Below are 243,793 nucleotides of genomic sequence, written 5' to 3' on the forward strand. Positions count from 1 at the left end.
CGAAGGCCGGGATGAGAGGAAGCAAGGAGAGTGCCGTCCCAGAGCTATGGCAACAGAGATGGGTCGGCTCAGAATGGTGCTGCTCACTTGGAACAGCTGACGTTTATAATGTCTGAGCCTGAGATGATGATGCAGCCGGCGTGTCAGAGTTAGGCCGATAAGGACAAAAGCTTTTTTTTTACAAACCCTCCTTCTCCGATTCGGTCACCCTAAACTGAGGCAGCGGATGAATGGATTTCTTCAGCGGTGGTAACGGGTATCCTGGTGTGATGCCATTAGCTTTTCTCATGCCGTGGGTGCTTTCCAAGAGTTGAGTGAAAGGACAAGAGTATATATCTCTGAGAGCCTGTGAGAACGGGGCATCCACCCTGGCACCGACACATTCGATCCTCAGTGTACGTCAGGCTTTTCTTCCTCTCACAGGGATCACTGTGTCGACGACCAGAAATGTTGCACAGGCGTTTATTGAGGTTGACCCACAATCACAGAGTCTCTATGAAAGTTGCTATTTTTATTGTATCTTCCATCTTCTTGACTCGTTTAATCTTAAGTGGACTATTTTCTCCAGGAACAAACCGAGGCTGTGGAGTGGATTTTGCAACGTCTGCGTTCATGACATCACACACTTGTTATCAGGATTTGGTTGTTTCGGTCCAAAAACATTTGAAAAGTCAATAATAGTTTGATCGATTCATTGAATCTCATCCATGAGTGTGTTGAGCCAACAGGAAGTCAGCCGGCTTGGAGGCGGGCTCTCGTGCACATGCTTTCTGACTCTAAAACCTTTTCGGCCTCAGTTTTAAAGACTTAGAGACAAAACTGAACACGAACACACCCTCGTTGCTCGTTATTTCCTAGGTGGGCTTGTTTTAACTAACTACCTCACTTCAGCTCCACCTATTTGCCATTTTTGATTTGCTGGGAGTTGAGTCAGAGCTCTAGAGTGGAGCCGTGACAACAAGTTCAAAACGCTTGGTCGTCACATGAAGCACACAGACTTGATATGATAATAATACACAGCTTACCCTTTAAAACAGTCTGTTCTGCTGCAACTCTACTGGACTGCTAGTATTTGCACTAACTTACAGAGTCCACTGGAATAAACAGACGTGACTCTTTATTCTAAGGGTTCTGGGCGGAGTCAGGTTCTGCCAAGATGCTGACGTCTGGTACCAACAACTCCGAGCTTCATTCTGGCTCTTCAGGAACCTCGAGCGATGTCACGGCGGCTCTGTCCACCATCTTTACGGTCAACAGAGAGGTGTAGAGATGACGTACTTTTGTAGGTGGTGGAGTTTATGATTATTACAGGTTTTATTCATCAAGATAATCTTCACAGACGACATCAAGGTCACATGACTTAAACGTCACCACCACTGAGCGTCTTTCTACACAGTTACTATACAGGTTTTCTACAAACTGATCAATGTACAAGTTGTAAACAACAGTTGTAAAGTTGTACTAGTGAGTAGATGAGTCTTTAATGTCCCCGACAACCTCTGTAGTCTCAATTAGACCCTTTTTTAAGATACTTAAGTGCTTTATAATTAAACTGTGGGACATTTAATGTATTTTATGTTGTAGAACAAAATGTCTTCAGCCTGTGGGAACAACACACTTTGTTTCACACATTCAACTGAAAACCAATAAAAAAAATTCATAGACTTTGAGACGAGGGAACTGGACGTGCTAACATGCTAACAACCAATAAAGACCATGTCAAACCACAACGTGTCGTTATTGTAATCAAGGTTTTAATGAATTCATCTTGAACACAGAATCCTCAGAGTTGAACGTGTTTTGACAGACAGAGGAGAAAATGAACGGACCAACACAGAGTCTCTTTAAAAGCTGCTCTTTTTATTGTATCTACTTTTTAAAAAAAAAAAAAAAAAAAAAAAAGGGCTGGTGAAGGGCTGTATCACTGCATTTTTTTCACTATGCTAAATTTCAGTTTGCATGCAGTGAAACAAAAATGTACAAGTGAGACAACGCAATAAATTAGCATATAATTTACATTTGAAAAAAAAAAAATTAGTAACAGTGTACCAACATTAATACTGAATATAAAATATAAGCAAAATAATCACGATGCTTTTTTCATTTCTCTTGCACTTTAAGGTACAGGTATAAGCAATGTGACATTCAAACATCCGAGTTCACAGCAATGAGTACCAGTTTGATTGATTTCACTTCTCGTTTTTTTTTTCTGGAGGCTCCCGTTCTCCCCCCGCGGCCAGCAGATGAGTTAGTCCGAGCCGTTTTCAATCCACTGTCCTTCCCCAACTGCCTCATTCAAGGTTTGGTAACCGATAAAAAAAAAATCTGCTCGACATGTCATACTGAAGGTGGCTACAGAAAAAGTAGCAGCAGCAAAATGAAAAAAAAAAAAAAAAATTAGTTGTTAACAGCTTCGATGAGATTCTTGCACACCGTCTCTCAGGTTTCTCCTCGGCGTTCCCTTTCACGACCGACACCGGCAGACGGGATCGGTTACAACTGGGCGAGCGTCCATTTTTGTTGGTAGCACAAAAACAACAATACAACGGTTAACAATGAAACATTTTTCCCAGTGTGAGGTATAAACAGATACATACAAAAAAAACAATAACATGACCAGCATTTACCAACAGAGATATCTGACAAGGATATTATTTCATATTGTTTGGATCCAGCCTCACGTTTAAGCACACTGGAGAGAGGGCTGAATGGAAGCACCCACTTGATAGCACCAGAAGCCTGGGAAGGCCGTGACCCCTCGGGAGCAGAGCGGGAGGAAAAGAGGAGGTAAACACAGTACTCCATGGAAATAAAACAAAATAAAAGAGGGGAGAAGCACCATCGAGTCGGCTGAGAAACGTTATCTGGAGGGGTGTGTGGAGCCTGGAAACGAGGTCTGGCAACGATGTGTGTGTGCATAAAGGAATAGTTAGACAGTTTGGGAAATACGTCTATCTACCGAAGATTGATACCACTCTCATGCCTCATGACGTTAGCTTAGCTTAGCATAAAGACTGGAAACAAGAGGGACACTCCTCGCCTGGCAGCAACTCTGAATCTTACTTATTAACAGTTTATGTTGGTTGTGTGTGATTTAAAAATGAAATGGTGATAACGTGGTGAAGACACACATTTGAAAATATGTCGAGTCGATTTAAATTTGCAACATAATTAGGCACCGTCAACTGCTTTGGAGCGGCTAAACGAGGTTGCGCAAAGAGTATTGTCGCGGTAGAAGTTAGAGGTGGTAGAAGCAGTGGCCGGAAACAAAACCTTTCATTTTCGTACCGCTAATAAACCTCAAGCAGAAGAAGAAGAAGAGAAATAAACAGTCGGCCCGGACATTTAGGAGGGAAACCACCTCGAGGGAGCGAAATAAACGTTTTTATTCTGTGTCGTTTCCATGAACCTTTTTCAGTGCGACACTTCAGACTGAACGATCAGAGAAGCGATTCTTAATTTCCTGTCCTGTTTTCAAACGGACGAAAGAAACAAGGTATGACGTGTTTCGTGTTTATCAGTGAGGTTGAGTTGTCTTCCAGTCTTTTCTGGTCTCTAACGTCTCCTGGCTAAAGCCTCATAACTACAACACAGACATGAAAGTGGTATCGAACAAATAAGCACATCTCCCAAAAAAATGTCAAACTTAATCCTTTAACTCTTGATCAACACAGAAACTACGACCATCGTCTGATTAGATAATCATCCGGCTTAAAGAAATAGTGACTGCAGTGTGATTCTGATGAACAAGCTGCTTCGTAGAAAATGCTCCTTCAAAACGAATCCTTCAAAAGTGAACTGAAAGCTCCTCACTGGATGTTTCGTGACAAAGGCCAGTTTGGTGACAGTGTTTTTTTTTAAAAGTGGCCCAGGCACCGTCCGACGATATCTTCATACTACGTTTGGACTAATAACTGACGCCGGGTCGTCTTTGATTTGTTAGGAACTAAGGCACCCGTCTGGGGGGGAAAAGGAAAAAGTGATTTAAAAGATCCTCCTCTAACCACGTGGTATTTTCTGGTCCTGGATTAACATCATATATAATATACAAATCCTTACAGTATATAAGGGTTTAGCGTATGTTACAGTATGTAATATTCTCATTCCAGCACAGAGACATTGAATATGAATTCAATCACATTACATTCCCTTCCATGACAGTAGGCTACTATCTGACACAAACATGATCAGAGGACAATATCTCAGCTCTGTTTGGAATCGTACAATAAATATACAGTACACTGATGGGGTTTCTCTGTCGTATTTGAGCGGTAAATTGGCAAAGTATTTACACGGAAAAGTGCACCGAAGCCAAAAAAAAGTCTGCCTGCCAATAGCACCATCACAGTCGTCCCACAGACGGGAGGAGTCCCGACACCGTCACCGAGCGAGGAGTCCTCCCCTCCGTCCGTCTCCGTCTCCGGGGTCCGTCCTCTGCGAGCGATGTGTGTCCAGCACTTTGGATTCATAAAACAACAAACACGAAGGAAGACTAACAATGATATTAATAATTATTATTATAATAAAAATAACATCACCAACAAATAATCTTCCGAGTTCCACTTCACAGAAGTGAAAAATAAAAAAAAAAAACAAATAAAGAAAGTTTGTGTCAGCGTTTCGGGCTGAGCAGTGGTTTGGGTTCCACCACGATGGAGGGTCGGAGGATCAACGGGGGGAAATCTGCTTCTCACCAGCGCTGATCCAGAGGTCTGTTTGTCAGTCCGCCCTGTGTTTCTTCTTCTCTCCCTTTCAGTGCCGTGTCAGCCTCCCTCCATCTTTTTCTTTCTGGCCTTTTCTCTTCGTCTCGCTGCGTCTCGCTCTTCTTCTTCTCCCGGGGTCAGTGGCCCTGGCAGGTCTTGCAGCACATCTGTCTGAAGTACGCACGGCTGCAGAACTTGAACTTCAGTACCAGCGGGCAGTAGGCCACTTTGTTTACATCTTTGCATTCTGGTGAGAGAAAGAAGAAGAAAGGTCCGTTTATTTAAAGCAGCTGCAGGGAACGTTCACTTTGTGTTGATTCTGGCGGCCCCTGTGGACAAAAGCAGTACGAGCAGCACCGCCGACTGACACAAAGATCTTCTACATGTTTCACGTTTGTCAATTAAAAAAATGTTAACAACATTGTTCGTTTATTGGTCATTGGTTGCAAGAGGCAGGTAATTATCAGTTATTGGTACTGCTTGAAGAAAAATCCATATCGTGCATCCCTAGTTTTAATTTTCTGATTTATTACCTGATGACTATGTCTTGTGTGCACAAGAGAAGATGAAGACTTGTGCTGTTCGAGGTATTCTTCGTGTATTTGTTACAAAATCAGCCGCTTCTCGCTGCGACTGCAGTGCGACGGTGATACATGAGAGGCTCAGACTGGGGCTAACCTGCTACATGAGCGCTGGTGCATCTCCCTCAACAGAATCAAACTCTGCAACTATACTTGGACGCAGAGGCTGAGACAGATCCTGGCCTCGTTCACTAACTGGGCTATCTGCCATCCCTACTGCACACACACACACACACACACACACATGCACACACACACACACACACACACACACGCACACACACAAACTGCTTGCTGGATGCCGGACAGGCAGCGCTCTAAATGCCTTATCACGATCAGAGTGTCTTCCCTTATTAGGCTTTGGCCCCTGCCTCCGCAGAGCCAAATGAAACGAGACGTTGCCTCACTGCTGTCCGTAAAGGAACAATTAGCCTACAGCTAATCCCATTAGCCGGCCTGTAAACGCTGCTCACGTTTTCCATTCAGGCTAATCGAAAGGGCCTTTCTCGATGCATCTGAATAGCCATCCATCATGTGTAAGTGTATATGGAGGGCTGAGCTGTTTCGCTCTGACCAGGAGCCAACCTCACTGGAAAGATTAATGTAGCTGGCAAAGTGTGGAGGAGTGTGTCATCCAAGCGTGTTTAGGTCAAAGTAGAACGGCGAGGATGAAGATGGAGACAGTTTATAACCTTTTCAACTGGAGCTCGGCGTGAAAGCGGCGCACGTACAGTACGACACGCTCACACAAAACCATCTGTCTTTGCATTTGGGAGGAAGCTGCGGTTCGTCCGTCTGGTGACCAGCGTGACGAGAACTGTCGAGCAGACGACTCGTCGAGCCAGCGCTCTTAAAAACGTGATGGCAGACTCAGATGTGTCATCTTACCGTCGCCGTTGGAGATGGGGGTGGCGTCGCACTTGCTCTCGCACTGCTGCATGGTGGTGGGTCGGAGGGACTCTGCGCACTCGTTAGACGGCTGCCCGGTGTAGGACAGACACTGCACCGTCCTCATCTGCTGGCCCAGGCCGCACTGGGCCGAACACTGCAACACAAAAACACCAGAGTCAAACTGTGCAGGAGTTTAGACAACTGGACTTTAACAGGGTAAATGAGGACCGTGTTTCCCTGTGTGACCCTGACAGACACACACTCAGCCGTTCAGAGTAATCCCTGCACACACACACACACACACACACACACACACACACACACGCTGCACGGCTTGATCCAATCAACCAATCATCAGGGCTCGGAGGCAGCGGGCAGACAGAGTCACCTTCTCTTCTGTCTGATTCAGCCGGCTGCCTCTCAGTGACTCTGTTTCCTAACTCGGAGGAACCGGGTCAAGTGTTGCTCACGAGGTTTTTCTCGAGACGGAAACAGAAAAGTGTCTCTTGTTACTCTGAGCTGAGCTACGAGCTGAAAGAGACGCAGGTGAATCGTTTCAGATGCATTTATAAGGCTTCATCCACGGAGAGGTCGTAACCACAAATACTTTTAACTGATGATTAGATCGACATCATTTATGATTTCTTATGGTTTGAAAGACTTTTTCCACAAGACTGCAACAAGAGGAGAAGTGTTTTATATTTCACATGTACGTTAAAAGTTACTTTAAACCTGCAATAACTGATCTGATTGGACACTTGGAAACACAACTTAAGTTGATACATCAAACTCGCTGCTTTTCCAGAAACTTGTGTCATGTCACAGGTCAGCAGGTCTCATTGTAAACAGTCAACTTTATTTCTAGAGCACGTTCAAGACCAACAAATGTTGACCAAAGTGCTTTTTACACAGAGAAAACATCAAACACAAAGAGAATTACATAAAAATCACAAAATAAAATACTGAGACCATAAAAAGTAGGTGGTAATCACCCTCAAATCACCACGATAATTATCTCAAAGTGTATTAAAAATGACCCAAATATAATTTTTCCATTTTCCAACAAGCAGCAACATGTTTAATGAGTTAAAACATCATCAGCAGAAGTTAAGTAGAAACCAGTTGGACCTTTCCTGGAAATGTAATAAATAAATAACCAGCTGTTTATTAACTGTTATTAAATAATATTTTCAAGACATTATGAGGTAATTATTGTGGTTATTTGGGGTTATTTCTAATATATTGCTTCATAATTAATCAATTTGTGTTACTGAAACTTTGATGAATGTGACTCTTCTTTTAGCTCTAGTTTTGGGCTCCACCAACTCCCCGAGTTCAATCACAGCAAATCGATCGTTTACATTTTCAAGAAGCTCAAACTTAATGAGAAATGACTCGATCGACGGACTCGCCTCGACCACAGAACAAAAGAAGGAAACATTTGTTAAGGTGCACCTGCATTTCTTCTTCTACGGATGTGCCAGCTGTTACAATAAACTCGGTTCTGTGGGCGACCATAAAAACTTCTTCGCAGAATTTAAAAAAACAAAAAAAAGAAAGAAAGAGCACAAAAACAATCGGAGTCACTGCCAACACACTTTTGGCAAAACACGCTCCTCAGAGTGGTGAAACAACACACCTGTCAGCCGCCGCCGTGAGTGTGTGTCCGACGTACGAGTGTGTGATGTGAACCCAGCCTTCAACAAATGGCCGCCTCGCCCCCCCGCTGACGACGGAGCTACCAGGCTTTCTGTCACCTTCACTGATCCCCTGTGGCCGCCTCAGATCAGTGCGCCCGCATGTCATCCCTTCCCAATTAGAGAGTCTTTATTAGGACCCGCTGCCGGCCATGACAGATGGCGTACGTCAATGGTGCGACTTAAGTGGGATTTGAACCGGTGACCTTTTGGCCTGGGAGAGCAGGAGCTCGGTAGCTGGCAACAATCTCGCCTTTCTGACGCATCGAAGGGCCGGCCGGCCGGCGAGGGACCGGAGCAGCGAGGGCGAAGCTTGTAATTACAGCCAAGAAAAAAAAAACAGAGGGAGAGGGCTGCACACACACAAACTCACACACACACACACACACTCACACACACTCAGACACACTCAGACATCTGCAGCGCATGAGAAAGTGCTGTGTAAGAGCAGACTCCAGCTGTTGCTCTACGAGGTATTAACCTCGGCTCGGCGTGACGAGGAGTCGCTCTTTGATGGCCCACGCTGAGGTTATCAGCCGGGTCTGCTTTGTTTACGGCTGTTATTGGCACTGATTGAATTGTAAAGGTGTGTTACTGCTGTTTGTGTGTGTGTGTGTGAACGCACATGTGGCCGTTACGAGGAGAAGCCGAGGGAGAGCCGTGACCTAGACTGCCTGACTCTTGACCTTTGACCTCTGACCCAGAGCTAAAACCATGACATCACCTCCACCGGAGCGACGAGTGACCCGGAGACACCGACTTCTAAACACCAGAGCGCACTGTTTGAAATTCCACTTTACACTGAATTATTAACAAATCCAACAAAATAACAAGCCATACTTTTTGTAGATACAGCTCCTCTCTGACGCACGTTTGTTGGCGTCCGCTCACCAACATGAGTCAGCTGTGTTGTAAAGTGTTCAACAGCTCTGCTGAGCGCACTAAGTCATGTCAGGGTGAGCCCAAGAATGCTACTCCTCGGCCTTCGTCTGAATCGTGTTCCTGGAAGTGATCGAGAGGCCTGGACCGAGGCAGAGATAAACTTCAAACATTCAGGGGGATATTACTGCCACTGATCACACACTCCAGGCCCCCGCACACACACACACACACACACACACACACACACACACACACACACACACACACACACACACACACACACACACACACACAGTCCTGTGTGTCATCCAGGTGTAAATTATATTAACCATTCACCAACACATGGGATCTATCTGTGCATCTTTTGTCTTTTAAACATTCAAGATGTCCTTTTAAAGGATTAACCAGCAGACAGTTGTTCAGGAAGCTTAAAGGAAGAGTTCGCCAAATATATTGAAAACTCAGTCATCATCTCCTCCATGCTGATGTAAAGTCAGGTGAAGTCTCGTAGTCCACAAAACATTTCTGGAGCTTCACAGTAAAACAAATTAAAACGGTGTAGGCCAAGTCTCTGGGATCCCTGAGACCCCAAATGGATTTGCAAATATGTTATTTACGCCCTTTTTTGAAACCGAAATCTTCACTGTAGCTGCTAAGCTAAAAGCGTTAGCACGCACCCGTCCCTCGTGACATTATTTACACATTCGCAGCGAGGGACAGGGTGCACGTTAACGCTTTTAGCGTAGCTGCTACAGTGAAGATTTCATCTTAAAAAGGGGACTAAAAATCATATTTCTAAATCAATTTGGGATCATGTGGCTTCCAGAGACTTGGGTAATGCTAGATGAGCTGTAAGGAGCCATTTTATGTTTTTACAGTTGTTGTTTTTTAACATTTTAAATCAAGTCTCCAGCTGCTTCAGTTGTTTAGCAGAATGCTGCAACTCTGTTTTACTGTGAAGCTCCAGAAATGTTTTGTGGACGACGAGACTTCACCTGACTTTCCAGACACTGACTGAATTATCATTTTTGGCTGAACTGTTCCTTTAAGTTGAAAGAAAAAGACTCTTCGATGTGATGTAGGAGTATGAAGGAGGTGCCGTCCTACCTGTCCCCATTCACCGGGGATCCAGCGAGGAGGCGGACAGCGTCCTAAACTGCAGCGGATTCGGACCGGAGGTTTGTTGTGGCTCGGGCAGTGGGCGGGCGGGAAGGTCTTGGTCAGGTCGCTGCTCTTACACAAGGCGATGCGGTGTTTGAAGCCGGGGCCACATTTAGGTGTGCACTGAAGAGACAGGAAGAGGTGTTCAGGGGAACATCTCCACAGCAGCAAAATGAGCTGAAGCAAGCTCAGTGTCTCGTCTCACCTCTGACCAATCCAGGGTGACCCACTTGGGCGGGCAGGACTGGTTGTTGCAGGACTCTCGTTCGATTGGGCGGTGAGTCAGACAGTGGGTGTCCTCCAGCGTCTCCTCCTCAGCAGGGCCGATCTTCCTGATGCACAGGACCGTCCGCGTCCTCATCCCGCCGTCACACGTCTTCCCACACTCAGACCAGTCGCCAATGAACCACCTGGAGGAGGGAAAACAAAAAGCCAACAGTGAGCGATGACCTCCAACTCTCCTGTTCGCTCTGTGTACCAGAGTGTTTCACTCCCTGTGGTTTCTTCATTACAAACAGGCTTTGGAAATTAGCTGGAGTGTAAAATCACATTATGGCTCCGTACATCTGAGTGACTTCATCAAGGTTGGATTAACAAAAAGGGCAGAGCGGGAAAAACCCCAGGACATCGAAGCCAGCCGAAATATGTCCATAGTAGCCAAAGTTGGCACTGAATCTTTTCATACTTTGATCAAACTAGAGCTTCAACAATTAGTCATTTTACTGACGAGTCGATCAAAAGAACATTATTTGCTAAATTTGTCATTTTCCAAGTAAAAATATCAAACATTTGCTGGTTTCAGCTTCTGAAATGAGAGGATTTGCTGTTTTTCTTTGTCATTTCTGACAGTAAATGAAGAGTCTTTTTGTTTTGGGACGCTTCCTCCTGCGCGGTGACACAGAAGGAAAACAGTTCCTGCAACAAGGTCTGTGGACTATCTTCAGTGAGCGGGTCATGATTTGTGCCATCTGGTTCCTGCAGCTCACATCAAATCTAGACAGATAAATAGAGCTGGAGGTGAGAGGAAATGTATTTATTTTAGATTTTTTAGGTGATTTGTTCCTTTAAATGTCCTGTGCCGTGCCGTGCCACTGAGCTTCTGACCTCCATAAAATTAGATCGACCTTATTCAACTCTTTGTCTACAGACTTCAGGACTGAATATCATAAAACTGCCGAGACAACAGCCCTCCAAACACGTCCAGCCTGAGAGATATTACATCATCTGCAGGAATGTATACAGAATTAACAACGTGTTCAAACATCTGTGTTAGCTTTCATTACCCGAGCTCATAAAACCCGGCCGATTCTAAAACAATCGTGTTTACACGGTCGGCGTTACTCGGCCTTTTCCTGAGGCTGCTGAAGGGGTGTTTGCCTGCGTAACAGACACAAGTGTCATGTGTGCACTGTAACTCAATACACACACACACACACACACACACACACACACACACACACACACACACTGCAACAGCCTTCAAGTACTAATCAAAACAAATGAGATACCACAAGTCTGCGTCCACTGGATACAGATGTGAAAATAAATAACCCCGGACTGAAGTCTGAATGTATGAAAACAAATGACCCCTCACGCAGCACATTTATGATACTGTCATTGTTTTTGGCTGAAAAAGACGCCGACACTCGCTCTCGCACACGAGTAATCGTCAGATCGTCTGAATCTAATTAATGCATTTAATCCCAACTTTTTTCCAGACGTGATTGAAGCGAGTCCGGCCAAACGCTTCCAGCTACGGTGTGTGTGGCTCGCAGACATTTGGCCACCGAACACAAGTTCATATTGCACCTGTGTACGTGTATATTACCCCTCGAGGATCGGCCGCGAAGCCAAAACAATCAAAACACAGGTGGTCATTTTCAAGGGGCTCTAATTTTTGGCACGAGGCAAACACTGAAAATAGTTAACATATGAAGTTATAAATCACCGCCTTTCTTATTTTATTATTTTCTTCCAAACACGAGCTCACAAACCGGCTCGGCTCGTTGCAGGAGGATTAATATCGTGAGTCAGGCTCTTTAACTTAAAGCTGCTTTACTCAATATTTATACACGGTCAGGTGTCTGTGTGTGATGTGAAAGGCGACACAGTCGTTCCTCAGCTCGACCATGAATGTATTATGTAGACCTGGATACTGCGGAGACACTCGGCCTTGTCTCGAGTTTTCCCCGTGGCCACCTGCGAAAAGTTCCCCAGCAGCCAAGAAAGTATTTTCCCCAAAGAAAACTTTTGTTATGACTCTGAAAACTAATTCATCAGCTGATTGAAAGACAAATAATCGATACTGAAATGAATCAAAACTCAGTGTGACGTACTCTGGAGGGCAGGGCTCGGTGTTGCAGTCTCTCTGGTTCTCTGGATGTTTGCTGTCCGGGTCACAGTAGCTGTTCTGGACCACCGAGTTGTCGTCCAGCCTCTTACACACCACTTCCTGCTTCTGGGAACCTGCAGAGAGGGGGAAGAGAGAGAGTGATCAATAAGGGGCAGCGCAGATCTCTCTCGCCCAGCTGATTAAAACCCCCCCCACCCCAAGAAACATGGAAGCCGGCGGCCGTCGTGTCGAGCGCTCGCTGTGTTTGAGCGGCGGCGGTATCGCTTTCAGCCTGTAGTAAATCCAGACATGTAAATTCCTGATTCTTTGCAGGATATCTTGGCAAATCACTTTTACAGAGCAGAGAGCTCTTTACTTTGGCTTCTAACGGAGAGAGCGAGGGCTACCGTATCAGTGTCACACCTCCCACTGGGTGTGTGTGTGTGTGTGTGTGTGTGTGTGCGTGTGTGTGTGTGTGTGTGTGTGTGTGTGTGTGTGTGTGTGTGTGCCATACCAACTCAGAAAGGGGCTGTTTGGGCCCTCGTGGGACGTATCCCACAGCAGACTTGTCTGGCAGTTGTAATGAGATATGGATGTGTGTGTTCGTGTGTTCGTGTGTTCGTGTGTGTGTGCGTGTGTGTGTGTGTGTGTGAAATATAGAAAATCTGCCCGTCTGTGCTCAAAATGTGAAATACAGTTTGGAGGAGCAGTGCGAGGCATGGGGTAGAAGAGTTTGGGTTGTAAGGCTGTCAGAAGGTGTTTTTCATGGGTTTTATTGCTGCAGTGAAATATTCAACAACACGTCGTGATGAGCTGAGCTCTGATGGGACGACGATTAAATAACATTTCGCTGATTTAAAGCTCAGCGGAGTCACAGGCACAAATTAGATCATTTGGATCAACAATGCATCGGCATGTTTACAACACTGGAAGGCCGTGCGTGTGTGTGTGCTGTGTGTGTGTGTGTGTGTGTGTGTGTGTGTGTGTGTGTGTGCGCTTCCCCATCTAAGGAATAGATTCAAACTGCTGCTCAGGACTTGGAAATCCTTCCTTTAGAGAAACCCACATGCTTATTCAGTCATGCTTTTACAAAATATTACAAACCCGTCCAGGCCACACTTGACAACTGGGAAGAAACACTATTTATTGTTACATGAAACCCATTGCTTTTGGGCTAAAAGGTTTGGTTTAGTCATTCTTGAGGCCTTGGTCAACATTTCAGTGCGGTTTCAGATCCTGAATGTTTGACTGTGTAGGACGAAGAAGAAGACGAGCGGCCCACGAATCTGTGCGCAAGCTCTGGTAAACCAGAAGCTATGCAGAGCAGCTCATTCACAGAAATTACACCATATTCATTACGCCGGCTAAAATATGGAAAATATACATATTGAATTTATTAGAGGGCTCAATCTCCAGCTATAAGTAATGATTTTGGATCGCAAATTATGATACTGGGTTTCCACACACTGCTCCTCAGCGTTTGTGTAATTACTAGTTGGGGGGAAGATTTACAGAATGACACACACACACACAAGATATGAAGCATTAAATATTTGAGACTGTTAGAAATATTCAGAAGGAATTTAGACACCCGCAGTGTGTTTTGGTACTCAACACCAAAATGCTTGGGGGTGCTTTTTCTTTTTCTACAAGGCGACTGGAGCTCAGCAGAAGGTCGACGCGGAGAAGACGGCTCTTCTCTCGTAGAAAAATAAAGTTTAATAAGTTGTGCAGACGCAAAACAAAGAGAGAAAAAGATGAGAGCTGGACCCACGCTCCGCTTCAAATAATCCATGAAGTTTTTCTGCATTTAACGACTGACAGGAAGAAATTTAATGAAGAGTAAATAAATGCATGAAGGTTTTTTTTGTAAATCCATCAGGGTTGTTCAGACGCCAGCATCAGAAATGCCCCCAATACTTCCTGAAATGCTGGACTCAGTGTCAGCGGGTTTATGCACCGATCTGATACCACGTAATGAATTTATTACAAACAGGACGCTGATACTTCCCAGCAGCATCTCATGGCTGCAGCGAGTAACAGTCTCAAGGTATCACATGGTCATAAATTGACAGTTTTCATGTTGTTTACATTTGCTTATGAACTCTTTGTGGAGTTTAGTGTCTGTCAGATCATAATAATTAGTAAAATCACAAGAAATCATTCATTCAACCCAAAAACCCTTGTTTTCATTCTTTGAAGGGTTGAAACTGATGATTATAGTTGTGTAAAACATGAATTGTGTTATTTTATGAAAATCTCATCCATTGCATCCCTTAATGCAACTTGTGTGACTGAGCACATCCATAATATAACATCCATACAGGGTGTTAAGAAATAATAACTATAATAACTAGTTTCCATCCGCCTACACTTGGCTGAAGTGGAAGAGATGTTTTTTTCTATAACAACCAAAACGCACTGGAAACAGGCTCGGCAGATAACAATGACACACATGAAGCACTTTGTGGAAATTCTGTTCGACTCGATGCTAAATTTGGTTCCCAGCTGGAGAAAGCACGACTGAATGAACATTAAAAATGAAAGTGGACACCCCTCAGGTTCTTGTCAACACCTTCCACATTGGCAAAGCTACAGCTGTGTTTCTGTGACTATTAACAGAGTCCAGAGGAAACATACTGCAGTGGAGGCTTCCAGTGCTGACTCACCTCCAGAGCAGGTAGCCGAGCATTCGGACCAGGGCAGGTGGTGCCAGGAAAAGCCCACCTCGTTGTCACCACTCCCGGTGCGCTGGATGGGCACGTTGAACTTGTAGCGTATTCCCATGTTCTGTTCCTGAAGGAGAACCTGCAGACGAAGCCGCAAACAGAGAGAAACAGTAGGAAGAAGAAGGAGAAGAAGAAGAAGAAGAAGGAGAAGAAGAAGGAGAAGGAGAAGAAGAAGAAAGTATATTTAGTAAAATATATGTGTTCAGTATGAAAACAATAGGGGGATAATGATAATAACTTCATCTGAGCACAGAGTCAAAGTAGCATTTATATGGAGTTGTGTTTCTCGCTCGTTGTAGCTCCGTTTTGGTCTCCTCCATCTCTTCCTCATCCACTATACACTCAGTTATGCTCATGTAGCTGATGAGAGCGCTGAGACTGAACAAACACTGGGAGGCTGCAGGTCTTAAAACCAAAACAACGAGCTGAAAGATGCTTAAAAGCTCCACAGAGCTACAGAATGAGGTCCCGATTCACCCCTCCCTGGTGATTTGAGCCATTGTTAAAGGAAACGTTCACCCAAAAATGCTAAATTTAGCCGACATCTTGTCTCGTAGTCCACAAAACATTTCCGGAGCTTCACAGTAAATCGGAGTTGCAGCATTCTGCTAAACAGCTGAAGCAGCTGGAGACTTGATTTAAAACGGAAAAAACAACCAAAAATAAATAAAATGGTTTCCTGAGATCCCAAATATTTACACACAGGCTAAAATCTTCTCTGTAGCTGCTAATGTCAAAAACAATGTTTAAAACAAGTCTCCAGCTACTTCACTGCAACATGGAGGGAGGAGATAGATTCACTTATCGATCACAGCAGCTCTAAACGCTGTCTGGACAGGCTGGATCAGTACAGGATCTGGTGGGTTTTTATATCAGCCTGCTCGACGCAGAGGGAGATTGAGGCAGTCAGGCTTCGCAAGCCGCAAAGAAACGGCCAGCGGTGGAGTGGCCGGGTGCTCGTCTGTGTGGTCTGGTATTTTCAGCATTCATTTTCAGGCAGAAACCACCGAGTGTTACGACAAGAAAATGCTCTGTTGCCTCACATGAACACACAAACATGCAGCGAAGAAAAGGGCATTCACTACTTTACATGAACGAGATACAACAACCCGGATGCCGACATTGTTGGCACGCATTTAACCCCAAACCGCTGGCTGAGGGTCACCTGAGGTCAGCACCCAGATGTTGAGTTCAAGACCGACACGACATTAAAATGCACACAACTGCTCGGATGGACATGAAACGAAAGATGAGCTCCAAACATCATACGTGTAACTCAGGGCACAATTCAAACGGGATGAAAACATTATAATATTATCTTGTTGTTACCATGACAATCAGGTTTTCAGTGGTGGCTCCCAGCGCCTCTAAAGACTCGGGCTCATCGGAGGGTCTCTTGTAGTGGAAGGCCGTCCCCGCGATGTCAAACTTCCTGGGCCAGTCGATGGTCCACGCTCCGTTGATGTAATAATCGTCCCCTTCAGATTTCAAAGCTGAGAAAAAAATCACAGAAAACAAGAAATACTTTTTAGAAAGCTGAAATCAAAAGCAGACAGGAACAGTAGCAGGTGGAGGCAGTCACTGGGTGTGATGTCACCGTCGCTGTTCATCGTCATCGTCGTCACTTCCTGCCTCTCTACGGGGTCGAGCAGAAACACTCACACACAGCGTGAGCGAAGACATTCACGTGCAGCGACATGTACATACGTCTAATTCGGGAAGGAGAAAGAAAACACGCTTCAGGTGAAAGCCTGGACGGAGCTCATGAATACCACTCTGTCTGGTTGTCAAAGCAGAAGTTGGTCTCCAAGCACAACAGATCTGAAAATATCCACTTTCTGAGCGTTGAAATGAGGCCAAATTGAGGAGAAACGATCCAACCGCTCGCTCTTCTGTCTGTTTGGCTCGTGCTCTGCAGATTCCCCTCTGCAGCGTTTACGCAGATTAGATGAACAATAGTTTACTCCTCTTTAACATATCACAATCCCCCTCACAATAAATTCAATTTTCAGCACATCTGGCACTCATTGTGAGCATTGTGATCTTGTTATTCTGAGCGGGACAGTTTACACAAATCCTCACCGACGTCCCAGACTCTATTTTTATGTTGTCTCGCTTAGTTTTTACTTTAATATAACATCTTTAAAACTTTGCTGACCTAAATAGCAAACAACTCAGACAATGCAGCAGAAGAGAAAATATTATCTTTATCACTGGGGTCACAGATGAAACTCATAACAATGTTACAAATTGCTTGGAAGGGAAAATCTCGTCACACACAATAGCCAAAATTGCACTCTTTAAACTTTGATATATAGACATCATATCCCTCTAATCCTGGTGGACCAGGCAGCTGTCACCACGGCCCTATAAATCTGATGCGGCTCTCTGGTTCAAAGTGTGACTTAAGCCCTCCATCAACACCATCCGCTATAAATTCAACACGCCGTCACACGTCTCTCTCCTGTTAATGAAAAGACACAGAACGGGCTTAATTGAATCCGGTTGTTTGATTGTTTTGGGTCAGGCGCTGCCAGTGTTGCAAATAGTTTTTGTTTAGTCTGGAACGGAGCGGATGAGTCTGGTGCCAAGATGGCCATCACATGTGTTAAGATTCAGGGTTGTGTGTTATTTTCTTTTTTTACAGACTCGGTTTTACGGCTTCGCGTTAGACAACAGGAGATTAAAACGATGCCATCTTCTATAATTTGCTCTCAACAAAGACACGAGGAAATCCCAGGAAATGTGGTCGACACAGAGCTGAACAGATAATACGAAACAGCTTGAGGTCGCGAATACGCCAATTCATCGCACTGCAGTGAACGACGGGGTCCACAGCCACTGCAGGGTCCACAGCCACACCAGTGCCTCCTCAGTGGTGCTGTGAGCTAAATGCTACAGACATAATGCTAAAATGCAGCAGGGTCGGGCTGTTTGACGAGGCCATCGTCATCCACTACTGAGCCCCTTTACCATCACAGCATCATGATTTAAAGGGCGTCCCACCAGAGACTGCACAAAAGTAGTTTGTCCCCTCAGAGTCGCCGTAGGGCCGGAGTTGTGCCGTGGGTAAGAAAATTAAATGTTTGTTGCTGCTCAGCGCCTGATGTTACGTCTCCAAGACGCTCGGTTTCCATGTCTTTTCAGTGAGCTGCTGTGTTTCTCTCAATCGTGCCGTTGTTTTTTTATCAAAAACAAAAATGTGGACCTCACATAGAAGTCAGTGAGCTTCATCCTCTGGGGACCACGAACATGAACGAGCCACACTGCCAGCACGACTGAGTGTACATTTGTCTCATAATACATGTGACTGGTGATCGTTTCGAGGTCGTCACTTACCGATGTAATTTTTCGACATGGCGAGTTCTTTGATCTCGATGTGGACCGAACCTTTTGGGATCTGAACCACCTCCATGTAGCCTGGAAGACAAGAACAGGGGTCGTTAAATCGGTTTCTTCTCCCACTCAGACTCCCCCCAACCCTCCTAATCTCATTTCTACAAGACGTTTTTTACAAGACAGTCCAGACAGGACGTTACATATCATGTTCGGTAGGAGGACGTATAGAATAAATTCCAATTCACCCAAAAAGGACAAAGCAGGAGGACAAAACAATCCCCTCCTTTCTTAAACAGTCACACACACATACACACACAGTATTTTTAGATGGTTTACTAGCCATACCATAGAAGGAGAAATATGTTTTCTCTCTCCCCCGGCTCTCTATAGACGACCTCGGGCGAAAGCCGACACCGTGTCCCTATCTCTACTCCTCATGTCTTCACTGCATGATGTAATTAATGGGAGAAATATTATGTTTTGATCTATACTCTGACAACATCAGTCTAAATAGCCAGAAACATATGTTCTGTCGGTGGGTGACAAAGGCAACAAAGGCACGCTTCCACGAAAGATTATGTGTCCTGGCTTCAGGACGTGTTGACTTCCAGACAAAAGGGACGATTTCTTCACAATCGTCTCCGGTGACTTTGACTTTGTCACATGTGGTCATCAGACCAAAACACACTTTCTCTCTCTCTCTTCTCCTTTTCATACCGAGTGGATCAGAAGAAGCCTGCGAGCTGCTTTATTACAGAAACCTGAGCTGACACAACATCTCCGTCTCTCATCCTTAAAGCTGGGTGATGTGTTTTACCTCCTCTGGGCAGAGACTCGTTGAAGAGTCCCTCCGTCGCCTCGCAGGTGCTGCCGTCGCCTCCGCACACACGGCATCGGTCTTCTTTAGCGTCAGAGCTCAGGATGTTGTCGCAGCCCACGTGCTTTGAAGCCGACAGGGAATGAGAGTTAGCATTGAACGTATTCAGGATTTAACATCATTTTTACTGTGAAAATTATTACTTCATCACAAATCTACTAATGTCAGATATCAGAGCACAGACTTCATGATCTTTAAAGGTGCAATATGTAGGAATATAAGTTGAAAACATTTAAATTATCAACTGAATGTGAAGAAATGTGAGGTCTGGTGTATTATGTTGCAGAGACATCTACTGAAGCTAACATGCTAACCAGTTAGCCCCGGCTGCTGGCTGCACGGCTAATAAGCTAACGATAGCCACAGTTAGCAGCGGCTAGTGGTTATTCTGGTGATACGCTGCCCCCTGTTTGTTTTGAGTAAGGTGGCCAATTCTTACATACTGCACCTTTAAAGGATTCATTTTGGAAAATGTTTATTCACTTTCTTGCTGAAAGTTCAAGGAGAAGATTGTTTTGACCATCATGTCTGTCTGGGAAATACAAACGCCGCCAGTTAGCCAGCTAGCTAGCTGATTAGCTAACCTAGCTCTGGTAAAATCCTCCTGCTAGCACCTTTTAAAGCTCTCGTACACCATCCTGCTGTCAGAAATACTCATCGCAGAACCAAATGTGTTTGAATCCACTGCTAAAAATAGCTCCCAAAAAAAATGCACCGTTGTTTCAGCTGCGGATTAATCTTTTTCAGTGTACCTATATATCTGCAACCTTAAACATACTCAATAAAACACCAGACTGATCCTTTAACACTCTGAACAGCTACATTGGGATCCAGCAGATTACAGCTGTAGTTGCTAAAAAACTTGGCAGGTTTTTTCATATCAAACACATGAGAAATCATAAAACATGATGTTGATACTAACCACTGGAACATATAATAATGTGCTGGCTCCAAATTAACTTTATTAAGCAGGCTGCCTGAAGCCCATTAAATCTTTATCTGAGCTCAATCTGCAGCGATTGCATCATCGTAGCTTAATTGGTAAAACCTCAGAATGACCGCAGTCAGCAGATTTCGACTGAAGCTAAAGATCTGCGTTGTTCCCTCGGCCAAGGAGGTCGTCGATGTTCCCACCTGTGTCAGTTTGTTGGTTGTTTGTTGGTTTGTCAGTCGGGTTACACAGAAGCTACTTAACGGATGGGTCATGGCCCAGAACTGACCCTGTTAACTGCTGGTGTGGATCCAGATGGAGGGACGGATCCAGGAATCGTTTCCTCACTTTCTTTAACATTGTTTTTTTAATTTTGCAGGAAACAACAGACGGATCTTGGTGAAGTCCAAAAAAAGTGACAATTTGATGCAGATCCAAATAAAAATCCAGATCTGGCAGACGTAAATATGTTTGGCGGAGGTATGCGCTCTCCTGAGTAACACCTTAAAGGGTGCCACGACTAATTTGTCCACATTAAAGTGTGTTCACAGGCCTCGGGGGAGTTTTGCTGCATGTGTGTTAAAAAATAAAGTATAAAGCCTTTTGTGTCTGCAGAGGAAGCTGCATGTAATCTGATAGAAAGTTGCATTGTGGGTAATGTAAGCATCAGGTTGTGAAGAAGAAGAAGTCAGTTGAAAACCTGCTGCCTACATTACCCACAATGCAATGCTTTGCTCTGTTTTATATCCCTGCAGACTGAATATCTTTGGGTTTTGCCGTTCAGATTGAACGGCAGACGGAACCTGTCGTGTGTTGGATATTAACGGGGCAGTAACGCCGTCTGCAGACCGTGCGCTAGCAGCTTTATCAACTCTGTGTTAATGTAGTCTGACAATACATCTGGGAGGATTACTGTTATCACCAACACTTCCACTCCTCTGGATCTCCCCGTTCTTTCTCCTCTCCCTTCGCTCTCCCTCTCTGTGTCTCCACCACCTGCAGACAGCAGAGCGGCTCTGAGTGTTTCTGAGCGCCGTCCAAGCAGACGGCGTTCTGGAGATTTATCACAATGTGGCAGCGAAAAACCCAGCGAGCCAGCCTCTGAAATAAAAACGACACGCTGGATTCGGACTGGAAATAAACCTGCAACGCTCCTCTGGTAGGGAATATTCCACCTCTTAGGATTCTCTTCCCATTAAAACACACACCATGTTGTGTTTTTATATTAGAATCAGAGTAATGTTGTTGGCACGGACGCAGCGCGGTGCACACCAAACAGGAATCAAATTGTACGGTCAGGTGGAAGTCAAAGCAAATACTTAAAGCGAGCAACCAAGAAGTTATTTCAGCTGCATCTCGGAAAATACACACAAAAAGACCCTCATCTCCACACACACACACACACACACACACACACACACACTGGACAAAAAATGATTTATGCTCATGAAAACAAAGACGGCAGCGACTGCCAAGTCCTTTCAATAAAATGTTGTTTTCCCTTGTTATTAAGTCAGCCTTTTCAAATATATATAAAATCATTATTCAATCACAACAATGATTTTTTGTGTTTTATTTATCACAAAACAATCCCAGTCGAGGCTGCAGAGGACTGATAAGAGTCAGAAACAGAGCGATGCCAGTCACTCGATCACAATCAGCGACTCAAAGGCCCGATTGTTCTTCACTGGAGGATTGTGCAGTCTTGTGCTTCTGGCAGTCGTGTTTACACAATCAGTATCTACCAAACTGTGCAGACGGAGATAAAGACAGCGAGCGGGAGGCTGCTGAAACTCTCGTGCTATTCTCTCTTGTGCTGCTCGGTCAGTTAATGTAAAACAGGAGGGAATCAGTCGTGAGTTGACAAAATATGAGTCACAAACGAGCTCGAGAGCCTCTGAGGATCTCGTCAGAGTGTGGTTGGTCATTATATCATCTCAGGGCAGGAGATGCAGAGTTTTATTGCATTTTACATGCTAATCGATCATAATACTGGATAATACTGCATCAACAGCACGATCTAATGCCGCCGTGCTGTGATAATAATTAAAGGAGACAAATTATGTTAATTTTCAGGTTCGTAATCTTATTTTTCTGTCACTACTATAAAAGGTTTACATGATTTAATGCTGCTTGGAAATTATTCTGAGGTATAAAGTCAAAATTATTACTTTTCTATCTCAATTTCCACTTTTACTGAGACTTTAACCTCTTCTTATGACTTTCATCTCATATTTATGACGGACCATGTGAATATTTATTAACCTCAGCTGAGTTTTCGTCTCATCCTTCTCTTTAACGGGCTGTAATCAGCTTCCTTATTTATTAGCGTGAACCTCGTGCCAGCAGACGGTGCCTGCAGCAGGTAGGCTGGTTGTTTATTCAGAGCTGCTGCTGTGTACTGTAACTGCTGTCATCCTTTTTTCCCCGCTGTGAATATTTTTGCCTCTGACTCTGACTGCGTGCAAAGCCTGGACGCGTCACGTTTTAAATGAATATAGGTTAATAGTCTGGCTCAGGTGCTGCTGCTGCTGTAACTCTTAGAAAGTTTGATCCCGTGGATTTAGACTCTTACCTTACACTCTCCGTTGATGCAAATGTCCAGAGAGTCGGCCTGGCACCGGGTGCCGTCTATGACCGCAGGAGAGCGCTCTGTGTAGAAGTTGTAGCCCTCTGCCAGGCAGTTCAGCGCACACGGCTTAACACCACCTGGTTTACACAGAACATACAGAGCACATCGTTATCTGGAGTTCAGCCTGCACGCAGACAACAGGCAACATGACCTGAACGCTCACTCACACAACACATGGAGACCAGCAAACACCGGTGTTGTCCCAGGACTTGCGGCCAGCTCTGGGATCTCCACTGCACTTGTTGACAATAACACTCGTGTGGAGGACAGTCAGCGGCGCTCAGATCTAAAACCCAGAGCCTGACGTCACTGTAACACTGACACCAACTGAGACAGCTCACCCTGCCAACAACAATTACACTGACGCAGGTTATCTGCTGTTTTTATATCACAGCCCCCGGCCCGAGGAACGCTGGAAGTCAGGAGGTGATGGATTCGACAAAACAGACCCGAGTGATAAAAGACATCCAACTCCAGCTCTTCCATCTCTCAAAGAAAATAAAAGTCGTGTTTACATGCTTCGAACTTTTATCACTTTTTCTTGTGTTTTTAGTTAAGTGGATATTTTCCATGATCTGTAGACATCAAGGGGAGAAGTTAGGGGGAGACTGACAGCAGGCCTGCACTCCTACACTCCTGCCAATAACTGTGATTGAATACAATAGCACTTGCAGCAAATCTGGCTCAGTCGGACAAGTGTTGATCCAGAAGAGACCGAAAGAATGAGTCCTTTTCCTCGGGGAGATTCCTGACATGAAATGTGTCAGGAGGCCTGTCCAAAACGTAAAATCTGCCAGGTCGGACGAGCAGCAGATCCAGAAGACCAGCGAGAGTCGCTGAGCACAGTAGAGCAGCGCAGCTTTCTGGGCGCACATCATACAACTCAGCCATTTTGACGTCTTTTCAACAAACTTGGCAACGACAGAGATTCTTGACTCTTTCGCTGACGAAACACAGAAACCACATGATACCGACGGTGCTGTACTATTGGCTGACAAACCGTGTCAGACGCTGGAAGCAGCTGTCAGAATTCTGACACAGAGATGAACAGAACAATCATTTCGGACCCGACAGCATTTTTAAAATGAAAGATTCATAATGTTCACTGCTCTGGAATATTTCCCTCTTAATAAAACAATGTATAAGGATGTTGGTCCTGAACTCACCACCAGTGTACGGCTTCCAGTTGTAGTACTTCCCACGGAAAGGCATGCTGTCGAAATCGGCGCACTGCTTCTCCCGGAAATCACGAGATCCGACAGGGCAGGCCTGCAGCGACAGAGGAGACATTTCTGAATTTGTGATGCTTAAAGGGTCAAACCAGGACCAGTGTCTGAGCTCTTTAATTACAAGCAAGCATATTCAACCATTTATATAAAAATATGAACATCTGAGTCTTGAAACTTGAGACTGGACTGTGGATAATATATGTGCTGGATGGTTTGTCTCTCTTGACTTTACTCCTTTTTTTATTTCTTTCATCTTTGTCTTTTAAACTTTAAAATGTTCTTCCATACATTACTGGTATTAGTCAACGTCTGAAGCCTGTCGTGCAGCTCAGCATCTCGTTTCTTGTTGTTATTGAATAAAAAGTTATATTCTAATAAAAGTTCAGTATTCAAAGCAAAACTTTCCTGAGTCGTGTCACAGTGAATTATTGTTACGGCTTAAAGCAACACAGACTTTTCTGATTAAACTGCATTACCGATAACTTCTTATACATCTTTGACAACAAATAAATGCAGACTCAAAAACATATTTCAGAGTCTGCCAAGTGATTTTCATGCCATGTGGAAATGAATGGAAACCAATGCAGAACATAAACATCCATAAATACACAAGTCTGTGGCCCGCGATCAAAACAACAACCGTGATTTTAAGCAGAAACGGTCCCCTAAGATCCTGAACCAACGCAGGCATGTTGTTACGATTCGAGTACCTGTTTACTGTTTACTATTATTATTTATTATGTATTATAATAAATAACTTTTTTCTCATCGAGAACAGTTTGTTTAGTGTTCGGAGGCTTCGCTTTGTTTTCACGTGTGGACGCTGCTCCAGTGAGAGGAGGTAAAAAGTGGAAAGAAACACTTTATTGGTGTGAAAAGGTCCTCAGAAACCCCAAAACACTTTCCCCCGGGACGAATAAACGCTCTCAGGTCAAAGCTGTATTTCACATGCTGAAAGTGCTCCACACTGCAGCAGCCCGAGCCACTTTCATTACCGCTCAAGTGTTTTACCAATATGGCAGCTTTAAACTCGCACATCAAACACAGACTGAGTCAGAAGAGACAGAATAATATTATTACAAGTGTGTGTTGAGACGACAACGCAGGGCCGAGTGAGGTTCACACGCGCCAGCACGAGTCAGAAGACTTCAAAGATCACATTGAAGGAGATTATTTTCTTTATCAGTTAACCGGTTGATTGTGTTTTGAGTAATTGATGAATCATTTCACCTTTAATTGTCAGAAAATATCTAATAATCACAAAAAAACTCACCTCCGAGCTCAAAGTGCCGTCGTACAAACACCAAAGCCCAAAAAAGAAAAGCAGCGAGTGTTCACGGGGAGTGTTTGTTGTCGTTTCCAGCTGATTGACTATTTAATTAATTGACTAACCAGCATTACACAACTCTGAATGCTTATGTGACAACATCAGCCTGCTGCAGCCTCCAGAGTTAAAGGGGAACTCCGCTGATTTTACACGTCGAAGTCAATTTGCTCGTAATGAGGCGCACTACTGTACAAAACAGTTGTATAACGTCTGGAGCTTTGTCAAGTCTGAGAAACTTCTCCTGACATCACGTCAGTGGGCGACGTTCAGGCTGAGACGACTCACTTTGAAGCTGTTGGAAGTTGTTAGTTTGATATTAAACTGTGTCATTTTTGTTTTCATTGCACAACGGAGACAAACATCTTAACTCCTCCGGCGTAACGACCAAACTAACCAAAACATTATTTTAGAAAAACGACATTTTCCCTTCCTGTGGGCCGTCAGAGCATTATGATGAGGTGACATCTACTGCCTCCAACCTTCAGCTATAACATGTGGTAATATAGCGATGCTACGTTATCTGACAGTTGTAACAATATAATAAGCACATGATGAGGCTACACTTGCTAACTGTTATGAGTTAACAGCTGGTTGTTAATTAGAAAGTTATCTAACCACACGTATTTGGCTTGAACAGCCTTATAATATAAAGTCATCTCCCACAGGACGGACGTAGTAGCAACAGGAAGGAAAGGGAGGCAGCATTAACACAAAATATCTGATCTGACCACCGATCAACGTTAAAATAGCCGAGATATAAACATCAATTTATGAGCCTCAGTGTGTGAGTATTTGTCATTGTATCTACATCTGGTGCTCACACACACACACACACACACACACACACACACACACTTGGACAAGGTGTGGTCAGTGTGATGAAATAGCGGTTTGGGATGTTGTTTGTTTTCCAAAGAAAACACTCGGTGCTCGCTCAGCTGTTATTTTTAAGACCTGCGGTCGAGCGTCCACCAGGGCCCGAACTATTTCAATTTTCACCTTGTGAAAAAAAAGCCCACCTAGAAATAGTTGAACAGAGATTTCATCTCGCAGCCATGTAAAATATTTGTTTAAGGCTTCGCTCCAGACCTCAAAAAAAGAAGAAGAAGAAAAAGAAACGAAGTGCTTTTCATGGAATACACTCTGTCACAAACAATATATGAGCTATTACGGTGACAAAGAGACGAATGAACCTGAAGTTACAGAGGGAATATCGAATCACTGCCTGTGCATTTTTATCATGGTCTGTCAGAAAGCTTAGAGGCAGATCGAGGCTGCGAGCTAACATGCTCCTTTTAAAGCTTCTCCTAAGATGACATGTTCTGCAGGAACGTGGAGCAAAACTAATCCAAAGGCAGAACGCCTCCACGCAGTCGGCTCGCGGGATCTGACAACGTTAGGCCGTGATTGATCCTGGCGACGTCCACAATCTACTTTTCTGAATGTGGTTTTTAATGTCCTCTCACTTCTGTGTCCAAACTTCACACAACCCCAGTGACTCGCACTTCTGTGCCACATGAACAAACCAGGAAAGTGATGAAGCCAATAAGATGGTGGATGATTACTTCATGTGCATCTTCCTCGGGTGACGTAAAAAGTCTCCCTCTGAAGGACATTTGTGGTCAAAGCTAACTGAAGCTCACGTCATATTAATATAATTCAAAGACTATTAAAGTTAAAGGTAAAATCAGTAGGATTTGTCCCAGCTGTTCCTGAACGCACCACAAAGATAGTTGATTGTTGAGTCTCATTCCCAGGACGTCAAATAGCCACATGTTGGGTTGGTAAAGCGTCCCGAGCAGCAACAAAGAGAGAAAATAAGAAACTCTCTGCAGATACGAGACACTAACACGCCTTTTCTCCCCATTCCAGCCTCCCTCTCCGTCTGTTCACGTCTTCTTACGTCTTTGTTTCGTCTCGCTGCGTCTGAACGTCTGTGTCTACGTCTACATAGAAATCAGTCTTGTGACGTTGAGAAGGCGGCGTGCGATGGCCTGTTTTGGCCTGTTTGCTCAGATGTTTGTGTTCAGATGTAGAGAGTGAAAGTAACAGAGATACTCAAGTAAAGTACAGATACCGGAAACATGTACTGAAGTACAATAACAAATTACTTCGCCCTCACCTACGTCAACACACCAGTTGTCTCAGTCCCTTTAAAGAGCAACAGAGCGTCCATCCAGAGGACAGCTCAGGCTCTTTAGCGCTGCATTGTGCAGTAAAATAAATATCATATTGAGATTACTTTGACAGATATTGCAATGACAACAAGACTCGTTGGTCCGGACATCTCTGCGGCACCACAGCACTTTATTAAGGTGCTGTTAGGTGTTCGATTAGTTGTGCTGCTCTAGTTCCAGCATTCACTGCTCTACATATCTGGCAGACGGTAAAACAAGGAGGCAAAGAGATGAAAAAACTCACGTCGGTGTTACAGGATCTGTAACGTTTCCTCTCCCCCAGACAGTACTTCCCTCCTCCAGACGGGCTGAGAGACACAGGAGAGTTGAATGAGCGGCGGGGATTGAAAAGTGATCTTCAAAACATCACACCAATAAATTACAATCACAATAAAAAAAAAAAAAACGTAAAAAAAGCTTCAAAGAATTCATTGCAGGAAGGGTTTGGTGGATGCAGGTCATGAAACAGGCCTCATAAAGTCTCTGCCAGAAGACAAAGTGTGTTTGTGTGTCTGCGTTTGCTGCTTTGCTGAGCTCGTGTGTGTGTGCCAGCGTTTCATTCACGAAATCCAAGCTGCTCTCTGAGATCTTACAGTAAGTGTGACATTTAGATCTGAGACTGAAGACGTGTAACCTCCACTCGTCTCCTCTCCGCTGCACCTACAGGGTTTGTTTTCTCTTCTCGTATCTCTTTCCATCTTCTCACCTTCGTTAGCCTCCCTCTCCTCCGCGACTATTTCCACTTCATTTGAAAGAAAAAAGACTAATGAATGTGTTCGAGGCTTGTCTGCCTGTGTTTTCTCTGCCTCCCTCCTCTCTGCACTGATGCCTGAGCAGCAGCGATCACCTTTCACAGGTGTTCCACATTATGCCGGTGCTTTCTCCTCTCCCCTCTTTCTCCCCCCCTCCATTTTTTCCCTTCCCTCTGGTTCACCCTGGCTCTTTCTCATGTCTTCCCATGACGTGTTTGACGTCATATCTAGCTTCCAAAACAAAGGAATGCAACGCTGGAAGAGAGATTAAGATCCCAAACGTCTACTCGCCAGACGAAGATGCTCTGGACAATGATTTGTCTAGTGAGGACACATGAGAGGCCTTAAAACAGAACTACACAGCACTATAATGTACAGCAGAGAGTGAGCTCTGTGCTAACTGACTGCACATGCTACATCAGTCCGTCTCAAACAGCATGAGGCAGCCGCCTGTCCAGGACAACCTGCAAGATCCTTCTTCTGTTGACAGAAGAAACAACACCTCCTCTCCTCGGTGGGGACATTTTCAGACGGACATTTGTGCCTTTTCTGCATCACTTTATGGGGAAAGTTTCTTTATTATCATAAAGACAAATGACTTTAAAGCTCCCACGAAACGGCTAACACGATGCTAGTTGCTTCGGCATAGTTACGTGTTTCCCGTAAAGACAGGAAGCGACCGATAGCGTGGAGACAGAAGAAACAACACCTCCTCTCCTCGGTGGGGACATTTTCAGATGGACATTTGTGCCTTTTCTGCATCACTTTATGGGGAAAGTTTCTTTATTATCATAAAGAAAAATGACTTTAAAGCTAGTTGCTTCGGCATAGTTACGTGTTTCCCGTAAAGACAGGAAGCGACCGATAGCGTGGAGACGATAACAGCAGACTCCCTCTGCATCCACACAGCGCACACTCACACAAACACACACCTGTAGGCAGGACCTGGATGTGTGTGTTCAGCTTGCTGTGGCTTACTTTGCCTACTTACGCTGGGCTGTCACAGTGCCTCATGGAGGAGGATACACCGCCCCCACAGGTCCTGCTGCACTCCCCCCACATGGACCAGGGCCCCCAGCCTCCGTCCACACTCTGAGGCCAGGTACCGAACGCCACACACTCCCCCTGGTAGCACCACTGGCCGAGGGAGGAGCAGAGACACAGACAGAGGGACACTTTGGTTATGATGCAGCAGAACTCAGTCATTTCTTCACAACAAACGTACGTGTGGATTTGGACCTGCGTGACGTCCGTCTGCCTCCGTTAGCTTAGTATCAGGTCAATATATTAAACTATATTAGTCTGTTAGCAGACAAGCTAAACCCTAAAATACATGCAATTAACAATCATTTTAATAACAATAACATGAAACACATTAAACAGAATAATTAACAGCTTTCCAACAGTTGTTAACTCAACATGAATGTGTGTGAATCTGTGTACAGTGAAACGTGGACTACACACAACCTGAGTGATGACGCTTTCCTTCAATAACATCCTCTCTCCCTCTGCTCTGCTTCACACACACACACACACACACACACACACACACACACACACACACACACACACTAACTTGTGATTACACTATTACTCACCCTATAATTTCATTTCCGCATTAGTCCTGTTATTTCTCCTCTCTCACCTGCCTGGTTTCCTCCACGCTGAGCTCAAGTGACTCAAGTTTAAAGGAACAGTTCAACATTTGGGGGGATGTGCGCTCGTTAGCTTGCTCCTCCGAGAATGAAATGAGGTCATTTTACGCCTGCCTCTGACAAATGAAATGTCACCGTTTCCCTGTTTCTTGTCTTTATGCTAAGCTAGGCTAACTATGTCATTACTGCAGCTCTGTATCTCTGAACAACAGAAATGCCTTCATCACGGTGTAATAAGATGCTCGATGCTAATATGTTTTAAGTACTTGATTTACAGATAATGTGGAGACTGAAAGATGATGATAGTGTGAATCATCTACAGGACGTAAAAGTTTACCTGAGTGTGGACGGAAATGTAACGTTGCACTAGTCCTTTAATATGAGCATTTTCTTAGTTAGTTAAACCATCACTGTATCGAAGCTTTGTTAACAGAACAACATCTTCAGCTGATTTTTGTATTAGTGTTGGATGTGTCCCGTGTACTGTGAGGCGTGTTTTAGAGACAGGTGAGAGATAAACAGCGCTGTGCGTGCATGAGAGTTTCAGGAGTGTTTTAAGCCTCGTGCTAAGCTCTTCCAGAGGGAAGAAGGGATCAGAGACGGCCCTTTGTCTCTCCAACTGTGTCAGTAGGTTAAGAGCCCAGAGAGGCTGGGCCGGTCAAGGTAAGGTGAGGGCTACGTGGGGCCACTGTCCTCGTTCCCTGACTTACTCATTCACGTCCTGAGACGCTGTCCAAACAAGATTAACAGGCTGGAGAGGAGGGAGGCAGGAGGGAAAGTGACGGAGCAGAGACTCAGAGGAGGGAAGTCTGCTTTCCTTAGAGTAGTTCAGAAAAAAACCCAAACCTCCTCTCTGCTGGTCAGTTTCTGTCTCTCTCCCACCTCCCTCTGCCCTCTCCCCCAGACTCTCTCCCTCTCTCCCTGCTCCTGTTGGAAGGGCCTCTCTCCATTACACGCTGGGTGAGAAATGGCTGACATTCATATTCCTTTGAAGCTGTCCCCGGCAGGGGCAGACGGGGTATGCCACTGGCTCTCCTAAAGCTGCTCCGAAAGCTGTTCCAAAGCCCCCCAGGCTCAACCTGGGGCCCCCTGTGTTGTCCAGGACCCTGTCCGTGGGCCCCGGTCCTCAAAGGCTCCACTGAGCTAATGGTAATCACGGGTGACAGCTCGTGACACTCTCCTATTCTTCCCTTTTAGACCTCGGACCATCCGGTGACAATGGCTGCCGTAATCCGTGTTAAAACTGTCTCCCCTAACCTGGCTGGCATCAACAGCGGGCTGATGACCTAAAGCCTGGCCTGCTTACATGTGTGAGTGTGTGTGTGAGTGCGTGCGTGTGTGTGTGGCAGCACCCGCTGCATGAGTGAACACTCGGAGGACGGTTACCCTTCCCAGAGTGGGATAGATGCGAGCTGAGGCAGTGAGGTACCACCGGCTGAGGCTGGGAGGGCAGCGAAGTGCTCGTTTCACATCATCAGCTGCTGAGCTAACGCTGTGGAGGTCCTTCTCACTCACCTCCACTAATGATCAATATATGAATATTACATCACTATCATGATACGAGACATCATTTAAACTTTGTCAACATTGTTTCAGTCATCCCGACAATACTGTCGCACAATGTGGTAATATTGGATTTTGCTGCATTTATAAAATGCTTTTAAGGAGATTTCAAGATACGGAGAAATATATCGTGTACGGAGGCACAGCCTAAAAACCGCTGTGATGTTTTTAGGCTGCATCTCGACCCGACACGTCGCTGAACATCTCCACAGTAGCTTTAAACAAGCAGACGACAAAGTGTTGCTCAGCATACTGAATGGAAAAACGCCCCGATGCAACAGGAGCACTGATCTGTGCAATTTATTCCTTCGAGCCTGAAATATCACTTAAAAGCAAAACACGTAGCAGCGAGCTCGGAGGTCAGACCTAGCTAAGCTAATGTTAGCATTAGCAACCAGCCTCGCAGTGGACCGCGGGTTAATGAAGGCTTGTATTCATATTTTTATGCTTCTCACGACAAATATTGGTATGTGTGATTAATTTAGATTAATCACAAAGAATGTAATTAATTAGATTATTTGATTGCTTCACAGCTCTTACAAACGTTTCTAATAGCTAGAATCAGCTTATTTTTGACCGACGACCTTGATATCGATATTGCGAGAATATTCATCATCAACGCTCCAATTTATAAAACATATGTAGCATTGACAATAAATATAACTTCTAACCTTCTCACACTCACAAAATACATCATGATATATCCGTAAGCACCATATATAGTCTCATACTGTTGGTTAGCTTGTGGGTCATGACAGCTAGCAGAGATGTGACTGGTTGGATGTCGTTGGATTCACTTTTCCCTGGTGAGTGTGATCCGGTTGAACCTTCACGTGTGTGACAATCAGTCGATGACTTACCCCTTTCTCGATGCTGCCGGTCTGGCACAGAGTCCCCTCTGCAGCAGGGATACTGTTGGTTACACAGCGGTTGCTTTTGCTAAGGCACCAGAGCTCTCTACACACTTCCTAGGAAAGAAGGCAAAAGCAAGTTGGTCAGAATAAATCAATGCAGCAGACTGGAGGGGGGGTGGAGTGCTAAGTAAGGGTGAGAATGATTTATCAGAAGCCTTTGGTGGTTTTCCTCCAAGTGTTTTTCTTCTGCTCTCTGACAGCTGTGAGAGAAACACAAACAGCACGGAGATTCATGTATAAATCAACGGGACTCCAGATCAGATCATCGGATGAGAGGAGCTGATGAGACCGCAACAGGCATCTCGCTTCAAGAGCCCATATGCTTTGGATCACGGAGCATCTTGAGCAATACGCCGAGGGTCATCGGGTGCTGTTAATGTTCTCTTATGAGAAATGAAGAGTCAGCTGGATCAACACCGTGACTAACGTTTGCTCACGTTCACCTCGGGACCACACGGGACCGTGACATCAGTTCAAGAAATCCAATTTCTGCTTCTTAGGGGAAATCAAGAGTGAGCAACAGGCCTCCCAAGTCTCAGATAAAGACGACTTGTAGGCCGAACAAATATCTTTGGTATCACTGAGCGGTCTGAATAAACATCGGATCTTCTTCTCCTCAGTCCAGAACGTGAGGAGAATCCATTTAGGTTTATAAAGACCGGAGTGTGGCGAGAGAAGCTTCCCCCAGAATAAATCAAACTGTGAGGTGAAGCTCTGCTGAACCTCGCAGCATTATTTTAAGGTCATGTCGCGATAACTTATACATCTGTATGTTTTGAAATCTCCTCAAACCCACTCTATAAACGCTAAATCACATATCACAACTTCCTGTAAAACCTCACAATACTAATGTTTTCCCTTTCAACTGGAAAGTCTGAGTGTCCAGTCTGCAGTTTCAACTGAAACGCTCTGACCTATAAATCCAAGATGGCTGCCTGTTGGATCAACAGCTGTTAAATAAACTGTTCATCAGCACTTCTGTCTAATTGCGTCTCATAACATCAGTCTTACAGACACGTCTGTCCAACTTCCATCTGTGGACATGTTGCTTCAGTGTTTCTATGTTGTTATCAACTGGTTTTGCTAACCTGGTTTTCTGTCTTTGCTCGGGTCTGAACCTCTGAAGCTCCGACCTCCAACTCTTGAGATAAGAGGGACGCACTACATTTTTGAAGGCTCGTCTCACATAGGAGGCGAGTACAGAAACGTATCCAATAATGTGATTTGGGGCGACAAACTAACGAACTGTCAGCGAGGGTCGGGCGACATAGCCTTAAAATGTTGTGATATCTTTCGGCTGTATCACGACACGAGATATATATTTAATCCATATTCTGAAATCTCCTCAAACGCACTTCATAACTGAGCCACAAAGTCGAGTTTCTCCACTTTACTCCCTCAGTCCAGAACATAAGGAGAATCCATTTGGACTGGAGGGAGTGTGTGTGTGTGTGTGTGTGTGTGTGTGTGTGTGTGAGACGGAGATAGTGGGGTAGACAGCACTATGTTGCCCCCAAATAAATAAAACCATAAAGTGAACACATGTTACAAGGACAGCTCTGCACAACCTCGCATTAGATTTCCCATTAAGCTGAACTGGGTCATCTCGCGTCTCCACTTCAAAGGCTTTTACAGGACAATTGTGTGCGGCGGAGGAGCAGGCCAATGAAAAAGAGTTACGATCCCGCGCGTAGATTCTGACCCCCGAGGTCAGTAAATATGCCACGGTGCTGCAGCTCCCTGAGCCTATCCAGATTAAATAAAGCGGCAAACTGCCACTCTCTGGTCGCAGCGACTCCCCTCAGCCAGCTGGTTTCAATAAGCCGCCCCGCTGCTCCATTCACTATCTCGGCCCCGCTAAAAGGTCAGCGGCCGGGGCCTTAACGAACGTGGACGTGGGCCTGATGGATTTACGCTAAGAGAGAACAAGCCGGCGATAAAAAAGAGGGCAGAGGCGCACAGAGAGGGCCTCGCTAATACAGCCATCAAAGGTTGTTTGTTTTCCATACCTCCAGCTTCCGCCTCATAAACACTCACATGGCTTCGTCTTCAGAAGTGGGAAGTCGTCACCGAAACCAAATTATTGCCATAAATTACCCCGACTCTCTCTCTCTCAACATCCGAGTGACTTTTCCCACCTCTGACACGGTCTCACGCTGCGTTTTAAAGCCTGCGATACCCCGCGGATTTAAAAGTGTCGTCGGCCGTATTCGGTGAAATACTGCGTGCCTCACAACCTCTTTATGTAATGGACCCTAAATACAAAGCAGAACATACTTTGGTTTGATTTGTGAGCAGTTTAATTGAAGGGTGATGCATCATTTCCAGATTCGACTGACTTCAAGTGGCCTAATCCAAAACCCGCCAACACTCCCGAGTCTCTGTTTTTAACCCTTTCTCCTGCTGCGCTCCTCAGTGCTGATGTTTCCCGTTAATCTCCACATTTTATATTGATCAAATGGGTGTTTCTCACTTTTTCTGTGTGGGACATGTGTAGTCAGACCTGGCAACCCAACCCAGCATATTTGACTCCAGAAAATCTCCCTCTGTCTCACAGGCTAATGTTGGCAGATGCTAATCAGAGCCTTTAAAACCCCAAATCATCATAAAATTATCAGTTATGTTTTTATATTTAATCTTATTAATACGACAACAGATTTTCAGTAACGACAAAATAATGAATTCATTAGTAAAAGTAGTAAAAATCATGCTAGCAGCTCTATGAGACCACCCTTAGCTGGATGCTAATGTCCGCATGCTAACATGCTTACACTGACAATGTTAACACGTTGATATTTAACAAGTATAATGTTTACCATTTAGCCTATTAGCATGCTAGCAAATGCTAATTAGCACTTCAGTTGAGGCTTCAGTTTTACATGTGTTTGGTCATAAAACCAACGTATTGATGACAGAGCTAACTTAAGCTAGAGGGACAGTGTGTCTGTATGTCCGTAGAAAAATCTAAAATATAATTTCCTTATCTTACAGTCTGTTTGACCAGTGACATATTAAAGCTACAATATGAGCGTTTGACATGATTTATTGTGATATAAGAGAATCAACTGAAAGTGTTTCGGGCTGGACTTCCTCTCCCATCACGTCTTTTTTCTGTTTTCTTCAGCAGCAGAAAAAAAAAAAAAAGAAAAAGGATTCGTCCAAATGTGGAAAAGTTCAATAAGTTATGGCTTCAGAAACCAGACTCTTCATTCATTCGACCTTTTATCCATTTCTGTGGTCACGTCTGTCCTGTAAAGCAGTCGCACAGGGCATCTCTTTCACAGATGGCTGCATGAAATAGATCTGATTGTCAGATGAGAAACTCCAATCTAGCTCCGTTGGATCAGCGCTGGAATCCACTGCGCTCATAAATGTGCGTCTTTCATGCTGATCTGAAACCACAATTATGAGCTTAGGAGCCAAAATAACAGGGCTTGATTTGGGGCCTGTTATAATCCGCTGTCAGATATTTCTTTCAATGAAATGAAATAACTCTATGATCTCAGCTAATCTCCGTCCTCTCTTTTTACCAAATATTTACGTAATGCTAAACAATATCACGTTATTGTTCGTTAAATCTTTGAGGATTTTTTTGTTCCCTCGTCTTTCACTGCCTGTGTCACTTTATGTGCTGAGGTTTTCTCATTACTCCGGCTGGGGGGGGGATCATTATCATTACAGACTTAAAAAAAAAAAAACAGATGAGGGGAGCGTTGACTTCAATCCTTCATCTCTTTGTCCGGGAAGTTTAGAGATTAAAGAGATGAATACGGCGACGTGAGGACAGACACCTCTGAAGGAGCTCTAGCTGTCAGACGATAATAAAACAATTATCTTCCTCCTCGCACGTTTACGCCGCTTTAATCTCAACGAGGAAATATAAACTTCAAGAAAACTGTGATTATCCCAACGAGGAGTGAAGACGCTGTAACTGTACGTCAACACCCGTCATTAAACATGTAGGAAACAGAGCTGAACAGAAAAGAAAATGCTGCTAGTATAACTTACCTACACTTCTTAATCATACGAATTACTTTTGGTAGCAACTGAATATTTTGAGGGAAAGATCAGAAGTCAGGAGTGTCTTCTACGATTTCAAGGGCTGCAGCTAATATTTGTTCTCATTTAGAGGGGCACTGTGTAGTTTGAGAAGAAATTCATACTCAGAATTTTAATATTTACAATATTAATGAGGTAATAATACAAACTTTGTTCCATAAATGAATAAACAAGCTGCTCTCAGAGGAAAATAAGGTCCCAGAACACTTTTTGAAACTAGAAAGGCGGCAGGGTCCGCCACATATAAACAAAGTAAAACAGTATAAGTTGTGTTGTCCTTTAAGGTCAGTTTTTTTATTCAGTCATTAAAACAAAGAGAGTTTCATTATCAGTCACTGAAGATCTTTCTGAGGTCTTTAAAGTCAATATCAGTTATGAGGTACTTGTACTTCACTCGAGTATTTCCATTTCCTGCTACTTTGTACTTCCACTGCACTACATGTTGGAGGCAAACATTTCTACTTTTTACTCTATTTATCTGATAACTTAGTTTTTTTCTTGATTTTAGGTTACCAACTTCACACCTGACCAGGGACTAAAGATTAAAAACTAGGTTATTGGTTATTTCTGGCAGTTTTACAGTAATGTTGATTAGTATGCACCGTCCCTAAGAAATAAACAGGACAAATAAAAATTAGAGCCAAAGTAAAACATTATTTTAAGTTTCATTGGTCATCAAATGAGAAAAACAAAAAGTTTTCGATAATCTGAGAAATCGGATTCAATAATTTGCCACACCAATAAAACAGTTGACCCATATGTACTGTACATACATGTAAATATATGTATAATATTCTTTTAATACTTTTATACTTTTCGCGTGGGTGACTTTAATTTTATCCAAAGTAATATTTTCACACAATATCTGTGAAGTTGACTTCTGGGTACTTTTTACAACACTGTGTGTTCGATAAAGAAATGAGGTGAACCAACAGGAAATGTCAAATCAATTATTATTATAGCTGCAGATTAACTTGCTGTCAATCGACCGATCCTTTATCCATTGGACGATATCTTTCCTATCTACTCTCCTTTCTAAGTCCAGTCATGTGTGAGTGTTTCAGTGAAGCTACCGCGAGATGTCTCTGATTTCACCGCCCCATGTTTCCATCTGAAAATGTGATTAAAATTAAAACATACAACAGGCGTCAGTTTGAGGACAAGTGAGAGGAAGAGATGCTGGTTTCTTACCCCATACTTGCACTGGCGTGAGGAGGCTCCGTACTGGAAGCGACACTGCTCGTCTGCATCGTACACCTGCCCCGGGGCCACTGTTGGGTACAGGAAGTCTCGTTTCAGAGGTTCATTGTCCAGACACGTCCCCCGACCTGAGCTGTCAAAAAAACAAACCTACAATAGGATTGTTTCTTACACAAAGAAACCTTTCTACACTCGGCTGATGGCAGAGTCAGAAAATGCCAAGATTGGATGATTAAAGCCCCCCCACCACCTTCTCCACCGCCTCTTCTCTTTAAGAGCTTCTGTTGTTTCACACGTTTAATTTAACCACCACACGACGGCTGTAGGAAGCTTGTCAAAGATCTCAAATGACATGTAGTTAATGTTGATATCACACATCAACACCTCCTCATCAGAGGGAGGGTTGAAGCACAAAGAGGAGACATTTCACCAGAGGCAACGAGGGCCGATCTGCCCGTCTTAAGAGAGCAGCCCTCTCTGATTATATGGCTGTTGTGTATGTCACCGCTCACACTGAGTCCACAGAGGAGCCAATAAAATAACAGAGCAGGGAAGGAAGAGCGAAGTCTGGAGTGAGCTATGGGTCATATGTCCAGGATTATGTTTAGTCTGTTTCGTCAGTTAGAAATATGTGCGCTCACAATGAACTCACAGGAAAACACACACACACACACGCAGCTTTGTTGTATTGTAGTAGCTAAAAAATAAAAATACTTCAGCCGAGGAGCTCACGGTTTCTTTTGTTGGTGCGTCCGACGCTCACGGAAAAAAATGTGTGTGTCTCCCTGAGTCGGAGGTTTCTCTCAAGGCAAAATATTACTGCAACTATTTACTATAAACTGATTTCTTTCCAGCTGCTGCAGCTGCAACGTGCCGTCCATCCCTCAAAAAGAGAAGTGGGCCTGGTGACGGCAATACTGTAGAAGTAGACTGTCCAGGAGACGGGAGAGAACAAAGACTAAAGAGAATCTAAGAGAACATTAATACTCATATTTTGGTGTCCAGGTTTTAAGATATTGTCTCCGAGTTTATCTGCTTATACCTCAACACAATGAAGGTGTGAGGATATTCATTTGTGGCGCTCGCAGTGTTAAATGTTCAGAGATACTTCTTAGATAATGTCCTTGAAACTCTACTTGAACTCCAGGGAGTATTTCTGCAGCTCACTGCTAACAACACTTCCTGTCAGACCAATGGCGGTTGATTTGCACTGCAGAGATATGTTACATCAGCAAACTTGTTTATTTCTGTTGTCGTTTTCAACCAGAACTGTGACGTTTGAGGATATACTGCTAAACACGATGGTCCAACCTATCTGATGTTCCTGCTGAGTTTATTCTATTGACTGCGTTCCTTTGCTAGTGTCGTTAATATCTAAAAGCTCGCTGGAATACTGTGACTTTTGGAAAACCCTCAAAGCTGGTCTAAAGTCAAAGGGGCAGTATATTTCTTGCTATTTAAAGGCTGCATTGTTCAGATAGTAAGATGTGCCTACACAGGCGGGTTCACGACACACTTTCAGTCATGTTACACACCTCCATGTACACATTAAAGCCACTGCAGCAAATATTGCAGCACATTTAAGCAGCAGAACTGACAAAAGCTGTAGTTATAAACTCAACATGACAGAAGAAACTCTCCAGAGAAAAGAGAATTAACTTTATCTTCTGAAATAAATATTTTTTGGACAGCTCTGATGGAGCTCGGGATTTATCAGGAGGACAGCTGCTTTACTCCAAACAATTTTACTGTACACATCTGAACTTTGTTTGACCTTTATGATGTTTAGATGAACACAGAACATTCATCAACATTAGATTCTGACCGATCCTGTCGGCGTGTCGGGAGATATCAATAATCAATGGAGTAAAGCTGCTGCACCTCATGCGTACGCGCTTCCTCTTTTAAAACAACATTGTGTAACCTTTTTACCTCAGCAGTGTCTTGTAATGGATGAATTGTGTCTCTGTCACATGTTTCTGCACTATGTAACTTCAGTGAGAGGGTAGCATCACAGCATTACATACATGTTTACTTCAACACACAAGTTTTAAACACATATTGTGATGACGCAATGAGTTTTTGTTTGTAGTCAGCACCTACATTACGTCTGACAAACTGTTACAGACTCGGGATTTGGATGAACAACAGTGGTGTTGCAGGCAGAAACTGTGGGGGGCAACAATTAGCTCAGAAAGCCAATTTCTACAGAATGTTGCTTTAATGAAAAGACACAATTGTCTCGTCTGTTTCCTGATTTATGGATTCATAAATACTTCAGCCTGTTCCTCATTCTCAGTGATTTAAAGGATAAGTACCGTTTTTTACAACCTGGACCTTATTTCTGGCAAAAGATATGGTCATTTACTCACCCAGATAACTTTGGTGTCATTCGGCGTCGTTCGGACGAAATGAGATCCAGTGTAGCGGCGATATATCCATATAATGGGAGTAACGGGGCATCGACACACAGCCTCTATATAACGCATTATCTGCCACGAAACTAGTTCATTTCATCAATATTTTGTTATGAAATGCTAGCGCTATTAGCCTCTGAGTCCGGGCTCGTCTATTGTCAACATCCGGGGTCTGTAGGCTGATCTACTACCTCTGACCTGGAAGATGTCGTCTCTGAGCTGCGCGCGCACCCGCGACAGCGCGCCTTGTTTACCTGTAGCTGCTGCTGCTAGTTTGACCCCGGATGTTGATAACGGACAAGCCCGGACTCAGAGGCTAATAGCGCTAGCATATCGTAACAAAATATTGATGAAATTAACTAGTTTCGTGGCAGATAATGTGTTATATAGAGGCTGTGTGTCGCTGCCCCGTCTCTCCCATTATATGGATATATCGCCGCTACACTGGATCTAATTTCGTCCGAACGACGCCGAATGACACCAAAGTTATCTGGGTGAGTAAATGACCATATATTTTGCCAGAAATAAGGTCCAGGTTGTAAAAAACGGTACTTATCCTTTAAAGTCAATTTTTTCGTGTTGAAAAACTTGTTTTTCCAGAAAAATTTAACAACAACATAAATTTTAATTGTTACACGATGGAGAGCCGCACAGTCCAAACATAACAACAGTATTCAACAAAACAAGACATGAAATACATGCTGTGTGTTTTCATCTCAGGGTAGCAAATAAGAAAACATATTTTTAAGGGGAACTTAAATGTTCGGCTCCTTTCTTCCTCTTCCCCCCTCTCTTCCCTCTTTCTCTTGTCTTTCTTCCCCTCTTCATCTCCTGCTCTCAGTTACTGAAAGGAATAATCCTGCTTCTTGGCTCTTGCTCCTCGGAGGACCCTCTCATCATGGAGAGCGAGAGACAAACTAGTCTCTGAGGGCCCCAGACTCCCTGTGCACCGAGGGCAAGCCTCAGTATTTATTGGTTTGGAGAGAGACAAAATAGTCAAAGTTTAAACATAGAGGCTATTATTTGACATGTTCGCAAAAGGCTTCCTGTCCGGTGGATTCAGCCAAATTTCATTATGCTGAGCGGAAATATCTTCTAATAAGCGAGAACATCAGCGATCCCTGAACTCTGACACCAGAAATTCGTGTAGATATCAACCATGCTGATCGGATCCGAACTGTGTTGAGACAGCAGCACGATTAAATCAGACTAACCTCACGATTATCATAAGTCACACAAGCCTAACGTCACATTTAATAGCTGTCTCAGAGTTTAACAAACCCAAACTGGCTGCCATAAAACATTATAACATGCAGACTTGGGAGAATAAACTATGACTGAACTGTGAGTGCATTCATAAACCATTCCTAAAAAAAAAAAAAAAACCCCAAACAAAGCACCACATATTGCTTTAGCACGACGGTGAATCTAGGCCAACACCACAGCCAAAGTTGTTTACTTGGCTTGGGGAAGCATGTGTGATCTCCAAAACTCTGATTGAGGGAGAGAAAGGGAGGATAATTGGAGTTTACAGACAGAACCCTTTTGTAAGAAAACATAAAAGCTGAAGGCAATAAAACCAAAATGAAAAGAGAAAAAAACTCATGCAACAGACCGATGCAAATACAGTCTGAGCAATATTTGATTCTGCGTAGAAAACAAGCAGAGAAACGTCGTCTCTTCTGTGTGAGCTTCGGTCACTCTCTGACACTCGAGCCAGAAATGGACAGGAGCCCGACGGAGGCAGCAGAGAAGCAGCTCTTTGTGCCCCAGTTGGAAGCTGGCACATAATACTGTCATCTCTGTCACAAGCGCTGTTCACCAACCCTCTTCTAACAGCTTTCAGACGGAAACATCATCTGACAACCACGGTCCGCTATTATCGGCTTTCTTGGAGGGCCTCGCGAACCAAACATGAATACACAAACAGACGCACACAAAGACACAGCGCACACTTGCAACCGATACTCTAACACGAGCGCGTATATTCGGATTTAAGCAGCACTCAGGTCTTAATGACGGGCGATGAAGCTGAACTGTAGAGAGAAAGAGCCTCCACAGGGATGGTGGATTAAGGAAAACTGTCTTTGGGTCTCAAATTGAGATGTTTGCAATCCCCTCTAAGCTTAAAGGGACAGTTCACCCCAAAATCACAAATACAGATTATTCCGCCCACCTGTGGTGCTTCTTATCTGTCTACATTGTTTTGGTGTGAGTTGCAGAGTTTTGGAGATATCAGCTGTTAGAGAGGTCTGCCTTCTGTCAGTGTTAGCTTCTCCAGCAGGCTAACATCACTGTAAGCTTTTCCAACAGGCTAACATCACTGTAAGCTTTTCCAACAGGCTAACATCAGTGTTAGCTTCTCATCGATTTAAGCTTCCCTACAAGAAGACAACAGCTAGAGCTCCACCCGTTAGCTCAATCTGCTCGATATACTGGATGTTCTCATTATTGTGACTCCAAAAGTGACAAATTTAACTGTTTTCACTTGAGGTGAGCTGTACAATTCAAAGTAAAGCTGCTCATTTAGAGCAGATTCAGCTCAGTGTACCCATGAACTGCAGGGATCAGGGTAGTAGCTCTTAGTTTGTACAGTCCTGTCATGATCACTCTACCAAATCAGAGCGCACAGCGTCGTTTCTTCAGTTTTGTGCCATGCCAGGCTGGCAGGACTCGGCCAGCAATCCCTCATTCTGCCTCACGTCACCGCTTTACTCTTCAGTTTATTTGTGCTCCTCAAGTTTTTGTCTTCTCTGACTGATCCACATAACAGCGGAGCAGTGGTTGAAGGCAGCTGGCCGACACATCACCACCGAGCACCACATGAGCTCTAACATCACCCGCCTTGTGGTGCAGGGATGCAAGGGTGGAAGGCACCCAGTTATCATACACAGCCACAAGGAGGTCTGGCAGGAGGCTCGGTGATGAAATGGATGTGAATAAGTGGGGAAGGAGTTGCATATAAGACAGCCTAGCGGGTCACCACAACGGCCAGCCGGTGGCAGCGGGTTGTAAAGCGAGGCGGCTGCAAGCGAGCAGGAAAACAGGCATGCACCTTTTTCTCTACTGCACACACACGCAGCCAAATCCAAACACACTCAGACCGCCCCACAGCGAACACAACCATCATCCACTTACTCGAGAAAGCTGGTGATGTAGTCTTTGCTGCAGGCAGACCAGGAGAAAGGGTTGGTGTTGGCTGTTATGTGAGCCGCCATCAGTTTGGCTGTCTCGTGGCCTTTGGTACCGCAGGAATTCCCAATCCCATCGTGGTTCATCCCAAAACTGAAACACACACACAAAAAAAAAAGAAAATATAATTAAAGCAGCTGAGTATGAAGATCATGAGTAACCACTGGTCTCAAAGTGACCTTTCTTCTGTTAACGCTCTTAACTTCTGTGGGAGAAGCAACTCTGGACTCTGTGTTTATAACATTGATGCTTGGTGCTGACGCAGTCAGAGTGGACGGACAGTGTTTCCCTGATGTCGACCGTCTGATGTGAAGACTGTATTTTTATCACCATCATTTTGCGGCTGGTTACAGTTTCCCACACGCAAATTCAAACGATATCATACGTGTTTATTTGTATATAAGTAACTGGATACATGTTCTGTAATAGCCAACAGGCTAGCATCTATGTTAGCTTCTCCAGCAGGCTAACATCAGTGTTAGCGTCTCCAACAGACTAACATTAGTATTAGCCTTTAACAGGCTAACAGTATTAGCTTTGCCACAGACTAACATCAGTGTTGGCTTCTCCAACAAGCTAACATCTATGTTAGCTTCTTCAGCAGGCTAACATCAGTATTAGCCATCATCGCTCTAACAACGGCATTAGTTTGTCCAACTTCCATGCAATGTAAGTGTAAGTGTAAACATGCAAATAAGTGCATTTTTTTTATTCAATGTCTCATTTTCGAATTTGAAAATAACATTTCAGAACATGTTTTAAATGAATCACCTGATGAAGTTTCATGGTGATAGCTGTGAGTGTAAACTTTGACCCCGTTCACCTGTGGTGTCTAAAGACACAGCTCAGGTGGGTCGACAGTGGACGGTCCAGGTTGCTGGCTGGAGGATGTTTCCCTCCGTGGCTGTTAAAGATTGAGCTCTGCGGCTCTGAAACAGCTGTGTGGAGGAGAGCCAGGGGTCGAGGGTCAAACCCTGTCTGGAGCTCGGCAGGAATGAAAAAAGTCCTAATCACCACTCTGATGCCTGCCTGTCAATCACCGCCTGCAGGTCTGAGCAGGCCGTGAGGCAGAGTCACGAGGACGAGGGAGACCCACACAGCTCCCGACCTCTGCTGCTAAAGCTCCTCAAGAATTTATTTCAGGCTGAAGATAAATCATTTTTAACAATTTATTTCTTAAAAAAAAAAACCTTATCTGTCTGGATATCATTTGAGAGAAAAGCTCATGTTACGGCAGGATGTCAAAGCCCACTTCTCCCCACAGTCCAGGAGCACAAATCAGCTCTAATGTATATAACAAACCCGACCACATCGCACAGCCTGAACCTGTTTTTCTAAGGCTGGCGTTTATGACATTTTACCCTCCTCTGGAAATAAATCAGGCCGGTTGAAACCTCGCTGCAGTGTGTGTTTTTTTTATACATCCTCTAGAAGCAGAGACTATTTTTACAACTGCCCCACAACAGAAGCAGACACGAGACATAATAAAGGAAATCGCCATCTTGCTGAACTCTCTCGAGAGGGATACGTAGACTAATACATCATCATTATTTTGCTTTATATTCAGGAAGAAAGAGCCAGAGGTATGTGGACGCTGACATTTGCATGAGGAAATATGTGGAGATACAGCTCGAGACGTCTGCAAGGGGGAAAAGGGGGCTGCACACAGGTCTGGAGGACTCGAGCAGCAAGAAATGTTTGTTTAAGAGCGATTATTAGAGCGCGCGGTCGGGAAATGATAAAAGGGTTTGAGAGGCAGAAGGAGGAAACTCGTTTGTTCGAAGGAGTTCGACTTTAGACAAAACCAAAAAGAGCTCAACTTTGACTTTAACACAAATAATTTGAGATGTCACTTGAACTTAAGCCTTTTATGGCTTTATTCCCCCACAAGCTTTTTTTAAATACAAGATTAAAGAAGAGCTGCAGGAGGAGTTTGTTGAAGTCCAACATGTGTAAATCACCCCAAAAAAAGAGAACTACATTCAAAATGGATGACTTCCTGTTGGGTTTAGATCACAGCACCAAGAGACACGTAGGTGAAAATAGTCCCAGAGGGGTGAATTTTAGGGGGCGCTAGCGAGTCATTTAGCCACGCCCACGACCGAAAATCATTAATACACTAATAAACTAGAAATATTTGTTATGAAGCGACTGACAGGCTCCACAGGGCAGATAAGTTCATTTAAAGATGCACTATGTAGTTTAGGGAAATTTGTGGCGGACCCTGCCACCTTTCTAGTTTCAAACAGTGCTTGTGTTTCTCCTCTGAGAGCAGCTTGTTTATTCACTGATGCAAACAGTTTGTATTATTACCTCATTGATATTATAAATATTAAAATTCTCAGTTTGAATCTCTTCTCCAAAACTACATAATGCTCCTTTAATTAAATCCCTTGTATGTGTTTTAAGCTCCTCGCCACCTGTTTTGTTTTTTCTTATTTTTTCTTCACTTCTTCAGCTCCAGTGTGCAGAGTTTTAAACAATTTTCACAATTTAATTGATTTTCTGACCCACAACAGACACAAATTATTGTTCAAAGAAACAGATTCAGGAAAACGATGTTGTCTTGATATCTATAAAAATTAATCTTTAACTTTGTTTACTGAGGGTTTTGTCTCTCGAATAGAAAATCAAACAAAAGATTCACGATATCAATATTTAAGTTGTTAATATCAACGTAATCGTCGACTCTGTTACATCCCGAGTATTTCTGCTCTGTAAGGTGTCGTTAAGGATCTTTAACAACGACTCTGATGTTCCTTCTCTGATGTCATCGACTATCTGGATCTTAGAAACTCACTTGTGGCCGATCTCGTGCGCGATGGTGAAAGCAGAGCCGAGTCCGATGTCTTCATTGATGCTGCAGCTCCTCTCCGGCTCGCACATCCCAGCCACCGAGGCCAAGCCTGGACACACACACACACACACACACACACACACACACACACACACACACACACACACACACACACACAGGTCAGGATGCAGCCTTTCTTTAGGAGTCGTGGTCATAAAACATTGTGATTCAACACATCTGATCTTTAGCATCACCAGCTAGACGTCTTCATTTTTCATTCCTTACAAACTTCAGGCTGCTGGAAAACGTCTAGACGAGAGTTTAGATTTATACATTTCAATTCATGTAACAAGGGAGCGCCTCGAACACGAGCCAAGAGCGGGAACATAAGAACCACCCCCCCCTCCTCCTCCTCGCCGGCGGCGTACCCCGGCAGAAAGACCTGTCAGAAGATGTAGATGTTTTCCTCATTTCAGAACCAGAGAACGCGGGGAGAGAGAAACGCCGAGGAGAAGGTGTTCAAAGTGAGAAAGCCTCCACGATCCAGGTGTCGCAGCTTCTTTTCTTTTTCTCCTGAAGCCTGACAGGTCAGATCGGGAGACAGGAGGCAATTCTTCACAGATTACATCTACAGGTGACTGCAGAGCGGATCGGATGACAGCGCAAAGCAGGTGTGTGTGTGTGTGTGTGTGTGTGTGTGTGTGTGTGTGTGTGTGTGTGTTGGGGGATGTGGGAAGTTTTGTTTCATTCGCCGAGGTATTAAAGGAACAGTTCACCGAAAAAATGAAGCTTCAGTCATCATCTCTTCACCCCCCGAGCTGACGGAGAGTCAGGTGAAGTCGCTGTTGTGACTGAATAAACTGAACAGGACAACGCAATTTATACTGTTTTACTTTGTTTATAAGTGGCGGACCCTGCCAAGTTAAGGTGATAAAACTACGTGGTTAGATTTAGGAAATAAAAACACTCGGTTAGGTTTTAAAAACAGATCATGGTCTGGATTGAATTGATAAATCAGGGTTCACTTGTGGTTTCACACCTGACAGGAGCAGCGATGAGCCCCAAAAATTAAAAATCATCTCTGTTTGAAGTGACGAGGCACACAACACTCTGTGTGACGAGTTTTTAGGGAGACCAGGATGAAAAGAGGGCGAAAAGGCGTCTTCAACGTTCGGACTGAACATTGACCAGTTTTCAGAGGAATCAACGCTGAAATCCCGGCTCATGCTTGATTTGATACAGCGAGATGTAAGTGAGAAAATGTGTTTTTCTTTGTAATTTGCGTGCACTGACCCTTTAAACTGATCTGAAGAAATTCTCAAAGAAAGCTTCGGATGATGCTTTGATACCGGCAGACGTGACGCGCCGGAGGAACCGTATCGTTCATGTTTCGGTGGTCAGCGCCGCTCCAGAGTTTCTTGCTCAGTCTGCGTGAACTCTGTGGCTCGCTGCTAAAAGCGGCGTGGCTTTTGTATCCTCTTCACTAAGAGGCTAAACAAGAATAGACTCGCAAATCAGGAGGCCAGTGAAGCCATTACTGCAGGGAAGAGAGGGAGCCTGGAGGTGAAGAAAGAAGGAGCAGAGGGAGGGAAAGGAAGGAGGGAGGCTACTCTACGATTACTCTAAGAATGTGTGTGAGAGAGTGAGTGAAGTGAGAGCAAACACACACACAAGTTGTTTTCTTAGCACCGGGGTGGATTGTGTATTATCTCCAGCCCCGTGATTACTCGGCGACCCTAAAGGCCAGCGATCTGACCCCGAGGAGCATGATCCCCCTGAAGAGGAGGAGGGAGGAGGAGGAGGGAGGAGGAGGAGAGGTGAGGTGAGGGGGTGGGGGTTGAGACAACGAGGAAGCCGAGCAGATGCCGGGGCAATTAAAGCGACCGGGGAATGTGACGAATGCGGTCAATCTGTCAAACCACCCCTGAAGTCACAATATTACCTCCAAGATATACTGTGGTGCCTGCGGGGCCTCGACAAAGATAAGATGGGGAGAGGAGGGCCGGGTGGAGGAGAGAGGAGGAGGAGGAGGAGGAGGAGGAGGAGGAAGAAGCTTGCTGTCCTTTTTCCACCTCAAATACCTCCACAAGCAGCATATCACCCACTCTATCTCCCTCCTAACACTCCCCGTAATTGTCCTTTTCCCCCCCTTCTTCCTCCTCCTCCTCTTCTTCTCCTCTTCCTCCTCCTCCTCTCCTCGACACACACACCTTCTCCTCTCTCCCTCGGCCTCGGTGGAAGTGTAAACACCTTCGACAAACTGAGGGTTGGAGGCGGAGGAGAGCGAGCGCTTTTTATAAACCGGAGCCGACCGCGGCGAGTCCAGGTTTGGTGGAGGAGGAGGGTGGGGGGGGGGGGGAGTCGCTGAGGAGCTATAATAACACAAGTGAAAACATCCTTCTCATTATGTCTCACAGGAGGAGACCGAGGCGAGCGCCGCCGCCGCTAAATAAGGTTTGTCTGAGGACACGTCGAAGGTCGGGCGAAAATGAAAACCTCTCCAGAGGGAAGAAGAGGAGACGAATGAAATTCTCAACCAGAGAATCAGATGAAATTATAAATTTGGCAAGAAGACACATGTTAACTCTCCCTCTGCTCCAGCACTCACCTAAGGTACCACAGGGTTTGTTCTTGTAGGTGCAGATGTCGTACCTGCAAGACAAGAAGAGGGACAAAGAGCACAGTTCAATTAACTTTAAGACTTTATCTTGAGTACTAATCAGTAATATTTGAACTCGATATCTTCACTTTGACTCAAGTGCGACTTTCAGGTAAAACACCTGGTCCACTCGTCCATCTATAAGCATGAGGCTTGTGCAAAAAGCCGCTTGGCTGACACACATGAAGCCTCGACTCTTCGCTCACACACAGGTAATCCAATAGAGCGTGGAGGAGGGGGCTTTAAGAAGACATCATACATTTCAAATGAATGATCCAATCATTCCTAAAGCTTTTAATCTATTAAAACCAAGGGCACAGCAAATTTAATTTCACCCTCCTCCCCGTCTCTCCCTCACTCTCCCCATAAACTCCTCGTCCTCCCTCCTCCCAGTGGAGAAGCTCCAAACCAGTGAGGTTTGATCCTGACCTCGTTGAGGACGTCTGTTTGTTTTGATTTATTTCCCTAATTTCCCCTTGCGGTCTTTATTTTTTTAACGTGACAAACAAGGCAGCAGCTCAAAATGCTGTCCGGCGCAGAGGCTGACAGAGAAGCAACAGTGCTGCTGCTGAGGCGATGATGATGATGATGATGATGATGATGATGATGAGGGTCGTAACAACACTCCTCAGAACTTTTGACACTTTATAACGTAGTAATTATATTCATTTGGTTGTTGCAGTTGGAGTTAGCTCGATGTGTCGTGACAACAGTGAAGTAAACTTAACAATTAAGCGCACAAAATACTCGTGACATTAAATTTCTCTGCCTTCAATCTGTGGCTGCAACTGACCGTTACAATAAAAAATTATAAAAAAGCAGCAGATTTTTCTTAAAAAGGAAGGTTATGGGGCTGCAACTAATGATTATGTCCACAGTCAATTATTTAATCGATTAGTTTACTTGTTGTTTGGTTTTATAAAATGTGAAAAAATGCCCATCAGTGTTTCCAAAAGCCCGAGATGACGTCGTCAAATGTCACAGATGAGGGAAGAAACCAGAAAATATTCACGTTGAACAAGCTGAAATCAGAAAATCTTAAAAATGACTCAAAAGAATCAACTGATTATCAAAAGAGCTGTCGATTCATCTAATATCTGATTTATCGATGAATCCTTCCATCGTCTTCACATTTCTTGTTCTGTTCACACCAAATCTCAGAGATGTGCCGTTTTTATGACATCATTAAGTTATTTAAACGTTTAATTGATTATTAAAATAGATGCCGCTTCACTTTCTGTCGCTTTACTTTCTATTAATGGACAAATCTTTGTCCGCTCTACTTCCATCGCTGATCTACAAGTTGAATACAATCGGCTGACAGCTGCACGCATCGACCGACCAACTTTTTTAGGTGCATTCTTCCAGCATCACGAGGAATGTCTGACTGCTCCTCCAGACACGGCGGTTAATGAGGGCTTCCTGTCCACCATCAGCTATTTATACTATCTCCAATGTTAGCATCTCTGAGCTCAGCGGGCGCCTCCTCCCCACAGCTTATTATCTCATTATCTCTCGCCCTCTTTTTTACTCAGTATTCACCGAATCTATATTTACTCCGCATTAACCAATACTTCACCATATGCCCAACGGCGGTGTGGATGTGCGCCATCTACGGGCTATAATAGCTTCGACACAACTGACATCTGTGCTGCAAGCAACTGTTTTTTTTATACCTCAATCTAAACTTCACCGTTAGCGCACTTAAAGGAAATGTTCACCCCCATCATCTCCTCCCTCCATGCCGATATAAAGTCAGGTGAAGTCTCGTCGTCCACAAAACATTTCAGGAGCTTCACAGTGAAACAGAGTTGCAGCGTTCTGCTGAACAACTGAAGTAGCTGGAGACGGAAAAACTACCAAAACAACATAAAATGGCTCCATTCAGCTCGTCAGCTGTAATCACAGTCTCCAGAAGCCCCGAGAGCACAAATCGATTAGACCAGATTTTATTTAAACCCTCAACGCGCGGTCGGTCTCGTCAGGCGGGGTGTAAATAACATTTGTGTCTTATCTTATCTTATCTGACGTTTCATGAGGTGTTTCATGTCTAAAATGATATACATGACTATGAAAAGGAGTCTGGGTTCCTCTTTCCAGTCACGCCCTGAGGATGACCCAGCGTGGGTCGAAACCGGTCAACGGTTTTTTCTCCTTTGTGATTTTTCCGCTCTGAGATGCCCTGACGAATAAATCCTTGGCTCGGTGCATGACTGCGTGCTTCCCTTTTCTAGGTTGGTCAGTTTATCTTCACATTCACCTGGAGTTTACTAATCCACAGCTGAGAGCGCCTGGTATCGTCTCCTCCTGCTCATATACTGTCTGAGATAAACCCCATGACCACTGCATCTAGACTGTACGAAGCAGCCTTCGGTGCTGCCGGTGCTCGAAGCTGAAACCAACAATAAAAACAGGAGCCAAAGGAGCTGGAGAACATCAGCTGACAGACAACAAGCAAGAGCACACTAATGATAGAAAGGCTGTTCTGAACAGAGCCCAGAGAGTCAAAAAGCTTGGCTGCAGCCCATGTCAATCACCGAACACCATCCTCTCTCTTGACAAAACCAGAGGGGGGAATATAGACCTGAGTTGCTAGGTTATGTGGCCAAAACAGTCCTGGCAACAATGAAGCCTGTTCCAGGTAATGACAGAGGTTTGCTGTTTTATGGTAACACCCATGACATAAATTGCAGTGTGACAGGTACAGCACATTTTATTTTAAGAACCGAGGCCTTTACTCCCATCAGCTTTAACAGTTACAGGTAAAAAAGTTTGTGCACAAGAGCTGGACATGTGGGGGTCTGAGTACTGAGAGCTGCTGGCCTCCGCTATTAGCACACACACACACACACAACGACAGTGTGAAGCTGGACCAGTGAATGCACAGCTTGTATGTGCCAAGAGCACTGAAAATAACCTGCAACCTATTTGCTCAAAATGAGAAAATTAGCGGTACTTACAATGAAGGTAACAACCAAATGAAACAACTCGTGCTCTTTGAAGTATCCACGCCGGCAATATGTTTTCCATACCCGCAGACCTGAGATTACACTTACCGGGTGATTAGGACAGCGTTGTCATGGTGAGCCATTCCATTTTCGGGAATGCTGTTGCCGTCGCCGTGATGAGACAGGATGGACTTCTGCCACTTGCAGAAACTGTCCAGAGACTTGTCAGCATGATGGTTGATCTCCAGGTTCGGCTGCCAAAGACAAAACACATGCAGCAAACACTGAAACATGATACAGTACCACAAAGCAAAAGCATATGATGCAGCACAAAACTGCTAGTTTCAGTACAATGAAGTACTGAATAATATCATCGTATCATAACCTGTCGTATTGTAATTGTGTTGTATTGTCTCACATCACATCAATCACCAATGCATCTGTGTCGTATCCTTTCATATTGCATCATATCACATCGTATCTTTATAACATGTTGTACTGTATTCATGTCGTATCGTATCATGTTGCATCGTATCGTATCGTATCATCATAACATGTTGTACTGTATTTGTGTTTTATCGTATCATATCGTATCGCATAGTATCGTATCACGTATCATAACGTGGCGTACTGTATTTGTATTGTATCCTATCATGTCATATTACATAATATATCATTATAACGTGTCTTACTGTACTTGCGTAGTATCATTTCATATCGTATCGCATCACGTCATAATGTGTCGTATTGTAATTGTTTCATTTCGCATCGTATCTCATTGTATTGTATCTTATCATAGTGTTCTGTATTGTATTTGTGTTGTATCCTTTCATATTGTATCATAACGTGTCCTAATTTATTTGTGTTTTTATCGTATCATATCGTTTGGCATCATATCGTAACCTATTATAATGTGTTACCACGTATTTGTGTCATATCCTTTCATATCACATTGTATCGTATCCTATCGTTACGTCTCATATTGTATTTATGTCGTATCATACCATCTGGCACACGATACAGGAAAGAGACTGCACGTTCTGCCAGACTTAAAGGTCACGCTTCACCTCAACGTGCCCTACAGAGGGAAGACCCTCTCTAGAGCTGGTGTTTGGTGTCTCCTGCTGACGTCATGATGGTTTGATTACAGCCACGTACGTTTGTATCAAGATTTACGCCTCTCAACAACTGATGGTCTCAACTGTCTCCTGTCCAGTGGAGGCAGAACTCCAACTAAATGTGACACTGAACATAACGCCACGTGTTGACAGCACTAACCAAGGAGCCACCAAGTAGAGCGATTATCTGGATGAATTATTAGAAGGAGTGCTGAACTGGGATCAGAGAGGGTTTAGAGGACAAGTTGTTGGGACAGCAGAAAGTTTCTGTATTTGATTTAAGCCGTCGTAAAGGTAAAATCATTTAGAGCAGGAAGAATTAGAGGAATCAAAAAAGGAGTAGAAGAAGGAGTTGCATTATTTGAGGAGAGCAGGAGATTTGGAAAGAAGACGAGCGGGAGGAGACGGAGTGAAGCGAAGTCTGCAAAATGCATCTACGTCTATGAATGTAATGGGCTCAACGACCGTAAACCGATGATTGATCACTCTGATTAATTACTAAACAACTCAACAGGCCATCAGTGACTCACTTCCACCATAAAATGTTGTTTGTGCTGTAACTCTATTTTCTGTGAATTTTGTCCAAATCAAGAGCTGAGAAACTTCCTTCCCACTGGATCAAAGTGCGGCTCCGCTTTACATGAAAACCTGTTTTTTGGACGTGACGCTACATAAAGAGCCGCGATGAAAAAAACCAGATGTTAGACGGCGCTCTGTTTCTGCCATCACACATACATGCACATGTGGAGCGCATGTAAAAAAATCCTCAATGGAGGCTCCCTGAGGGAAGATACCTGCGAGCATGTTTTTTAATCTGAAGCGGTGTATAGTCTCTCCTCTGCCTCCCCTCCGACCACGGCAATCATGTTACATACTGCAGCTCACTCACGGGAAGTAAATCGGTTACACACTGACTGCAGGTGAAGACTCGCGGCAGTAATATGGGTGATAATACTGCATTGAGCTGCTATGATTTATCGATCCATTCTCATTCTTATTCCCTAATTATTTTAATAATAGATTTGTCAGTTTGAGCAATTTTTTCCAGAAAAAAAGATGATTTTCATAATCCAGGTCTCCAGAAGCCCTGAGATCCCAAAATTGATGTGAAAAGACGTTATTTACACATTTTCTACAGCTGAAATCTTCACTGTGGCTGCAGACACCCCGTCTGAAGTGGGAGCACGAGCTGGACCTCGCATGGGGGGTGTAAATAACTTTCCAAATCAATTTGGGATCGCGGGGCTTCCAGAGGACTTGGATCACACCAGACGAGCTGAATGGAGCCATTTTATTTTATTTTTTTAAATGTTTTCCCTTTTTAAATGAAGTCTCCAGCTGCTTCAGGTGTTTAGCAGAATGCTGCAACTCTGTTTCACTGTGAAGCTCCAGAAATGTTTTGCGAACTACGAGACTTCAGCTGACTTTATATCAGCATGGAGGGAGGAGGTGAATTATTATTTTTGGGTGAACTGTTTCTTTAAGAAGCTGGAATCTGATTATTGTGACTTTTTTCCCTGAAAACACAAAATTAACTGATTTTCTGCTGATTATCCAAACAGCTGTCAACTTATTTAGGAGCCAAACTTGATTTGAAGACTTTACTTACTCCCTCGACATTCAGTCGAGCTCGTGCACCCACATCAGACGGGGTGCATGCCAACACTTTTTTAGCTTAGCAGCAGTCGTGTTTGGCTTTGGGAAACACTGATCAAGATTTTCATGAATTAAAACTAAATTAATGATAAAAGTTAAATAAAATATATTTTTCTTACCTGATCTTCGGTCAGAACAATCAGCCGGGTCACAATAATGTTCACAACATTTCCTAGACTGGCATCACGGTAAAGTTTGGCAACCTGACCTCCAGAAAAGAAGAAAAGACACAAAGTCAGACAAATTGTGTCCGAGAGCCACAACATCTGATCTTCAACCATTAAGTGAAGAAAATGAGCCAAACAACGGAGAGACTGCAACAACAACAACAACAACAACAACAACAACAACATGAGCAAAAAGTAGGATCAAACTTACAATATTCATTACAGACAAGATGTAGTGCTCAATGTCTTTGCGTCCGTGGTAACCGACCATCATTTTATCAGCGACCACAAGCGTCTCGACGAAGCGCTCGCTGCTGACGGAGCGCCGCTGCCGGTGGGTGCTGTTCGACTGCTCGCTGTCGTTTAGGGGTGCGGGAGACGAGTGGACAGGTGGAGGTGTGCTGAACTGGCAAGGTGCACTGCTTTTATTGAGGTCTGTCAAAGAGAAACTGAAGTGAATAACGACATCAAGCGTGCTTTGAAAAATGAGATGCGTTATCTGTGGGAGAGGGAGCCGGTCTGAGTGTCGTAGGTGCACTCGGGGGAATCTGCCCCTTTGAACCTCGCAGCTAAGAGCCTCCTCTTTATGACCCAGATGCTCTGGGAAAAAGCTATAAGATGGTACATGTTCGGGCACGCCAGCTTCTTGACGATGACAGCCCTTTGCTGTTTCTTATAAGACCTTGGCCCAAATACCTAAATATCCACCTGGTTCCTTTTTCCAGCCCGTCATATCTCAGCAGACACAGTATCTGCTGGAGCTGTTTGAAATCCTGAAAATCTGAACATGATTGTTGCTTCTATAAATAGGATTTGTGCTTCTATAAAAGTCAGAGCCAAGTCACTCTTTATGCACTGAGGGGCCTTTTATGAAAAGCTGAGAGTGAGACTTTTTTCTTACAGGTTGAAAGGTGTCCAGGCCAGGAGCAACTATAGCACACAAGAGGCCCGGTCATGTCTACCAGAACCTGGGCCTAGAACCAAACCAGCACTTCCTCTAACCTGCTATGTATAGTTATTCCTTTACGTCAGTTCCACCCACACAGAGTCCAAACCCAGATGGAGGTTCACCAACCTGAAATGCCACAGCTGAACTCCTGGCTATGCTCTTGTGGTGAGGGAATGGCAGACATTTTATAAATAACATGTTGCTGTGCTTCGTCCAGGTTCCATTCGCTGGAGGTGGTGGAGGAAATGTTCTTCAATGGCTCGATCAAATACTGTTCTTCCTCTGTTGTTATGACGCCGTGCTTGTTTGCGGGAGAAAACCAAAGAAAGAGACGAGTTACAAACACAAAACATGTGTCTGAAATCTGAACACAGCACAGGTAAACACACACGTTTTGTTTTCAACGCACTTTCATTCAGTTAAAGGTGACTCCTCCTGTATCGATATCACACCATTACTGCGACATAAGTGTTGTTTTTTCCTGATTTTAAGTAAAGTTATGTCATTTTCTGAACTCTCCGGCCTGTTCTACTCGTCCTGATACCCAGTCGTTACATCCACATCATCCCCTGATGATTATTGATCAGACAAAGCACCAATAATCATCCCTACAAAATCGAGGTACTTAGTCAGAAATATTGTGATATTTGATTTTGACTTTAACATTTAAGAAGTCCTATAGAGGAGATATATATCGTGTAACGCGATGTAACCTATAAATATCGCAATCCCAGTTTTAGACGGGCGAAGTAAGTGCACAATTAGACGCATGTTTGCCTCAAGCTAACCCAAAAAGACAAAAAGATGTGTGCACGAGGGTAAATAAAGGAGAGACTGGAGGAAATCAACAGAAACAACTGGAGATCAGTCCTCTTACAAATGTCTGCGCAGTCAGGACATTATGGGAAATGTAGAACCCAGTGTTTTTGGATTCGGAGGGACTGAGAAGTGTTTTTTTCCTTTATTGTGTCTCTAACAAGCCTCTCAGCTTGTAAAAGTTACACTTAATAGGCGGGGTACTCCTTTAAATAACTAATATATTCCCTCGTGTGACCTCTGACGTTGTGTTTCAGCTCCATCAAGACCAACATCGCAGATCGCTCTCAGTCCTTCAGCCGCCTCGGTGGCGCATCGACAGGGAGAAACCCTTCAAAATGAGTTTTGTAGAAAAACACTGGCTCGGCTCTGTAAAAACCTACAATGAGAGCAATTAACCCCACATCACGCCAGCACACAGAAACATGTTCGATTTGGGGTTTTAATAGTGTGTGATGTCAACATCTCCAAACTGTCCAGACAGCTGATTACATTAAAGCACAGACACAGTTTTGTCCATTTTTGGTGCTGTTAGAAAAAAGGGCAAACACTAATTCAATTTATGATTCTCCGTGTAGGTCCTGCCAACACATTTGGCTACAGGTTTCTCTCCACATGATTTCATTTGCCAATAAGAAGCGGGGCCTTTTTTTCCCCTTCTTCAGAGTTATTCAGAACCGAGGAGGGATATTAAAACGTCTTCCAATTTCTTGATTAGCAAAGAGAAGCTGGACAGTCGCGCAGTCTGTGGATAAGAGCCCGAGGACTAAAAGCTTAGACGGGATAATTAGATGCCTTGTTAGCGCCGCTTAGTTTTGTTTTTTGAACACTCGGGGTAATATCTCTGACTTTACGCGCATTATTTTACAGATCAGATAAAAAGAAATGTGATCTCAGCGATGGGAAGCTTTTAAAGTCTGAGGATGAAAAGTGTGATATTTAACGCACAAGTGGAAAGAAAAAAGCCTCTGACGCTTCTCGCTAACAGATCCCCGAGATGATTTCTCTACATGAGCATCACCTCGCTCCAAGCTGCAGACTCGCCGTGCCAAGTGGACGCGAGCCAAGATTCTGTTAAGCAAACTACAATTGGTCTAATCCTCGGAAAGATTGGCTGACATCAGAGCAGCACAAGCTAGGTATGTATTAGTTATCTGACATTAGCGTCGGGGTTTGTTTGAGGTTAGCAGTGTGAACTCCAATACACCCCCTGCCTCTGTCACTTAGCCCTACCCCTTCATTTTGCACTACAGGTAGGGTGTCCCGATCCCTGTCGGGGCTTCACGGCCCTCCAGGGATCAAGTCTTACCCCTTCTCCTCATTTTCAAGGAGTTACAAGGGATAGTGGTCTATGAAGGTCGACCCTCACCATCGCTCACAACTTTAAACGACCAAGTCATCAAATAAACAAGAACACTGCTGCATTAGCTGGACACTAGCGGTGCTTCATGGGCTAACATTAGCATGATGTGCTCCTCGCTGCCAGTCTGCACTGATATTAGAGGAGCAGCAGGTCACGTCCCTTCCCGTTCCCCTCAGTGGATTTGATAAAACCTTTGTCTGTTAGTGAACGAAGAGAGACGAATAATGTATTGATCCTGTCTGAATTGTGTCATGAACCACACACACATGATATTTGTCAGTTTGTCATCAAACTAAAGAAACATCAGACGTCATTATGAAGACGACACAGCCAACAGCCTCGTTAGTGACGTCGTCTCCTAACTCAAACATTGTAGAGCTGCTCCTGTATATCAGCAGCTCACAGAACTGAACCAGAACCAGCTCTCCTGTCACAGAGCTGCAGTCGTCAATATGAGCAGATTTATTGTGATTTTCATCTTTTTTACGACCTTTTCTGAGCCCAGTCGGCTCCATGTTGGTTTTGGTGCTCACTGAGCGCTTTAACACAAAACTACATGATATTTTACTTTAATTACAACAAACTGAGACTTGGAAAATTATCTTTTAAATTGACAAACATCATATGTGTGAATCATGACAATTCAAACAGGATCAAAGACGTGACTTCGGCTCTCTAAGGAGTGGTGTAGCGATGACGTACTTTTGTAGCTAACCCGGAAGTTAGCATCGCCCCGGTTCCCTCTGTGGGATTTTGGATTATTGCAGAAAATAATCTCTGTGACTATGATTCTTACAGGTTATAATCTTCAGCCTGTGGGAACCACACACCTTGTTTCACACATTCAACTGAAAACCAATTCAAAGAAGTGGAACCGGAAGTTCAAAAACCTCCCGCAGCACTCAGAAATGTTCATCATGTCTGTTTACACAAACACCACTGACGACTACTCGTGATGTATGAGGGTCTTTCTCATGTTTCACAGCCGGACATTTCACCCACTGGCCCTTATAACTCTGTTCTGAGGAGGCAAACAGGCAAATGTGCCAGTGAAAGTCTCCCCTCGTACTCACCAGGCCTTTGCAGTTGCTGAGTGCCACTCTGGTCGTGCTGTGCTGATTTTGCAAGAATCCCACATAGTGACAGTTATCTACCATGTTATGACGCCACTCCAGCCCGTCTTTACCCCAATACTCCACTGTAAAATGTTTTGACACCAGGTGGGGGTTGAGCGTCAGGTTTAAGTGAAAGTGCTTTCCGTAGGCTGACAGTCTGTAGAACAGCCGGGACTCTGGGGGGTCCGACGCGGGCAGCTGTCCCATGATGGGATCCACCGCGCCGCGTCTCCGCCGGCCCGGCCGGTGGTGCTTCACAGTGTAGCTCAGGAACTCTCCGTTCTCATCCACCCGCACCGGGACAGTCAGCTGGTAGTGCTGCAGGTAGGACAGGAACTCCTCTTTAACGGGAAGAAGAAGAGAAGAGATAGTGAACATACTGCTGGGGACAGTACAAGTGTTAAAGGAACAGTTCAGGTTCAGTCAGGTGAAGGTTCGTAGTCCACGACACATTTCTGGAGCTTCACAGCGAAACAGTGCTGCAGTAAAACAACATGAACTGGCTCCATGCAGCTCGATGAGGCCGGATGAGCTGCGGAGACAACGCTGCACCTCTGTTCTGCCGTGAAGCTCCAGAAATGTTTTGTGGACTACGACGCTTCACCTGACTTTCCATCAGCATGGCAGTGAATAGAAAATATTTTTAGGTGAACTGTTCCTTTACGATCCTCCCGGCCACCTGTCATACCTTGAGAGTTGTGTGAAAGTCTGTTGATGCTTTGAAACTCAGAAGCAGCCATCACCACCAGGCTCAGTGTCCAAGTCAGCGTCTTCCACAAAATTTCCATAATTCAGGGACAGCTGTGACATGGGGTGAGGGGCAGAGGGTGCTACAAGCGGGTTAAAAGCACGCGATCGGTCCGAAGCCACACCATAACAAGTCCATGGTTTGTCTCCTTCGCTCAAATGTTCTCGTCGTGCTCGAGGGCTCATCCAGGTCTCAGATTTCTCCTGAAGGCGAGCACTTCCACGTCTCACTGGCCTCTGAATTCATGTCAGCAGCTCGTAGCAAACACCGTAATCCATCAGACACAGTCGCTCTCAGGTGTAACTCCAAACAGGAAGCTTTATATTGGAAACTTGTCTTGACCGATCCATCTGCATTCCTGCGAAGGGAATCAATCAGAAGTTAAATGACCCGGCAGCTCTGGGATTCATCGCTCAATCAGAACCGTTAGTCAATTAATCGATCGAAGGAAAACAAACCTGTTCGCTGTTTATTCGACATGTGACACATTCAATGTCTCCAGATTCACAGACGCTGTTTGTTGTGTGTTAATATTTGAATCTTTGGCAAAAAAAGGTATTTAAAGTCGCCAACTTCAGGCTCTGAGTTGCATTTTTCCACAATGTTCTACAGAATTTTCTGAACCCATCGATCAGAGTTAATGATCCACACAGAATTAATACTTCTTGATTGATCGTTTTAGTCTTTATCAGGCAAAACTATGAAACATTCGCTGTTTCCAGATTCACAAACGTGACCGTACGCTGCTCGTTGTTGGTTTAATTCATTTCATACTGAACATGTTTGGATTTCTGACTATTTAAAATCGTCACTTTTGGGCTCTGATGGTCATTTTCCATTATTTTCTGCTGTTTCATGAACCAAACGATTAATCGATTAATTGATAACACATGTGTGGACATATCAAGTTGATCAGTTTGTCTTTTTAGTCTTATTTAAACAAAAATATTAAACTTTAGCTGTTTTATGTTGCCACCTTTGGGCTCTGATGGTCATTTTCCACAATATTCAGCTTTTTTACCAAACCAAACGATTAACTGATTAATCAACAACGATTAAAATTAACCGATCAACCGTTTTGCCTTTTAAAAATATCACAAAATAAGAGAAGAAAAGTCCAAAATAAGCTCTTCAAACTGTCCGAAACACAAACATGTTCATTTTAAAACGACATGAACCAACAACAAGCAGCAAATCTTCACATTTACGAAGCTGACGCGTGAAAAAAAGTCCAGAAGTGGCTGCTGGTTGATTAATTCAGGCAGCTTTAATGAAAACAAATCACTAGTTGGACGCCTGGTTTGTGGAGAATGAATGAGAAGTTCAACATCTCCTGACTGAGATCCACAGTTTGATTATTTCACTCAACCTTCCAACGACACTGAGCCTCTGACTTATCGACGATCACCTCCTGCAGGGACTGACAGGTCTGCACGGTGCCACTGACGCGTCACAGCCACGTTCATGCGGATGCGTAGATGTTAAAACAGCCTCGGAGCTGCTGACGAGTCGACGTGAGTTCATTCGTGCACGTTTTTGTTTTTTTGTTTTTTTTTACTCGCTGACGCTTCACGGCTGCATGTGTGAACTACAGCGCTGTAAACAAACGGAGCCAGGTGGTGGACGGGTGATGTCCGCCGAGAGTGACCGGATGACAGCCAGTGTGTGTGTGTGTGTGTGTGTGTGTGTGTGTGTTTCCTCAGCTCCGACACACTCCAGACAGACAGCGCTACTTACTTGGCCACTCTGACCCAGACAGTTGGCAGCCGGCCCGGGTGCATTACACCGGTACCTCGGCTACAAACCCCCCGAAGGAGCGTCTGCACGCTCAAAATAAGCCACCTGACATCTCCTCTGGGTGTCGTTGCAAAAAAAAAAAAAAAAAAAAGCCGAGAAGCTTCGTGAGTTAGTTTGAGCTCTGCAGACCTGCACCGCTGCAAAACTTTAAAGTAGATCCAGTGCGTAAACGTTTCCCAAAAAAAGTACGCATTTTGCGCGCAAAACGCCCCCAACCCCCCCGAAAAAACTCTGTGAACCCGCTGCGCATGAATGAAGAGGCTACACAACAGTCTGCTCCCTCACAGGATTTAACTGCTCACCAAAAAAAAAAAAAAAAAAAAAAAAAACTACACCTGAAACACACAAGCGTCCGTATTCTCAGCAGCGTTAGCGCATAGTTACCATGCTCATCTTCATCGCCAGCTCCGGTCCAACCGTGCAGAGAGAGCTCGGGACAAAAGACGTGTGCAGCTGTGAAGTTGCTCTGCTGCTCTCCTCTGTTCATCTCCTGCTGGACTCTGCCATCCTCCGAAAACTGCAGCGCGAGTCTCCGCTCCAGACCCGGACACTGTCACCTAGAACTGAAGCGGTTATTCAGCTGGATGCGGTCCAGCAGGGGAGTCTATTTTCAGCCTTTCTGTCGTCTTTTCAATCTTCTTCTTCTCCTCCTCCTCCTCCTCCTCCTCCTCCTTCTTCTTCTCGGAGGCTCAAAAAAGTGAGTTGAGGTCGCGGAGCCGCCACAGTCAAGACTGCGAGCACCAGCAGGAGTTGGCTCGGAGCTGCTCCTCCTCACTACATCGCAGAGACCGGGTCTGTCCCAGTCCAGGACAGCTCCACACTGCCAGCTTTTTCAGGGGGGGAGGTGACGTCAGTGCAGATGTTGCCTCTCAGCGCCATCAGCTGTGCGCATGTCCATCACAGCTGCCCTGAAATAACACCGCGCACTTCAGCTGCTTCACCCCGAGCACAGGAGGTGACCCACAGAGCGGCTACTCGAGTAAAAGTACTCCGTTACAAGTCAGGGGAAAGTCGGTGTCTTTTAAGGAGCACGTTTAAAAACAGCACAAAGTGAAAGTAACTACAGATGGAAGGTAACTGAGTACATTTACTCAATTCTTAGCTACTGCAACTTTGAGTATTCACATTTCCTGCTCCACTACATATATTTGTTAACATTAGTTACCAGTTACCTTCAGACCGTTTACTGGAGTAAAAGTACTCCATTACAAGTCAAAGTTAAGTCACTGTGTTTATCATTATAAACAACACAAAGTGAAAGTAACCAGTGTACTTGTACTTTAAGTATTTGTGTTTCCCGCCACATCACACTTCTACTCCTATAACTTTAATGACTAGTGACCTTCAGATCATTTACTGGAGTAAAAGTACTCCATTACAAGTAAAGGCAAAGTCAGTGTCTATAAAGAGCACGTCTCACAACAACACAGAGTGGAAATCACCAGCGATGGAAGGTAACTAAGTACATTTACTCAATTATTAGATACTTTTACTTTGAGTTTTTCCATTTTCAGCTTCATCTCTACTTCATTTATTCGATAACTTTAGTTACTAGTTACTTAATACCGGAGTTTTGCACACCATAATCTAGTTACTAGTTACCTTCAGACCGTTTACTGGAGTAAAAGTACTCCATTACAAGTTAAGGTAGAGTCAGTGTCTTTAAAGAGTGCGTCTAAAAACAACACAAAGTGAAAGTAACCAGCGATGGAAGGTAACTAAGTTCATTTACTCAAGTACTGTACTGAAGTACATCTTTTTCTGCTACTTCTACTCCACTACATTTTGTAGTAAAAGTAACCAGCGATAGAATGTAACTAAGTAGATTTACTCAGTTTTTAGGTACTTGTAATTAGTATTCCCATTTTCTGCTACGTTAGACTTCCTAGACTTACTAGAGTAAAGATACTCCATTACAAGTCAAAGTACTTATTAAATATATCTATAGTAAGTAAAAGTACAAAAGTATTTGCAACAAAGTGGACAGAAAAGTAACAAGTTACCAGTGATGGAATGTAACCAAGTACATTTACTCAAAAGCTACTTGTACTTTGAGTATTTCCATTTGAATCTACATTACACTTCTACTCCTCTACATGTATTTGATAACTTTAGTTACTAGTTACTCTGTAGGGGTAGTTTTCATATCATAAACTTCAGCTCTTTAACCCCTGACAGAGGAGGTGTAGCGCATTATGAAACTACTCCATTACAAGTAAAAGTAAAGTAAATGTATTTATAGAGCACGTTTAAAAACAACACAAAGTGCAAAGTAACCAGCAATGGAATGTAACTAAGTACAGTGCTGAAGTACAATGATGAGGTACTTTTTATGCTACTTTACACTTCCACACAACTACAATATCATACTTTTACTCCATTACATTTAGGTTACTTTACAGATTCAGATTAATAACACAAACAGCACTTTAATGCAGTGATTTACTCAAACACTTCTTCCGCTCCACTTCATTTTACTCCACCATATTTATTTGATTACTTCAGTTACTAGTTACTCTGCAGATTACAGCCACAGTGGCTCATTGTTAAATGTATTTATTTTATCGTTCATCAGATTAAAGACAGATTCTGATAATCACAGTAGACAGAATAAAAACACATGTGATTATCCGTATAATTGACTTTTACTTGTACTTTTGATACTTGGGTACATTTAATGTCAGATACTTTAATACTTTTACTCAAGTACTATTCATATGAGTTACTTTCACTTTTACCAAAGTAATATTTCAACGTGATTTTTTGTGTTTTTTTACTCAGGTATGACTTTTGGGTACTTTCTACAACACTAAAAGAAACTAAGTACATTTACTCAAGTCCAATTTTGAAGTACTTGTACTTTACTTGCGTATTTCCATTTTCTGCTACTTTAGATTTCCACTCATTTACTGCATTTGTTTGATAACCTTAGTTACTTCACAGATTACAGATTACATGCTGCATCAGGGCAGAAGACGTGCATTTTTGTATTCATTTATTTTATCAGCCAACAGGAAACTTGTACTCATACTTAAGTATATTCAATATCAGATACTTTTACTTCCTATGAGCGAGTTGAACTTTTATCAAAGTAATACTTTAACACGATATCTTTACTTTTGCTCAAGTGGGACTTCTGGGTCTAATTATTGATGCATTAACACGTACGTGGTGCTTTAATGTTGCATCTGGTCAAAGAAGAGCTCAGTTTAACTACTTGTGGGTAATTTATATTTAATAATGATGTTTCTATGTAAAATATTAATCTGAAAAGTAACTGCAGCCGTCAGAAACATGCAGGGAAGTAAAAAGTACAATATTTCCTTCTGGATTGGAAAAAAATTAGAAGAATAAAATGGCATAAAGTGGAAGTATTGAAGAACAAAACCCTAAAAACTATCTTACCTACAGTAAGTGGGATATCACTACATCACTATATGCCAACCTGCGTGTGCAGGTTGGCATATAGTGATGTAGTGATATCCCACTTACTGTAGGTGCAGATGTGCAGATGATCACACAGAAACCACGAACATCTGCAAGGAACAATATGAGAAAAAACAGATTGTGACTTTTGTTTGTCTCAAACTTTGAATTTAACTAATGAAAACTATTGTCAGACTAAAAGACATGAACGCGTTCGTCTGATTGTATCATTAACCCTGAAGTATCCTGATGTAAATCAAACACAGATTGTCAGAATATACTTTATTATTTTATTGCTATTAAGTGATACAGTGTAAAGGTTGGATGTGCGTCTGTGCTCAGTGTGGTGAAAGTCTTTCAGGGGTCTGCAGTCGGCTGTAGGTTAATGACAACCTCGTGTATTTTGCTGTAATTTGGCCCACGTCTATCTTTAGTCTGTAGGAAATTGAAAATCATGCCTATTCCCCGAGCTTCAGTCACAGCCGCTCATTATGTAGGAGCCCATATCATTACAGTCATTACATGCTCTCCTACACCGCCTGAGGAGGTGTCGCTGAGCTTGTGGGAAGCGGCGCCACCGTGTGTCTGAAAGGAGCGTCGCAGAGGATTAGAAATGCATCTCAGATTGATACGTTTTTAATATTAATTTTCCAGGAAATCTTTGCTCATATGATCCCGGATCACTCTGAACTTTTAGACCTTTTGGGCTTTGTACTACTCTCTGGCCAGGTGACCTTAAATATTCTCTGTTACTATAAGTTGGAACAAGGCGTGTCAGCTGTATGACCTGGATTTTTATGACTCAGGATTATTCACTGCAAACACAGTAAAACTGTGTGACTGTACTTCCTTTGGTGGTTGAGGTGGAGCTGATCCTGTTCCTGAAAACAATTTAAATTGGTACCACGCAAAGTCAACACAGCACAAATATCTACCTATGAAATGAATTCTCTCAAGAACATTAAAATAATCGTTCTTGGGAAAATATACAGTCAAAATATTGAATTTTTTTTTTAAAGATGTGTTTTTCAGCTCTGAAGTTACATTTTGTGAGATCTGTGGCACTAAATAACTTGTAGATGTGATAGAACCACATAAAAAAACATTTGGCTGCAGGAAAGTGAAAACTTAGACTTAAATGATTCTTCATTTACAACTATCGTGTGTCAACTTTCACCGTTACAAGCTGCAACTTGTGTTTTATTTCCTGAACTCAATGAAAAATAAAGGCTCAATAGGACTGAATGTGATATTACAGCTGGTGAAAAGTCAGAATAAAAAATATAACCTCTTCAATTTTCACTTTAAAAAGTTTCAAGGAAATTAAAATAATCCTTCTGGGGGAAATACACAGTGTGTTTATGTCAGCTGCAAAGATATTTAACAAGATCTGCTGCGCACTTTTTATGCAAGTCCAAATAACCCGACCCAGATGTGAGAGAACTGTACTAATACTACACAGAACCAACATTCCTTTTCCTGTTTTTCATTCGGTTCAGGAAATTTGGCAATTGTTATTTGAAGATTGTAAATATTCAGCAAAAACTATTTTAAGTTGCAATTTATCTGTAGGTTTTTTGGGGTTTTTTTTGGATGTTCAGAACAAATTTCAACCCAATCCAGAGAAAAATACGCGAGTGGTGAGGTGAACTTCAACATTTCATAACTGAAAAAGTAAGTAAGTAAGTTTTTATATGAATTCTTTGTAGAAAATCCAGGACGTGAGCTTGGAGGGCCTACGTGAGTTGCTTTGACCCATATACAGATGAGAGTGTGCAGGAACATCGAAACCAAAGATGTGGAGTAGAAGGTTGCCGGTACTCTGACGCTTTGGTAATAAATAAGTGCAGTAAATAACTGGACTCTGGAGCCCTGCAGTGTGCACAGAGTTGATTTATAAGTGAATGGCTAAATGGAAAACAATGCATCACATTTTTTATGCTCGTTATAGGTTTTTAATATCTTAATATTAAATTAATATGCTATTAAATGCACTAATAAGTAGAACTGAAATAAATGTACAGTTGGTATTAACATGCGTTCTGAGTGATCCAATCACGAGTGGACAGCTTTGGGTCAGCGTGTGTCTGAGTGACCTCTTGTGATCAGATCTCACCTACCTGCTCGATATACAAATACTGTATACACCCGCATCACCGGAGCAACCCGATACGACATTTTTCACACAAAGAAAGAAATATATTCATGTATAACGTTTGCCGAATTAACAAGAAGGCCCAAATAGTTGAAAATATTTGTCGACAACGATTCACAACGATCACAAAGCTCCTCCTGATGCAACAAGTCTCAAAATGTAGCATTTTTCTAAGGGAGTCTGGTGATTTTCTCCTCGGGACAGAACGAAGTAGGGTTTAGGTTGTCGCCCATTGGTTGATCGACATCAGAGTGTGTTGACCAACACTAATAAATAAATACATTTAAAAATGAATAAATTACTAAATAAAATGGAACATTGAACGGAAAGTAAATAAATACGATGGTAAATAAGTAGAGAGGCAAATTAAAACAAATATCAATTTATGTCCTGTTGCATTTAATGGCATATTCATTTATTTATTGATTCATATATTTATTTATTTTGGATTTAGGCAGTTTTGGTTTCACTTGTAAATGAGATTTTGATTTCAATGTGACCTCCTTATTAAATAACGTACGTATACTGCACATATAAAAAGCATTATAGTGTTAATAACATGGATTTGCTGCACAGATCACTTCAGACTCAGTGGATGTAAATATGTTGAATTCATTTTTGGAAGTTGGTTCATATTTGCATCAAAGGGTTTTTTTTTACATTTGAATAAAACATGTCAACATCCTCAATTTGTGTGTGTGCGTGTGTGTGTGTGTGTGTGTGTGTGTGTGTGTGTGTGTGAGTGTGCGTGTGTGTGTTTCCTGAAAAAGTCATTTCAGGTTTATTGCAGTATAGTGGCCTCGATGTAGGTGTGTTCAGTGACGTCCTTTACTGGAAATTCAAGCATAATAAAAGTGATAACGGCGATAACAGCTACTTTAAAGACACTCACGCTGTCTCTGGTCTCAGTCTGTCGTCCAGGAGTCTCCTCCGCCAGCTTCACCGGCCCTCGACTCTCCATCCGTCTGGTAAGATTTACCTCCTCCCAACGACCGCTTGAATCCAAACGTCATGTCTATTTTGTTTGATGCTCAAAAGGAAGGTGTGATTTATACTTATCTCTGCTGGGGGAAAACACACACAAGTAATGATCAGAAAATGGGCCCAGAGAACGGTGATAAGAACAAACATCAGTGACAAACCTTTTTTCATCCCTCACAGAATCATCTCGATCATGGCTGTGACCATGCAACCAGGACGATACCAGGAATCTGAATTCCAGACCGGCGTTCTCAGCTGCTGCGATGACGTTGGGACGTGTGAGCGCTCGTTCCTTTTCCTTGAAATCTGATGTTCACGGTTACATCTGCAGACAAGATGGAGATTTTTGTATTTTTTTCTCAATATATTTGTTTTTCCCTCCGAGTCAGGCTGCTACGGTTACTTCTGCTACTGTTGCCTCGGCTGCTCCATCGCCAGTGACATGGACGAGTTCTGCCTGTGTGGTTTGGGGATGCCGATCCGCAGCGTCTACAGGACCAAGTACAACGTCAAGGTAAGTTCACAGTGGACATGTGGAGCTGGAGACTGTAAGATGATTAGGTAACACTGAGTAATGATAAGACTACCTTTAATAAGGCTTACACATACAACAAACTAAAGTGTCTAATAATTCAAAAGATGTAAAACATGGATTTCCTAGAAGTAATAAAACCCTTAAAGGAACATTTCACCCAAAAAATTGATGTCCAAACTTCTCATTTGTATTTTTGTAGCCAATTAAAGCACTCAGATCACAAACGGGCCAATGAAAAGGGAATTATTATATTTTTGAGTCACTGTGAAGTGACTGTAACGTTGTGGCAGCTTCATGAGACACAGCCTTGTACAACTTCCTCCTGAGCTGAACAAAACCTGCACAGCTGTTTAACTTCCCCTGTCCTACATCTGTGTTCACGCCGGGACAAAACCCTATTGTGTTGTAGCTGTAACCTCAGGTCATCCAACAGAAGTTCATACTGAAGCACCTTTCTAAGCGTGTGTGTTTGTGTTTCCAGGGGTCAATGTGTAAAGACTTCATGATAACTATGTGCTGTCCGGTCTGTGCCACCTGCCAACTGAAGAGAGACATCGACCGCAGAAAGGAGCAAGGCACTTTCTAAACACACGCTCGTTTACAAAAGCCTCATACAGTCCACGTAATGTCTGTGGGGTTTCTGTATGCAGCTGTTGAAATGATGGAAAGTCACATGTCTGATTTATACTTAGAAATCTGATTAAACGCTATCACGGCATGTCATAAATCTGCTGCACTGCTGTGCCCATCGAAGCACCGATGAATGCAGACAATTGCTTAACATTTTTATGAAGCGCTATAAAGTATGATGTAACCTTTGAATGTGCTGTAAATGGACTATCATCATCATTTTCTTGATATCAACTTTATATCTTGGGGGCATTGACTTCTTCGACAGTTAAATATTAGCCGGCTGGGACAAAACTGGTTTTGTTTTTCTTATCTCCAAGCTGCAGACGTATTTTCATGAGGAAGATTGTTTTAATTAATAAAAGACATGTACGGTTTCTTAAACTGATTTTTAAAATGTTTTTTTTCCTTTGGTGACGCAAGTTTAAATCAGTTAAATTAACTAAACAAAAACAGCTTCAAAATGCCTATAAGTAAGTCTATCAACCTGTGACCTGGATTATAAATATCTGTTAAACTGTTATTGGAATAAAAGTCGTTTTAATTTGATTTAAAAGTCTCTTGTCGTCTTTATGGAGGACAGAAACAATGAATCAACTGATACTTATTTACGTTTCCATTTTATTCAGTGATTTATTCATGTTTTATTGTATTTATTTACGAGTGTCGGTCTTTGCACTGTGATTTCGGTCGACCATTAGCTGACACACTTTGAATAACTGAATAACTTCATTTGCATGAAGCACAAAGACGTGTAGAGAAAATGAGGAAATAACCAGATATCAAATGTGTCTGATTTTCATGATGGCCTACAGCCATGGCAGCGTTTTACTTCCCACCATAACTGAATTACCCATTTTGCATCGTATCTCCTGACGCAGGCATGATGACACAGAAAAGGTGTTTCCTGTCCCTGTGATTTGATGCATGTTGTGAAGAGTTTTAAAGGCTTAATCTTTAATTTAACAACCCAGTAAACACAGTGACTGTAAACAGTAGAATAATATTCAATATATATAGTAATATATAAGTAAAATGGCCGCCACTTGCTGTTTTTTGTGATGGCTCCATCTCTGAGGATGTTCAGGACCCCAAACTGTAAAAGTTTCATGCTTTTATGAAAAAGTGAACCACATTTTCACAAATCATCTGGACTTCATCTATAGATACTGATGTTCGTCTTTTACAGGATGCTAGGGCGGGTCTCTGACTTTACTGCTGGGGGGGACATTTAACTGATAACTTTCTCAAGAGCACTTCCGGAGGAGGAAACCAAAGATGCCGCCAAACATATTGGTATAGTTAATGTAGGCCTACGTGGAGGAAATGCTGATTACTACCATGAAACTATCCTGTATAATGAAAGATAAATAACTTCAGGGTTGTACCAGCGTGTTAAAAACAACCATGGCAGCGAAGCACCAATACTTTGGAAGCAGTGACACACGAGATTCAACTGTGAGGTAACAGGTGGAACAAAATGGAGTCATGACTGTAGATGTGTCATTGTTATTAAAGTAAATTAAAATGTCGGACATCTTCCCGCCCAGTCGCCAGGAAAACATTTTAGCAGTTGCCGACTTTCATGGAGGCGGATGTTTCAACATTTGTTAACGTGACACCGCTGGATACTTTTAACAAGACGTGAGACGTCCACAGCAGTGTTTTAAGCAGTTTTAAGCCAAATCAGTTTTTCTAACCCAAACCCAGTGTGCTTAAACCCTCTGTGACTACAGACAAGTAGCATCTTGTGTTTTAAGTTAACTTTTGCAGAGTAGCTTCTTATAACTGCAGTCAGCCGGCACCTCCAGACTGCGAGGCTATGAAGGCGGGAATAAACCTTTTAAAACTTTAAAACACATTGTTTTGCATCTTAAATTTGCATTTTCAGTGCATATTATTACATAATTAACTACTATTATACACAACTATCAGAATTGCTTGTTTTCGCTGATATACATTACAGAGCGGTTCCTGTGATCTCCACCTATGACAGGATGTTTTATTTGAGCTTAAATATTGGGCTGATTATTATTTTAAAAAGTCCTTTGAGAAGATGAAAACAATGAACTTAGGTAACAACAAATCTTGTTTGTGTGAGTGAAGAGAGATAAAATGTATTTCACGTATCCACAGTAATCAGAGAACAGGCCTTTATCGCAGCAGACATTTGGACGTGATTTGTCTCTTTTTTTTGTCTCTTTTCTTTTCCAAATAATTACTTTCTATCTCAGAATGACATACAGTCATTACCTGGAGATATTAAATAGATCCTCAACAGGACTCTGCTGAGACATCTGCAGGAGAGTATGACCGTCATATGAATGTGATTTAAAGGGGCTCTACAGTATATTGTAATGTGACCTTCCCCCTCTCTCGAGGTTTCCTACAGCCTATATTGTCTTAGTTGTTATTGTTTTTCAGCTGTTGCACTGTGGATTTCTTTGTGAAGGACTCGATTTTCCGCGTCAGTCCAAAGGATGTGACTTTGTGCCATTTTGGGCGTCTAACGTAAACATTCTCGATTGTCCGCCAACATAAAGCATGAAGCACAACACGGAGGGTCCTTGCAGCCCCTTAAACCAAATGAAAACATTTCAATTCATTTACAAAGTAACAACAAAAATCAGCGTCTCTCAGCTTTGAATTTAATTCTCTGTGCTGATATTCTATAAATGTGGACTGACAACGTTTACACAAATAAATCCAGAGTCACTTGACAGATGTTGGTGCGTCATTATGTTAAATTAAAACACGAGAATGTGTTGAACACAAAAGCTTAAACAGACCAGGCGTTCGCATCTTCCACTTCTTTTTGACCCGATTACATGTCATCATATCCAAATTCTTTAACATGCTGAGAGAAACACACCTAAATGTTACATTACACCCCTCGTGTGACTACATCTGTGCCAGACACTGAAGGTTTTTTCCCCGTCAGCAAAGATGTAAAACAGTGTTCTCTGTTAATATAAACAAGTGATGGTGATGACAGAGGCTTCTCTCCTTGGCCGTTTCCATCACTGGGACTGAAGTGCTGACCAGGAAGGAAGACGACACTTGGAGAGGCTGAGGGAGCAGTTTTGGGTTTTTTATTCTGAGAGTGGTGTCGATGTTTACTGGGTCATCTGGGTTTCCATCGCCTGTGCAGCCCACTCTGGAGCCGCCGTACGGATCTTCTCTAACAGGTTGTTGACTTGGAAACACAGAGACTGGATCTGCTTGTCCCACGTAGGAAGGGGTTCACGTGCTGCCAGAGATAGAAACAAAAGATTAGAAGGATATTAAACAGACGTCTATTTCAGGACACGTGAACAACTGATTTACATGTTCAGAAAGCTGTGTGTGACTTTGAATGGCCGCTGTGCCTGCTCTATCACAGCACTGCCCCTTCCCATGAGCAGGGAGGGTGCTTCATGCTGTTTGTTGTCATTCCTGTTTGAAAAGACTGCCCCCTGCTGGTCGCTGACTGATTGAGCCAAATCACAACGTAAACACTGTAACACATCAGTTTGGGTTACTTTATTTTCTCCCTTGGGAGAAATTTGTCTTGGCTAAAGGAACGTGCTGCATCGAACCAGACATGCCAATAAAACAGATTAATAAGAGCATGGGACGATTGCCTTAGATAAACAATCGAGCGAGTTGATCACAAGTCAAGCGTACAAAATTACTAGAATAAAACATAGGTTACAAAGATATTATATGCACAATCTTTCAACTAGAGCTGTCACAATTCTCCAAATCTGCAATTACAACCGACTTTCAATTTCAGGGTCATAATCCAGTCCGTTCGATTCTTTCAGCACTGACAGCTGTGCTATTCGTACGACTTTATGCTCTGACAACTGTCGCATACATATCACGAATATCACTGTAGTGGATCCCACAACACGTATGACACTAAGTGTGACTGACACTCTTTGGTGGAGGAGAAATAAACAATGTTGTGTTTGATATCAAATCAGACCAGCTGTCGTTACTCACTCTCAAAGTGTACTATGCCATCTATCTGGTCGATGAAGCCGTTCATGCGTCCTTCTGTGATCATCTGCGAAGCAATTTTCTCAGCCTGAAGACAAACAAAAGAAGCTGATGCCTCAACATGTAGCAATGTTTGGCAAGTAAATCATGTCTTTTTCTATTTTCTAAGTCAATAGCTTCTACAGTGAGCTTGAATGCATCAAAAATGTACACATAGATTTGAATAATATATATAATTAATGTCTGCACAACATCTGCAGAGAGATCAACATTAATACTCCTTGAAACCGACCTGTGGCGGCAAACCGTCTCAATATTTACAGCTTAATATTCATTTTCCATCTCCTTATAGTGGCGTTACTTCACACTAGAAATATTCATCTAATCGATGTCTGACCTTTGCTGGGGGGATTTCCAACAGTGCTCCCAGTTCTTCAAAAGTGATGTTGTTGTAGAGTTTGCTGGCAGACAGCAGGTTGTGTTCGATCACAGCTCTGTCCAGGATGCTGGAGCCTGCGAGGGGGAGAACACACAACCTCAACTATATTCATGCTCGATTATGATGAAGCTCCACGTGGTGAAATGTTATATTGCACCCAGAGGAGGAATCTGGACTTTTTAAAGAAACAACACACATAAATCAAATATCAAAATATTAGGGGACGTGTGAAGCTAATTATCTCGACTCACCATCTGCTGTGGTGGCTTTCTGGTGGGGCATCAGCATTGCAGCAAACTCCTGCAGCTGGTTCCCTCTGATAATTCGATCAAGGTACATCTTCTCCAGAATACCGTAGGTGGCCAGCTGCTGACAGCGCTCATCCTTAAATAGAGTGGCCAACATACGGGAACGCTGCTGGCCTACAACATAAAGAAGTATTTTAGTTTTTTCAACTTTTTTTGTCCTTTATATTGTGTTTTGAAAATATTGTCCTAAACACACAAGTCTGAGTGTACCTGCTGAAGCCAGTATGGTGCAGTTCAGGGCGTGTTTCAGCGCCTCCAGACGCTCGCTCTCATGGACGATTGATTTATAAGACAGCTCATTGTATCGTTGTGCAGCTTCAATGAACTTCCTCCTGAAGTCGAGGACTCTGGCATAGCACACCTGACGATGAAAACTCCATGAGACACCGATCCAAACAACACCAGGCATTGATATTATATACCTATAATGAAATATTATGGGAATATCCCCATAATGTTTAATTAAGGAAGGGCTGCAACTTATGATTATCTTATTATTGATTATTCTGCCATTTATTTTCCACCACTTGTTTTATCTCTTATTTTGTGATGCAGGGGGTCAAATCACCCCAAAATCTACTTCCAATGAAAAAGAGTGAATTCCCTCTTCATTGACTGTCATGAAATGCAAATTCCTCCATTTAAGAAGCTGGAACCACATTTTTGTTTGAAGAATGACTGAAACAATAAATCGATTATCAAAACAGTTGGCCACTTTTAATCGACTTATTATTGCAGCTCTACATTTATGCACATTGTTTGCATTCAATTGCAAAGACAGCAGTAATGCATATACAACCTGTGGCGGTGAAATCACTGAGGGATCGTGTACCTTATAGTGTATCTGCAGCTGTTCATTAGACGACTCATTCTGAAGCAATGAAGCTCTGTTGATGTACGCCTCTGCCTGCACTGGATCATCGTCCTCCAGGTAGAGACGGGCAATTTTCAGGTATGTGTCCAACTTATAGTCAACATTGTATTGCCTATGAGGGGAAATGAAAAGGTTTTTGAAGAGCTGGAAATATCACAGACATTAGAGGTAAGGAAATGAATCTGCCGTTAGCTGACTTACTTCTGTCCTGTTTCGAGGGGAATTCCAACTAAAACCTGGGCAGCATTCCTCCAGTCGCCCTCCTTTTCATAAATGGTTGCTAAGTGCTGTCTGATCGAGGCCACCTGAGGATGAGCAAGAACACCCGTTTAATTGTGTGTTTCAGTGAGAATACTGAGGTTTAACTGACCTTATGAAGGCCGGTGAGAGAGCGTGAGGGCTTTTTTACTTGTTCCTCAAAGGAGATGACCCTCGGCTGAATCTTTTCCAAGGTGAAGTGATACACGGCTTTAGCTGTGGCGTCAGGCAGGTTGGGCAGATGTGTGCAGAAGTCTGTGAGCAGCTGTCTCGAGATGACGAGACTGACATTTTCATTGACCACTGATCAAGAAAGGTACAAACAATACGTTTAGATATCCTGTTCATATGTACAAAGTACAAAGCGTTGTTGTGTAAAAAGAATGGGGGGACAGCATACTTGCTTCAACAAAGGCCTTCAAGGATTCCAGTTGATCTGCATCTGTAAACTGAATGGCCTTGTCCAAAATCTGTCGATACCTACAAAAGATTTTACAGGTCAGAGAGCACACCAGTTTTAACTGATAAATGGACATTTAAGAGGCTGAAACCGTAATACGGGGTGGAACGTATAAACACGTCAGTCTAAACTAAATAAATATAAAGCTCAAAGGTACATAAAAAGTCATACTTTGTTGGGCTGTTATTAAAATGGAGACTTCAACTTCAGTTTATTTAAAGTGCACATCGTCCAGAGAGTCTCTGTACACTTCACAGGTCAGTAAAAACAGTGCACACAAGTACACAGTTAAAAGTGCCAATGAGACGATGTGGTTGAGGCGTGTAATTAAGAACAAGGATCATACAGAGTATCGTTAACAGGACTGATAATGAGAACAGTCAATGATTTGAGTTCACAGCTGGTGAAGTCAGGAGAGGTCATGATGAACATTAAGTTGATGTGTGTTTTCAGTCTGGATTTGAAAATGTTAACGGAGCTTGCCTCCCGAATTGGAGCTCTGTGGACAAAGGCTCTACCATCGAAATAGTTTTAATGAATCAGGGAACAGTTAAATATCTGACATTAAGGGAACGCAAAAGACGTGATGGACGTTACGGGAAATAACTTAAAGGGACACTACAGAAGAAATGATACTGTGAAGCAGCAGCAGAAGTGAGTTAAAGGAGCACTCTGTAACCTTCGGCGAAGAAATGTTAATGAGAAAAGAAAGATCTTCATTGGCTGATTTTTTTTCCTGCCTACACAAACTACAGAAACAAACTCATTATTTTCATGACTGAATAAACTGAATAAACACAATTTTATACTGTTTTACTTTATTTATGTGTGGCGGACTCTGCCACCTTTCTAGCTTTAAACGGTGTTCTGGGACCTTATTTTCCTCTGAGAAGAGCTTGTTTATTCACTGATGGGAAAAAAAACAGTTTGTATTATTACCACATTACTAAATTCTGAGTTGAACTTTGTCTCCAAACTACATAGCACACCAGTATCATTTGTAAATGGTAAATTTCTTGTCAAATAACATTACCATGTCGAGCCTGGAAGCTTTTGTACAAGGTGTTCGGTGACTAGGGGTGCAGAGGTATACCGGTTTCAAGGTACACCCAGTGTGGTTATCATGCAGTGTACATTTGCTGAATTCTACACATTAGTGTTATTAAAACATTATATTTGTATTAGTCTGTATCAAGTTTCATGTCTGTCAAAGTTATAATATTTTATAACATTATATTAACACTTTTGTTCCAAATAAAATCCGTCCGTTTTCATTCCTTCATGAGTTATTTTAACTGACATTAATATCACAATATTAATACCGTGATATTTCCTGATGGTTATCATGAACATCGCTGCAGCTCTAACGTTAACTGATTAGCCCTGTTAGCTAATGCTATGCTGTTCTCAGCTAGTAAAGAGTAGCCTCTAGATTCATGCTATTAGGATGAAAACATAACAGCACTGTCAATGTTGGTGTTGAAGCGTAAAGGAAATTCTGCTCAATAAATTCTTCCGATAAACCGTTAACGTTTACCTAGCTCAGCGTGGCTAATGTAGCTAGGTCGCGAACATTAGCTTAGCTTGGTCTATCACAGCTATTTCGTTACCAGCTAACAGTTACTTTCCAGCTGTAGGAAGGCATATGGCTGCTGTTTGCATGTAAAATGTCTTCTGAAACTATCGTGACATACTTGGCGGCCAGATCTTTGTGAGATCCACTTGAATTCATCAGCTGTGCCAGCTCCTGCCTCACTTCGGTCGCCATTGTTGCCTGTCGAAGTGTCAACAAGACACCGGCTTCCTCCACCAAGTAGGGAGCGGGACTTCCGGTGGCGGACGCGTGCACCTCGCGGTAGCGCGCACGCATGCGCAGCGAAAAGAAGTTGTGATTTCTTTTTATACAACGTGCAGTTTAAAAACGAAATATTAGATTTCATGGGAACATTTCGTCGTTCTAGCTTCTCAAAGGTCCCTTTAATCATTTTAACCATCTCAATTTATTTTTTAAAATCATTTTCAGATTTGGACAAAACCAAAAAATCAGTTGATTCCTGATGAAAATTATGAGCAGATTAATCCAAAATGAAGTCCTGTAAAATTAAGACTTACTCCACCTCAACCAACCACAAACGTAAAATCCTGCCTTGACATTAATGCATCACAGGTGATATAATGTAATGATATATCATGATGGTATTTTTCTGCATTGAGTACTAGATTTTCCTTATTATACTTACATAGTTTGACTAAGTAAAAGTTTCAATGCAGGACTGATTTTCAGCACAGTTACACCGTGTGATCTAAAATGAGGATTTTGCATGTAAAAGTAAATATAATTTAAAAATGTGTTAAAAACACAATTTAACACCTTAGTGCACAAAATCAGCTCTGCCAAATGCATGCATTTTTATATTATAAGCAGTGTTGGGCAAGTTACTTTCAAAATGCTATATACTACATATTACAAGTTACCTTCATTTTAAAGTAATGTATTCCATTACAATCTTACTGCCTGCGTAGAGTAATAAATTACTTGTTACACTACTTTTTAGTTTAACAAAATGCCCAAATAACACCTATAGCCTAGATCTTTTTAAATAAATGAATGTCCTTGGACTCAGGGATGAGCAGACAGACAGAGGATCACAGTCTGATATATTATGAGACAAGAATAAATATTTTTAATTGTAGGCTCGGTCATGTGAAACAGACCTGTACCTTCTATAATGTAGTCTATAATGACACGACAAGACAAACATCTCTTCTTCTCTGCCTTTTTATTTTAGTCCACAGAACAAGGAATGCATGGTGTGATTCAAGAATGTAAATTAAAGTGGGCTCAGAGGATCAGGCTTCACCATCAGGCTCATTTCAGTCACACAGAGACTCAACACAGAACTTACAGGCTCGGCTGTATTAAACACACAGTCTATATTAATATGCTGGTGTGGATGGGTTCTTTAAAAAACAACAATAAACGCTTCACTTCTGATGGCAACTCAGATTGTAACACGTTACGTGACAAACCTGTTGTGATATATTACTGAAATATTATTAGTAACGTGTTACATTACTCCATCACAGCTCAAAGAAATATATTACTGTAACATGTTGATTTTCTAACACGTGACTCCTAACACTGATTATAAGTAATGATTCATGCTTCAACCAGTTTCAAAATTACTGCATGACAAGCCTCAAATCTTGGTAGCTAGAGGGTAGGGCTGGGCGATATGGCCTTCAAATAATATCATGACATTTTAATGCCATATTGCGATATACGATATATACCTCTCTAATTGGACTGGAGGACTGGAAGCAAAACCAAATATCACAATATTTTTTACCAAATAGGCCCTACTTTCTGACGTCTGCTCTGTTTGTTACTTTAGGTCTCAAACCTGAGGTTAGCAGACATGCATTTTAATAGAGTTAAATATAGACACTTTGAAATAACATACAATTCAAAAAGGCCATTAAGTTTTTGTAAAACAACAAGCATTCTCATTGTTGCTATAGCAACAACATGAAGAAGATCAAAGGAAGATCAAAGGAAGATCAAAGAAAGATCAAAGGAAGATCAAAGGCAAACGTATTAAAGTCTAGAATGTTGAAATGTTAAATAGAAGAGATGACTTTATATTTGCCACTTTCGCTCAGATCACAGTTTAGTTGAGACACAGATATCTTCGTCGCAATGGACCGTAAACAGAGTAACAGAAGAAAACAAAGGAACAGAAAAACGAGAACGGAGGAAGATAGTTCACAGGATAAGAAAGCAGAAATAAACTTGAGGAGATCTCGTTCTCGGAGCAGGAAGAGACAGAGAAGCCAGTGCAGAGATAACAAAGCGGTCCAGCAGATGGCAGCGCTGGAAGACGTGGAAAACGACTCTGAGGAGGCTGGACCTTCAGCTGCTTTGTTTTCCCATTGTGGACAACCTGAAGAGCAGAGTGAAGTGCAAACTTCTCCCAGCAAGTCCTCTCAAGACACACCGCAGGAGATGAACGGGTCGAAGAAACCACAGCCCCAAGCGGTCTCTGAGACGCTGCACAACATTCAGACTGAACATGAGCAGCAGATTTCCAGCAAGGACGCTCAGATCGAATTGGAGAAATTGAAGGCCGAGATTGCGGACCTTGAAAAGGAAGTGGAGGACATGAAATTAGAAGTCCATGATGAAAAGCAGCTGCGTGCACTGGTTGAACAAAACTTTGAGAGAACCAATCAAAGCTACCTGAAGGACAAGGAAAGAGCTCGCTATGAGTCTCACACAAAAGCTGAACAGCTCGAGGCCGATCTTGTAAATGAGAGGGCTCAAGTTCAGATGCTGGCCATGGAAAAGGAAACGGCTCGGAAGACTGTAGAAAGATTCCAGGATTCCCAAAAAGCCCAGCTTGAGGAGACCAGAAAGATCAAATTTGCCCTTAAAAAGGCAGAGGATCTGCTGGAGACTAAGGACCTCTGCTGGCAGCAGGAGAGAACCTCTCTGCTGGAGAAGATGGAGAAGATGGAGAAATCCAGAGCTCTCTATGAGGATCAGCTGGAGACTGAGCGCCTCTGCTGGCAGCAGGAGAGAACCTCCCTGCTGGAGAAGATGGAGAAATCCAGAGCTCTCTATGAGGATCAGCTGGACCAGCAGAAACACGAGAAACGCATCCTCGTGGATACTCTGAGGAATGTTGGGCAGAAGGCGGAGAGTGAACAGCTGGTGATGCAGGAGGAAAAGACACACTTCATTCAGGCCAGAGAAGGAATCAAGAAGGCTTTGCAGGAGTTTCAACAGGAAGCAGAGAAGACTTTTGCAAACACCATCAGACATCAGGAGGAGTTGCAGCCATCTCTCATGCAGTCCACAGACAGTATTGAGAAGATGCAGAAGGAAAGGGAGGAGGAGCGGGAGGAGAAAGAGAGCTCCATGGAGTCCCAGCTGAAAGAGCCCACGAGCAAGAAGAAAAAGAAGAAGACTGTGACTTTGGATGAAGCCATCAGACATCAGGAGGAGTTGCAGCCATCTCTCATGCAGTCCACAGACCGTATTGAGAAGATGCAGAAGGAAAGGGAGGAGTGGGAGGAGAAAGAGAGCTCCATGGAGTCCCAGCTGAAAGAGCCCACGAGCAAGAAGAAAAAGAAGAAGACTGTGACTTTGGATGAAGCCATCAGACATCAGGAGGAGTTGCAGCCATCTCTCATGCAGTCCACAGACAGTATTGAGAAGATGCAGCAGGAAAGGGAGGAGGAGTGGGTGGTGATAGAAAGCTCCATGATGTCCCAGCTGAAAGAGCCCACGAGCAAGAAGAAAAAAGGGAAGAAATGGTACAGCATCATTTTCCCGTGCATATTTCTACGCTCAGTTAAAGCGGTCCAGCAGATGACAGCGCTGGAAGACGTGGAAAACGACTCTGAGAAGGCTGGACCTTCTTCCAGTGCATAGATCCACGCTCAGTTACTGAGGACGACTACAAACCCTCCCTGAGCTACAACTGGTTTTCTCCGGGTGCTCTGGTTAGCCAACTTTAATTGAAGAAGAGATTCTTCAATTAAGAAAAAAAAGTAACATTGGTTCAGGCGTGTAAAACTGACCCATCACAAAGGCTGGACCTTCTTCCAGTGCATAGATCCACGCTCAGTTACTGCGGACGACTAAAAACTCTCCCTGAGCTACAACTGGTTTTCTCCGGGTGCTCTGGTTAGCCAACTTTAATTGAAGAAGAAATTCTTAGATTAAGAAAAAAAAATTACATTGGTTCAGGCGTGTAAAACTGACCCATCACAAATATACAAGAACAAATGCACGTACACACCCAGCCGTCTGAGGAGAGGGGATCTAAGTAACAGAAAAACGAGAGTGAAGGAAGTTAGTTCACAGGATAAGAAAGCAGAAATAAACGTGAGGAGATCTCGTTCTCGGAGCAGGAAGAGACAGAGAAGCCAGAGCAGAGACAACAAAGCGGTCCAGCAGATGACAGCGCTGGAAGACGTGGAAAACAACTCTGAGAAGGCTGGACCTTCTTCCAGCGCATAGATCCACGCTCAGTTACTGAGGACGACTAAAAACCCTCCCTGAGCTACAACTGGTTTTCTCCGGGTGCTCTGGTTAGCCAACTTTAATTGAAGAAGAGATTCTTCAATTAAGAAAAAAAAGTAACATTGGTTCAGGCGTGTAAAACTGACCAATCACAAAGGCTGGACCTTCTTCCAGCGCATAGATCCACGCTCAGTTACTGAGGACGACTAAAAACCCTCCCTGAGCTACAACTGGTTTTCTCCGGGTGCTCTGGTTAGCCAACTTTAATTGAAGAAGAGATTCTTCAATTAAGAAAAAAAAGTTACATTGGTTCAGGCGTGTAAAACTGACCCATCACAAATATACAAGAACAAAAGCACGTACACACCCAGCCGTCTGAGGAGAGGGGATCTCTCTCTGAATTGCCTTTCCCGAGGTTTCTCCCTGTGTCCTTTCAAGGTTGTTCTGAGGTTCATGGGGAGTTGTTCCTCGTCTTCTTAGAGAGCTTGGGCTGGGTACCTGTTCCTGATCCGCAAGGCCCACTGTGACACCATCACCAACAAAAATAATATAATCATTCAGTTTGGGTATAACAAAAAAAAAAAAAAATAGTATGAAATGAGATCAAATAAAACATTTGCCTTAAAAAGTTTTTTTTTAAATGATGTCATGTTTGTCATTGTTGTTGTTACCACAAAGTCAAAGCTTACATCCAAAGCTTACATTTAACTGTCTTGTAGGACACTGGGAGGAGAAAGATGCTGTCATTTCTCTGCTCTGAGGTTTCCAACACATTCATTTTACAGGTTTTTAGATTTTACAGGGACAATATGTAAGAACTGGTCACATATATTACATATTGTCCCTTTAATGCCCAAACAGACTAAATAAACAAACATTCTTGTTTTCTTTATCTTGTCATGACTGAATAAACAAACTGACCTTAAAGGACAACACAATTTATACTGTTTTACTTTGTTTACATGTGGCGGACCCTGCCACCTTTCTAGCTTCAAACACTGTTCTGGGACCTTAAATTCCTCTGAGAACAGCTTGTTTATTAACTCATGGAAAAAAATACATATGTTGAGTTTGTGTATAACCTCATCTATATTGTAAATATTAAAATTCTGAGTTTGAATTTCTTCTTCAAAACCACACGGTGCCCCTTTAATGTTTTAGTGCACTGGTATCGTTTTGGACAGTAAAGAGTAAAGTTTATTGTTAAATTGTAAAATATCCTGCCCCCTTTACATACAAAAATGCGACAATAAAAAATGTGCATATATTGGCTGATATAGCGATAATCGACTAAAACTAAATAAGCAAACTTTCTTTGTTTGCATGACTGAAAAAACAAAATGTCATACAGTTTGTTTATATGTGGCGGACCCTGCCACCTTTCTAGCTTCAAATAGTGTGCTGGGACCTTATTTTCCCTCGAGAACAGCTTGATTATTCACTTGTGAAACCGTTTGTATTATTTACGGAAGAGGATTAGGGCCACATGTGAATTTTTTTTTTTTGAGTTCTGACATTATTCTACAGAATTCTGACTTTAAAGTCAGAACTAAAAGAAAAATTCACACGTGGCCCTAATCCTCTTCCGTAGTATTATTACTTCATTAATATTGTAAATATTACATGTGTGAGTTTGAATGTCTTCTCTAAAACTACACAACGCTCCTTTAAATCATCGTTAGTGTTGTGTCGGTGAAGTTGTACTGTACCTTTAAGAAAAACGTAGCAGTGACGTAGGGCGCGGAGGGCGTGGTCGACTTGTGAAATGTCAGGGAGGAATGGCGCTCGGCGCGGTATTTTGAACAATCGCCTTTTGCTTTCCTCGCTTTATCTGGAAACGTTGCCCGGCGTAAATATCTCGGGTAAGCAGCACTGCGTGTCGGGCCGTTCTGGGCTTCGCTACACCGCATTCAGCAGGAAGCCGCACACTTAAAGAAAGTGTTCAGTGTTGAGAATGTTGTGCTAGCTAGCTTGGGTTAGCAGCCTCAGCAAGTTTGCTAGTACAGTTGTCCTGCCCGCTGGGCTGGCTTGATGAGGCTGATGATGATGATGATGATGATGAAAGCGATGGTTAAGGGTTGACACCAATGGAGAGCACAGGGGACAGGATAGCCCCTGGACCTGAGCAGTTACAGCACTCTTTGTTCCGAGACAAAGTTTGGTGTGTGCGCTAACAGACATTATTTTATCGTGTGAGCCATCTGCTAAGTGAAGTTAACTGCGTCCGCAAATGAAAAGTAAAAGCTAGGTTAACTTAGCTGAACACCGAGACGTAACGTCACGGAGTTGTTGTGGTGGGATGGTAAAGCGACTTCTGCATTAACTGTTCATACTCAGTCACGTTATACTGTTACACATGATGCAAGCACAAGTTAGCCTTTGCTGCTAGCTGCTTCTGTACTACTCAACCGAGATCCTCCTGCTGTATCTGACGTGTTGTCTGGTTTAGAAACGGATCCTGTGTGTGTGTGTGTATCTTGAATGGGTTAAAATACAATTTCAACTGAAATGTATAATTTATAACTGGCTGGGCCCGGCTAACTTGACTCACAGCCACAAACCACAGGCTACACACGCCCCTCAGGTAGATATATTAGGTGCTGTAGTTATGAAGTGCATTGTCTGGCTGAAATGTTCTAATCCAGATGGATGTCTCAAGTGACAGGAGGGATTGTTGAAAGCTAGCATTGTTTACGTTGAGTGTGCTAAAAGAGTTTTTTTGTGACAGCAGCACACAGTGACCGGCGAGTCTTATCCACGGCTCTCACGTAGCTGCAGTGTTTTGTGGCTAAGTGTTGTAGCTCAGTGTAAATAAGAGTAAATGCACTCCCTCATTCTCTGTAGCTCAGCGTTAGCCGGGCAGCTAACAGAGTTGATGACGAGGTAAAAATGGCGGATCTTTCGAAATCCAACCCCGGCCTGAAATAGTAACGCAGCCAGCAAACAGCTTGTCGCTTTTCTCTCTCGCCGTTTGCTCCCACAGGACACACTTCTGGGATGTTTTTGGTTACAGGAATGAGTGCAGCTCAGCACGGTTTAATGTGTGGACGTGAACACAGTCAGAGCAGTTAGCCGCCGTGTGTGTGTGCGTGTGTGTGCGTGTGTGTGTGTGTGTGTGTTTGGGGTGGGAAGGGTTCATATGTGTGGATTAATGTTGAGCAGAGAGCTGCAGGACAAAGATCCGCCCGAGATGATCGCTGCGGCCTAGCTAACCCACCATCAGCTGTCAGCCCGTGTCAGGGCTCAGCCGTGACTCACACACGGGACACCCCTCCATTGATAAAATCTCACGACGTTACTGAAAACTAATTCACAGGCAGAAAGTTAGAAAACGGGCATTTTTTTTGCAGTGAACGCGGCTAACTCGTTAGCTTGAACTGCCTTGATGGTTTGTTTATCTTTCCTGCAAAGCCTTTTGCATGCAGACTGCAGTGTCTGACTGTTTATCAAGCATGTAAAGCATTATAACATTAATTAATGGTATATATATGTTTATTTGCAGTTGTATACAACAGCTATGTGAAAAGTAATCAACATATTCTCTGGATATACCCTGAGATATATTGCATGCATCAGGCACCATGATGCATTTTGTGCAGTAATTATAATAATAATATTTTTTATTTGTATGATTGATTAGATTTTAGTTTTTTGTTTCATACACGGTGAGTGCCCAGCCCTCATGGGTTTACAGGACCCAGCTCACAGACCATTTCTCTTTATTTATGAGAAACCTCTTGCTGCTAATCTCCTGAATATCACAAAGTAATCTGTTCTGTAAAATGAATGACAAGTCATTCAAATAGAATAAGGATTTTAACTGTTTCCTCGGGGATGACCATGTGAGATTTCCCAATGAAATGTGTTTTTATATAGCTCGTTTAAAAACAGAGTTTACAAAGTACTTTGACAAGCAAGCAAAAGCAGGACACTGATAAAGACAATATTACAGTATAAACAGTCAGCAAACACAAGAAATCTTCTATCTTCTTTCCCATCTCCAGTACGGGCTGGATGAACCAATAAAGTTGCGTTTTGTCCTCTGTTGTTGAAGAAGAAACAGCCGGAGGCCTGTAATACAAAATCAGTTGAACATATCCAGGATATTTTCCGTTATCTGGCTTCACCGACGCTAACGAATAACGCTTAGCGGTCACACGAAAGTGGTTTCGACTTGATAAGTCAGCGCAGGTTTTCCATATCAAACCATGAGCACGTTCGCATGAAAGGTTGATGTTTGTGGCATCTGACCAATCACAAACACGGACAACTCAACTGGCAGCAGAGCAGAATATTTTATAAAAACAGTAAACTATTAGACAGATAGTGAAAGAAGTTAAACACATAATTCAGGCGTACCCCGTTAAGTTTCCTAGCTCCTGGTTTTCTTTGCAAAGGTGGCACAAATTATAATAGAGCTTGGAAATGCTAGAGGAGTCAAGTTGTCTGTTTCCACTTTTAAATAATTACAAATACAAAAGGAAATGTTTCTTAAAGCTTGCAGTCTATTGAACTCGAATTTATATGTTGAGTTGAAAAATGTGACACATTTTTCTGTGTTCTTTGGGGATTAACAGAGAGCTGAGAGTTTGCCAGCATGGATGTGGTGTCACCAGAGCTCAACAGCCTTCTTCCTGATGAGATCATGGATACTGAGGCCATAGAGGATATCCCTCACTCCCAACCCGACGGCACTGCGGTCCAGTCCGAGCCCAGCGATGACACATCAGTCCCGATGGAAACGGATACACCCATGGCTTCAGAGAACTTGAGCCTCTGTTCGGATGCCAGTTCTACAGAACGCACTCAGACTGTGACCACCTCCATCGCCACGGACTCCACGTTCACCATCAGCTCCATGAGTCAGCTTCCTATCTCCATATCCACATCGTCCCCTCTTCTTACCGTCAAACCATCCATGGCTACTTCCATAGCCACCACCAAAACCACAGACAGTGTGACTGGGACTGTCTCTACGAGTGGGTTGCAGAAGCTCACGGCTCCGTTCACCATCTCTCCCGCCAACCACCAGATCATTCTCAACAAGGTGGCTTCATCTCAAGCCACAGAGGCAGCAAAGTCTGCAGGTTCTCAACCGCAGGTCATCAAGCAGGAAGGACAAAAACTTTTGGTCACGGCCATAGGAAAGTCGGGGCAGCCTATAGTGCTGCAGTTGCCCCACACAGGCAGCAAGCCTGGTGTTTCACAGACTTCAGGAGACATCAAATCTCCTGCGCCACAGTTTAAAGTGGTGACGATCGGCGGGAGGTCGGAGCTGAAGCCTGTGGTGGGAACTGCAGGGAACCAGTTGACCACATTACAGGCCCAGCAGCTGAAGACTGTACAGGTAACAGAGATTGTATTGTGTCATTGCAATATTTAAACAAACAGATGTTATTTGACAATATAACATAGTAGGTGGAAGATCATTAGCCACTGGGAGTGAACAATTTACTGAAATATGATTGAAATCACAATAAGACCAAGTGCAATATCCAAATTGTAAAGTAGATTCTGTATAAATGAAGCATCGTGGTGCTACAGAGACGACCCGGCCTTCAAATCAGCTTCTTCATACGCAAGACAACATGTTGGTTTAACTAAAACTTTCTGTGAAAAGGAAATGCAAAATGAACGCACCCACTAAAATTGTGACTCATGTCGCGAACGCAATATGATTTTTTTCAGAATATCATCACCCCTATTTGCCACAAATTAGTGTTAAAGGAACAGTTCACCCAAATATGAGAATGCAGTCATCACCTCCTCCCTCCATGCTGATATAAAGTATAAAGTCAGGTGAAGTCTCGTAGTCCACAAAACATTTCTGGAGCTTCACAGTAAAACAGAGTTGCAGCATTCTGCTAAACAACTGAAGCAGCTGGAGGACTGTCTGAAGTGGGTGCACGAGCAAGTTCAACCTTGTGTTTTGAATTTTGAAGGTGAAACAACAGACAGTCGGGTAAAAGACTGCAAGTGAAGCGAGGTTATTTGCTCTAATGTTGTCGGAAAAAGAGATGGACAGTTGAGGGCCGACTTGTTTTAATGGATATTTTGTCAGAATAAAATCAAAGGTAATACATTAAATAAATTAATGTTAATATGAGGCTGCAACTAATGATTATACCTTCATTGACGAGTAATCTGTTTATGACTTTCTTGATTAATCGAATAGTTTGGTCTAGAAAATGGTGAAAGATCTAAATTAAGATGACGTCCTCAACCCAAATATATTCACTTAACTGTCATAGGAAGATTAAAAATCACATTTAAGAAGCTGGAGTCAGAACTCTTACCTGTTTTGTCTTTAAAGATTACTCAAACCTATTAACTGATTATCATAATAGTTGACAACTAATCGATGAATCAGTGCTGCTCTACTTTCTATCCAAATTAAAGTACTTTTTGGGCAGATGAACTAGTGATGCACCGATCCACACAGATGATGTTGCAGATCATGTGACTGGTAAACTAAATACTTTTTCTTAGTCACTGAAGTCTAATCATTAAATCATCAGTGTGAATAAACAGATTTTAAATCAACAAGTTGAGATGAAAACACAATAAAAGAAACTAAAATAAACCAGCGGCAGTAATTCAAGATTAAAGACTCTTTATGAATTAAAAATGTTAAAATCTTAAAGTTATGATTGTTTGAGCTGAATACAGATCATTCTTCCTGAATATCTCCACAGATTTCTAAGAAAACACCAACATCCTCGGCAGCACCGATCAAGTTTATCATCACAAAAACTGTTAACAGCAAAGGTCCCCAGACCTCAGTGTCTCCTGTTATTGCAGGTAAGTTCATTATTTATTTAAGTGTTGTCTCCTGTGTTCTGTTTCTGTTGTAACAAAGCCACATTTTCTTAAATCTTGTGTCATGTGTTCATAGGACGGGTCCTGACACAGAGTTCTGCAGTGATGCCCCCGAGGACCATCACTCTCTCAGAGCCCCACAACACCAGTATACAAAGTATCCCCGGCAAAAAGATCGCCATTTCACCCCTTAAGACTCCCAGCAAGGTGCGGTCTACACCCGATTCCTCATTTACAAAATAACGGATCCCTTTCCTCTTTTTACGTGTCGTTTTTTGGTGTCGGGTTTCCCCACTTGTTTTTGGTTTATTTCAGTATTGAAAGGCTGCAGGTTGTTCACCCCCATATCAAACATTTTTCCTCTTACCTGTAGTGCTATTTATCCATCGAGATTGTTTTGGTGTGAGTTGCAGAGTTTTAGAGATATCGGCTGTGGAGGTGTCTGCCTTCTCTCCAATACAATGGAACTAGATGTTGCTCAGCTTGCGGTGCTCAAAGCGCCAAGAAAATCAATTTGATTAAAATCAACAGCAATGTCTCCTTCCAGAAATCATGATTTGGTTACTCAAGATAATCCACAGAGCTTGTGGAGTAAAACTGTGAGTAAAACTGCCCGGGAGGAAGAGTTTATCTACTCCTGGATGAGAGGCTCGCGCTCTTGAAAGCGTGGAGTGTAATAATTAATGGCATCCATCTTGGCTGAGCTTTAATATTAGCTAACTTAGCTCGCCTCTCGTCCGTGAGTAGGTAAACAAAAGAAAATGGTTCCTACATGAAACTGCTCACAACAAGGTGTGCAACTAACACCAGAAACATCTAGATGGATAAATGTCAAACATTAATGACTGTGAGAATATATACGAGATATCTTTGAGGTCAGCAGTCATATTGATACGACTGCTCTCTCCTTGTTCGTCTCTGTCAGGTGACTGTGGTTTCCGTGGCCTCCCCGACCTCCAACGCCTCTCAGAAGTCAGTGACGCTGCCTGTTAATGTAGCACTCGGCCAGCAGATCCTCGCAGTCCAGCAGTCCACGTCTGCATCTCCAGTCAAGGTGGCCACCAGCCAGAGCACAGCGCAGGTAAGAGTGTGAAAATGGGTCTGGTCTCATGTAGTGCCGAGTACTCGGTAGTCTCAGGGTCTCCAGTTTCTATTTCTGTCATTTGGACTCTGAGCTCCATCTCCTGTTGAATCTGAACATTTTCAGAATCTAAAACCAGTCCAGTCTGTGGCTGTGGGAGGAGTCAGTGCCTCCCAGTTCAAGACCATCATCCCACTGGCCACCCAGCCCAACGTGCAGCAGATTCAGGTTCCAGGCAGCAGGTTCCACTACGTCCGCCTCGTCACGGCAACCACAGCCAGCAGCACGGGACAGCCCAGCGGTCCCAGCACCAGCTCCATACAGACAGGTGACTCACACACAGACCTTTCGATGGTTTCTGATAACACACTTTATTTAACAAAAGCACAGTGAATGTGGCAGCTTATGATACTCAATGTCCCACAGCTAAACCCATGGTGGTGAGTACAGGAGCAGTCAGGATGTCTGTCCCCATCGTCCCGGCACAGACCATCAAACAGGTAACTCCTCATTCAAACAGAGCTTTATTTAAAATATCTCTAGAGCTGCGTTCATGGATCTTGTTCCATGCAGGTGGCACCGAAGCCCTTGACGTCAGCAACGGTAGTAACCACCACTCAGACCCAGCAACGCCTCATCATGCCTGCCACTCCACTACCCCAGATCCAGCCCAACTTCACCAACCTCCCTCCCGGCACCGTCCTGGCTCCAGCTCCAGGGGGAGGGAACGTGGGCTATGCAGTCGTGCCAGCACAATACGTCACACAGGTTAGTGGTGTTGGTGAGGTTTTTTTTCATTCACAGCTCTTTGATATTCATGTGTTTTTATTTATTTTCTGTCATGTTATCTGCCTCTGCAGCTCCAGCAGCCTCCGTTTGTGACCCTCTCCAGCAGCCCCAGTTTCCCAGCGTCCACTGGTGTCCAGACTCAGGCCAGATTACCACTGAACGGGTGAGGAGGGACATGAAGACTGTTCTAACTACATCATTTATCTTCAGTTTAAACTGGAGAAGAAAATTTGTGTTTATTGACTTTTTGAACTCAAATAGAAAATGGTAAAACTATCTTGCCTAACTGGAAAAAAAACCTGGTATTATATATATATTTTGAGGATGTACAGGACAGAGATGTGGCCTCATGTTGATGTGAGTCCCTGTTTTGTTGGACTTTGATGTCGTGAATTGATTTGACTCGAGACATGATGGCTCGACTGTTACTACAACAATTACTACTAACTACTCAGTTACTAGCGAACAGGCAACCCGATGAACTCGTAAACAAAAGATGCACAAAGCCTAACATCTTTGCGTGATTATTTAGATGATATCATGTGTCATTATTAACAAAATATCAATATTACCTCGTCAGTTTGATGATATTTCTGCACCCCTAGAATATTTTTTAATTGAGAAGAACTTCCAAATTAAAAGTTAAAGTTAAAAGTTCCATGTTTATACTTTTAAAACTACCTCTGTTTTCTGTACTAACTGATATTGAATTGATTGATTGGTTGAATGTGCTTTGCTTTCATTATAATCAACGTTGTTCGTTGGCTCACAGCGTGTCGACGGCAGAAACAACTTCAAGACCGAGGAAACCCTGCAACTGCACCAAGTCACAGTGTCTCAAACTGTGAGTACGACTGAGGTTTAGTTTTGTGTGTCCGCTGATCTTGGCTAACTCATTCTGATTCTGTCAGTTTTATTAAATGGAGCTCTGTTTTTCTGCCCCAGATACTGTGACTGCTTTGCAAATGGAGAGTTCTGCAATAATTGTAACTGCAATAACTGCTTCAATAACCTGGAGCATGAAACTGAACGTCTCAAAGCTATAAAGGTGAGCTGGAGGTGTTTGTGTTGTTGGACTGAGTCGCTTCCTCTCTCAGACAGATGGATTTAGGTGAAACTGTGTTTTTCCTCAGACGTGTCTGGACCGGAACCCAGAGGCCTTCAAACCTAAAATCGGTAAAGGCAAAGAGGGCGAGTCAGACCGCCGACACAGCAAAGGCTGCAACTGCAAACGATCGGGCTGCCTGAAGAACTACTGCGAGTGCTACGAGGTGGGCTGTAATGTAACTTCGTCTCTTCCGACTCATACTGACTGATTTGACTGTCGTTTACATTTCATTGTTTCCTTTGTTTCACCTCGAAGGCGAAGATCATGTGCTCGTCCATTTGTAAGTGCATCGGCTGTAAGAACTTCGAGGAGAGCCCGGAGAGGAAGACGCTGATGCACCTGGCCGACGCAGCAGAAGTCCGAGTGCAGCAGCAGACTGCAGCGAAGACCAAGCTGTCGTCACAGATCTCAGACCTGCTCATGCGGACGACGCCTGTTATCTCAAGTGGAGGCGGGAGGTACGGTAACACTTCTCTCTACAACACCAAGAAGTTACAGGAGCACTCTGGAGTACTGATCAGTGGTGTAAAAAGTATTCTTATCCTTTACTCAAGGGTCATTCCACGACAGCTCACCCAAAATCCAGACCTCTTCCCAGTTCACGTCATGGATTTTGTAAAAAAGAAATTCATGTTACACTTCCATTAAGTTCATGGGACCTTACCAAATCCTATAGCTGCACTCACAAGCTAAATGTCAGTGTTTCTTCTGTGTATGTGTGTATTCTCAGCCTCACTAATTGTTTAATTTTCACTTGACTGGGATGAAATTTGTCCTGAACATCCAAGAAACCGTGAGGAAACTTGGCGACTTGTATTCATTTAAATAGTTGTTGCTGAATGTTTACAGTAATCAAATAAACAACAGGAAGTCATTTTTTTTACCAGAACAAACATCCGTCATGTTCTAAGATTATTGCAGAAAAAAAGTGGTTTTAGTGGTTTTATTTCATCTGTAGATATTTGTCCTGTTGACTTCACGGTTTTCTGTCTGTCTGATACATATTGAGCCTGTTTTTCAGGTTCAGGACATTTTCATGTTGCATACTAACTGATGTCATCTAGTTCTGTGTGTCTGGACAAAATCTTAGTCTTAGTTCTTTAGCTCAATACACACACATTTCACAGTTTGAAACTCTAAATCAATTTCTGACATGAAACTTAAAAAATATCTTTTCCAGTCTGTCTTGTGACAGTTGGCTTCTTCTAGGATGTTCCTGTTGAGCAGGGCTCCATGGTCTCACCAAACTGGCTGATACCATCGTCCATTGGCAAAGCCCTAGTGGATAGGGAGAATCATGAAACCGCTAATAGTTACACACCTAATACGTACATATATAAAGTTCTATACAAAGATCCCTTTTGTTCGTCTCTGGGAAGACGTTTAATTTCCACGCACATTCTTCAGGACAACGTTAGCCCTGGTGTTAAATGACTAACTCAGCTCCTCTGCCAACATTTAACAATGGCTGCTGACATGGAGGATGTTGTTTTCTCTCACTGAGCTCTTGTTTTTTCATCTCCCCACAGGCTGCCGTACACGTTCGTAACGAAGGAGGTGCTTGAAGCGACGTGCGAGTGTCTGCTGGAACAGGCCAAGAAGGCAGAACAGACTCATCAGCCTCAGGTGGAGGCAGAGAGGTTGATCCTGGAGGAGTTCGGACACTGCCTCATGAGGATAATCAGCTCCGCGGGGAAAGCCAAAGCAGACTGTGCCTCCATCAACTGCTAGGCTGCAGCACTGTGGCTCTCCTCGCACTCTAACCCGGCCCGGCTGTGGGGGCTGAGATGTATGGATTACTGTGCTCTCTGTCTCGGACCCCCGTGGTTTCTCTCCTGCAGGGAAACGGGTTGTCTCCCTCATCAAATGGCCTGAAAGTAGATTCCCCTGCCCGGGGCACGCTACGGCCAGCTGGAATAATAAACATGGAACAGGTGTTTGCACTGTTCCCCGACTCAAACTGAAGGACAAATGGACAGAGCAGACTGCCTCTGATGGACCTTCGTAAACTGCTTCACACTTGTTTGGCCGGCTGTGATGGACAGAAGTGACTCTGAGCGAGTTGGTGCTGAACAGGAATGAAGTTGTTTCTTCACTTTATTTTCCCTACGAGGCCCCGATCAGATCTGTTTTTCCCCTCAAACCTTTGTTCTTCCATTTTATTCTGTTTCCTTTTATTCTTTCCCTTTTTAAAGGTTTTCGAAAAAGAAACGCCTGTAATTTTTATGTAATCATTTGTGCTGACAGTAGACAAACAGAACATGTATCTTTTGATATTTATTTTGACAAGTATTTGTAATCGTTGTGAGCGCTAATATGGTGTGGCTTATAGTGCTGCAAAATGTTAATTATTAATCACGGCTAGGCTAAATTGTTTCTATGAAAATGAATTATCCTAAAGGTAAGATGAACACACACACAATGCATTATATACACACACACACACACACACACAGCACTGGTCAGAATAGTTGGAACATGGCTAGATTGGCGGAGGTACACAATTCTTCTGGTGCTGTTCTGTTTTATTAGTCACATGCTTACTGTACATTAAAAAACATTGAGACTTAAATGACTCGTTAAATGTTGTTTCCTAACGAGAGGCGAGCAGCTGAAAGAAAGAATCATGTGTCTTTTTTTTATTGTTTATTGTCAAAACAAGGGAACCAGAGTCTCTGACTGACACATCTATGGCATTTACCCACCGCTGGCTAACATTAGCTAATGGCTAATATACAGTAATCTGGCTGTTTGGGTGGATAAACACTGCGTGAGTAACCCAAATAATTCCACATGTTCCTGCAGTCACACTCGCTTCACTGGTGGTGAACACACCATGAAAACAACCATCACTGCAGATGAAAATCTACCAGACGTGACTCGGGCACAAATGTTTAAATGTGTAAGTCCTTCACAAAGAAACTAGTCCAGCAGCTTTGAACATCTGACGGGGAGGGTCTCATTTTTCACGTCACGTTATAATCCGCTCACATATGGACAAACATTGTTGGAAACATTTGGGATAATTTAAGTAAACAACTCGACAAATGTCCAGTTGTTTTAACTCATTTTAATGTAGAATTCCTACATATTATATCTTTTAAATAACACTTTATGTTCATATATATTATATACTTACATTAAAAACATTTTTTTAATGATCCATGCCTATTACGGCTATTTAAAAATAATAATAATTTCCACTTGCTATCTGGGAGAAGACAAATCTATGCGCATGCTCAGTCTTCAAGTCAGAGGTGAGTGTACAGCCCAGGCAGCAGGTGGCGGCAGCGCACTGCAGGACGAATGTGTCAATAAGCCAGAAGAAGAAGAAGAAGAAGAAGACGCCATGAGAAAGTTAAGACTGGAGCAGTTGTGGATCAGTTGTAGCACGTTGTCTTCAGGAGGGTCAGTAACTAAGACAGGAACAGTTGAATTTCACCTGCAAGTGTTTGAAAAATGCAAGTTGTGTGCGTACGATATAACAGTTTCCGGTAGAGGTAGCTAGCTAGCTAGTTTGCATTTGTCTTTTTAACACGACTTTCAAACGAGGTTTCGTTTAGCAACGTTAGTGGATGCACGTCGATGCTCCTGTTCTGTAATTAGGTAAGTAAACTGCAGATTATAATCATCATTACTGTGTTTTTAGTGATAATGTGTTGCAGAGCGAACAATTAATCCGCTTCACGCAGGAAACCCACCACCGCCAGAGCACGTGGTCCAGAAAGGACAGCGTGTCCCTGTGCGTCACGCCAGACTCCTATTTAAAATGTGATCGTTTAAGATGTATTCGCTTATCGACCAGGATTAATTCGCTAATAGAACATAACTTAAACATTTTTTGAAATTCATACACCCACTCTTCATTTCGGCATACATCCTGTGAGCATATAATTAGTTTTTTTATATAGTAAACGGTGTTTAAATGTATTCATGGTACTTTTGATGGTTAACGTCTAAATTCTTGTTTGGCAGATCAACTGAAGAAGACTGCAGTGAAGAGTGGACCTGACTTACATGTATGTATTACAGTTTTGTCATTCGTGTAAAATAGTGAAAAGCCATCCCAATGATTATACCAATCACTACCCATCTGACCCATTCAGTTGTCTGGGGAAGATTATTCACAGTTTCTAAATGAGGGTGCTGGCTCTCCTCTCCTGACTTCAGAGCTTGCTGCTGTTTGTGAATATGACTTTTCAGCTTACTTGAATATCTGCTTTGTTCTTTCAGGGTCGACCTGCTGAGGTGATACAACTACATCTACTCTAAGTACTTGGCTGGGTTGTCTTTGTTCTCATTTCAAGGTGTTTTAATAAATAAACATTGTGAAGAAAAGTTGGTGTTTGTGTGTATTGTTTGGGGGGGGGATGTTTAGAGAAATGAGGTTAACCAGCCTCCAGATATTTTTTTTACACCTGCCACCAGACTCCTAACACTTAATTTAACACGTATAGTATCAATTCCTCCATTTGATGCAGTTTTATTCTGTTACATTTCAGAGGGAATTATTGAACTCTTCACTGACAATTGGAGTAACTGGTTACTTTTCTGTTGCGGTGTCCAGCTGGGGCTCAATGTCAAGTTTCTTGTGCAAGAAAATTCATGTTTTCCTTTGTATGTAACAGTTTTAGGCCCCAAGTGACACAATCCAGTGTTCCACAATTATGTTTTCTATTTTACCTAGATCTTAAATTGAAAATAAAAAAATGTAATTGAATTTCTTTTACAATAAAACCACATTGAATGCTTAAATGTAAATGTTCCACTTCCAGCTTCTACTGACTGGACTTGTGAAGAGAATGTAAACGTGTATAGTTACATATTTTGCATACATGCACTCCTGAGAGCTTAATTACACTAGTAATTGCACACTGAGTGCATGTATGCATGTGCATGGATATGCAATACAAGTCAACATGTGTTGCATTATTTTTGGGAACCAAAAATATTCACAAAATAAAAATGAATGCCTAGAATAAACAAGAGAAACACTAAATTTGAGTAGTTTAATTTCTAAAATGAAGCTTATTGGGACAAAAAAGGTTTAAATTAAATGAAATTATTTTGAAAATGAGAGAAAAGAAATAAAATAGTTATTCCAGGGCTGGATGCTAACACTAGCATAACAATGATGTGAAAAGAGCTTAAACTGTAAATAAAAAATTTAACTTAATTTCTTTATCTGCGACAATGAATCCACATTGAATACTTAAATATAAAGTATTAGTGTTTAACTTCTTCCAGCTTCTCCTCACTGTTTAAGTTTTGGGAGATTTATTATCAGAAAAAGTATCGCTAGCATCGTTAGCATAGCTGTAGCATGCTAGCAGGAGCAGCGGTGTCGACGTCCCCCGGAAGCTGTTCTTCTTCGTGGGAGGAGAAGGTTGTTGCTTAGTGCCACGTTGATGGAGCCCAGTGGGGACGTGGAAATCTGTCTTGAGTCGGCAGCCGGGACCCGGTCGCCTCTTCTTCTGTTTTTACAGCCGTTAATCCTCAAAGCAGAAGCGAAACGGGGAACTTGAGCGGGCGGAGGCAGTTTGTGTTTGTCGCCAGCAGTTTTATGTGTGTTCACGTGAGAAGGAGAAAAGAAAAGGAAGGTGAGTGAAGTAATAAGATATCTGTGTGTGTGTGTGTGTGTGTGTGTGAGAGGGTTTCTATGAGTGTAACTGTCTCCACTCTGTTACACTGTCCCTGCACAGGCAGCTAGCAGGCTGCTAAACCCCTGTAGCTCCGGGACATGCTGTACTATGTCCCGGTATGCGCGTACAAGAAGTGACAACAAACTGCAGCTCGCTTTCTGCCTTTTCTGCTCCCATTTCTCCTCCTGCTGAGGCTCCTCGCTGTCTCCACAGTGTGGGGTTTAACTGGCCAGTCAGCTGTTAGCTTGCTGCTAGCTTGCACTGTACTTTTTTTTTTGTTGGCCAGTGTTCACCTTTGGATGTGAGAAGCTAGCCGAATGGTGGTTGGGTTTCTTGAGAGCCATTTGCGATGTCATCACTGCAAATCGGCTCAATAATGCAGCGCCGATGTGATAATTGGTGTCAGTGTAAGTAGGCCTTTGTGTGTAACTGTAACTAGTGTGTTTATTACAGTAGTGAGGCTGAATGGTGAGAATACAGAATGTGTAAGTGACAGTAAAACCTGGATTGGTTGTCTGTAAACCAGATACTCAACATTATCACCTCAGGTCTTGACTAATTAGCCTCCTCTTAGCACGAGTCTATTAAATAAATGAAACATTTACTCTGTTAACAGTTTCTTAAATGCACCTAGATTAAACTAATGCAGTCTAACACAACTTCCCTTTAATGAACCTGTTTTAAAGGAGCATTATGTAGTTTTTGGGGAAGCAAAGTTCATCAGAAGAGAAAGATTTTCATTGTCTAAACAAACTAAATAAACAAACTCTCTTTGTTTTCATAACTGAATAAACAAACTGACCTTAAAGGACAACACAATTAATACTGTTTTACTTTGTTTATATGTGGCGGACCCTGCCAGCAGCATTAACAGCTTTGTTAATTCACTTATGAAACAAATAAATATTTCTGAGTTTGTATTATTGCCTCATTATTATTGTAAATATTAAAATGAGTTTGAATTTCTTCTCCAAAACTACATATTGCCCCTTTAAAAGAGGTGTACGGTCATGTTGTAGGATGCCGTGTGTGGTGCTGTTGAACTGTATACGTGTTTCTGCTATTTGAACACCGACAAGGTGGGAATGAAACCGGGCCGGTGGACGTTACTGCAGGTTTATTGGCCTCATGTAGCTGCTTAACATTCAGACATGGTCGACTCTGTAAGAAGAACGCCAGCTCACCAGTTTGTCAATATTTCCAGATCAAAGCAGGAGAAAAATTACGGGTCTAGGGAATTTGTATGAAGTTAAATGTCTTTGCTGTGATATTCGGTCAGGACAGTTTAAATATATAAACGTTTGACATCTCCCAAGTCTACTCCAGAACTGTTCTGCTTACTGGCAGTTTATGGACAGTAAAACTATGACATTATGCAGTGTGTGTGTGTGTGTGTGTGTGTGTGTGTGTGTTAAAGAGTAAGACTCTTTAAAACTAATACATAATTCCTGCATTTTGCAATTGACTGATTGTCTTGCACTGTATCGATTGTCGCTGTATCGTGATTCTATCGTTATTGTGGGCAACATATTGTCAAATAAATATGGCAAAAAACATCATATTGTAATTATGTTGACAGATAATGTGATGGCGATATGATTTAAATTAGTGGTAGTGATCATTTTTGCATCATAATTTTAATTCTTACTGAAAAACCTATTAAAATCCTGATAAACAAACATGTTTTCTTATCGATTTGTAGACCAGGACATCTCTGCAGCACTGCAGTAACTCATTAAAGTAATTTAATCACAAATATTCTCATCGAAACATCGCAGCTTCTGCTATTTGGTTATCACACTACTCGTACTCTGATCTCGATAATATTTTGATCGATTGTGCAGCCTGAATGCAAATTTAGGATTTGTTGACCAAACTGGCTGCGAAAAGATCCAAATCAGTGATGCAAGTCCTCGTCGGCACTAAAAATCAGTGCATAAAAAACGTTTTCATGTCACCGCTCTGCTGCCGTGGCTCATCAGGGAATGTGAAGAGAGTTTCATACTGATTACATGCATTCTGTACAAATCACATTAGGAAGTGATCTTTTCACAGCGAGTGCGGACAGACAGATAACTGAATGTGCCAGCTCAGCAACATCATCTGTTTTTTTTTTTATTCATACCGTCAGAGCTAAAAGACACCAAACGCTGCATGTACGCTCTGTTATCTGTGGTTGATTCCTGCAGAAGCCACATGGAGAGAAAAGAAAACAAAATTATATTGTACCGTAACCACCCTGTAGTCATTTCTGCATGTTCCTCCGTTATTTCTCCAGGATGAAACTCAAAGAGATCAACCGCACGGCCATCCAGAGCTGGAGTCCTGCGCAGCACCACCCCATCTACCTTGCGACAGGTACGAGCATGCAGCGAGCGGCCGGCACACGCCTGCAGCTGCTGAGATATCTGGAGTTCTGACAGGACGTTATATCATTTATGTCGTGTCACTTAGACTAATGAGAGTCAGAGAGCATGCACCTCACTTGTTTGCCTTTTTTGAACTGGAGAAACTGCCTTCTGTCTGATCGGGCTCCTCGGAGGTTTTCTCAAGTGTAATTTTTTAGACGTTTGATAGATGCAAGCTCTTGTGACCCGGCAGCATCATGTATAATGTGACACAACATGCCCCAAAGCTTCCGGTCCTCTCTGTCTGCAGGAACATCAGCCCAGCAGCTGGATGCCTCCTTCAGCACCAATGCCTCCCTGGAGTTTTTCCAGCTGGACTTGACTGAACCGTCTCTGGACATGAAGTCATGTGGCAGCTTCTCCTCCTCTCACAGGCACTGAAAGCTGCACTTATGTTGTCATGGATCGTTTTTCCTTTGAGTGCAGCTGTTCACTAAACACCTCTCTCCCTCCACAGATACCACAAACTGGTCTGGGGTCCGTACGGAATGGACAGCGGCGCTCACCCGTCCGGCGTTCTCGTCGCAGGAAGCGAGAACGGCAACGTCATCTTGTACGACCCCGCAAAGATCATGGCCGGAGAGAGCGATGTGGTCATTGCTGAGAGCGAGAAGCACACAGGGCCAGTGAGAGCTCTCGACGTCAACCCGTTCCAGGTATGATCCAGTTAAAGGAACAGTTCACCTGGAAATGAAGATTCAGTCATTATCTAATCGCCCTCAGGCTGATGGAAAGTTTCACAAAGCAAACTAGCTCTGCAGCATTCTCATCCGGGGACCAAATGTGAAAAAAACAAAACATAAAATGGCCCCATCCAGCTCGTCCAACATAATCAAGTCTCCAGAAGCTCAGAGACCCCAGAATGGTTTGAAAAGACGGTTACTTACACCCTACAATCTTCACTGTAGCTGCTAAACTAAAAGCGTCAGCTCAGACCTGTCTGATGTGGGTGCATGAGCTCGAGTGTATGAGCCCATTATATATTTTAAAACAAGTCTCCAGCAGCTTTAGATGTTTAGCAGAATGCTGCAACTCTGTTTTACTGTGAAGCTTCAGCAATGTTTTGTGGACTTGTGACTTTATATCAGCATGGAGGGAGGAGATGATGACTGGATTTTCAGGTTTTGGGTGAACTGTTCCTTTAACTCCAGTGTCAGTCTCTGCATTTGTTTCAGACAACGTTAAATTCACTGATTTTGTATTTCGTCCTCTGCTGCAGACAAACCTGGTTGCATCAGGTGGGAATGAGTCTGAGATCTACATCTGGGACATGAATAACTTTGGCTCTCCGATGGCACCAGGACCAAAAACTCAGGTATTTATTTTTACTCTATTTACCACATTTTACATGTATTTTCTACCTTGAAATAAAATATAAACGTCTTCTTCTGCGTTGTTTGGTTAATAGAATAAAACGTTGATCAAAAGTCCCAAAGATATTGAGTTTACTGTCGTAGAGGAGGAAAGGAACCAGGAAATATTCACATTAAAGAAGCTGGAAAAATCAAAGCGCTGTTGTTTTGTCTGAAAGCCTCAGGAGGACATCAGCTGTGTGTCGTGGAACAGACAGGTCCAACACATCCTGGCCTCTGCCAGCCCGAGTGGCCGGGCCTCAGTGTGGGACCTCCGCAAGAACGACCTCATCATTAAAGTCAGCGACCACAGCAACAGAGTACGTCCTTCCTCCTGCACTCGCACCAAGTCTTACTCCTCCTGTGCTGTTGAACCTCCTCAGGATTGTGTGGTGCTGTCCGCTCGACTGAATCCGTTTCCGATTGTGTGTTTTTCAGATGCATTGCTCGGGGCTGGCCTGGAACCCAGAAGTGGCCACTCAGCTGGTCTTGGCCTCGGAGGACGACCGGCTGCCGGTCATCCAGATGTGGGACTTACGTTTTGCTACATCTCCTCTGAAGATTTTAGAGAATCACACCCGGTAAACACACCTGTTCAAAAGCAGCGAGAAGCTTTCCTCTGCAGGCTTAAAGGATAAGACTGGTGATGATTTAGAGTTTTCTTACTTTCAACAAATCTCAGAAAAAGACCAAATTAATTGATCCTAAAGTCAAAAAACAAACGGTGCACCAGCTCCCCTGTTCTGCCAGGTAAAATGACTGTTTTTATGAATGTAGTCTGGTGGATAAAAGAGAGCACAGATGGATAAAACGGCTTCAGTTCCCTCGTCGGTAAATCCCACAAATACAGTCGTCCATTGTCACATTGTCTTTACAGTGTAGTCTGACAAACATTAACGATAAACAGGTTCGCTATTCTTATGAGTTGTGACGTCCGTCTTGCACAACATGATTATTCGATGCCTTCATTTGTGGCGTGAAAGCTCAGAAAAATTATTAATTGGATTTGTTGACAATAGCAGCCTCATCCCTTAAAATTCACGTGATTATTTAAGTCATAACTGAACTGTTTTTTATGCACAGAGGTGTCCTGGCCATCGCCTGGAGCTTGGCTGATCCCGAGCTGCTCCTGAGCTGTGGGAAGGACAGCAGGATCCTGTGCTGGAATCCGAACACAGGAGAGGTAAAAAAATAAATGACAATAAATGTCAGTCATACGCAGGTTACACAACTAACGTAGATGAAAGTCAGTGTTTCTTCTGTCTCTCTGATGTCAGTAAATCCTCTGCTTGTGTCTCCAGGTGTTGTACGAGTTGCCCACCAGCAGTCAGTGGTGCTTTGACATCCAGTGGTGCCCGAGGAACCCCGCGGTGCTGTCGGCTGCAGGCTTCGACGGACACATCGACATCTACTCCATCATGGGAGGCAGCAGCCAGGCGCAGAGCCAGCGACACGCCGACCAGGTGAGATCAAATATCCTGAGACAGGAAAAGAGACCGGAGCACACTGATTTATCACCTTTGATGTCTAACTCGACTGTCTTTACAGATTAGTAACTCGTTTGGGAACATGGATCCTTTTGGGACGGGACAGACTTTGCCCCCGCTGCAGCTGCCCCAGACGACTGCCCCTCCAGCCACAGTCACTCCGCTGAAGAAGCCCCCGAAGTGGATCCGCCGACCCGTCGGAGCCTCGTTCGCTGTGAGTCCCGTTCATTTAGTTCTCATGACTCTGAGGCTCGAGCGTCTTGTTTTACCATCTGAAACCTTCTTCTTGCTCTTGTTCAGTTCGGCGGGAAGCTGGTATCTCTGGAGAACACAAAGCCGAACCCTCAGCAGCCCACTGCGCACGTCGTTCACGTCAGCCAGGTCATTACAGAAACGGCCTTTCTGAAGCGCTCGGAGCAGCTGCAGGCGACTCTGAGCGCCGGAGGCTTCGTGGATTTCTGCCAGGAAAAGATCGACGTGGCTGCAAATGAGTTTGAAAAGACTCTGTGGTCCTTCCTCAAGGTTGGAAAGAAACATTTCCTAGAAACATTTGAATAAAACTTGAAATATTTGATTGTATTTTTTTAAGTTTTTGACTTTTTTTGTGTTTACAGGCTAATTTTGAAAGTGACGTCCGCAGCAAGTACCTGGAACTGCTGGGATACAACAAAGAGGAGCTAGCCTTAAAGGTGAGATGTCCTTTCTAGGCTCCTGCAGGCCTCACGAGACACTATAGATATATTTAATATTTTCTGTTTAATACTTTCATCAAGTGTCTTTCAGTGCATGTTGTCATAAACAATCCTTTTATTGTTTTCAGATTTCTGCAGCACTCGAGGAAAAACCTGCTGACCCTCCACAGGTACGTTCGTGCAGAGCAGTTAGTGTTAATGGTGCATTTTGAAGAAGTTTTGTTAAATTAACACATTTGAAGTCTTGTCAAAAGTTTGATGAGGAGATTGATACCACTCTGTGAACTATGGAACAGCTGGCATGGCTTTAACACCAGCTGAAACACGTTCATTATCTTATTTGTTGAATCAGAAACTGAAGGAATTATCCCCCGTAAACCTGTTCTTGACTTCCTGTAGTGGTGACGACGAGACTGAAGGCAAAAAAAAATCAAATCAAACATATTTAAGTCAGCTAGATTTAAGATTTTTATTTGGAGCCGCATGAAATTGTCCTCACTCATAGAAATCAGTTGCCTAAATACGCTAGATCTGTTTCATCAAGAATGAACCAGCCGACAAACCAACAAATATAAACATAACTTCCTCGCTAAAGAACAGAAACAAAATATTAAAAATACAGCATATTAATTTATTTACAGCTGATTTACATTATCTCTGTGCTCATTTGCAGCCGAGTATTCAATGATCCTCTCTGACTTTGACCTCATATCCTCCCTCAACATTCAGGTGGAGGTGCCTGCTCCTCCAGCCGTCCTGCAGCCTTTACCGGAGCTCAGCTTCCTGCCTCCTGCTGACACTCCCGAGGCAGCGTTCGACCTGATCGCTGCTGCAAACCCTCAACCAGAAGCCACACTGGAACTAGACTCCACTCCTGAGGCAGCGTTCGACCTGATTGCTGCTGCAAACCCTCAACCAGAAGCCACACTGGAACTAGACTCCACTCCTGAGGCAGCGTTCGACATGATCGCTGCTGCAAACCTTCAGCCAGACGCTGCACCAGAACTCGACTCCATTCTAGACCCAGAGCCCGAAGAGCCAGCAGCAGCAGCAGCAGCAGATCCTGAGGACGCTGCGACCGACGAACTGGAAGAAAATGTGGACTCACTTCTCCCAGAGGAAGAGGAGATCCCTTTGGAGGAGGTACATCGTCATTGCTGCACATGTTCATAGTCTTCTAGCTCAGTTACCTTCAGAAACACGGCTGAACTTGTTTCCTCTGATGTATGTGCTGCTAAACACCGGTGCTTCTGTGTATTGTGTATTGCACAGCCACTCTTTGTTTTCAGTCGGCTGTTGCGAACTAGACAATTTAAAAACAATATTCACAAGGAGTAACAGATAACGATAATATGGTACAAGAAAATAATGTGGTGACTTCGTTTCAGTCAGAACAACATAGATTTTTTTTCTTCTGGAGTGAGCAGTGAGTGTTGAGGGGGGAAATCAGTGGGTGAATGAACTCAGCGCTCCCCTCCACTCACATGCTCTGTCACCAGGTGTCTGCACAGTCAAGATAAGAGGAACTTTTTACAGAACTTTTTAAAATGATTTATTAATAAGTCAGGATCTTGCAACACATGTGGGAAGGAGAAGAGTAAACTGAAGACATGACGGATGTTTCTGTGGTGTTTCAGGAGACAGCGGCGTCAGTGGAGGAGGAGCCCAGTCCTGCTGAGACTTTAGCTCCAGTTGAGGAGCCCACCGAGGCTCCAGAACCAGAATTAGAACTAGCTCCATCTCCGGCTCCGGCTCTGGTTCCGTCTCCTTCTCCCGCTCTTGTTCCATCTCCAGCTCCAGCTAACGCAGGAGGAGTCAGCCTCAGCATCAGTCAAGGTACCAACGCTCTGAACCTTCAGTGACAGAGGGAGAGCTAACTGTGGTTGTCGTGTTTGGTTCTAGTAAAATGCTTTCTGTGTTCTGCTCAGATGTGGACGGGCTGATCACTCAGGCCCTGCTGACCGGAGACTTTGAGGGAGCTGTGGAGCTCTGTCTCCATGACAACCGAATGGCAGACAGCATCATCCTGGCCATCGCAGGAGGGTCCGAGCTCTTGGAGAAAACCCAGAAGAAGTATTTCACCAAAACTCACAGCAAGATCACCAAGGTGACGACAACAAGGAGAAGTTAACGAGGAGAGTTAATGAATTAAAAGTGTATTACTGACGATGTAACTGCGTGTTTGTCGTGCAGCTGATCAGCGCCGTGGTGATGAAAGACTGGCATGACATCCTGAAGACGTGCGAGCTGCAGAACTGGAAGGAGGCGCTGGCTGCCGTCATGACCTACGCTCAGCCTGAGGAGTTCTCCTCCCTCTGTGGTCAGTTTAACGGAAAAGTTCAACCAAAAATAAGAATCCAGTCATCGTCTCCTCCCCCTCCCGTACTGATGGACATAAACACTTCTGGAGCTTCACCGCAAAGTGCTGGAGAAAAAAAACAAAACTAAAATGGTGTAATCCACGTCTCTGAGAGCTCCGAGAGCCCAAACTGATTTGGAAACACATTATTTACACCCTCAACGTGCGTGCTAACATTTTTAGCTCGCAGCTCAGAGAAGATTTCAGCTTTCACCTTTCTGTTTTTACTGCGAAGCTCCAGAAATGTTTTGTGGACGACGAGACTTCACCTGACTTTATATCATCAGGAGGGAGGAGATGATGACTGTTACACTGCTGCTGTCATTTCTTTCCTCTTCCATTGTTCCAGCTGACATGCCGGTTCTCTCAGTGTCTCCTGTCTCTTCTTTTATTACATTTCGTTGTCTCAGTCATGAATTTGTGCTCTATAATTGAACTTGTCTGCTCGTAGATCTCCTCGGGGACAGACTGGAGGCAGCAGAGGACGCCCAGCTGCAGGCACAGGCCTGTCTGTGTTACATCTGTGCTGGAAATGTGGAGAAACTGGTGTCTTGCTGGACCAGAGCGCAGGACGGACTGTGTCCACTGTCTCTCCAGGTAGGTTTACATTAGAGCTGTTCACGTGTAATTTATTAAATTGACTCCAGCTTTGTATCTGAAACCTGCAACCTACTGATATCTTTGGACACTTGGGGGCAGCATCTCAGTCCACCGGATGAATTTAAATCCAGTTTTTTCCCTCTTTAAACTCTGTATGAACACAGTGAGCAGCTAGTGAGCACAATTTAGGAGTTTATAGAGACAAGAACAAAAATCAGAGTGATTATTGAGCTTTAATTCATCGGGTTGTTCGAAACATGTCTCTAAATGTAAACTGTGGTTGCTCCACGTCTGCTGGATGTTTAAATGGACGTCTGTTTGCTTAATTCATAGTAGTAAACTGAAGGATCTTAAATAGGAAGAACAGAAGGCAGAAGATGTGGTCAGATTTTGTGTTTTCAGCTTGTCTCTCTTTTTTTTGTCGTGCTAATGCTTTGTGTCTCCGTCCCTCAGGACCTGGTGGAGAAGGTGGTGGTGCTGCGGCGTGCCGTGGAGCAGACTCAGCGCTCTGGTCCGGCTGCTATCGGCATCCTGCTGGCTGAGAAGATGAGCCAGTACGCCAACCTGCTGGCCTCCCAGGGCAGCCTGTCCACTGCCATCACCTACCTGCCTGACAACACCAACCAGGTGTGTAACTCAGTCTGTGTCCAGTTCCTCCTCAGCTCTCAGGAATAACAACGTTTTTGCTAATAAAGTCTTGAGTGAACATCTGTTCATATCTGTCACTGTAGTTTCACAAGCTGTCACATAACCACAGTTTCTTTGATGCATCACATCTCCGCGAGTATTACAACACACTGACCCAAGTTCCCCTCTCTCGTTTGGACCTGACAGGTTGCCGTGCAGCAGCTTCGGGAGCGTCTCCGTCGGGCTCTGGGGCAGCAGCCGGAGGCTCCAGCAGCTCCGGTACAAACCCAGAGAGCTCGGCCTCATCAGCCTGCCCCGACTCAGGCCGCTCCCCGTCATCCATTCACCCCGATCCAGCCCGTCATGGTGCCTCAGCCCCCTGCAGCAGCTCCAGCACCCATACCTACACCCGCTGCCTCGGCACCAGCACAGCCGCAGTATTACCAGCCAGTAGGTTCCAGCATTACATCACACGTATTACATCACCGTTCCTCAGTTTGACATGATGTTAGTCGTGAACCTGAGTCTGTGCAAAACCTGTTTATCGTCAGGATGCACGCAGGTTTAGGTCTGAGGTTATATTAACCCTGAGGGCAGACTGGTCTTCTTCCTGCTCTTCCTCTAAAACCCGACAACATCTCCAGGTCACACACGAGGGAGAGGTTTTGATAGATGATGTCCGGTCCCTGAAATACTCAAATCTCTTATGAAACCTGTTTATCTCTCACTGAAAAGGTTTGATAAGAGACTGTTTCTGTCTTGTTTCTGAAGGCGATTAGACGCCTTGACTTTGAGTTCTTTCACAAATGTTGAAACCTGATTAGATCTGATAGGTGGATCATACACTGGATGATAGTTTGATAAAACGCTGTCAGACTCACACACGACTAACAAGCTGATGAGGATCTCATTGCTGTTGTGTTGTCGACATTTCAACGACTGGATTTCCATTCTCACCAGGGTTTAAATCACACGCTCATTCCTAAATGAACTCATGAAACATTAATAAGAAATGTGCGTCTGTAGAAGAGGCTGGAGATCTACGGAGGCCTGATACTGACAACATTAAAAAGACATAAGGACATAAATAAATGTCTCAATAAATACATTTATTTAAAATAAATGTAGACATTAATTGATTTACAGAATGTGACATAAATTGACATTTCTGCTTTTCAGTTTGCTTCTGTTGTTATCTGACGTTTTATTAATTCCCGTTTATTAGCTTTCCATTTTTTTTAAAACTATTTTTATTATTTCTTTATTCTTTTCACTTTGCCTTTTGCAAGATAATACGTAAATGAATACACAGATGAATATTTGAAAATGAATAAATGAATAAAGACGATGGTAAAGCTAACGGAAAAGTAAATAAATAGGAGAATTAATTTTAAAAAAGGTAAATAAATACAGAAGCAATTTAAAACAGAAAACTCAGTTTATGTCCCATTTTATAATTTAATCAATGCCTACATTTATCACTTAATGACATATTTATTGAGACACTATTTTCTTTATATTTATTTTGGCGGTTTCAGTCCTCCATAGTTCAACACCAGTTGGTGGCAGCAAAGTTTTCTCTGTGTAAAAACTGTATTTCTGGGGGTGTGTTTCTGTCATTTGAACCCTGGTTCTGGTCCAAAGTGTTGTTGTGTTGTTTGGTGTGTCCCCCCTCCTCCTCCCTCCTCCTCCCCCCATGCTGCGGCCATCATTAGTATGTGCCGTGTGTCTCTGTGTGCTTCAGGTGAGGGCTGCCTCCACTGTCACCTCCTGGAGTAACCAAACTCCCACAGCCCTCCCCACTGTCCCTCCTCCTCTTCAGGACCAGCAGGTACACTGACCGCCCACCTGGCCTCCACACACACACCTGTGCAGATGTTTGCAGATGTTCTCGCACGCAGACTTCCGCCTCCATGATTGCGAATAACTAAATATGATATCCTAAATCCAGCCTGGCTGCTGTGGTGCGTCCGTGGTAACCTGCCTTCACCCACAGCTACTCCACGTCCTGTGTCTCCCGTGATGCGTTCACTGTCTCTCAGTCTCTCATTAGTTCCTCCTGCGCCTCCTGTGATTTGCCTGCTTGTCACGACATGCATGTTGCTCCTTGTGAGCAAACATAATGAGACTGAGCTGAAGTCGTTACATAAATGTTGTCTTCCAACTCAAAGAAGAGCAGATTTGACCCGAGACTATTCTGCACCAAGCTTTGTTTTTACAGCGGGAAGAAAAAGTCTCCTAGAGATGTTCTGAGCCGACTGTAGCTTCAACGCTGAATCTGTCACCTCCCCCTTCTCACTCTGTTATTAGCAAAGATCAGCGTACAACACATCCAGGTAGCAGCTAGAGTATATTCCCAATATAAACCTAATAACTATAACAATATTATTAAAGGATCGGGACATCTCTGCTGGCTTCCTCTTCTGTCGCATCTCATCTTCCTCTTCCGTCTATCAGTGGACATTTCTTTGTCTTTTATTTTGAAATATGGTTTCCTGTGTGTCTTTGCAGGTGGAGCCGTCAAACCCCATGTACGGGATGCCTCCCGCCGGCTCAGCTGCCGCACCTCCACCCTCCTCCACCCCCGCGTACATGTTCTCCCATCAGTACCAGCGTAAGTGTTGAGCACATCCTACCTGAGGAGTTCGCTGCGTGTTACCAGGGTCTTTATCTTTAAGAAATCTTTGATATGGAGAGAAAAGCACAGGTACAGATGAAACTGTGAGGGTCATTGAGCAACTCGTCTCCTAAAAATAAAGTTTAATTCAACATATCTGCAATCTGTTCGCGCCCAATGCAAAAAGTTCATACTTAGATGTTTGTTATGATCATAATTAAACAACTTAAAGATGAGACAATAACAATATTTTACCAAAACCACCATCCCAACCATCTTTCCACCACCTGAACTAAATGTTTTGGGTCGCTTCCACACCTGCCAAAAAAACTCTGGTGATGAGTCACTAATTATTAGAATTAATTAATATTCTAGAGCCGCTTTCCACCAGCACTTTTGGCTGCGGCGAGTCAAAACGAGCTGCCGCGACTTGCTTTCCATCACCAGTTTTACTGCACCTGCTCCACAGTATGGCCAAGCCGGGCCAAGCCGGGCCCGCCGGGCTGCGGTGGCGTCTCGCATCTACCGCCGTCCCGTGACAAACACCCGTCTCCTCCCTGGAGTCAATACTGAACTCATGTCTGTGCAGGAAACACGTTGTTCAGCTCTCAGTACTTCTGTAGCTTCGAACTGAATCTCTTTAGTTTCTTCTGTCCTACAAGAGATTTTTCACATCTGTGAAAGTCGTCCGGGCTGTGATTATTTGTGTGAAAACTTTATTTGTAGGAGACAGGGTTGCAGATGACACACGGACACACAGTCCTTCTTCTCTCCTCTCTGATCAAACATTTCCTTTTAGAAATGTTTGACTCTCTAACATCTGATCTCGTCTTCGTCCTCACTAACAGAGGATGAGAAAGTCTCACAACTCGTTCTGAATGTTTATCTCTTTGAGTCTTTTGAAACCTGCCAGCCGAACATGAAGCACGTTGCATGATACAGTCAGTATAACCAGCACCAGTTGTTCACTAACAGCGTCTTGTTTGTCCTGGGCGACTCCCAGCCTACCCCCAGGTCAGCCAGTACCCACCTGGAGCTGGTGGGGTGTCTATCTATCAGCCTCTTCAGTACTCCTCCTCTGCTGCTCCTCCTCATCCTCCTGCAGAGCCTCCTGGCTTCCTCTCTCAGTACACTCAGCCCGTCCCCTCTCAGCCTCCACCTCCGGTCTATCCCGGACAGCCTCCTATCAGCCAGTGCCTGCCCTCCTCTGCTTCCTCCCATCCTCCTTTCTTTCCGACCTCCTCCTCCTCCTCCTTCTGCGCTCCGCCGTCCTCCGGAGCATCTTTCCAGCATGGCGGTCCAGGATCTCCCGTGTCGTACATGCCTCCTCCTCCTCCTCCGAGCGGAGTCTCAGGTACACAGCTTGAGTCTGACCCCGGGCTGATCCCCGCCTCTCAGAGAACAGGTCTGCATGGCTCCGATCACACTCCTCTCAAACTACACCCACGTTTACAGTGTCGGTCTGACTCTCCGGGTGTGTTTTTCTTTCTTTACTCATGTGTCACATCAACAGTAGAAAGCAGCCGATCATAAACCTTCAGACTTCATCCAGAAGATGTTAAAATGTCTTTTAAAAAGTCTTAAATTAATTCAACACGTCGTCTTTCCCCGGAGCTGAGAACAGACGTTTCTGAGGAGTGACGCTTCTTCCTCATTAGCTCGTTCACCCGCTGTTGTGTTTTCAAAATTAACGTTAAATTGATTATAAACATTTACATTGCAGACGAAAGATGTCAGCCGTGTAGAAAGAGAAATACAGGACAGTTTACTGAAATAACAGGTTCTAGTCTCTTTAAGAAACGTTAATGTTTTTTAACTTCTTAAAATAAAAGACAGAATCAAATCTCACCGACAGTAGAAGCTTGATCATTTAATTAATCATTATAGACTTTAATTACAATCAATGTATTCATTGATAAATTCACAATAACTGTTTGATGAGCCTGAAGCAACATTAACATGTTCTTCTCTGAGAAATGTAAAAGAAAAGGCAACATTTTGTCAACTAAAGACTAATTCTTCACATTCTACCAGTGATTTCTGCTCTTTTCTGGAAAAGATGTAGTTTCAATAAATGGTTTATTATATGACCAACAAACAAAGAGTAAAATAGGACTTTTGCAGGAGCTGTAAAACCAAAAGAAGTTAAAATTTAGTTAAGAATTACATTTTTTTGAATATTATAATGCAATATATGTATAACTTAACACACGTTCCATCTGAACAGCGTGTGACAAACTTGTTAATCCATCATTTTAGTAATTAAATTAGAATTAAATCAATTAAATTAAATCAGCATTGAAATGATACATTTTAAAACTGAGAGTAATGATAATATTATTGAGAAGATAAAATTATAGCGAACAGATACACTCGACCTAAAGTCTCTTTGTCAGGACATTTTATTTATTTATTGACTTCATCAGCTGTCTGCACACAGGCGCTCCCACACCAGACCTCATAAGGAAATGTATATATTTAATTTTAAATAGTAAATGCGCCCTGTTATGTGGATTAAACCATTTATCTTTGGAACGGAGGGGAATGATAAATTACATCTGATCGTACTTTATTATATAAATCTTAAAAATAACAGGTAGAGGTCACGATTATAATTAAAACTAACTAAAGCTTTCTGAACTAAATTTGCACGGCTTTTATCCCAGTATTGATCTTTTAATTGATTATAAATCACATTATGTTGATTTAAAATAGAAGAGCTTTAAAGGAATAGTTCAACATTTTGGGAAATACACTCCTGCTGAGATTTAGATAAAAAGATTGATACCAAGCTCATGACTGTATACTTAATATGAGGCTGCGGCCAGTTAGCTTAGCTTAGCACAAAGGAATAGTGTCTATTTATTTATTGATTGATTGATTTAACAAGCATGATGTAACAAAATTGACTTGTGAGCTTCAGAAGTGCTGGTAGTGCTGGTGCTTTCCAACAGAGTCAAGGCAGCTTTTTGTCTCTTTATGCTAAGCTAATAGCTGTAGTTTCATATTACAGTACACTGAATAACTTTGGGTTGTGGGTAAAACAGGACATTTGAGGACGTCGTCTTGATCGACATTTTAGTTTTCTGACATTTTATAGACAAAACAACTAATCGATCACAATGAAAACAATCGTTAGTCGCAGCCTGAATCTTTTCATTCTTATGTTCACAGTTAACTCTGCACGCAAGTTAATAAGTGTGTTTCCCAAAATGTTGAACGTTTTTCTTGTGATCACAGCTTAGGCAAACAAATGAAATATATTCTGATACACTTTAAAACATGAAACCGATCGTCTCCCGGTGGTGTAATCAGGATGTTGTTGCTCCTGTAGGGCCTCAGAACGGCTGGAACGACCCTCCGGCTCTGAGCAGAGCGTCAAAGAAGAAGGTGAGTCTGCCGACTGAAGTCAAACGTTATAGAGATCAGTAACTCCTCCTCGTGACGGAGATGAAGATGTGTGAAATAAATTGTATTTATCATCGTTCAGCCGGTGCCACAGACCTACACCCCCCTTGCCCCAATCACCTCTCCCATCATGGCCCCGCTGGGCGCCGACCCTCAGGCCCAGCCGGTGCCCTCGGGGGCCCCTCAGGCCATGGTCCAGGGCCCGCACGGTGCCCAGGTCCCCTACTCGGGCATGCAGCAGCAGCAGCAGCAGTTCTCCCCTCCACCCATGAACCCTGCGATGCCCAAGACCAGCATGGAGGGAGCACCAGGAGCACCGACGGGAGATGTTATACAGGTACAGACTGTAGTTTCATCTTACATCCAGACAAAAAAAGTCTTTTCATGTGAAAATATTAGTTGAAGGAGGTTTTGTGTCCTTTGCTCGTTAAACAGTGATAATCTGGCCACAAAGTAAAGGTCTTTGCACACCAAGTCGTCTTTTTTTGTCCGACATTGCTTCACTTTTTAAAATATGTACGAGTTCGTGTTGTGTCAGTCGTGTTTACAAACTTTTGTCCGTCGTCATTTTTTTCTCATCAGGTTAAATTTTCTGTGTTTTCTGCGTCCAACATCTGGCGAAAGCTTCTCAGAATCATTTCACATTTCACATTTCCGACCCTGTTTAAAACCCTTTCAGCCTCTGCAGTCGATCCCCGCAGAGAAGATCATGAAGAAGCCCATCCCCGACGAGCACCAGGTCCTGAAGACCACCTTCGAGGGGCTCATTCAGAAGTGCTTGGCTGTAGCTACCGACCCTGTGAGTCTATCTGACGCAGACAACAGCTCAGTTCATCTTAACTTAACAAAGTGACGACTTGTAATCGGACTCTGTTTCATGTTTTCACAGCAAACTAAGAGGAAGCTCGATGATGCTAACAAACGTCTGGAGGCGCTGTACGACAAACTCAGAGAGCAGACGGTGAGTGTTGGTTTATAATAACACAAAGAAGAGGAAGACGATGGCTCCTAAATGTTTATGAAAGGAGACACAAAACTCAGTCTGACGAGTTGGATTTGGGATTAAGTTCCTTTCAAATTGTCTTAACTTTGGATTTGTGAAGTCTTAAATGTTGGTGCATGAAGCCAAAAGTCTTCCTGTTAAATAACTGTATATACTGAGAACGTTTCTCTGATTTCTCTGCTGCTCTTCTCTCCAGCTCTCTCCCGCCATTGTCGGAGGTCTACACAACATAGCCCAGAGCATAGAGTCCAGATCCTACACGGAGGGCCTCAACATCCACACCCACATAGTCAGCAGCAGCAACTTCAGCGAGACGTCAGCCTTCATGCCCGTACTCAAGGTGGTGCTGACACAAGCCAACAAACTGGGAGTGTGATCAGGCGGAAAAATCCCAAACTCCTCCGAGTCGTTGATCGGTGGACGGCGGCGAGGGACCGGTCAGGGGGTCGAGCTTGTTTCACAGGAAGCCGCATTTGACGAAGAATTATGAGATGTACGAAAATCCTGTTAAATTCTTCTACGTGCCATTCATGTTTTCTGACGCAACTCAAACACAAGCCATGCTATGAGTCGCACGCAGTGGTGAAAGTAAAATCTGAGCCCCGTGCAAACGAGTGCAACAAAGAAAGGGCTCCAGACTCCACCTTAAAGTACCAACAAGTCAAACTATACATTTGTTTTTAATGTAAACTTGAAGTGGATTCATGTTTGAGAATTTAATGAATATGCAACAATTGTATTGGAAAATCTCCAAACTGGTAATCAGAATATGAGGAAGACGCAGTTTCATCTTGTTGGATGTGGAAGTAAATGTGGAAGAATCTAATTTATAGAGCGGTGTTAATCAGCAGTGACAACAAAGACGGGACGAGAACCAGGAGATTCAGGAATTTTAAGGGCATTTGTCTCTGCTTGTGATGAGATTATCAAAATAAATGTAGTCAGTTATGAGGCTGATCTGACCCTGATATTAACGTCCATCCTGACTGATCCGATCAGAAGAGGACGGCGCTCAGTCTCAGTTCACACCTGCCGTTAAACATGAAGGACCAGCTGTGATCTGAGCTCACGTCTCCGCTCTATATGCAAATAAATATCACCGGGACAAAGGACATGATGTTTTTTACACAAAGAAAAAAAGAAGTTAATGCAGAACATTTGCTGAATTTTTAAGAAGGCCCAAATAATGAAGAATTTGTCAGAAACAGCGTTTCGCAAAGTTTATAAAGTTTCTCTTAACTCAACTATTAAAATTGTGCACTTTTTCAAGGGAGTCTGGTGACTTTGACCTCGGGTGACAACGAAGTAGCCTATATTGGTTACCGTTTACTGTATTGGTAGAAGTTGACATGTTTACCATGAATACAACGTCTTCTTTCATAAACTGAGTGTAAATGGTGAAATCAGTGTAAACAGTGTGTTCAAACAGCTGCTTAATGTTGGCAGGTAAGACTTTAGCACTTTGGACACAGAAGCAGACTCACCTTCTTCTTTGAAGCTGTGACAAATTGACAGTTTTGTTGAAACAAACAACTTCATGTTTTGCATTTAATGCTGAATGCACAAGAAGGTAAGAATGATTGAGAATTAGTTGCAGTCACTGAGCAAAGTTAGTTCAATTTCTCCTTACTCCTAATAATTCTTACAATTACACAAATTGTAAAGGGAGGCTGGTATATGAAGTGTGTCCTACCTGCCAACATTCAGCAGTTTAGCATTTACACTAAATATATGAGAGGAGACACCATTTTACACCAAACATAACCAATATAGGCTGCTTCTTTGTCGCCCCCTGTGGAGAAAGTTCCCAGACTCCCTTTAAAAAGTGCACAATTTAGTGAGTTGTTGAGTTAGGAGAAACTTTATGAATGTTGTGAAACTCTGCCTCCGACAAATCCTTAACTTTTTGGGCCTTCTTGTAAATTCGGCAAACGTGATGCATGAAGTTCGTGTCTGTAAGTCCCAGTGAGGGACGCGTTTATTTGCATACAGAGCAGCGACGTAAGTCCAATCAGAAGTGGTCACTCGAGACGCATGTTAATACCAGGTGTGAACTAACAGACTCAGATCTGTCCACTTGTGATCGAATCACTCAGGACGGATGTTGAGAGCGGCTCTGATGAGCCTCTAACAGAATAAAACCAGTCTTAATGAATTAGTTAATAATAGCGGCATGTTTTTTGCTCACAACTGCTTGATCATGCAAACAGCAATCATTTAAGAAATATAAGCTTGTTCATCTTTACAGTCTTTTAATGTTTGTGCACTACAGCGACGCTCAGATGCATTATAATCCATAAATATGTAGAATTTTACAGAATCGGGCTTTATTTTGATTTATAAATGCATCATCGCCTGCATGTATTTTGCAGTAGATCTGTGAATGAGGCTGCAGAGAAACAAAAGATTAAATAAGAATATGGATTAATTCAGTCTCCCTCATTAGCGTTTAAAGAAGCATTGATGCTCGGAGTTCAGTTTATTATAACGTGCCTGTTGTGACGTCTGATAGTTCTTTAAACAGTCTTTCTGCTTTTACTTTCACCACTGCTGTCACTACATACAACACATCGGACCAAGATAATATCAGTGTGTGGGATACGTCAATGCAGAGCAATGCAGTCCCATCTGTTGAGGACGTTTGATGTCGTTTATTTCTTTTTTTTTTATGTTTCCTTTTTCTGTTCAGTGTAATCACGAGGCTCCAGCAGAGTGCAATGGCCTTTTAAAATAAGAGACTGTGCTTTTATGAATTTTAAAGTATGCATGCTTAAACAAACGCTAACGGTCTTCTTTAACGGCATTTGGGGTTAATTATGCGCTAATTAATCAGACCTCAGAGGGAGAGTGGAAGGAGACTTGTACTTGATTTTCATTCCAGCAGCGATGATGATGATGATGATGATGATGATGATGATGAGGGCTGTAGTCAGAGCGGTCAACCTCAGTTTATGTTGTTAATAAAGAAAAACAAGTCTTTGTTTTAGATCGACTACATGCAATATTTTCAATAAATAGTATTTATTTACAATATGATGTTGTTGTTTTGATTCGAGTTGGACGATTGGTTGGATGCTCATGAAGAAACTGTTACTCCAACTATTATATCTGTTTTGTTTTTTTTCTGGAGGTAAATGTTGAATATTTTACTCTTCATGCTGCGTCAGAGCCGAAGTTATCAAATAAATGTAGTAATCTGCAAAGTAAATAAAGCGTACATCTTAGACTTAATTAATTTTATTGACAATAGAAAACCAAAAGGTTTATTAAGGAAAACATTTGTCTTGAGAAAGAACTCAATCTGTGACATTTGCCAAATTTACAAGAATAATTAAGTTCCTCCTCACTCAACAACTCACTAAATTGAGCGGTTTTATAAGGGAGTCTGGTGAAGTAGCGCTTATCGATCACTGTTTAGTGTATTTGTAAAATCTTACTGTTAATAAAGATGTTTTGATGGATTCTTCATTAGTTTTCAGGCTTCAGTTATATCATCTGTATTTTTTTCACATTTTCTTAGAGACAAATGTACTTTTTACTCTACTACATTTATTTGATAACTTTAGTTACTTTGCAGATTTAAATGCTGCATCAGAGCCAAAGTGGTACCTTTATAATTCATTTATTTTATCTGCATCAGATAGAAAAAAATAAAAGTTAATTCAAGAAAAGGTTTCTCCAAACTCAACAACAAAGAAAGAACTCAACGTATAAAATTTGCCTAATTTACAAAAAGGCCCAAATAATTAAGAAGTTGTCAGAGACGGCGTTTCAGAAAGTTTATAAAGTTCCTCCTTGAATCATTTTGTTACCTCATTCTGACTTAACACATTTATTCACATGAAGATCTTCCAGATTATTACTTTAATGTGGAATATTGGTGAAATTACCCTCTAAGCATATTTATTTATATTTATTTATATTTAATATCAGATATTATGTGTATCAGGTGACTTTCACTTTTTTACCTTTTTTCTCCAATTATGGCTTTTGGATACTTTTTAGTAATTTATAATCCACTGATATAATATTAACCTGAGTATTTTACATTTATGTAATTTTAAGTACATGTTGATGGTAATATAATAATATCTGACTTCCTCCTCTGACACATGTATCACTTTCATTAAGCTACTGTGTCCCGCGCTCTTACTTTGAAGGACATAGACTGAAACCGGAAGTGAAACTGATCTTAATCACCTGCTGCTGAGACGCCACGACGACGACCACGAGCCACGTTTGGCGGTAAATGGAGCAGCTGTGAGGTGTTTGTAAGAGTGGCCGACATTTATAATCGGTGTGTGTGTTGTTCACAGCCTCTGCTGCTGCTGCTGCCTCCTCACAGGGCTGGACTCATCACTTCCTGTATCCGTTTTCTTTAAAAAATACAAACCATACAAGGTGAACTAAAGCCTGAGCTGTTCGACATGTATCTCTGTTTTTAAGTGTCGTCCACCTCCTCCTCATCACACATTTACCTTCCAGGAGAAGAGATGTTGAGCTGCAGTCCCTGGGCTCTCCTGCCTCCCATCTACTCTGCACTTACTGCTGCTGGACTGTGGGTGGTGTAAGTACACTGTTGATGAGGACTGTGGTCAGTTTGACAGCAGAGTCATGTTTCAGAGAGCAGAAGCCATATCTCAAGATGTCTCAGACGGGTTCCTGTGTTATTTTGTGCAGTAGTTTACAGTAGCGTTGAGTGTCAGCGTGGATCCGCTGTGGCAGGAATCGTTGCACAGCTTCTCTTCGCCTCCTGTTTCACCACAATATTGAGGTCGAGGTGCAGGTTTAAAGCTGCAAAATGTCGCTGATAAAGAGACAAAGAATGACAAAAAACTACAAAAAGTCACAAAAGACCAAACAGAGACACTAAATGACCACACAGAGACACTAAATCACCGCAAAGAGACACTAAATGACCACACAGAGACACTAAATGACCACACAGAGACACTAAATGACCACACAGAGACACTAAATCACCGCAAAGAGACACTAAATGACCACACAGAGACACTAAATGACCACACAGAGACACTAAATGACCAAACAGAGACACTAAATGACCACACAGAGACACTAAATCACCGCAAAGAGACACTAAATGACCAAACAGAGACACTAAATGACCACACAGAGACACTAAATCACCGCAAAGAGACACTAAATGACCAAACAGAGACACAAAACTACTCCAAAGTGACAAAAACCTACAAAATGACTACTACGACACACAAAACATCAACAAAGAGACAGAAAACGACTACAAAGTGTGTCCTTACAAACACCGTATGACTTTACAAAATATGATAATAATGTTAATCTTTATGTGTTGATGCATTTTAATAGATACTTTGTTGCTGTCAGCGATGAGAAGGTTGCACCGCTGGGCTCAAAATGGTAAGAATTAAACATTATGAACCGCAAATAATGACTGAAATAGATCCACATTAAACCTTTGTGTGTTTTTAGGAGGAGAAATGGATCCTTCTATCCTCCATACATCAGGTACATACCCATCTTTTATCTTCCTTTAACAATAAAAGCAAAGTTACTGTTGTAAATAATCTTAATTTTAGAACAGCAAATACAAATGTTTCCTCTTTTCCACGTTCAGTATCGCAGGAAACTTTCCACCAGCCAGCTGCATCTTCAGTGAGGTCATGAACTTGGCTGCGTTTGTGGGTGAGAGCAGCAACTCGTGTTAGTAGTTGGAGAACAAGCCGTTATCTGAAGACCTGGACTGAAGTGTTGGTTGTTACTGATCGTCCTTCTGTTCTTCTCCCTCGCAGGGTTCATTATTGTCGCCCTCAGATACCTTCAGCTGAAGCCCAGACTGGACAGAGCCTGGCTGAACGTCGGGAGTCTGGCGGCTTTCTCTGCCGGCTGCTTTGGAATGACGCTCATCGGAAACTTCCAGGTAAACGCTGACGGATCGCTTACAGGTGGACTCACCTGCAGGGTCAGCTGCAGACACGTGACGGGCAAAGAGTGATGTCATTGATTTAGTTTTGATTTTAGCTGTTCGCCGACGAGATAATACACAACCTCGGCACCTTCATGACGTTTGGACTGGGGACGCTGTTCTGCTGGGTGCAGTCCTACATCACCCTGAGAGTCAACATCAGGAACGAGGGGAGGAAGGCTGGTGCCGTCCGTTTCCTGCTGTCTGGATCCATCACGGTCTGCATGATCCTCTGTATCCTTTCACTCTAAAGTCCACCAGTTATCCACATTAAAGAGACAAAGACTGACTACTTAGATGCATTAAACAACTAAAAAGACATAGAATGACCACTAAGACTCACAAAACTACAGAGACACAACATGACTAGTAAGACACACAAGTAAAACTACAGAGACACCGTCCTGCTCCGGCTTCAAATTTACTCTACAGACAAATTCATGTCTGTCGTCGTTCGACATAACAACCAATCAGAATCAGGAGGTCGTCACTGGTCCTTATTAAGAGTTATTGAGACTGAACCTTAACTGGCTGATGCAGACTTCTCCCTGATGCCTCAGGGCCTCCACACTCAGGCAGCTCAGTGTCAGTGGGCGCTGGTCATGTTCTTCCTCATCTTCATCGGCACTTTTGCCATCGAGTTTCGGCACAGCCGCTTTGGCGCAGTGTGCACAGAGGACTCCGGGTGTCCAGTGAACCTGAGCCTCTCTGAAGTGTCCCGGTACCAGCCGGACCAGCTGTAGATGTTACTTCTTATCTCAAACTGAAAAGTTACTTAAAGCGACACCAAAGATCTGCTGTTCACACGCTGTGTTTTTCCTCGTATGCAAAGAAGGATTTTTTATTTAGCTGTACTATTTTTGAAAACTCCATTTTAAACATTATGAACTGTATTATTATTGTTTGGTCTTTTCAAATGTTTTTGCTTTTAGATTTTATAGATGTTACAACTATAATGATTTTCCTCAAAATGCAACTTTGCACAGTACGCTATCAGTATCAATAAAAAATACAGCAAAATCAAAAATCTGTGTTAAATTTTGTGGATTATTCAGAGAATAAGAATAATAAAGATGTTATAAAGCAGAAATCTTCACTGCAGCTGATAAAAAGCACAACCTGTCTGTAGTCGGTGCACGAGCTCAGCTGTGCGTTATGTTTGTGTTTATCACGTCTTAAATCTCCAGCTGCTTCAGGTGTTTAGCAGAACGCTGCAACTCTGTTTTACTGTGAAGCTCCAGAAATGTTTTGTGGACGACGACACTTCGCCTGACTTCCCATCAGCATGGAGGGAGGGAGTCCTCATCGACTGAATATTCATCTTTGGGTGAACGTTCCCTTTAACTGTAGATTTACAGCCTAACGGGTACAAAAACATTTGGACTGAGAGACACAGTTCTGTGTGAGATGAGGCATTTATTGGAAGTTTTCAGATTATCATTCCTGAATAATACCAATTATATTTCACACACAAATCCTCAATTTGGCAATTTTTTTTGTAGGTAACTTTCCAACACCAATATTACAGATTATCAACGAGGATGGCACATTTAAATAGACACCATTCACCTGCGAGGAGGGACTAATTAAGACATTTGAACAAAGTCTGAAATGAGAACTTCCTGTCAGCATCGCCGCTGCTGAGTGCATCTATTACTGTAACTCTACTTCCTAAAACATTACAGTGTTAAACAGTTCAACCACTGGATTAAACATACATCTGCAACACGTGTGCACGTGTAGAGGGAAGAAACGGCACGTGAATGGAAAATGTTTACAAAAGGTGACAGATACAGCACACACACATACAGTTGGAAAAGTTTTGAGTAACATCGAAGAGGTTCAGAACCGGTGACCAGCTCATCTAAAAGGTAGAAAGGTAAAGTAACGTCACAGGTGTGCAGTTCTCCTTCAGGGTTTTCCGCTTCTTTCAGCTTCTCCGATCTCTTCCCAGTCGATCAAATGGTCCAACGAAAGCGATGTTCTATTCGAGTTCCTGTTACGCTCCGGAGATCTGTTTCCTTACATGTGAAAGGGATCCTGAAAAGATCTGAACAGATGAACATCTCACAGGCTGGGACTTCAGCAGCCCTACAGGTGGCTGACTGTCGCATCTCCGACTCTTCTTCAACTGCCAACGTGGAACAAACAAAAACAGTTGTAAAAAGGAGGGGGGAGGGTGGGGGCGAAGGAGAGAAGGAACGGGTCATTATGTGATGAAGCCGGAGAGGTTCTCCCCGTCTTCCTCCACGCTCTGTGTTAAACGCGTCCCGTCGGTTCAAGTTGGCTAAAGGTTGTGATGAGGTTATAGTGGGACCTCTCGTCATCCGTCAGCTCCATGTTTCCAGGCCTGACCACCACCACCACGTTCGCCCCGGCTTCTTCAGCTGCTTTAGCCTCTGCAATGACAAATCCATGAGTGAGTATGTGGAGACAGCATGTAATCCAAACTCTGAATGGTGTCATTTGTAAAAAAAAAAAAAAAAACACCAGAAAACAAAAGGTGGCTCCAAAATTATACGGGGCAGCGCAATTGCGGCAGTAGCAGGTGAAAACAGCCCGAATATTTTCACGTTACTGTGAACTGAGGATTCATTTGGACCGAACCAGAGGTGACTGTGGAGACAAACCAACACTGTTCTGGTGACTCTGATTGGTTTGTGTCCAGTTTGAATATAGTGTGTTTTACGATGAGTTAACGAGGCGATTAAACTCGTCTCAGTTCAGTCAACGAGAGAAACTTGAATTCAGATGGTGGACGGTTGTATTTTTCTGTTTAATAAGGAAAAAAATGTGTGAAAATATTTCCTTTCTTGACATTTGGTGAGTTTATTTTGTTTTTTTGAAACTGCGCAGCTATCAGACTATCACCATTTGACCTACAAAGTGGTAATAGGAGACAGGACGGGCCGGGGCTAGCTGGTTAGCATGCTAACCTCAGTCCACTTTGACTTTTTCAGCAGTGACGGCCATGCTATTGTTTGACCTTTATGCCCTGGCAACTGTCATTTACATATTCAAATTCTTCTTTAAAAAGAAAGGGGTGTTTTAAAACAACAGCCTGACTTTATCCTAGTGGCTTTTTGCAAATTCAAATAATATTCAGCAGAAATAAAGATCCAACGAAAAAAAACAGCCTACAGTTAACCATCTTCACAAGCAAACCAAAGGATCTTTGGCAATGGTATCAGATTAGTACAGTTTTTCTTTAAGATTGAACCCTCTTTTCAAAGAAATCAATAAAGAATCTTTGAGCAACATTATCAGTTAAGTTCAGCTTTTCCTTCACGTGTGAACCCTCTTCTCAAAGAAATTAATAAAGGATCTCTGGCAATGTTATCGGTTTAGTTCAGCTTTTCCTCCACAAGTGAGACGTCTTCTCATAGAAATGAAAATAGGATCTTTGGCAACGTTGCCAGTTCCGTTCAGCTTTTCCTCCACAAGTGAACCCTCTTCTCAAAGAAATCAATAAAGGATCTCTGAAAACAAACACACCTCGAGTGACGTCTGTCAGGAATGTGATTTCCTCAGGCGGGCAGCCGATCCTCTCAGCAATCCTCTCATAGCTCTTGCCTTCTACTTTAGCTCCTATAGTCGTGTCAAAGTGACCATCAAATAACTGGAAAGAGACAAAAACAACAACAACTTTACATGAACAGCAGTTTACAATCAACAAAGACGACTGTGTGAAACTAACCATCTATCTTACTGAGATTAAATATTAAATACATGCTGAGGCGGCTGCACTCACATCTAAAACATCTCCTTCGACAGAGTATCCAAACAGAAGTTTCTGGGCCTCCACGCTTCCAGACGAGTAAATATACACTTTGAGTCCTTGTCCTTTCCATCTCTTGATGGATGGGATTACATCCTGGTAGACTCTGTTGGCAACAAGACCACAATCACAAGATTAATCTTATTTAATTACATTTATAAAGCTTATGATATACACAAAATTACATGACCTCAGAAATCAAATCTTTGTAATCAATTTGAGCATTTTTAACAGCATTTAAAGATATTTTATGAATAATTTTTCGATGTATTTCAACCCTACTTGTGTATGTTTGATTAAAAATATCCAATATTGATATATAAACATACAGTATGACTCTGCACATCTGCAAACCCCAGTCCGTTTCATCTCGTTTGTCACGAAACAAACGTAAAAAAACTTTCTATGACCAAATAAAAACATTTATGAGATGGACAAACGTTAGCTGTCGTTGCTACGTATTGTTGTTCAGTTACGGGTACAAACTCCAGCAAAGGAAAGACAGAACAACAGCAACTTTAACGTTACAAAATAAGGAAACAAATACGATTATTCCACGAAGGTTTGGGCAACCAGAAAGGACAACACAGCTGGCATATTAAGAGTTTTTAATACTGCTTCCTATGCATCACAAACTGTATCATAAACCACTTCCTGTTCTCCATCTGCATTGCAACAGAATGACCTGACATCATATGCAACACCGGACCTCACCCCTCTGTGGTTGACTATGTGTTTGTTTCTCTGGACATCAGCGTGAAGAGGATGTGGGTGATAAAATGATCCATAGACGACAAAAACAGGATGAATATTATCTCCTAGGCCAGGAGAAAGAAAAAGAGCCACAGTGACGTCACCAGCGCCTTTCTGAGAAGTTGAGAGATTTTCAACTGGAAGCACAAGAAAGGCGGAGACTCCGGCTGCCTGCTGCCACAGACGCTCGGTCATCATTAGAAACATGTAAAAAAAGAGGCTGGTGCTCAGAAATAAACGTTAAGTGGACACAGGGCCTAAAGTGGAGTCAGAGTCTGCTGTCTCTTCCTAAGTCCTTCTGAACTGTCCTTCACATCTTTCCTTGATCTTGTGACGTTTTCCATCGAGGTCATGGAAAACTTCTTAGGAAAAGAAGTAGGATGTAATTATTTTTGACCATCTGACTGCAGCTCTGGACTTAAAGATCTCTAATCGGGACACAAACACACTTTTCAATTTAAACCATCTGAGCTTTTATGTTCCAGCTTCCCAGTTTTAAATGCAGTAATGATGATAACAGACAGTCCTGTATGCTGAACTGTTCGAGTACATAAATATAAATAAATAAATAAATTTTGGATTGAGGAAAGCGATCAGTGTACTTACTCGCCTTTGATTCTCCCAGAAGAATACGCTGACCTCCACATGTGACCCTGGAGCTGTTTGAGTGCCGTTGACTTCCTGTCTGCTGCCATCTGCCACAGCACATTATCCACCACTTCCCTAATGGCCTTCTCCTCATCTGTGTGAACCGTCTGGTCCACGGCGTGGACGGGACACGAACGGTTCTGTTTCATGTCCTCTTCAATCTGCCACAGGGAGCATTATCACATGTTTTGTGTTGTCTTTGTCAAAATAATGAATGAAGGATCAGGTAAAGTGTTGAGGGGGAAAATCATCAGGTATCAGAAGAACAAACAAAAGGTTTTGTCTCACATTTATTCAGTAAACAAAATGTAAACTTTAACACATTTTTAAGCACGGCAATATTAAATTACATCAGAAATTTTAGGACTTTAATCAACTTCATTCATGCAGGACAAACTGCAAGACTCTGCTCTTAATTTTGATTCAGTTAGTGGCGCGGCCGTCGCTCCTTTACCTGTTTCTTTAAGAGATGAACATCTTGCTTGCACTCGTCTTCCTCCCAGTGAGTGGACAAGTAATCCTCGAGATGCTCCCTGATGTATGGAAATAAAATATCCTGGGAAAGACAAAGAGTCATCGGGTGTGTTTGAGAGGCTCCTCACAGAGTGAAAAATAAAATCAATCCCACACAAAACAGACTGGTTTGTAATTTATTTCCAGATCCAGATGTTGACTTCGCCTGACCTCGCCTTAGATCCTACAGCCGCCCTGACCCTCACTCCTCTGGTATTTTCATAAAGAAATTAAAAACCCATGTTTTTAATTTGGCTTTTAATGTGGAGTAACTGCATCAATTTTATTCTTTAAGCCTATGATGTCATGGCTGTTACATTATCATTATTATTCTTATTTTTTTGTCGGCTTGCTTTTCTCTAATTCAATGCAAGTGCTGCTTCTTTTAACCTGTTATTACTGCATTTTCTTTTTAAATTAAATTATTTATTATCGTGTAATCTTTTATCTCGTCTGTGTTAACCACTTTGGGCTGCATCTTTACATGAATGGTGATATAAATAAAGTTATTATTATAATGTTTGTTATTACGATGTTTTTTTGTTGTTGTTATTATTCATAGGTGGAGCAATTACGATAACTCCGATATGACTTGAACGCAGCATGATAAGCTTTAATTAGCTAGGTTGAAACATCCTAACAATCACATTTTACTGATTATAAAAGGAATAATAACAAAGGGAGAATAAGTTAGAAGAAGAAAATAGCTGTAGTATTAAGGTATGACTCTGTTTTAAGAGCATACTGGTCAAACACCGTCAAGCTACACTGGTTTAGCTGGCTGCTACTGGTGACAGGCGTCCGTTAGCATGGCCGCAGTGAGTCGTTGTTGAGCGCTACATAATTAGCTAACGCTGCTATTACATTATTACGCACGTCATCCTGAAAACGACAGCTCGGTTTAATAAATCTTACCTTTACAAACGTGATCGGTGTGGTTGTGCCTTCGATATCCAGCAAGAGTGCACTGGTGCAGGCAGGAATTGAAACAGTGGCCATTTTTTTTAGGAGAGTCTGCAGCTGGTTAGCTGACGTTAGCTAGCTTAATTAGCAGCACCGCGGTGTCAAAGCTAGGAAACGCTGCTGCACCTCGCTGGCTGTCTAACTAACGCGGACAGGTGGAGCAGAGCAAAGATTATCCCAGCGCTAAGAGAAAAGTCCCCCCTGGTTTAGCTGTTTGACTCTAACTAGCTATCGTTGCCATCCCCTCGGAGCTAACACAGACTCTGAGCCCAGTGAGCACACATGTTCGGGGCTGTCAGTTGGCCTGACGCTCGGCGGGGGGCGCTGCTGAGCGGAGTTCAGTGCGCGAGAAGAGACGAAGAAGAAAATGCGATGAAAACAAAACGACGCTCGCAAATTAAAACTGTAGCGACTGAAACTGATTTCTGCCTCGCTGACACACAAAGCGGCCTAAATTCAGACTAACACCGCAACTTGGCTCGTTCGCACACACCAGATAGCTCGCTCTAATTTAAGCTAACGATCTATGATAACACAATACTAGCTAGCATTAGCTGACTAGCTTAGCTTCTACGAGGGGAATTCTGACGTAGCTGGTTAGTGACAACTTTAGTTAGCTGCTAAAAAGCCAAAAAAATAAAAAGAAAGAAAAATGTCGGACGATTATGAATTCAGCGATGACACCACCATGATGAGAATGGAGGAGGATGGAGAGGCTAACAGCGATGACCCGATGTCTGCGGCCGGGGACTGTGGCCTGATGGGGGGCGAGGCCGAGGGATCAAGAATTGACGCCAGTAAAAACGAAGAGGATGAGGGGTACGGTTACACCACACTTATCCTGCAGCTCTGCAAAATCTAACATGTTCAGTCAACCAGTGTGCAGATGTTCAGATGCCACAGATGTGTTGCTAAACGTCCAACAAGTGTCGTTTTCTCTGCCTGCATCAAGTTTCCTTGAATTTGTGTCAACAGGAAGATGTTTGTAGGAGGGCTCAGCTGGGACACGACCAAGAAGGATCTGAAAGATTACTTCTCCAAGTACGGAGAGGTTGTAGACTGCACGCTGAAGCTGGACCCCATGACGGGCCGGTCACGGGGTTTTGGCTTTGTGCTCTTCAAAGATCCTGAAAGTGTTGACAAGGTACCGCTCTGCTCCCAGAAGTGACGTTTACACACCAGGTTACTGCAGACACATGTCAGTGGTGAGGTACACTGTGGGCCGATGACTGGAGGTCATGGTATCAGTAGCGCCGAGATCGAAAAGTGGCCGAAGGTATGTCGATTGCAGCTCAGCGGTATATACCGATCCTTGGAGTGGTATACTGCTGTTATGCCACTGAAAGACTGTTGGATGGGCACCGCCCCCTGATGAATATGCAAATATAATGCCAGCAGGCTGGTTTTAGGACAAGAACTGCCTTAAATGTTTACATTTTTTAGTCTTTATTGACAATGCTAACTTAACACATTGCCGTGAATAAAGGAACGTATGTGTTTCATTTGGATGTTATGTTGTTGGGATACCGACAGTAATTACACGTGGGATTCTTGCGATATGATAGCAAAGTAATACGTCTAAATTTCTGCCTATAAATTACTTAAAGCTAATGAGAGAGCTAGCCTTAGCTAACATGGCTAATGTTAACCCAGCCACCGTAGCCAGTCCGACTAATCAGGAGATTAATCATTAGGAGAACACAATAATACATTACTTCATATAAAATTAATCAGGGGGCGGTACCCATCCAAGCGGCACATACCGTCACGTGTCGGTGGAATAACAGCGGCATAACACTCCAAGGATCGGTATATGCAGCTGAGCAGCAATCGACGTACCTTCAGCCACTTTTGATCTCGGCGTCACTCCGTGGTATTATACCATAATAGAACCTGCCCGATATATTGATCGGGCGATATTAAAAGGTGACATCGACTCATACTGTACGTCATCTGATATGTGTTAATATGAAAAACTATTTCATTTTTAAAAAAAAATGTATTGGGATTTTCAAAGTTAAACATACAGCTGAGAATAGAAGTTTGTATACAAAAGAAAGAAATACAATTAAATATAAAAATTGAATATTCAGATACATTTAGAATTTCTTTTTTAAAAATCATTCAACAAAACAACATTAATTTAATTAATTTGCATGTTTAGAGAAAAATTGAATATTACAAAAATTGCAATATGTATTTTTCTGAGAAGAAAGGCAACAAGAAACAACAGAAAGACGTCACTCAGTTATTTTTTCTTTTTGTTGATTAATGATTTTCTTGTGCAGGTTGCCTCACAGAAGGAACACAAGCTCAATGGAAAGGTCATCGACCCCAAAAAAGCCAAGGCCATGAAGAGTAAGGAGCCCGTGAAGAAGATCTTTGTCGGCGGTCTCTCTCCAGACACTCCTGAGGAGAAAGTCAGAGAGTACTTCGGTGCCTTCGGAGAGGTACGCCTCTGTTCGGTCTGCATGTTGATGAAGGGCGGCTGAAACTCTAAATTCACCAACTCATTGAATCATACACATAATTTGAATTCTTGTCATAAAGACAACTAAATATTAATTTAAACATACATTAATAATGCTGCTCAGGTGGAGTCAATTGAGCTTCCCATGGAGAACAAAACAAACAAGAGGAGAGGCTTCTGCTTCATCACATTCAAAGAGGAGGATCCTGTGAAGAGCATCATGGAGAAGAAGTACCACAATATTGGACTTAGCAAGGTACAGACGGCTGTTTTCTCTCCAATAAAACTTTAGTACCTGGCAGTTTGTTTGGCACATACTGCGATGACTTTATAAGACTGACATCTGATCACTGTGGAAATAAATCAACTTGATTGTTGTTTGTTTAGTGTGAAATAAAAGTGGCGATGTCCAAAGAGCAGTACCAGCAGCAGCAGTACTGGGGAGGCAGAGGTGGATACTCATCCAGGTCTCGAGGAAGAGGTGGTGGTGAGTGGAGACAACTCTTGTGGTGCATGTAAAGAAAAATGTAAACAATGTGACATATTCACCTTTTGAATCCCTAATGACCAGTAAATGTGGCATGAATCATATAGTGTAGAAGCTAATTAAATTGAAGACTTTTCTTTAAAGGAGTAATTCAACATTCTGGGAAACACACGTCATCCCTTTCATTGTGAGAGTTAGAGGAGGAGTTAAACATCAATCTCATGTCTGTATGGTAAATATAAGCTACCATTATTAGGTGGGTGAAGGAGATAACCTCTAATGCTCATTAATTAACATTTATTATCTTGTGTGTTTTATCTGTAGTAAAAGTGACAGGTTGTGTGGTTATGGGAGGTTCACTTCTTTGTTGCCTGTGGAGAAAAGTCACCAGACTCCCTTTAAAAATCACTCAATTTTGTGAATTTGTTAAGTCTGGAGAAACTTTATAAACTTTGTGAAACGTTGTATTGGAGGAAGTGTTTGAGTAAATTGGTGAGATGTTATAAAATAAGTTTTGTCTTGATGTACGTGTTTAGTTGCATGTAGAGCAGGGAAGTGAGCTTCAGTCACAGGTGGTCACTGGAGACACGTGTTAATGCCAGGTGAGAACTGACTGACTCACAGTACAGCTGTCTACTTGTGATCACTCAGGACAGATGTTAATATCAGGTCTGATCAGAGCCTTTGTAACTTCCTGGAGTCCCGTCATCATAACCATGAGCTTGCCAGGAAACAAACACAGACATCAGTGCATCACTGCCCGGCACATAACCCTCCATAAAACCACACCTTGTCATCTTTACTCAGCTGTTTTTGTACAGATTCTGACTCTAAGGCTCAGACAACAACGCTCAAACAAACATGGACGAACCCAGTGAATCTGATGAGGTCGTGTCATTAAAAAAACATGATGAACGGTATTTATTTTAAATCCTGTTTATTTGCAGGTCCCAATCAAAATTGGAACCAGGGTTATGGCAACTACTGGAACCAAGGCTATGGAAATTATGGCAATTATGGTTACAATAATCAAGGATATGGAGGATATGGTGGCTATGATTACCCTGGTTACAACAACTATTATGGATATGGTGACTACAACGGTAAGTAAATCACAGAGTGAGTATTTTTTATTTTATTTTTACTTGTAGAATTAAATCAAATATTTCTATGAGATAAAGATACTTAATATGTTTATATATAAAGTTACGAGTTAAATAAGGAGGTAATATTTGTGTCCACAGATTAAAAGTTAACGAGGCTCTGTGGAGCTTTTATTCCATTTCTAAACTAACGTTGGCTACTAACCTGCATAGAGTCTGTTACGAGTCCTTCACAAAGAAATCCACAGATCAGTGAAACAACTCGTTTCACTGTCATAATTTGAGAAAGTCTAGTCTAGAAGAGCCGCACGATTAAATCATTTTATCATTTCATCTCCAACACTGTGTCCAGGTTTTTTGTTACATCCCTGTCGGCGCACATACCCTTTGCCGTACGAAGCAATGTAGAGTTTAAGTCGTGCACCTGAATGCACCATGAAGTCCCTCTGACTGTGTCAACAAAACACGACAGACACTCTCATCAGAGTTTTATAATAAATTACTTTCAGTACAAAGTGTCAGTGTGGCGGAGAGTCTTAAGAGATTTACTCACTAAACAGAAATGTTGCCTTCGTTTGGCCCTCGGTGGACTCGGACATACTCTAACAACTACATTTACAGAAGTTGTAGAAACTCGTCGAAATCGTGACACCCTCATTTATATTGTTGTAAAGGTTTACTGTTGTTTCTGTTTTCACTGCGTTGTTTTTTGAACGTTTTACAGTTTTTCTTTAAGTAAAAAAATACGTCATGTCAATCAACAATGTTGTACCACACCCGTAGATCAGTCTGGTGGATACGGAAAGTCGCCACGGCGTGGTGTTCACACCAACAGTTACAAGCCGTATTAAAGGGGAAACCCTCACCTTCAAGTAGGTATGTAAAAACAAAAATACACTACTTACTGTTAATTTAACGTAGTCATATTTACTTTGCTGTTTGGTAACATTAATGTGTAATTTCTTCTTGTAAATTTCTTTTTCTCAGCACCCTCAAGTGCTTTACAGTAGTGGTAACATAGAGGCTACAGTCTTGTGGTGATTATTTTAACAACCGGCCTTCTGCTGCCTCTTTTGCACCTTCATTTTTTTTTTTTTTTTTAAACTGTAAAGTTAACAGGTAAAGTACTGCTACTACAGTAAATGGATGCCAAAGTTAAGGATGTGCAAGGAAAACAGAAAAGGAAGTATGTTGTCTCCTAACTCTGACATACCTTGTTTGTACCTGCCAGCGGAGCTTCCTTGCAGGCCATGAGCTGACTCCCAGATACTCTCAGGGCCCGCTCAATGCGGACCGGGTACGAGAAGCATACGCTCTCGAATGCTGCCATTTGGTATGGTCTTACAACATCCTGTATCAGCATTTCTAAACTAAAACAATATGGGACACGTCCAGCTTTGTCATCTTTCTTTCCATTTTTAATTTGTTTGCAACTGTTTGTAATGTAAAACTTAAATTATACACATGTAATTGTCATTTTTTACAGGCCCTTACTCCCCCACAAGTAATGATTTATAAATATGAGAAAATAACTATTTGCTTTTCAAAGGATACGTACAGCTTTCTCTGGACTTCCCAGTTCCTATTGTTAATATATGCATTCCTAATCTTATCTAAAATGCTTGTTTCTTTATTTAGCTCTTGTAGCCAGTAGTCCATGAGCTAAAACCTGGTTCGTATTTGGACTCTACTGTGTTGGGGGATAAAGTGCTTTACTTTTACTGTGTACATGTATTGCTCTGTTTTGTCTTACTGACAGCGATGGAAAAGACTTCTCTTTTGTAACGAATTTTCCCTCTTATAACCTTTTGTAAAACAACAAGTGTCACCACATTTCCAGAAATTTGCATGTAATGCTTCTTTAACGTGTATTTTTTGACCAGTCGAAGGTTTTCTTCCATTTAGTATTTTGGCTTTGACCTCTTCAATTTATCGCACTTCAGGATTTCTAGCTTATGGACTAACTTTTTTATTTTTTTTAAACTGTAAAAATGTTAAAATAATTGTTCTCAGTTTCTTTGTTTTTTCTTTTTTAACATTGGACATTATAAACACGGGGGATTCCTATTTTTTTCTTTCTTTCTTTCTTTCTAATTGAACATTTTGTTCGTTCATCTGGAGCTGATTTTGTTTCTGTTTTGTTTTTCGTAGGTTTCAGAGCGATGAAAGAAAAGACAGCTGTGGGCTGGCGGAGCATTGGCCAGAGAGATGATGGTATCCAGCAAAGATCACTAGCTGATTGTAAAATATAAACTGAAGAGCACTATGACCTACAGCACATTTCCTCTCCAGTATTTGTCGTATCTTAAAACTTTTTGGATTTCGATGTTTTGCATTTATTTAGATTCCTGCAAAGTTTGAGCGGTCTGCGTTCCCCATCCCTTCTTGTTTTTTGTATTTATTGTCATCATATGCTAATTGTGAAATTTGCTTCATTTATTATTACATGACTGAATTGTTAGATGGGTTGGAGCAGGTCACACATATATACACAGTACTGTGGTAGCAAAGATATAAAATGCGTCGTTACAATTTATCCTCTTTATCATAGTCATCAGTCATATAATACAATATGTTATTACAGAGTTTGACATTCATGAACATACAGTATATATACACAGGTAATTATACATCAAGAAATGTGACGAATAAAAATAATAAACTCATTTGGACGTGTGATCCTTTTGTGAAATATTAAGAGCCGTGTTCGTCACATGTTGGAGTGTTGAAGGAAGTTTTTCAGCCGAGTTTCTGGCAATTTTATCGTCACATCATCGGCTTCATCGCAGAGTGACCTCATCAGAATTACACATAAATATTTTGATCTACAACACATCTGTGTGTTAGAGCTGAAATCATCAGAAACTCTCATGAGAGCGATTTAAAAGGCGAGCTGCATCCCACCAGCGTGATCGTGTTCAGTCCCTGAGCTGGTGAAGGAGTGTCGATGGGATTTAAATAGTTTTTGTGGCAAAGAGGATGATGAGGATGAGGACGATCAGCACGATCACGCCGATTATGATCATCATTTTAATGTTTTTCCACCAGTATTTCCTGGCAACCCGCGTGGACGTTCTCTGGAACGAGTCCGCCTGAAAAGAGACATAATTGAAACCTAATTAAACACAAGTGATGGAAGAAATCACATGATTTTTCTATATTTAAAGGGGAACTTTTTATGGGATTTTATGAAAGTCTGGTTACAGGTGTTGGGGAGAAGTATTTTGTGGCTTGATGTTACAGAAGCTTATTAAAGCCACACCAGGGAAAGAAAACTGGATTATTATTGTGTTACAACATATAAAGTTTATTTTTTAAACAAGATTTTATGACGTTATTATGAAATACAAACTAACTACAATATAACATGAAGCTTTTCTTGCTATAAAATATATTGATGTTATAATGTGAAACTTTGTGATAATTTGCTGTAATGATATATTTTCACACCATATCGCATCGTAACGTGACACATTTCATGTTATAACAATGAAAGTAATCATCACATGAGACGCTTCACATGATGACAACATAAATGGCATGTTGTCATAACATATCACATGTTAATGTGAAATGTTTTACATTATAACAACAAATATATAGTTATAACAAGCTAAGTTTCTTGTTATAACATAAGATTTCATGTTACAGTGTGAAACTTTTTGTATTATATCAATAAGTTATCACTAATGTGACATGTTTCACATTATAAGATAAATAGTATATTCCAATAACAAGAATAATTTCTTGTTATAATATGATAAATTTGTATTTCACTGTGAAAACATCTTTTTATAAAAACATACTTTTCATGTTGTAACGTGACGCTTTTTATTTTTGTGTCGTGGCGTCAAGACGCTGTCGTACTTCTGCACGTGAAACAAAGTCTGAGAGGCTGAGAGACGATTAACGTGAGAGAAAGGAAGAAAAGTTTTGTTGCATAAAATTAGTTTTAATTTGTTGGACGCTTCTCTAATCTCTAAATTAAACCATCTGGAGGTTTACAGTGAAACTGTCTCTCCGACCACCGGCGGGCATCTGATGACATGACAAGAGGCCCCGAGGGTCCCTCAGGGGGCTTGAGGACGTCTCCAGCAAAAAGGGGAACCATTTATTTTTACTATAATTTCATCCGTGAGTAACACCGAGACATAATGTCTGACTTTTGTGGTCACAGGTTTCAAACACTGTAATAAAACATCTCAAAGCTAAACTCTGATCAGACGGAGGAAGTTTAAGAACTCACTACAGCCGTCAGATAAATGTTGTGGCGTAAAAACCTTTCCCTCTGAAATGTCGTGGAGCCGAAGTATAAAGTGGCAGGAAAAGGAAATACTCAAGTAAAGTACAAGTATCTCATATTTGTACTTGAATACGGCTCTGAGTCATGTACTGTGGTCATCATGATCGAACACTCACGGAGGCCTGCAGGTCATCAGTCTTCCCGATCAGATCATCCAGTCGGTCGCCTCTCTCCAGCACTTTGCTGATGTTGTCTGTCAGAATGACCTTCACCTCGTTGACCTGACCCTGCACCTGGTCAAGTTTAGCCGCCGAGCCGGGAGCTGGGGATTGAGGGTTAACGGCAGCCTGTGAAAAAACAGGGACAAACCGGTGTCCATTAATCTGTGGATTATTTTCTTGATTAATCGATTAGTTGTTTGGTCAATAAAGTGTCAGAAAACTGTTGATATTCAGTTTACTGTCATAGAGAAAATATTCACAGTCAAAGGTTCACTTTTAAAGAAGGTTGATTTTTGAGTCTTATTCCCAAAATAGTGACGCTTTGATTGTAAATCAAGTCAGTCGCCATCCCAAAGGTTCAGTATTTGACCTCAAAATTCTCACTTTAAATTTATACTTCTGACTTTTTTCCTCATAATTCTGACTTTTTTCCTCATAATTCTGACTTTAAGCTCATAATTCTGACTTTAAACTCATAATTCAGACTTTTCTCCTCATAATTCTGACTTTAAACTCTTAATTCAGACTTTTCTCCTCATAATTCTGACTTTAAGCTCATAATTCTGACTTTAAACTCTTAATTCAGATTTTTTTCCTCATAATTCAGACTTTAAACTCTTAATTCAGACTTTTTTCCTCATAATTCTGACTTTAAGCTCATAATTCTCACTTTAAACTCTTAATTCAGACTTTAAGCTCCTAATTCAGACTTTTCTCCTCATAATTCTGACTTTTTTCGACTCAAAAATCTTTCTTACAAGTGGACCTTTAAGAAGCTGGATTCAGACAATGCTGACTTTTTTAACTGATTAATTGAAAATCAAAGCAGTCGACCATTTATTCAACAGCTGACATCTAATTGACCAGCAGTGCAGAAGTTAAATATAGTCAACAACGACCTCTGTGGTCACGATTATAGTGACCAGACTCACTTCCTGCTCCCGAGTTAACAGGAAAAGGGCTCTATCAGTAAACCGCGGCCTGTGTGATTGTCAGAAAACCTCCAGCACTTTGCTTACAAAGTAAACCTGGTCAGCAAACATGAACCGAGCTGTAGGGAGTCATTTTAGATCATATCAAGATGAAAATCAAGCTGTGATATCTGAACAGACGTCTGAGATGAAGGACCAAACAGCACTGTATAAAAAGCACATCACTCACCATCGCAGCTCTGTTTCTCCGTCACAACCAACAAAACAACCTCACACAAACGCACAAAAACCTCCACAGAGTCCTGGCAGCACAATAAACAGACCTGTGCTTCTTGTGACTGTATGAGTCACACAGTAAGAGCTGAACAAACCTCTGCTGAAGGTTGCACCTTTTCTGTGTTACTCATTAACTAAGCTGTTGCCTCAATCAAAGTCTCATTGGCCCAACAGGAGCTAGACACCATCACCACAAACAACAAGTCAGATCATGACCCCGCAGACCTTTCATTTCCTGCTTTTCATGACAACAGTTGTTGGAAAAGAGAACATTTCAGTTTAAACAGCTAAAAACGTCTACATATGTGTGTCTACGTACCATCAGCTGATCGAGCGGTGGATGCAGGCCAGCACTGAACTGATACGTCCGGGCAAAGGGCTCAGCCGGGATATTTGCAAGGCAATAAAGGAGTGAAGTCACTCTGTTGCTTCACTTCATTTCCTCATCCTGCGTTTGGCAGTTTGTTGTTTCAGCAGTGACAGTTCAGCCTATGTATGCAAATATGCTTCACCCGTGCAGTTTTTGAGGGAAGAGCTCAGTTCAGCTCAGCTCAGCTTCAACAATATGTGTGATTTCCTTAGTTATGTACAAGAACCACATCTCATAAATAACTGTCACTCCACCCAGCAGCTGTCTGCAGTCTGAAGTCATCTGTGGTGATTAATGATAAAAGTATTCAGATCATTTACTGAAGCTGAAGTAACATAAATACTCCATTACAAGTAAAACTGGGTTTAAAATGTTTCTCAAGTAAAAGAAGAAAGTCAAACGTTTACCATTTAGTTTTATATTGAATCCAGGAGATTTATTTGTGACAGAGAGGTGTCCTGCTTTAACTGAAGTGAGAGATCTTAAAGGAACAGTTCACCCAAACATGAACATTGCTGATGGAAAGTCAGCCCAGAAAATATTTCTGGAGCTTCACTGCAGCATCCTGCTAAACAGCTGAAGTAGCTGTTGCTATGTAGGCTCCATACAGCTTGTCTGGTGTAATCCCAAAGATTTGAAAAGATGTTATATAAACCCTATTTGGAGAGGAAATCTTCACTGTAGCTGCAAAGCTAAAATTGTTAGCGTGTAAATTAAGTCTTTCCAAATCAATTTGGGATCTCAGAGCTTGGATTACACCGGGTGAGCTGTATGGAGCTACTTTATTTGCAACCCAATCATCAGGATAAATGTTAGCCAATAACCTTTCTGCAAAACAACAGATAAGTTAAAATTGGATGTTTCTTTATGTTGCAACTTTACGTTTGTTTAGGTTCAATTTTCTTTTTGTGAACACTGTTTGTTCACCACTTCAGGTGAGGAGAACATCACGGTTTGGCTTGAAATACTTCTTTTGCTCTCCACGATCGCGGGTGGAGATGGTCTGACTTCCTGTGAAAAACACCCAGTTTTGCCCGACACAAACAGACATGGAAAATGTGTCCACGGCTCATTTATTGTGTGTTTTAAACTGACGAACATCACATGTGTGATCATGACACAATTCAAACAGGATCAATACATTATTTGTCTCTTCATTCACTACCAGACAAAGTTTTTATCAAATAGGGTCCCGTGGTGGTCCACCGGAGGGGGCGTGACTTTGGCTCGTGTTGCATTGTGGGTAATGTAGGCTGAAAAAGCTTTATCAATGCGTTTTGGCCTTCCGTACACACGTAAACGACTTTTCAGGTCACGTAGCTTTAGGAAAACTCTTGCCAGGGTGAAGATATTCAGAAACAGCGTTTACAGTGTTTATGTGTAGACAGGAAAACTGTCCTTTGTTTGGCAGGCTTCTGATTGGCCATCGTGGCCTTACGGTAGAGATTATGTCACCACCTGTTGGTTTGGTGTGAAACCTAATGCGTTTTTTTAAAAAAAGACCCGTGTACGTGAGGACAAGGTCTAAAAAAGGTGACATCTCTGCGTCTGCTTTATCCATTTTCATCATTTCTTTGTCCGAACTGTCAAAAAACGGTGCCTACATTACCCACAATGCAACTCAGCCACTGAGTGACATCACTGGAGGCAGTTTCAGATTACATGCAGCTTTCTCCGGCGCCACAAAAAGCTGTATACTACTTCCCCCACGCATGCAGTAGCATTTCTAAAGACCTGTTAACACACTTTAATGTATAAAATCGGTGGAGTCACCCTTTAATGTTACGTTTTCACGTCCCGTGCTGCGTCATAACAGCGACATCTTGAGGCTGTCCCGGCTGCTGCCTGAAGGACTCCCGCATGGAAACGTCCTCCTGGAGCCCACATTCAGCCTTTTCACACGGCGAAGTCCACCGAGAAACACACACGTGTGTAAAGTTGTACTTTTATCATTAATTCGTCCCGATTAAAAAACGACACATCAGCCGCTTCCGGCAGTTTTCCGTTAAAACCGTCGGTCCTGAAAAGTCGCCCCGCCGCCGGCTCCTCTCGGCTCGACCCACCGAGTTAATCATTGCTTTTCCCGGTCAGACTCAGCGGACATCAGGAGGCTGCTTCACTTCACAGCGCGACGTCGAGCCGACACGTTGAGTTCAGCTCGCTTTTATCCACGTAAAGTCAACTTGTGTCCCGAGCGGCGAGCTGAAGATGAACCCGAGCGGAGCCCGCAGCGGGAAGACCTTCCTGTTCACATCCGAGTCCGTGGGAGAGGGACACTCCGGTACTGTGCTCATCTGCGCCCCGACACCGAGGGCAAGTCCTCGGTACATGTCTGGGTCTTTAATATCTTTAAATGTATATGTGGTAACACTTTATAGTGTCTGTCACATCATTAAAAATAAAATATATACTAAAAAATTGCAAACTTATAGTTAATTATTATTATTATCATCATTATTTGGATGAGAAGCAACTGATGCTTTTAAACTTTGCTTATGAACCGTTTCATTGTCTCTTATCAGTGTAATTACTTAAGTTAATATAATTAACTATAAATGTACCATTTATTAATGATGGTTATTATAAAGTTTTTCACATGTCAATAAGTTATTTTTGGCAAATAAATAAGTTCAATACATTTAAGTCCAAGTTTTCTTAGATATTATTTCCTAAGTGATTATTGGTCAAATTGCAGATAAATGCATAGATTTATACTATAGTCAAAGTTATAGTAGTCAAAATGTTCTGGGCGGATGGAGGCAGGAGCTCAGTGTGTCTAAAATCCTGAATACAACTATGACTCATGTTTAACTGTGTACTGCATGGACATGTGTGGACATGTGTGGACATGTTGAGACCCTTATAATCAATAGTGGAAGAAGTAAACAGATATTTTACTTAAAGGAGCCCTGTGTAGTTTTAGAGAAGAAATTCAAACTCTTTTAATATTTACAGTATTAATGAGGGAATACACAAACTCAAAATACGTATTTTTTCCATCAGTGGATAAACAAGCTGTAAGGTCCCAGAACACTGTTTGAAGCTAGGAAGGTGGCAGGGTCCGCCACCTATAAACAAAGTAAAACAGTATATTGTGTTGTTCCTTTAAGGTCAGTTTGTTTATTCAGTTTATTCAGTCATGTAAACAAAGAGACTCTGTTTATTTAGTCTGTTTAGGCAGTAAAGAATACGTCAATAAAGATCGTTATCGTTTGTCTTTGTGTTCACAGATAAAATGTGTGATCAGATCAGTGATGCTGTACTGGATGCATACCTGAGCCAAGACCCCGACTCTAAAGTGGCCTGTGGTAAGTGCTCTTATGATGTTGACACGTTGGGTGAATTGTTCCTTTAATGTTATAATAGCCCACAGAGTCTTATAACACTAAACTCTTCCCTGTAGACACAAAGATAGGTGAGGAATACACAAGAATAAAATACAATACAGTAAAACATGCCATGGAGTTCAGTGGAATAGATAAAAGTTAAATAAGTGCACGCACACAGACGAGCATTCAGCAGACAATTACAAGCCACAAGCTGCTCCCGGGTCACACAGTGAGTGTGAAATGTTGCCCTCTGGAGCAACTCTGAACTATCAGCAGACATGAAAGCAGTGCAGCCGACATACCTGCGTGATTCTAGCTTCAAAGGTGTGCCGATGGCTAATGGTTATACAATCAATTATCTTATACTGGATCAGCTTTTGTCCTTTAAAACAAAGTTCAGTACTTTGTTATGTCACTGGAAGTCAGCTCCCTCTGAAGCATCTGAACTGACAGTAAATTGTATTTTCACTGCTCTATTTTTTGTTACTTTTTCCGCTTGTTTGCTCAGAATCTGAGCCCGAGTCGGATAAGTTCATTAGTTTTATTTATTATCCTTTCACAAATTATTTTTGTGTCGCCGGCAGTTGTAAAACAAAAAAACAACCATAACAGATGATTCGCAGATGATGCAAACAACAGCTGTGTTCAGACGAGAATGCAACGGAAGGGGGAGACGAAATAACACATATAGTGACTGAATGTGATCAATATCACCTTTAAATACAGGAAACCTTGATAAATACTTGTTGGTGAGCAGCTTGGACGATATCCAGAATGTTATATCATGATATTTTCCCGCCCAATATTATTGTTGTAACGTAAAGTACACATTTTTTATTTGTGTTTTGTGTTGAGGACTGAGAGGTTGGTATGCTGTTCACTTCTTTACATCTTCCTTTGCAGCAACACAAACAACACTTTTAAATAAGAAAGTCGATATTGTAAAAAATATCACATATGTCGGCAATATTGTGATATTTGATAATATCGAGCCTTATTGTTACGTCCCTTTCTTCACTCTGTAGTCACAGATTCCTGGTTTGTGTCGTTACAGAATGTGTGACGAAGACGGGGATGATTTTACTGGTGGGAGAAGTGACCTCTAAGGCCAAAGTGGATCTCCAGACGGTGGTCCGAGACACCGTGAAGTCCATTGGCTATGATAGTTCTTCAAAAGGTGCAGTATGATGGGATTCAGTATTATTAGTCAATAACTTTGAGTGAATGAAGTGAATGAGTCCCGACTGTGACCTGCAGGTTTTGACTACAAGACCTGCAACGTGCTGTTAGCGCTGGAGCCGCAGTGCGTGGAGATATCAGACTGTGTGTTTGAAGGCAGGGATCAGGAGGACATCGGTGCTGGGGACCAGGTTCAGTGTTTCACCTTTAAATCCTCAACTATTTCACTTCCTGGATTTATAATTGCCTCGTTATACGTTGTGAAGGTGGTTGTAAAGAGTCACTTTGGGAGAGGAAAGGGCTGCAACTAATGATTATTTTCTTGATTAATTGATAAATTGTTTAGTCTGTAAAATAAAAAAAAATTAAAAAAAGGTGAAAAATGCTCAGTTGAGTCCAAAGTAATGTCTTCAAATCGCTTATTTTGTTCAACAGACAGTCCAAAACCAAAAGTGTCTTTATTTATTGTTATAAATGACAAAGAAAGCAGCAAATCCCCAGTTTAAAGGAGCCAAAACATCTCATTTACATTACAGTGAAGCACATGGAAACCAGAAAGCGTTTGATGCATTGTGATTGTTGTTGTGGCTTCTTCTTCTTCTTTCTTCTTCCTTCTTCCTTAAATGACAGAAACCCCTGCTACTCTGAGTCTGCAGACAGTCCTGCTTGCCTAATCCTGCAAGATGACACTCAGAAGCTCTTTTTCAACTGTATTTACTTCGATTTAAAGATTGGAAGATGAATCTGTACAAAACTTTGGACCCGACTGCTCTCACTGGGTTTCCATCTTTATCTCCTCAGGGTTTGATGTTTGGATACGCCACAGATGAGACCGAGGAGTGTATGCCCTTAACCATCCTTTTGGCTCACAAACTCAACTACAGGCTGAAGGAGCTGTCGCGCAACGGAGAGTGTCCTTGGATACTACCAGACTCCAAATCACAAGTGAGCCTCCTCAGAACCTCCTTTGGTTCCTGTCTAATAAAGGAATAAAGAAGCACCAAGAATTCTGCTGCATCCTCATTTCCTTGGCTTCTCCTTGGCTCTTTCCTCCAGGTCACAGTGGAGTACCGAGACAACATGGGAGCCATGGAGCCACTGCGTGTTCACACTGTGGTCATCTCAGTCCAACACATCCCCGAAATCAGCCTGGAGGAGATCAGACGCCATCTGATAGAGAAGGTGGTGAAGGTCATCATTCCTGCCAAATACTTGGATGACAAGACCATCTACCATCTACTGCCAAGTGGGAAATTCCTTCTCGGTGGCCCACAGGTGAGTGAGGACGAATCCCCAGAGGGAAATAAATCAAAAGTGTGTTAAAGCAGGTGTTGAGCGATGTTTTTGTATCACCAGAGTGACGCAGGACTCACAGGGCGTAAAATCATCGTGGACACATATGGAGGGTGGGGTGGCCACGGAGGAGGAGCTTTCTCTGGGAAGGATTACTCCAAAGTGGATCGGTCCGGAGCTTACGCTGCTCGCTGGGTCGCCAAGTCCTTGGTCAAAGCCGGACTGTGCAGGAGAGCCCTCGTTCAGGTGAGGAAGATAAAAAGACATGATGTGTTTGCTTACAGATGTTTGTGTTGAAGTGCATTTGAACGGGGTGCACAAAAAGATACTGAGGACACAATAAAAGCAACAGAAGCAAGTTCACATTAAGGAAAAAATAAAGTATATAAAGAAAAAGAGCAATAAAAGCACTACAAAATGATAAAAAGATACGTATATTTAAACAAATATTATATATAAACACTGGCATCATGTATCTCTCTGACACTGATTCTAAAAGATTGTTATTATTTGTCTGATTCTTCTTGATGACCTTGAAAACTGTAGAAGAGATGAAGGTAGAAGTCTGAGATGTCCTGACAGCTGAGAGCATCGATTTATTGTCCGTTATTCCCTTCAGATCTCCTACGCTATCGGTGTGAGCCATCCACTCTCCATCTCAGTGTTTCACTACGGCACGTCGACCAGGGATGAAGACGAGCTGCTGCAGATCGTACAGAAGAACTTTGACCTGAGGCCCGGGGTCATTGTGAAGTATGTGTAGTTTATTTTCATAGCTCCAAACACTATTCATGTCTTGTTCTGTAAATATAACCGCGTAACACCGACTGGGTTTCTCTTGCAGAGAGCTGGGTTTGAAGCGGCCGATTTACCAGGCCACTGCCTGCTACGGTCACTTCGGCAGAGAGGAGTTCCCCTGGGAAAAGCCAAAGCCTCTGGTGTTTTGAGTCCAGGAGCCGATCACATTTATAAAACAGTCAAGAGTCACAGAATCCATGTTTTCTACAGACCGCTGTGGAGCTGAAAGCAGAAATGTCTGTTCTCTGTCCTCTCTTAATTTCTGACCCTAAACTGTGAAGGCAGTTGTCTCGGTGCCTTTGTTGAAGAATTCATTTTGATTCTTTTATTTTTTATTTTTTAACACAACCATGATCAAGGTACACTCCTGTATGAGAAACTGTAGTTATTGTTAAAAAATAATCATGCTGTGAATGTGAAACTTTTTGAGAATCTTGGAATAAACTGTCAGATTTATTACAATCATTTATTTTGATAAAATGTAATAAATATTTTGTGATTAAAAACCTGCATAAGAATACATCAGGTCTCTGACTTCATTTAAAATTACTTTACTTGAGTGTTTCCTTTTCATGCAACTTCATACCTCCACTCCACTACAGTTCATTTGACAGCTTACAGTAATAGCTGTGTATTTTTACTTTTGATACTACATTTTACTATAAATACCGAGGCCCTGTATTTTAATGGTGTAACGCAGTATAAATACAGTGTGGTCGGCCTTCTGTAAGGTTTTCACGGGAGACTCAGTACGTCTCCCTGTAGTAAACCTGGAAACCACTGGATGGAGTTACAGGTTAAAAAACATGCTCCAGGAGCCAGGAGAACATGGCCGACACAGATCATGATGGAAAGAAACATGTTAAAATTAAGCTGCTGCCACTTTATGTCAAACTTCACACCTTAAATTAACATGTCCAGTATTTTATTTTACAGCAAAAGTTAAAGTATTGATGCATTCATGTGTTCATCACTTCATACAGTGGCAGAAAATTAAAAAAACAACATATAACTCTCTGAAAACCTTAAATTAACATGTACAGTGTTTTATTCTACAGCTCAGAGCGACTATAAACAAACGGAGAAGGTTTAGACCAATCACAAGCAGCGACACAGACGCGGTGGTGCGACGGCGCGCCTGATTGGCTGAAGCAGCAGCAGCAGCAGCAGCACAGACGGGCGGAGGGCGGGTCGAGGTGTCTGCTGCTCTTGGAAAGTTCACGACTCTTTGATTTGTCTTTGACCGACAGGCTGCCGAACCCCGCGACTCCTCACACAATGTGGACCCGTTCTGTTCTGGTTCGGACCGAGCGGAGTTAAAGTCAGAAACACCCGGAGCTTTTACAAGGTTTAACAGGAGGAGAAACATTCAGGGTGTGTCTGGAGATAAAAAAAACAAAACAAAAAGAAACCAAACTTCTCAGCGCGAGCTTGAACTCTCGGGTTGTTTTCTCCTTTGGACGGACGGTTGGCTGAAGCGTCCCCGCCGCCATGCCGGGCAACGGTGGCGTGTACGCGGTGAAGAGGAGGAAGAAGCCCGTGCAGAAAGTGTGAGTTTTTACCGCGTGGACGTGTGCGTGCTCCTGGTGAAGTGTCACCGCAGGGTACGAAACAGGCACCGCGCTGTAGTGACCCGACAGGCCCGAGCTCAGCGCACCGTGGGCGGGGTAGATGCTGCTCACCACCACCGGTGCAACCACCGTGTATTGATTATCATTTAATACGATCGATAGTTTGACATTGACCAACACAGTCCGGGCTGTGTGGCGGGGGCACAGGTAGTTTACCTGCAGCAACTAGAGCGCTGAGGCCACGCCCCCCTCAGGTGGACCCCCGTGGGTTGTATGTGAGTGAATGAAGAGACAAATAAGTTATTGATCCTGTCTGATTAGTGCCATGAATCACTCGTGGAAGAGGAGTGCATGCTATCAAAATAAATATGTTTTTAAACTGTCCATGATGAGAAGCTAGAGCAGAGGGGCCTACATTACCCACAATGCAACTTAGCTGCTTCTGCTGTGTATATAAAGTTTCTTTATCCAAACTGTCCATAATAGAGAGCCGAAGTCAGCGTCTTCCTGTTTCCCTCATATCAGAAAAACTGTGTATGTTAGTGAACGAAGAGACAAATCACTTATTGATCCTGTTTGAATTGTGTCATGAATCACACATATGATGTTTTTCAGATCATTTTCCAAGTCAATAGAGTGAATAAGGTAAAATGTCATGTAGTTTTGTGTTGAAGCGCTGTCCCCCACTGGACACAGGCTGTTTAATCCTGCACGACGAGCTGGAGAATCACTGTTAACCTGCTTCTTAATGAGCCAGCTTCACTTCTTGTGACGTCCAGTGGACTTCCTGTGATTTGTTTTGGATTCACTGCCTTCATTTATTCACTCCCTCGGGCGATGTGCTGGCATTGTTTCCCAAATACAGTCCTGAGCTGTGTTTGTCACAACCGGCGGTGACTGTTCCCATATTACTCATCAGCAGACTATTCGATATTTCTCTCCTCGTTGCTTCATCGCCCGTCTGCTGTTGTTTGCTCTCTCTGTCTCTCCGTAACTGTTTCATCTCTTCTCTTCTGCTTTGTTCTCTGTCCTCTTCCCTCCGTCTCTCTTCTTAGATCTCTGTGTTTATTCATGGAGGGATGACACACAGAGCTGCTGCGTGTCCTGACATGCAGAGAGGAGTTATGTTGTGGTAGTTTGTAGTAATCGTAGCGCAGGCCGAGTGGAAGATCAACAGACGCAGGCTGTCTCAGAGTCGTGATGTAACTCTGTATTCGAGGTAAATTAGCTGTTTCGCTCTGAATGCGTTTATATTTAGACGGTCGGGACGATCATGTCGGTTGATCTGTTCCATCACCTCTGAAATATCTCAACGACTGTCACGTGGATCGCTCACAGATCCTCAGAGGATGAATCCTGCAAACCTGAGTGATCCTCTGACATCAGGTTAAAATCTTAACTTGTCTAACGACATCAGCCTCAGCTGTACTTTGTCTTGAGTGCTATTAGCAAATGTTAGCTTGCTAACACGCTAGGCCAGGCCTAAACAAGGACTTTATTGGAAGGTTAAAGGTTAAAGGTTAGGTTGGGTAGGTTAAAGGAGCAGTCTGTAGTTTATCTGAAGACATATTAATGAGAAGAGACAGATCTTACAAAAATAAACACAATTTATACTGTTTTACTTTGTTTATATGTGGCGGACCCTGCCACCAAACAGTGTGCTGGGACCTTATTTTCCTCTGAGAGCAGCTTGTTTATTAGAATTCGTTTAGAAATTCATCTTTAAAAGGTTGTAAATCTTTTTAAACCAATTTGGTTGAAATTCAGGAGACTTGGACCACAGCTGACAAGGTCTATGGACCCGTTTTAGGTTTTAGGTTAGCAGTCTCCAGCTACTTCAGGTGTTTATCAGAATGCTGCAACTCTGTTTTTCTGTGACGCTCCAGAAATGTTTTGTCGACTACGAGACTTCGCCTGACTTTACATCAGCATGGAGGGAGGAGACGGTTTATTTCTACAATGTGGGATTTCCAACTTCACTTTAAAACAAGACCCGAGTTGTTCTTCTCTCGGCGCTGATCTAATCTCAAGAACGTTTCTCTCTCTGTGTGTTTTTCAGTCTCGTAATAACAAAAGTATGAACGACTCTCTCAGCCTCTGCTTTCTCTCAAAACCAGGAAGTTGAATCTTTGTTTGATGTGGTTCAGAGTTTATTTGGGCAGCAGCCGACGTCGTCTCTTAGAAAGTCACTGGAATTTACAACAGACGTGTTATTGTCATGAACAGGATGAGTCAGTGTGTCAGTAAGACACACACACAGACGCTCCTGTGGCAGGATATGAAAAATCCACCTCCCACTTTAAATCAAAATGGAAATTCCACTTTCATGTGTCGTAGGCCGTCAAACAGAGCCGACGCTGAACTCATCCTCTTGTCTTGTGTGTTGTTTTAAAGCGCGAAGCCTCCGCCTGTGAAGACCAATCCGTCCAAACGCCACCGGGACCGTCTGAACGTGGAGCTGGACCGTCTGACCGGCCTGCTGCCGTTCTCCGAGGAGGTCAGAGGTCGCCTGGACAAACTGTCCGTCCTCCGGCTCAGCGTGGGATACCTCAAGGTTAAGAGTTACTTCCACGGTCAGTGGCCTCCGCCTCATGGTTTTGTGGTACTGAGAGTAAAAGTTACACAGAAAAGGTGTGAAATATTTAAAGTGAAGAGGGACTTTTGCGGGCTGAGCTCTGAGTGTTCGGGGCGTCGGAGAGGGAACGTGACACTGGGAATAATGAATAGGAGGGAAACAGGAGAGTGTGCTGAGAGGAGGTGGAGTCGCTGCAGAGGGAACATGAGACGGGCGGACTGGAACAGTAGGTCTTTATTCTGACGCTGATCTCACACACACTCACACACATGCACAGGTAAAGGTGGCAGTTGCTCGCCTCCACCATCAGCACATTGTCCCGGTGTCAAAACGTGCCACTGAACTGACGGAGTCGTCCTCCTGTTAGCTTAAGGTGTGATTACTGTGTTGAACTGTGCCTTAAAGGAACAGTTCACCCATAAATGAAAGTTCAGTCATTATCCACTCGCCCTGATACAAAGTCGAGCCCCTTTAAATCACCTTTACCAGCGGCTGTATTCAAGCAAGGAGCAGATGAATGCGTAGTTATAATCCAGTGATATGTTTTATTCTAAACAGGCCTCAGATTTTACACCGGCGGGCCTCTCCCCCCTCGCCTTGTGCCTCTCCGGCTCTGCTATCGGCCGGCTGATCGCTGCTGTTGATGGAGCAGAGGTGGGGGGGATGAAGCACGGTGGCACGACATGAGGGCTCCGGACAGACGGGAGTGTTTGTGAACGAACCACCGCGTCTCGCTGCAGCGTCACGACAGCCGGGTGTTTATTTATCGAGCAGACGTAGATGTCGTCCTGAATGTGAAGAGAATCGGCTCACAGCAATTTTTTACAAACGAGTTCAGAGACTCAAAACTGAGATCGTTTAAGAGGAACTCGACTGTGTTAAACCTGCTGCAAGTGGCTCCATCTGATGAGGACCGTATCTTCCTCATCACGCTCAGCCCCGCGCTGTCGCACATCGTAATATGAGCGCGTTATCTCCTCGCGACTTTCATGTCCGTCCAGCAAACTGTCAACAACACATAATGTCACCAAGGCAACAAGAAGATATGTAACAACAGTAAATCCACCTTTATATCAAACCGAGCTCATGATCGAGGGCAACGTTAAACATACGCAAGACAAATCTGAGCAGCCTTCACAAACTTCACATTCAAGACGCTGAAACCAGACGATGTTTGACATCGTCAGTAGATCTCTAAAGTCAGTAGGATTCATCCTCTGGGAACCATGAATGTATTTACAAGATTTAATGGCAGTCCGTTCGATAGTTGACGAGACATTTAACCACAAACCAAAGAGGTCATCCCAGTGGAGGCACAAGAAGAAGATTCAGGGAATAGTCGGAGTGAGATGGCTTGTCCTCTGGGGATCATGAGTGTCTGATAGACCGCTGCTGGAGTCGAGTCGATCACGAGTTTTCCAGGATGAAAATGTTCATTGTTGTCGGAGCGAGGACCTCTCGGTGGCCTCCTGAATTTCTTCTAACTCTCCGTCTAATCTTCCGCAGCAGCTTCCTCTGATTGTGGATGGATGTTTGTTCAGGGCTGAATGATGCGGCTGATGTTTGATGCTGCGCACAACAACGCCTTAAAAATAACAAAACGTTCACACAGTCCTCACATGATGTTTGATGGGTTTTTTAACAGGTAGTTAGAAATATGTTTGTATGTTTTTTAATCTGTTGTTGTTACATGAAGAACTAAACCGGGGCAGAGCTGCAGTTTGATGTGTGAGACGAAAACACTCCTGTTGTTTGAGTCGTCCCGTGTGCATGAAGACCTCCACATACCAATAAACAAAGGATAGCAGACTTTCCTCCATCACTGATTTTAAATCACAGGTGAACATTTTACTAAGAAATGTAAATATCATATTTTAACAAACAATATCTCTATATTAAAAACTACTTCTGCTTTCTTTCTTTGTTTCTTTGAGGTCTAAACAGGCTCAAAAACTCACAAAACTTTACTCAAATTGGTGGAAATGTAATTATTTAATGCAGCCCCCGGGACTGCTTTCACCTACGTGTATGATATTTTGTGCCCCTGTATCACACGTTGACCTACAAAACAGCCTCTTGTGGCCGAGACCTAAACCCAACAGGAAGACGGCCATTTTAAATTTAGCACTCATTTTTGGCGATTTGCACGTGTTGAATATCAGACAAAGATTATCAGACTTTCCTCCATCTACTGTCTTTTTAATCACAGGTGAACATTTTTACAAAGAAATGTAAACAAACAATATTTCTATTTTAAAAACTTCTTCCTCTCACACTCATCGCACTAATAAATTAAGCTGTAGAGCTGCAGGTCTCAACATTCGTCTTCTCTGAATGTTGATAATAAATCTGGTTACAATTATGATAGTTGCTATTATTTATATATAATATATAATAAATATATCTGAGTCTTAACCAGATGCAACGATAAGAAATCTGACATTCAAACTCTGATCAGGTGTTTTGTGACGCCCGGTGATGTCTTCTGTTGTCTGTAAACACACACAAACAGTCTAGTTTGAAACTGAAGCACAAACCGGACTCAGTCGTCGCAGGTGAGCTCTGAATGAGTCCCAGGTGATGCTGCTGCAGCCGTCGCTAGGGGCGAAGGTAACCATGGTGACCCCGTGTCAACACAGCTCAGGATGTGTGACACCGTTGTGGGGGCGGTGGCGAGGGTTTGTCTTGTTTGGGCCGTGGCCGGCTGCAGAGCTGGTGGTTCATGTCTGCTTCCTGTGTTTGTGGATAACGAGGGGTGAACGAGGTTGAATGGAGGTCAGCGTGTCAGTAACTCGGCCTCCAGCTGCATTTTTCTGCGATATAAATCTGCTCTGCTGAATCGTAAACAGGCCTGAGATGCTGAGGCTTCACACTGACAGACTCTGCTTCATTATGTCTAATGATACAACTTCAAGATGCTGAAAATGAACATTAAGTGTCCAGAAGTGGAAATAAGTTTATATACTGTCGAAGGTACTTTTACTTTACGTGATTACTTCCATTTTAAACCAGGTTACTTCACACTTTTACTCCATTTACCCAATAACCTTCATTACTAGTAACTTTTGAGATTCAAATTTTAAATAGGAAACCTTTCAGTTTCTAACATGTAATGTTGTTAAAGGAACAATTCACCTAAGAATGAAAATTCAGCCACCTCTGCATGATCGGCCCTGTGATGAACTGGCGACTGGTCCGGGCGTACCCCGCCACCCGCTCAATGTCAGCTGAGGTGAGCTCCAGCCACCCGCAACCCTGTAAAGCAAAACCTATCCAACTCATTTCTCTTTTTCAATTATGAAAACTAACAAACAAAGTGGAGAAAAACTTAAAAGGTGAAATTGTTGGAACATATTTAAGATCCGTTCCTGCAGCACTTTGCTTTTTTCCAGAGTAGTTAGAAACCCTACCCCAGGATAGAGTCCAGCTGTTGTTGCAACATGATAGAAAGTTCTGACCTTATTAACGGGCCTGAATCGGGTTTTTTCTGAATTTACTGCACCATCTGACTAAATCTCAGATGAAGCCTTCAGGCAGCTTCGGCCTCTTTCTGAAGGGCTACAGCTCTCCATCAGCCCCCCTCCTGGCCCACGTCTTTCGGGAGGTGTGCTGACTCTGCGTGTGAACCCTCTTCCTTGAAAACTTCATGGGAGGAAGACGTGGAGGGGGGGAGGAGAGGAAGAGGAGAGGAAGAGGAAGGTAGGCAGGACAGGATGGACCTGAAGTGAAGCAGGGGAGGCCAGGTTACAGATTCACGTCGGCTTTTTCAGTAAAACTGTCCGATTTGTTTAGTCTTTGCTCTCCGCTGCACATTTTTCTGTCCCACTGAGTTCAACACTCGAAGACATGTTGATGCATTACGCCAATTTGAGTCGGCTACAGTTCGCGTTGTAATAACAAACCGGAGATTCTTGCAGTCGTCTGAGTTTGTGGAAAGCTGCTCTTGACCGAGATGACAGGGCAAATTCCTGGGTTTGTGGGGGGGGAGACGAGAGGCAGATCCAGTGGGTTTGTTTTAAAAAGGAGGGAGGGAGGGCGGTGGGAGTACGAGGGGGGGAGGGTAGCGTGCCATAGAGTCATTACTGTAAGGAAAGGAAAGGAGGTTTTGCTTAGCTGAATGAGTGCCAGTGATCACAGATTAGATTACACAAGAGCTTAAAAATCTCCTTTTTAACACCAAAGTGCAAAAAATTACGAGCCACACTTCCCTCACATGCCCTGTTCTCAACATCCATCTGCAAAATACGTTATTCCCCGCTTTTAATCGTGAGCGTTTGCAGCTAATTCTGGGTGAAATCTGCATGACTTCATGTTACACAAATACATGAATACTGTGCAGCTGTGTACACATGCTCTCACTTGCTCCCCCTGCTCGTGGAGGTTAACGCTGCCTGCAGGAAGTCACTGATACTTTTATCTGTTCCACAAATAAACCAGTGAAACATTAGCAGGGATGCAGCAGAGACACATGCAGCGAGTCAGAGAAACACGCTGGATACTCGAGTTTACTTTGGCTGCAATGATTCGTGCTTCTCTTCTCTCTAAAGTTGAGACAATTCAGGCGAAAACATTTAAAAATATGGTTGATTTGGGATATTTTGCTTCCATAACAGGAGTTCTTCTTAGTAAATAGTTGTATATAACTTTGTAAATTTCAAAAACTTGAGTACAAATTTAGCAAAGAACAATTTATATTTGCATTCCAAGTTATAAAAATGGTTCGTTAAACATGTTCGTGGTTTTCACAGTAAAACATCAAACTTTTCCTACTCTGATTTTATGGTTCTTGTGTGATTTTAGGTCCAATGTGTTAATACAGTATGTCAAAATGAAGAAATCACTGTGCAGTCACACATGTGAGGTTGTGCTGAAAAAAGTGAAACCAGACGAGGCAAGGTAAACAGTTTAAAGGTGAAATATAAAGGTAAAATCAAAAGTAGTCAAAAACGGCCAATTACACCCTGGACCTCAGAGGATGAAAGGAAAGAAAATGTCCAAAATACACATTTAAGCGTTTATTTTTGTTAGTTTTTTACATTTATAAGAATGAGTGCACGTTTAAAAATAATTGTCATCATGTGAGAAATCAACGGGGGAAGTTTCATTGTGATATCTGCCTGAAAATGTGACTTTATTCACTGTTTTTGGTCTAAAATGTGACAGAAATCTCCACTTCTGCAGCAAACACATGGAACTTTACAGGATTTGTTCATTTGTCAGTCACAGCCTGATTTATTGAACAACGTATTCCTAAAAAACATGGAGGAAATGGTTTGTTTTTTTGTCTGTTGAATGTTTTTGACCGATGAGTTTGTTTCTTCTTCATTCTGCAGTGGCGCTCCAGAAGAGGTCGGCTCCGACCGCCTCCACAAACGGCAGAAATGGCCAGTCGGGCTCCCTGGATGGAGTCAGTTTCTCAGAGGGGGAGCTCCTTCTCCAGGTACGGCAACAAAACACTGGATGTATTACGGTGTTTGTCGGTGTGCATGTGTGTTACTGTGTATTTCCATTACTTCTTCAGGCTTTAAATGGATTTGTGTTGGTCGTGAGGACTGATGGGACGGTCTTCTACACATCACCGACCATCCAGGACTTTCTGGGCTTCCATCAGGTACTAATTAACAGAAACACCTCTGTGTGATGTCATACGGTTCAACAGCAGCACAATCCTCCAAAATGTTCGTACAGTCGATTCATTCTTATAGTTTTAGAAGGAAGTATGAAATGAAAGTAAAGTAAAAGTACTTGAAATGATTGCTCGGGTAAATGTGAACTCCTCCTGTCCGTCATCAGTCCGACGTGGTCCACCACAGTGTTTATGAGCTCATTCACACGGACGACAGAGAGATGTTCAAGTGTCAGCTGCACTTCGCGCTCAACCCCGGCGAGAACGACTCCAGAGCAGAGAGTAAGAATCCAACCGGCCTTCAGACGCACAGAGGGTTTTTAGTTTCGCTCTGACGAGCAGATGTCAGAATATCGGATGTGGATGAAACAACAACAACACTGTCTCTATCTTCTCTCTGCAGACGGACAGTCCTGCAGTAAAACCTCCAGCAGCTCTGTGAGCTTGTTGCCGCAGTACATCCCTCCAGAAAACTCCTCCTTCCTGGAAAGAAGCTTCTGCTGTCGCCTTCGCTGCCTCCTGGACAACACATCCGGATTCCTGGTACAACAAAGAAAAGCATTTCTGAAGAATTAGGACGAAAACAAGCAAAAAAAAGTGAACTGAACTGAAATTGAAAAGTTTTTAAACAACTAACATTTCAAACTGAAAGTTAAAGTCAAGAAACAACAACAACAATTTATTCAAACTAAAACTAATAGTAGGAAAAGTTTTGTGCTGTTGAAGAGAGAGTAGCCAGATGTTAGTGGAAGAAAGGGTTATAAACGGGTCTTTGTGTGTCTGCATGCATAAATGTAACTGTGTCTCCTCCACCTCAGGCTCTAAACTTCAACGGGCGTCTGAAGTACCTCCACCTGCAGGGAAACACCGGGGCTGATGGGACAGCGGCTCCTCCTCAGCTGGCTCTGTTTGCCATCGCCGCACCTGTGCAGCCTCCTTCAGTCATGGAGATCCGGACGAAGACGCTCATCTTCCAGACCAAACACAGGATGGACTTCGCTCCTATGGGCATTGACACCAGGTTGGCCGTTTTGGAGAATCTCAGATCGTTGCTGATGTGTTGATGCATGAGATGAAACCAGCTTCTATAACCGCCTGTCCTCGCATTTGTTTCTCTTCAGAGGGAAGCTGGTTTTGGGATACACAGAGATCGAGTTGGTCACAACGGGCTCTGGATATCAGTTCATCCACGCTGCTGACATGATGTACTGCGCCGACAACCACCTCAAGAGTGAGACATCCGACAGGACACACACACCGAACACGCTGTCCACTGTTACACTTGTTTTTAACCTTTCATTAGTGTCGGTGTTACATCAGTCTGTTCTGTCCTCAGTGATAAAGACCGGAGACAGCGGCTTCACGTTCTTCAGGCTGCTCACCAAAACCGGACACTGGTTGTGGGTTCAGGCGACTGCCAGGATCGTCTTCAAAGGAGGGCGACCAGACTTCATCATCGCCCGTCAGAAAGCCCTCACGTAAGCATCTTCAACTTCTTTGTTGCCCGTGGAAAAAGTCCCCAGACTCCCTTAAAATAACGCATAATTTTGTGAGTTGTTGAGTTCGGAGAAACTTCATAAACTTTGTGAAACGCTGTCTGCAACAATTTCCAAGTCATTGTTGCCTTCTTGGAAATTCGGCATCAAATATAAAACATCAAGATCTTCCTTTGCTTTGTCAGTTTGATGTGGCGTCACTGTACCAGCCTGTCTGCCTTCGTGTCTAAAGTGCGTCTTACCTGCCAACATTTAGCAGCTGATGTCCTTTGCTTGTCACTTCTTATCTTTCTGTAGAAATGAAGAAGGAGAGGAACACCTGCACCAGAGAAGACGGCAGCTGCCCTTCAACCTTGCCACCGGCGAAGGCGTCCTGTACGACACCTGGATGGATGCCTTCTCCATGCCTGGTCCTCCTGGCTCTGCTGCACCGGGCACCACGGGGCCCTCAACAGAGAAAGATCTGGACCCCGCCTCCCTTCTGGGTTCCCTTCGCCAGCAGGACCACTCCGTTTACACCCAGCCGCAGACACCCAGTCCCCAGCTCCAGATCTTCAACCAGATAGAGGACCTGGATTTAGAGCAACCCCAGTCGTCCTTGGAGCGGGCCTTCCTGGACAGCCACGCTCTGCTCAGCGTGCCGGGCCAGACCCAGACCTCACAGAACAGGTCCATCACAGAGGACCAAGTCTTGATCGACTCGTTGGAGCAGATTTTGGGAGATATCGGGGACGGAGGGATAGAGGGTCTTGAAGTTGAGGAGACCGAGCTGAGGGACTGGGAGAACACCCTCGTCAGGATGAATAACGAGAGGGAAGACGCATCGAGGGAACTCAACCACATCCTGGCCGATGACGTGTTCACGTACGTGGAGGAGGCTCTGAGGAAGGAGACTGGTGGGTTTGTGCAGAGGTCAGATCAAACTCATGCGTCCCAGGACAGTTTCTCCATTCAAGGACACGTGAGGTCTGGATTCAGAGAGCAGACTCTGCTGGGAGATGTTCTCAGTGGTGTTGGACTAAACGATGCTGCACACACACATTCACCCACACAGTGTCACAACACACACCAGGGACACACCTCTCGACTGTGGCCGCCAAGCAGCAGCAATCACTGCTGTGGCAACCAACAGACTTCACAGTCCTGCCACGCTGTTCACTCACAGCCTGACGCCACACAACAGTCCTGGCATCCGTCTGTCCAAAACACCAACAGCTTCCACAGCAGCTGTCAGTCTGTCCTGGACGTGACGGACCAAAGAGCGCAATATACTCTAAACCACGCTGGTTCACAGCTTCACAACCCTTCACTGTGGCAACAACAACAGCAGCTGCCGCCAAGTTTTCAGCACCACACACTGACACATTCCTCACACACACCAGGCAGCGTGGACTCAACCGCTCCGTCTTTCCACCCGCAAACGCAGCGCTTATCTGGCAGCTGCATGTATGAAAAAAGAGAAGGTCGCATACCGAACGCTGCTACTGTTCCTGTGAGACACAACGGGCCCACACACATCGCAGACGCTGCCTTCACAATGCCCGGTCCAAACGTGGCGGTCTTCAACCAGGGAGCGACGCAGCCGCCCGGTCACGGCGCTCACGGCGGCTTGGTTCGTCTGAGCGGAGACGACAGTCGCTCAGGATATCCTCCTGAAAATGGATCATTACAGTCGTCCTTCTTCTGTTGGAACGGTGAAGCTCAGGTAAAACAAGGCCGTCATTAAAAACACATTGGAAGTCATTTTGAGGTAAAATTGAAAATAAGTTAATAAACTACAGCTCAGATTTCAGGATCTCTGGGACTAAAACGTCCCAACTGTTTGTCCAGATGGTTTTCATTTGTCTTGGAAAACATGTTTCATGGGCTGCAGGCGGTTCTTGCCCTGTTCTGATGAACCGTCTCGATGAACTGAAGTTTGTGCACAATGTTAAAGGAACAGTTCACCCAAAAGATGAAAACTCAGTCATCATCTCCTCCTCCATGCTGATATAAAGTCAGGTGAAGTCTCGTAGTCCACAAAACATTTCTCATATTCAGGAATCACAGAACTTTGACATTTTTAAATTTGATTAATTGATAATCAAAATAGTTGTGGATTAATTTAATAGTTAACTAATCGATTAATTGATTAATCCTTGAAGCTCAAACTGAAACAGACACAAACTTCATGGGGATCACAGTTAAATCTGTAAACCTAAATATTCTTCACTAATCAAGCATCCAGACCTGATGACTGGACCGATAAATGTCGACCTGATCTCCTACAATCTGATCCAGATGTTGCTTTTAATCATAATCAATCACTATATTTCTACACTTCTCTCTCACAGATCCCCAAAGTTCCCCTGAACGGCGTCGCCGACCCGTTTGCCTTTCCTGCCCTTCCTACAGGGAGCATCAACCTCTCCCAAAACAGCGGCCCGTAAAGACTCTGACTGGAGACATGATGAAAACGTGTGATGAAATCTTCTGAGATTATTCCTCCAGACGAACGAAGACATGACGAGGAGTTTCCCTTCACGGATGTTTTTATAGATGCTGTGTTCTCATTTCAAACCCAAAAAACTTTTCTGCATCACAGGATTTTACTGATGATTTCAGTATCTCTTCGAACATTTATCAAACAGCTTCAGTAATTAGCTTCTTTTTTTTTTTTTGCGCATTTATGCTGCAAGTAACCAACAATGTTGTGAAGCGTCCTGTCGGCTGGATGGAAGCTGGACTCGACAGGATTTATCGCTGCAAACACCAGAAGAAATCTCAGCTGCAGCTTCTAAAGAACGAGGAATAAAGGACGTACGCTTCATACTGAGGACCATTTCAGATCAGTTTATCTCTTCCTACTCTTCATCACAATGTGAATATATCCTATGAATATGTAGTTTATGTCAGTTTGCATCTCTGAGAGGACGCGTCATATTTCACGTCAAGTTCTTATACTTTAAAAGTATAGAAATTAGGGGTTGACCGATTATCGGGTCAGATTGTCGATAAAATAAACTAATTTAAAAATGTGCTTCTGTGACTCTGATGCAACATCCTCTCACACAATGTCCCGCCCACAACAGTGTCGGACACGTCACAGTTAATATATAAATACTGAATAATCTGAATCTGCAAAGTAACTAAATTCATCAAATAAATGTAGTGGAGAGGAAGAATAAAGTAGCAGAAAAAAATTAAGTAAAATTGTACTTCACAGAACAGAACTTGAGTAAGTTGTAATTAATATTTTTATTTTTACTGCAAATGAATATCAGTTTTCAGTCTCCTTGATCTCTAATAATCGGTATCGCCCCTGAAAAAGCCGCATCGGTCGACCCCTAATAGAAATGTTTGTTAATGTAGCTTCTTGTTTTCAGCGAGCTCAACCAAAGGCAGTTTATTTTCTTGTTTATTTCTTGTTTCTGTCTCAAAACACAGTTTGTGTTTTCTCCAGTTTCTCCTCCTGTTCATGCTACATGTGCCTCCAGTGTAAGTGAAGTGGACAGAATCCACAGTTCTGGTTCTGACAGTCCGCTCGTGAAGTTAACTACATTAAGGATCTTTTTAACAGGATGTTGGGACGATTTCCAGCTGTGTTTGTGGCAGCAGAACCAGTATCTTAACCCCAAAACGTGATATTTTCTGAACCCTATCCGAGTAGGTTTTGTGTGGAAACCTAATTAAGCCACAAGGTGTCGTCACTACAAAAAATCTAAATTTAAAGGTGCATTACACAAAGGTGTTATGTATGTCAGATTTTCATTGTTAATGCTGGTTGTTTAACAATGACAACAGCAGCTCCTGTGATCCCGCGCTACTTCACAATGTCAGCACGCCACGTCTTTTGATTGAGGAATTACATACTGTGCATTTAATCTGTTATGTTGGCAGGACTGTGGATTTTGTCCCCTTCACTTCGATAAGAAAGGGGATTTCTTAGCAGCCAGCGCAAACAGGAGGAATGACTTCATGTTCACTTGGGCTCCTAACTGTAGTTTTAAGGCAGACTTGAAAAATTGTGAATGTGTCCTTTAATTGGTTGGTTTTGTTTGTGCCTTCAAAGAAGTCGCTTGGATTTATATTCAGCTGTGAAACTAAAGATGAAAATGTAGAAACTTGTGTTTATCAAACACGCAGAGAAAAGAACTAGAATTATGATTTATGTCATGACTCAACGCAGTATTAAAACACTGTAAAATATATTTAACTTCAGTACTTTCCCTTCTTCAAAACACTGAAATCCCAACTGCAGTGACACCGTGAAATAAAAGATAAAAGATACAGTGAAACTTAACTCGTCACCCTCACATGTAGCATTTATTAGACGCATATAAACAGCAAATAAATGGACATTATTAAGTGTTTATTATTTTACAGTATCAATCAATAATTACAACTTCATATATTTACAGCTGTGTTATATTGTCAGTCCTCATCCGTCTATACCACCGACTCAATATTGGACAGAGCCACCGTGACGTCACCCAAACGTTTCCTGAAGAGCCAGAATGAAGCTCAGAGTCGGTGATAATGGCCGTCGCCGTGAAATCAGCGAAATCAGCAAAAGATAAATGGATCAAAAGGACGCCGAAATAACAACTTCATAATGCCGCCTTGTAAAAAGCCTGAACTCATGCTTCATCAGGTCTGTCGGCCAGACAACAAGCAAACAACTTTTAAAATGCTTGTTCCCTGAATGGAGTTTGGATCGATAAGAGCTACAGTATGCTGTGCCGAGACATATTTCCATGACTTACCTGGTAGTCCGACTTCCTCAATTTCAGTGTGAAATATATATATGCAAATTTGCGCCTATTCACATCTTTAATTGACTTTGTTTGTAATCTAGACACGCAAATAATTATATTTGCATTAGCGGTTCTTCACAAACACGGCCAAGAGCTGAAGTTCAGTGACTGCAATTAACTGACGTGAAGCGGCTAGCTGTCACTCAAAGTGGCCACGCCCCTAATTATGCGTAACTTTAAGCCTTAATATAAATTAAACAAGTGAGTCATAAAATTCACCTCGTCATGAACAGTGACATAAGTTATCGAGGCCAAAAACGTTTTAAAACGGCATTTTCTGGGGATTGACTCGCTTTTGGAGCCTCGAGTGGCCGTTAGAGGAACTGCAGTTTTTGGTAATTCATTTCTCAGCCACTTTAGTTTCTACACCAACATCCAAAAACATGAGTAAACACTTAAAAATGTCCTTATATCTGCTTCCAGCTACATAACAGTGAGTTCTAGTTTCTTACAGAACATTTATTAATTATGAATTAGTGGATGAATCTCCAGACTCATGAGACTCATGATGTGCATAATGCTGCAGCCAGTAATCGAGTCGTGATTTCTGACATGACAACACATGACGTGGGAGAGACGGCAGCTCCGTGTAAACAAACTGTATATGTTCATGTTTCCATCTCAGCTGCATCAAAGAAGAACTTCGTTATCGTATTCATAAACGAGCACTTTTTGCCTGTAAGAGATATTATTGCCATATTATAGTGCTTCTGTATTTGTAGCTAACATTAAACCCTGTAGCTGCTTTGTATTCCTTACGTAGAAGATGTAACCATTGAGGAATCTAATTTATTTTGCCATTAAAGAACTGTAACCCCTCAGGTAGCCTCATGTGTTATTCCCCATGCCACACATGAAGCAGGAGATCATGCGAGGACACGCTGTGATTGCATTCAAACTGGGTCGCCCGCTGACGTCATAACTGGTATCAGGTTGAACCCTTTGTGACGGTGTGCTCCGTCTGCAGCGCTGCCAGGTTGTGTCGTTATCTGTGGAGGATCTGTGGGAGCGATGGCACATTCAGTGTTTTTGTTCCAGCCTCCCTGCTCCCCCATCATCACTCCTCCGAGATAAATGTGTTCCCACAAGCCGTTATGTAACCGCCAGCAGCCTCCCTGACAGCATATTCCCCTCGGTCTCTTCAGTGTCTCCTCTGGGCAGGACTGTGTTTTCAGACATAAGATCGTTCTTTATTCTGGTGACAAGTCGTCACCACGCTAACATGCTCACAGTGACAATGCTAACATGCCGCTTTACCAGGTATAAAGTTAACCACGTTCACCATCTCATTATAGCGTGTTAGCATGCTGACAAGAGCTAATCAGCACCAAATACATCTCTTCATAGTATGTACAACACAAAACTAAGTGTCTGATAGATACTAAGTTGTTATTTAGAGAAAGTTTGTCATTATAATGACGTACGTTTTCCTTTTTCTCCCGCCACAGTGGTGGAAATGGACCTCCGTACAGAAGATTGATGCTACATTGGGAAACTGTTTTAGCTCCATCCAGAACCACAGAAGACATTAAACGACACTTTGCAGCCGGTGTCGTCGTCTTCATGACACATAAACTGATTTTCATGCATTGAATTAGTGAAGTGCCCCTTTAACACGAGACACTTTTGTCACTGTGTAAATATAGTCCACATGCTGTAGATTGAGATCGATCACTTCACAAGTTGAAGATAATCGACAGCGGATGAAATTTCCTTCCTGCAGTGAGTCGTGGTTGTTGAATGGACCCTTCATCCTGGAAACAAAGAGGTTAATGCATCCGGTTTCATCTCAAGTCCTCAGGTTACCATTACAGTTCTCCCTAAATCAAATCACACCGAGTCCTGTTCAAGTGAGCAGTCGACCCGTGCAATGCTAAACCATTATTTTACTTTTGTAAAATGTGCAGAAGACCAGTATTTTAGCTGTGTGTTCAGCTCTGAAATCCAAGCTGTCCCCGAAGAAAAGGCTGACTGGTCGGTCTGAATGAGGGATTAAACACAAGGAAAAATAAAGTGACCCGATATCACAATCAACCGGACTCGATACGACGTTCTCACGCGAGGAATCTGACGCTCTACTCAGAGAAAAGGAAAGAGAAGGCCTTGTGAGAAAAGGGGAGGGAGGGAGGAAGTGGCTCTGAAAACAAATGACTGCTCTGGGAGTTGGTTCATAAAAGCTGAAGGCTCAGTGGTTCAGATTTAGTTCACAGAAAACGTCTGTAATGACTAAACTGAGGAAAGAAATGCCTCAGACAGAAGATAACCATTGACTTTCTATGAACTTCCGGCCATTTTGATGAGAACTTATGTGAATATTGTGTGAATAATTAGTCTGAATGAGAAATAAATTGACTAAAATGAGATTTAATATATTTTGCAGGCTTGTTTCAGGTGTCAGTATTTGTCAAACCATGTTGGAGTTTGAAGAACTACTTTACAGACTCAGAACGTTTCGGATGAATTTGAGATAATGTCATTATTTTGAGACACTAAGTTATTATTTCTATAGTAACAATTTCTGAACTGAACTTGAGTGCTTCCATTACATTGATTCAACACATTTCAGAGAGAAATATTGTACTTTTTAGTCGACTAGACTGTTTTATTTGACAGCTTTAGTTACTTATGGTTACATGCACTGTATATCTTGGCTCACGTTTCAGATGTTTCCACAATCAGACAGTGAGTTTTAGTTCTTTATGGAGTAAACAGAGGAAAGAGAAATTTCCTCCCTGACCTTTTCAGATGGTTTTATTTTAATTGTTGAGCCCCAGAGAGGTCAAAAAAATGAACACAAATGTGTTATTTTTCCTCTTTAGTCATCTCACGACCCCTCAGTTTTATCTCGTGACCCTTGCGAGGGGCCCGACCCCTAGGTTGGAGCCACTGCACTAAACTAGCTCCACCTTGAGCAGCTTCAACAGTAACACATACAGTATATATATGTCCTGTGTTGAACTACCAGCTGTTGTTTGTTTGTGCTATATTGTATTGTAGTATTGTATAATGACAAATAAATGATGTTGAGCCTTTACACACTGATGCATCAGTATTAACAATCTAATCTTACTTTAGATACTTTCAAGTACAGTTTGCTGATAATATCTCTGAACTTTTACTTATTATTTTAAATGCAGGACTTTTACTTGTAATTTTTACATTGTTGTATTTGTACTTAAGTAAAGTATCTGAATACTTCCTCCACCAGTATCTTAGAAGAAAGTCTCACTGGTCTGCAACTCAACACCAGAACGGTACTTTGGCTCCATCATGTGCTCATAAATAGTCTGACAAGTAGCGTCAGCTGTTTTTAACCAGAAAAAGAAAAGTGACCAGAATCAGAGGAAGAGTTAGAGAAATATCAGCAAAGCCTGAGGAGCCAAGAAACATTTTACAACTAAAAACTTTGATTTTTTCAAATGTGGAGCAGGTTTTAACTGAGGCTTCGTTGTAAAAGAGGAAACACAGTTCAGATTCACAGAGCGGCTCCTCGTCCTGGAATGAATAAAATGTTGATAACCGCTCCCTTTTCTCTCTGATCGCTTATCTTGTTCCGCCATTGTAACTTCAGTTATCAGGAAGTGAAGCTCAGACAGTCGTTGTCACTGAGAGGTGAAATGGCGCAGAGAGCAGTTCAGCTGGACCAAGAAATGATTTCTTGTCCGATCTGTTTGGATCTACTGAAGGATCCGGTGACTACTCCCTGTGGACACAGCTACTGCAAGAACTGTATTAACGATCACTGGGACACAGAGGATGAGAGGAGGATCCACAGCTGCCCTCAGTGCAGGAAGAGCTTCACACCGAGGCCTGAGCTGCTGAAAAACACCATGTTAGCAGCTTTAGTGGAGGAGCTGAAGAAGACTGGACTCCAAGCTGCTCCTGCTGATCGCTGCTATGCTGGACCTGAAGATGTGGCCTGTGATGTCTGCACTGGGAGGAAACTGAAAGCCCTCAAGTCCTGTCTAAAGTGTGTGGCCTCTTTCTGTGAGAAACACCTCCAGCCTCACTTTGAAATCCCTGCCTATGAAAAACACAAGCTGGTGGAGCCGTCAGAGAAGCTCCAGGAGAACATCTGCTCTCGTCATGATGAGGTGATGAAGATGTTCTGCCGTACTGATCAGCAGTGTATCTGTTATCTCTGCCCTGTGGAGGAACATAAAGGCCACGACACAGTGTCAGCTGCAGCAGAGAGGACTGAGAGGCAGAGAGAGCTGGAGGGGAGTCGACAAAACATCCAGCAGAGAATCCAGGACAGAGAGGAAGATGTGAAGGTGCTTCAACAGGAGGTGGAGGCCATCAATGGCTCTGCTGATAAAGCAGTGGAGGACAGTGAGAAGATCTTCAATGAGCTGATCCGTCTCATGGAGAAAAGACGCTCTGATGTGAAGCAGCAGGTCAGATCCCAGCAGGAAACTAAAGTGAGTCTAATCAAAGAGCTTCAGGAGAAGCTGGAGCAGGAGATCACTGAGCTGAAGAGGAAAGACGCTGAGCTGAAGAAGCTCTCACACACAGAGGATCACAACCAGTTTCTACACAACTACCCCTCACTGTCAGCACTCAGTGAGTCTACACACTCATCCAGCATCAATATCCGTCCTCTGAAGTACTTTGAGGGTGTGACAGCAGCTGTGTCAGAGGTCAGAGACAAACTACAGGACGTCCTGAGAGAGACATGGACAAACATCTCACTGACAGAGACTGAAGTGGATGTTTTACTGCCACAACCAGAGAACAAGACCAGAGCTGACTTCTTAAGATATTCATGTGACATCACACTGGATCCAAACACAGCAAACACAGAGCTGTTATTATCTGAGGGGAACAGAAAAGCAACATACAGGAGACAACAACAGTCTTATTCTAGTCACCCAGACAGATTCACTGAGTGGTTTCAGGTCCTGAGTAGAGAGAGTCTGACTGGACGTTGTTACTGGGAGGTGGAGTGGAGAGGAAGAGAAGTTGGTGTAGCAGTCGCATACAAGAACATCAGCAGAGCAGGGAGGTCACATGAAAGTTTATTTGGATTCAATGACAAATCTTGGAGGTTTGATTGTTCCACAAACAGTTATAACTTTTATCACAACAAAGTCAAAACTCCCGTCTCAGGTCCTCGGTCCTCCAGAGTTGGAGTGTACCTGGATCACAGTGCAGGTATTCTGTCCTTCTACAGCGTCTCTGAAACCATGACTCTCCTCCACAGAGTCCAGACCACATTCACTCAGCCTCTCTATGCTGGACTTCAGTTTGACTGGCCTTATGGAGACTCTGCTGAGTTTTGTGAACTCAAATAGACAGAAGTCATTTCAGGGTCAGTGGGTTAAATTCTGTGTTTCACTTCTTCACACTTGTTGTGTTTCCATCATTGTTGCTGAGAGCTGATTGTTGTGGCGTTTCTTCACTGCGCACAGATCAGCTGTCAATCAAACATGATGGGCGGTACTTTGACGTCTTCTTGTTGTTCTGTAAATGTTGGACTTTCTTCAGGCGGCGCTCCTTCCTGTGTCTGTTCTGCCACGGAGGCTCTTGCTGCTCATGATGACTTCAGTTTACATGATCATAATCAATAAGGAGATGCTTCATTATTTGCTTGTACATAGTTGAGATTCTGCTCCAACAAACTGATTGTGTGGATCAAGTCAATCTGTTCATGAAATCATTGAACAAGAGTGGTTTAACAGACTTTACTGATGGACGTGTGAACAAACTGGAAAGTGTGTCCATGTTTTGCTGCTTTGAACAAAGGACGGTTCAGATTTTGATTCTCTTCATATTTTGTTCTGTTCACTTGTTCTTCCATATTTTGAGGTGCGGGGCAACTCGTCTATGACTCGTACTAAACCTTTGTATGTGTCAGAGAAAAGAGCAATAAGACTTATAAACAAGGTGGATGAAAGAAAACACAGCAACAGACTGTTTATCAGGTCACACGTGATGAAATTTAAAGATTGAGTTGATTTGAAAACGTTATCAGTCGTGTGTAAAGACAGAAATCAGCTGGAAATCTACAGAGGTTGTTTATATTAAGATCACATTTAATTTTAAAAGTCTGTATGATGTAGTACATTAAAGCAGAGACACTGTGACGTAACATGCTGCTCAAATATTCAATTTAAGAGGATTTAAAAGAGAAATAATGAGACGTTATGAGCTAATTGAGTCACATTTATGTTAAGATGACTGTTATTGATTGTATCTGAGTTGATTTGTGAAAATAGAAGTGAACAATAAAGTGATGTCCATCATTATCTACAGTATCTGGTGTTATTATGAAGAAAGGGGCAGCTCAGAGAGGTTTTTCTTCTTCCTGCTCCTGTTTGGTTCATTGAATGTGTCAAAGTGTAACCGGCTGGTAAATCTACTCAGATATAAATTCACACTCAGGTTTGGGATCGCTCTCAAACATGTTTAAATGTTCACATGTGTTCTTTGTTGTTTTCTGTTGAGTGTAACATCGGGTGACCACACGTCCACATTTTCAGGGACAGTCCCCGTTTTTAAAAGAGCGCTATGTTGTTTTGGAGGAGTCAGAATTTTAATGTGGTAATAATACAAACTCGGAAATGTGTTGTTGTACACTGCCTCACACGGGGCACCATAGGTGGTACTTCATGCAACATTAACAGGGAGTTTGGGGTTAAATTTGGCTGTTTATAATAATCAATGATTATCAGGGATAATTATCAATTATGATAAATAAGATCCAATTCACATAAGATCACATTAGTTTTCTTTAGGCAGAAAAAAAAATCAGGCAATGAAGAAATCTTCTCTGATTTTTTCTGATTCAGCTGGTAGAAACCGATACAATGAAATATCCTCATGTAAAACATTTGCTGAATTAACTGGAAGGTCCAAGTAGTGAAGAATGTGATGTAGACAGCATTTATCAAAGTTTATAAAGTCTCTCCTGACTTAACAACTCACTAAACTGAGCGATTTTCAAAGGGAGTCTGGTGACTTTCTCCACAGGATTCAAAGAAGTAGTATGTATTGGTTACTGTTTACTGTATTTGTGTAATTGTAAATGTTTACTGTTTATTAAATGTTGTCTTCTTTGGTATATTGAATGTAAATGATTTAATTCAGTTCAAACAGTGAGTTCAAACAGCTGCTGGGATGTAAGACGACCTGTAGACTCAGAAGCAGATGGGCTGGTACAGAGGTGCTGCCACAACATGTCCATTTTTATATAGTTGTATTTGCACTTAAGTAAAGTATCTGAATACTTCCTCCACAAGTATCTTAGAAGAAAGTCTCACTGGTCTGCAACTCAACACCAGAACGGGACTTTGGCTCCATCATGTGCTCATAAACAGTCTGACAAGTACCGTCAGCTGTTTTTAACCAGGAAAAGAAAAGTGAACAGAATCAGAGGAAGAGTTAGAGAAATATCAGCAAAGCCTGAGGAGCCGAGAAACATTTTACAACTAAAAACTTTGATGTTTTCAAATGTGGAGCAGGTTTTAACTGAGGCTTCGTTGTAAAACAGGAAACAGAGTTGATAACCACATCCTCTTCTCTCTGATCGCTTTTCTTGTGCCGTCATTCTGACTTCAGTTATCAGGAAGTGAAGCTCAGACAGTCGTTGTCACTGAGAGGTGAAATGGAGCAGAGAGCAGTTCAGCTGGACCGAGAAATAATTTCTTGTCCGATCTGTTTGGATCTACTGAAGGATCCGGTGACTACTCCCTGTGGACACAGCTACTGCAAGAACTGTATTAACGATCACTGGGACACAGAGGATGAGAGGAGGATCCACAGCTGCCCTCAGTGCAGGAAGAGCTTCACACCGAGGCCTGAGCTGCTGAAAAACACCATGTTAGCAGCTTTAGTGGAGGAGCTGAAGAAGACTGGACTCCAAGCTGCTCCTGCTGATCACTGCTACGCTGGACCTGAAGATGTGGCCTGTGATGTCTGCACTGGGAGGAAACTGAAAGCCCTCAAGTCCTGTCTGCAGTGTGTGGCCTCTTTCTGTGAGAAACACCTCCAGCCTCATTATGAATCAGCTGCTTTGAAGAAACACAAGCTGGTGAAGCCGTCCAAGAAGCTCCAGGAGAACATCTGCTCTCGTCACGATGAGGTGATGAAGATGTTCTGCCGTACTGATCAGCAGTGTATCTGTTATCTCTGCTCTGTGGAGGAACATAAAGGCCACGAGTGGCCACGAGTGGCCACAGTCTTATTCTGATCACCCAGACAGATTCACTGAGTGGTTTCAGGTCCTGAGTAGAGAGAGTCTGACTGGACGTTGTTACTGGGAGGTGGAGAGGACAGAAGCAGTTTTGGGAGGAGTTGGTGTAGCAGTTGCATACAAGAACATCAGCAGAGCAGGGAAGTCACATGAATGTGGATTTGGATCCAATGACAAATCTTGGATGTTAAATTATTTCATAAACAGTTATTACTTTTATCACGACAAAGTCAAAACTCCCGTCTCAGGTCCTCTGTCCTCCAGAGTTGGAGTGTACCTGGATCACAGTGCAGGTATTCTGTCCTTCTACAGCGTCTCTGAAACCATGACTCTCCTCCACAGAGTCCAGACCACATTCACTCAGCCTCTCTATGCTGGACTTCGGTTTGGCTGGTTTTCTGGAGACTCTGCTGAGTTTTGTGAACTGAAATAGACAGAAGTCATTTCAGGGTCAGTGGGTTAAATTCTGTGTTTCATTTCTTCACACTTGTTGTGTTTCCATCATTGTTGCTGAGAGCTGATTGTTGTGGCGTTTCTTCACTGCACACAGATCACCTGTCAATCAAACATGATGGGCGGTACTTTGACGTCTTCTTGTTCTGTAAATGTTGGACTTTCTTCAGGCGGCGCTCCTTCCTGTGTCTGTTCAGCCACGGAGGCTCTCGCTGCTCATGATGACTTCAGTTTACATGATCATAATCAATAAGGAGATGCTTCATTATTTGCTTGTACATAGCTGAGATTCTGCTCCAACACACTGATTGTGTGGATCAAGTCAATCTGTTCATGAAATCATTGAACAAGAGTGGTTTAACAGACTTTACTGATGGACGTGTCAACAAACTGAAGCTTTAAATCATCAATAAACAAACATGAACAAAGTCTTTTCTTCTCGTCTTCATTCAGGGTTTCATACAGAGCTGACGGAGAACATGTCAAACTAATATGAGAGAATAACTGAAACACCACATAGAGGACATGTCTCCACCACTTTGCACCCAAATAACACGTTTCTCATGGTCTCTCGCTACACATCGATTTTCTCGAGGCCAAAAATAAACTTATGACTGAAAACGGCATGAAAACAGGACACAGACAGACATCAGCGTCTCTCATCCGTCTCCTGATTCAGGCTGTGATGTCTGGAGGTCGGCAGGTTTACTGATCAACCAAACTTACTAATCATTGACCAGGATTATTATCTTCACGTGATCATCTCGACTCTGAGCTCTGCTGTGGGTGATGTCACAGAATAACTGCTCGACTTCACTGATACTGAATCTCACTGCAAACTAAACATAAAGATTAGCAGCTCTGATCTTAAAGTACATTTTGACATAAAGAACAATATACTACTAGGCTCATGTGCACAACACAACACTTCACCAGTGTCACAACACCACGCTGGTCTCGTACCAACACAGCTGATCTTAACTCTGACAGTTCATCATCACGGCCTCTGGAGACGTTTCACCATTATTTATCTTCACGGCAGAAAAAAGTCCAAATATCACAACACACATCAAGTTACTTCTTTTCTCTCGTCTTTATTCCAATATTTGGTATTAAAGTAATCCAAAAGTAAAGTTACATTACTTTATTACTGTGATACTTGGATTGGGCTGCTGACGACATCATGTAACAGGTGATTAGTAACTGTATCAGATTACATTATTAAAGTTACCCTCCCGACCCCGTCTGTCACATGATTAGAAGACTGTTTCACTCGTAACATAAAATGATCATGACGACATCTTATAAAAGATGAAAGTAAAAACATTCAGAGATCAATAATCTGGTCGGACTCGAGCTCCACCATCTTGGATGTTGACGACACCTCTGCTGCAAAGCTTCAGTCACTTTAAGCTGATGATGAAAATATAAAGTCTGAGTCGTGAAAAAACATTGACTGTGTAAAATATGGACGGAGCTTCAACCTGCATTCTGTCCAACAGCCAGCAGGGGGCGACTCCACACAAGAAGTCTGATTGTATGTAAGCTTATGAGAAAATGACACCACTTCTGTCTTGATTCATGAGCTCAGTAAACAGTTTCCTGATGAGTTCATGGTCTCGATCGTCTTCATCACAGCGTGATGTTCATTTAGTACATTTTGCTCCCATTTACAGTGAAACACACGATGAAGCAGGGCATGTTTAAGGGCGTGGCTACCTTGTGATTGACAAGTCGCTGCCACGGCAACTTGTCCTTGGGTTCGCAGTCAGAGCCAATCAGGATATCCTCCCCACCTCCACCCTTTAGTCCAAATATGGTCACTTCTGGTTCCAACAGAACAAGATGGCGACAACCGTGATGCCAAAAGGCTTCAAAACGGTCGTCCAAAACCAACAGGTGATGTCACGGTCTGAAAAAACTGACACTAATAATCAAATACAACAAACAAACCAAAGTGTGTCGATCCTACAGATTCATTGATTCATATGAATCCACAGATGATCAGCAGAAGCAGCTGATCTGGTTCATTGTCGTCCGTCTGGATTCACAGTTCACTAATAACTTGTCTGATGAGTTTTGTTTCAACACGTCTGAAGCTTGAAATGCTGCTTTGACTCAGGATGAGATTCTGAAGCTCGACTGTTTTGTTACAAGTGCTTCAAAGTCGATCATTAACTGTGTGAGACAACTATTTTACAGCAGCTTGAATCTTTATGAGAGTTCAGTTTGATAACGCGCTGCTGTCAGTCAGCTGTTTTTAACCAGGAAAAGGAAAGTGACCAGAATCAGAGGAAGAGTCAGAGAAATATCAGCAAAGCCTGAGGAGCCAAGAAACATTTTACAACTAAAAACGTTGATGTTTTCAAATGTGGAGCAGGTTTTAACTGAGGCTTTGTTGTAAAAGAGGAAACACAGTTCAGATCCACAGAGCGGCTCCTCGTCCTGGAGCGAGTCGCAGCTCCATCAGCCCTCCCTCTTCTTCCTCCTCTCACACAGCAGCTCCACTCTGTCAGGATGTTTCCTTGTTCCCTCCCCTTCAGATCTACAGTTTGTGGTTGGGTGTAACTGAGCTGACGGCCTCATTCACTGCACAAACACACCCTGTTCAGATCAGAGCTCAGACTAGTTTCAGTTATCAGGAAGTGAAGCTCAGACAGTCGTTGTCACTGAGAGGTGAAATGGCGCAGAGAGCAGTTCAGCTGGACCGAGAGACTTTCTCTTGTTCCATCTGTTTGGATCTACTGAAGGATCCGGTGACTACTCCCTGTGGACACAGCTACTGCACCAACTGTGTTAAAGACCACTGGGATGAAGAGGAGAAGAAAAAAACCTACAGCTGCCCTGAGTGCAGGCTGAGCTTCACACCGAGGCCTGTCCTACTGAAAAACACCATGTTGGCAGCTGTAGTGGAGCAGCTGAAGAAGACTGGACTCCAAGCTGCTCCTGCTGATCGCTGCTATGCTGGAGCTGAAGATGTGGCCTGTGATTTCTGCACTGGGAGGAAACTGAAGGCTGTCAAGTCCTGTCTGCAGTGTGTGGCCTCTTACTGTGAGAAACACCTCCAGCCTCATTATGAATCAGCTCCATTTAAAAAACACAAGCTGGTGGAGCCGTCCAAGAAGCTCCAGGAGAACATCTGCTCTCGTCATGATGAGGTGATGAAGATGTTCTGCCGTACTGATCAGCAGTGTATCTGTTATCTCTGCTCTGTGGATGAACATAAAGGCCACGACACAGTGTCAGCTGCAGCAGAGAGGACTGAGAGGCAGAGAGAGCTGGAGGGGAGTCGACAAAACATCCAGCAGAGAATCCAGGACAGAGAGGAAGATGTGAAGGTGCTTCAACAGGAGGTGGAGGCCATCAATGGCTCTGCTGATGAAGCAGTGGAGCACAGTGAGAAGATCTTCACCCAGCTGATCCGTCTCATGGAGAAAAGACGCTCTGATGTGAAGCAGCAGGTCAGATCCCAGCAGGAAACTGAAGTGAGTCGAGTCAAAGAGCTTCAGGAGAAGCTGGAGCAGGAGATCACTGAGCTGAAGAGGAAAGACGCTGAGCTGAAGAAGCTCTCACACACAGAGGATCACAACCAGTTTCTACACAACTACCCCTCACTGTCAGCACTCAGTGAGTCTACACACTCATCCAGCATCAATATCCGTCCTCTGAAGTACTTTGAGGGTGTGACAGCAGCTGTGTCAGAGGTCAGAGACAAACTACAGGACGTCCTGAGAGAGACATGGACAAACATCTCACTGACAGAGACTGAAGTGGATGTTTTACTGTCACAACCAGAGAACAAGACCAAAGCTGACTTCTTAAGATATTCATGTGACATCACACTGGATCCAAACACAGCACACACAGAGCTGTTATTATCTGAGGGGAACAGAAAAGCAACATTGAGTCAACAACAGTCTTATTCTGATCACCCAGACAGATTCACTGGGTGGCAGCAGGTCCTGAGTAGAGAGAGTCTGACTGGACGTTGTTACTGGGAGGTGGAGAGGAGAGGAGTAGTTGGTGTAGCAGTCGCATACAAGAACATCAGCACAGCAGGGAGCTCACATGAATGTGCATTTGGATTCAATGACAAATCTTGGATGATAGGTTGTTTCACAGACAGATATAACTTTTATCACAACAAAGTCAAATCTCCCGTCTCAGGTCCTGTGTCCTCCAGAGTTGGAGTGTACCTGGATCACAGTGCAGGTATTCTGTCCTTCTACAGCGTCTCTGAAACCATCACTCTCCTCCACAGAGTCCAGACCACATTCACTCAGCCTCTCTATGCTGGACTTCGGTTTGGCTGGTCTTCTGGAGACTCTGCTGAGTTTTGTGAACTCAAATAGACAGAAGTCATTTCAGGGTCAGTGGGTTAAATTCTGTGTTTCATTTCTTCACACTTGTTGTGTTTCCATCATTGTTGCTGAGAGCTGATTGTTGTGGCATTTCTTCACTGCACACAGATCACCTGTCAATCAAACATGATGGGCGGTACTTTGACGTCTTCTTGTTGTTCTGTAAATGTTGGACTTTCTTCAGGCGGCGCTCCTTCCTGTGTCTGTTCAGCCACGGAGGCTCTGGCTGCTCATGATGACTTCAGTTTACATGATCATAATCAATAAGGAGATGCTTCATTATTTGCTTGTACATAGCTGAGATTCTGCTCCAACACACTGATTGTGTGGATGAAGTCAATCTGTTCATGAAATCATTGAACAAGAGCGGTTTAACAGACTTTACTGATGGGACGTGTGAAAAAACTGGAAAGTGTGTCCATGTTTTGCTGCTTTGAACAAAGGACGGTTCAGATTTTGATTCTCTTCATATTTTGTTCTGTTCACTTGTTCTTCCATATTTTGAGGTGCGGGGCAACTCGTCTATGACTCGTACTAAACCTTTGTATGTGTCAGAGAAAAGAGCAATAAGACTTATAAACAAGGTGGATGAAAGAAAACACAGCAACAGACTGTTTATCAGGTCACACGTGATGAAGTTTAAAGATTGAGTTGATTTGAAAACGTTATCAGTCGTGTGTAAAGACAGAAATCAGCTGAGAATCTACAGAGGTTGTTTATATTAAGATCACATTCAATTTTAAAAGTCTGTGTGATGTAGTACATTAAAGCAGAGACACTGTGACGTAACATGCTGCTCAAATATTCAATTTAAGAGGATTTAAAAGAGAAATTATGAGAAATTATGAGCTTATTGAGTCACATTTATGTTAAGATGACTGTTATTGATTGTATCTGTGTTGATTGGTGAAAATAGAAGTGAACAATAAAGTGATGTCCATCAGTATCTACAGTATCTGGTGTTATTATTAAGAAAGGGGCAGCTCAGAGAGGTTTTTCTTCTACCCGCTCCTGTCCACATTTTCAGGGACAGTCCCCGTTTTTAAAAGAGCGCTATGTCGTTTTGAAGGAGTCAGAATTTTAATGTGGTAATAATACAAACTCGGAAATATGTTGTTGTACACCGCCTCACACGGGGCACCATAGGTGGTACTTCATGCAACATTAACAGGGAGTTTGGGGTTAAATTTGGCTGTTAATAATAATCACTGATTATCAGGGATAATTATTAATTATGATAAATAAGATCCAATTTACATTACATCACACTGAGTTTGTTTAGGCAGAAAAAAAAAGTCAGGCAATGAAGAAATCTTCTCTGACTTTTTCTGATTCGGCTGGTAGAAACCGATACGATGAAATATCCTCATGTAAAACATTTGCTGAATTAACAGAAAGGTCCAAATAGTTAAGAATGTGATGTAGACAGCATTTATCAAAGTTTATTATTATTAAAGTCTCTCCTGACTTAACAACTCACTAAACTGAGTGATTTTTAAAGGGAGTCTGGTGACTTTCTCCACAGGATTCAAAGAAGTTGTATTTATTGGTTACTGTTTACTGTATTTGTGTAATTTTAAATATTTACTGTTAATTGAATGTTGTCTTCTTTGTTAGATTGAATGAGTGAAATGTGAAGCAGGCTGTGACGATCTCACGTGCTGTTGCAGACTTTGGTCACAAGCTGGTAGTATTGAGCAGTGTTATTGAGTCATTAAGTGCATTCTGGTCTTTTCTTCCTGTTTAAACAGCCTGGAGTTTTGCTGTGTGGACAGTGCTGTGACATGTGTCTGTAAATACAACCACATCCTGTGAAATACTCTGGTACAAACACTTAAAAGACGTAATCTGTTCATATTTCAAAGTCTTGGGGCGCCTGACTCTCCTCCTCTTATTTAGTGTTTCCTTCCTTATTCGTTCAGTCAGCATCAAGTGTCAAACATCATTTGATTCAGGAGAAGCTGAAGTTTCCGTCTGACTCACTTCAAGTCTCAGGTTTACATTTGTTTTCTCTTTTCTCAGATGAATTTACCAGAAATGAAAAAAAAAAAATGCCAGTCGAAATTTGCCATCTGAAGTCCCGGTGGTCAGAGGAAACACATATCAACGGGGGAACAGTATTTGACACAACACCAGACACCTACAATCCCAATCGTCAGATGTTAGCTAAGTACTTTTCTGTAAAACCACAGATGATTTACAATTTGAGGTTCAGTTTTCTTTTCCTCTCCCTTCTATTTCTCTCACTGAGCTGATGCTCTGGATACATTTAGGCACAAAAACAACCTGGTGAGGGTCAGAAAAACATCTTGGTTTGGCTGAAAACAGTCCTCCGTAAAAATACAGAGTGGTGTCACACTTACAAATGTTGAAACGGAGCAAATCCACTTCACTTCAACTTCTGATGTGGAGGTCAGCTAATAAACCTGTGATGTGAAAATGACATGACACGTTTGTACAAATGTCAGTATGGTACACAGAAGAAGAAGAAGAAGAGGAAGCAGAAGATGAAAATGAAGAAGAAGAAGAAAATGAAGACGAAGAAGAAGAGTTTCCACATTTCTCCCAGTTGTTCCTTTGTTACCTGGGGATAGTGACCGGGGAAAACAGTGCCTCTTCCTGTTTTGGTTGCAGGATGACAAGTTAAAGCAGAAAAGTCAGTTTAGTTTCTACATGAACACGAACAGGTTTCCAGTCAGTGTGGAATAAAAGAAGAGCTGAGAACAAAACAGCTGTTGTTCTCAGGCTCTGCTGTGTTTCTGTACAAACATTTATTTTGTGTTTGAAGAGGTTAAATTTGAACCATTTCACGACCTGCTGTCTTATAAGCTCCGCAGTGAAGAGCTGATATATGTGGCAGTCAGAGTTACAGGTATGTAATGAAATATCCACACTAACAATGAGCTTTGTGAAGTCCTTCTTTTGTTCTTCACGTTTTCACCTCTCAGTGCTTCTCCGTCTGTCACAGAAATTATTCATAATTTTCAATCAGCCATTCGTCTCTGTTTAACAGTAATTGAATTTTGATACGGGGCAATTATTCACCATTTAAGGTTATTTGCATTAATTTGAAATATTAATGGGTTCTTTTGGGTGAGAGAAGAGATGAGTATTTGGTCACAGAGGAGCTCCACCACTCCAGGCAAATATCCACTGACATTACCCAGCATCCTCTGCTCCGGCAGGTCGAAAGAAGTGAGTCCACGGATGTTTCTCATCTAACCTGAATCTAACCACCATTTCCTCATTTGATCTCCTGTGTGTTTCCTCCTCACGCTGACTTCCTCTCGGTTGGCTGAGAGATGCTAAAACTTAAAAACATCTGCAGCTCAAATTCACAGGTTTTTAAGCATCATGCTAGCATCATGGCCCAATGTTCAACCCAAACAGAATAAATAAGTTAGGTTGAGGCACAAAAAACACTTTGTTAGGGTTTGGAGAAGATCAGGTTTTGTCTTAAAATACCTGCTTATTTCAATACATACACGGCTAAGAAATTGCTCGGATGTCTCATCAGAAATATCCGGTTTAGTTGCCTCTAAGACACCTGCCTTCTTAAAAATGTCCAGTTTATGGCTGCAAATTGTGCCAGTACCTCATCAAAAATGTCCATGTGTTTTGCTGCTACTAACACGGCTGAAAAATGTCCAGTTGTCTCGTTAAAAATACTCGGTTTTGTCACCACAAGCACGACTAGAAAATGTTCCGACATCTCAATAAATATATCCGGTTTTCTGGCTGAAGCTCGACCAGCTGGAAAATGTCCCTATGTCCTGTTAAAAATATCCAGCTTTCGACTCCAAATTGTGCCAACATCTCATCGAAAATATCTGGTTGTGTTGACACAAACAGCTGGAAAACATCCTGACGTCTGTCGCCACAAACACGATGGAAAAAATTCCCCAAACTTCTTGTTAAAAATATCCAGTTTTCTGGCTGCAAATTGTTCTGATGTCTTGTCAGAAATATTCAGTCTTGTTGCCAGTTTCACAGCTGGATATTCTCCAGACTTCTTCTTAAAAATATCCAGTTCTTGGCCGCAAATTGCGACAATATCGCGTTGTACAAATCCAGTTTTGCTGCTACTGACACGGCTAGAATATGTCCTGAAATCTCATCAAAAACATCCTGTTTTGTTGCCACGAACACGGCTGGAAAATCTCCCGACATCTTGTTGTTAAAAATAAACACTGGTTTCACGCTTATTGCCAACATTTATTCTGCAGATTGGGTGGAACCACTTCACAATGCAACATGTCTTCTTTGTAGGGTCCATGTTGTTTCCACATCACGACTTACAGGCTCCTGAACACACCGTGGTGGGAAGAACGACTTCCCAACTCAGGAAATGTGAAGATCTGAGGACCATGTGAATGCAGTATACTGTAAGTACAGCTTCACAGAGCTGCTGGCGTGGCTGCAGACAATCTTTTTTTTTTTCAATTTCCCTCCAGGTACCAGATGATAATAGGCAATCCTGTGGTGTTACATTTTCCCCTCAAATTTCAAGTATAATGAGATTTTGGGGCTGGACACGGGGAGGTCAGAGCGGCTGTGAGGCTGTGAGATAAGAACAGATTCGTCAGAGAGAAGTCGGTTTCGGTCTGGAATAACGCTCAGAGTGTCAGACGTTTCAGCCCAGATTGATTTGACACCCCGATAAGATATTCAGGAGGAGGACGGCCAGCTCATGAAATTTGCAGATCCTGATTGAATTTAGGATATTTTCATAAAGGCCATGTGCAGTGTGTGCGTGTGTGTGTGCGTGCGTGCAGGCTGTTGTTGGCTCAGATCGGGGGGTGGTGCTGGTGCTGGTGCTGGTGCTGGTGGTGGGGGGTCAGATGTCTTTCTCAGCTGTTCCCCTCCTCTCTTACGGGATTTGAGAGAGGAGGGGGCGACTCCTCCACCCATCAGTGTAGGTGCTCTCTTACATCAAGCAGACAGATATTGGATCTTTCTCTTGTCTTACACGCCTCTCTGTCTGGTCACGCTTGACTGTCCTCAGCCTTTGTGCATTTTGACAGACCTCAAAGGCTTCGAGGAGTCCAGGTTCCCCCCCAAAACACCACCCACCTGCCCACCACCACCACCACCACCACCACCACCAACACCTCCATCACTGACAATTCTGAATAAGTCAATAAGTGGTGAGTTATGACATTTGTTCAGTTATGATTCTGTAAAATGTTTTTTTCCCAACATGAAGATTTAAATTCTGTTTTTAAGGCATTTTCTGTTGGAAAATAGTGAATCCTTTATTGGTTGGAAGCACTTTACAGTAAGATACACAAAAATGTGAGCGAATCAGGAACGACTTGATATTTAATGAATCGTTAATGAATAATTCCTCAACAACTGTGATTTCAGGACTAGATGTTACTGCAGAACAGACTGGGAGATACAACATTAATGAGTCATTAGGTAAAGATTACATCATAAATATGTGTGAATCAACATACTGACATAACTGTGAACCACCCAGTGAGCGTCACGAACATTATATACAAACTAGAATCTTTCTCAGTGTAACGAACACGATGACGCGACACTGATGAGTTTCTTTTCTTTCGGCGTGGCAGAAATACGCTGCCGTATGTTAAAGCTCCCAAATTCTCAGGAAAAAAATCACTCTTCATCCCTGATGCTGCATTTCTTCTGAGATCCTACCATCAAGTATTTAGTGCGGGACTTTGTGAAGTCAGAACGATTCATTTTCATGTCCTGAATCTGCCAGAATCCACCTCGAGAAAATGAAGAAATCCCGCTGACTTCACAGACTGAACGACGTCGGCTGATATGCAGATCAGGGCCGAAGCGGATACTTTCCCCTCCTTTAACTTCTCCGTTTTAATGTATCACCTTGAGCTCCACAGGGCATCCTCCCAGGAGTCCCTTTGTCTATGAATGCTAATGGGATCTCTCTATGTTAATAATAAATAGCTGCTGATAAAATAATAAATTTCTAATGTCCCTCTCAGACCTTTTTCTCTCCTCCTCCGTCTCAGATTAGTTTATCAGGGCTTCGCCGCCCCAAACACTTTGGGCTTAATTATTTAAAATGCCTGAAAAATTCATACCCTTCTTTTTTTGGGTGCAAAAGCCATCGTTCAGCCTGTGAAAATTTGGAAAAAAGAGGCGTAGAGGGGATGAAATATTCAGCAGCACGCAGGCCCTTCAATTGTTTTTCAGATGCATGAATGTTAAAAAACACATGCAGAGTGAAATGAGCATTTTAAGGCGGAATAATTCCTACAGCAATATAATACAGCACTGTCAATTATTTAGAGCTAAATCTCCCCACCGACACATTTATGTTTAATCACATTCAGGGAATTTGGATACAATCACTTGGCTATCATTTGTTTTGTTTTTTTTCACCCTGAAGCATTGCAATTAAGTGTAAGAAATAAAAGTTAGAGGATATTTTATGCTGACAAATAAAAAAATAATTAAATTTAAAAAATTCTCTCCTTCGGGGAGTCGAGTCCAGAGCTCCAGTTTGTTGCTCGCAGGCCTCCAGCTCCTTGACTGCACTGTTAGCAAACACCAGGTAAACTCTCACTGTAGACTACGGTGATTGCGCTTTTGCAATGCATGATGGGTAATTATGTAGCTTTAGATGGGCATTCTGAAGCGACCATAAAAAAGTTAAAATGGTACAATGAAATTCTGTAAGTAGGGTACAGCACTGTACGGTACGGTACGTTAGCGATAAAATATTGTAGTTTTACAGCATGGTACACATGCTAAAAGGCTAACAGCATGCTAACATGCAAACAGGATTGCAAGTGGTCCAACAAGGTAGACAGGTCAAAAGGCTAACAGACCTACAAGTGGGTTAACAAGGTGCACATGCTAACAACAGGCTAATATGTTAACAGGCTAACAACAGGCTAATAGGATATAGACCTAGAAGAGGTCCAACAAGGTACACATGCCAATGGGCTAACATGCTTACAGACTTACACGCTAACAACATGATAACAGGCTTACAAGTGGTCCAACAAGGTACCCATGCTAACAAGCTGACATACTTACATGCTAACAACATGGTAACCGGCTTATAAGAGGTCCATATTGCTTACAAGCAATATGGTTGGTTTAAATGAAAACACTGTACATTACTGTAACATTCCTGTCATTTTACTGTAAATGTGCATATTTACAATAACTAAATATGCTAATTACAGAATGACAATGTATTAATGTAATAATGTGTAACTTTTTACATCAAAATACTGTATTTTTACAGTAAAACTGTGTCTGACTTACTTTAGAAACACAATACATTCCTGTGATTTTCATCTATCCTGCTGTAAAGTAATCACAGTATTGATAAACTCTGACTTTACTGTAAAGTGACAGTAATCATTTTCCCAGTGTGGTCAGACACTGAGCTGCGGCGCTGCCTCCGTCCCCGCTGGTTCGTCTCCCATCAATGTTTAACAGACAACCAAACATTAAAGAAAAGACGTTTCCATTCTCATCTGTAATTTAAGCGTTCCTCTGTGTTACATCCTATCCCCGGTATCGCTCTGCGCTACACAACTGCTTTTGTTTGCTGGCTGTCATTGTGCTGTATTATTTAGAGGCAGAACAAACAGAAAGCGCTCGCTGTCTTCTTCTCTTCTTCCTAATTCGTTTGAACGCTGGCTCCTCGGGCCTGTCAGTGTAGCTACCACAGGGATCAATTTCACCACAGCAAACCCACTGGATCAGATCAGGTGGGACGCACGCACTCTTAAAAACGCCCACGCTGTCTCCGGCGGTACTCTGAGGAGCAGGGTGACGACATCTTCGGGGGGATTTCTTCACACCGAGACGAGATGATTCAGAAAAAAAAAACTTCTCTCTTCTCAAAACTTTCTTATTAACTTTTAGGGAGGAGAGGGGAGCAGCTTTAATAACAGTCTGAAAATCTGTCATGTAATTGAAAAGAGCATAGATGGTGATGAGAGTTGAATGATGGGCTTGGAGACGTATTTGAGTCTCAAATTAATTTAAATTGCTGCATGACATGCCCAGAGGTTCTGGGTCAGTTTTTTTTTTATTTCCCTCGTTTCATCTCGTCGTCTGTCCTTGTTTTTAACCTGATACTTAAATAAAGAATACGGAAATAAGACAGAGAAGATCTAAAGATGAATCTTGATTCATCAATTAGCCTGTACCAAACGTGCTTTCTGGGTTTCACCTTCTGACCAAACAATCAATCAACAAATAAAACAGCAGATAAATTGCTAGTAACAATAATTATTTGTTGCAGCCCTAAACTGGAGACTAACCTATCAGATTTAACTGTCGAGTGCTGCAGGATTGTGTCCAAAAACCAGTAAGTGAATTAGCATTTTTTGCACTCTAATTTGCTCATCTCGAAGTCTGTTCACTGTTGTTTTCCCCCAAAAAACGCCGATTTGTTCCCGTACTGGACTCTGTAGGCATCCAGAGAGAAACATCTCCATCAAACGTGGATTATTCACCTTCCCAGCGAGGCGGCGTGACGGCTCGGTCAAGCTTTAAAATGTTAAAAACAAGAAGATGGACGATGCGACATTTGAGTTTTGAGTGAGCTGAACATTACTTGTTTTAAAAAAAAGCACAAATATGAGTAAAATGAAATTCAAGCCTTCCTGTGATGATGATGATGATGATGATGATGATGATGATGATGATGATGATGAAAGCGTTCGTTGTGTTGAAAGCAGACAGATTATTAAAACATTTATTAACCAGCTTCATGCAGTAAATTATTCATCTGGACGGCTCATTTTAAAAAATCATGTCTGGTACATCGCTGATATTATTACTATATTTATAGTTTTATATTAGCATCATAGCATGAATTATTAAGGCCGTCATAAAGAGCTTGTGTTGATCGACTGTGATGCTCAGATTTTTTTTCATCTTGGACTGAAAGTGATCGATCGAGTGTTGATGTTTATTAATGGATTCACTCACTGAGTATCGGCTCTGATGTGAACCACATTTACACACAGTGTTTTAGCTGTTAGCTGCTAAATATACGTCGATGTGAATCATTTTGCTCTTCATATTCGCAGTTTGCACTCTAGCGCCATCCTCAGGTCAATAAGTAATCTATGTTTGTTTTGTTTATGACAGAAAAAACAACTCAATAAAATGTACAACCTTCCCATCATGTTCAGTGCTACACAGCAAATGTTAGCATGCTATCACGCTAAGCTAAGATGGTGAACATGGTTGCCATCACTCAAAAAAACCAAAAAAGTTAAAAACGTTATTTACGCCCTCGATGTGCGATCAGGCTCGTGCAGCCACTCCAGACGGGGTGCGTGCTAACGCTTTTAGCTCAGCAGCTGCAGTGAAGGGTGTAAATAACGTCTTTTCAGATCAATTTGAGATCTCAGGGCTTCTGGAGACTCGGATTACGCCGGACGAGCTGCATGGAGCCATTTTATTTTTTTCTTTCAGTTGTTTGTTACGTTTTAATGCTGCAACTCTGTTTCACTGTGAAGCTCCAGAAATGTTTTGTGGACTACGAGACTTCACCTGACTTTACTTCAGCATGGAGGGAGGAGATGATGACTGAGTTTTACTTTTTTGGGTGAACTGCTCCTTTAAATCTAAAGAAATGGCTTTACACTTACAAAATAGATCCTACTCATGTATACATGCATATACTATTTGTATTTGTTTACAATGTAAACAGTTTGCTTGTATGTCGACACTGTATGTTGCTGTTCATTGTGATATAGAGACGTATTTAAACATGTTTGTTTCCAGCTGTGTTGTCCTCGTTTTTATATTTTTATTTCTTCCTCCTGTAAATTCTTCTTGAACTGTAGCACTCAAATTGCTTGTATCTGATAATTAAAATACTTCAGAGTTATACACATATGTTAAAACTCTTATAATGTGGAGATGTTGGGCAGCAGAGATCTGCAGGTGGAGGACAGGAACTGGAACAGAGACACACACTGAGGGCAGAATATGAGAAAATACAATATGTTTTAAACATTAAGTGTATGCAGTGCTGACGATGAGTTGTGGGGACTGTCTCTCACGCACACACACACACACACACACACACACACACACACACACACACACACACACACACAGACTGGTTATAATCCCTACAGGCCCCGGGGCCTTGCTCTCAGGTCCCTCAACTGGGTGACAACAAACCTGCCTCTCTGATTTATGGAAATGCAGATGGAGTTTTTATTATTACGCCTCCACACACACACACACACACACACACACACACACACTTCTTGGTTCAACTGAAGTGAGGACAAAGGAGGTCAAACACTGTAAGAAATGTGTCAACTCTGCAGCGAAAATGGTGATTAGATCATGGGCTCAGTGTGTGTGTGTGTGTGTGTGTGTGTGTGTGTGTGTGTGTGAGAGAGAGAGAGAGAGAGAGAGAGAGAGTGTGTGTGTGTGTGTGTGTGTGCATAAAGACATCTTGATATTTAATTGCAGTAATTAACATCTTTAAGGAGACAATAAATTATACAGTATTTCAGGTCAGTGTGCGGCTGCGAGTGAATATTTGTGTCTGTGGGTTTTCTGCAGTGATGGAAGAAGAATTTAGATCCTTTATTAAAGTAAAAGTACAGAAGTATTACCTGCAAAATGTACCTGAAGTATTAAAATGCACCCTGAGACTGATATATCATTATATATAACGTTTTAATACTAATGCATCAATGTGTAAGCAGCATTTTACATTTTCTCCAACTCTCCTGCTCACATCCTGTCCCCCCCCCGTGTCCTTAAATTTAATGAAACTTCTTACGATATGTGAAATTAATGTCCACATTACTTTTATATGTATGATACAATCCAAGCAGGGAAGTCTTCCAGATCATTTCAGGTTGTATTTTAAAACTAATTCACAGATTCTCTCAACAAGACAGTCACCTAAATCTTCACCCTACAAGCAGATCACTGATGCTACTCTACCTGTGTGGCTCAGGAGAAGGAGCTAGTTTAGACTACTAGCTCAGGCTCCAGTTAGGTTTAAGCACAAAAAAGGGTTAGAATAGGTATCTGCTTTGTTGTCACAAATACAGCTGCAGATGGACCGACCTGCCGGCAAAATTATCTGATTTCTGTCGTCATAAACGACTTAAAAATATCCAGTGGTGTGACGTCAACAAATGTTGAAACATCGCAGTCCCTCGTCAGAAACATCCACCGTCTCCTGCACCTCTCGACATGAAAGCCAGTTAATAAAACGTGATACGACACGTTTATGGAAATAAAGAAAATAAAATGTGACTCTGGTGACCGGGCTGAAGGATGTGTCTTTATTTACTTCTACCTTAATAACACACACACATTCACAGTTATGCCTGTTTTGACTCTGGGATGGTTTGTGAAGCTCTCACCGGCCTGGCAGCTAGATGCTCGGCCTCGTCCTCGCTGCAGCAGCATCCCCATTTCCTGTCATCTCTCTAAGCTGTCCTTTCAATAAAGCCATGAAAAGGACAAAAAACACATCTTGTCCCTGTAAAGTCCCTCTCCTCTCCCTGAACTTGTCTTCGTTAACTGAACGGCTGTGCTCGCTAGCTAACGGCAACTGCACTCAGCAGCAGTTAATCTATGACGTAACTTACCTGAGCAACAAATAATAATATCTGTCCATCAGAAAACTCTGTAAGCCGCCAAGAGAGTTGGGACAGTTTCACCAAAATCAGTGAATGAGGTGAAGATGAAGGTCAGAGAAGAAGATAAACTACCGTTGCTGAGATCACTCTTGTGCTCCAGCTTCCTCTCAGTAAAGACTTACAAAAATACTCAGTGACAGAATTAGAGAATCACTTCAAGCCCGAGAACAACAAACAAAACACAACAAAACACAACAAAACAACAGCTCGTCGTCAGCATACAAACTCTTTGTGGCACTTCTCATATCGGCTGCAAGAATCTGGACTCCAGCGAGCAGAATATAATTTACAACTGAGCCTGTCAGTGTTCAGATGTGCGAAACATCCAAACGAGATCATGTGAGCGTCTGAATATTCAAAACCATCCCCCAAAAATCGTCTTGTCAGAGGAAGAGACGGGGAACGGAGGGGCGGGAGGAGGTAAAGGTGCAAAATACTGGTCTGTTTTCATTATCAGGGAACATAATCCTCTTTGGACGGACGATACTCGCCGTCAGTCTTTGAGGAGGAGGAGGAGGAGGAGGAACAAAGGGAGGGAAGTGAGGAAAACCATATGAAGGATGAAGGTAGAAGCAGAAGGAAGAGCAGGCCTTCGTTTGTTCGCGGATAAAAACACCTCGTTCATCCGCTGCCAGCTCCTCAACACTCAGATATAAGAGCTCTCGCCTCCATCTCCTCCTTCTCTCTCTCTCTCATTCTCCCCTCCTCCTTTTTCAAGCTCTTATCCTTCCTTCATTTCTCACTTCAATTTCTTTTCTCCCTCCTCCTCGTCCTCTCTCTGGAGTGCTCTTTATCCCCCAGTCCTCGGTATCCTCCCACACCCTCCCTCCCTGCCTCCCTCCCTCTCATCTCACCCCCACATCCCCACCCCTCAGCGTTTAGTGATTAATGCGAGTTTTAATTGTCATGCTCACTTTTATGCTCATTAAAGTGTATTATGCAGCAGTTAGGGTATTAAAGTTCAGCGAGAAATTTCATGCATACTGATGAGAATGCAAATGAGCCCAGCGTGAAAGGGTAGTATGGTTTGTGTTGTGTGTGTGTGTGTGTGTGTGTGTGTGTGTGTGTGTGTCTGATTATCCCCAGGAGTGAGCCAGAGTGTCATTATCACCCGTGCTAGCCATCGTAGCCGAGCAGAGAGAGTCCGTCCATAGAAATCATGTTAATGGGAGTCTTACAGCGTTTCTTTGTGCCTGAATACCTGAATAGTATTTAACATATGATGCTGTGTGTTGCAGGAAATGCTGCATGGGCTTTAATCGGCGAGGTACGATCGATTCCACGTGCACGTCGCCTGAAGCCACGTACATACAAAACAAATCTGCAGGAGCTGAACTGAGGGGTTTTAGTGATGTCTGCTGTGAGACTTACAGACGTTTTGGTGTTAGCGAGGTTTAAACGCAGCTTGAATACAGCGACTGTTTGAGTTCAGCTTTAAGATTTAACCAGAAGCTAACAACGAACTGGGGAATTAGTAAATGTTTCCTGGTGCGTTCACTGACTAACGCTGAGTTCACACATGCTGCAGGATTTAGCGGCGGTACAACACACCGAGGAGAAAAGAAGGAAGGGTCGTTACGTCACTGAATCTCGCTCTGGTTCCAGACTGTGGTGACAGCTGTATTGAAGTCTATGGGAGATGATGGAGAAACACACTAAAACCCAACGTCTCTACGACGCATGACTTCTGATGAGGAGAAGCATCCAGAGAGCAAAACTTCAGAGAGTCGGTTAACGATTTCATTTCCCCAATTGATCGGCAGGGCTGACGATATCGTGACCAGTTACACTGTGAACAGGAGATTCTCCCAAACGACATCCAGGGACAAACATTGAGTAGTCGGGGGTAACACGTTGCAGTAATATATTTCTTTTAGCGGTAACAGAGTAATATAACACGTTACTAATAGTATATATACAGAGGAGTTACTTCATTTCTGACTGTATGTTTTTGTCTCGTGAGTTCAGAGCGCAGATTTACGCGGTCACACCTTCAGGCGCTTTTAGCTTTCGCAGCTACAGTGAAGACTTCAGCTTTAAAAAAACAATGTAAATAACATCTTTTTAAATCAGTTTGCGTCCTCGGGGCTTCTGGAGACGTGGCTGCATGGAGACATTTCTTAGATTTTATTTTTTTGTTCTGTTGGCTGTTTTGCTGTGAAGCTCCAGAAATGTTTTGTGGGCTACGAAACTTCTCCCGACTTTCCTCCAGCAGCTTAGTTAAAATACAAACCGTCTTTTCTTCCACGCGATCATTTGTTTGACACAGTAACACTTGTGGTGTTTTGTCAGCGTCCCAGCAGCCTCAGCCGAAGACGTTTGATATCTCCTTTTGATCAGCGCCGGGGGAACATTTCAGACATTATTTTAAACAGTTTTATTCTCGCATAAACACACTGTTTGTCACTGTAATGAGCTTATCTGTCTCTTCTTTCCTTCCCGTGTTTTTCCCAGTCACAGTACCACCTGCTGCTCCTGCAGGACAGTTATCAGCAGCCTCATTTCAGCACACTCGCTCCATGCTGTGTAAATGATTTAGGCTCCCTGGTTGAAAATCTTTACTATTGTCTCATTTCACCCTGCAGACAGCGCAGTTGAAGCGCAGTAATGACTGAGCCTATTCACTCAGCATGGCGGTAACAGCAGGTGGGCCGAGAAAGGAAGACGGCGGCATGTGACACACTGACTTAAATAAGATGCCATCTGACAACTGAGGGTTTATTCATATCTCAGGCTTCTCTCTTTTCGTTGTATTACATTTAAATTTCAGATGCTCATTATGTTAATAAGGTGCTTATATTTTCTTCTCTGACACCACAAACATTTCATCAAGACACCTCATTTATTGAACCACGCCGCTTGCTGTCTTTTCACGGTTTAACCATGCTGCCGGCGTGGCTGTACGCCAGGCTGTCCGTCGGGTGGTCGACTCTATGGCAACGTCGGCGCGTGAAGCTCCAACCAAAAGACGAGCGGGAACTCCATTTTAATGAGCTGATGGTTTGGTTTAACCATGAAGTAAACCATAAAAAGTTAAGTTTATCAAACATTTATGCACCAAGCAGGCAGTTCTCAGCGGACTGAATGTGCTCCATCTTTGGGTTCACTAGTTCTACTTAAAATCTATGTTCTGTACTCGAGAAAGTAAATGTACTTAGTTACTTTCCTGTCTGGCCCCTCAGTGACAGCTGAGCAGCTGCTTCGACGTGAGAACTGTGTGGTTCTGAGGCCCGGTCCATCTGACTCACATCCGTCGAGCAGAGTCCCACCACATTCACCGCCCAACATGCATTTCGGTTTTAACCGTCGACGTCACAGTTTTTCAATTTAGCTTCCCCTCGGGCTGTGAAACACCAGCGAGACCAGATTAGCCCCTCTTTTCTCGAAGCTCCATTAATCAATATTTCTCATATTAACACTAAATTAAACAACTCTGCGTAATGTGAAAGAACCCACAGAGAATCAGCACCCGGCTCCGCAGCTCCACTTTTTGAGCCACTTTAGCCTCATTTACTGAAAAGTTCAGTCTCAACCTGGTTTCCTGCAGCAGGTAGCTCTAAAAACTACCTGCCCAGACACAGTTAGACTTAGAGCTGGTGGACTAAGTGGAGCAGCTAAAGATACAGATAGAAAAAGTACTCAGATTCAGAATAGAGACACGAGTTTCAGACTTGTTTTTCTGTGACTCTCATGATGCTCAACATAGTAAATACTGTTAATTGCGAGCTAAGTGCTTCGTCACACACAACAGTTCAACCAGAATAACTGTGCAAAATGTTTTCATAGTGAGCCATTGTTGTGATTGTGACGAGTCTCCGCCTGGGACTTCAGGTAGGAGCAATAATCCAGGTGATAAAACAGAAATCCAGCAGTTGGGCCCGAGGGCAACCGGGCAAAAAACAGCAAAACCATTATCACAGTGAACTCTGTCCCGTTGGCCCGAGGTCGTAACGCTCACGTAGAAGCAATCAGGCTCAAAGAAACAATAAAAAGTCTGTTCTACCGAACTAAATACACTTACGCACAGCTGTGAGGTGTTTGTAGTTTACCTGCGTATTTTAATTTTAAAAGATATTTGGTTTTGCTGCTTGTCGTCAAGAAAGTGAGCTACATCACCAACATGGAGCCGACTGGGCTCAGAAAAGGTCGTGAAAAAGATGAAAGTCACAATAAATCTGCTCATATTAACAACTGCAGTTCTGTGACAGGAGAGTTGGTTCTGGTTCAGTTCTGTGAGCTGCTGATATACAGGAGCAGCTCTGCAATGTTTAAGTCAGGAGACGACGTCACTGACGAGACAGAAAGTGCTTCACATGTCCTTAATCCATGTTATATATCAAATTAACTGATCTGATGTGACTTAGAAAACATTTAAAGCTCATTTTTTCTTATTTATAATCTGATAGATGCCACTTCAGACAGAGCCCGGGTGTTTAAAATCAGTTTTAAAGGTGAGATGTTAATGAGAAGAGAAATATCTTTATTGGCTGATTTTTATTTTCTTATTTTTCTGCCTAAACAAACTAAATAATCAAACTCTCTTTGTCTTAATGACTGAATAAACAAAGTGACCATAAAGGACAACACACACAGTTTCAAACTGAAGCGTGATCCTGCTTTTATTTCTCATCGCAAGTTGCGGCCGTCTTCAAACGCACCACATTCCAGCGGACCTTTAAACGTCACACAGGGCGGCGCTGCGTTCACTGCCCCCTCCCCCAAAACCACGAGGCTCCGGTGTTGACAAGGCCGATCACCGCCCCGCATTCAGTCCGGCTTTTCTGCTCCGCCAGCAGGCGAGACAAAGCCGCTCGCTCCCTTCCGAGCGGCCTCGAAGGATGAGATGGTGGCTCCTCCCGACGACCCCCTTCCCAAAAAGCCTTTTCTCTCCGGCCTCACAAAGGATTAGCGGCCGTGCGGGAATTCCGCCCTCCGGTCGTCATGTAGCGCGGAGCTAGCCGGACAGACCCCGCCTTCCCTTCATTTGTCAACAAAGGGGTTTGACAGGCCCGGAGAAGCCCTGCCCCCATGTTTCCATAAAGCACGGCCAGCAGTCGCGCCGCGCTCAGCTCCTTCCCTCCCCCGTCCCCGTTCATATGGTGCGTTGACTTCCTCCGTCGCCGTTCAAGCGGAGCTATCATGGCGGAGCGCGTACAGCAGCCCCCGGCCAAGCGGCTCTGCTGTAGACCGGGCTACCACTCGACGTGTCGGCAAGGCCAGCGGGCCGCGGGGGCTCCGTGCGGCGGCGGCTCGGCGTCCACGCAGGGCGACTCGAGCAAAACCCAGAACCCGGAGTCTCTGCTGGACATCGCGGCGAGGAAAGTCGCGGAGAAGTGGCCGTTTCAGCGGGTCGAGGAGCGCTTCGAGCGGATCCCGGAGCCCGTCCAGAGGCGGATCGTGTACTGGTCGTTCCCGAGGAGCGAGCGGGAGATCTGCATGTACTCGTCGTTCAACACCGGCGGGGAGGAGGTCGGAAGTAGCGGGGAGAGCGGCGACGAGACGCGGCTGCCTTTCCGACGGGGCATCGCTCTGCTGGAGAGCGGCTGCGTGGACAACGTGCTGCAAGTCGGTGAGTGATGCGACCGGGACCGGGACCGGGTTCGGTCCAGACACACAACAAAAAACCCCCAGAATAACACAACAGCACGGACCTGTGTCGGTTTATTATACGTGGAGATAAAGTGACAGGGGCTGACAACAAAGGGTGAAGCGGGCGGACACACAGGGGCGACAATGGGGCTTTAAATCTGCTGGTGCGTGAATGGGAATGTGTGACTGCTGGGGCATTTAAATCCTGTTTTGCTCGGGGGCAGTTTGAATGTGAGATGTGGGGCACAAAGCCCCCCAAAACCCACTAATTACGTTTAAAAAAAAAAGAAAAAAGTCAAGCTGTGGCTTCAACAAAGAGGGATTCCCACATCTCCACACCAGCAGACTTCATGACAAACTTCCACAAAATAAGGGGAAAAAATCACCACATGTGATGTGACACACAAGTCTTTTAAAGATGGTTTTATAACATCAGAAACAGCCTGGAAGTGCCTCACATGTCCTTTAATCCACATTATATATAAAGTTAGCTGATCTGATGCGACTTAGAAAAACATTTAAAGCTCGTTTTTCTCATTTATAATCTGCTTTTGAGCTTTTAAAATCAATTTTAAAGGAGCGCTCTGTAGTTAAATGTTAATCAGAAGAGAAAGATGACTGAATAAACTGAATAAACAGAAATGTATACTGTTTAACTGTCTATATGTGGCGGACCCTGCCACCTTTCTAGCTTCAGACAGTGTTCTGGGACCTTATTTTCCTCTGATAGCAGCTTGTTTATTCATTTATGGAAAAAATACATTAATATTGTAAATATTAAAATTCTGAGTTTGAATTTCATCTCCAAAACTACACAGTGACCCTTTTTTTTCATAATAAATCAGGGTAATGTGAGTTCAGTCACCTGAAAGTGCTTCACAGTTCCCTAATCCTCCATGATATGTGGCATTAATTGATCTGATGTGACTTGAAGAGGAATGAAACTGTGTTGTCCTTTAAGATCAGCTTGTTTATTCAGTTTATTCAGTCATGAAAACAAAGAGAGTTTGATTATTTAGTTTGTCAGTGAAGATCTTTCTCTTCTCATTAACGTTTCTTCCTCAAAACTACGTAGTGTACCTTTTTAATATGGTTTTATAGCATCAGAAAACACCTGGAAGTGCCTCACATGTCCTTAATCCCTATAATATATCAAATTAAATGATCTGATGTGACTTAGAAAAGCATTTAAAGGCAGCTAAGCTCATTTTTCTTCTTCAAAAATCACAATTTCTTGCCGGCCACCACTAAAAACTGAGCCCGGCCTTTTAAAATCAGTTCTTACATGATTACATAAAGCGTATTGAGTAATAAGGGAAGTGTTCGGTGTTGGGTTGGGTCTCAACTGACACACATTACATCTGAATGAGCTGTTCTGCGTGGCACAGTCGGGATGTTGTTGGACGGTGTTTGCACAGCGCGTCGTGTCTTTGTCGGCGTGGTTTCATCAGCAAACAGACGAAGATAAACTACCGCGTTGGGAGGAAGTCCATCCTCAGACTATTGTTGTTATTTACATGTTTCGGTGCAGAATAACCTTCAGGAGTAAACATGCTGTCTTTGCAAATGAGAATAGCCCACGAGCGTCGCAGTGTCGGCTTGTTTACAACCCGCTGGAGGGCAGGCGATGTGAAACAGGAACAGACACATGTGCTGGACTGACAGCTGCTTGAGCACGACAACTTTCCTCCACCGACAACACGAGTCAGTGTAACATTTGTGGGGTTTTTTTTTGTCATTTAGTTGTAATTTTCACACTGTGTCCTGAGCTCAGAGCACGGCCCCTCTTTGAGATTTTAATCACCCGGCGGCAGCACATATCAAATGCCCAGCATTCCTATTGTGAGTTTGGCACTTTGTTCCTATTTTCATGTTCATTTGTGTCTTTCAAGCTTCCCGTCGCCTCCTAAAGGAAAGGCAAACAAAAGCGTCTTTTCACTCCCCTGTTAAGTAGAAGAGATTTGGAAGGAGGAAGCGTATTGAGCACAGCGATGCTTTTTAAACGGGCCGTGATTCACACCAGTCCGCAGCCAATTGGTTCAGGTTTGTGTCTTTGTGTGTGTGTGTGTGTGCGATCGGAGAGGAGACGACCGAGAGCTCTCTGGGAAGCAGAGTCGAAAGAGATAGCTCACTTTAATTCAGTTTGCAGCCTTTATCGCGGCCCGGTCGGCCCGGAGCGTCTGTCACCTGTGAGCTGAGCAGACTCGGGACACCTTCTCAGGCAGCGCTGAGGGCTGTAATCCCATTACTCTGCATGGTTAATTTGAATTGTAATGCAATCTGAACAGTTTCTGCATGACCCGTCCCTCTTCCCCCCACTTTTAAAATGCAGGAGGCTCATGTGGGCTTTGTGAAGGGCCACGGGGGAATACACACTCACAACACACACACACACACACACACACACACACACACACACCAGCCTCCGTCCTGCCAAAATGAGAGGCCTATATATTCCCAGATATTGGGAAATGTTTCTGCAGGGAAGAAACTGAATCTGGGAGAGCGAGGGGGCTCGATCTGCATGCTTACAAAGAGGAATAACAGTAGTGCGCACACACACACACACACACACACACACACACACACACACACACACACACACACACGCACACACACACAGGGAGGGTTTCTTTCTTGGCTGATTGCACCCCAGCCTGGAATTTGCTGGAAAAATAGAGCCAAGAAGTGATAAATAAAAGATGTAATCTCCCCATGTGTGGGCTGCATCAGAGGAGGGAGGTTTTCTCACTGCAGACCTGGAGGAAATGAATTGGCACACATTAGCTGTGGACCCTCGTACTCCACAACAAACCCTCACAGTTAATCAGTGCAAAGATAAAGGACGCCATTTTTTTTTTTTTTCCTCTTACAAGAGCAAATACTGCAGCTTCTCCGGTTTAGACTTGAGGGCTACTTTATTCCCCCGTTGTAGCCAATATGATAGCTGCGGGTGAAGTTATTGAGCTGCGAGGTGGACGACCAACACCGGAGAAATAAGTGAAGTGCGCTGCTGCTTCGAATACACTCAGGGCTGCCGGCAGTTTAATACCAATATCTACTTCAGTTGTTTAGCAGCATGCTGCAACGCTGTGTTGCTCTGAAGCTCCAGAAATGTTTTGTGGACTATGAAAAGAAACATAAAATGGCTCCAGACAGTTAATCCAGTGTAATCAAAGTTTCTGGAAGCCCTGAGATCCCATATTGATCTGAAAAGACGTTATTTACACCCTCGACACGTGCTCACTGACTTTAGATGGGTTAGGGTTTAATCACATTAGGTCACTAAAGTCATTAGGATTCATCCTCTGGGGATGATGACAACACACCAGCCCTGTGCACCGGCTGCAACCAACATTTCAAAATAAGACTTCCTGAATGTTCTCACTGGACGACTGGTCGATGTGGCGTCTCCAGGGCCGATACTCTTGATTATTAGAAATCAAGGAGACAGAAAAACGATATTTGGGACTGATATTAAATTGCATTTTAAATTTAGGTTCTTTTTATTTGAGTATTTCCTTGTTCTGCTACTTTATACTTCCCCCACTACATTTATTTGACAAATTAAGTAGCTAGTTACTTTGCAGATTCATATTATTGTATTGTTAATAGGCTGATGATGTGTAGCACATTTTTAAATTAGTTTAGTCCGACAGAAAAATCACCGCAGACGGTAATCGTAAAATTGTCGAATATCAGCTCCGATAATTAATCAGTCCATCCCTTATAATGATATTAAGGTGATATCTATAGAAATTTGAAAAAGGCTCAGTTAAATTCATCTTTAACTTGTTGATTATTGTGTGTTTTGTCTCTTTACATACTTGAATTACACTGAAAATACAAGCGAGAGGAGGTTGAGCGAGAGTCTGTGACTATCACACATGATGATAAAGTTTTCAGTTTTATGAAAGCAAGAATGGAAATAAATAGAAATGATGTCAGAGATGATTGTTTTTACACAATATTTTACTTTTTAATATCACATTATCAACAATATCAGTATATCACAACACAATTTGCACACAAGACACAATTCCAGACTTGTAGTCGGTATAAAAAGCCTTTTTCATGAAATCCCAAAACCTATTTTAGGAGTTGATCTCAGGCCGCGATGACCTGCAGCGTCTCGGACTCTGAAGGTTTAAACAGTGCTGAGGTATAGGTTCAGCTGAAGTATAGGCTTCAGCTGCATGTTTAAGTACAGGCTGCAGTGTTTATGTGTGCGCTGAGCACGGTCATCTGCCCTCGCTTCATCAAAACAACTTCAAAATGGAAGGAGGAAAAAAAAAAATCAAAGATGAAACATGTACGTTGACCCGAGGGAGGAAATACAAGGTTTCTATATATGGTGGGAAAACACACGCTGTAATGTGTTTTGTTACCTGCGTCAGCCGGTTATTAGGTGCAGGAGAAGTTCAAACCGTCGCTCACCTCAGAGGCTCTTCTCTCTTCTGATGTCTTCAGCCTCATTACATCAAAGGTCATTAAAACATCAGTGATGTTAATATGCAGCGTTTGCTCTTGATGGGAAGATAGGGACCACTCCTGATTAATAGTTTGGTCTGTAAAGTGTCAGAAATAACCAAAACGTTCATCACAGTAATGAAGAAGCCCAATTTTATTTTCTTTGTCCAACCAACAGTCCGAAACTCAATGATAGTTGAGTTATAACATCCAAACAGAAACCAAAACCTTGCAGTTGTTGTATTCTGACCCACAGATTTCATCAGTGGTTTAATCCACATCAATAAAAACAAATAATCCTCTTCGAAATCACAGAAAAAAGGTGTTCCTCATACCTGCAGATCCTGCCTTAGAATTGTCACAATTTAAAGTTTTCTTCAGGGTGAAACAATCCTGTGATAGTTTTCCGTATATCCGTGGATACAAAGCAAACAGGAGCTACTTATAGACGATTCGGCGAACTTTAAAGGGCCCTGACACCCCAGGCCGACGGTCGGCTGATGTCAAGGACGTTGGTGAGTGCAGGTGGCCCTAGTTTTTGGCCCTAGTACTCGTTGGCCCTTGTTGGCGGCTTTTTCGGCCGACTGAGCAGGTAGAATCAGCGACATAGCCAGACAGAGATAGAAATCGCTCTGGATTGGCTGTTCAGCTCAGCCAATCAGTCCCCAAGAAGAGAAACTTGAGCCTATTTTTTGCTTCTTAGTCTTCACCAATGACACTTGCAACTTTTTATCACATATATTCTCGAGCAGAGGCTACCGCCACCTGCTGGTATCGAGAGGTATTTCCTCTGGCGCAGGCGCAGAACATGCAGGTTCGTTGGCCGTCAGGTGTGTAGTCTTTGCGGTGTGTTCAGGTGCAGCTTTTTGTCCGAGACTCGGGAGGTGAGAGGCGGCGCAACAGTCGGCCTCCGTCGCTGCTATCAAAATGCAAACAAGTAGCGGGTGAGAAGTATCTTTCACTTCCTTGTTAAGTGGTTTTGCAACACTTCACTTGCTGTTTACAGCGCCCCATAACTGCCAAACTATGGGAAGTGTAGTTGTTTCAAAGCTAAGAACATGGTTAGCCCTTCAGATAGCAGTAAAATAAGTAATTATAGTGTATTAGCCTGTGAAACTCTTGACGGTCTGTCTCAATTTGGTCTTAAATTTTGGGAATGTAAAAATCCTGCTGTTTCAAACATTAACAGACACATTTATTAGTCTTTTCTGTTTGAGATTTTGGTGAGTTTGTGTGTCTGTGTGTTAAAACTCGTGGTAACAACTGAGTTTGCATCAACATTTCTGTCATTTTGTACACTGAAGTGCAGAATTTGAGGCTCGGTGCTGAAGGTCTGTCACAGGGCTGATGGGCAGCGACGGTCTGCTGTCGCTGCAGTCTCTGGATCATTTTCCTCACATTTCATCATGTGACATTTAAGTCTCAGTCTGGCCTGTTTCTGTGCTCAGATGCTGGGTTTGGTTCTGCTGGCAGCGCGACATACCGTCACCACACAGTGAAATATCACCGGGTCTCTCTGAGACCGAGCGCAGCCAAATCTTCGCCGGCTCTGCCCGGGAAATGACTCTGATGATCGTCGAGTGAGGAGCAGTGTTACTCCCTCTGCTGTCATCATCATGTGTTAGTAAAAGTTCTTGTTTGGCAATAAAATGGCCGCTGTGTGTAAAATATGATTAAATATGACATTATTGGATTGTTAAAGGGGCACTATGTCGTTTTTAGGGAAGAAATTGAAACTCAGAATATTAATGTTTACAATATTTACAACTCAGATGTGAAATGTGTTTTTCCATAAGTGAATGAATAAACAAGCTGTTCTCAGAGGAAAATAAGGTCCCAGAACACTGTTTGAAGCTAGAAAGGTGGCAGGGTCCGCCACACACAAACAAAGTACAGAGGTTGAATGGGCGGGACGGCTTTATTCCGCCTCTGATCCGCCTGTGGAGGTAGTAACGGAGCCGCAACAGAGGTCAGCCCTCCACAAAACAGTGAAGTCTGAGCTAAAACTCAGCATAACGCTCAGTGAAGATGACGGGAGCTGCAGATGGAGCTGTAGGTTCATCGAGCGACCTCTTTCACTTTGACACGTATAATAAAAATATTGATCGCAGCTGCTTTAACTGAATCTCTGATGGTGTGATGCATCACATTTTCATACACATAACTGCTAAACTCAGCATACTGTATTAAATTAAACTTCAGCAAAGCATATTAAAGCACAATTAGTGTTATCTGTCTCACACTCAGACACACACACACACACACACACACACACACACACACACACACACACACAGATGCTGCGTACATGAAGCCTCGGGCCTCTTGTATACACTGATTACTGCCGGCTCGCTCTCTCATCTGCAATTTTATGGAGAATCAATGAATCGGCGCTCACATATTGAATGATGCAAAGCTTTGTAAGTATGCTGAGGGAGCGCACACACACACACACACACACACACACACACACACACACACACACACAAACATGCTCAGCCTTGTAGGTTGTTGATCAGCATTAATGGTGTATGCATAGCACCTCAATATGCTTCGGCTCTGCCAGATCGATTTTTTTATCGGAGCTACATCGGCCGCACGCTTTGAAGCGAACGCTCGACTGGACTTCACAGAGGTCGGCCATCGGCGTGACCCGCCGCTCTGAAAAATGGTTTCACATATCAGTGCTGGTGTAGAAATTAGGAGGCAGTGGCTGTTAATGTTCTGCAGCCGAGTCGGTTTTAGTTTTTCTGTTAGTGCCGGTTGAAGTCTTGGAGTTCTGCCCAGGTATTTTCCAGGTCAGTGTCAAACACCACGAGGAATGTGGCTGAGTTTTCCACACAAACCCACACCCAGACGAACACACACACCTTTAATTTGCTAATGTAGTTTGACACAAAGAATAAGCCTTTGAAAACATTTTTTTTTCTGACATGTAGCTCCTTAAAACTCTTAACAAACAGCTCACAACTATAAAGTTTCAGTGCTCAGTAGTTTCCTTTTTCCAGGAGGAAATAGTGCATCTGTTGGGGACTATTTTCAGCAGCGGATTAATACACATTTGGTGGTGCAGTGAGTGGCAGGAGGACAGTGTGTGTGTGTTAATGTAATGAAGGATAAGCGATATATGATGGTCATACGTCTCAGTAAGATCAATTTATTGTTGGTTTTTGTCTTTATTTTTTGCAACAGGAAACGCGTCGGTCGGTCTGTAGTTGAGTTTTGCCCATAATCTCTGGCCGCAGACTGGTTTAGCACTCTTTCCACATCCATCCACGTCTCCCTGATCTGTATTCCTCTGCCGTAGTCCTTCATCATTAACCTTCAACTGGAGGGAGAGGAGAGGCGGCGGAGCAGAGAGGTGGATGGAGGAGGGGGAGTCTTACCTCCGTCTGCCCCCAATCGGCTCGATATATCTGGTTTTATTCTCGTCTTATTTACCGTCTGACTTCTTCTTCTGGGACACCCACATGATGCTGGTGCTAGTTTTAGAGACTGGTGTAAATACACGTTGGGCTGCAACTGTAGTTTCCATGTTTGATTAATCTGCAGTTTAATTTCTCAATGAATCCCAGTTTCCTAAAGCACAACATGACGTTTTGAAATAACTATCTGGGTGAACATCTTATATTGATTTGGGGAAAGTGGCATGACTGCTAGCTAGCCTTGTTGTTGTACATTATATTTACTGTTAGTCAGCTGTACTCACATTTTCATCAGAGGTTTGTGTAAAAGTAGAAGTACTGATTCACCTTCTTTACTCCAGTAAAAGTAATCGAGTACAGGCTCTGAAATGTACTCAGAGTATCAGAGTAAAAAGTCTCCCTCTGAAGGACGTTTGTGGTCAAAGCTAACTGAAGCTCACGTCATATTAATATAATTCAAAGACTATTAAAGTTAAAGGTAGAGTCAGTAGGATTTGTCCCAGCTGTTCCTGAACGCACCACAAAGATAGTTGATTGTTGAGTCTCATTCCCAGGACGTCAAATAGCCACATGTTGGGTTGGTAAAGCGTCCCGAGCAGCAACAAAGAGAGAAAATAAGAAAAACGAGGAGTAACCTTTGAGCTTGTTGCTTGAAAAAAAATACATAAATGATAAATAAATGCTGATTTTTTTTCTATGTATCGACTAATCGATTAATTGCCTCTGAGTTTGACTAAAAACGCTGAAGTGGTGTCGTCTCTTGGTTGTGTCTGGGGAGTTTTATTCAACCACACTTGTGTCTCAGCAAGTCAAAGCCTGCCGCTGTGCTCGCCCCATGGGAACCCTGAACCTCACGGGGTGGTCTCCGGAGAGGAGCGCCCTTCGGCCCTCCGCAGCGCTGCAAACAGACCACTTTAGTTAATAACAGGTGAATTGCTTGGAGCATTTCATACATATTAGCACTGCTCAGGATTTTCTGAGGTCAACCCAGCCAAACTGCCCGTTCTTGATCTTTTTGAATCTCATGAATAAAAAAGCTGGAGATGAAAATAATAGTGTTTCCTGAGGGTCTGCGTCGAGAGGTGCAGGCTGGATGAGCAGCCTGAGCTTTTGTCTTTGTGGAGCAGGCGGCTCAGCGCTTCCAGCCTGACTGTAAATCAGAAGCTGCTTATGAGCAATGCTTACCTTTTAATGGGAACTTAAAGGTGTCATCCATCAGAGGCTGTTACCTCCGCTCACAGCCAGAGGAAGTTTAATGAAGACTGATGGTCCTCCTCTACTCTCCCCTGCTCTCCTCAGACTGCAGAAACATCAGAGCGTTTGAAGTCGAACTGAAATTAACGCAAAAAGACGAAATTCAAACCTGCAAAAGCTGCTTTTTTATAACGGATGACTGCTATTATATGGACTTGTTAGCAAACAGTTGCTGATTTACGCCTCCAGCAGTTACAGAGCAACATGATCTCTCATCCAGAGCGGTTTTTGTTTCCTCCTGATGAAAGTTCAGTCCAGTATTCACTCTCTTCTCACTGCACCAACTCCTGATGGGAATATATCCGGCTCTTTAGCCGCTAAATGCTCCACGAAAAACAACGCTGTGATAGTGAAGCAGTGAAAATGTGGGCTCGTTGGCTAAACAATGAGGTGAAACTCCGTTAGCTTCCAATTTCCAAGTGAAATACAAACATATTAGCATGCTATCGCCACAACTGGACCTATGAGAGCGAGGCAGCTAATGCTAACTAGCTCAACTCTTTTCTAAAATGCAGAACAAACAACACTGAGTTTGTTAGAGCCGCCAGTGACTGCAGCAAGCTATAGTGCTTGTTAGCTTCTAGCTTACACTTTCCATGTTGATGGGCTCTCGTGAATGTTTAAAGTCGAAATGGATGTTTTTTGTCACACGTCTTGTTAGTATCATGGTGAACGGTGGATTTGTAGGGATTTTTAATGGTTTAGAGTTTTTTGATTTGCTTGCAGCATCCCAGTGAACACCTCCCGTTAGCTTGTTAGCATGGTTAGCAGTGCAGCTTGCAGTCCTGATTTCTTACTTGAAAACCCCCTCCGTACTGTATTCTCTGTCGTCAAACTGGCCTTCACAGGAAACACGTAACTGTGTAGTTTTATGGGAACTTGAAGGATTTAAAAAGACGGATGTTATAAATTGCTAGTAGTGTATAAACAGCGTAATGTGGGCTCGTTAAAAAAGGGGGAAAACCCTCAACTGTCAGTTTATTTTAGCCACAGGAAACGCCCCAGCAGAGGTCTGAAAACAGTTTTATCCTCCTTTTTAAGAAATATAATGTTTCTTTTCTATTTTTATATTATGCAGTGTCATTGTATTTTTTATGTGACGTAAAATACAAGGTTGACTTTAAACACGTCCTGCGTCCTGCGTGTGATCCTGCTCTGTCAGATCACCCTCCTGCCTCCTGAGCTCAGTGTCCTGTCCTCGTTCAGGAGAAATCATCAGTGTTTGCGTAGCCAAATTTACCAAGAGACCAGACTGTGTCACATAATGTGAACCCGGTCGTAAACCCCCTCCGCCTCCCCAGTGTTGTCACGGGACCTGAAACCATTCACTTCCTGCCCTTCACGTGGGGGATCTCCTGTCTGGCTTCAGCTGATTATTCTGCATTCTCTTTGCATGCTCCACCTTTGCACTGACTGACGTCTGTATCTGTAACAACAAGCAAATGATCTCGTTCTCCTGGTTCAACTGTAGCTGCAGGCCTTTCTCCGACCTTCGGCGCCCTGACTCATAGCTGTGTTTTTGGGCGAGGGCCTCGAGAGTCCAACAGGTACAGCGTGTTAAGTTCTAGACAAGCAAACCGGGTTTTGAGACGCATCCTGAAACTGTTTAATCGGGGCTCTGTGGTCTGAACACGTACAGGCAAACTGTTTATTGCAACACATGAAACGTGTTTATGAATAAACCAGCGATCGAAAATAAGGAAACCAATCAGAGCCTGTTTCTGTTTATAGATGAAGTGTTTACGTCTCTTCTCGGGCTAAATTGCCAAATATATCTTTGTAATTATAACTAATGGATTAAAGCGCTTTAAAAACAGCCAATCACGGCTGTCTTCTTCCAGCTTCTCCATCGTGAGGATTTGACAGTTAACTGAATGTCTCGATTGCACAAAAACAAAGTGATTGTGTGATATTTTGTAGGCCGTACGATAGGGTTAAGCCGGCGGTCGATGCCATCATCCATCGCCGGTGGCTGACTTCATCAACTGCTGATGTTTGAACTGATAAATCATCCCAGATCGTTTCATGTAACATTGTCTGTGGGACTGTTTCTTCATGGACCAGAGGTATCTGAACTAATTGCCCCCACTTTAACACCTCCCTGCCTGTGTTTTAAACTCTTTGCTCCGAGCTGATAACACAGTTTTCTATCAATATTTGACGTCTCCAGTCTGAACCCGGTGACATCCTCCGGGGTTATTTTCTCAGACTCGGAGCCAAGCTGAGCAGTTTTCTTCCGTGAAGACCAAACTGACCTTTGTGTATGAAACGGAGCAAATAATCAGCAGACGGTTTGTTGTAATAATGCATAATCCTACACACAACTGCATAAACCAGTACAGTAACTCTCCAACACTCACACACACGCTCACACACAAACACACACACACACCTCGGGGATGACACAAGCTACCACAAGCCCTGCAAACCCATCCGTTGTGTTTCCGCACAAACGGGGTATGCCCGGCATGCGCCTACAAGTTGAGTCATTGTTTTCATCTGTTGAAGATGAGTAATGTCGGTGCATGTGATGGAAACGGGATGCACTTGAAAAGCGTATCGACTGGGCTGTAATGCAGTCTGCAGCAGGGAGGGGCTGAGAGGAGTGAGAGGTGGAGGGAGGAAGATCGGATGGAAATGTGCGAGGGTGTCGAGTTGAAACAACGAGAATAGAAAAACTCATACATATACAAACATACCATAAACTGCCACGTACATGAATATGACATAATTTGATTGTTTGTAATGATGCATTTTAGTGTTGGAGCTGCTCGAGGTGGAGACAGTTTGAACTACTTTGTGTTCTGGATGTGTATCGAAACCCAGCATTAAAAAGACCGTGGAGCTAAACTATTAACGATGTAGCATCGATCAGGTTTGATGTTATTGGTCGTGCTGTCGATATTAGAGATATTAGGAAATAAGTCTATGATGCATTTTTGCTGTTTTCACAAAAAGCGATATCTCTCTCTCTTAGCCTATTTATTTGACATCTCAGTGATCACATTACAGTTTGTAAGAGTTATTTCTTTAGACTTAAGTATTAATTGGTGGTTTGTTTGTTTGTTTGGTTGGTTATTTTGTTCCTTTGTTGGTTGGTTGGTTGTTTTGTTGGTTGATTTGTTTGGTTGTTTTGTTCCTTTGTTGATTTGCTGGTTGATTTGTTTGTTGGTCGGTTGGTAATATTTCCTCAATTGATCGTTTATTCAGACTAAACAGGTAAAATTACCCAACATTTTGCAAAAAACACAAAGATTAGTGAAGTCTGAGAAAACCAATCAACATTTTTGTACCATAAATTTGTATTCTTTCTTCTTTCCTCTCCTATTTATCTCCTCATGAACCCTCAGATTGATCTTTTCTCAAAAACAGTGAAAAGTTGATGATGTTTTTTCTTTTGTTTTAATGAGCGTTTTCTCTTATTCATTGTGCCGAACAAAGAAATCTTCATTCTGATACAATAAACAGTTTTAAAGTCATTCATGTCTTTTAAAAGAGGACACACGTGATCATCCGTATTATCTACCAGTCAGTACATCAGTCAGTTGGAGCTGCCTGTTGGTGTAATCATGGCCATCATTTTGTTTTGTGTGTGTGGATCGGACATGATGAATCACATGGCAGCTGAACAGGAAGGCAGCTCCAGCTGGTCAATGAGATGCAGGGAGGAGAGGAGCTGGTTGGCTGATAACAGCAGAGAGACAGTTTACAGAGCAGACTGATGATGAGGAGGAGGAGGAGGAGGAGGAGGACTGAACGAGGAGTGTGTTGTAGTTTATCCTCCAGTCCGGTCACACCTGCTTGTTTACACAGAGCGCCTCTTTCCCCAAAGATGTTGAGTGAGCTGAATCGTGTGTTTAGCCCAAACAGAAAGCCGGCTGAGGGTGTGTAACGCTGCTCCGATGCTCTGCTGTGATATGGTGTGACCTGCATCCTGTTTTGACAGCGAGGGGCCCCTCCTCCTCCGTGACGCTGTAGGAAAGTATTCCTTCCTCCTACAGACACGCCGTTATGACGTCACGCCGGCAGTTAAACGGCTGCGCTCAGGCGGCTGCAGACAAAGACGAGCCCGGATAATGTTGTCTGGCCCGTTGTTCAACAAACGCATGCACGCTCCATGTGATTGTTGGTGATTTGACAAGAGCCAAAGGCGACTTTAAACATATCTGGAGCTGTTGGCTGGGCCGTGTGCTTTTAAAGGAACAGTTCACCCAAACATGGAAATTCAGTCATCATCTCCTCCTCCCTCCATGCTGATGGAAATTTCAGGTGAAGTTTCGTAGTCCACAAAAACATTTCTGGAGCTTCACAGCAAAACAGCATCGCGGCATTCTCCTAAACAACTGAAGCAGCTGGGGACTTGTTTTAAAATGTTAAAAAACAACCAACAGAAGAGCTCCATACAACTCCTCCGGCATTATCTAAACCTCCAGAAGCCCCGAGATCCCACATTAATTTTAAAAAGAAGTTATTAACACCCTGGACACACAGTCAAGCTCGTGCAAACTTCAGATAGTTTACACTAACGCTGTCAGCTCAGACCAAGAAACAGTCCAACACTTCGGTTTCTCTGAATTCGTTTCTGAGAACACGGATCGTAATTATTCAGCGAGATGTTGTGAGTCACCGTTTGGTTCTCACGTTATGACTTCTCTCTGGTCTCACTTTAATACATGTATGCAAATACAGTGTGTGAATGTGAAGACATGAAGACACGCTTACTGGAAAGGGTCGGTCCAATCCGATCGGTCCTTTCACCACATGCGTCACCGATGTTGTTACGGTTGCAAACGTTCCTAGAATTTAAAAAGAAAGTGAAAACAACGATGTGTACTCTGATTTCTTTTTAACGCTGGTGATGTCGGGCTGTTTTCTGATTTTCAACTGGTGTCACTTGAGAGGTCAAAGGTCACGTTGGTGCTCATAAAGAGAAGCTTTTGTTGGGTTGTGCTGCAGGTGTGTTCAGATACTTGTGTAAAAACAGACTCTTGTAAAAGTAGAAGTACTGATTCAGCTTCTTTATTCCAGTAAAAGTAATCGAATACAGGCTCTGACATGTACTCAGAGTATCAGAGTAAAAAGTCTCCCTCTGAAGGACGTTTGTGGTCAAAGCTAACTGAAGCTCACGTCATATTAATATAATTCAGACTATTAAAGTTAAAGGTAGAGTCAGTAGGATTTGTCCCAGCTGTTCCTGAACGCACCACGTTGAGTCTCATTCCCAGGACGTTAAATACCGTCAGCCTGTCCTTCAGCGCTGCAGACAGAGTAAAGTAAAATGAAATCACAGCAGCTCTTTCTGTCTGAATGTCATTATCGTATCATATTGTAACATTTGCAGAGAGACGTATTATTTGTGCATTCATGGCCGCGCTGACATCTGAGACATGTGAGTCACCTGCTGGAGGAAAATCAACCCCGAACTTATCAGAGTAAAAATCTGGATCGCTGTTCGGTTGGCGCAGTGAGACCGTGGCAGAGCAGCGGCTGTAGTCTCAGGAGATAGTGAGCGCTGATCCAGTGGAGGGAAATGGTGACACATTAAAGGGAAAACAAAATACAGAAACAGCTGGAGTTGCACCAGCGTACTCCCACAGCAGCAGAAGCAACGTTCAGGTTCCTCTGAGTTAACTTCGCTCAGAGTTTCCCAAACGCCATTTGTTCCCACAGAGTTCCTCCCATCGGCCCTCTGTTGGCCTGCTTCACTGATGTGCTGCCTGTTCCCACATCGAGCTGTTTGCTTCTCTTTCCGCCTTTAACTTTCTGGTTATTTTTGTCAGTATTTCAGCTGATGTGATCAAAGATGTGATGTAAATAATTTAAAGGATTGAGTATACTTTCCTTTTTCTTTTATTCAGCTCCTGTGAATGTTGCCAAATACACCTCAGCACATCTTCAATCGATCGCTATCTTGTAGCTATTCAAAGATGTGATATGTAAGATTTCTGCTCTGAAATGTCTCAAAACCACTAGATCTTTGTTTATATATTCATAATTACATTATTATTAGAATAATCCCAAATCCACAGAGAGCGAGGAAGGAGGTTCAGCAAACACAACGTGAATAAAACTAAAACACCGCCCGTCTGTGAACACTGGAGTCACATCGGATAGACTTTCATCAGCAGTGGTCGTTGTTCAGCGAAGCGAGTTTAACCGCTGGATTATTTGTGTCAATTTGCCTCAAACAGCCGGATTATTTTACCGTATATTAGCCGTAAACTAGCGAGTAACGCTCCCACAGAGGTTGTGTGTCTTCTCTGAATTTACATCAACTCTGGTTGTCGACTCTGGTTCTGGTTCTGGTTCTCTCTCTCCTCTCTGTAACGTTATGTTGATGAAGTAAAGTCCATTTCCCCTCAAGCTCCAGTCAGCAGTCGACAGTACAGAACAGAAACACCCGACAATGGAGGTCACCTCCGGATCACTGCTGCAGTCAGGCTGATAAACAGGAGTGAAGATAAATCCACTTTTTAATCCCCTGAAGTTTAAAAGTAATCCCTGAGCTCTCCTCCTGTCAGTGAACGGCTCCGGATCAGAGCAGAATCTGATCGGACTCCTGGTGTTTATTCCTCCTGAAGGTCTGGATTTGCATTCGATTTAGAGTGACGTGTGCGTTTAAGAATAGGTCCACATTTCTTGCTAAGACTGAGGTAAGAAAATTGATGGTCTCATGTTAATCCATTAAATATGGAGCTGGAGCCAGGAGATAGTTATCTTAGCTTAGTGTAGCTTAGCTTAACGTAAAGACTGGAAACGGGGGAAAACAGCTAGCCTGGCTGCAAGTCACTGCCTCCGGCCAAGAAATAGTCCGGCACATCACCCCTGAAAGACAAAAACTACAGATTAAACAAACAAGATATTATGACACAGCCAGGCTAGCGGTTTCCCTCTGTTTCCAGTCTTTATGCTAAGCTAAGCTAACCGCCTCCTGTTTCATATGTGATGCACTCGAGTGGTTTCTAGGGTTGCAGCGGTATGAGATTTTCACGGTATGCTAACCGTCTCTGAGGGATGAAATCCTCAACATATTATGTCCTGACTTGATGTGTATATTACAATAACACTAATGTGGTAGCAGATAATGTACACAGAATGATAATAGCCCATTTTTATATATTACGTTATACTTAAAAGCCGTCATGTCACTGCAGCCCTTGTTTATCGATCTTTTCATCAAACTCTCGACAAGAACTGACTCACAACGTCAAACTGACTCAGAGAATATTGACATCAGTACCGAACACCGCTCACGTCTTGGAAAACAACATTTAATAAACTACAATCAGATCAACATGTAAGCAAACACTAAAAGCTTTTATTTGATTTTATTTCTGTCTGTATGGGATTCCTGCGCTCATTAGCAGCGGCAGCGCGGCTCTCTGTGGAGACCGTGCTGCATCTCAGGAGTGGGAACAAATGCATTTGGAGAGGAGAGGCTCTGGCTGGCCTGCTGATGGTCCTCAGAGGCTAAACAAATGACTTTCAGCGAGCACATCGGGAACAGACAGCACTCAAACAAATGCTTTTAAATGGAGGGAGAGACAGGGGGGTGGAAAATCCTCCTCTGTCCCTCTAGAAGCTTGTTGTGAAGCCTCTGATGGCCGTTATTTGTCTTAGCAAAGGCACACTGACGTCAAATCGCTGGTGAGACTGTACGTGTCTGACCATGATCCTCCACGGAGGCGCTGCAGCTGTCAGGGGGCCGAATGTGAACTGGCTGTTTCCTCAGTTCTGCTAAAATTAGAGCACAATTTGAACTCAAAGTCGCTCCGTCATTAACACGCGATTCACCCTGAACATGTGTGATTGTACCTGCTGTGAGCAGCAGCCAGGGATCACAGAAGTCCTGAGTGTTTGGAAAATGCTTAAAGGAACAGTTCACCCAAATATGACAATCCAGTCATCATCTCCTCACCTCCATGTTGATGGAAAGTCAGGTGAAGTTTCGTCGTCCACAAAACGTTTCTGGAGCTTCACAGTAAAACAGCGTCGCAGCATTCTGCTAAAGACCTGAAGCAGCTGGAGACTTGATTTAAAATGTAAGAAAACAACAACAGAAAACATGAAATGGCTTCATACAGCGTAATCCAAGTCTGGAGAATAATTTCTATCACGATATTGTCCTGCACAAATATCACAAGAGATGATGTAGGCCTGGGCGATAACACATAGCAATATAGCAATAACATCACAGTTTGATAAAACGTCATAAAATGCAAACGAACTTGACGGCACATAGTGAAAACGCCCTGGCTATCACATCCCGTGATGATGGAGCACGCCAATCATCTGCCGCCACGTGACTGTGAGGCAACCGCAACCAAACCCATCACTACCAGGGTGAGAGGAGGAGTGCTGACGGAGAGGAAATGTGAATAAGAACGAGCCGGTCAGCTCGCCAGTACGGCAGTATTTTATTTATATGTGGGATTTTATTTGTGTGTTTTTCTTTGTTTTGTTAATATAATTATAACCTGGTTAGATCAGATTAAATTAGATCTTTTTGAGCTCATTAAAATGATAAATAATTACCGAGATCGGCTGATGTGAAACTTCACTCTGCTCATCGACTTTTCAGCCATATCGCCCAGAGCGGGGGGGGCGTCACCAGATGTGTGATGTGGTTACGGCAAAGACGACATGTAGCCTCAGTCAAATCCCTTTTTTTTTCTCTCCCGCCTTAAACCTAAAATATTGCCAAATTGGCGTTGCGTTCATGGCGCACCACAACATGCGGTCGAGCTTCGGACAGGGTTTTCTTTAGCGCTCAAATCAATTTATGATATCTGACATCAGCTCCACCTGGATCAACTGCAACAGTACGTGGCTAATCACACATAAAAGTATCAGTAGTAATAATACAGTAATAGTATGGCAGTACTTTTACTTAAGTAAAAGATCTGAGTCCTTCCCCCAGCGCTGGCCGTCAGAACAATATAGTCCCTGTGTTGGAGCGACTGTGTTCTGGTGTGTGCTGATCCATGTGTCCACACAGTGTGGTCACATGTGTGTTCTGTATCCGATTGTTTCAGCAGTGCGTTAAAGCCGAGGATGAATCAGGGAGGGTAACTTCCCCCGAGGGCCCTGAACTCCAGGGGCCCCTGGAAGCTGAAAGCTCTCTGTGTGAGCTGCTTCGTGGAGAATCGTCTGACATGACGGAGGTCTTTAGGTCGATCCTGCTTAAAAAGACGATCTTGAAGAGGTCGTCTGTGTCAATTTTTGCTTTAAGAGCTAAACTTTCTCTCAATGATGAGACCGTATCAAACGTGATGTAAAGGCCTCTTTGTTTTTCTGACAGATCGGCTGGTAAATAAATGGTGACAGGTTTATTTATGGTCAGTGTGTGTGTGTGTGTGTGTGTGTGTGTGTGTGTGTGTGAGCACAGAGAGCATTGATTAGTACGTTCATAGCGTAAGAAGCTGTTGGCGATTAAGAGGAACGCAGACGACCCAGTTAGCTCAAATCCTCATTGACCTCATTTTGAGCTTGTGTGGAGGTGCGTCCTCCAGCTCCTTACCACACACACACACACACACACACACACACACTAGAACCCCTCTTTCCTTCAACTCATTACCTTGTTAGCTTGTGGCTCTTGAGCCCAGCTGACCTTTCGCTAAGCCCCGTCCCCGTCAGTATACAAAGATAACAGTGGCAGACTTTTCACTCAGAGTTCATAGTAATGAAAGTAATGAAAACTATTTATAACTCATATTTACATTTAGGGTCCACGTCCCCTCATTTCTGCTTGCTGAAACAACCACTGTCTCAGCTGTAGCCAGCTAGCTAATGGTACGCTAACTCTTGGGCTGGGAAGTAAAGCTCGGTGAGGTCACTGCTGCAGGTAGCGAGTTTGATGGCCTAGCAATCCGATCCGTTCAGACACAGAGTGGGGAATGGTCTTAGGCAGCAGCTTAGGTAGTAAGCCAGTTAGCCAGGCATGCTAACGTTTGCAGCTTACGTTGGAGCAGATAAACCCACTATCTGAGTCACTGCTTTTAGTTTTTGATTTTTGGAAAGGATTAAAAAAGGAAACTACCATCCAATCTATTCAGACACAGTATTTGTCTTATTACATGTTAAAAAACCAAGTGTTAGCGGCCTGCGGTTAGCTGGGCATGCTAACGTTTGCAGCTTACGTTGGAGCAGATAAACCCACTATCTGAGTCATTCTTCTTTGTTTTTGCAAAGTACCATTCAAACTATTCATACAGCGTATTTTTCTTCCAAAGCTTGAAATGTTAGTTGGTCGGTTACCGAATCGTCAGTTGGCTAGCTTAGGTAGTAATCCAGTTAGTTAGCTAACGTTTGCAGCTTACGTAAGAGCAGATAAACCCACTATCTGAGTCATTCCTTTTTGTATTTGGTTTTAGAAAGGCGTGAAAATCTCTTCAGTTGGAGCATTTCTCGTACAAAACTCAATCAGGCTGCAGTTGGTTGCTAACAGTTAGCGGACCGTCAGTTTGCTGCCCGGCTGTCCTCTTTACTTGAGTTGTTACATAACTGGCATCAGTTCCCATGGCGATAGACGATCCAATCAATATTCAGAAAACAGGTCGGCCTGATTCTCGTCTCTTTTGATGATAGCTCTGCTCGAGTCACAGGACTCAGTTAGCATTAGCGACTGCCTGCTAACTTGTGTAAGTGTTGTGGGTGAAGCTGATCTATAAGACCAGTCATTAAGGACAGATGGTAATCAGCGCTCCCTGAGTATTGATTGGTTGTTTACTTCTCCTTCCTACGGCCCCAGAGGTGCCACTGCATCTCCACGGGTGAGAGATTAGGTTCCCCATTGTCACCAGAAGCACACACACACACACACACACACACACACACACACACACACACACACACACACACACACACATCGAGCACACCTTGGTTGAGGAGCTCTCACTTATGCCTGACTGGCCGGCTTTGGAGGCTGAGCTGCCTGAATGGCTGACTGGTGTGTGTGTGTGTGTGTGTGTGTGTGTCTGTGTGTGTCTGTGTGTGTGTGTGTGTGTGTGTGTGTGTGTGTGTGTGTGTCTGTGTGTGTGTGTGTGTGTGTGTGTGTGTCTGTGTGTGTGTGTGTGTGTGTGTGTGTGTGACCCCCTGCAGCCACAGTTTCAGTGGGCGATGCTGCACACAGCCTCTGGCATGAAGGAGCTGACCTGCTGCTCTTTCACAGGCTTCAACGTCCTCGACTTGTTTTCAGCCATAAAAACTCCCCCTCCTGTTATTCCCCCTCTGCACTGAGACATCCTGCTCTCTGAATCCTGTAGAGACGGCTTAAGTCGACTACCTCGGGCTTAATTGGGAGTTAAGTGTTAAACCTCAGTTTCCAGTTTCCAGGCGAGTGTGTTCAGTGTCTCTTTGAAAGTCTGATGTATTAACATTGAATTTACAAATATCTTGACTATTTTTGTATTCCTGCCAAAGACAGTTATTTATACAGCGGCTCTACTGTTAGCTACAGTAGCTAAAAAAGCCGATTGTCTCGTAATAGTTAGTTTTTTTGCAAAAACTTGAGCAAATTATGATTTGTTTGACAATCGGCTTCGCTCACATGGTCTGCATGGCCGTTTAGCTTAGCTTAGCTTAGCTTAGCACAAAGACTGGAAACAGGGGGAAGCAGTTAGCCTGGCTCTGTCCAAAGGTAACAGAATCTGCATACGATATTTCTGGAGTAAAATCCAACGACGGTCAGGACATTTGTTCATTTACTTTTTCAGAGATCCTCTATTAATTAGTTTGTGAAGAGGGTTCACTCTGAACAGATTTGAGAAACCGACCTTTGTAACAAGGCTGGTATTTTTGTGTTGAATTCTGAAATCTTTATTTCTGGTGACTATTATTTGTTTAACCAGCAGGATAAAGTCAAGCTGTTGTTTTATAACACCCCAGTCTTTTTAAATTGTATACTTGTGACACTGTGGAGTGTTGTTTTGTTAGTGATAGCAAAAAAAAAGGAGTTGTTGGTTCACTTTTCTATGTCGATGTGTTGTTGCACTGACTGAAACCATTGTTTGCGTCATTGTCCCAGCAGGACGTAACCTGCAGCCCAAAATACCAAAAGTATTGTATTGCTTTTAATATTAGTACTGTTAATTATTAATCACTTTTCTTTGATGCAGTTTTGTGCTCCGGGACGCTCCAGCTGTTGCAGTGAAAATATCTTTTTAAGGAAGGATTGGATGATGATGATAAAACCAGTGATCTGTGGATGAGATGAACAAAGATTTTTACAAAAGGTTCAGATAGATGATTTGATTGGTTAACCCCTGACTGACACGCAGGTATGAGCCTGTTCTGTGTGGAGTTAGATGTTGTGCTGCGCCGGGAGTGAAGGAGTTAAGTTTGGTTGCTATGCAGTGCACAGCGCTGTATTATGCAAGCTGTGAGGCGCAGACACACAGAGAGAGGAAGTGCATTACAAAATGCTGAGCTCAGGGCTTTGGCTCGCCGCCAAGCATGCACTCCTCCTGCATGTGCACACACACTCGCACACTCAGCTGAGGGCATACCGATTTTTCCAGCAGCACAGCGGCCTCCTCCTCCTCCTCCTCCTCCTCCTCGTCCTCGTCCTCCTCCTCCTCGAGTCACTCTCTCTCGTTCTGTTACGTCAGTAGTTCAGCTGTGGGCCAGGCATGACTGGGGCAGGGCTGCGTAACGGAGAGCACCACACAACAAAACTGGGTCTGTGTGTGTGTGTGTGTGTGTGTGTGTGTGTGTGTGTGTGTGTGTGTGTGTGTGTGTGTGTGTGTGTGTGTGTGTGTGTGTGTGTGTGTGTGTGTGTGTGTGTGTGTGTGTGTGTGTTTTGAAAAGACAGGATGTGGACGTGGTGGTGAGTGTGATCCAGTGTGTTTGTGTGTCAGCTCAGCAGGAAAAGCAGCGCTGAGAGCAGGCAGGTCGTTCTGTCTCTGTGCAGGTTTCGCTCTCACGTTGTCTCGTAGTGTTTTGTTTTTGCTCGGCTGTGTTTCGGCTCCACCACACACACACACACACACACACACACACACACACACACACACACATACACACACACACACACACACGGACAAACACCTTCTCTGTTTACAGCGTTCTTCCACCCAGCAGGGGCTCATATGTGTCAGCTATGTGGTGTCACACATGTATGAGAAGGTGTTTCAGTAAAGTGGAAACCAGCTCTCCAGCTGTGAAGTGAAAAACATTTTGCACATTCATACTTTCTGTGATGTTTAATGAGGGAGAAGGAGCAGGTGACCTTTGACACATACCTACCACGGATGTATCGGTATCGGCGTGTGTGCTACAACACAGTGCAGACAAAGATGCTTGATCTATAATTATTAGATTAGATTATTAGATTGAAACTGTGCGTATATCGGCCAACACGACGTTATCGGAGTATTTCACTCCCTGATATCGGCTCTAAAAATTGCATATCTGCCGTAGTTCTTTCTGCAGAAGCCGAGTCGGACGCGTCTTCATACATGTGTGGAGAAGATCTTTGAGTGCAGTGTTGAGGTGCTTCCATCTATGTTTCCACTCTTCTGCGATTTAAAACATTTGCAAAACATTCAGCTGCCGAGCGTCGTTTAGTTACTAACTTAAAGATACATCAAAACTGTCGGTGTCCTCCTGAATCCTCATTATCTCAGCTGCAGTTTGGTGCTAGTTGAACGTTTCTCTGCTTGTTTGTTACCATATTGTTTGCTGACTTATCCAACCCAGGTAAGTCATAAAATCTGATCTGGAGACAGAGCGTTAATAATAACTATGATAGCTATATAGAAATGGACCATATTCTTGATGATGGTCTTGTTTTTGCTCGGAGGCTCATTTCGATACAGAAACAGAAACAGTTCAGGGCTAAATGTACAAACGCAGATGATTAACTCTTGTTTGCGTCAGTGTTTCTCTGACACCATCTGTATCCGTCAGTCGGCCGACTTCTCGTCATTACAGACGGAGTTTAGTCATAAAGTTTTTCTGCAGAGTCATCGTTTACCGACACGTGTCCCTCCGCGCCGTCTCATCTGGTGGGACACGATATTTAAACTTTCTGTCGCTCCCACATGCAGCCGCTGTGTTTTCAGATCAATATTAGTCACAAGTTTCTGTCAGCGTCAGCATGTGTGCTCTGTCTCCTCCTCTTTAAATCAGAGGCTACAGAGCAAGTTAGGGTGGTAGCAGTAACTTTAAGGTCACGTCCACGTTGGAATCTGCGTCTCGGTCAATGTTTACCCTCCTCAAACACACACAGACCTATAGGATTTAGGTTTAGGCCATAGGGTCGCTGCACAATAGCAGGTCTTGAATGATCCCGTCGGAGGGTGGAGGTGTTCAGAGAAGGTAAGCACTGGAGGTGTTGTGGAAGGGAAATGAGAAGGAAATGAGACTATTAGGGTCTCTCCCCGTCCTTTGACTCGTCGGTCTTTCTCTGTCTGCGTCTTTCTTTTACTTTCTTCTATTGAAATATGATCAAAATCGCAATATATCCAAATCACAGCAGCTGCAATTTATTGGTAAAGACAATAATCTGTGACAAAACAGCATCACAACGACGTACTGTAGAGCTGCCGAGGTGTCCTGACCTACAAATCCTGTGGTTCAGACTCAACAAATGTCACATCATCAGGATTTAAAGTGACTCTCAACACAACATGACTTCTGCCTTTCGCTCGCAGTTTGGTTTGGTTTAGGAAAACATTGTGGTTTAAATCACTAAAACTTACAACGTAATGTAACTCCACTACGTTGACCCTGATTCTGTCCTGAGCTTGTTTGACCTGATCGTCCGTCCTCCTCCTTTGCAGCCGGATCATGAGTGTAGAAAACGTTTAAAATGTTGATAAATGTAAATAAGTGTCAATAATATAATATGTAAATAATAATATGTCATTTCACGTGTTCTGGTGCATTTTAGCAGGTGGCTTGTTATTTCATCTGGTTATAGCAGCATGAGAAAAATATCAGCAGGCCTACATTTTGTATTTTCATCCAGAGGAAGTTCCTCAGATCACGTGTGTGAAGGTAATAGAAAGCTGAACATACGCAAATTGATCCAGTGACTAATTTATAATAGCTCTGTGGCACAGACTCATGATAAACTGTCGGTTTATGGATAAAAATACACGTTTACTAACATTTCAAATAGAAAATTCTGACAGACAATCATCACCCAACTCTGCTGTTTTCAACTCATTGTTTGGGGTTCGGCTCGCTCTCATCGGTCTCAAAGCCCCAGCAGGCAGCCATTTTTAGTGACAAAGCTGAGACTAGCTGGTGGTTGAGACCAAAACAGAGCTAAAAGAGAGTTTTTTTGGTGCTAACGTTGTTAGCCACGTCGAACGTCAACATATAATAAATATGTCCTCTGTCTCTCTGCAGGGTTTCACCTCAGCGGCACCGTCAGAGAACCCGCCACGGCCTCGGAGCCCGAGCTCGTCTGCAACGTGAGCGTCAGCTTCGACCGCTGCAAGATCACAGCAGTGACGTGCAGCTGCGGCAACAAGGACATCTTCTACTGCGCCCACGTCGTGGCGCTCTCGCTGTACAGAGTACGGACGCCCGAGCAGGTCAAACTGCGCCTGCCCATCTCAGAGACTCTCTTCCAAATGAACAGAGATCAGCTGCAGAAGTTCGTTCAGTACCTGATCACCGTGCATCACACCGAGGTGCTGCCCACCGCTCAGAAACTGGCCGACGAAATACTGTCGCAGAACTCCGAGATCAACCAGGTTCACGGTGAGTGGAGGGGCGTTCATCTGTGATTTCATCTGACGAACAGGCTGAGCTGCTCACTTTAACATGCACCAGCACGCACACACACACACACACCTACAGAAGCAGGTGCAGGTACCTGAGTTAGATTTCCTCATTTCGCACCAGTGCAGGTCCAGCTGGAGGCTGCTGTCCTGAGAGACGACTCAGGAAAAACAAGCTGTTTAGAGACACACACACACACACACACACACACACACACACACACACACACACACACACACACACACACACACACACACACATCAGGCCAAGTTTGCCTCGCAACACATTGCAGAAATTTGTGAAATGAGGAGACTTAATGTGTTCCTGAACAGAAATATTAAAGGAGCAGTTCACCCAAAAGTGAAAAATCAGTCATTATCTCATTTTACAGGTTTTGTTCATCCAGATAATCTCCACAGATGAACTCCACTTTGTGATTTTTGAAGCGTAAATTAAATGTGTAGCAGTAAAAAGCTAATGCTAGGCTACAAACAGACGACATCATGGTCACATGACTTAAACGTCACCATCACTGAGCGTCTTACTGCACAGTTACTATCCAGGTTTTCTATAAACTGATCAATGTACAAGTTGTAAAGTCAGAGTGAGAATAGTGTGTAACTAAAGTGGGACTGTGAAGACGGACTAGTGAGTAGATGAGTCTCTGTGTTCGCTGTGAGGACGTTTAATGTCCCCGACGACCTCTGTAGCCTCACTGAGACACTTGTTTAAGACACATTAAGCCTTTGTGTGTTAACCACAGACCTTATTTCAGGTATTTAACCAAAAACTCAGTGACTTTGAGACGAGGGAAAATACAAACTGATTCACGTTTTTAGGACTGAAACACTTCCGACACCCGAACGTCTTCTGCTCGTGTCTCGTGTGAAGTGTTTAAAGTCCGGGATGTTCCTTCACTCGTGTCGGGCAGTTAATGTTGCTGATTTTGCAGTTTATGTATTGATCAGTGTTTAACCAGCACTGCAGCAATGCTTTAATGCAAAAGGTGAACTATCTGCTGATGCAGGAAAATTCATATTCATGTTTATTTCAGGGTCTGTACATTTATGTAGGTACAATTTTGAGGTACTTCACTTCAGTATTCCCGACGGTTCTCCTGAACACCATATCGGTGGCGCTGTTACGCGTCTTTCAGTCAAAATAAAGGTTCTTGTTTTTAAGAATTTCTCTGTTCTACAATATTATTATATGTATTGTTATTTGTTGGACATTTTCCAAAGGTTCAACGTGTTTTTATCACAGACGGGTTCAGTTAAACGAGGTGCTGTCGACCAGTTTGCAGTTTTTGTGACATAACAACTATTTTATCATAAAAACCAAAACAAAAACGACAAACAACAACAACTGTCTGAAAAGATGAACATTGGGGTCCAGCTCTCGTGTCCTATTTTCCTTTTTATACTTTGAGGGAAATGTGTGTTTTATTGTAAAAGGTAAACTACTTTTACATAACCGGTCTGAATACTTCCTCCTCCGCTGACGCAGTAAACTATTAAATCAAACCGTTTAACGAGGCTCTTGTAATGACTTGCTGACTGGTTTCCTTTGTCCGCTGCAGGCGCTCCGGACCCGACGGCGGGCGCCAGCGTGGACGATGAGAACTGCTGGCATCTGGACGAGGAGCAGGTTCAGGAGCAGGTCAAGCTCTTTCTCTCCCAGGGCGGGTACCACGGCTCGGGGAAGCAGCTCAACTTACTGTTCAGCAAGGTAACCACAAAAAAAACAACCGATCACGTGACGCTGCGGACGCTGCACGGCAACCTTTACCCACAATCCCCCTCTCCCCTCCCCTTCCTGTCTGTGCAGGTGAGAGAGATGCTGAAGATGAGGGACTCCAACGGAGCTCGCATGTTGACGCTGATCACAGAGCAGTTCATGGGCGACCCCCGACTGGCACTGTGGAGGCAGCAGGGGACGACCATGACGGACAAGTACAGGCAGCTGTGGGACGAACTGGGTACGCACACACACACACACACACACACTTGGCGTTTGCAGCTCAGACAGATCTGTTTCAGACGAGTGTTACTACTTTAACACCTGATTTGTAAATAATAATATTGACAACTGCAGTTCTGTGACAGGAGAGCTGGTTCTGGTTCAGTTCTGTGAGCTGCTGATACAATGTGACTGTCGGCTGTGTCGTCTAAAATGACGTATTTTCACAGTCTGATGTTTCATTAGTTTGATGACAAACTGAGACTTTGTTGACTGCGCTACATTTTTCTTCCTTAAACCTCTGTTGAGTTACAGCTGGTGAAACGTTTCCAGTAATTCTGCTTCATAATAAAAGCTTCTAAATGGCCACATAATGCAGGCCTTTTATTGTGAAGAACTTTACAGGAAATGAAGCGTGTTTGTAACTGAATGAGTGAAGCCTTTTTGGGGGATCATGACCGTTCGGTCCGTAGTTGTTCCCCTGGAGCGTTAGTTAAAGACACATCTCCGAGCAGGAAGCCCAGTTTGTGGTAGAGATGCAAAAACCCTGCCGTGCCGAGTCAAACCGAGCAGAGCCGGGCCGACAGATGTTTACGGGAAACAAACGCCACACGTCCAGCTCATTATTTCACCTGCTGCTGCTTCTAGAAAAATGTGTGTACGCGTGAAGGTACACACATTCTGTCTTTATGAATACCAGTTTGTTTTATTGTGCGTACATCGTTCATACGTCCGTCCCCTGGTGTGTTTCACTCATGTGGTGCAGAGTCAAAGATAAAACAGCCAGTCAGCAGCTGAGAAATGACCTCAGTTTATTGTCTTGTGAACAAAATCCCATAAAAATAAGTTTGACTGTTAAACACACCGTGATGCGCCGTGTAAACAACAACAGCAGCAGCAGGTTACAGCTCTCCCCTCCACCTTCTTCTTCTTCTTCTTCTTCTTCTTCTTCCTCCTCGTCTGTTTGTTTGTCTTCGCCCGCTGTGGAGCTTCTTGCTCCGTGTTTCGTCACTCTCGTCTGACATCACTCTGCTCGGCGCTCTGTTTTCCCTCCTCGCTGTTGTCCTTGAAGCAGCCCTAACAAAGAGACGGAGGATAAAGCCTCTCTCCTCCCGTCCCCTCCCCCCCAGTCCTTCCAGCCTCCCTCCCCCACCTCCCCCTTCCCTTCCCTTCCCTCACCTCTCCTCCCTGTCCTCCCTTTTCCTCCTCACTTCACTTCCTTTCTTTTCTTCTCCTGTTTCATTTTGTCGTCTGGTATTTTATTTAGTTTTGCACCCACAGTCTTTGTGTTTTTAACCATCAGCGCTTCAATTCTTGAAAGAGCTGCGACGATCAGTCAATTAGTCGAATGTCAGGAAATTAATCTGCTAATTGAATCTTCTGGTTTCTGCTTTTCTTTGTTTAAAACACTGTAAACTGAATCTCTTCGGGGGTTTTTTCAGAATAAGACACTTGAAGACGTCGTCTCGTCATTAATTGCTTTTTCATAAACAAAGAAAATGAATTGATAATGAAAAAATATCCGTTATTTGCAGCCGATCATCTGCCATCTGCTGCCATATCGAATCAGAAACCGTCTTTATTCCCAAAGCTGTTTCGCATCACTGAGAAAATAACACCAGTTCTCTTACTGGTAACTGGTTTTCCATTTCAGAGGTCGTCCTGATTCATTATTTGTACCTGAAGGTAGATTTAGGTAGACAAACATGATGAAACTGCTCCAGTATTTACATTATGGCTGCTGTGAATGACTAAAAATTATTCAGTCGTCCGTTTTTTGTGAAGACGGAGCAGATGAGACGATGTTTCTGTTTGAGTTTCAACCTCTCGTTAGCCGAGAGAAGAGAAACTACTGGTTGGTGTTTGAGTGATGTAGGCTAATAATGTATTTATATAAATTAGGAAGCTTGAAGCGTCGATCAATAACAGCACTCGTTGATCTGACATCAGAAATCAGTTGCTACACTTGTCAAGACGCCATCTATGTATGTTGATCTAATAACCGTCAGAGAGGGAACAACCTTTTGTTTCCTCGTGGTGGTGGATTATTTATCTCGTTATCGGGATGACAGAGCTCGCTGTCTTCAGATGAATTCATCAGTTATTATGAGGAAACGATCTTAATATCGTCATCACTGACTCGTGATCTTGAGGTGACAGCGTTCAAAAAGGGTTTCCACAACTCGACCGAAATTGGCTTTCAATTTTCATTCATCAAATTCAAAGAGAGTGTTATTTCCTGTATTGATTTGTTTGGGAAGAGGGCTCACTCTGGACATTTTTGAGAAACTGAACTTTGTAACAAACTGAATCTCTCTTTTGTTGTTTTAATGTTGAATCACTGAAGGCGGCTGTCTGTTTGAAATGTTAGTGAATATTATTTTAACTTCTCTTATTCTAACCTGCAAAAAGCCACCAGGATAAAGTCAAGCTGTTGTTGTAAAATAAAAAAAAGAGTGTGACGATGTAAATGATCAGTTGATCTTCACAAACCCGATGTGACAGTCTAACAACATGTTTAGATTAAATCGAATCGTAACACTTCCAGCTTCTCACATGGTCTCAGTAAACTGGATATGCAGGTGTTTGGGTTTTGGACCGCTGGTTGGTGTTTGAAAGAAGGAAATCAAATCTACTTTATCGACCAAACGATTAATCAATACTGAAAATAATCTTTAGTAGCACTTTGCAATATTCAGCTCCACTTTGCATCGATTTAAGGAGCTAGATTAAGTATTTTTTTCCACAAAGACCAGAGTGTTTCTTACACGGTGTGTTTTGCTGCAGGATGACAGTGTGAGTGTTGTGTCTCTGCAGGAGCCCTGTGGATGTGCATCGTGCTGAACCCCCACTATAAGCCCGAGCAGAAGGGTTTCTGGCTTCGACAGCTTCGCAGGTGGAACGGCGTGGACGTCTGCCCCTTGGAGGACGGTAACCATGGCAGCGAGCTGACCAATCTGACCAACGCTCTGCCCCAAGGCCCTCCTGGCAACCCAGGTGAGATGACACCCCCGGACGAAGAAGAGACGTCACCTCGCTGTCTTTAAACTCCCCGAATCCTCCTCTACTTCACATCTTTTCTCATCAGAAGGTTTCTCTTTCTTCTCTCCTCCTCCTCCTCCTCCTCCTCCTCCTCCTCCTGCTCCTGTTAAGTCTTCTTTCTCCACCCTCCCCCCTCTCTTTTAATCAACTCTCCTTCCTTCAATCTCTGTGCCTGCAAGCCTTATTACCTTTTTAGTGCAGCTAATAGAATGAGCCTAATAACACAGTTGAGGTCCTGCAGCTTTTTTCCACTAAATCAGAGAAAATACAGACACACGAACGTTTCTATCAGGCGCTAATAAAACTGTTTCGAATGAGAAGACGGGCGCTGTTATTACTGCAGCTGCAGTGTTGTGTTATCTACGTTCTTTAATCCGGCTGCGGCGAGGGTGTCATTCTGAATCAGACAATTAAATTATAGTGATATGTCACTCTTGTCACCATCATTATTATCATTATTTGGCTTATTTTTATTTATATTTTTCAGAATTACAATACACATAGTTAGGCTACAACCTTAGCCCTGTGTTTTAACGTTTATTTGTTGACATTCTGCAGATTAGCACCATTAAAAGTATGCCGAATTAGCTATAAGCACTTCCTGTTTCCAATGTACCCATTGATGTACAGGGAACTGTAACTGGATTACTTTGACACTTGAAAACTTAAAAACGTGAGGTTTCTAAGGCAGGTTCTGCAGTTAGAATGAGCATCTTAATTATCTTAAGCAGGTTTTATGGATTTATCGATTTGCGTTCGCAGATTCCCTGACTCGACCTCACCGGACCGTGTTCACGCGGGCGATCGAGGCCTGCGACCTGCACTGGCAGGACCCCCACCTGCAGCACATCATCACCGAGGACCACTACACCAACTACTGTTACCATGACAACCTCGACAGCTCCCTCTTCGACGCCCGAGGGTGGCCCCTGTGGCACGGTGAGAGAGCGGGGACACGCGGTTCAGAGCGGAGATTGTTAAAAATAAAGAGGAAGGTGGTCGTTAGTAAATCCGTTCTCCTCTCCTGCAGAACACGTCCCGACTGCGTGCGCCCGAGTCGACGCCCTGAGATCTCACGGTTACCCAAAGGAGGCGCTCCGACTGGCCATCGCCATCGTCAACACGCTGCGGAGGCAACAGCAGAAACAGCTGGAGTTCTTCAGAGCTCACAAAAAAGGTCAGTTTCTCCTCCTTCAGGCTCCTGCTGAGATGGAAAGTATGAATCTGAAAACATTAACATTCAAAGGACAACTCCAGCATGATTTAAATCTTTTACTCTGTGTTTCCTGATTTATATCCCATTCAAAACTCCATTGGAAAAAAGCTGAAAACAAGCATCCAGGAACAAATCCAAACATTTAACATTGGGACTGTAAATGTTCATGATTTCATCCTGGACACTTTTGTCAGCTACAGATAATAAAGTCAGATTTACAGTTGGATCTTAGAAATGTCGTGTTCTTTCACAGAAGTGGCTCTTAAGATGAAGTTTCAGGGAATAAAACAGCGAATAAACCAAAGAAATGTGCTCAGAGCTGCACGACAGTGATGAGAGAAAACGCACAAACTGGGGAAACAGTCTCACCCAGACTGGATTTACAAAACTACAGATATTATTTTACATGTTTTGTGATTCATAACACCTTCGCTGAGTGTCTCGTCAGTTGCTGGGAGACGTTAACATCTCGTAACTACAGCAGTGTGACAGTATGATCGTTCTGCAGGAGGCTGTTTAATCCAGCTTAATGCCCCTTTCAGTCTTTTGGACCCGGCACGCTGTATGAAACGACACACTGGAGCGGCTTCATGCCGGCGCTGCTGGCAGAGTCTCTGTCTGAGAAGGGCTAATGTACAAGCTCATTACTTCATAATTTAGCATGAACTCAAATTAAATTAATTCTTGTTTAACGGGTAAATTAATTCCTCAGTTTCCTGCCATTAATCTGGGTCCAGGTCGGGTTAATTATTGGATTTTATCACTGGGTTTTATTGTCATATAGAGCCAGAAATATGTGATATAAATGTCAATACATGTATGTAGTTGATATTTATTTGTAGCTGTTATAGTTCCTGGCGGTTTTACATCAGTTTTTAACCAAAATGACTGTTAACAATAATTAAAATGTGTGTGTTACTGCAGAGCTGCTCCATAAAGGCGTCACCTCAGTCACTAACCTGGAGGGCTGGGTGGGTCACCCTCTGGACCCCATCGGCACGCTGTTCAGCACCCTGATGGAGACGGGGCGAGGCAGCGAGGACGGAGCGGCGGTCCTGCTCGACTTCTCAGGTACAGAAACACAGATACTGCAGTAAAAGTACCACAACAACACGGTAGAAATACTGCAGGACGAATAAAAGTCCTGCATTCAGAATCCTTCTGAAGGTCTACAGGTTTAACCCATGAAGACCGGTGCGTCGTGCCACGTTAATGAACATTAGTATTAATATTTCTTTAAGTGTAAAGAAGCGAAGTGAAATACCTCAGGTAGAGTAATAGAGTAAATGTACTCGGCTACTCTCCAGCCCTGACAGAAACAGCAGACAAACATTGACTCTGCAGTGATTGTGTCTTCCTGTCGGAGCTGCAGGCCCTCAGGTCGCAATCAGCGGCGATGACACAGACGTGCTGATCGGCCCGCAGTCATCCACCAATAACAGCTCATGAATAAGAAATGCGGCAGGAAAAACACTCCAATTAAAACGCATTAATTATGCAGAGAGCTCAGCTCGACGAACTTCAACATACTTTAGTCAGAGAGGCTCGTCGGGCTGAGCTCAGTTACACTCTGCAGCGAGCAAGTTGTGAAAGTTTTCAATTAAGACCGCGAGCACTCTGGTGTGTGTGTGTGTGTGTGTGTGTGTGTGTGTGTGTGTGTGTGTGTGTGTGTGTGTGTGTCTGTGTGTGTGTCTGTGTGTGTGTGTGTCTGTGTGTGTGTGTGTGTGTGTATTCATCAGGGACTGGTAACCCTCCTGGGAGCAGCTGTGAGGTCTGCCCAGACATCATTAAGCCATTAAAACACATGATTACGTCCCTCAGGAGAACAGACTGAAGAGAGAACACCAGAGTGAACAAATAGATCAATAGATTTATCAATACTCCTCCCTGAGTCATCCCTCACCCTGTCTCCCTCCTCTCTCTCTCTCTGCGTCACCCTCAGGCTCGCCGGGTTCGGGTCGGAGGGCGGAGCATCCCGTCCTGCCGGCGCAGCGTTTCCTGGAGGAAGGAGAGTCGTTCGTGTCGCTGGCCGTGGAGACGGCTCTGATCGGTTTAGGGCAGCAGAGGGTGATGCCGGACGGCCTCTACGCCCAGGAGAAAGTGTGTCGCAACGAAGAGCAGCTATTGGCCAGGCTACAGGAAGTGGATTTAGACGACACGCTGGTGAAAATCTTCCGGAAACAAGCCGTCTTCTTGCTCGACGGTGAGTCAGACTCAAACACTGCTGCGTTTAGTTTGTAAAGATGTTCTCACAGGAGAAACCGAATGCTCAGATGTGTGTAACTCTCCAAACTCTCTAATAAATGTGTCAGAAATACTTAAAGGAAAGAAGAAGAAAGAATGAAAGAAAAACATTTGTGTCTTCATCAGAAAGCAGAACGTTTGGTGCTGAGTGTTCATACATTTATTAAGAGATGAAGTAAGGTTGATATCTGTGATATTGATGTCAAATAACTCATTTAATTAATAATAATTTAGATGAAATAGATGAAAGTCATTCTCTCCTTTTTGTGCTGCTTCATTTCGCCGCTGACTAAAATGTCTGAAATGCTGCCGTGTGCTTCTTGTAACGTCTCCTCACGTGATGTTTCAGGACGTGCTGTGATGAGGTGACTGTTCAGATCAGTCTGTGTCTTCATCTCTGATATCAGACTCTCAGGCGAGGACGTTATCTCACTAACCTAGCCTCTCTGTGGTGCCTTCACTGACCTGATCTCTGCTGTTTGTGTTGCAGCTGGTCCTTACAGCGGTCTGGGGGAGTTGCTCTACAGAGAAAGCGTCCCCATGCACACCTTTGCCAAGTATCTCTTCACCTCCCTGCTACCTCATGACGCCGAGCTGGCGTACAAAATTGCACTGAGGGCCATGCGGTGAGTCGACCCGACCTCGTCCTAAACTGTTTCTATAACCCTGAAGAACTCGTTCAGACGTGGACGAGCAACAACGATATCTGTGGCGCCGAAGTTGAAGAGACTAAACAAAAAGTTGTTCAGACTGATGTGGGCCGATCAGAACAGAACAGCCTCAGAGCTTCAGATCAATACTTTTGATCATAAGAGTAAAGAATTATTTAGTTTTACTGTAGAGTATTACAAAAAAACGTAGATGTTTCTTAAAAGGAAACCAGTTAGTTGTTTGTTTTAGGAGACTTGTCTTGTTTTTCTTTTGCATATTTATTATTGCTCTTGACAACCTTTGGTTACAGGTGTTCATGTTATTCAGTGACATGTTCAGGCAGCAGTGGATGATACTGTAATTCACAGGAGAAAAAGACATTGGGGTTATAAATTGATTAATTAAGGAACATATTAGTGTACGAGTGCGCTCTCTGTCTGTCGTACCAGCTAAATCAGATCGTCCTGGAAAAGTCCTGGAACGTGATCTCTGGAAAAACGAGTGGGAACCCTGATGAGGACTTTCCTTCATCCTGAGTACAGATATTAATACATTATCTGGATTATTAAATTAATAACCATAAAAACTCCTTGTAGAAGCAAAAAAAAATTCTGGTGTCGGTGATTTGTTGATATTGAGCGTTTTTTATAAACGCTGGGATTTTCAAAACTCTGTTTCTGATGAGAAACGTCCTCCGTGGTCGTTAAGACGAGTGATCGTTGCTTTACGGAAGATTTACAGGATCTGGAAGCGTCTGGGAAAATTTCGGGGGGCAAGAAAAATGCAGTTTCAGTCAGAACGGGCTGAGGCGGAGGGTAGAAGACGTACTTTAAGTGGTGAGAGGAGGAAACAGAAATGAAGAGGGCCGCTCTGATCGGACTGAATGTAAACCGGCTCCTCTGCTTTCTTTAAATGTCATCTGGCTTGTGTGTGCCGGCTGCAGAGACGGAGAGGAAGAGAGGCAGATTTAGGAGCTATCTGGGGCGCTGTTTAATGACAAAACCTCCTTTTGCTGGAATATTCACTAAATAATTCAACGCCGCTGAAAACGAGTTTTATAAAAATGTGTTAATAATAAATACATGCTGTTGGTTTCCTCCCTGACCGCCACGGGTGTTACGAAACTTTATTTCTTCTCGCCCAAATTAAACCCTTTTGATTTTCATCATATGTGAAATCTCTCTATATATTTTTTTAATCTCGGGCTTGAATTAAAAAACAGGACTATTAGACAACAGACGCGGCAGCTGTAACTCGATATGACGGGAGCGTGTTCAGAGGAAAAAGGAGTTGAGCTGTTTCTTTTGGACTCGTCCTGATTCTCGGTGCTCGTGGCCCGAGGCAAAGATCCACCTGAGTCGAGAAAATATTGATTGATGCCGTAAAAAGAACATTTCACCTTGATAACTTCTTTACCTTCATGAACTGTTCCTCTGAGTGGACGCATCACTTCCTGTGTCTTTTTGTCCAATCAAGACTTATCGTTTTTCTCTCTCTCTGTGCTCAGGTTGCCGGTCCTGGAGTCCACGGCCCCCTCCGGTGACCTGTCCCGGCCTCACCACATAGTGTCAGTGGTGCCCAATCGCCTCCCTCGCTGGTTCACTCTCAGCCACATAGAGACCCAACAGTGTGAACTGGCCTCCACCATGCTCACTGCTGCTAAAGGTACACAGGCATTTACAATGCTGCTTTACATTTCTTTATGTTGCAACTCGACGTGTCTTATCTTGTGACAGCACAGAGTTAAGTTTAGGTTCAAAAACCCACTTGGTTAGGACGAGGAAAAGATCATGTTTTGTCTTAAAGTACCTGTCTGGAGACGCCCGAGGTCTCCTTTAAATCACAGTTTTGTCGCCCACAAAGACGGAGCGATCTTGTTAAAAACACAGTTTTTCACCGTCAGAAATATCTGTTTTTTTATCGCCACACACAAGGCTGAAAATTGTCCAGAGACCTCGTTAAACACACCTGGTTTTGTTGTACAAAACCCAGCTGGAGATGTTCAAACTTATGGCAGAAATATCCGGTTTCTGTCGCCACACACAAGGCTGGACATTGCCCCGAGATCTCATCAAAAGTATTCAGCTGTTTGACACTTACAAATGATGAAACACAGTCTCAAACTGCGGTCACCACCATCACCTGTTGTTAAAGTCAGGACATAAACATGTAATGTGAACGTGATATGAGACGTGTAGGAATTTCAATGTACAGTAGCAGTCACTATGTATATTCATAACAACATTAATAACTTGTTTTTCAGCTGAAAAGCATTTTAAAAACAGATCTTTCTGTTGTTGAATGTAAACAAACAATAATCCAGTAAAACTGAACCTCTGCTCTGTGACCAGGCGACGCTCGTAAGCTAGAAACAGTGTTAGAGTCCATCCAGAAGAACATCCACTCCGCCTCCCACATCTTCAAACTGGCCCAGGATGCCTTCAAAATCGCCACCCTCATGGACAGCCTGCCGGACATCACGCTGCTCAAAGTGTCCCTGGAGCTGGGTCTTCAGGTAAACAACACACACACACACACACACACACACACACATTTCATCCTATGTGTCGGGCAGATTCAGAGCTAACCTGGTGTTTCGTACAGGTGATGAGAATGACGCTGTCCACCTTGAACTGGCGGAGGAGAGAGATGGTGCGGTGGCTGGTCACTTGTGCGACTGAGGCTGGTGAGTCTGTTCTTCCCTCTGGTCCCTGAAACCCACAAACATCTGGCTGTGACCCTGCAGCGGTCACAGGTTATTCATACTCCAGACAAATAAGGGGCGGGTACATCACCAGAGCGACTGCTAACTGCTGCTAGCTGTAGCTGCCATTAGAAAGTTAGCTCACCTAGCCGTGCAGCTAGAAGTCTGGACTGGGAGCCTGGAGAGGTGTCACAAAGCAGGGCAGGCCGGGGCTAGCTGGTTAGCATGCTAACTTCTGCATTTACAGCATTTATTTAATGTTTAAACTAAAGTTATTACATACTGCACCTTTAAAAATAAATATATGAAGGCTGTAACGGGACGCTGAGGCAGGACGGCTCTTGGCTGGTAGCAGAGAACAGCAGAACGACTGCAGTAAAGATTAAATATCTCAACATTAGCTTTTATCAGGCCTTTAAAAATAATGTGTGTCAAAGAGACGAGAGTGAGGAAGCACAGCTGCTACTGAAGCATCGATACTGTGGAAAATAATCATTGAAATCTAATATTCAGCATTTAATGTCCAGTTGAGGTGTTCAGTGACTCAGGCCAAACTTTGTTTCTGAGGGCTCCCAGCGGCAGAGAGGGAAGGGCGAAGGAACGACGGTCAGGGAGGTGATTAACGAAGATTGTTGGCTCTCGGCTGATTAAGTGCGCCTCATGTTTGGGCTTGAATACTTGAAACCCAGCGGCTGGTTTCCCTGAAGTGGACAGGAAGCTGGTGTCCAGAGGGACGGAGCTCTGTAGGGGGAAAACCCTCCTCCCAGATGATTTCTTGTGAATGTGGGGTGGAGTGACAAGGACTCCCTGTTTCTGCGAGCACGGGTTTGAATGGACTCATTGAGAACGAGCCAGTCGGTGATGCAGAGCGGAGCCAGACTTTATAATGTCAGAGAATTAGAAACAGAATATCTAATTAGACGGTGAGGAGCCATTGTAAAGAGCGCTGACGCAACCTACAAGTTCAACAGGTCAGAGTCGTGCACTAGTTAACAAAAGAGAGGTTAAAGTCGAAAATGAAGTTTTCTTTAGCTTTTAGATTTTAAACATCTTTAAAGTCTAAAAGAGGCATTTTAGTTTTGCAGAGAGTGAATTAACTTTCTATCTGGACTGCAGGTTTTAAAGGACGGGACTGGCGACATTTTACATTTTTGTTATCGTCAACAAACCGTGAAAATACCAGAAAGCGAACAACGTATTTAAGCAGTTAATTATTTATAGGATATTAATTGTGACTAATGAGAGATGTGTTGTGTGCGGGACATTGTGTGACAGGTCGCACTTTGTTCGTTTGTACCTGCTGGGTTTTTTTTTTTTCAACCTAAAATATAATAAGAGTGAAAGAAATAAAACAAAACAACACAAACAAACAAACAAAAACTTCAGCAGGAAGTTTTAATGGAAGTGGTTGGAATACAAACACAGGTAGACATTAGGGAAAATATAATGAACTATAAAAATAAATGAAGCAAATAGATAGAAAAGTGATGTGAGCATGTGTGTGTACACAAAGAGGGAGGATGAAGGGGGGAGGTTAAGATTCATCTCCACTCAGAAGGTGCGTTAGTGTTCAGGTGTCCATCTTTTAACAAATAAATGTTTTTGGAGACGTTATTTGTTCAATCTGGTTGATTTCCCGTAAACATTCCTGTTTGTCTCCGTCCAGGTGTGTTCGCGCTGGACAGCATCATGCAGAGCTGGTTCACCCTCTTCACTCCCACCGAAGCCACCAGCGTCGTGGCGAGCACCGTCATGTCCAACAGCACCATCGTCCGCCTGCATCTGGACTGCCATCAGCAGGAGAACCTGGCCAACTCCGCCCGCACCCTGGCCCTGCAGTGTGCCATGAAGGACCCCCAAAACTGTGCCCTGTCGGCGCTGACGCTCTGCGAGAAGGACCACATTGCCTTCGAGACAGCCTATCAGATTGTACTGGACGCAGCCGCCACGGGAATGAACTACACACAGCTGTTTACAATAGCGCGCTACATGGAGCACCGCGGTTATCCCATGAGGGCGTACAAACTAGCAACGTTAGCCATGACTCACCTGAACCTCAGCTACAACCAAGACACGCACCCGGCCATCAACGACGTGCTGTGGGCGTGTGCTCTCAGCCACTCGCTGGGGAAAAACGAACTGGCATCCGTCATCCCCCTGGTGGTGAAGAGCGTGAAGTGTGCCACCGTCTTGTCGGACATTTTGCGGCGGTGCACGTTAACGACGCCGGGCATGGTGGCGCTGCACAGTCGCAGGAACTCTGGGAAGCTGATGCCTCTGGACAAGGCTCCACTCAGGCAGCTACTGGACGCAACGATCGGGGCCTACATCAACACCACGCACTCGCGGCTGACGCACATCAGCCCGCGCCACTACAGCGAGTTCATCGAGTTCCTCAGTAAAGCCAGAGAGACGTTTCTGATGGCGGCTGACGGACACATCCAGTTCACACAGTTCATAGACAACCTGAAACAGATATACAAGGGCAAGAAGAAGCTCATGATGCTCGTTCGAGAGAGATTTGGTTGAAAGAGGATCGAACGACCAAATCGCCGATTTTACTTGAGTCTCTTTTGTATCCTTTCTAACTTGAAGTGAAAATCCTCCCAAAACAACTCTTATTCCTATGATTTGGCAGTCCGGGGTCGAATGTGATGAGCAGTCATATTCATTCACAGTGAATATGTCTTTTCATCTTGAGTTGTACCGGGCGTGAGCACAGACGGACTCGAGGTTGATTTTAGTGTTGGAAACAGTAACTGGACGGCCGAAGATGATAGGAACGAGATGTGAAATATGTTTTAGGGTCAATTTTCTCCTAAAAACGACGAGAAATTTAAAGAACACTGTAAACCGTTAAAAGCAACAGCTGGTGTCGATGTGTATAAAACCATTCAGAAGGAGAGAACTTGTTGATCTGTGGAAGTTTGTGTGTTTCCCTTTATATGTATGAAAGCGAGAGAGTTTTACACCGAGTATAAACTGAATTGTCCAGTGGCAAAATGTCCACCTTGCACTCCTCCTCCTTCCCTCAGCTAACGTTCACAGCCTCAAAGAGAAGACAAACGGCTTTAAACCAAACGGAGAAACTCCATCTGAAGTGACAAGTACCTCTTTTTAAGGATCCAGCTTTACTCTCCCCCTCCCGAGTCTTCACTACGGAAAAGGATCAGGGCCGCTGTGACGAGGCTCTGACTTTTATTTTCACACATTTTCTCTGGATTTTGACTTTAAACTCAGAGTCCCGACGTTTCTCTGTGACTTAAATTCCTAGTTTAAAGTCCGAATTTTGAGGAAAAAGTCAGATTTCTGGGTTAAAAGTCTAAATTGACTTTTTAAAAGTCAGAATTTTGAGAAAAATAATCATAATTTTCTGAAAAAAGTCAGATTTCTGAGTTTAAAGTCAGAATTTTCTTTTGAAAGAGTCAAAATTTTGAGGAAAAAAGTCTTTTAAAAAACCTTTTTTCTTCGGCGGCTCTGATCCGACAGAAAAACTCCAGATTCACAATCAGAATTCATTTACTGGGTCGATATTTGTTTCTGCCATCGTCCGGCTGATTGTTTTGGCTTCGCAGTGTTGTCTCGAACATTCAGTGTGTTTATTTTACAGACACGTTCGTCACAGAAACACAAACTGTCGCGGCGCTCGCTCTTGTGGAAACTTGGCAACTGTCAACACACATTCTCAGGGATTTCTCTTTGAAAAAAGCAGACAAAAAGAGAACAGAAGAGAACAAAAGCATTTTATTGTCCTGTATATATGAAAGTATATGTCTGAATATTGAAAAAAATGTATATGTTAACTAATTTATGACAGAATATTCTATGTAAGGCACAATACTTGAAGCTGCAGTACTTTTGGTTTTTGAAACAAGGACAAAAAAAAAAAAAGAAAAACATATCAGAAGGACTTCAAAACATTCGCCTTGCATTGCATCAGGGCCCGGTTCAGACAGGAGTCCACGCCGGCCGGTTTGGCGCCGCTCGCGTGTGACGAGCTGCGGAAACTGGCCCGGCTGTGCGACAGGAAGTGGACATGCAAAGTGCGTATTCTCCCGAACACAGACGCGTATTGAGGATCGTAGGAGTCGGAGAAAGAGACGACTGTGGAGGCAGAGCGGCGGCGACACGACAGCTGGAGAGAAATCTGCCCCTCGCGTCTCCTCCTGCAGCGACTCACAAAGCTCTGTTTCACGCCCTCCTTCTTCTGACGTCTCGACTTTGTGCAGGACAGAAAGTTGCTCTATACTGAAGGTCTCGACTGTTCCACTTTTTCTACACTTCTGTTGTATTTTTCCTCTTCAGCTCAGTTTGTTTTCATGTCTCTCTAGACTTCCTCACACGAGAACAGCCTTCTTTCTTGCCTTGTCTTAATGCTTTAAAATAACCAAATGGGAGTTCTGACTACCAAACTTTTATTCATACGCCGACCGACTCCGGTTACGACCTTTCAGTGTCTTTAATTTTTTTTTTAATCTGAACTGGCTCTGTATTCTGTGCTTTAAAAGCTCGTTTCATCTGTTTTTCAGTGTCGTCTCTTGTTCATTCCCTCGTTAGAGGTCTGTTCGTAGCTCCTTTTTTTTGTTTTGTTTAGGAAAACGAAATATGCTCCCTTTTTATTTATTACGTTAGGTAAATGATTGTACAACCATGTCAACATGCTCATGAAGTTGAAACTAAGATTTGATACACTGATCGATTTATTTATGTAACTAAATCACTGTTTTATAAACTTGTTATTGAATCAACATTTTGTTTTTGATTAAATTCGTTTTTTGAGAGGACGAAGTCTCCGTTCTTCATTATTGAAGCTCTCGTTCTGGGAATGACAGAAGTTTAGGGTTGAAGGTGAAAGTTGAATGTTTGATTTTAGATATTTTAGTACAAGACTCTCACCGGGGTTCAGGTCCGGACTCGGTGGTGGTCTTGGAGCCCGATGAATCGTGGCGTTGTCATCGTGAAATGGCTCGTGCCATCAGGGAAGAAAAAAAATCCACTGATGGGAAAACCTGCTCATTCAGTAAACTCGGGTGACCTCGCAGCGCGGCGGCGCAGTGGTTAGCGCTCGACTCCCCGCAGCAAGAAGGTCCTGGGTTTGAGACCTGGCTGTGATGTTTGCATGTTGTCTGCGTGGGTTTTCTCCGGGTGCTCCAGTTTCCTCCCACAATCCAAAGACATGACAATAAAAATGGTCTCCAGCCCCCCGCGACCCTGAAAAGGACGATGGATGAAACATGGCAGCATCTCTTCCCAAGCGACTCGCTGCATCAGTTAGGGTTAAATAACTTGTTTCCAGCTGAGCAGTCATTATCCAATGAAAAGGCTCCGACCTGTTTGCTTAGTTGAATCCATCCATTAATATACAGTTAATCCACTGGTGATCAACTGTATTAAAGTGCTGATCACAGCGTTACAAACACATTTGTAGTTTGTAGTTTGTAGTTGGGACAGTGGTGTTGCACTCAGACGCTGTAGGGGGCGCCAAATCGCACACAATGCCAAATTTCTACATAATGTTGCTTTAATTACCAAATTAATAAAGAATAAAATAAGATTTTATGATAGTCTATAGGTCAGAGAGATAGGATAAGATGACATCAAATAAACCAACGTAGATAGAAACCGTCAAGTGCATTGATCAAAAAGTCGGTGAAGAGACGAGGATGCATCAGAAAAGATGCTATCGATCGATGTGGATATTGATCCACATCGATCAGACACAGAAGGGAGGGGGGATTTGAGGAGCACAGTTTATCAGTTAAGTTGACGTCAGGAGGAGATTTTATTTATTTATGAGTGAAGGAAGAGACTCACAGACGACGATGGATTATTTGGATCTCACTTCATTCTTATCGATGAGTTTCATGCTGGTTCGACATTTGTCCGTTTGTTTTCGGGCTGAAAAACAGATCTCGTTTCTTGATTTGATTACTTTTAACTGTCATCTGCATTGAATTGAATGTTGAATTTGGTGCACGGGCGAGTACACACAGCTCGCGCTCTTCAAGGGGGGAAGTCATAATTTCTCCTAGTGCCTCATTTTACTTCCTGTAAAGATAATTTGGGAATGTTAAGCTTTCCTTATCCCACTTCCTGCCTCATCAGGGGCCTGAATAGGCAGGAAGTTCTTACAAAGAGGAAGTTTTATTCTGGAAACAAACGGACCATTAAATAATGTAAATATGGTCCAAACTAAAGCGTGAGCACAGACTGTAGTGGAATCAAGATCGACGCTACTCCTCTATTTATCCACATCTTTCTTTATGCTTCTGTTGAAAGATTAAACAGTTTCATTTATGTTTAAATGTTTAATTTGCCGCCATGATTGCTCAGAAGTATGAGATCCCACTGATCTGTTCTGCGGCAGCGGCAGCGGCTAGCAGCCCTCACCCGGCAGGTACAACAACGACGACCTCGACACCTGTTGGGGAGGGTCCGTCGTGTAGAGATGAACTAGTGAGTATCAAAACTGTCCAAGGGGTGATTTTTCCCCCCTGTATCGATAAGTATTCCTTGAAGGCGGAAGCGTATGAGTCATTTTGAAGTAAGCTTTGAATTTCGTTTCTATTTGCTACAGAGGCTGAGAAAACACCAGAAACTATGTAACTTAAGGAAGTTATTAACAACTACAAGATGGAGATACACTGTTCAATTTTAGGAACTGTATTCAAATCTAAATGAAATTAACATTAACTTGTTAAGGATACAGTGTTTAAATGGGCCACATGCCAAGGCTCTTTTAATGATCAATAGCTGGGATAGATAACTCTAAAAGGTCACATATGACATTTCTAAAATGATATGGGTCAAAATCTTGATCAAAGATGTAAAGCCAGTGATTTATACCATTGCATTCAATGTTCAGACCTTAAAGCTCTGACTCAGCTGCTGGGACTTCACTTGTAAAATAGATTATAAAAATGACCCACGGTACATTTTTTAGTATTGAGTATTGTAATTAATGAAAACATTGGTTATTCACTGGGTTGTTGCAAATGTGTGTGATAATCTCTGGACACGAAGGACCTGAATTTAAAGAGAATGATGAATATAAACTTTATTCAGGGAGTACTTCATGATGTGAGGTGGAAAGGGGGCGTTATGTCCCATTCACTCCAACATGTGAGGTAGGAACTTTTCTTGGGAAAGATGAATTGATGTGAACCAATATCGGCAAATGTACAAATTATAGTGTGACTAGAGATAACAGTTTTTTTAATAGCGATCATGAGTGTATGTAGTTTATTATATGCCCCCCATTATTGTTGTACCTGCATTTGATCTTGTTTAGATGGCAAAAGCCCTGATTATTATTGTTTAAGTGTGATACTGTCCTTTGGCTGTTGTGACAAAGAAATTTCCCCATTTGCGGGACAAATAAAGGAATTCTGATTCTGATTCTGATTCTGATTCTGATAAAGGCTTTCCCAGCCATCCCTGACATGAACCTCAGCACATCTAAAAAAAGAAATGGAGGAGAGGAGAGATCTGGCTCTTCACATCCTGGAGGCCTCAGGTAAAGGCTAATTAAGCTACAAATCAAAAACAAGATGGATAGGAGGTATATGTAATTAAATAAATCTTGTTGTTTTTAGTCTTTGATGATCAAAATTGCTGTGCTATGTGTGCCACCTTCAAGCCAGCAGGACCAGGAACTGCCATTGTACAATGGGTGAGTAATTGAAAAACAGTTAAAGACATGTTGAATTGTTGCATATTGTTGTATTGTTTTCACATTTTGAACCTCTAAATATTTTTTATTAATTTTTGTTAATTTTTACATGTAAATGTTAGCATGTTAGCTCAATAGCTTCCAGGTCATGTGATCAATTGACTCAAAATCAGTGTGGGATCCTGTAACTACACTGGCTGCATGAGATACACCTCTTGGTTTTACGTTTTACATCTCTAAATATTTTTTATTAATTTTTAGGCTATATATAAATATTAGCATCTTAGCTCAATAGCTTCTCAATTCCTTTAAACACAGTATCTCTGCTTTAAACATCCCACATTTTTATTTTGAAAACAGGAAGTCGGTACACGCTGTAGCCGTCTTCTCCGTGTGTTTACTGTAAAGTCTGCAATACGGGTGCACTTGAAATGTTGGAGTGGCTGCGAATGTTGAATATCCAACTTAAAACTAACTTCACTGAAGACTTGTCATGATGTATTTTCCAGCTGGCCCAAGACGATTTTTCAGTAGAATGTCTTGCTTTTTTGGAAAAGTTGAATATATGATTAAACCTCCCAACACACCCCAGTGACGCTGGTACAGTCCCAGACTTCTTGATGAAAGTGAAATGAATTACTGGGCACACAGCAGACCTGTTCTCAGACCTGTAGCTTCAGCACCAGGTGATCTTGTGGTCCACATTTAAAAAATGGCCTCCAACTGTCACACACCTCCACACGTATATCATGTTGTATATCTGTGCACTTGGTTTAGATGCCAGTGTCTCTTCAGGCTATTTTTTGCACCACACACACACACCGAGATGTTGGAGCGTATCCTGTAACCAGGCAGCAGCTTATTTCTGTAACCCCATCTGTGTGACTGGCACCGCAGATAAATCTTATCACCCTTAATCACACATATCCTGTGTGGACCGACCTGTTCTTCCACTCCTATTAGCGGAGTCATCGACTCTGTATTATCTGTCCATGATGGGAACAGCAGAGACGGTTTGTCTCTCGATATCAGATGTCAGCATTTCAGAATAATTCATAATCTATGAGCAAGAAACAGGCGTGTGGGCCGATCTATAGGATACGTAGAAGTGCAGCTGTTAAGTGTTTATAAGCTCCTCCGGCTTCGTTCAGAAACAGAGAATATCCCGTCTGTATCTCTTTCAACAACAAGGAAGTGCTTCTGTTATTAAACATCTGACCAGTTGTACATGATCAATTGTACTTTCACTCAATAATGCAAAAATCAACAAGTTAAAAGTGATTTTTTTTTCGTCATACTGCTAAATTAGTTGAGAGCTAGTTATATGATACTGCTATAACACAGATTAAGCTGGTTAAAACACTTGTTAGCTAGTTGTAAACTGTTGTAAGCTAGTTCAGCTAGTTAACATATGTGTAAGATAGTTGTAGGAAACTGCTACAGTGCACAGTAAGCTAGTTAAGACAGTTGTAAACTGTTGTAAACCAGGGATCTGACCCCCTGAAATAAGAAAAGAAAATACAAGTCAAGGGCACAAAACATTAATATTTTATTATTTATTTATTTTTCCTGTAATACAATTTCAGACACCCCTAAACTGGACCATACCATTTCTTTAAGTTGACATCACTCCCACTTGTGTCAACGCTGAACGTTAACGTACACTTTAACACACTTTACTTTCTTCACTTCAGAGTTTCTGAATTAGATCGTCTGAAGTGCTCTTTCATTGCTAACGTTCGCTAAATGGCTAGCTAGCCGTGCCTATGGCTTGGCATAATATTTTTTTTTAAAGTTTATATATTATACATCTTACATCTTGAAAAACGTTGGTGCTTGTTCTCAGAAACTGACATTTTTTATTCACTTTTATCCATAAAAGTTGACTTTACACACACGTTTACACCTTTTTTCCAGGCACAACCAGCATCGATTGTTTCCACTGTGTATTAATATGAAACATACAGCTCTCCAGACTGTAAAATAATTCAAATTAAAAGCAGTGCGTAATATTTTAGATATTAACTGATGGTATCCCTGAATCGAGTCTGACCCTGGAGCAGCAGAGCGGTAGATCACTGTTGCTCCGGCTGGACAAAGCACCTTGGTGAAGATTACTAGACTGCACCAATCATCCATCACGCTCAGGCCCGTCCTTGGAATACATAATGTAATGATAATCTGATCCAGTATGCAAATGAAGGCACGGTGGGGCGACTGCAGGGAAACAGTCCACCTGCCCCACAACACGAGTAGCCCCTCGCTGCAGACCTGCTGTCAGATTACAGCCTGCAGCGAGGAATGTTAACAGGAACAGCTGAGTTTGAATGCATTTCCTTTGTGTCGTCAAATTAGCAGGAAAACATTACATCAGGTAGGTAACGTGTGATGTAGCTTCTTCACGAGATTATCAGTTGTTTAACCGACGTGTTGGCATCAGTCCGCACAGTTTTCAGTGAGAGATGTCGTGGGTTTCTATTTCTAATCCACATCGGAGCTGGTGTAAAACCCAGTCCCATTGATTTAATGCACCGTGACTGTCACGCCAACTTAGGTAATTAGACGTGGTGTCTGCCACTGGTGAAACCATTTCAACACACATGCAGAGATGCTGATGCTGTGATGGGGAGTCTGTATGTGGGCGATGTTGGGAAGCCATTTTGTGCGTTGGCCCCCATTGACACCCGGCATTCATTTGCATGTCACACTCTGTGAGAGATGTTAAAGTGTATTATAGGCGTGACTTTCAGCAGACGTTAGCTTTTTCTGTCCACATGCCTCTGACAACATCACTGTGTCACTTAAAGGACGACGTTTTGGGAAATATGCTTTCTTGCAGAGAGTTAGATAATGTGATCTATAGATCCAGACAACTTTATTAATCCCACAGGGGGCAGTCGAACAGCTTGTCGGAAATGAAAAATTGGAAAATGCTACAATAAGAAAGAAATCAGTCTTTGTGGATGGTGTATCCTGAAACAAAGACGCTCTTGAGAAACGTTTGACTATCTTGTTGGCGCGTCCTGGTTCTGCTTCACACATCCACGTCAAACATTCGCCAAGTTGTGTCACACTTCACTGTAGCTGCTGCATCTGTTGATCATTTCAGTTACCTGCAGAGTTCAACCACCTGTGAGAAGATTTGTGTTTCAAAACCACACAAGACCTTTGTCTCCATCAGGAAGCATCACATTTGTAACCTTTTCTTACAGGATGGAAACGCCGTCACTCTCTTTTCTCCTCATCGCTCTTTCATCTGAGCCACGAAGACTCGGTGCGGGAGCTGTTGTTGTGTTTCGTTTTGAGTGCCGTGGCCCGTAAGGTGGAAAACCTTCATATTCACAGCTTTAAAGGGAACCCAAAATGTCACACGCTGGAGCGATTCCTGTCCATAAAGTTTTCATAAATGTCACAGCGAAACGAAACAGCCAATAGCAATTAGGTGTTTCCTGAAAGGCCAAGGCTTCACAACAAAATCCCTCTAACTGACGCGCAGGAGGAGAGGATCCGGTGAAACGGCAGCTTAATTAATCTGATTATTTAGGTGATTTCCATTTTAATAATTTGACTAATTACGTGAGGATGTTTTCTCTTGATGTACAGCTCTTAATAGATTCAGTTTCTCCAGCTGTTTGATGTTTGATGGAGCTCAGAGGAGCAGTCTTTCTGTTCTGATCAGTCCGATCTCTATTCTGGTCAATTTATAAAATGTGCTCAGTTTAAAAGCGGTCACTCTCGGGATGAAAACTTGAGTTATTACACTCATGGTCAGTCACACCAGCGGCCAGTAATGACAGTCCAATCAGAGCCTCGCTGGACCGACTGAAAATATCCTCTCCAGTCTCCTAGCAACAGAGCGGAGCCTGTTGATTGGCACTGACAAGCGCTGCTGATGTCGAGGCTCTCCAGCCCCGTGTTAACCATCATCTCTTCACTCGGAGCCTTTTCACATGTGAAAGGTGATTTAAAAAATATCTGAACAAACATGTGGGAGAGGAATGCCTCGAAAACAACCTAGATTTTCTTTTGTAGAGGACACGTAGCATTTATAAGCAGCACATAAACATTTAATAAACCTTTTATAAAGCATTCATGTCGTTGTAAGCAGCTATAAGGACATTTTAATTGTTCATTAATGTATAATATGGGTTGTACACCTATTTAAAAACAACAGCCTCTATTAAAATCTTACATCTGCTTCCAACAACATAGACTGTTTTAAACTATTTATTAAATGTTAAATACAGCGTTTGAAAGTGTTGGTGTCACCATCTTTTAATGAGAAAACATGGATGCTCTTTTAGTGTGAGTATGGCGAGGGTTGATAACTAAATACAAGAATGGCACTCAGTAGAATGCATACCTCCGCCAAGGCCCAACAGCCCCCCTTTATTTCAGTCAAGCCTAATCCAGTTTCAAATAAAACACATTTAAATCTGTCGATCTGGATTTTTATTTAGATGTTGCAATGTAAAAGGAAGCACAGAAGGTCTTTAGATAACTCTGTGTTGCAGTTTAAAGCTGTTTTCCTTCCAAATAAAGGAGTTTTTTGACTGATTTAAAGCCTGATGTCACGCTGGAACAGGGAAGGTGGACCCAAATGCACGAAACAGCAGGCAGGAAGTGCAGTGGATGTGGTTTTAATTTGGATAAAAGCAATACAAGGAACTGGCAAACACGACAGGAACAGCAGGATATCGGAAACTTAGCAAATAACTCAACAACGACTAAACAAAAGACTTACAAATTAAATCAACGAGGGAGATGAGGTGCAGGTGGAGTGAGGCTGTAAAACACCAGAAACAGAGAAGCTGATAGGCTGGAAAAAGACTGGAAGGAGGGAGGGGCCGACGAGGGAGATGAGGTGCAGGTATGGAGGGAAAGCAGCCTGGGAAGAACTCAGGTAACAAGACTGGACTGATCAAACAAACACAAGACAGGTGTGGAGGGAAGATCAGGCTGGGGAAGAAAACCTTTAAAATACACCACAAAACAGAGAAACACGCCTACAAACATACAATGAAACTAAAATGACGGGAACGTGCAACATGACAACGCATCCGTGATCCCAGTTTTCTTTATTTTGTCACCGTTTATGTGTAGAATATATATTTTGGACTACATTGTTTACTGAAATTGATCTACTGGACGTTTGGGAGTAAGAAAAGAAAGCTTTTGGTGAATTTTGATACACAACTGAAACACCCAAACGCTTCATCGGTGAGTAGCCAAAACTTTGTGATCATAAACACGGTTGTTTGTCGGCTAATATGAAGCGAATCATCAGCTTTCTAATGAGGTTTGGTGTGACTGTGCATTGAGCCTGTTATTAAATAGTCTGTTTTGGTTCAGTTTTTTGACGTTTCCAGACGCTGAAGCTTTTCCTTAAAACTGAAATACAGTGAAGCTTTCATTGATATTTATGACCAGGGTTTATAATTAAATATTAATTAATTCCTCCGGAGCATACCCCTCAGTGGTGTCTTACACATCATCCCTGTCAGATGATTAATAGTCGCCATTTGTTCACTTACCTAACAAGCCCGCAAACCCAGCTTTCAGTCGAATTATGTGATCATTTCACTCAAACTCATTAGCACCTGAAAAGAAACAGCCTGAATTTAATATCAAAATTGCCCCCTTTGATAACGTTCAACCTTCCTGCAATAATTCCTCGCCACACGATGTAACTGTGTAACGTTATCCCCCTGTGAGATTTACGATAAAGAAAAAAATAGAGTTAACGCATTAAAGTTAATTTATATTCTTTTGTTAAATTTCACCTGAGGGCATCTATTGCGTTTATATTAAAGTGCGAGGAGCAGTTAATTAATGTGCTTTACCAGATTAAATCTGCTGAAACTTAGTGGGCTGTTTAAAGATTGGTGCGAAGGTTTGACTGTGTAATTACCTGTTAGACAGTTGGATGTGGTGTAACCAGGCCCTCCTGGTTCATCTGCATGGCAAGGTTCACATTTATTTATGTTTTTAAGTCCATTCACAGCCAGTGATAGACGACAGCCTGCTCTTTGAACAAGTCACTAACTAGTCTCACTGACGCACGTATATTTCTTTTGCAGATGTTCTGAAAATTTGCGCTACATTCGGATGGAAAACCTGAACGACTGTCTGGCCATGAAATAAACCAGACAAGAGGCTACAGGTACTGCAATTTCAGTGACACAATGAAGCCCAGGTAGAGCGATTACACAATATTTCAATTCAAAACCAAATTTAAAGCTGAACCAGACGACGTTAGCAACAGGGCTACCGCTAATGGATCCCAATTTGACTTACACCGCTTTTCCACCAACGCTTTTCTTGTGCCTATTTATCTTGTTGTATATATTTCACTATTTTTACCTGTTTTTTATACTTGCTTATATTTAATATTTATTTGTCAAACTAAGAGACGTTCAAACATAAACATCTATTCTGTTCTTTTAGCGGGTCATCACAGGTTTTTTAAACGCCGGTCAACCCGCTCAAACCGCCCATTGACCCCATGCCCACTGACTTTTATATGAAGCGTCACGTTGTACGTCACTGACGTCACGTTTAACGTCAAGAATGTACCGGAAGCAGTTGTAACAGGAGAAAACAACAGTAGCGCTATTGTGAAAGAAGCGTCTGTAAAACCGTGGATAAAATATTTTGAGCGTAGCAACCTCCGCGACATGACTCGTTTCACTGACATAATCTGAGCCATTATATCCAATAACGTTTGTCAAGTCAAGAAGAGCCGTACGATTAACTTATTTTATCCCCCCCTCAAGTTAGCCGGGCGCTGAACCGGAAGTTAGCATAGCGCTAAACCGGAAGTTAGCCGGCTCGGTCGGCGATCCAGGTATTTTCATAATCGGAGAGTCGAGCTTTTTTAGCTTCAAAACACCACTGAGCAGCTTTCACAGGAATGGACGGGGCTCCACCTCCAACACTGTGTCCAGTAATAAGACGTCCTTAATAGGCCGCATCCCAAATCCCTTCTTTATTTACGCGCCACCACCTGAGGTTGATAACACGTCATCACTTCGCGCGGCGGAATACAGCGTGTTCATCCGGGTTTTATGTTTAAAACCTGTGTCTACTGCAGAGTCAGCTGACCCGGGTGTGACTGCAGAGTTTACACATTCCCATTGCACAAAAAAGCCTGATGTTAACAGGTTTAAATGGGATTTTTGACCAGTGGAAAAGGTGTTAGGAACCCTGATCCCAGTGCAGAGTGCCTGCCTCAGAGTAAAACAGCAGGTTGTGTTGATGTGTTGGCAGCTGCATCATCTGGAATGACGACAAGAAGAAAAGACTTTGTGAATGTTTGTTTATTCATGATTGAAACCTTCAGTTTGTCCACACGTCCCGTCAGTGAAGTCTGGTATACCATGGTCAGGGTAAATAGTCGTTTCAGATTTAAAGTCAATTCACTTTTGATATACGCACTTCACTTCAACATTTAAAATACATTAATAAAAATCTGAATATCTGAATATTTTACATTTTAATTTTAATTTTATTTTATGTGGTCCTTTAGTGCATCATCCTCTGACCACCACAGGGTGGCGCTTTTAGTGGCTTACACTCAGTAAATTAAGTGTCTGCTGGCTCAACTAAAGTAACAGATAACTCATAAGAAGTACTTCTTTTTCATATTTCATCACGTGTGACCTGATAAACAGTCTGTTGCTGTGTTTTCTGTCATCCACCTTGTTTATAAGTCTAATTGCTCTTTTCTCTGACACATACAAAGGTTTAGTACGAGTCATAGACGAGTTGCCCCGCACCTCAAAATATGGAAGAACAAGTGAACAGAAGAAAATATGAAGAGAATCAGAATCTGAACCGTCCTTTGTTCAAAACAGCAAAACATGGACACACTTTCCAGTTTGTTCACACGTCCATCAGTAAAGTCTGTTAAACCACTCTTGTCCAATGATTTCATGAACAGATTGACTTCATCCACACAATCAGTGTGTTGGAGCAGAATCTCAGCTATGTACAAGCAAATAATGAAGCATCTCCTTATTGATTATGATCATGTAAACTGAAGTCATCATGAGCAGCGAGAGCCTCCGTGGCTGAACAGACACAGGAAGGAGCGCCGCCTGAAGAAAGTCCAACATTTACAGAACAACAAGAAGACGTCAAAGTACCGCCCATCATGTTTGATTGACAGCTGATCTGTGTGCAGTGAAGAAACGCCACAACAATCAGCTCTCAGCAACAATGATGATGAAACACAACAAGTGTGAAGACATGAAACACAGAATTTAACCCACTGACCCTGAAATGACTTCTGTCTATTTGAGTTCACAAAACTCAGCAGAGTCATTAACATGAAGTCCAGCATAGAGAGGCTGAGTGAATGTGGTCTGGACTCTGTGGAGGAGAGTGATGGTTTCAGAGACGCTGTAGAAGGACAGAATACCTGCACTGTGATCCAGGTACACTCCAACTCTGGAGGACACAGGACCTGAGACGGGAGATTTGACACTGTTGTATTCAAAGTAATAACTGTCTGTGGAACAATACAATGACCAAGATTTGTCATTGAGTCCAAAAATACATTCATCTGACCTCCCTGCTCTGCTGATATTCTTGTATGCGACTGCTACACCAACTCTTTCTCTCCTCTCCACCTCCCAGTAACAACATCCAGTCAGACTCTCTCTACTCAGGACCTGATCCCACCGAGTGAATCTGTCTGGGTGATCAGAATAAGACTGTTGTTTTCTCATTCTTGTTGCTTTTCTGTTCTCCTCGGATAATAACAGATGCCTGTATGCTGTGTTTGGATCCAGTGTGATGTCACATGAATATCTTAAGAAGTCAGCTCTGGTCATGTTCTCTGGTTGTGGCAGTAAAACATCCACTTGAGTCACTGTCAGTGAGATGTTTGTCCATGTGTCTCTCAGGACGTCCTGTAGTTTGTCTCTGACCTCTGACACAGCTGCTGTCACATCCTCAAAGTACTTCAGAGGACGGATATTGATGCTGGATGAGTGTGTAGACTCACTGAGTGCTGACAGTGAGGGGTAGTTGTGTAGAAACTGGGTGTGATCCTCTGTGTGTGAGAGCTTCTTCAGCTCAGCGTCTTTCCTCTTCAGCTCAGTGATCTCCTGCTCCAGCTTCTCCTGAAGCTCTTTGACTCGACTCACTTCAGTTTCCTGCTGGGATCTGACCTGCTGCTTCACATCAGAGCGTCTTTTCTTCATGAGACGGATCAGCTGGGTGAAGATCTTTTCACTGTGCTCCACTGCTTCATCAGCAGAGCCATTGATGGCCTCCACCTCCTGTTGAAGCACCTTCACATCTTCCTCTCTGTCCTGGATTCTCTGCTGGATGTTTTGTCGACTCCCCTCCAGCTCTCTCTGCCTCTCAGTCCTCTCTGCTGCAGCTGACACTGTGTCGTGGCCTTTATGTTCGTCCACAGAGCAGAGATAACAGATACACTGCTGATCAGTACGGCAGAACATCTTCATCACCTCATCATGACGAGAGCAGATGTTCTCCTGGAGCTTCTTGGACGGCTCCACCAGCTTGTGTTTTTTAAATGTAGGTGATTGATAATGAGGCTGGAGGTGTTTCTCACAGTAAGAGGCCACACACTGCAGACAGGACTTGAGGACTCTCAGTTTTCTCCCAGTGCAGACATCACAGGCCACATCTTCAGGTCCAGCATAGCAGTGATCAGCAGGAGCAGCTTGGAGTCCAGTCTTCTTCAGCTCCTCCACTAAAGCTGCTAACATGGTGTTTTTCAGCAGCTCAGGCCTCGGTGTGAAGCTCTTCCTGCACTGAGGGCAGCTGTGGATCCTCCTCTCATCCTCTGTGTCCCAGTGACCTTCAATACAGTTCTTGCAGTAGCTGTGTCCACAGGGAGTAGTCACCGGATCCTTCAGTAGATCCAAACAGATCGAACAAGAAATTATTTTTCGGTCCAGCTGAACTGCTCTCTGCGCCATTTCACCTCTCAGTGACAACGACTGTCTGAGCTTCACTTCCTGATGACTGAAGTTAATTTCAGTACACAACATAAGCGATCAGAGAGAAGAGGGAGTGGTTATTAACATTTTATTCATTCCAGGACGAGGAGCCGCTCTGTGAATCTGAACTGTGTTTCCTCTTTTACAACGAAGCCTCAGTTAAAACCTGCTCCACATTTGAAGACATCAAAGTTTTTAGTTGTAAAATGTTTCTTGGCTCCTCAGGCTTTGTTGATATTTCTCTAACTCTTCCTCTGATTCTGGTCACTTTTCTTTTCCTGGTTAAAAACAGCTGACTGACAGCAGCGAGTTATCAAACTGAACTCTCATAAAGATTCAAGCTGCTGTATAATAGTTGT

The 243,793-nt window shown here is 43.0% G+C and overlaps 15 protein-coding genes and 1 long non-coding RNA gene across 25 annotated transcripts; 11 read left to right on the forward strand and 5 right to left on the reverse strand.

Annotated features, from left to right (window-relative positions):
- Positions 1–1,882: 1,882 nt before the first annotated feature.
- Positions 1,883–67,997, reverse strand: adamts6 (ADAM metallopeptidase with thrombospondin type 1 motif, 6). 2 transcript variants are annotated; one of them, XM_084383994.1, is made up of 26 exons: positions 67,847–67,997; positions 64,866–64,909; positions 59,517–59,934; positions 58,787–59,169; positions 55,661–55,835; positions 54,797–55,020; positions 54,538–54,621; positions 51,753–51,898; positions 48,646–48,689; positions 46,041–46,146; positions 43,187–43,333; positions 37,623–37,764; positions 32,319–32,426; positions 29,232–29,377; positions 27,733–27,796; positions 23,922–24,024; positions 22,699–22,832; positions 19,133–19,256; positions 18,316–18,396; positions 16,306–16,469; positions 14,917–15,055; positions 12,252–12,381; positions 10,121–10,325; positions 9,862–10,038; positions 6,173–6,329; positions 1,883–4,950 (listed from the first exon to the last, which is right to left on the reverse strand). In XM_084383994.1, the coding sequence occupies exons 3-26, from the start codon at positions 59,614–59,616 to the stop codon at positions 4,841–4,843; spliced, it is 3,393 nt and encodes a 1,130-aa protein (XP_084240120.1). In that variant the 5' UTR covers positions 59,617–59,934; positions 64,866–64,909; positions 67,847–67,997; the 3' UTR covers positions 1,883–4,840. The 2 variants fall into 2 exon arrangements, with proteins under 2 accessions (XP_084240120.1, XP_084240119.1); XM_084383993.1 differs by lacking the exons at positions 64,866–64,909; positions 67,847–67,997 and adding an exon at positions 61,758–62,033.
- LOC311275434 (placenta-specific gene 8 protein-like) lies at positions 67,844–69,572 on the forward strand. Its single transcript, XM_084384001.1, has 4 exons — positions 67,844–67,922; positions 68,116–68,213; positions 68,325–68,449; positions 68,952–69,572. Exons 2-4 carry the CDS (start codon positions 68,129–68,131, stop codon positions 69,054–69,056), a joined length of 315 nt encoding a protein of 104 aa, XP_084240127.1. The 5' UTR covers positions 67,844–67,922; positions 68,116–68,128; the 3' UTR covers positions 69,057–69,572.
- A 2,154-nt stretch (positions 69,573–71,726) lies between these two features.
- Positions 71,727–77,250, reverse strand: cops4 (COP9 constitutive photomorphogenic homolog subunit 4 (Arabidopsis)). Its single transcript, XM_084383256.1, has 10 exons — positions 77,118–77,250; positions 75,364–75,443; positions 75,115–75,266; positions 74,907–75,010; positions 74,664–74,817; positions 74,042–74,192; positions 73,775–73,945; positions 73,482–73,597; positions 73,088–73,172; positions 71,727–72,350 (listed from the first exon to the last, which is right to left on the reverse strand). The coding sequence occupies exons 1-10, from the start codon at positions 77,189–77,191 to the stop codon at positions 72,217–72,219; spliced, it is 1,221 nt and encodes a 406-aa protein (XP_084239382.1). The 5' UTR covers positions 77,192–77,250; the 3' UTR covers positions 71,727–72,216.
- Positions 77,251–83,186: 5,936 nt separating this feature from the next.
- lin54 (lin-54 DREAM MuvB core complex component) lies at positions 83,187–93,817 on the forward strand. Of its 2 annotated transcripts, none has more exons than XM_084383442.1 (14): positions 83,187–83,316; positions 86,032–86,801; positions 88,150–88,255; positions 88,350–88,480; positions 89,199–89,354; positions 89,481–89,682; positions 89,781–89,854; positions 89,928–90,122; positions 90,215–90,306; positions 90,916–90,987; positions 91,089–91,191; positions 91,277–91,414; positions 91,507–91,709; positions 92,781–93,817. In XM_084383442.1, the coding sequence occupies exons 2-14, from the start codon at positions 86,052–86,054 to the stop codon at positions 92,980–92,982; spliced, it is 2,424 nt and encodes an 807-aa protein (XP_084239568.1). In that variant the 5' UTR covers positions 83,187–83,316; positions 86,032–86,051; the 3' UTR covers positions 92,983–93,817. The 2 variants fall into 2 exon arrangements, with proteins under 2 accessions (XP_084239568.1, XP_084239569.1); XM_084383443.1 differs by lacking the exon at positions 83,187–83,316 and adding an exon at positions 83,334–84,842.
- A 725-nt stretch (positions 93,818–94,542) lies between these two features.
- Positions 94,543–95,589, forward strand: LOC311275068. Its single transcript, XR_014624814.1, has 3 exons — positions 94,543–94,857; positions 95,227–95,270; positions 95,485–95,589. It is a non-coding gene; the product is annotated as an uncharacterized lncRNA (long non-coding RNA).
- Positions 95,590–96,639: 1,050 nt separating this feature from the next.
- On the forward strand, positions 96,640–116,914 carry sec31a (SEC31 homolog A, COPII coat complex component). Of its 3 annotated transcripts, XM_084382980.1 has the most exons (28): positions 96,640–96,851; positions 99,172–99,251; positions 99,552–99,675; positions 99,759–99,957; positions 100,521–100,616; positions 100,833–100,973; positions 101,092–101,234; positions 101,737–101,836; positions 101,955–102,116; positions 102,202–102,354; positions 102,441–102,662; positions 102,755–102,829; positions 102,961–103,002; positions 103,562–103,975; positions 104,470–104,668; positions 104,761–104,939; positions 105,026–105,152; positions 105,643–105,788; positions 106,245–106,418; positions 106,626–106,868; positions 108,163–108,249; positions 108,930–109,032; positions 110,039–110,389; positions 112,370–112,425; positions 112,526–112,780; positions 113,123–113,242; positions 113,333–113,404; positions 113,643–116,914. In XM_084382980.1, the coding sequence occupies exons 2-28, from the start codon at positions 99,173–99,175 to the stop codon at positions 113,820–113,822; spliced, it is 4,242 nt and encodes a 1,413-aa protein (XP_084239106.1). In that variant the 5' UTR covers positions 96,640–96,851; position 99,172; the 3' UTR covers positions 113,823–116,914. The 3 variants fall into 3 exon arrangements, with proteins under 3 accessions (XP_084239106.1, XP_084239108.1, XP_084239107.1); XM_084382982.1 differs by lacking the exon at positions 110,039–110,389; XM_084382981.1 differs by lacking the exon at positions 108,163–108,249.
- Positions 116,915–117,661: 747 nt separating this feature from the next.
- On the forward strand, positions 117,662–120,438 carry tmem150c (transmembrane protein 150C). Its single transcript, XM_084384036.1, has 9 exons — positions 117,662–117,691; positions 117,792–117,847; positions 117,932–118,013; positions 118,796–118,846; positions 118,919–118,954; positions 119,064–119,131; positions 119,239–119,366; positions 119,468–119,645; positions 119,952–120,438. The coding sequence occupies exons 3-9, from the start codon at positions 117,940–117,942 to the stop codon at positions 120,152–120,154; spliced, it is 738 nt and encodes a 245-aa protein (XP_084240162.1). The 5' UTR covers positions 117,662–117,691; positions 117,792–117,847; positions 117,932–117,939; the 3' UTR covers positions 120,155–120,438.
- A 369-nt stretch (positions 120,439–120,807) lies between these two features.
- On the reverse strand, positions 120,808–126,354 carry enoph1 (enolase-phosphatase 1). The gene is made up of 6 exons (XM_084384051.1): positions 126,019–126,354; positions 125,045–125,146; positions 124,549–124,751; positions 123,163–123,295; positions 122,907–123,030; positions 120,808–121,810 (listed from the first exon to the last, which is right to left on the reverse strand). Exons 1-6 carry the CDS (start codon positions 126,100–126,102, stop codon positions 121,671–121,673), a joined length of 786 nt encoding a protein of 261 aa, XP_084240177.1. The 5' UTR covers positions 126,103–126,354; the 3' UTR covers positions 120,808–121,670.
- A 65-nt stretch (positions 126,355–126,419) lies between these two features.
- Positions 126,420–132,792, forward strand: LOC311275466 (heterogeneous nuclear ribonucleoprotein D0-like). 5 transcript variants are annotated; one of them, XR_014624871.1, is made up of 9 exons: positions 126,420–126,885; positions 127,042–127,210; positions 128,355–128,516; positions 128,661–128,792; positions 128,924–129,023; positions 129,971–130,126; positions 130,910–131,002; positions 131,358–131,459; positions 132,278–132,792. XR_014624871.1 is itself a non-coding variant. In XM_084384046.1 (8 exons), exons 1-7 carry the CDS (start codon positions 126,719–126,721, stop codon positions 130,975–130,977), a joined length of 954 nt encoding a protein of 317 aa, XP_084240172.1. In that variant the 5' UTR covers positions 126,420–126,718; the 3' UTR covers positions 130,978–131,002; positions 131,358–132,792. The 5 variants fall into 5 exon arrangements, 4 of the variants coding, with proteins under 4 accessions (XP_084240172.1, XP_084240171.1, XP_084240173.1 ...); XM_084384046.1 differs by having other exon boundaries at positions 131,358–132,792; XM_084384045.1 differs by lacking the exon at positions 131,358–131,459.
- A 150-nt stretch (positions 132,793–132,942) lies between these two features.
- Positions 132,943–136,454, reverse strand: LOC311275469 (vesicle-associated membrane protein 8). Of its 2 annotated transcripts, none has more exons than XM_084384052.1 (3): positions 136,118–136,454; positions 134,546–134,716; positions 132,943–133,218 (listed from the first exon to the last, which is right to left on the reverse strand). In XM_084384052.1, the coding sequence occupies exons 1-3, from the start codon at positions 136,118–136,120 to the stop codon at positions 133,081–133,083; spliced, it is 312 nt and encodes a 103-aa protein (XP_084240178.1). In that variant the 5' UTR covers positions 136,121–136,454; the 3' UTR covers positions 132,943–133,080. The 2 variants fall into 2 exon arrangements, with proteins under 2 accessions (XP_084240178.1, XP_084240179.1); XM_084384053.1 differs by lacking the exon at positions 136,118–136,454 and adding an exon at positions 135,752–135,906.
- Positions 136,455–137,978: 1,524 nt separating this feature from the next.
- Positions 137,979–143,287, forward strand: mat2al (methionine adenosyltransferase II, alpha-like). Its single transcript, XM_084384044.1, has 9 exons — positions 137,979–138,449; positions 139,399–139,476; positions 140,552–140,674; positions 140,755–140,867; positions 141,478–141,621; positions 141,733–141,951; positions 142,033–142,215; positions 142,589–142,722; positions 142,814–143,287. Exons 1-9 carry the CDS (start codon positions 138,377–138,379, stop codon positions 142,914–142,916), a joined length of 1,170 nt encoding a protein of 389 aa, XP_084240170.1. The 5' UTR covers positions 137,979–138,376; the 3' UTR covers positions 142,917–143,287.
- A 705-nt stretch (positions 143,288–143,992) lies between these two features.
- LOC311275232 (aryl hydrocarbon receptor-like) lies at positions 143,993–159,652 on the forward strand. The gene is made up of 11 exons (XM_084383588.1): positions 143,993–144,317; positions 146,733–146,911; positions 152,247–152,353; positions 152,435–152,524; positions 152,707–152,821; positions 152,943–153,082; positions 153,358–153,560; positions 153,661–153,770; positions 153,876–154,017; positions 154,333–155,740; positions 156,369–159,652. The coding sequence occupies exons 1-11, from the start codon at positions 144,259–144,261 to the stop codon at positions 156,462–156,464; spliced, it is 2,649 nt and encodes an 882-aa protein (XP_084239714.1). The 5' UTR covers positions 143,993–144,258; the 3' UTR covers positions 156,465–159,652.
- A 2,796-nt stretch (positions 159,653–162,448) lies between these two features.
- On the forward strand, positions 162,449–165,063 carry LOC311275474 (tripartite motif-containing protein 16-like; the record flags this gene model as incomplete). The annotated part of the gene is made up of 1 exon (XM_084384062.1): positions 162,449–165,063. One exon carries the CDS (start codon positions 162,449–162,451, stop codon positions 164,123–164,125), a length of 1,677 nt encoding a protein of 558 aa, XP_084240188.1. The 3' UTR covers positions 164,126–165,063.
- Positions 165,064–166,437: 1,374 nt separating this feature from the next.
- On the forward strand, positions 166,438–172,001 carry LOC311275480 (tripartite motif-containing protein 16-like; the record flags this gene model as incomplete). Its single annotated transcript, XM_084384070.1, has 2 exons — positions 166,438–166,968; positions 170,691–172,001. The coding sequence occupies 2 exons, from the start codon at positions 166,438–166,440 to the stop codon at positions 171,828–171,830; spliced, it is 1,671 nt and encodes a 556-aa protein (XP_084240196.1). The 3' UTR covers positions 171,831–172,001.
- Positions 172,002–188,084: 16,083 nt separating this feature from the next.
- LOC311275472 (zinc finger SWIM domain-containing protein 6-like) lies at positions 188,085–230,569 on the forward strand. Its single transcript, XM_084384058.1, has 14 exons — positions 188,085–189,062; positions 213,592–213,948; positions 215,549–215,697; positions 215,797–215,947; positions 218,746–218,925; positions 219,733–219,909; positions 220,001–220,147; positions 221,111–221,257; positions 222,129–222,389; positions 222,921–223,056; positions 224,589–224,746; positions 225,433–225,596; positions 225,686–225,767; positions 227,452–230,569. The coding sequence occupies exons 1-14, from the start codon at positions 188,633–188,635 to the stop codon at positions 228,312–228,314; spliced, it is 3,402 nt and encodes a 1,133-aa protein (XP_084240184.1). The 5' UTR covers positions 188,085–188,632; the 3' UTR covers positions 228,315–230,569.
- Positions 230,570–241,751: 11,182 nt separating this feature from the next.
- Positions 241,752–243,428, reverse strand: LOC311274834 (tripartite motif-containing protein 16-like; the record flags this gene model as incomplete). The annotated part of the gene is made up of 1 exon (XM_084382831.1): positions 241,752–243,428. The coding sequence occupies exon 1, from the start codon at positions 243,411–243,413 to the stop codon at positions 241,752–241,754; it is 1,662 nt and encodes a 553-aa protein (XP_084238957.1). The 5' UTR covers positions 243,414–243,428.
- Between the last annotated feature and the right edge of the window lie 365 nt (positions 243,429–243,793).

Source organism: Pagrus pagrus, assembly GCF_965226575.1.
Source record: "Pagrus pagrus genome assembly, chromosome: 19".
In the NCBI taxonomy this organism is placed as follows: Eukaryota; Metazoa; Chordata; class Actinopteri; order Spariformes; family Sparidae; genus Pagrus; species Pagrus pagrus.

Coding starts and splice junctions, on each gene's coding strand:
- adamts6 (XM_084383994.1), bottom strand. CDS start 59,616: ATGGAAATTTTGTGGAAGACGCTGACTTGGACACTGAGCCTGGTGGTG. Junction 54,622..54,796: donor TCTTGTCTGTAATGAATATT/GTAAGTTTGATC, acceptor TCTGGAGGTCAG/GTTGCCAAACTTTACCGTGA. Junction 24,025..27,732: donor ACAGATCCTGTAACACCGAC/GTGAGTTTTTTC, acceptor CTGTCGCTGCAG/GCCTGCCCTGTCGGATCTCG.
- LOC311275434 (XM_084384001.1), top strand. CDS start 68,129: ATGGCTGTGACCATGCAACCAGGACGATACCAGGAATCTGAATTCCAG. Junction 68,214..68,324: donor CTGCGATGACGTTGGGACGT/GTGAGCGCTCGT, acceptor CCTCCGAGTCAG/GCTGCTACGGTTACTTCTGC. Junction 68,450..68,951: donor GGACCAAGTACAACGTCAAG/GTAAGTTCACAG, acceptor TTGTGTTTCCAG/GGGTCAATGTGTAAAGACTT.
- cops4 (XM_084383256.1), bottom strand. CDS start 77,191: ATGGCGACCGAAGTGAGGCAGGAGCTGGCACAGCTGATGAATTCAAGT. Junction 75,267..75,363: donor GAAGGCCTTTGTTGAAGCAA/GTATGCTGTCCC, acceptor TTTCTTGATCAG/TGGTCAATGAAAATGTCAGT. Junction 73,598..73,774: donor GAAAGCCACCACAGCAGATG/GTGAGTCGAGAT, acceptor TCCCCCTCGCAG/GCTCCAGCATCCTGGACAGA.
- lin54 (XM_084383442.1), top strand. CDS start 86,052: ATGGATGTGGTGTCACCAGAGCTCAACAGCCTTCTTCCTGATGAGATC. Junction 89,683..89,780: donor CACCAGCTCCATACAGACAG/GTGACTCACACA, acceptor AATGTCCCACAG/CTAAACCCATGGTGGTGAGT. Junction 91,192..91,276: donor AACGTCTCAAAGCTATAAAG/GTGAGCTGGAGG, acceptor GTTTTTCCTCAG/ACGTGTCTGGACCGGAACCC.
- sec31a (XM_084382980.1), top strand. CDS start 99,173: ATGAAACTCAAAGAGATCAACCGCACGGCCATCCAGAGCTGGAGTCCT. Junction 101,235..101,736: donor ATTTTAGAGAATCACACCCG/GTAAACACACCT, acceptor TTTTATGCACAG/AGGTGTCCTGGCCATCGCCT. Junction 112,426..112,525: donor GCAGAGCGTCAAAGAAGAAG/GTGAGTCTGCCG, acceptor ATCATCGTTCAG/CCGGTGCCACAGACCTACAC.
- tmem150c (XM_084384036.1), top strand. CDS start 117,940: ATGTTGAGCTGCAGTCCCTGGGCTCTCCTGCCTCCCATCTACTCTGCA. Junction 119,132..119,238: donor GAACTTGGCTGCGTTTGTGG/GTGAGAGCAGCA, acceptor TCTCCCTCGCAG/GGTTCATTATTGTCGCCCTC. Junction 119,367..119,467: donor CGCTCATCGGAAACTTCCAG/GTAAACGCTGAC, acceptor TTTTGATTTTAG/CTGTTCGCCGACGAGATAAT.
- enoph1 (XM_084384051.1), bottom strand. CDS start 126,102: ATGGCCACTGTTTCAATTCCTGCCTGCACCAGTGCACTCTTGCTGGAT. Junction 124,752..125,044: donor TTCATCTCTTAAAGAAACAG/GTAAAGGAGCGA, acceptor TCCCTGTGGCAG/ATTGAAGAGGACATGAAACA. Junction 123,296..124,548: donor TCTGGGAGAATCAAAGGCGA/GTAAGTACACTG, acceptor TGTTGCCAACAG/AGTCTACCAGGATGTAATCC.
- LOC311275466 (XM_084384046.1), top strand. CDS start 126,719: ATGTCGGACGATTATGAATTCAGCGATGACACCACCATGATGAGAATG. Junction 128,517..128,660: donor ACTTCGGTGCCTTCGGAGAG/GTACGCCTCTGT, acceptor AATGCTGCTCAG/GTGGAGTCAATTGAGCTTCC. Junction 130,127..130,909: donor TGGATATGGTGACTACAACG/GTAAGTAAATCA, acceptor CCACACCCGTAG/ATCAGTCTGGTGGATACGGA.
- LOC311275469 (XM_084384052.1), bottom strand. Junction 133,219..134,545: donor CTGATGACCTGCAGGCCTCC/GTGAGTGTTCGA, acceptor GTCTCTTTTCAG/GCGGACTCGTTCCAGAGAAC.
- mat2al (XM_084384044.1), top strand. CDS start 138,377: ATGAACCCGAGCGGAGCCCGCAGCGGGAAGACCTTCCTGTTCACATCC. Junction 141,622..141,732: donor TACCAGACTCCAAATCACAA/GTGAGCCTCCTC, acceptor TCTTTCCTCCAG/GTCACAGTGGAGTACCGAGA. Junction 141,952..142,032: donor TCCTTCTCGGTGGCCCACAG/GTGAGTGAGGAC, acceptor TTGTATCACCAG/AGTGACGCAGGACTCACAGG.
- LOC311275232 (XM_084383588.1), top strand. CDS start 144,259: ATGCCGGGCAACGGTGGCGTGTACGCGGTGAAGAGGAGGAAGAAGCCC. Junction 152,525..152,706: donor ACTTTCTGGGCTTCCATCAG/GTACTAATTAAC, acceptor GTCCGTCATCAG/TCCGACGTGGTCCACCACAG. Junction 154,018..154,332: donor GCCCGTCAGAAAGCCCTCAC/GTAAGCATCTTC, acceptor ATCTTTCTGTAG/AAATGAAGAAGGAGAGGAAC.
- LOC311275472 (XM_084384058.1), top strand. CDS start 188,633: ATGGCGGAGCGCGTACAGCAGCCCCCGGCCAAGCGGCTCTGCTGTAGA. Junction 220,148..221,110: donor CTTCAGAGCTCACAAAAAAG/GTCAGTTTCTCC, acceptor GTGTTACTGCAG/AGCTGCTCCATAAAGGCGTC. Junction 224,747..225,432: donor CATGCTCACTGCTGCTAAAG/GTACACAGGCAT, acceptor CTCTGTGACCAG/GCGACGCTCGTAAGCTAGAA.